Raw genomic sequence first — 288,358 nt, forward strand, 5'->3', positions numbered from 1 at the left:
TAACGTCATCCAATGAAAGTGCTTCAGTTGGGTGCTAATTTCATATGTCAAGGATCTTTAGTACAGTAAGGCTGTTACATACTATGTATGCTCTAAATTGTTCCACCTGATTTTGATGGTTCTGTTATAATATCCTTAAAATTTCGAGAACTTTGACTGGAGAGACTTTTTCGATTACGTTATCGACATTTTATCAACATGTCATTAACTTGGAACGTTCTCAATTTCAATTCTAAAAAGCCTAATAAAAGACGGATGGGTCGGACTTGTATACAGGCTAATTCACCCGCCCCTACTGATGTCATTTTACGCAACCTACAATGTTTACCAGGTCTTCAAAAATCATGTGCGAGATTTTCATTTCTCTAGCTCTTACGCGGCAACTATTTATCCTACAGAAAATGAATGGGACCATGCTGTAGGATATTTAATGTAGTTAAATTTTGTACTGGGATACGTTTTTACTCGAATCCGTAGGTTTCGAGTCATTCAAGAAAATATGCAACAGTGACCATCGAACGCACCCCCATTCCACCACTTAAACCCCCACCGGTATACATTTCTAGTATTGTTGTTCATGCCACTGCCTCCTACCACTGTACAAAAATGTTTTCCACATTCGACCTTTGTTGGTGTTCATAGACTGGCTTTTCACGCCAAGGGCTTAGACGAGGACTTAAAAATGGTAAAACTGACATTTGTGTAAATTTCATCAAAAAGTTTCGTGAATTTTAACAGGATTAAATAAAAAATTACTGCGTCGTATTTGTCAAACTTTGTGGCCATGAAATTACTGTACTGGTACGTTTAGATCGAATTGTCAACTTAATTACTTTTTATGTAACATTTACAAAAGTTGGTTTTCTTCCATTACTCTCACGGCCATGTTTTTGTTGTATCCTTCCTACTTGTCAAATATGGGGTTCATTGGAAACCTGCTTTTTCGGATCACTATACAACAATTCAAACAAATCGTATTAATGTATTTTATTACACGAAATAAATGACAATGCTTAACTTTGAGAAATATACACTCCTGGAAATTGAAATAAGAACACCGTGAATTCATTGTCCCAGGAAGGGGAAACTTTATTGACACATTCCTGGGGTCAGATACATCACATGATCACACTGACAGAACCACAGGCACATAGACACAGGCAACAGAGCATGCACAATGTCGGCACTAGTACAGTGTATATCCACCTTTCGCAGCAATGCAGGCTGCTATTCTCCCATGGAGACGATCGTAGAGATGCTGGATGTAGTCCTGTGGAACGGCTTGCCATGCCATTTCCACCTGGCGCCTCAGTTGGACCAGCGTTCGTGCTGGACGTGCAGACCGCGTGAGACGACGCTTCATCCAGTCCCAAACATGCTCAATGGGGGACAGATCCGGAGATCTTGCTGCCCAGGGTAGTTGACTTACACATTCTAGAGCACGTTGGGTGGCACGGGATACATGCGGACGTGCATTGTCCTGTTGGAACAGCAAGTTCCCTTGCCGGTCTAGGAATGGTACAACGATGGGTTCGATGACGGTTTGGATGTACCGTGCACTATTCAGTGTCCCCTCGACGATCACCAGTGGTGTACGGCCAGTGTAGGAGATCGCTCCCAACACCATGATGCCGGGTGTTGGCCCTGCGTTCCTCGGTCGTATGCAGTCCTGATTGTGGCGCTCACCTGCACGGCGCCAAACACGCATACGACCATCATTGGCACCAAGGCAGAAGCGACTCTCATCGCTGAAGACGACACGTCTCCATTCGTCCCTCCATTCACGCCTGTCGCGACACCACTGGAGGCGGGCTGCACGATGTTGGGGCGTGAGCGGAAGACGGCCTAACGGTGTGCGGGACCGTAGCCCAGCTTCATGGAGGCGGTTGCGAATGGTCCTCGCCGATACCCCAGGAGCAACAGTGTCCCTAATTTGCTGGGAAGTGGCGGTGCGGTCCCCTACGGCACTGCGTAGGATCCTACGGTCTTGGCGTGCATCCGTGCGTCGCTGCGGTCCGGTCCCAGGTCGACGGGCACGTGCACCTTCCGCTGACCACTGGCGACAACATCGATGTACTGTGGAGACCTCACGCCCCACGTGTTGAGCAATTCGGCGGTACGTCCACCCGGCCTCCCGCGTGCCCACTATACGCCCTCGCTCAAAGTCCGTCAACGGCACATACGGTTCACGTCCACGCTGTCGCGGCATGCTACCAGTGTTAAAGACTGCGATGGAGCTCCGTATGCCACGGCAAACTGGCTGACACTGACGGCGGCGGTGCACAAATGCTGCGCAGCTAGCGACATTCGACGGCCAACACCGCGGTTCCTGGTGTGTCCGCTGTGCCGTGCGTGTGATCATTGCTTGTACAGCCCTCTCGCAGTGTCCGGAGCAAGTATGGTGGGTCTGACACACCGGTGTCAATGTGTTCTTTTTTCCATTTCCAGGAGTGTAGATGTGTCGCAAGCAAAGGGCGACAGAGAAACAAGAAGTAGCCGACTATTCTGGTGGCGTAATAGACCTACCAATAAAGACCAAGGTAAGCTGAACACGGGAATACTTTGTGTAATCGGAAATGATTATAAAGCGGTAGGAGGGAGTGCCACGAACAAGACACTAGAAATCAAGACTTGTGAGTGATGAGTATGGGATGGAAGTGCGTTTGTAGGTCACTTTCGTACGTTTCTCTTGAATAAGTCGATAGCCGTGGCCTCCAGCGAAGACGTATCCTAGTACAGAATTTAACTACATTAAAGTCTTTCTGTAGGACTTATTGTTCGCGCTTAGCGAGCGAGAGAATATCTCGGGCATGGTTTTTGAAAGTCAGGTGTAACATTTTAGGCTGCATAAAACAATTCCGGTAGGGGCAGCTAAATCATCGCCTATATTTGGCCAGACACGACTGTAAAAAGCGGTACATGTCCAGCTGAAAACGGACACTTGCCAACCCTTGACGCACCAGCAGTCTCCCTCTTGACCATTGAAGGGAAGACAGCCACACTTTTCTTCTCCAAAGTGAAGCGAATATTCGTCTTTATTTAATTAAAAAGCTCGAAAATCTCTGCAATTTCACTGCCTTTGTGCCTTGTAAATGACGAGGTGTTTACATATAGAAATAATGACGGTTGTCATAGGCGTTACTCATCTTCACACCTTTAAGTGTTTGAAGACAACGCCGGCCGGAGTGGCCGTGCGGTTCTGGGCGCTACAGTCTGGAGCCGAGCGACCGCTACGGTCGCAGGTTCGAATCCTGCCTCGGGCATGGATGTGTGTGATGTCCTTAGGTTAGTTAGGTTTAATTAGTTCTAAGTTCTAGGCGACTGATGACCTCAGAAGTTAAGTCGCATAGTGCTCAGAGCCATTTGAACCATATTTTTGAAGACAACGTTTGACGAGATGACATGTATAGGTGAACACGTCCACAATTTAAAACAAAAGAGATATAAAATAAAACGGAACATACAGACTAAGGAACTTCGGAATACGTTAGGCAACGTACGCGAATTCAAACATGTCCGACGATATAAGCACGTGAAAATACAAGGTTCAGAGCAAACACGAGCCCGTAAATATATACTTTTTGTGCTAAGACGAAATAGTCCATGACGGCCAATATGAGGCGCTGATTATCGTCAAGTGATTTCCATTCCAATCACGGCCAGACGTTCACACGTAGAGCAGGTGTTAGCATCAGTTAGCGTTTCTGTGCTCCCTTATAATGATAATAATTTTGCGAAGGACTAAGTAAAAGTGACTTTTGTTTTGCATTTTTAAATCTGTTCATTCTAAAGATAGGAGTGTGGGAAAACTTTTCTGTGATGGGTGTGGAGCACAAAACAAGAAATATATTGTGCTTCATATCTTCATATATTTACTTTGTATCCTTGACTGTTGAGTTAAAGAAATCGATCTCACTTGTCCATTTCGAGGGCTCAATTACTTAGCTGCTAATAGCGTTTTCGGTAGAACAGAGAAACCCCTACGAAAAGACCAACGATTGTAACAAGTGAGCAATATAGTGAGATCTGTCAGTAGGTGAAATAAGAAACCTAGGTGAAGACTGAAAAGTGAGAGACGTGAAATGCCGACCCAATGCCCTACGAAATTTAGATGGCATAACTGAAAGGAAATGAATTTCATACAGAATTACGAGACTATGAGAAACACTCATACTGATGTGGAGGCAACTGCATTCTACAGGTACCCGCAAGATGTAGGGGCAGCGGAAGTCTCGTATGAAACGCGGATGTCCGTTACGAAGCTCTTTTCGCAATTACGAAATGAAGTACTTCTCAGCCAACCACTCTCAGACGACAAGAAGTCAATGGTTTACTGAAAACTACCTTAGGACAGGACCGGCGAAATCAAGAGCGCTTCGCCGGCCGCGGTGGCCGTGCGGTTCTGGCGCTGCAGTCCGGAACCGCGAGGCTGCTACGGTCGCAGGTTCGAATCCTGCCTCGGGCATGGGTGTGTGTGATGTCCTTAGGTTAGTTAGGTTGAAGTAGTTCTAAGTTCTAGGGGACTTATGACCTAAGATGTTGAGTCCCATAGTGCTCAGAGCCATTTGAACCATTTGAACCAAGAGCGCTTCAGTTAGTACACATCCATCATTGCCGACATATCCACGTTGTTCAGCACAGAGGTAAAGGAAATTGCCGGTGACGATTCAGAAGATGATTCTGGTTTCTATGTTTCAGTGTCACGCTTACCTTAAAGTACCTCTCTGATACCCAGTAATGCCACTGTACATTATTGTATTCTACCATGGCGATTTGAAATATTTTAAATAATTGTGAAACAATTATAAAATCAGAAGATTTGGTAAAATGCGAAAAAACAATATCAGTGTTACGGTTGTTCATGGTATCACATTCTAAACTGTTACAAACACGTAATGTGATATAGTACAGCAAACGTTACACAATAATATGTTAGTTATTTCAAGAAAACAAGATATTTCCTTTTGAAAAATCATTCAAATCCCGACATGTGTAAGGTGTCAGGCAAATCCAGCACCTTCCACGAAAACCCTGACATGATAAGCAAATCCAGTAGTATGTCACATAGCTCCGAATAAATCGTGACATTAAATTAACCAAAGTAATACGAGTAACGAGTGAGCAAATGGAATACCACAGACTAACACAAGAATGCCTAAATGCATGTCATACCTTCCCACCGTGAGACAGACGCAGTTCCGAGGGGAGAAACGAGAACAGAAGCCGAGAGCAGAACCGTGTTAAGCGAGAAGGCGCTACGATAAGGGACGGACACCCACGTCGCCAGCTAACCGCTACGACTACACCAGCCGCACGTTTTTAGCGTGGGACTTTTTCGCGTCTCTGTTACGTTAGGACCACCCCCCAGCCCATGTTAAAAGCTAGAGCCCTCCAGAAGAACTGTATAGATCTTACGATAACACAAAAAGGGCTACACCACCAGCAAGTTTTTAGCTTGAGACTTTTTCGCGTCTCTGTTACGTTAGGACCACCCCCCAGCCCATGTTAAAAGATAGAGCCCTCCAGAAGAACAGTATAGATCTTGCGATAACGCTAAAAGGACCACACCAGCTGCAAGTTTTAGCGTGAGACTTTTTCGCGTCTCTGTTACGTTGCAAACTTTAAAAACATTGCCCCACCACGAAAAGTATAATGTTTCTCATTGGATAGACAGAATTTTTGTAGGTGGAGCTTAAGGTTAACATTGAGACCCCGATTGGTCAGATGAAAACACAGCCAGATAGTTTTTTTTTTTTAAACCAACTTCGGTAAATTGTAGTATGGAGAAGTTAGAAGAGGAGTTGCTTCCGAGAGGGCGAGCTGGACGGAGCTGCGCCGGCCGCCGCCCCCTGACGAACTCCGACGAGGTAATGAACGCACGCGATGCCGCATTTTTGAGCGCATAAGGCTTCACTCAGAACTGCAGAAGTCTCATCTGTTACATCCCCTTTACGTAATACTATTGTCGATCGTCAATTAAAGCTCATGGTGTTCACATTTGCCACTTGAAGTAAAGATCTGAAACTCGATGATTTTTCTGTTATATAGTTATTGAGAAGCCACATCAGCCACTGTAATTTACAACAAGTTCGATGAGTAATTAAAGATAATTGAGGGTCACTGTAGACCATTTTAATAGTTTTCTCTCTTGTGAAACTTAATTTAAACCTAGATTATAAATGTGATATGGCATAGGTCATCCTTCGATCCATTGTAGAACTTGGAAACCCATTCAGGGAATATTCGTTCACATTTTTGTTGAACGCAGTTGGTTTTTACCATCCTGTATTAAAACATTTCCTTTTATCAATAGTGCAATTTATAAACAATGTTTTGTGAGTAGAATAAAATTTCCAGTGGTAAACTTAACTGCTTTTTCGACGTTATTTTACCAGATAACTAAAAATAGGAAAGCCATGAACCCCTTCCACTAAATTTAGTTAGTATTAAAGATTCTTTTACAGGGAGTGCAGTGGAGTTGACGCTGAAATCATTAAGTATTTGGTTATATCATCGCTAGTCTCACTCAACTCTTCTGAATTCTACATGTCATGTGTGGTCTGGCGTCTCCTTACCAGCAACAGGTCCCAGGTTCAAACTAGTCAATTCCCTAAAAAACACGCTCAGAGCGTCGTTGCGCGAAAGTGGTAGGGAGACACAATATAGAACAAACAGACACCACACAGAATGCTTAGACATATTCAAATGATTCATGCAAATGAGAACATGAACAGATTTAAATAAATATTTTAAGGAATATTTTGAATGTAGATTTAGTTTACAGATACCAACTGCCTTTTATGACGAAAGTAAAGATGTTCCATTGCAATATGACATATTTGTTCATGTATAGAATGTCCATAAATTATCTTTACAAATTAAGACTTTAATCTGGCAGACTACATTAGATATTAACAAATGGTTTTAAATATATGATAAGACAGAACATAAAGTTACTCTCTTATATACTTATTATGTACATCCTCTGATCACAGTATACATAATATCTAGTCGGAATTCCATTTCTCTCCAGGTGCGATAAGGGATCTACTTGATAACTTATTGAAATGCATTGCGAATGCGTACCTCCAAAGTTCTGTAGGTCTCTAACCTCGATTCGGTACATCAGATCCTTTACAAAACTCCACAGGAAGAAAACTGGTAGTGTCAGGTCAGGGAATCGTGGCGGCCATCGAACTGTCTGCGTAAATCTTGCCTAGCATATCCACTGCAATCTGTTAGCGGTGAGGTTTGTCCGTACACTTTAATGCTGCACCTTGTAGGGATACAGCCGTAGCCTCCTGTGGAAGACACTGTGCACTGTTGATCGTGTCATTTGCAACTCTCTGCCCCGGTTTTGTCGGCCTCCTTGCAAACGCCTGCCGTACCTTGACCACGTTGGTGTCCGAAGCGGATGGACTATCCGCCCCCTTCTTATGGAGAACTCTACATGTTTCCATAAATGACGTACATCAACTCTAAACAGTTGGTCGGAACGGTAGTCGCCTTCCGCACCTTGTTCGATAGTTTCCTTGTAGTTGGGTATCGGACGTCGTCTGTATGAACCAGTTCTTACACTGAGAATGGTTCAAATGGCTCTAAGCACTATGAGACCTAACATCTGAGGACATCAGTCCCCTAGAATTAGAACTACTTAAACCTAACTAACCTAAGAACATCACACACACTCATGCCCGAGGCAGGATTCGAACCTGCGACCGTAGCAGCAGCGCTGTTCCAGACTGAAGCGCCTTACGCTGAGCTTTCTCCTGTGATGTCCACATTTTGCAGGTTCTGAAGTTCGATTTTGCGACAGAATTGCATTTCCTGGAAGGTAAAAAGAAATTTATTATTTATCTATCACTTGTTGAACAGCATTTGTTCATATTCAGTATAGTTTGAAAGTTACTGATGTCTGAAGTTGTAAAAGTTATTTATGGACATCCCGTATATGCCAGAAATAAGTTTTATCTTGACTGCGAAAAACTTAATTTAGTGGACATGTTCGTCTTTGCTTGTCACTTCATATGACGAGCATCGTTTCAAATCGTATAACGTGCACTGATCACCAATTTCCAGGAAGCGAAAAATACGTTTAGTTTCTTAAGGGGGGGTTTACTATCTTTGGCCCGAAAAAGCACGTTTCTTAAGAATTTTTTTCTCGGGATATGTTATAGATATCAACGACAAACTTGGTCAAAATGTTTATTGATATTACCTCTACAAATTGTAATTTTTTCGACCGGAAATGTAGAAGAGCAAAGGCGGAAGTGCCGTCGGAACGAAACAAAATTTCGATGTAGATTTCCACGCGCAGTATGTCACAAGTCAGCAGGCTCGTCTGAAATCAAAATTGACGTTAGCGAAGTATATAAGATTCTTTAGGAGTTGTACTTCACTTAAATTATTTGGACTATTTGGACTATAGAAAAAAATGGCGGCCGTTTGAAACAATATAGGTTTTTTTCATCGATTTTTCGACTTCGTCGGCCAAGTAAAAATATTTTTAGTTGATGGATCGGAATAAATATGGTACAAATCCTAGAATATTTAATTTAGCTTTGTCTGAAACAAAGAATCATGGCAGTCGGTTCAATAGATTTGAAGTTACCACACCGCGCGATAAAAAATTAATTTCGAGAAAAACGAGTTTGAAGTTTTGACTACATATAAATGCAATATAAAGAAACTTACGTTCAATCTGCTATTCCGGGTCCATAAACTAGTCCTTCCTCTTCCTCGGCGTTCTGCTCGATCTGGGCCATCCTGCGCTGCTCCAGAGCCGCTCGTACTGCCGGTGACTAGCGGTTTTCGGCCGCTTGAATCCAGTGGTCGAATGCTTGACGAACTGCGTCGAATAGAGTCCCAGGGTGACGTCCATGGTCTTCAGAATTGCTGAATACCCTTCTTTGAAGCTGCTCACTGTCAGGAAATTCGCAATCAGCACAGTCTTCGCTCCAGAATGCAAATGCTTGGGGGCTAGCTTCCAAACACATGCGTTCAAATTTTCATTTGAATTTGGTGTGTTTCCTCCCAAACACTGGTACAATAACTCGTCCTCCGAAAGGGCCTCGTAGATCGGATGAATCACTTTTTGAACTTCTTTGGAGAGAAGCTGATCGTGTTGATATTAGTCCAGATGTTCGGTAGCCTCTGCAATGCGCCACTCGCCCCAACTAGTTTCCCCAGCCGGACCATTTTGGTGTTGTGGGTGGTCGAACATTTTTAGAAATACGTTGCCCAAATTGCCTTCTTCATCTGTTCCACTGAATTGGAATGCCGTCGGATCGCCAAGCCGTAGTACGTCGTAAGCTCCTTGATCACTTGATCCTTGGAAAAGCACATAGAGTAATTTTTCGAGGTTACAAAGTAGAAATTGCCGAAAAAACTGGTGCATTATTTTGTTTCAACCGCGAATAACAAATATTTCCGTTCCGTATTCGGTTAAACCGTTTCAGGGGTGGATTCTAAACACTTTTATGGATCCAAAAATGCAATTTTTTAAAAATCGATTATTGAACCAAAAGATAGTAAACCTCCCCTTAACGAAATGGAATATGTCAAAATTCTCGACGCCAAATCTTAGGTATTTAGACTATGTTCCACAATTACTCATGACTGAAATCATGTCCCAATGCATAAAGGCACCATTTTAATTTTTAAATTGTACTTAACAGGTTTTGAACCAAATCAGTGAACAAACGCATTTTGATCCAATCATATTTTCACATAAGAAGATTTGAAAATCTTAATTTCAATTATTTACATTTATTTTTATGTAATGGAATCAGTGATTGTTTCACTTTATTCGACGTGCTGCAAACTTTATTTTTTGCTTTCGCAAGGTAGAATACTGTGATGCTTCCACACTTCAATCTGTCTTCTTTGTGATTACATGGATGCCACGTGAAGTACCTAAAAAGAAATACGTTTCCTCACGCCATAAGTACAGAAAGTAAAGGTCAATCAAAGCATAAAAAATGCACTTGTGCAGTTTCTCCCACACCAGTAACATATCAATTCACCGACATGACAAATTTCATTGAAAATAATCATTCGTACATAACGTGTTACTATTTTCTGGCCGGTCGGAGTGGCCGAGCGGTTCTAGGCGCTACAGTCTGGAACCGTGAGATCGCTATGGTCGCAGGTTCGAATCCTGACTCGGGCATGGATGTGTGTGATGTCCTTAGGTTAGTTAGGTTTAAGTAGTTCTAAGTTCTAGGTGACTGATGACCTCAAAAGTTAAGTCCCATTGTGCTCAGAGCCATTTGAACAATTTGAACTACTTTCGGAGCTACCTTTTTAAGCCATCTTTAGTTTTACTAGCTCTAATTCTCGTTGTGGTTCCTCTAGACCGCTCTGCCACGGGTAAATAGACCTCCGTGGTGATCGAAAGCGCACCGTCATGCTATCAACACCACACGGTGGGCACAGCCAACAAAAGAGGAGGTAAAGAACACACGACAGGCTGGTAAACATGTCTTGAACGCTTTGAACCGTCGGCTGTGGTGTACATAACACGATTTGACACATGTTTTTTCAGCACTAAGTTACTGAGGGAAAAGAGAACGAAGTGACTGATCTGACTCAACAGCATTAAGAGCAAACCATAATTGGGATGGAAAAGCATCAAACTGGATTTTGACCTCGTCTGCATATAATACGTTTCGAAGCAATGATCCTCATATAATCCCTCCGTGTGGTGATGCACTGTGTACATTGTCGGCAGTTTGCCAGCTCGTGTTGAGACCCGTATTTGTGCTGGGCCCAATGCCCACAGTGTTGATTGCTGCCTGCAGTGCCCTACCCCCAGGTCACGCCACACAGTACAGTGCCAGCTCACCGCCCTCCTCCCCTGCTCGCGACCTCCCCCCCTTCCCCTAGCACCCTCTTGTAATTGTGCCTCGGCGTCTAATGGGGCCCGCCATAGTCAGCTGAGCTTTGTAGAGCGCCGGATGAGCGAGCTTCCCTCCCAGCCGTCTGGCGCGTCCCTTCCCTCTCCTGACGACTCGCAATTTAGGGCGTCGGCCCGCTGACGGCGACAGTTGAGGAGCGGGCAGTCCCTTCGTTATGCGGTGGCTGCAAGCCGAGGCACAAGAAACGCGCTCTGCGCGCACCCAGACCAACTTCTGTTTCTGCAACGGCCGCCCTTGTCACTCCTGGCCCTCGCCAAAGCCGATTTATTGTTCTATCCCATGCAGTTTCTCTCTAATTACTCGCACTGCGAAACAAGAAATCTCTTGCCTGTATTTCTCTTCACGGAAACAAAACCGGCATCAAGTTATCATGTCTGGAGCGACAGAATAGTTTCAAGTTCTCGTCAGCGCTCATCTGCGTGCCTCGCTCTTTTGTACTCCCCTGTAACAGTTTACAGGCAGGAATGTTTTCAATGTTTCGAAGAGTGCTCTAGTTTAACGCTTATGTGTCGAGTGATGAACCGAAGAACAACAAATATACGTTGTAACACTTTTCTGGTCATGACCAGCTTTTTTGCTGAAGCAGCAGTCACAAACGCTAATCAGCCGTAATATTATGACTGCAGCCAACTGCGAGCTTCAGTACTGCATAGCGGCGTTGTGGGTACATTACGTTGGTTGGCCGGCCGCGTTGGTCTAGCGGTTCTAGGCGCTCAGTCCGGAGCCGCGCGACTGCTACGGTCGCAGGTTCGAGTTCGAATCCTGCCCCGGCCATGGATGTGTGTGATGTCGTTAGGTTAGTTAGGTTTAAGTAGTTCTAGGTTCTACGGGACTGATGACCATAGATGTTACGTCCCATAGTGCTCAGAGCCATTTGAACCATTTTTTACGTTGGTTGGCTGATTTCAGTGAAGCAAGTTCATCAGTCCCATCGGATTAGAGAAGGATTGGGAAGGCAATCGGCCATGCACTTACAGAGGAACCACCCCGACATTTGCCTTATGCGATTTAGGGAAACCACGGAAAATCAAAAGCAGGATGGCCAGACGCCATTTGCCTTATGCGATTTAGGGAAACCACGGAAAATCAAAAGCAGGATGGCCAGACGCTGGTTTCGACCGCCGTCCTCTCGAATACGAGTCTAGTATGTTAATCACTGCGCCACCTCCCGCAGTAGTAAATTACGCGGATTGCTGCCTATAAGCTGAGCAGGGATGAACGATTGTAGAGAAAAAAATGGAGCCGCGCGGTATTAGCCGAGCGGTCTGAGGCACTGCAGTCATGGACTGTGCGGCTGGTCCCGACGGAGGTTCGAGTCCTCCCTCAGGCATGGGTGTGTGTGTTTGTCCTTAGGTTAAGTAGTGTGTAAGGTTATGGACTGATGACCTTAGCAGTTAAGTCTCATAAGATTTCACACACATTTGAACAATCTGAAGAAACGCATAGAAAATAGCGAAATGTACTCCTGGGAACAAACATCTCGTAATTCACTGATATATTGCTATCTAAAGCGGGCAGACGATCCGATTCGCCCGGGCGGATATGGCCAGGAAGTACGTAGCTGTGTCAGCTGTCAGTGCTCTTGTCGCTCCTTGTCAGGTGGCCACGCCGACACTTTATTGTACGAGGGTAATCCCAAAAGGAAGGTCTCTTATTTTTTTATAAGTACAGAACTCAGTTTGTGTGGCAGTTGGTCACACTGTCATGAAGAGTGCTTCACGCGCTGTGTGTAAACATGCGCACGCCGCGCTGAGGCGCTCAGTATTGGCTTGGCAGCCGTTAAGAGTGGATCTCCCGTTGGAAATTTGGTGTAACGCTCCGACAAATGTCTAAGTCGGAGCGGCGGCTATGTTGAGAAGCGTTTGGAAAGTTTAGCTAACTTTTGCAAATAAAATGTTTCTGATGTTTACTGTGGTTTCCATTTAGCGACCGATTGGAACTTAGTTTCTGGACAACACTCGTATGTCTTTTTACATCAACGGAAAACATTTAAATGTTATACATTTATTTTTATTTGGCAAGCAGTTACGACAACCATAAAGCAAACATGAATTTGCAATGCTGCCGCTATTTTTCCGGAAACTAGCAGTTTTACCACAGCAATTGAAGGCAGCCGGTGGACATTTGAGGTAAGACCGCACTGAGTCGAACTGCGCTGCTACAGAGCAGCGAGACACGAAGCGACCAAATACTGTACGTATGAAGTCGTATAGAACAGGACGCACTATGCGGCAGAAGAACTGCACAGTGCAGCAAGTTTATCAGCTGGCCAACTATGACGCGCCGTATGGCGTCGCTTAGTTCCGTTGTCGCTAGTGCCGTATAGCAAGTATCGCGACAGTGTCATCATGACTCTTTCTACGTGCGAAATGGAAGTTTATTTACCGAAATACCCTTAGACGAGTAAAAGTTAATTGTATGTATAAATGAATATCCAGAGTGACATAATCTTGAAATCGAGCATTATATGAATAGAAAAAGTAACTTTTGTAAAGAAATTTCCAAGGAAATGGGATTAGAAGTAACGCACGAATACCTACAAATTATATATATTTTTTAATTTTCTGAAACCGATGATTAGGTCTTTATTTCTTAAGGCTACATGCTCATTATTATATTTTTTAACTACTTACTTTCTCTTCGACGACATTACTCCTGTACCGTGTCGTTTTGCCGAACTAAACACCTCTGCGAGGAATTGAAATAATCTTTGAATCTGTCTGTATCTGTACAGCATTTGTTAAGAAATTGTCTCCTCTATGAGGAAGGTCTCGCAATTGTATCTATTCAGTCTCTTTATGCCAAACACTGTATCGTTCTGAGACAATGGTGCAAGGCACATGTGGCAAGAATCACGTTCTCTGTAATTTCCGGACTGAGACGCATCTTGCGATAAGTATTCCAAAGGCGTTTCCTAAAACTCTTCAGGCTGTGTTATGTCTGTAATCACACACTTTTTTCGATTAGTCCTCTAATCGTGTACCAGGATATGGTCACATCAAATAGGTTTTTAATGGAAAAGCTTCGTTTCCAACAATCACGTGATGCAGATCACCTCTTGTGGTTGGTAATTATTCTGGGCCTGCTATATGCAAGATAATTGTTTGATGTTTTGTTGCAAAATCTGAGCGTGAAAAGACACCCACATATCTACTTCTTTCCAAAGTCATCGACGTTTACATATGTGAATTTACAGTCTTCATCCTCATCTAACAAAGAAATTCTGGAAAGAAATTATTATCAGAGACATGTTACTCACGTCCAGAATCCTCGCATGTTGCCTAACGATGATACAAAATTTGTGTCGCGCCGTCGCAGTTCATATTACGGGCGTTGATAAAGTATCTATATCTCGATGTGACTGTACTTTTTCCAAAGGTAACAATCTAAATCGTCGATATTCTTTTCACTGATACATCGAATGCCAATATTTTATTTTATATTATATTTATTTCACAATTTTCGGTAAAAATTTGAAATTGTTCTTTTGAAATTGTAGTTGAACATAATTTTGCTTTCATCACGTCCAGTCCTTCTCTTTGCCTGTGTGAAGGAAGTACAGGTGGCACAAAGAAGTAATCCGATTGCACTGGGGACTGGCTGTGTGAGTGGAATAACAAGATTTCCGTTGTGAAGAAATAGCACACCATTTGCGTTAAAAACAGTTTTTATGTCAACTACTGCGCAATGTCTTCACATCGACCTTGTTTAAAAACAGTTGCTAAAACTGACAAACAAACGTCTAACTAACAAGATTGGCCTTTCCGGTAGACGGAGATTTGCGAGGAGAAATGCTGACGTAAGTGGCAGTTGACGCTACCAACAGAAACTGGAACGTTTAACTTCACCACTTAATTTTGACACTACAACTGTTAGTTCGCTGGCGCTTGCAGAAATGAAAAAACATGGAAGTCAACATGAAGTTTTCCTTACAAATCCGATATGTAACGAAAACGAACTACGGTCCTATGGGACACCTTTCATTGTGCCAGTTACAAGCAGTTACTATTGTTAGCAAAGTGGTTATCGCTAAGCTCGAATGTGCATCGCTTTCCTTTCAGTTCTTGTTGATGTACGGACTATCTAATAATAAATCAATAATTAAACATACAGCTCCGAAAATGACATTATATTTACCATGCGCAACCGATACTTATATAAGATTTTACGTGGGTATTTTATCCGCCGACATATCGAGACTTCGTTATATTTTTCAGTATATCGATGGCTTACAATGATACATGTTTAAATATCGATGTACTAGATTCCCGAGATTTATAAAAATTTCAACAGTGCTAGTTCGTATATATTTAATAGCGCCACGCCTTGGCACACCGTTCTGCTACAGTGCATTTGCGCCCAGTGCGGTCATATCTGTAAGGTGGTGGCATGTCGGTTGCAGCACCGGGACTTCTACACGGCATGAGGTATACAAGTCCAAGCACCACAATACTGCAATCACAGTGTTAAGAGAAAGCTGTTGCCGGACGAGGCAAACCGTATCCACACTCCCATGCCATAAATTTGTGGTGGCGAGCGCAGCTGGAAACAGCGCATTGGCACAGGTAGACCTTGAACGATGATAATAGTGTACATCGAAAACTAAAGTACTGGCTTTTAGTGGTAATCGTACAAGGAGGCCAATGAACATCGCATAAGTCTAAAGGTACTTTTCCATTGATGTGCACAAAAAATTAGGTGTGTACGCAGCCTTCAGAAGAGAATAAATGAACTAGACGTATAAACATAAAAAAGTTTTCCTCTGTCTCTCACACTGTTACCAAAGTCTACCAGCTGTAGCAACCAGGTGCTATGGTAGAAATTACAACGTGTCGTGAAATCGCATTCTCGAGAGGTTCATGTTTAAATGATGTATACTGTTCATTTGTAATAACACACGTATACCGAACAGCTACATTGCCACAACCGCTGGGTCGTTAATGTCGTTGGCTGTGGAAAACAAAACATCGTAGAAACGAAGCCTTCGGGGCCAACACACACTGTACACAAGGTTGTTTATTGTCGTCGTTTTTCCGCTAACTTTCTTGCAAGAGTAAACGGAACTAACACGATTTGCCGCCGTTACCACAATTTTTAATTTCTTCAGTTCGAATAGCTACGGTTTCCTTCCAGATATGAAAAGTATATTTCTTTTAGATTGTCCTCGAAGAAGAACAGTAACAGATCAAAGGTGAAAACCTAAACAGACACAGTATATGACGTAGACAACCAGTAGGATCAATGAGCACATTGACAGTAATAATGCCATTGTTGTTTTGAAATATGAAAAAAATGTGCAATGACCGTAATTAAAAATGTTTTCCAGGATTCTAATTGCGATTTGTAAATTTACAGGGCAGTCCTTGCAATAGAAACATTTCGCATCAGAGACTGTTTGACTTCATAAAACGGCATACATGCCGTGTTGTGCCGCAGGCTCTGTACGCGAGGGGCCATGTACTGCCGTCCAGATGGCAAGCTGCTATGTAATACTCCAGGGTCTGCGTGCCTGGATGCTGAGTTAACAGTGGGATAACTGTCAGCAAGGTGTCGCCACGCATTGTCCTCACCAAGAGGTGCGAGGAGGTATGGCCACCACCTCCACTGAGACCCTGTTAATGTAGTCGAATGAGTGCCATGTACTGTCGACCAGGTGGCAAGCTGCTGCGTAATCTTCCAGGGTCAGCATGCCTGGATGCCAATGTTAGAGCGTGGTAGCTGTGAGCAAGATGTCGTGATGCACTGTCCTCACCAAGTGGTGTGAGGAGCTGTGGCCACTACCTCCATTGAGACTCTGCCAATGTAGTCGAATGAGTGCCATGTACTGTCGACCAGGTGGCAAGCTGTTGTGTAATCTTCCAGGGTCAGCATGCCTGGAAGCCAATGTTAGAGAATGGTAGCTGTAAGCATGATGTCGTGATGCACTGTCCTCACCAAGTGGTGTGAGGAGGTGTGGCCACCACGTCCACTGAGTCCCTGCCAGTGTATTGCAATGAGTGCCATGTACTGTCGACCAGGTGGCAAGCTGCTGCGTAATCTTCCAGGGTCAGCATGCCTGGATGCCAATGTTAGAGCATGGTAGCTGTAAGAAAGATATCGTGATGCACTGTCCTCACCAAGTGGTGTGAGGAGGTGTAGCCACCACCTCCACTGAGACCCTGCCAATGTAGTCGAATTAGTGCTATGTACTGTCGACCAGGTGGCAAGCTGCTGCGTAATTTTCCAGGGTCAGCATGCCTAGATGCCACTGTTAGAGCATGGTAGCTGTAAGCGGGATGTCATGATGCACTGTCATCACCAAGTGGTGTGAGGAAGTGTGGCCAACAAGTCCACTGAGTCCCTCACAATGTATTTGAATGAGTGCCATGTACTGTCGACCAGGTGGCAAGCTGCTGCGTAATCTACCAGGGTCAGCGTGCCTGGATGCCAATGTTAGAGCGTGGTAGCTGTAAGCAAGATGTCGTGGTGCACTGTCCTCTCCAAGTGGTGTGAGGAGGTGTGGCCACCACCTCCACTGAGACCCTGCCAATGTAGTCGAATTAGTGCTATGTACTGTCGACCAGGTGGCAAGCTGATGCGTAATCTTCCAGGGAAAGCATGCCTGGATGCCAATATTGGAGCGTTGTAGCTCTAAGCGAGATGTCGTGATGCACTGTCCTCACCAAGTGGTGTGAGGAAGTGTAGCTACCACATCCACTCAGTCTCTGACAATGGATTTGAATGAGTGCCATGTACTGTCGACCAGGTGGCAAGCTGCTGCGTAATCTACCTGTGTCAGAATGCCAGGATGCCAATGCTAGAGCGTGGTAGTTGTAAGCAAGATGTCGTGATGCACTGTCCTCACCAAGTGGTGTGAGAAGGTGGGCCACCACGTCCATAGAGTCCCTGCCAATGTATTAGAATGAGTGCCATGTATTGTCAACCAGGTGGCAAGCTGCTGCCTACTCTACCAGTGTCAGCATGTCTGGATGCCAATGTTGGAGGGTGGTAGCTGTAAGCAAGATGACGTGATGCACTGTCCTCACCAAGTGGTGTGAGAAGGTGTGGAAACCACGTCCACCGAGTCCCTGCCAATGTATTTGAATGAGTGCCATGTACTGTCGAATAGGTGGCAAGCTGACGCGTAATCTTCCAGGTCAGCATGCCTCGATGCCAATGTTAGAGAGTGGTAGCTAGAAGGAAGACGTCGTGATGCACTGTACTCACCAAGTGGCGTGAGGAGGTGTATCCACCACGTCCACTGAGTCCCTGGCAATGTATTGCAATGAGTTCCATGTAGTGTCGACCAGGTGGCAAGCTGCGGCGTAATCTTCCAGGGTAAGTATGCCTGGACGCCAATGTTAGAGCGTGGTAACTGTAAGCAAGATGTCGTGATGCACTGTCTTCGCCAAGTGGTGTGAGGATGTGTGGCGACCACCTCCACTGAGACCCTGCCATTATAGTCGAATGAGTGTCATGTACTGTCGACCAGGTGGCAAGCTGCTGCGTAATCTTCCAGGGTCAGCATGCCTGGATGCCAATGTTAGAGCATGGTAGCTGTAAGCAAGATGTCGTCATGCACTGCTCTCACCAAGTGGTGTGAGGAGGTGTGGCCACCACCTCCACTGAGACCCTGCCAATGTAGTCGAATGAGTGCCATGTACTGTCGACCAGGTGGCAAACTGCTGTGTAATTTTGCAGGGTCAGTATGCCTGGATGCCAATGTTAGAGTGTAGTAGCTGTAAGCAAGATGTCGTGATGCACTGTCCTCACCAAGTAGTGTGACGAGGTGTGGCCACCACGTCCACTGAGTGTCTGCCAATGTATTTCAATGAGTGCCATGTACTGTCGACAAGGTGGCAATCTACTGCATAATCTACCAGGGTCAGCATGCCTGGTTGCCAATGTTAGAGCGTGGTAGCTGTAAGAAAGATGTCGTGATGCACTGTCCTCACCAAGTGGTGTGAGGAGGTGTGGCCACCACGTCCACTGAGTCCCTGCCAATGTATTGCAATGAGTGCCATGTACTGTCAACCAGGTGGCAAGCTGCTGCGTAATCTTCCAGGGTCAGCATGCCTGGATGCCACTCATAAAGCGTGGTAGCTCTAAGTGTTAGAGTGTGCACTGTCATCACCAAGTGGTATGAGGAAGTGTGGCCACCAAGTCCACTGAGTCCCTGACAATGTATTTGAATGAGCGCCAGGGTCAGCATGCCTGGATGCCAATGTTAGATCATGGTGGCTGTAAGAAAGATGTCGTGATGCACTGTCCTCACCAAGTGGTGTGAGGAGGTGTGGCCACCACGTCCACTGAGTCCCTGCCAATGTATTGCAATGAGTGCCATGTACTGTCGACCAGGTGGCAAGCTGCTGCGTAATCTTCCAGGGTCAGCATGCCTGGATGCCACTCTTAAAGTGTGGTAGCTCTAAGTGTTAGAGTGTGCACTGTCATCACCAAGTGGTATGAGGAAGTGTGGCCACCAAGTCCACTGAGTCCCTGACAATGTATTTGAATGAGCGCCATGTACTGTCGACCAGGTGGCAAGCTGCTGCGTAATCTACCAGGGCCAGCGTGCCTGGATGCCAATGTTAGAGCGTGGTAGCTGTAAGCAAGATGTCGTGATGCACTGTCCTCACCAAGTGGTGTGAGGAAGTGTGGCCACAAAGCCCACTGAGTCCCTGCCAATGTATTTCAATGACTGCCATGTACTGTCGACCAGTTGACACGCTGCTGCATAATCTTCCAGGGTCAGCATGCCTGGATGCCAATGTTAGAGCGTGGTAGCTGATAGCAAGATGTCGTGATGCACTGTCATCTCCAAGTGATGTGAGGAGGTGTGGCCACCACGTCCACTAAGTCCCTGCCAATGTATTTCAATGAGTGCCATGTACTGTCGGCCAGGTGGCAAGCTGCGGCCTAATCTTCCAGGGTAAGCATGCCTGGATGCCAATAATAGAGCATGGTAGCTGTAAGCAAGATATCGTGATGCACTGTCTTCGCCAAGTGGTGTGAGGATGTGTGGCGACCACCTCCACTGAGACCCTGCCAATGTAGTCGAATGAGTGCCATGTACTGTCGACCAGGTGGCAAGCTGCTGCATAATCTTCCAGGGTCAGCATGCCTGGATGCCAATGTTAGAGCGTGGTAGCTGTAAGCAAGATGTCGTGATGCACTGTCCTCACCAAGTGGTGTGAGAAGGTGTGGCCACCACGTCCAATGACTCCCTGCCAATGTATTTGAGTGAGTGCCATGTACTGTCGACCAGACGGCAAGCTGCTGCGTAAACTACCGGAGTCAGCATGCCTGGATGCCGATGTTAGAGCATGGTAGCTGTAAGCAAGATGTCGTGGTGCACTGTCCTCTCCAAATGGTGTGAGGAGGTGTGGCCACCACCTCCACTGAGACCCTGCCAATGTAGTCGAATTAGTGCTATGTACTGTCGACCAGGTGGCAAGCTGATGCGTAATCTTCCAGGGACAGCATGCCTGGATGCCAATATTGGAGCGTTGTAGCTCTAAGCGAGATGTCGTGATGCGCTGTCCTCACCAAGTGGTGTGAGGAAGTGTAGCTACCACATCCACTCAGTCTCTGACAATGGATTTGAGTGAGTGCCATGTACTGTCGACCAGGTGGCAAGCTGCTGCGTAATCTACCTGTGTCAGAATGCCAGGATGCCAATGCTAGAGCGTGGTAGTTGTAAGCAAGATGTCGTGATGCACTGTCCTCACCAAGTGGTGTGAGAAGGTGGGCCACCACGTCCATAGAGTCCCTGCCAATGTATTAGAATGAGTGCCATGTATTGTCAACCAGGTGGCAAGCTGCTGCCTACTCTACCAGTGTCAGCATGTCTGGATGCCAATGTTGGAGGGTGGTAGCTGTAAGCAAGATGACGTGATGCACTGTCCTCACCAAGTGATGTGAGAAGGTGTGGAAACCACGTCCACCGAGTCCCTGCCCATGTATTTGAATGAGTGCCATGTACTGTCGAATAGGTGGCAAGCTGACGCGTAATCTTCCAGGTCAGCATGCCTCGATGCCAATGTTAGAGAGTGGTAGCTAGAAGGAAGACGTCGTGATGCACTGTACTCACCAAGTGGCGTGAGGAGGTGTATCCATCACGTCCACTGAGTCCCTGGCAATGTATTGCAATGAGTTCCATGTAGTGTCGACCAGGTGGCAAGCTGCGGCGTAATCTTCCAGGGTAAGTATGCCTGGACGCCAATGTTAGAGCGTGGTAACTGTAAGCAAGATGTCGTGATGCACTGTCTTCGCCAAGTGGTGTGAGGATGTGTGGCGACCACCTCCACTGAGACCCTGCCAATGCATTTGAAAGAGTGCCATGCACTGTCGACCAGGTGACAAGCTGCTGTGTAGTCTTCCAGGGTCAGCATACCTGGATGCCAATGTTAGAGCATGGTAGCTGTAAGCAAGATGTCGTGATGCACTGTCCTCACCAAGTGGTGTGACGAGATGTGGCCACCATCTTCACTGAGACACTGGCAATGTAGTTGAATGAGTGCCATGTACTGTCGACCAGGTGGCATGCTGCTGTGTATTCTTCCAGAGTCAGTATGCCTGGATGCTAATGTTAGAGCGTGGCAGCCATCAGCACGATGTCGTCATGTACTTTCCGTAGCAAATGGTGTGAGGAGGTGTGGCAACCACCTCCACTGTGACCCTTCCAATGCAGTTAAATGAGTGCCATGTACTGCCGAGCAGGTGGCAAGCTGCTGCGTAATCTTCCTGGGTCAGTGTGCTTGGATGCCAATGTTAGAGCGTGGTAGCCGGCAGCATGATGTCGTCACGCACTGTCCTCACCAAGTGGTGCAAGGTGGTGTGGTCACCACCTCCACTGTGACCCTGTCAATGTATTTGAATGAGTGCCATGTACTGCCGACCATGTGGCAAGCTGCTGTGTAATGTTCCAGGGTCAGCGTGCCTGGATGGCAATGTTAGAGCGTGGTAGCCGTCAGCACGATGTCGTCACGCACTGTCCTCACCAACTGGTGCGAGGAGGTATGGCCACCACCTCCACAGAGACCCTGCCAAAGTTGTCGAATGAGTGGTAGTAAAATTTGAAACTTTTGATGCTCACTGTCTAAGCAGTGAAATGCCTGTTGTCACAGTCTCACCAGACCGCCTCGACCGAACGTCACACAGAAGCATGACAGCTAAACAGCAGGACCATGTAAACTGCACCCACCGCTGCACACTTGTCTTGAAACCAGAAGAACTCGGGTCCTCTTGAGACAGATCTCTTAATCATGAGGATTATTTCAATCTGCAGTTTTCAAAGTAAAAAACTGACTGCACGGTGTTCGCAATGTTTCGTAGCCAACCTAACTGTGGTCATTTGCACAGTTTTGGGCATACTGCTTAGTTTCGTCAGGGTGCCAGTCGCTGACTACTTCTAATGGCCAGAACCGGTTTCCTGGAGCCCCTCTGGTGTGTTCATGCGTGAAGGACCGTTAAAAAATTGTTCAAATATCCTTGAGCATTATGGGACTTAACATCGAGAACTACTTAAACGTAACTAACCTAAAGACATCACACACATCCATGCCCGAGGAGGACTCGAACCTGCCACCGTTGCAGCAGCGCGGTTCCGGACTGAAGCGCCTAGAACCGCTCGGCCACATGGGCCGGCTAAAGGACTGTTAAAACTTGCTACAAGCGATCCCTTGAAAAGGAAAACGTCTTCTTACCAGAAAATAGTAACTTTGGAACTAAGTGCAATTAGAACCACCAAAAGTATGGTCGATTCCGTGTCAATGTCACTGTCCCTTTGGTATGCATTGTCTGCCATCGTAACATACACATCCACGAATCAAATTCTAATCGAAACTAATTTCTATAAGGTACAGACAAATGAATATGAGACAGATAGAGTACAAGTAAGTCATCTGTCTATTAATTTGAAAGTAATGGCCATAACTATGAACATATTCATCCCACTGTGAGACAGGATAATCAGTGCCTTCACGGAAAAATGTTAACGGTTGCCTACAGAGCCATGATTCAACCCAGGTGTGCCCCATGTCGTCCAAAGCAAATCAACGGCCACGAAGGTCTTCAGGTTCCAAAAATATGGAAATCGCATGGAGAGAGTTCAGCACTGTACACAGGATGTTTAAGAGCGTTCCATCGAAACTTCTGGCATAGTTGCATGGTTAAGTTCGTTTCTCTTTCCAGTACGATTGTACAGTCATCCTAGGCTACGTTGTGCTATATTAATAATGTCAGAAGTTCATTACTTTCCTTGCTAGGTAGCTCTGCCAAGCTTATCGGTGTTTATTATAATTTATGTTCATGTTTCAGTTATATGTTCATCTCAGTTACATGCTGTGTCTTAATTAATGTGTCCACACCAAGTATTTTGTAGCAAAAACTGAGTTCACTTGGGCTAAGGTTTTCATTTCATAGTTAGTGAATTCCATTTTCACGCAATTTAATTGTACTGAATTATGGGAGTGTCAGTATCCAGGACTCAGTACTAGGGTTATCACTTTTTTAAATAGCGTTATTTGGAATCCGCTGCATAACATTTTATTGAGTAGCCTATCTTAGTACTTCAGGAAACCGTTATGATACCTTGCATGCGTCAACCTGCTTGGCAGTGCGTAAGGTCCTACTGATCTGTCGCCAGTAATTCCTCCCCAAAGTTTAACTGAAGATCGGAATTGATGCCTGGCTTCTTCAGCTACGTGTGGATTCGCATCAGACGACTCGTGTTGGTTACGAAAATTGAAAATCCCTTCTAACCCGCCCCCAACCTCGTTTGTGATGTTGAAATGTAGCTGTCTTATTTGCCATTACGATGGCAATTATACACAAGAAAGTTATTAATAAATGTTTTGTCTAGTTCTGAGAACTTTGTGAAACCGTGTATTATTGTGATGGCTTAATGAAGCATAGTTTCACTTGGAGTCTTTTTTCTTATTTATCACTCGTTAAGTTTAGCTCCTCAGTTTTTGTTCTTTATTTCTATGAATCTGTTTGCATACTCACATTGCACATCGCGAGAAGTGTGCTGCAAAAGCATTTTTATGAAATGGTATAAGGCACCGTCTTGCATTGCACATTGCAAAATAGTAAATGAAATTTGATATCTGGCAGTTTCATCGCTATCTTGATAATAACTGGTTGCAGAACAGGCGAGCGTTCCGTTCGCGCAATCAGGCCAAGAAATTTAATTACCATCAAATTTCATGTCCATTGTAAGGCACAGTGGTTGCCAGAGTGTTTTGTGAAAATAATACTAGTTGAAGATGACAGTAAAATCCTCTCTAGTGAGTTTTCGATCAGTTTTATCAGAAAGTCAGATGCGTTAAATTTAATGTTCATTTGCTGCGTAATTAGATTTTACTGTTATTGTTTGCAAGACTGATGATAAAGAGTACCAACATTCATGGTCAACAGAGTCTGTATCGTTTTGCAGTCAAATGGCATTCGAAATTTCATTGAAAACGGATTATTTTAAAGCAAGCGAATTATTTGATGTATTGGCTAGCCTGCATTTCACATGGTGTAGCCAGCACTTCACGTAATTCCGTTCGAAATTTAAACATAGGTCTGTTGCCCTGTATTGAGGTTTAGTATTTCGATATCGAAATAAGTTTTTTCCATTAGTCAGAGACCAAATTGACACAAACACTTGTTTAGAAGTTTTTACCAATGAACTTTCAATCTTTACTGTGAAAAGTGGATCTTCACCACATGTTCACAACAGCTGCTGGCAGAACAGCATTCCAGCTGGCTGATCTTGTGGCCGAAGGGCTTGGACGTGTTGTATATAGTATGAGTGTAGCTTAGGACCACCGAAACTAGATGATGACTAACCATGCTAAATGCTGAAATTCTACATACACCAGTTCCAAGACCTTCTTCCACTAGTTACAATAACCACTTCCCTCACAACAGGAGCGAATGGTGTGAGGTCTGACACGATCCGCCATTGTTGGTGCTACAGACTCCACTAGTCACTGGTCCGCAAGACAGGCCATTGTTGGAGCTGCAGTCTCCACTAGCGGGTGGTCTGTGACGATCGGACATTGTTGGAGCTACAGAGTCCACTAGTGGCTGGTCTGCGACGATCCGCCTATGTTGGAGCTACAGAGTCCACTAGTCACAGGTCTGCCACAATCCACTGTTGCTGGAGTTGAGTCCAGTAGATGCTGTTATGCTATGATCCGACATTGTTGGAGCTACAGAGTCCACTAGTCGCTGGTCTGCCACGATCCACTATTGTTGCAGCGTCGTTGGTCTGCTATGACCCTCCATTGTTGGAGCTGTAGAGCCCACTAATTGCTGGTCGGCCACGATCTGCTGTTGTTGCATCAACAGAGTCCACTAGCTGCTGGTCTTCCACGAGCCGCTATTGTCGCAGCTACAGGGTCCACAAGTGGCTGCCAGAGGTGGGTGACTAATCGTGTAGATGGTACTCTGCGCAGCAGGTGTTTTTCGGGGTGGAGCGCACAGGCTCGACGGTTGGTTCCATTTGCGAGGAAATGACTGAAGATCAAGTCTGCTGTTTTCCGAGTCGAGTAAAATACCGGCATTACGCTTGTAAGTGCAAAGATAAAACTATAACGTAAAATTATTTCACTTAATACAGTTTATAGTAACAACACTAACAGATCTTTACTCCATTCTGTATCCATGGCCAATAACAGAGCATTGTGTCCTCAGTTGCTTACACCGATCTCTAGGTCGTAACAGCAAAGAGCTTTCAGTGAACCTACCTTGAAAGCTTCATAATGAACTATTCATTTCAACAAAATGTCGCTAGCAAAAATCATTTATTTTATCTTTCCTGCCGCGGGTCGCACGGTTGGTATCTACATCTCATTTTCTTAGAAAGTCAGCATCATTTGACCTGTTTAAAGCGATAGGAAAGGGGAATAGTAAAACGTTATGAAGTTAAATTACAAAATCAAACCAACTTCTTCATGCAGCCATGCTTGAATACGTCACAGTATAACTCGTCAGAGAATGCGTACTGCACTTCTGTGAAAGGACAAGTGTAGAGGCCAGGAGATGCGGTCAAATCTTACACTTACCTGAGCTCTGATTTGTGAAACTGGAAGCTGCAGTTAACGGCATAACAGAAAAAGATTGTAACTCAGTGATCGCAAATGTAAGACAAAGAATACTCACAACATTGTCTTTCTTGTAAGATACAGTCAACACAAATTAGAAACAAGTTTAAATGGCGTAGCTACTGGTGTAATTTGCACAGGTAACCAATGAAACACATTCGTTAAAAATAGTTACTACTAAGCGAGTGAAAACCGGCAAGATGCAGGAAATCCAACGAGAGAGAAAAGAAGAGAGACCAAAGCTATCATAAGAGATAGCAGAATTCTTCGAAGAAGACTTTGCAAAGGAAATGATGTAGGTCCCATTTTTCTCAATCTGTAAATACTTCATCGCTATAAGTATGTCCGTATAGCATCCTCTAGTAACACGCCAGACAACATGAATGTGATCCGTCTGTCCTGCCTTAAGGATCCTTTTCTTTCAAACAAGAAATAACAGCTGGTTACCTAACAGACTTGAAATTTGTATTATTTTTATTCTTGGAAATCATACAGGGTTCCCCAGGAGGAATGTTCAATATTCAGGGATATTAAGGAACGATCATTCGAAGCAAAATAGTCTGGTCAGCATGGGCTCTATGATGCATACTTGAAGAGCTATGAGCATTCCTTCATAATCGATACTGTGAAGCAAATCTCTTTTATGGCAAGCCCTTTGCTCTGAGAGGGGGTATAATAGACCAATACACGAAAAAATTTCCGGTAAATATCGGCTCTAACGTGGATACTCTAAGAGCTATGAGCACTTTTTCATTTTCACTACTGTGAAACACTTCCTCAAATTTGAACACGTGCCCATTGTTCTTAACTGTGCATCTTAGAGCCTGTGTTCAATAGAGAATTTCTTCTTTTTCCGGTCCTTACTACCTCATCCCATAATAAGGAAAGCAAAGAGCTTGTAGTTAAAAAAATTTGCTTCACAGTATCGAAGATGAAGAAGTGTTCAGAGCTTTTATGGTATTCCCATGTTTACTAGAGTTTTGCGCTCCAAATGATCGTTCCTATCATATCCTTGCCTATTGACCTTTCGTCGTGGGTAAAACGTATTTTTTGTGACATCATGGACGATTGTTACTCTGCATTTATCTCCATCTGGCGGTAAAATTGTTACCAATAGTTCAGCTTCTCTCTGTGAGATGTTACTCAAGGTAACGCATCTCTTTCCGTAAAACGTAGTAACGTGAAAATGAAAGGAAAAGTGTATTATTACGGTCTTATAAACATAAATTCGTACGTACTATAAAAACTGATGGACGTATGTGTTTGTGTGTGTATGTTCCACATATCATCCTAAACCACTGAAGCAATTTCCGCCAAACTTGGTAAACATATCTTTCACTGTCACAACAATCGGTGTGGAGGTAACAACTTCCTACCTGACATGGTTCAAGAGATATTACGTCAAAACAATGTGGTGTATGAAAAACTAAATGTTTAAATGTAATACTTCTGTGCTACTAACTCTAATAGCAGTAAATTTTTCCGACAGTATCCATATATGCCGCTAAAGTCACATGCAAAGGTACATCATGGTACTACAAATAATTCTTGACTATGACATCAAAAACACTGAGAAGCATGAAAACCTGAAGCATTTGGCGTAACGTTTAAATTTATTACCTCTTTTGTACTAACTCTGTTGTCAACAAATTTTGCATACAGTATACATATATACCGCTGAATGTACATACAAAATTATATCATTGCATCACATATAGATCGGTAGGTATGACCTGGTGAACAGTGAGATACGTGAACAGTCACATCGTGATTAAATGTAAACTCCTTTCTACCAACTCCTTTCTACTATCTCTATTCGCAACATATTCCACAGACATTATCCACGCATGGCGCTGAATGTACCTACACAATTCTATCATTATATGACGCAGAGTTCAAGAGAGAACACGTTATGAACAATGAAATGCGTAAAATGTCTAGCATCACCCATGAAGTTTTAATACATTTAATAAACGAAAAGCACCAGTTTGCTTTTGTTCTACAATATTACTTTTATTGTGTTAACCGGTTTTCAGCTTACAAGGCAATTTTCAGACATTTACTGAGTGTTGTTACCAACGAAGTTACAATGTTTGCAAACGAAACTGGAAGAGAAGTAACACTTCTAGACTGAAGCAGAAACATAAAGTAAGTAACATATTTGATAGTGTGGTGGTAATGCAATGTACAAGTAAAAAATTGAAACAGTAAATAAATAAAAATGGAGTACACAGGGACAGCATGCTAACATAACAGTTTCTATTAATAAACAAAACTAATAAAATAAAATAAAATTAGTAGGTTGACAAGGCTACATCAGGAGGTATAAACATGGAGAATGAAACACAAACTAATTAAAAGAAGAAACAATTATCAAAGTACGTAAGGAACATAAGCGATATCAGTAAGATAAACAGAAATAAATAAATACAGAAAAATGGTGGCGTTTGAGGGAACATACAGTAAACGCAATCTTTGAAAGTGTGGTGGTACTGCATTTTAACTTGAACATTATATTCAAAACAGTGGCTATGTAACAGTTTGCATTAAGTAAATGAACAAAGTCTATATGGAATACATAGACAACTTCGATAAAACAAAAGAACTTAATGAATACAGTAAAATGGCAATACGTAGGAACAAACTGTGTGGGAAGTAATGAACAACAAACATCTCTTCCCACACTGTCCGTTCTATCTGTAAATCGTCTGAAGCTTGTTCAACAAAAATGGTTCAAATGGCTCTAAGCGCTATGGGACTTAACATCTGAGGTCATCAGTCCCCCTAGACTTAGAAATACTTAAACCTAACTACCCTAAGGACATCACACACATCCATGCCCGAGGCAGGATTCGAACCTGCGACCGCAGCAGCAGCACGATTCCGGACTGAAGCGCCTAGAACCGCTCGGCCACAGCGGCTGGCTGAAGCTAGTTCTGTGTGATATCGTATCTGTTTGTGTAGTGTAACCTCAGAGGCAGAATTTGACGACCAACCCAGCATTTGTCTAAAAGAGCGTGGGAAGCAGCCTAAACATTACACTCAAGACTGGCCAGCGTAGCAGCCCACGACCATCAATCCGCCGTTCGGATACGATCGTCTTCTTCTTCCCCTCCCAATCCCGAAAACTGTCCGCCCCCGATAGCTGAGTTGTGCGATACGCAACGCTCACGCTCCCTACGGACCAGGGGCGACTCGGACTTACGAATGTTCACTGCCGAGCGACGGCGCTCCTTCTAGCCACGATGTACAAGCAATGGAGCAGCGGGGGTGATTCCCTTACATCCCGCCTACCGGATCTCCTGGTGGCGGTGGGCAGCATTACGCCACGTTTATCGTGGAACTTAGCTATATTAGAGAAGAGTTTCCGCGCACGAGACCGCCATGCGCGAAGGATTTTTATGCTTGGCTGCTACGACGGATAAATCGTAATGTCATTGAACTGAAACACCCCAGGTTGCATTGGCCGAAGATTTGGAGACATGTGCACCAAGAATTACTTCCTACCTTCGTTCGGGCACTGTGGTTCTCTGTCGCCTGTGGCAAGTTCAACACCAACCAACAGCTCCATGCAATTGGACTAGTGGACACTCCACTACGCCCGAAATGTCGCCAAGTGGATGACGACCACCACCGCTTAACTTATATCGCGGTGGAGGACGTCTGGCTCCTAGTAAGACAGATGGTGTCTTGCTACCTCCGTGTGGCCCCGCAACGTATTACATCTGCTTACTTCTTACATCCGAGGAGTGACTACTTTCCGACGACTAAATCACAGTCGATCATCTGGGTCAAAGGTTGGACGATCGCGAACCTCTATGGGGATGCTGCCAAGTCACGACTGGACTTTTGGTATTTCTTGCAGCAAGCCCACAATGAGGTTCATAGATGGTCACACTGTCGGAAAACCTTTGCCAACTATCTTCAGGCAGTCTTCCTCGACCCCCCACGCAGTTGGGATGTGCCGGGTGCCGTCGGTGTGCACATTTGACAGCTGATAATGAACCTCACGCTTCTCTCACCACTCAATATGTTATGCACATTCTGTACCATGAAATGATCTACATGTTCCTTTTAACAGAGTGATCTTTATTGAAAATAAATAAATAAATAAATATAAAAAAACAACACCCCTGTTCCATTAAATTTGTTATTTGTTTAACACAGTTTTTTTTCAGAGGATACATTTCATTTAAAGTGCGCGTCATTTATGTTGGCGGCCGAGTTTAGGTTCGTTCTGCGCATCTGACATCACAAAACACAGTCAGCCAATGAACAGAGAACGACGTTGCCAGATCTCGACTGCAGTGCAGAGAATGGACGAGTGTCTTCAGTTTTAGAAACGTTCAGTCATAAATAAAGTAATAGAACAAAAGCAATGTCTTGATAGCAGACTTTCTTTTATACTGCTTTTTCGCAATAAAGAACAGCGGCAATTGTTTGTTTACTATTGTACTTCGACGAAGCGTGAGTAATTCATAGTTATACCAACAGTGTTTGTCAGTATTTTGCGTGATGTGTTATAGTCCTTATGGCATCCTCTTTGCAGAGGAGCCGCGATAGCGTAACGGTTAAGGTGTTTGGCTTCTATGTGAAAGGTTATGAGTTCAGACCTTGTGTGGTGCTTAATACTTTCATTATTTAAAAACAATATCGAAGTGCCTTACTTCACGAATTATATTCGTTTGAATGCAATTTTTTGAAATTTCTAGTGCTTTGTCTCTTCATTAACCCTTTCGCTGCTGCAGACACGTGCTCCCCGCATTCCGCGCTGTGGGCGATTTTGTCATCACTGCACTGCTCGCCTGTGCAGACACATGGTGTTCCCACTGCTTTGACACGCTTATCATTCGATTTCACAAAAACTATTTGGCCCAAAAATTTGATTTTTACACGTCTTCTTGACTGATACCTTCCCCCCATAAATGACATAATTTTGTTTCGATGTTCAACGCAGTTATTATGCAGCATTAAATGTAGTAAACCATTGCACGAAATTTTGAAGAGTTTGCAGATGTAGAAGTCCATAGCGTATACTTTCCGTACGGTCGATTTTAGTAGCCACAATGTTGAGAACGAAATGTTGACAAGATACCTAAATTTCATATAAAATTTACTGTATAACAATATCTCATTTAATTTAAGTACCACATAGGTGTCGTATGTAATATTGAGAAATATTCCGTATTTCGCGACTATAAGAAAAGTTTTATTTACACCGGACGCGTTTGGCTTTATTTTAAAGCACTTCAATCAATGAAAGGTATGGCACATACACAATGGTACTCATGTTTTCTTTCTTGTTTTTGCTCCACAGTCGCAGTTTTACCAATGGTACTGAAATATATTCCTCTTCTGCAACTGTAATAAGCGACTTATTTAGACCAGACGCGTTTTTCTCTTTTGAAGCACCTTCAGTGGACAGTATTTTGTCTCCTCCATTGCCAAATCACCTTTCGTAGTTTTGTGCTGCGGTAACACAATATTCAACGTTTGTGATGGCTGATCAGTGTTTTAGCAAATAAATGATGTTTGTGTGCGCCACACACAAAAATTATATTTGACATAGCTCAGAGCACTTGACTGATAGATGGTATATTCAAGTCCTAATGTTTTTGTAAGTCCACAGTTTTGTTTAATGTATTTTGTCTACTTCCTTTTGATTGATTGAAGTGCTTTAAAATAAAGCCAAACGTGCTCAGTGTAAATAAATCTTTTGTTACAGTCGCGAAAGATGGAATATTTCTCAGTATTATATACGACACCTACGTGGTACTTAAATGAGATATTGTTATACAGTAAATTTTATATGAAATTTAGGTATCTTGTCCACATTTCATTCTCAACATTGTGGCTACTAAAATCGACCATACGGAAAGTATACTCTATGGGCTTTTACCTCTGCAAACTCTTCAAAATTTCGTGCAATGGTTTACTATATTTAATGCTGCATAATAACTGCGTTGAACATCGAAACAAAATTAAGTCATTTAAAGGGGGGAAGGTATCAGTCAAGAAGATGTGTAAAAATCTAATTTTTGGGCCAAATAGTTTATGTGGAATCGAATGATAAGAGTGTCAAAGCAGTCGGAACACGATGTGTCTGCACAGGTGAGCAGTGCAGTGACAAAATCGCGCGCAGCGCGGAATGCAGGGAGCACGTCTTTGTAGCAGCGAAAGGGTTAATGCGGCCGTGGTAGCTTTACTTCATGAACTGCGCGCTCCCCCCTAAACGTAAGCTTGCGAACTATGCTATACTATGGCGCTGCTTCTATTGGCTCGTGCGTTGTGTGCAACTGGCAACGCAGCAATCTCCCGCGTCTGGGCGGGCATGCGCGAGCCGCCAAGATAAAAGAATTGAACTATAGTGTTTGTGAACTGCCTAATTTTGTATCCAAATAGAATACCAATAAATAAATGTTCAGAAAGAAACAAAAAAAGTGGTCAGTGCGACAAAACGTCAATCCTAAGGGCCCGGGTTCGATTCCCGGCCGGGTCGGAGATTTTCTCTACTCAAGGACTGGGTGGTGTGTTGTCCTGATCATCATCATTTCATCCCCATCGATACACAAGTCGCCGAAGTGACGTCAAATCGAAAGATTTGCACCAGGCGAACGGTCTACCCGACGGGAGGCCCTAGTCACACGAGATTTTTTTTTTTAATCTCGAAAACTAACGCACTACGAGCTGCTGACCTTAAATACATGCCATCGGTATTTATTTTACTGACAGCATCCTATGCAATGGTACCACCATTAGTCACATCGCCGTGTGTAAATAACAACCAAAATTCCTCCCTGCCGACATCTGGGGTGTACCGCAGAGGCGTCTACGGGAAACGCGCATCTGGCGAAGCTTCACCCTTCTTTCGGATTCCGCCACGGTTTCGCTCATTCGTTATGCACGCCCGGCGCTAGCGTGAGGGATGCAGGCAGTGTAAGTCGTGTCCTCGGCGCGAACGAGCCCGGTGGCCACGGCGGAACGAATATGCATGAGAGCCGGCGGCTGGTGGGCGCCCCGCGCCACGGGCCACTCATTATTCGACGGAAACCCCACGCAGAGGCTTAGCGCGTGACTCACCACGGGGCTGGGCCCATCGGATTGGTTCTCTGCTGTAAACACGGCGTCAGTGACGTCATGCTTACCTGCCGACTCAGCTCAGCCTGGGCGTGAGCGGGAGAGATATTGCTCTAATGTAATCCGTGGGAAATGAACACACCCTGTCTTGGGAGCTATTGATTTCTCATTCTCGCGAAGCACGCCGGGAGACCTTCATTTCAGATCTGTTTGCGTGCAATGGCTGTTACTTCGATACATACGCAGTGACGAACGGACTTATTGCAAAATGTGTTCAAAAAGGTAACTGACGCAAGCAGCTAGCGAAGCAGTATCGTACTCTAAGTCACACAGGAAACAGTTACCATTAATTCCTTAGTATATTCACAATATCGTCGTAACATTTTTCAAACCAATAGGTACATAGCCAATTCACTGTCATTAAACTTTGAAAAGACTCACTTCAGAATTTTCAGGAGATTTCGTTCTGGTGTGTGTATAAAATTTGATGATATGGAAATTGGAGAAGTTGAGAGTGTAAAATCCTTGGGATTACAACTTCATAATAAATTCAGTTGGGAGCAACATACTAACGAACTGCTAAAGCGCCTAAACAAGTCTGCATTTGCAATGCAAATCATGTCAGACATAGGAGATATAAATATAAAAATGTGGCATATTTTGCTTATTTTCACTCCGTTATGTCATATGGTATCATATTTTGGGGTAACTCTACAAACAGACAAAAAATTTTTAAGAGTACAGAAGCGTATAATAAGAGCAATGAGTAGTGTAAATCCAAGAACATCATGTCGAAACCTATTCAATGAATTGGGCATATTAACCACAGGTTCTCAGTATATTTATTCCTTAATGAAGTTTGTTGTAAATAATACATCTCTTTTTCCAACTAACTGCTTAGTACACAGTATCAATACTAGGAATAAGAACAATATACATAAAGATTTAAAATCACTTACTATTGCCCAGAAAGGAGTCCAGTATTCAACAACGCATATTTTCAATAAGTTACCAGCAACCATTAAGAGTTTAGTTTCAGACAAGGCACAATTTAAACACAATTTAAAAAAAAAATTTTGGTGGCCAACTCCTTCTATTCCATCCATGAGTTTCTCATCAAGTGCAGTAGACCATTTTAATGAAAATTAATTATACTTTATTTTTGACAATACTTGATTACAACAGCCAAGTAACTACCTACTGTGTGAATGATGGATGTATGGAAAGCAGATGTAAGTCTTACGTCTGTAAATATTGGAAGTTTAATTTTAAATTTTGTACATAATCTGACTGTTATTAACTGAGGATCACTGAAACGAAAAAATTACTTTAATTTTTGTCAATACTTGGTTGTGATAGCCAAGAAACTAGCAAATATCTGAATGATGGATCTAATGAAAGCAGATGTAACTATTAAACCTGTAACTATTGGAAGTTTAAATTTAATTCATGTACATAATGTTACTGTTTATTGACTGAGGATCATTATTATAATGAAAGTCAAGTTTTTCTAATTACATTTTTTATGTGTTTATCTGGCATTTTCCACACCCAGGAAGATCCCTTCTTTTATGGGTCTATGGAATGAAAAATTAATCTAATTTAATCTCATCATTTTTTCATTGGTTTCAGGACAATCACATTGCACCATGTATGCTTATGTTCTGTGATGATCTTTTTTAATAAAATGTAAAAGAATATATCACATAGTCAAACTATATGAACATAACTACTCTGTAAAGTACATTAATATGATTTCATGAAATTTTAATAAAAACCAGTTATAACTATATACAAAGGTATTCATAATGAACGACAGACAATTTGACAAGAAGAAATTCAAGCATTTGAAACTAGGGGTTACAGAAGTTTGCAGACCATTAGACGGGTACTGTAGATCAATACACTAATAAGTAGATTGCGAATCAAATTATGAAAAAATTTATGTATGGCTTCTTAACATATATATTCCTTTCCTCGCCGTTTCTGCGGAGAAAGTCCTCATCTCTCACCTTATCAGTCCATATTATTTCCAACACTCTTCAATAGGATCACACCTGAAATGTTTCGATTCTATTCTGATCACATAGTCCTTATTTCACTGCCATACAATGCAGCACTCCAAACGCACATTGTCAAAAATTTCTTCCTCAAATTAAGGCTTATGTTTTATGATACTACTAGACTTCTCTTGAGGAGGAATGCTCTTTTTGCAAGAGCTAGTCTGCTTTGTATGTCATCCTTGCTCCGAGCATCATGCTTTATTTTGCTGCCTAGGTAGCAGAAGTCTTTCACTTCATCTACTTCGTGATCAAGTCTGATGTTAAGTTTCTCGCTGTTCTCGTTTCAGCTACTTCTCAATACTTTCTCCGATTTACTCTCAGTCCATATTCTGTACTCATCAGACTGTTTATTCCATTCAACAGTCCCTGTAACTCTAATTCACTTCCACTGAGGTTAGCAATGCCATCAGTGAATCTTACAAGGGAACCTCCCCATCGCACCCCCCTCAGATTTAGTTATAAATTGACACAGTGGATAGGCCTTGTAAAACTGAACACAGATCAATCGAGAAAACAGGAAGAAGTTGTGTGCAACTATGAAAAAATAAGCAAAAATATACAAACTGAGTACTCCATGTGCATGATAGGAAACATCAAGGACAATATGAGGTTACGAGCGCCGTGGCCCCGTGGGTAGATTGAGCAGCTGCGGAACGAGAGGTCCTTGGTTCGAGTCTTCCCTCGAGTGAAAATTTTACTTTCTTTATTTTCCCAAAGTTACGATCTGTCCGTTCATTCATTGACGTCTCTGTTCACTGTAATAAGTTTGGTGTCTGTGTTTTGGGACCGCACCGCAAAACCGTGCGATTAGTAGACGAAAGGGCGTGCCTCTCCAATGGGAACCGAAAACATTTGATCGCAATGTCATAGCTCAACCGATTCCTCCACAGGAAAACACGTCTGATATATTCTGTACGACACTGGTGACGGCATGTGCGTCACATAACAGGAATATGTTGTTGACCCACCTAACTTGCACACTTGGCGAATGGGTAAAAAGATTCTTCTACCTTGACCGATTTAGCTTTTCTTGTGGATGTGATAATCACTCCCAAAAAAGTGATGAAAACATAACAGTTTGTCACATAAACTGCAACAAATGAATGCAACAGTTTCACAGCCGCACAGTTTTCCCTGTGCTCTGTCAAAACATATGATTTTTACGTTTTCAAATGTTTCCGTGTGTAGACCGTCAAATCCTGCATATGTCCAAGCAAAACTGAACATGTCCTGGAATTTTGGAGAGCGAAGTTGGTTATGTGTGAGTACCTGAACTTTGATAGTTGTCTGAAAATAAAAAATTAAACTTTTCACTCGAGAGAGGAACTCTCGTTCCACAGCTGCTCACGCTAACCACGGGACCACGGCGCTCGTAAGCTCACGCAGTCCTTGATGTTGCTTACCTTGCTCATGGACTACTCAGTTTGTATATTTTGCTTATATTTTTCATAGTTCCACACAACTTCTTCCTGTTTTCTCGATTGATCTGTGTTCAGTTCTTCAAGGCCTATCCCTGTGCCAACTTATAACTAAATCTGAGGGGGGTGCGATGGGGAGGTTCCCTTGTTAGTATTGATATTCTTTCACTTTGAATTTGAATCCCGCTCTTCAACCTTTCTTTTATTTCTGTCATTGCTTCTTCAGTGTATAGTGTATAGGGGCGAAATCCCTGTCTTGCACCCTTTTTTAATCCGAGCACTTCGTTCTTTGTGTCCAGTATTTTTGTTCAGTCTACATTATTGTACCCGTCTTTCCCTATAGCATACCTCTGTCTTCTCATAATTTCGAACATATTGCCCAATTTTAAATAGTCAAACGCTTTCTCCAGGTCGACAGATCTTATCCACGTGTCTTGATTATCCTTCAGTCTCGTTTCTATTATAAACAGCAACGTCAAAACTACCTCTCTGGTGCCTTTAACTTTCTTAAAGCCAAACTGATCGTCATCTGACACATCCTCGATTGCCTTTTCCGTTCTTCTGTATGCTTGGATGAATGAGCAGTTAAGCTGAGTGTGCGATAATTCTCTTGCAATGTTCAAAATTGCGTAGAGGACGGTTTTCCGAAAGTGTGATGCTATACCGCCGGACTCGTACATTCTACACACCAACGCGAATAGTTGTTTTCTTGCCACTTTCCCCAGTGACTTAGAAATTCCAATGGAATGTTATGTATCCTATGAGCCATATTTCATCTTAAGTTTCTAAAGCTCCTTTAAATTCAGATTCTAGCAGTGGATTCAGTGCCTCTTTCTTACTGACTCCTGTTGCTTCTTCTATCGCGTTATTAGAAAGACCTCCCCATCATAGGGGCCTTCAGTGTTCTCTTTCCACCTGCCCGCTCTCTCCCCTGTATTTAACACTAAAATTCTCATTACACGCTTGTTTTTATCACATTTGCTTTTAAATGCACCGAAGGTTATGTTGACATTTTTATATGCTGAGTCAGTCCTTATGACAGTCATTTCTTTTTCGACTTTTTCACAGTTTTCTTGCAGCCATTTCGCCTTATCTTTCCTGCACTTCCTATTTATCTTATTCCTAAGCAACGTGAATTTCTGTACTCCTGAATTACCTTGAAGCATTTTTGTATTTCCTTTCCTTCGTAGATCAGCTGGCGTATTTCTTCTGTTATTTATGATTTCCTCGTCGTTTTTCAACTTTTGTGACTGCTCCATTCGGAGATGTTCATCTTCTTCAACTGGTACAGCTTGACTAAAAGGAGGAGTGGTTTGATCGGATATATCTTGATGTATTAAGGAATAGTTACTGTGGTGGTGGAAGTTTGGGAAGTAAAAAATTCTAGATCAAGGCTTCAATTCAGTAAGCAAATGGATGCAGGTTGCCATATATATGCAGAGATGGAAGACATTTTCATATCGTATGTTAGCGTCAAAATTTGCGTCAAATCAGTCTTCAGAGAAGATCACAACAGCAGCAACATGATACTAGCAAATTGTCTGAGCATCAGTAAATGCACGTACCTATTCGTGCAAAAGTGCATTTCGGAATACCTTTCTCGCAATACAACAGAACGGGAGTGGAATACTAATTGGACACAAGATAAATGGCATTGATTCACCTACCGAGAAGTAGCAGTTGTTCTCGACCTTTAATGTTTCTTTATGCTGTTATATGTTCAGTCCACATCGACTGGCGTAGTGGCAGATGACGAGCAGGCAATGCAGACATATCTTGAACTCAATGGAAAAGTGAAAACTCTTATACACTCTAACGGAAATATCGTGCAGAAATTTTCGATTGCTGTTAGCAATTAACGCAGTCATATGCGGACTCCCATGTGGCCAGCTTTGAATACGACCAACACCACTTGTCATTTGTGGCGTCCGTATCATTCCTTTAATTTTCACAGCACAAGGATACATCTTAAGGTCTAAAAGTAGCCAGTCACTAACACGCAGAGACAGTTAACTTTTTGGGAGCCCAAAAGCCTGTTACAGACAATGTAAATACACTAATGGCCATTAAAATTGCCACACAAAGAAGAAATGGAGATGACAAATTGGTATTCATTGGAAAAATACATTTTCACTCAATTTGGGTGCATGGATCCTGAGAAATCAGTACCCAGAAACACCACCTCTGGCCATAATAACGGCCTTGATATGCCTGGGCATTAAGTCAAACAAAGCTTGGATAGTGTGTACAGGTACAGCTGCCTATGCAGCTTTAACACGATACCACGGTTGATCAAGAGTAGTGACTGGCGTATTGTGACGAGCCAGTTGCTAGGCCGCCATTGACCAGACGTTTTCAGTTGGTGAGAGATGTGGAGAATGAGCTGGCCAGGGGAGCAGTCGAACGTTTTCTGTATTCAGAAAGGCCCGTACAGGACCTGCAACATGCGGTCGTGCATTATTCTGCTAAAATGTAGGGTTTCGCAGGGATCCAATGAAGGGTAGAGCCACGGGTCGTAACACATCTGGAATGTAACGTCCACGGTTCAAAGTGTCGTCAATGTGAACAAGAGGTGACCGAGACGTGTAACCAATGGCACCCCATGCCATCACGCCGGGTGATAAGCCAGTATGGCGATGACGAATATACACTTCCGATGTGCGTTCACCGCGATGTCGCCAAAAACGAATGCGGTCATCATGATGCTGTAAACAAAACCTGGACTCATGTGAAAAAATTACGTTTTGCCATTCGTGCTGCCAGGTTCGTCGTTGAGTACACCATCGCAGCCGCTCCCGTCTGTGTTTTTGTTGACTCACGGATCGAGACGTGGCTGCACGCTCTGTTACAGCCATGCGGGTAAGTTGCGTGTCATCTCGACTGCTAGTGATACGAGGCCGTTGGGACCCAGCACGGCGTTCCGTATTACCCTCCTGAACCCACCGATTCCATATTCTGCTAACAGTCATTGGATCTCGACCAACGGGAACAGCAATGTCGAGATACCACAAACCGCAATCAAAATAGGCAACAATCCGACCTGTATCATAGTCGGAAACGTGATGGTACGCATTTCTCCTCCTTACACGAGGCATCACAACAACGTTTGACCAGGCAACGCCGGTCAGCTGCTGTTTATGTATGAGAAATCGGTTGGATACTTTCCTCATGTCAGCACGTTGTAGGTGTCGCCACCGGAGCCAACCTTATGTGAATGCTATGAAAAGCTAGGTATTAAAATCCATGGAGAAGAAATAAAAACTTTGAGGTTCGCCGATGACATTGTAATTCTGTCAGAGACAGTAAAGGACTTGGAAGAGCAGTTGAATGGAATGGACAGTGTCTTGAAAGGAGGATATAAGATGAACATCAACAACAGCAAAACGAGGATAATGGAATGTAGTCGAATTAAGTCGGGTGATGCTGAGGGAATTAGATTAGGAAATGAGACACTAAAAATAGTAAAGGAGTTTTGCTAGTTGGGGAGCAAAATACACTCCTGGAAATTGAAATAAGAACACCGTGAATTCATTGTCCCAGGAAGGGGAAACTTTATTGACACATTCCTGGGGTCAGATTCATCACATGATCACACTGACAGAACCACAGGCACATAGACACAGGCAACAGAGCATGCACAATGTCGGCACTAGTACAGTGTATATCCACCTTTCGCAGCAATGCAGGCTGCTATTCTCCCATGGAGACGATCGTAGAGATGCTGGATGTAGTATTGTGGAACGGCTTGCCATGCCATTTCCACCTGGCGCCTCAGTTGGACCAGCGTTCGTGCTGGACGTGCAGACCGCGTGAGACGACGCTTCATCCAGTCCCAAACATGCTCAGTGGGGGACAGATCCGGAGATCTTGCTGGCCAGGGTAGTTAACTTACACCTTCTAGAGCACGTTGGGTGGCACGGGATACATGCGGACGTGCATTGTCCTGTTGGAACAGCAAGTTCCCTTGCCGGTCTAGGAATGGTAGAACGATGGGTTCGATGACGGTTTGGATGTACCGTGCACTATTCAGTGTCCCCTCGACGATCACCAGTGGTGTACGTCCAGTGTAGGAGATCGCTCCCCACACCATGATGCCGGGTGTTGGCCCTGTGTGCCTCGGTCGTATGCAGTCCTGATTGTGGCGCTCACCTGCACGGCGCCAAACACGCATACGACCATCATTGGCACCAAGGCAGAAGCGACTCTCATCGCTGAAGACGACACGTCTCCATTGGTCCCTCCATTCACGCCTGTCGCGACACCACTGGAGGCGGGCTGCACGATGTTGGGGCGTGAGCGGAAGACGGCCTAACGGTGTGCGGGACCGTAGCCCAGCTTCATGGAGACGGTTGCGAATGGTCTTCGCCGATACCCCAGGAGCAACAGTGTCCCTAATTTGCTGGGAAGTGTCGGTGCGGTCCCCTTCGGCACTGCGTAGGATCCTACGGTCTTGGGGTGCACCCGTGCGTCGCTGCGGTCCGGTCCCAGGTCTACGGGCACGTGCACCTTCCGCCGACCACTGGCGACAACATCGATGTACTGTGGAGACCTCACGCCCCACGTGTTGAGCAATTCGGCGGTACGTCCACCCGGCCTCCCGCATGCCCACTATACGCCCTCGCTCAAAGTCCGTCAACTGCACATACGGTTCACGTCCACGCTGTCGCGGCATGATACCAGTGTTAAAGACTGCGATGGAGCTCCGTATGCCACGGCAAACTGGCTGACACTGACGGCGGCGGTGCACAAATGCTGCGCAGCTAGCGCCATTCGACGGCCAACACCGCGGTTCCTGGTGTGTCCGCTGTGCCGTGCGTGTGATCATTGCTTGTACAGCCCTCTCGCAGTGTCCGGAGCAAGTATGGTGGGTCTGACACACCGGTGTCAATGTGTTCTTTTTTCCATTTCCAGGAGTGTAACTGATGATGGTCGAAGTAGAGAGGATATAAAATGTAGACTGGCAATGGCAAGGAAAGCGTTTCTGAAGAAGAGAACTTTGTTAACATCGAGTATAGATTTAAGTGTCAGGAAGTCATTTCTGAAAGTATTTGTATGGAGTGTAGCCATGTATGGAAGTGAAACATGGACGATAAATAGTTTGGACAAGAAGAGAATAGAAGCTTTCGAAATGTGGTGCTACAGAAGAATGCTGAAGATTAGATGGGTAGATCATATAACTAATGAGGAAGTATTGAAAAGGATTGGGGAGAAGAGAAGTTTGTGGCACAACTTGACCAGAAGACGGGATCGGTTGGTAGGACGTGTTCTGAGGCATCAAGGGATCACCAGTTTAGTATTGGAGGGCAGCGTGGAGGGTAAAAATCGTAGAGGGAGACCAAGAGATGAATACACTAAGCAGATTCAGAGGGATGTAGGTTGCAGTAGGTACTGGGAGATGAAGAAGCTTGCACAGGATAGAATAGCATGGAGAGCTGCATCAAACCAGTCTCAGGACTGAAGACCACAACAACAACAACATGAAAAGCTAATCATTTGCATATCACAGCTTATTCTTCCTGTCAGTTAAATATCGCGTCTGTAGCACGTCATCTTCGTGGTGTAGCAATTTTAATGGCCAGTAGTGTATTTCTAAGGACGGATTAGATGAAACTTTTGAAGAATTAGTATTTCTTTTCCTGTTCTTTATACGCGCGCGCGCTTGTGTGTTTGTGTGTGTGTGTGTGTGTGTGTGTGTGTGTGTGTATGTGTGTGTGTGTGTGTGTGTATTGGGTAATATATGTAAATGATAAAATATATTTGAAAAATTCACGTGACGAGTTTCCCTGTCACTTGTTCCTTCTTTTGCCACTCCCAAAGATTTGTGTTAGTGAAAAATGTCAACATACATCGAAATTTGAGGGCCATTTCATAATGTCGCTCCCTGTGTAACTTGCTGGGTATGTTAGGTCAATAGTCGGAGGAAGGAAACGGCAATAGAAAAATAAGGTAAAGCCTGGTGAAGCGCTGATGTTCAAACCAACTGTCCTGTTGAGGATAGCTTTAATCAGTTGTAAATATAAGTAAGTGATCCACGATATGCAGTGCAATGAAACAGTTATTTACACAGAAATTGACGTTCTTGTGAACTTGATCCCTGCTGTAAGGAAATGTACACTAAGTAACACATAAACTTAGAGTATCTAAATCTGTGTATTAAAACACTCGTCTTTCTCTAAAAAACTGAATCAGGGAATGCAACAGTGAGTTTACCAGAGGGTACATAGGTTAACCTCCAGAAACTTAACTAACAGTGTCATTGCCGACAGAGAAATGCTATTCAGTTTTCTAAAGGGTACGTTTAAGCAGACAGCTGTCCTTCTTTCGCTTGGGAGTAATTAATGCGCGGATGCGGATGCAACTTCGCGTAACGTTTGAGGGGATGAATCTCATTAGCCCATTGCAGAGGTGGAGTGCCATAAGGATTGTGTAGCAGGAAACAGTGGACGATAGAAGGTCCTGGTTTCACACTGGCAAAAGCATCAACACTTCAGCGTATCCCTTGTATGGGAACGAAACGAAGCTAAATGGCAATTATTCTATTCTCAGAAGAGCAAAGCCAAGCAGCGGATGTTGCTAAATGTGATCTGTTCCAGAGGAACTAGTTTCGGACAGTCCATCTGTGATAATTCTGCTGAGCTTTACATACATGCCTGCTCCCTATTGGTCATCAATGCAATTCCAGAGTTACACTTTCGTTAACCAACACTGATTACTTCCTGCTCTTAAACTGGTCGGTGGTGGGAATGATAACTGGTTAAGCAAAGCGCAGAATTATTAGCTAACATTTACTAACGAAGCGTTATCAGTTTTTAGAATCAAAGTTAAATAACTCCATGCCACTATAAATAATTATTAAGAAAGTACGTATGCTGGCTTGACGGTTTACACTAACAAACAATCCCGTTGGAAGAACATCCGCAACTGAGCGTTTCAGGAGAGGTTGAAAATACCGCTTGAGTTGTAAATTACTTTATTTTCACACGACCGGTTTCGGACTGTTATAAGCCCATCTTCAGGTGTCGTAGCTGTGCTGTGGTCCCCGAGCGCCCAGTGTACCAGGCGCGGTGTGCTGCTTATGAGCGCAAAACTAAATATAATGCGTAGCTCCATTTACTCAATGTAAATGAACTTTGCTCCGTAGATTACAGACACTCACATATGATATTTGCTGACCACTCACTTGAATACCATATGTAGTGGACACTCTGCTCACCTGGAAAACAGATTACATAAATTCTTCCAAGGTATAAGCATTCATGATCTCAGGCATGAGGCAGTTAAATTCCTTTTCCATGCCAAAAATAGATACTGTTCTAATAACACACTTCCAATTCAGAGGTAAAACTACACAGCCTTGATGGCGAAAAAGCTTAAAACAACGTATCTTAAAGTTCCTAATATGTGCAGCATCACATGAACTTTAAAACGCTAACGATCAGAGATAACCAAGCAAAAGTCTTGCTTGAAGTAAATAATTATGAAAGTTATATTAACATTTACTACCCAACCCTGTGGCCAAAAATCTAAGTAATTTTAACACAGAAAGCATAGGGGTTCATTCTTGCCCAGTATATGACTAATTGTTAATGGGCAATATAACGTTCACACACGACACCCATAGTGACAACAAGATCCATCACACAGATGACCCCAACGCGCAGCTATTCTCGTTCGTGCTGGTTATAACCAATGTGGAGTAGATCTGCCAGCGAGCTCTGTTCTTTGCCACTTGTACAAGTAAAGATGATGTTCTTTTGGCCGAGGGCGCTAAACAGCAATGTCATCAGCGTTGTACAAGTAAACACCACGAGTGTGGAAACAGAACCTGGAGTCTGCCTCACAGAGCAAAGTCCTGGTGCTGTGAAGAAGGGACGCGCCAAAAGCATAGGTGGAAAACAGTCAGAACGTCTCACTTGCATTCCATATGTGGCTGATTGTAGTACTCCTACCCACAACATATTCCCTGCTTGAAATTCCAGTTTTCTCAAACTGATGCACCACGGTATTCGTTCAAAAACTTGATTTCGCACATCCACGGCACAGCGCGTCATGTCGAATTCCAAACCAGATGAACACAAGCGGCGTGCTGCAGGTATCATCGCAGTCAGAAATACGACTACGGCGTCCCTTCTTCTCGTACAGTACAACTGCGCTCTGGGCTTTCACTCATCAAACGCTTGCAGCAGTCCGTTTACTGTGACGACGAGCAAACTTCCCTTGCGGACATCCATACTAGACCCCCCCCCCCACCGCCAACGACCCCCCCCCTACCCAGTCACCATTACGTGCCGGCCTTCCTCATAGTCTTAGCCATACGGGAGAGCAACGCCTCGGAGGCAAAGATCGCAATCGGCTCGCGACAGCCAAAATGTGTCACGAAGCTGTAAGTTACTGACGGTAAATGTCTCTCTTAATCTTCTCCGTTACATTTTCTTGATGGGGTCAAGTTGAGTCCTTCCAATTTAAGAAACTAGTTTGCATTCCATTCACACAGTGAGGTGACAAAAGTCGAGAGACACCTCCTAATAATGTGTCAGACCTCCCTCAGTCCGGCGCAGTGCTACAACTCGACGTGGCATGGACTCGACAAGTCGTTGGAAGTCCCCTGTAGAAATACTGAGCCCCTGTAGCGTTCTATTACTGCGAAAGCGTTTTCGGTGCAGGATTTTATGCATATACTGACATTTCCATGCAGTCATACGATGATCTTACGATCATGCACTAGGTATAGAGTGACGGAAAAGTTAATGATACTTTTGAAAAAGTAGCACACTTTTTCTTTTTTTCTGGGTCATCTTCCATCTGACTGGTTTGTTGAGGCCTGCTACGAATTCCTCTTCTGTACCACCCTCTTTATCTCACAGTAGCAACTGCAACCTAAATCCTCAATTATTTGCTGGGTGCATTCCCTTCCCTGACTTGCACTACTGTTCTTACCGTCTACAGCTCCCTTTAGTACCATGGAACTTGTTCCCCTTTGCCTTAACTGATGTCCTATCATCCTGTTCCTTCTTCTTGTCAGTGTTTTCCATATATTCCTTTCCTCGCCTCTTCTGAGAAGTCCATTTAATTTTCATCTTTCATCTGTAGCACCACATCTCATGCTCTCCGATTTTCTTCCGTTCCGGTTTTCCAACAGTCAGTCTTTCGCTACAGTACAATACTGTGCTTCAAACCCATATTCTCAGAATTTAGTTACTCATAGTTCATGGCAAGTTGAAGCACAGTCTGTGGGATCAGTCGATAGAGCAAATCAAGACTATGAAAATATTTTATCAATGTGGACGGAAACGAACGAAACTTCAAAACTCTCTTAAGGATAATGGTTTGTGCAAGTAATGAAAAATATGGCTTATCATGAGGAGATCGCATGTTCACCATATATTTGGTGTTACAATGAAAATTGGCATTGCCAGATCAGTTTTTTCATGTCATTTAATAAATAGTGTAAACTCTACAACGACTGACTCACAAGAAAGGGAAAGTGACAGTCAAGGAATAGATTCCAGTGGATCAAATACTGGAACAGAAGGAACGCGGATAGAAACTGTGGTTGCAGCAGATTAAGACGCAGCTCAAGCGCTGAATATGACGACAGTTGACACCGAGACATCGGCACCAACTGGTGGTTACGATGAGACGCAGACTACTTCCAAAAGTGCTGAGAATGTGAAGCGGGTCCAAGAAGCTGCCAGAGGAGATATTCAGTTGCAAGCAAAGAAAATTAAGACACCCTCATGTAACGAATTTCCAAAACCTTCAGTTGAAGTGAGTGGCCGTCCGGTGTGGCCGTGCGGTTCTACGCGCTACAGACTGGAACCGGGCGACCGCTACGGTCGCAGGTTCGAATCCTGCCTCGGGCATGGATGTGTGTGATGTCCTTAGGTTACTTAGGTTTAATTAGTTCTAAGTTCTAGGCGACTGATGACCTCAGAAGTTAAGTCGCATAGTGCTCAGAGCCATTTTGAAGTGAGTGTGAGAATTAAAGTACCGAATGTAGACTGGTCAAAAATTAATGCAAAATCAATAATAGCAGTGTGCTAAATATTCAGGATGACGAATTTTACCAACCTGCTACCAGAGCTGCAAACTGAAGTCATTGTACACTAGGAACGAATTTTCATTGAGCAAGGAAAATTTTATCAGCGCCGAAGAAGTAGGAAGAGCAGAAATTAGTGTAAAGGAAGTGGTTGCTAAGCTATCGTTCGTTGGAGGACAAGGGTTCACAAAGTACCATTGTTTAAAAAGGGTTTAACTAAAGACTACTTGTGCAAATCGTCTTCTGTGTTATGTAATTCTAAATGCCACAACAGTCAACCATGTTAACAAAAATAGACACTTTTTTCATTTTTCTATAATATGTTTCACTAATTTTAACATTAAAATTTGTTTATTACAATCACAATGAAATGCAAGAATATCCAAATAAAGTAATTTTACAGTCAATACAAAACAATTTCAATAACTACCTGGTCGATTATTTAATGAATACTATGTTACCAATTTGCATGGTTAAGTCCTAAGTTTTACCAACGACTCTTGGTAAAAGTTCGAAATTATGCATATAATAAGAAATTTCGGACAAATACTTGACCACGATGGTAAATATTAGGTTTTACCGGCAACTTCTATGATTTACCTATACAGTAGTGATAAATGCGATAAGCAATAACATAGAGTTATTCTGTTTATATGTCAGCAGTGGTGGAAAAACGAAGTACTTTCATAGTTCTTTACAGTCTCGGGAACAGAAAGAAGTCTCAGGGGGCCATGTTCAGCGAATGTTGTGGCCAAAGTAACATAGCGGTTTTGTGATTTGCCAAAAAAATCAGCACTGAGGTGTGATGGGAGCTTTATAGTTATGCAGTTTCCGCGAGTTGTTTGGCGACAGTTCTGGTCGTTTTCTTCGGATCGCTTCACTCATACGGCACGTAACTTCCATGTAGTAATCTTTATTGACCGCACGAACTCTGATACACTCTCCCATTGTAGGTGAAGAAAACAGTGACATCGACCTTCACATGTGATCGTAAATGTCGAATTTTTTTCGGTCTTGGTTCATCAGGCCATTGGGTCTTGGTTTCTTCGTCACATCCGTATGCCGTCACCTGTTAAAACCTTCTTTAGAAGTTCTGAATCGTTGTGGATTTCTTGGTTTTTGGTCGAAATTCAACAATTTCAAAACAACTTTGCTGCTACACGTTACATTCCCAAAACATCCGAGATAACCGCTTGGCATGAGCCAAAGAATATGTCGACATCATCGGGATATGCCGATATCATCAGTAACCTCTCTGATAGTGATTCGGGGATATTGCAGAACCATTTTCTTTACTTCTTACACCCTGTCGTCAGTAATTGAAATACTAGGGCGTCCAGAGCGGACGTCGTCTTCAAGGACTTCTCAGCCCTCTTTGAAACCTTTATGCGACTGTTAAACTCTTGTCTTACTCATAGAAGACTCGCCAAAAGCCACAATGAACATTTAGAATGCGATGCTGCGCTTTATTCCAATGTTCAAGCAAAATTTATTCTTTGATCCATCATTTTCGGAACTAAAAATTCGCCAAGCACTCAATAATCGACTACACACATCAAAAAAAGTTTTTCATCACCCAGGTTCCCAGAACTCCCGGAGAGAGGCGTTGACTGTGGATATTGTATCACAGACACAATCCCTTTGACTGTTCAGAGATGCCACTAAACCCTCCCAAAGTTGTAAACAACCATGCATGAGCAGCGCCTGTAAGACGGAGGGGTCCAATAGTCCATCAGTTGTAGACATTCCACTGGGAGGGAGGTACACGGTTCTTGTTGCTTGTAGTTCAACCATACTCAGTCGGTCAGTATCGCGGTTCGATCGCTTCCGCATTTGTACTTTCTGACAGGAACGGCTCTCAACAAGGGAAGTGCCTAGGCGTCTCTGAGTGAAACAAAGCGATGTTGTTCTGACATGGAGGGGATACTGAGAGACAGGAACTGTCGATGACAAGCGTCGCTAAGGCCGTCCTACGCTGCTGCTCAGTAGATGACCGCTACCTACGGATTATGGCACGGAGGAACCCTGACAGCAACGTCACCGTGTTGAATAATGCTTTTCGTACAGTCACAGGATAGCGTGTTACGATTCAAACTGTGCGCAATAGGCTGCATGATGCGCAGCTTCACTCCAGATGTCAATGGCAAGGTCCATCTTTGCAACCACGACGCCATGCGGCGTGGTACAGATGGGCCCAACAACATACCAAATGGACCGCTCAGGATTGGCATCACGTTCTCTTCACCGATGACTGTAGCATATGCCTTCAACCAGAGAATCGTCGGAGACTGTTTGGACCAACCCGGTCAGGCTGAACGCCTAGAAACATAGTCCAGCGAATGCAGCAAGGTGCAGGTTCCCTGATGTTTCGGGGTGGCATTATGTGGGGCCGACGTACGCGGCTGGTGGTCATGGACGAAGCGGCGGCTGAGCGATACGTGAATCCCATCCTCCGACCGATAGCGCAACCATATCGGCAGCATATTGCGAGACATTCATCTTCATGGACGACAGTTCGCATCCTCTTTGTGCACATTTTGTGAATGACTTCCTTCAGGATAACGACATCGCTCGAATAGAGTGGTAAGCATGTTTTCTAGACATGAACCCTATTGAACATGCCTGGAATAGATTGAAAAGGGCTGTTTACGGACGAAGTGACCCACCAACCACTCTGAGAGATTTACGCCGAATGGCCATTGAGGAGTGGGACAATCTGGACCAACAGTGCCTTGATAAACTTGTGGATAGTATGACACGAAGATTACAGGTACGCATCAATGCAAGAGGAATTGTTACTAGGTATTAGAATTACCGATGTGTATAGCAATCTGGACCACCACGTCTGAAGGTCTCGCTGTACGGTGGTACAACATGCAATGCGCGTTTTTCATGATCAATAAAAAGGGCGGAAATGATTTTTATGTTGATCTCTATTCCCATTTTCTGTACGGGTTCCGGAATTCTCGGAACCGAGGTGAATCAAAAATTTTTGATTATAAATATTCAGAATTGCTGATAATGCAAACATACGTCAGGGACACATGGACCAACCAGATTTTAAGAAAAATTAAAAATCGGAGATATAAAGCCTGCGGATTTTAAAAATTTCCGATACTTCTTAATCACACCTCGAGAAACTTGAGATAACTTCAAGCGTTTCTCTTCATTTCTTAGTTTTCTGTATCTCATTGTGCACTGATTCTTCCTGACTACGCTCCTAAACTTGAGCCTACTCTCCATCATTACTAAATTATGATCGGAATTTATATCTGCTCCTGGGTATGTGTTACATTCCAATTTCAGAATTCGCAATCTCTGTCTGACCCTGATGTAATATAACTGGAATATTCCCGTATCACGCGGCCTTTTCCAAGTATTCCTCCTCCTCTTGTGATCATTGAACAGAGTATTTGCTATTAATATCTGAAATTTATCGCAGTACTCCGTTTGTCTTTCTCCCGTCTGATTCCTACTACCAAGACCATTTTCTCCCTAACACCCTCTTGTACTCCTTCTTGTAGAACCGCATTACAATCAACCAAGGGTATTATATTTTCAGTTTCCTTTACGTACTGAATCAAAAGTTCAAAATACTCCTAAACTTACGCTATCTCTTCAACGTCTGTTTGCGATGTTGGTGTGTATACCTGAACCATTTCTTAGGCGTTGGATTGTTGTCAATTCTGGAAAACCCTGTCACTGAACAGTTCACAGTAACTCACTCCCTGTCCTATCTTCCTATTCATAACGAAACCTGCTCACGTTATACCATTTCCTGCTGCCGTTAATATTACACTATACTCGCCTGACCAGAAATTCTTGTCTCATTTCCATTTCACTTCACTGACCCCCACCATATCTAGAGTGAGGCTTAGCATTTCCATTTTCAGATTTTCTAGCTTCGTTACTACATGAAAAACTTCTGACATTCCGCAACGCGGTTCATAGAGCATAGACCCTTAGGTGCTTATTCAGTCTTTTTGTCATGGTCACATCCGCCTTGGCAGCCCCGTCCCAAAGATACGAATGGGGGACTATTCCGGAACCTTTCTTCAGTTACAGGCCTCATATGCTGTGGATATACGTTATGTGTCTTAAATCCAGTTGTTTCCATGTCTTCTGTATCCTCAAGCCCTTCATCATTGGTGATTGTTCCACCATTTAGGGTAGTTTCCCACCCCAAATGCAAGACGGTACCCTGCTCACTTATGAAAAACCATTGACAAAACGAGAGTGACTTCTTACACCAAACTCTGGTCGGGATCTCACGAATGCTGGCCAAAAACAGGAATAAGCTTTAGATTTAAATGTATATAAGAATTTTAGAGCTCGCTCATTACAAATTTGATATAATTTCAAAATTCAAAATAGTAAATCCAATAAGGCCGACCACTTCGTTCAAAATTGCTTGGAATTTCATTTCAATCAGTATGATTACAAATTTCATATTATTATTACAAAATTAAAAATAGCAAATAATGATTACAAACGATTTGATTTTCTTTGATTATTGTTTTGGGAACTGGTTGAGGTAACGGCTATGGACCAGTTATGTTACAGTTTAAAAAAAATGTAAATAAGGAAATACTACAAAAATCAGTCCCTCTCATTGTTGGGATGGTTATCATGTTTGAAGTCGCGCTTATTAGAAATGTTAGAAAATTTTCAGACTCGTCATAATGAAAAAATTAAAACTCTAGGGCGTCCATTGACAAATTTTTACTTTTTCTCTGCTTCATTTTTCTGAGGCTAGAAATAAGTGGGTCTGAAGATATCAGGAGCCAATGAAATACGTTTTATATTGTATTTGATTCTGAACTTTTCCTGGACAACAATACCAGATATTTTTTGATATCTTTATTTCTGTCTTCCTGAGCATCTTCACATAATGGTCTTGTTGGTAATATCACTGATTCTAGTATCTGAGCACCGTGCATTAAGACTTTATGACTCTCTTTAGATATGTAAGACCGTGGAAAATCGTCGCCATTATCATAACAATACTTTCGAAATTTTTCTGTGTTCATGTTATAGCCACGTGTCGTTACTTGCAACATAACGTGAAATCGACGAATGGAATCTTCGTCCAGCCCTGGGATTTGAGCAGACACTGATGTGTTTCCATATGCAATTTTTGGACGATTAACAAGAAGTCCTAGCGTCGGTTGAAACTCCTTTTGAATTGTGTTTTCCCGAATCTCAAAACGCTTTTTGTCTCCAGTTTATTGCGACCACCGTTTTTTTATACTTTCAAATATGTCTCCAAGGTGAAGTAAATACTCAAAGCAGTGAATCCATGCGTTTAAGGTTGATAATCTGTAACTTCAATTATTTACTTACTTACTTACTCACTGGTCATACCGGACTCGAGAGTCCATTACCGCAGCAAAGTATTTTCGCCATCTGTCCCTGTCTTGGGCTATTTCCTTCGATTCACCTTCAATACCTAGGCTCCTCAAATCAGCCTTCACATTGTCCTCCCATCTACGCCTCGGTCTCCCCACAGGACGTTTTCCTTCTAGGCGCCCTACCAGTACTCTGCGCGCTGCCCTGCCTCATCCATTCGAGCTACGTGACCCGCCCATGGCAGCCTACGTGATTTAATAATACTGATTATGTCATGGCTTGAATAGAGTTCGTGAACCTCTTCGTTATGCAGTTTTCGCCACTGTCCGCTAATGTCATCCCTTTTTGCTCCGAAAATTTTCCTCAAAAATTTGTTTTGAAATACTCGAAGCGGCTTTTCATTTTGCACAGTGAGAGACCAAGTCTCACCCTCACACAACATAACTTGTAGAATAATAGTCCTGTATATTCTAATCTTTCAATTCCTAGACAGTATCCTAGATGAAAGTAATCTATTCAGTGAGAAGTAGCACGCATTTCCCGCCCGTAATCTCTTCTTCAGTTCGGATTCAATCTCATTTCGCGAAGTGATGTCCACGCCTAGACACTTAAATGTGTTCACTTTTTCAAACTGCATGTCTCCAACTCTTAACATTTGCTGATCTACTGCTGTTGGCATTCTAGTAGTAACAAGGTATTTAGTTTTGTCTTCACTTATCCTTAGACCTACATCTTCACTAGCCTTGATTAACGCACTCGTATTTGCTGTTACAGATTCTTTCCTATCGCTAATGATGTTTAGATCATCTGCATACCCTAATATCTTAATATTACCATTTAACTCCACACCCTCTGAATTATCTGCTGCCATTCGTACAATATATTCTAAGACTAAATTAAAAAGTAGCGGAGACAGGGCATCTCCGTGCTTAAGTCCGTTTTTTATTACAAGTCCTTCTGAATCCAATTCCCACACGCGTACTCTACCTTTTGTGTTTTTCAAACTCGCTTCTATAAGTCTAACATACTTCTTTTGTACTCCAAGTTCCAAAAGAATTCTGTACAATTTTGACTGCAATACTGAATCATATGCTTTTGTAAAATCTATGAAAAGATTATGAACTGGTTTATTGTATTCCCATTTCCTTTCCAAAATTAACGCAGGGTGAATATTTGGTCTATAGTTGATCTGTTCCTCCGAAAGCCGGCTTGGTAATCCCCCACAACTTCATCTGCATATGGTGTAAGCCTGCTTAGCAGAATATTCGAGAAAATTTTGGAACATACTGGTAATAGCGATATCCCCCTTAATTACTACAATCCATTTTGTCACCTTTCTTAAAAATTGGGATCAGAATCGACTCCTGCCACTCTTGAGGTATCATTTCTGAGTTCCATACTTTAGTTATCACTTTGTGAACTACTTCCACCAATTTCTGTCCCCATTTTTAATTAGTTCTGCAGTTATGCAATCTGATCCTGGTGCTTTATGGTTTTTCAATTTGTTGATTGCATCCCTTACTTCCTTCAACGTTGGCTCAGGTATCAGGGGTTCTGCTGTATGTATTTCGTACGCCTGCTTTTTTCTTGCTTCCTGGTGTACATTTAATAGATGCTCCATTTACTTAATATAGCACTGGGGTCTGTCAGTATTCCCCCAGCATCCCCTCGAAGTGCATTTGTCCTAGCCTTGAAGCCCTTCCTATACCCATTTATGTCTAGGTAAAGTTCCCTAATGTTTTTTGTTTTACTGTTTGTTTCCATTTTTGTAATTTGATCGTTCAAATAATCCCTCTTCTTTCCCCGTAGCCTACAACCAACTTCCCTTCTGAAGTTCAAGAACTCCTCTCTTTTTCTGTCTCCCATTCTATCCCAATCTAATCGCGCTTTTCTCCTTTCCTCTACCAATTTCTTGCATTCCTCATCAAACCACGGTTTCCTCCTGTTCTTCTTAATTGTACCTATTGTGACCTTCGCAGCCTCTTTGATATTATTCCTTACAGTGATCCATTGTTTATTTACATCCTCGTGTTGATCTTCGTGTGTCCTGAGAGCATCAAACCTATTTGGAATTTCTATCATGTACCTTCTTCTAAAGTTTTCATCATTTAGCTTGTCACTGTCGAGCCTAACAAGTTCTGCATTGTGACACCTTGATGTTGCTGTAGATAGCCGTTGGTGAACTTTGGCAACTACAAGAAAATGATCAGAACTGCAGTCTGCTCCCCTGAAAGTCCTAACATTTTCTATACTAGTGTGCCATCTCCGATCTACAAGAACATGATCAATTTGGTTTCGGGTGTGTCCATCCGGAGAGACCCAAGTTGCCTTATGAATGTCCTTCCTTTTGAAATATGTGTTCTCAACACTCATGTCTTTTGAAACAGCAAAATTAACCACCCTTGTGCCATTATCATTCGAAATGTTATGCAAACTTTCTTTCCCAGTTGTAGGCTGGAATGCTTCCTCCGTCCCTATCTTCGCATTAAAATCACCTATCATTAATTTTGTATCATACGAGGAGAACTCATCCCACAGTTGATCTAGTTCTTCATAAAAGCCGTCTTTAATAACCTCTTCGGTGTCCTCAGTTGGTGCGTGTACATTAATTACTACTAGTCTATTCCACCTGCCGGACAACACTATAACTGATAGTCGGTCGCTAATGAACCTTATATCTCTGACTGCGTGAAGCACTTTTCCCTGCACTGCGAAACCTGTTCCGAAACTGTGAGCTTTCGCACCTCCAGAGAAAAATGTATAGTTACCCCTCTTTACGCTACCATCCCCCTGCCACCAAGTTTCTTGAGTAGCTGTAATGTCTACATCGTATCTATCTAATTCGTCTAATAATGTCTGGAATGATCCTGGCCGTTTCAAACTTTAACGTTCCATGTTCCCAATCTGAAAGTTCCTTTCGGCCTGAATCTCTTCGAAGTAGGTTCCGCCCGGAGATCCAAATGGGAACCTAGTTTACCTCCGGAATATTTTACTTCAAAGGGACCCATGCCCATTAATGTTGCTGATTCTTGATGAATAGATTTGATAGTAAGAGAAGAAGAAACAGGGACGGTTCATCACGCCATCGCCTGCTCTCCACCGGCTGTCCGCAGCTGTATTCGCAGCTACCCTTCGTATCTGAAGGCCGTATCCCCTATCCGCAACCCGGGGACGCGCTGTGCCGTGGTGGTAGGGGCCCGCGAGACAGGTAACTTCTATTGTAAACATTAATATTTTTTTTCTTTTTTACGAAATCAAGATCATGAAACTGTTTTGACGTTGCTCCGCACAAATAGCAGTGCGAAGATGATGTCTTATATGTTATAGCTTTACAGAGCTTTCCATCACACATTGCAAAACCCATCTGAAAGAATCTTTTTATTTCTTTTTCTCCGAAACGGTTTAAAAAGGACTTAGTGCAACACTTTGGTCGTCAATATATTTCTTCCCGTTTAAAGTAGACTTTAGATTTTCATACAGAAATTGTAGCCTTATATGTCTACCAAAACGCGGTGTTCAAGGTGTTGGGTTTTTCCACACTATGGTGAGAGACGATAGTTGCAATGGAACAAAAAAAGCAATAAAAACATTAGCGTCTGCATCACTCCCACCCGAGAACTCGTGTTTGTGCTCACTGCGACCCGAAGAACTATCAGAAACCCATTCAATATCGAACTTGTATTTTTCGAAGTTCCAGCTGATAATGTTTTCATACTGTCGTTTTCAACATGTAAAATTCTTTATGACGTATAATTGAAGAATTCCTGTACACTGATGACAGCACGAGTCACAGTTATGTGAACCTCTTTCAGACACTGAGCGAGGCAGCGCAGTGGTTAGCAGCCTGGACTCGCATTCCTGAGGACGACGGTTCAAACCCACGTCCGACCATTCTGAATTACATTTTCCATGAGTTCCTTAAATCGCTTAAAGCAAATGCCGAGGGTTCCTCCAAAAGAGTTACGCCGCCTTTTTTCTTCAACCTTCCCCAATCCGAACTTGTGCTCCGACTTTAACGACCACACAGTTTTCGACGGACCTTAAACGCTAATCACATTGTCACTTGTTTCTATACAACTTACAACGCAACAGTGGACGTAGCGGTCGACCCTAGTCTATCAAAACAACTGCCCAGCGTGGTTAGGCGTCGTTAATTTCTAACCTTAAAAGTACAGGGGCAGAGATAGGCCGAATTTACTTTCACATCGTAATCTATATTCCCCACGTCGGAAAATCATGAATAACGCTGAATGCATAAAGTTTTTGCTAATATTCGCTAAAATTTTTACGAGGAAAACCATTATGTATACACAACTTTGACACTGGTTGGTACTCAGCGGTATAAATTAATGGAAACATTACATGCGCTAATATTCTTTATACCATCTTTGCTATCCTACATCAAACACTCCAGTGAAAAACTACACGCAGCCGCTAAACATCGTTAATGCTAAGCCAAAACAGCAATTATCAACCCACGTAGCGTCTCAGGTATCAAATATATTCCACTTTCGTAACATGTATCAAAGCCTCCTCTCCAGGATTATGTAGCAACCAGCTTATTCGACGATTATCACTTTTTCCATTTTTGGCCACCTTTTTTCAGATCCAGACCAGTGTGCGTCGGATGTTTTCGCCACTGCCTGTATATCATTTGTATTCCAAAGGATAAAAAGGGGTGATGAATGACACAGCAAAATAGTCGCTTCATTGTCGATTTCTACTTGTATGTTACAGATACGTCCTTGTAAAAAGATCTCCTTGTGAGTGCATGTTCGTGTTCCTACCACATTTTTGTTTAGTAGAATTATTTACAAAATCTCGGAGCACCTGAATTACTTTCCAAGTTAAAGCTCACTATTCTTTTACTTTTAAATGACTGTCCTTTCCGTTTCCAGAAATAAGTGAGTGTAGAGCGATGGATAACACATCTGTAAACAGAAAAATATTAATGCTAAATTTGCATACCTAGCTCTGTTACGATTTCCATAAATCATTATCAAGTGCTGAGAGAGGACATTGTGTTATTCTTGGTGCACGGAAAATACTTTAAGTAAGGATAGAAGACAACATTGAGGCTTGCATTTGCGGGTAACTAAGCGATATCCACACCACTGTCTGCCCTCGAGCAATTCACTATACTTTTGCGTATTTACGTTTCGCATCTGGAGACGGTTTGTAGCGATTCTTTCCACCACTTTCGTCATTAAATTCTGCTGAAAGAGAGTGGATCACTCTCGTATTTCGTTATGAGAATCTTTATAATGAGGTGTATTCATTCTTCACATTCTTCGTATCGATTTAATTCCGTTTTCTGGATGTATTCTGTAGCTTGTGAGGCTGTATGGGTTCTTCGAGATCATACGCAACTTAAGTCGCAGTCAATTCAGTCAAATACCAGACGAACTGGTATGAGGTAGTAAGACTTGCAGCAGGGGATATTTGGGAGGGCACTTCCACGCTCCGAATTTTTCTTACAATCAAGGGAAATCTCCGGGAAACCTCGGTGGATACCAGTTGATTCAAAGTATTATAGATTTATTTCTGAAATAAAATATCCTGAATATCTGTTTGTGTGTAAGCAGTGGCGGCTCGTAAGTATACGTTCTGAGTGTTCACAGATTTTTAGATTCAGATAAAAATGAGGGTGCGAAAATGTACAGAATCCCTAATTCATGTAGTAGTTAACGAATTAACTTCTGGGCTGAAAATCATCCATTCTTACGTTGCACCCACACAACAACTTACGCTTATTATACAGTTCTTTGTTAGATGTTCGCTTATATTAACTCTTATTTCATTTCTTCACTTTGTCAGTTAACACATGTGATCTGGGAAGCTCTAGTTCCTTTGCGGCTAACTTTTCCTGGTTATTTTCTTTTCCGTTAGCAGTTAAAAAAGATTCAACCGAGATCATATGGACATTGCACACAAAAACCGATTTCTGCACAGTACGCAAGCAACTCTAAATACGAGCTGCTTTTTGTGGAAATTACTAAATTGAAGTAGTACTTCCTACCAACAAAGTCATTAGACTACAATACAAATGGGGCACCGACAGCCATAAGGGCCAAAAGCACACCGTATTCGACCCCCCCCCCCCCCCCCATATTTAAGTGAATATTAGAGAAACCAGTGAGACAGGATTCCGCAAATGTTCAGATGTATGTATAGTGTGGCCCTACAGCACAGATAAACCTGATCGCTCGTAAGATCAACAGACGTCAGAATCACGAATAGATGATACAGTCTCAGAATCGACGATGATGGTTCTTGCCGCATCAAATGGATTACTCTATGATAACATGCTAAACTTAAAGTACTATATCTCATTCAGAATCCTACAAAACAGGTTTTTCTATCAGTATAACTATAAGATATACTGATGTGTGATCTAATTTTACTATATAGCGAGTGAATTCGCATATCTGTGGAGTGAGCTACCGTAGATAAACGTCTGCTGCAGTGTGCTATCACGTGGTGACATTGACATACACTTGTCGTTGAGTGGTAAGGTCTAGCAGTGCACGCCATGCACTGTTCATATTGTTCATCAAATCCGTACGTATTTTACCCATTAGGCAATTACGTCGCGCAAGTTGCGCATGCGCAGGAGCTCCTTGAAACGTGGATTAGTGAAACTGTGCTCGCGACCCTTATGCCAAATTTCACTGAGTCCAGAGGAGCAATATGTAGCACAGCGTGCTAGATTTAGTGCCATGTATTTCAGATTACCGCATGTACATAACCTTTAAGAGCACTCGAAGGAAAATTACCAATAAATCCGCAAGGTGTCAAAAGGAAGGGTGTTCAACTGGTCTTGTGCTCTTATATAACAGCCGCCACTGTCTAAGGGATCATAGTAGGTGACTTGCTACCGTTGCAGCTGCCGTTGAAAACGGCAGTTGAATACACCGCGACAGGTGGTGGTGTACCTGAGGGGATCAAGCCAGTAATATTGTGGAGGGAATCTTTGGAACTGGCATTTGTCTTACAGCCGAAGAAAACTTCCCAGACATCTTTGGCGGATGTGGAACTGTGAACTATTTTAAATTATTTCTGAGAGTTTGCAACCCAGACAAAGAAGGCTTAGTGAATTTCTAATTACTTATTTACTTTTACAAAAAAGTATGAATGATAACTTGCCTGCCACGTACAGTGAACCCACTCGCAAACTTAAGCCGACAGTTCTTTTTAAAATACTTTTAATTCACTATCTGGAAGACTAGAGAGCTGTTATAGACCAGACCTATTTTGCAGTGAGCTGCTTTTCAGCAAATTCCGGGTGAGCTTCATTAGGAATATTTTGGAAGGGTTTTGTAGTTCTGAAATATGTCTTAGAATTTGTGGAAACCTCCCGGAAAGATTATCAGGACCAGGCGTTCGTAACAATTATTGATTCCTTGACAATATCTTTCACACCAAAATTTAAAGCCTGGTGTATGTATATCTGTATACGAGTTAATAACTGGCTGATGTCGATTATTCACCAAAAATACGCAGCGTATCAACGCTGCTACAGTCTGGTAACTACAGTTTGATACCTTTCGTTATCTACTGTTGAAGGAAGAACTGGCTGTTTCGATTCTGGCCCTACGCGCACGCTGGATCTTTGTGGACAAATACAATCTCTGATCAAACGTCTGCGGACACTTATTACTCGACGTTAATATGCTGTGTGTCCAACGTCCGCCTTAATGACTACCTGAACTCTGGTACGAGTATTTTCAGTGAGTTATCTGACTGTCTCTGAAGAAACGACAACCAATTTTTCAGATACCCAGAAGGCTATGACAATGGCACTGCAGACAGTTTCAAAGGTTAAACACCAGAATTGTGTCGAATAACTTTTCGATCGCTTCCATTTGTTAATCCCTCGTACCGACAATGTGTAGTGGCTCACAAGAAACCTGTTCTGAATAGAAAGTCGTGTAAACCAAAAATAAGCATTTAATTTAATTTTATTTTATATGAATTACTTTTCCTTTGAAAGAAACTATTTATAATTTAATAATTTACCAACAGCCGTATGTATTATACAAATTTATTTTATTTTATGAACTTCTATGTGCTACAAGTTTCGGCATTACATTGATGCCATTTTCAGGCCACTGTACAATGAGTAGAAGAAATGTCTTATAGAACATACGTTAACAATTGAAAGGTATCATGTTAACTATGTAAGTGGCTCAAAGAGATATGTTGTATATAACGGACTTATACCCATTAGCTGAGTGTTAACTCATGGGATTGTCCCAACACATGGTATGGTATATTTAATCTTCGTTGATCCATTATGGATCGTGGGATGACGACTGGCATTAACTTCTTCATGCAATAATTTCTTCATGCAATAATATCTTCAGGGGCATGAAGATAGTACATTTCTTCTACTCAATGTACAGGTGCCTGAAGATGGCATCAATGTAGTGCCGAAACTGGTAGCACATAGAAGTTCATAAAATAAAATAAATTTCTACAATGCATATGGCTGTTAGTAAATTATTGCATCAAGAAATTCATGCCAGCCGTCATCTCACGATCCATAATGGATCAACGAAAGTTTAGAATTAAATTCAGGGACATCATACTAAAAGCTGAATGACTAGTGCCAGAAAGACTGTACGTAATTTGCTATGTATGAAGCCTCCTGTGCCGCGTTCATCTCCGAGCTGAGTAGGCAGGCTTCAGATCCCACTCAGAGCGTCGCCGAAACTCGTAAGTTCACCGGGGTTAATCTAATCGCAGGGCGGTGATTCACGGCTCGACACGTTCTCCAATGGTGGCGGCAACCCTGACTTCCGTGGAAGGGCGGGCCGCCAAGTCATGCGTCCCCAGGTAAGCCCCCAGCGCCAGCCCCAACCCCTGCTGACTCACGCGCGCACGCAGGTGCCGGTGACGGCAGCACGCGTCCACGCTCAGCTGAATCAGCGCCAGCGTACGTGCTCCCAGCTCACATCGCGCCTGAAGGGGCGGAGGGGCGGTCGCCCACCCCCGCCCCCGCCGCAGCCCTCTGGCCGCGTGGCGTCGCGTTGCGACCGCACTCAATCGCTGCCCGCTCCCACCCCACGCACAGTGGTTTGCTTCGCCCGTCAGCCTGTGGCAGCACACACCCGGTCGCGTGGTGCTCGCGTGCTCTTACAGCCAACTAAACTCCGAGCGTTCCGATGCGTAGCCCACCCAGCGGCACAGTGCTACTCAAACTCAAGTTGTATCCGGTACAGAACAGGCTTACTGTGAATCCTTCGAGCCGACAAATTGTTTACCGGTGACGCATTAACAGAATCACTGTACACACGAAAACATAAAATACGTTTCACCTGTTTATCGGTTAGGCAAGGAGATTTATCTGTCAAAAATGTCATTGTCTCATGTTTCAATTGCTTTATCGAAGTCATCATAGAGTGCTAATGTTATCTGTGATGTCGGCCGCGTGAATTATGCCGTAGGAGTAGGATGGCTTTATCGTCGGCAACGTGGAGTGCAATGCGCAGCAGCAAAATCATGATTGGAGCGGGTGTTCTGTTGGCAGCACTGGCGCTGAACCAGGCATCTGTTATAGCCCAAGGTATGCAACAAATTCCGTGTAAGTAAGTCCTTAAATATATAAGTAATGTAGACTTTTGTTGTACATGTGATCTTTGGGGTCTTGGGCGGAATTCAGAGACTATTTCTTCCATAATCTCTGTAGCTACAAGGTTATGTTGGTATGATGTATGAGAACTTGTGGCACGCTGCATCTTCAGCAAGTACGGTATGCTACTCTCCCATGGATTTTATCGGGTTCTTCTTATTGTATAACGCTGCAAACACGTTTGTTTACAGAATTGGGTGTAATCTTCTTCTCTTTAACTGAAAACATATTTTTTTAATGAACGAGTAAAGTTAATTGAGACTGTAATAACATCATTACGTATTACTGCTAACACCTACCCGCAGTATGTGCGTGAGCATAAACAGTCTGAAAAGCTTGCAAGGGTGTGGCGGGGTAGGTTGTGCTGAGATATAATTGTTAAGAAACAACTTCGATACGAAGTCTGGAAGGTAGGAGACAAAGATACTGGCAGAAGTAAAGCTGTGAAGAGCGGGCGTGAGTCGTGCTTGGGTAACTCAGATGGTACAGCACTTGCCTGCGGAAAGCAAAGGTCCCGAGTTCGAGTATCGGTCCGGCACACAGTTTTAATTTGTCAGGAAGTTTCAACTTCGATACGTTGTGCCATTTCCGAGTTAATTAGGATTGAAGTTAGACAATCATTCTGTTGTGTGCACAAATACAAGCTGCACGCTAGAGACGCTGTCGTCAAACATGTACTTCATTCCATTTCTTCGAACCGAACAAGTGAGTGAACAAAAATTCGGCATGGGACGGCAGTAAGGAACGAACCCGAGTGAAAGACTGAGCAGTCTCGTGGTCTGTTGTCTACGCTGTGAGAGCAACTGACACTAATTGTGTCTCGCGTACCGCTGGAATCTGCCTGATTGGCTAACTTCATGGTTAATTAACTCGGAAACGGCCCAACGTATTGAACACTTTTCTTAACAATTATTTCTCAGCACAACTTACCCTGCAACATACTTACAAGCTTTTAAGTCTATATTTGACCATTTTGAACACACCGGGTCTCTCTTCTAAGAGACGTCAGACGCGTTTTTTTGTGGTGTTTCGGCAGAAATTTGCTATTTCGTTTGTGCCTTGTGAACTTCAGTCAGCCCAAAGAACTACTGTTCGTCACTTGTTTCATGCGACTCCCAATGTCAACAGAATGCGTCGGTTTGTTCCTCGTTTCAAACAAAATTATTTTTAAGTCGCTGTTTTACGGGCCCATTCGACAGAGCGCCCGTAAATTATTCTAGTCCAGTACTCGTTTTCTCGATGTGTTACCAGGTGCAGTAAAACACGAAGAACGACCAGCACTCCAGCAACGAAACAGTAGCGCTGCATGCTTGGCGTTTTTAGTCTTCAAGGGTCATGGCAGTGATGTAGCTGTTAGAGTACTGGTTGTGTTCGAGTTTTACTGCCCCTGTCAATAGATATCGATCAAACAAATATCGCACTAGACTAATATGGGCATGTAAAATTCAACTTTAAAAATCATTTTCCTGTAGCGGGACACAAACTGACGCTTCACCGACACGGAGCGTCGTATTGGCAATATGGACTCCAGCTGCACAATGCAAAAACGAAATGGGAAACACTTGCATGTATATGTACTCTCCTGAGAGTCGTCAGACAGATTTTCTGTGGTATTGTGTGTGTGCGTGTGTTTGTTTGCTTTCGTCGATATGGTACAGTCAGGAGCAACGTTTTGCAAGACCTAATGCACATCTGTAAAGAAATAAGTAACTTGCCGCTAGGTTTTCATTGAGATACAATGATTTTCCTAATTTGTGGGATTACTCACTTACATAAACGGCGCAATTATTTGCACGGAGACTAAAGGTTTCCATAAAACTGTGTATTTAAATCGCTACTGACCAGTAGGAGAGCTTTCACTCTGCAGCGAAGTGTGCGCTTATATGAAACTTCCTGGGAGATTAAAACTGTGTGTCGGACCGAGACTCGAACTCGGGACCTTTGGCTTTCGCCGGCAAAGTTTCTGCCGACTGAGTTACCCAAGCACGTCTCAGTATCGGAGAAGAGCGGCTGTCAAGTTTGGAAGGTAGGAGGCGAGGTACTGGCAGAATTGAAGTGTGAGGAGAGGTCATGAAACATGTTTGGGGAGCTCAGTCGGTTGGATACTTCCATGCGAAAGGCAAAAGTCTCGAGTTCGCGTCTCGGTGCGGGACACACTTTTAATCTGCCAGGAAGTTTCACTACTGACCAATTTCTGCTATATAGCTATTTTCAAGTAGGTAAGTCCATGAATATACGTTATATGAAACTCAATCTAACCAAAATAGGCTGTTATGTGTGGTGTAGTTCAGAATTATGGCGAATGTCGTTTTCGCTTGATATAACGTAATGGAAACAGAGGACGCCAAATTTCAGACTTTAACTTTGTACACTGACTTTAATTAATAGTTGAGAGCAGCAGTTATCATAAAGTGGATTCCACCACCTCCTCAAACTTCATATGTTTGTGACTAGACAGACTTACTCAGAGAATAAGCCAACGACTGTTATTAAAAAGTAGCAACAAGTTTCATTCCTACTCAGGAATAGATTTCCTCTTTCCTGCGTTAGTCATACAGGACATGGGTCAGTTCCCATCCCTGTTGCAAACTGCTCGTAGTTCAGGATGTGTTTTAAACTTCGGGGACAGAAACTACGCTTAGACAAATATTTGTGCATAGTATCCTTAGCACTGCATTTGTTAATTCCAATTGCAGAAGTATATCAGAGACAGACCTTTTTCGGGCTATTGTCTATAATATTTGCGTACGGTCGCCACTAACTACGCACGTAACTACCAGCTTTCCTTCCATCCTGGAAGTTTTTATAACTGCTGCAAACGTTTTTGTACTTGCTACAGTATTTCACGGACCTCAGTCTCCATTTCTCGCAGTGTGTAACTAAAGCTTATATTTGGTAGTTGTTGCTTTGTATAACGGCACGAGCACACACGGTGCAACTGCTCGAAACCAACAGATCTGCTTCAGGGTGATTATAATTAAACTTTCACTAACTGGACGAGAGTAGACGGAAAACTATTTACCCCATGTGTAGTCAACTTTATGGGAATGGTGTTCAAACTGTGCGCTGTAGTATTTCTGTTACTAGTAGTGTTCGTGTAATGACTTGCGGTTAGGCGCCGATATTGTCACGACAACATAGGGTTGAAACACAAGCTTCAGTGCTCTGTACAGTTGCAGACGCTCAACCTGGGCCTGGACCAGGCTATCAGGGCTGTACTCAAAAAACTGCTTCATCAAAACAACATCAGTCATGCTGCTGCTTCTCTCGCGTAACGACGCATTACGGGAAGACGGAGAGGTCCTCATTCTGCACCGTGGTCGAAGAACATTATTCGGGAGTTCGAATTAACTGTCGATTTGAGGCTTGCTCCTGGGAGACGCCAACGACAAATTGCGCCACAAATTGTTCAGTCAGTTACTGTTTCTAAGAGAATGCTGGACGCAGTATGCAGTCTCCAAGCAGTGAACGACAGCTGAACATTCCATAGTCGACCGCTCGAAAAGTGCTGTGAACAGTTGTGAAATGGTATCTCTGTACCTGTTCCAGGCTGTCGTGGATGCAGATGGTGGTCACACTGGGCAACGTTGGTAAAGTGGAACGTTAACAGTGTACGCAACTGACAAATGTTACCCTCTCGTGAGAGAAATGAAATGAGTTTTTTTCAATGGTATATATTCGTTGTTTCCCTTCTGCATGTCCATATCAATGTTCCCACAAAGTTTCAGTGTCTTAACGATCGCTCATTTCTATTGGGACCTCCTCATGTAGCGAAAATTTAAATATAAACACGGCGTACATTTGTGCTCCACTAGGCGCTCTGAATCGCGTACATTTCGTTCGTGGATTCGTGCGATGTAAGAGAGAGGAAGTCAAGTGTTACTTCACTGTTATTTCTGTCGGCCGGGATGGCCGAGCGGTTCTAGGCGCTTCAGTCTGGAACCGCGCGACCGCTACGATCGCAGGTTCGATTCCTGCCTCGGGCATGGATGTGTGTGATGTCCTTAGATTAGTTAGGTTTAAGTATTTCTAACTTCTATGGGACTGATGACCTCAGATGTTAAGTCCCATAGTGCTCAGAGCTATTAGAACTGTTATTTCTAGAAAGCGTCCCATCGGAACACTAATTTCATTAACTCTCTCACGCTCAACAAAACTATGACATCCAAAAGCGCAACACTGATTTCTCTTTCTGTGTATCGTCTACCCTTTATACCTTATGAGGGTCCCAAACGAACGAGAAATATTCCTTCACGTAAGAAATATGTTTACTTAGCGTACTTGCAGTGAATCTATGAGTAACGTACACCTTACATACGATGATGTTTAAATTATTCATACAACGTAAATATATCCTGTAGGTGTCTCAGTACACACAACTGGTACCCTGCAGTTGTTCATGCATTTCATTACAGTTTTCTAGAAATCCATATACGCTATACAACACTGCATCCATGAACGTCCTCATCGTGTTGCTACCTAGAGGTTGCACCACATGGTATCTGTCAAAAAAATAAAAAATAAAAAGAGAAAGTACTCCCTTGGTCCGTCCATCATCCGACCACTACGTTACATGACCCACCTACCTTCTCTTCGTTCTCTTCATAGTCACAATTATGTCTTCCGATCCAGTCTATACCGGATTTTGTCTATCTGACAGTATCAGCGATCTTAAGTGTTTTCAAAAAAATATTTTAGTGATTTCATAGATTTTTTATTGTCTAGATCGTAAAGAGACAAGTTCAATAATCGATAGTTTTATTTGGGACTATACCACGATAAGCAGACGATGCGGTGTAGCACTACTGTATACTTTGGCACTCTAGTGTAGCTTTTTCGTGAGTGGTCTGAAGATGTTGCATGGGTTACCGAAACCAGATTTGAAATTTAATTTTGTATATTGTTTGCAATGCAAACAGTTAAAAGTTGTGTACAGTCCTTTAACTTTTTTTAAATCAAGAGTTAATCTTCCTTCATCTTGCGCCATTCACAGTGTGAGTGCTCGCTAGTATTTTCTATTGCACGAAAATATTTTCTGAAAATTGTTTCATGTCTTCTTTGAATGCATCCTGCCATCGCCTACTCCGGTACCGACATGCTTCGGCCACTAAGCAGAAACACTGCGTGATCGACATAGTTCCCGGAAGTTTCGGAAAAGTCTATCTCTTCTCTTTTCTCCGTTGTACGCCCCACACCAGTGAGCTCCAAAATTGTTTGTAATAAACTGACCTGGTAGAATGTAATTCAAAAATACAGCACAAAACTTTGGGTGTAGTGAGAGCACTACTCCATCGATTTGAAAACTTCCAATAGTTAGTACACAATTTTTATCAAATCGTGCCGTATACAAATTTTATCAATTCTTCCCTATGTGTTAATTAGTAACTTTTTATCGATCGAGGTACTGGAACTATTCTGGATTTTGGTCTCGTGAACTTACTGAAACAGCTTGGGAACTACGTTGTACTGAATCTCTTACTCATCGTATCTGTTTGTGAAATATCTCCCTTCAACTGTTAACTGATATAATGTAAATGTGATTCACTTTACGTGCATTCTTAAACTGTTTCCAATATACTTCAGCTTACGACATCCACAATTTTTCAACGTATTGATCAATAAATAATTTAGTGATATTATAATACAGCAACATACAGACTGCCTTTCGTACTATCATATGCAAAACATAATTTGGCGGTATTTACCTGACGGTACCATGCACTGAATTTGGAGAGCAAAACCTCTGATGTGGGCCTTACTATCGGGAGCAAACATGGAAATTTTCGATTTATTATTGCATTTATTTTTAGTGGATACTATACGACGGACGTTACAGTGATACAGAAGTCTACATAAGACTCTAAAAAGATTCTTGGTACTGAGTTCCGTACAAAAAAGTAACAGTAACAGTGCCAATGGAATCTCGTAGCTCTTCTGAACACTTCACGTAGTATCACTATGTTACATCTTCACAGAAAAATAATGGTTTACGACTTTAGTGCTTGGATAGCAGTATTCGTATTGGCCAATGACGCGCATACCTAGAGAGGAATTCCTGAGACAAAGATAACCATCTGACAGGTTTCTTCTTCCGTTAATTTGTATGCCGTATACATCTGAGCTATGAGAAATGCTCTGTACTCCGACGTCCTTCACCAATGAAACACTCATTGCCGGACGTACGAATACTGTTGGTTAATGAGCAAATAGATACGTTTCCTGAAACTGTCATGACAAAGGGAAGAACTCGAAAGTGCTTGTAACTTGGTAACATGTGGAAAATATGATAGGTACAACAACACCAGAGACTAAATACGTTGGTAAGTTGTCAATGACGTAAGCTAAGAAATCTCCGGATTGTTTCGAGTCAATTGACATAGTGGGATACCCTCGTATCTTCTTGACATTTTTGAGCAAATCTAATGACATATCGTTAATATGTAGTTTCCTGATCATTATGCAAATCAATTCTGCTCATGGTCCTCAAGCACAAATGTTTCACTATTTCTTTACACTATGCAGCAAATTGATATTCTATTTGTACACAGGGTGTCCCAAGAGGAATGATCAATATTTAGTGGTTTGATAGCAACGATCATTCGAAGCAATAGTCAAGTAAACATGGACTCTAGAATCTTAAGAGCAATGAGCATTTGTCCAGATTAGCTACAATGAAACACATCTCTTCCACTGAACAAGTGCTCACATAGGAGCAGCTCTTAAAGTACGCATTTTAGAGCCCATGTCTATTACAGTCTAGACAATTCTTTCTTGTTTTCCCCGTCTACCTCCTCCCAAAATATATAAAGAAAAGAACTTGGAGTAGAAAAGATTTGTTTCAGTGTATGGAAGATGAAGGAGTGGTCATAGTTCTTAAGATATTCATTTCAGAGCCCATGTTGACTAGGAGTTTTGGCTTCGAATGCCTCTCATGTCTCTGAATATGAACCATTCCTCCTGGCACACTATGTAGGAAAGATGTCGTTGCAGCGGGTTCATGTTCCGCTTTACCTGATCTTTGCGGGACGACTGTGCGATTGGTATCTTTTAACTGTCCAAGGTGATTGTCGTCATTTATATGCTGCTTTTTATAGAGGGGGCGATTTCATGGACGCTACCTTTCATGTAAAATGTTATTGCTTGATGATGTTACAAGGTTTCAGGGATGATGTAGAAGTGTAAACATACTAAGTCTGAGGTAAGGGTCCCTGGCCCGGAAACCACCGAGTCGAAAGCTTTAAGTGAAAATGGTTCAGATGCCTCTGACAGTAGATCTCTTGTACTTCAAGCATTTTTCTTTCAGTATTTTGGGTGCTGCTGATATCAACCAATATAAGAAGGAATTGTCTAGTAAACATGTATTCTAAAATGCATATAAGAGCTACGAGCACTTGTTAGGTAAAAGATATGTATTTCACAGCAGCAAAGATGAACAAGTGCTTATAGCCTTTAAGATAGGCAGTTTGGAGCCCATGTTTACTGGACATGACCATTCGTGCTACCCTTATTTGGATACCTTCAGTATCCGCTGCTAGTACTCTTGTATATACAACGCATCCCAAACTCATAAGCAGTATTCTGTGAGAGGTCTTACAAGTTATTTATAAGCCGATTTCCCTTCTTTCGTTTTGAAGGGTGCCCTGTACTTAATTTCTGTGCAGTTAAAGGATAATCTTCGCACCACTTTGAAATCTTATCGAAATATTAATATATGTGCATGTTTATTCAGAAAATACTTCATTATGAGTAAGTGTGTCAACTGCGAAAAGTTTGACTGTTTTGTTAAAATTGCCTGCTTGGTGCTAAATACAACATGAACAGCGAGTATTGAGAATTTTTCCGGGTTTTATGGACGTGGTCCAAGGAACTCTTCAATCCCTGTCGTTTCGTCCAAGGCTACGTTGGACATCTGCAGAGGTGCTCCTGGTTGTGCTGAGTCTTGCCGACTAACTGAGCCAGGGATTGAAGAATTCCATGGACCACGGCCATACAACCCGGAAAAATTCTCAGCAGCTGAAACATCCGGTCGTGAAAGCCTTCATTGTATGAACAGCAAGTGACCCAACACAGTTCCCCGAGGAACAACTGGATTTAATCCTTCGACGACACTCCAGTCAAGATCACGTGTTGCGCTCTCCCTACCAAGATCTCTTAAGTCACAAATTTCTCCTGATACGCCATACTATCGCACTTTCTAGAGACAGTGTAGGTGCACTACTGACTAAAATGGCAAAGGCCTTGCCTCGTCGAACCAGTTCCTGTGAGATCACAGAATTTAAGCAGCGTGGCGGGTACCTGGACATGGGACCCCATGTACACCACGTGCTGTTGGTTACTTTCCGTTTGGCTGTCCAACGGAGGAGAGGAAGGGTGGTGAATTCAGCCAAGGTGCTGAATTAAATTCCAAACCTCTCCGCAGTGTCTCATGAAGTGAAGGCATGTGACACTATTGCTGGCGATCCGTCCATCGAATGGAGACGTTTAGCTCGGCGGCCCCCATTTTCGGAATGGATGTTGGTTGTCATGGAGGAGGCCATTCAGTCATGTTTGTTCTCAGAATATGTTATCAAATTCTACAGTAAATGAATGTCAAGCATACTGGACGGTTGTTTTGTGAATCATATCTGCTACTCCTCTTCAAGACAAGGGTCAGTTGTGCTCTCTTCCAACTGCTGGCTAAGGGTTTTTACTCGAAGGATCCACTGCATATTATGACTATAAGAGTGGCTAACTTAATCGCATCATCCAACATAAACATGATACTACACAGCATACACCACCATTACAGTTACCTACACTAGCCAAAGACAAACACGCAACTCGCACACATCGCGAAAGGAACGAGCGACTGCGCAAGGAAAAAATCTTCTTGTTGCGGGCGTCCTGCAGCTGTCACCGCATATCCATAGCCAAAGGCTTCGATACCGCCTTCTTCCGTTTCCTCTTCTATTCCTGTTCTCTCCATCGCTTCTTGGATTCCACTTCACAACATTTTCTGTGCTCTCACTCTTGCCCTCCTTCCAGGAGATTACCACAAAAATGTCAAAAATACTGGACGATTGTTTTGTGTATCACATCTGCCACCCTTCTTGATCACAACTGCCACCCTTCTTGAGGACGAGGCTGACTTCCGCTTTCTTCCGGCTTCTGGTAAATGCTTTTTGTTCGGAGGATCCTCGGTATATTATACTGAAATAAGCAGATTACTCAGTCGCAAATTCGAAAAAGCTGAAATGATGTGATATAGTGACGAACTGAGCTGGTAAATAGACCCAGAGACCCGCTACATCCTCTTCCCCATTTCGAATGACGACAAGTAATTGGATTGGATTGTTTGGGGGAAGAGATTAGACAGTGAGGTCATCGGTCTCATCGGATTAGGAAAGGACGGGGAACGAAGTCGGCCATGCCCTATCAAAGGAACCATCCCGGAATTTGCCTGGAGTGATTTAGGGAGATCACGGAAAACCTAAATCAGGATGACTGGACGCGGGATTGAACCGTCGTCCTCCCGAATGCGAGCGCAATGTGCTAAGCACTGCGCCACCTCGCGCGGTACGACACGTGAAATCTGTGACTCGGTCCACGGTGAATTCATTTCTGCACTTTATGTAGATATGGATTCGAATAAGAACTGATTTCGTATTTACTTTGTATGTCTTTTTAACGGGAGGAGCAGTCCACATACGTTTGTAAAGTCATGTAGGCGGTTGCTTAGTATAGCTCAACCTGCTTCCGAGCAGTACCACAAATTACGTCATCCATTGAGCAAGTGGAATAACATCATAAATTACTAGCTGGAAAGAGGGAAGATTAATATTTAGCATCCGCCGAGATGAATTCAACACGAGATCATATTGCGGATTCTACCAGGAAATCGGAGTAACTCCTATCCGCAGGTAAGAAAGTCCGAGCACTCTACCGTTGAACTAAAGGACTACCGATGTAAACTTCTCGGGATATCAGCCGAGTAATAACTTCGTTTCCGAGTGACGTTTGTACAGAGATCTTAATCATCACCTTCTGGTGACATCGGCAGAAAATGGGAAGTAGGAAACCTGTCGAGACCTCGAGCCGAAAATAAAATATTACTCGCCTGATTTCCAGAAAGAATTCATGAATGCAGTTCTCCGAGAAAACCTAGGTTTCCATATAAAGACTTACTGCTTATTTTAAAAAGGAATATCTCTCATAGAAAAAATATATAATAATTTATACCGGATATGATCAAAGCTCATTCATTTCCCAGACACGGCCTTAGCAAATGTAACATGTCGCTAGCTTCTTTGAGCATTGTGGTAAATTATAGACATACCCCATTCGGTCGCGTATAAGGATGTAAACGGCACGATCGACATCACTTCACTACTTCGTAGTTGCTGAGCGCGAAGACGTCACATCTGTACTGAACAAAATCTGTCGAGATAACATAATAGACTCCCGCAATTTTCTAGTTCAAACAGTATTACTAGATCAGCAATCCAAATTAGAAATACTGTTTTCTCGTGTTCTAATTTCTATTCCATTGTGTAGATTGACTTTTCGATGTGTGCTGGTGTGTCACCTTCGGAAAGTGAGATACTTTTCAGATGAAAATTCCTCTTCCATTCTTTTCCTTTGACCACCAGTTTGGTCAGCGAACAACGTCAAATTAATCTGTTTATAGGAACGACCCTCAGAAAAAGCGGACAGCCCCTCGTAGATGTCGAGAGAGACACTCGCGATGCTAATGTCTAAGAGGAAGCACACTGCATTCACGTGTCGTCATTTGCCAAGTAGTGATGGTCATCAAAGCCAAGACCAGAGAAAGTACCCCTCATTCTTCTGGGTCACAACGAAACAGTTCGTACATTTTGGTACCAAAATGCCTCCTTTAGATAAAGCAGCGCCATTAAATCTTTATGATGTCATCAATTTACTTATGAATTGGGAAAGTCATATTTCCATCGCCTGCCTCCCTCCAACCTTCACCTCCCCTCCTCCCGACTCCATCCGAGTCTGCGAAGAATCGAACTTCCCCGCATTTCATACCAGAAAACTTGGTCCGTTGTAGGCTGTAATGTAAAAGTTTTTTGTTTAAATCGTGTGATTAGCTAACATTCTGCAGCACCTGAAGTAAACTAGTGTGATAGAACATCACACTGGCTACATATGTCGCTACATTAATCAGAGTACATGGTAAGACATTGCATTATTTGAAAAAAAGTCTACGGAACCAAGACAGGTTTTAGATTTGGACACATCTCAATGTTTATGACATCATACCTTGAAATATACGTCGTACAGTAATACAATTTAGCACATACATACAGTGGTCTACGTGGATACTGACTGCAAACTGTGTTACGTATGTAGTTTGTAGTGATGAAGTAATAAATTTAAGTGTCAAGTCAGATGGTGAAGTTTTACTCGATGAAGAGCGAAAATGTAGTAACAGATAAAGTTTTTCCCTTCGTTATTGCGTAAGAGGTGTCAGCGAAAAAATTTGGAAGTCGTTAACTGCTCCGATAATCAAAACCTGGGTCAATATAGGCTCAGTAATTTGTGCGCTATGAGTTACGTCACCTCAAAGCATATATAAAGTTCTAAAAATTAATACTTGAGTTAGTGTATTAAATAGTTCACGTAAGATCATACTTCTTAACGATTAGAGTATGTCGACATTTTATAATTTTCCATTTGGCCAATAATTACATGATATATCGAAAATAAAATATTTGTTGCTAGGAAATCGGCAACAGTGATGAGGTAACTGGATCACCTGGTAACCGATTCAGCCATTTTGACAGCAGATTCTGATTAGTCGTTTGTGAGTTACAGAAAAGCAGAGAAAGCTCCGTCAATCCATACATGTTATAAAAAAGGATGTACGTATGTATATATGTATGATCTACTTCTTCTCCTAAACCACTGAACTGATCGCAAGCAAACTCGGTGCACATATGAATTACTTTATCGAACGAACAGCTGTGGGAATAATAACCAATTACATGTAAATGGGGTCGGGACGAAAAAGCAGTGTAGCACATGAAACGCGAATACTCATGCTTTATTCGTTAAGTACACACATCAAAAAAAAGTTTTGCGTCACCCTGGTTCCCAGAGCTCCGGAAGATAGACGTTGACTGTGGATATTGTATCACAGACACAGAGATGTCACTAAACCCGCTCAAAGATGTAAGCAATCATGCATGAGCAGCGCCTATTAGACGGAGGGGTCCGACAGCTAATCAGTTCCAGTGATTCGACCAGGAAGGAGCTGCTCGGGTCGTATTGTCTGTAGTTCAGCCACGCCTAGAAGGTCAATACCGCGGTCCGACCGCGTCTGCATTGTTATTTTGTGCCATGAAGGGCTCTCAACAAGGGAAGTGTTCAGGCGTCTCGGAGTGAACCAAAGCGATGTTGTTCGGGCATGGAGGAGATACAGATAGACAGGAACTATCAATGACATGCCTCGCTCAGGCCGCCCAAGGGCTACTACTGCAGTGGATGACCGCTACCTACGGATTATGGCTCGGAGGAACCCTGACAGCAACGCCACAGTGATCAATAATGCTTTTCGTTCAGCCACAGGACGTCGCTTTACGACTCAAACTGTTCGCCATAGGCTGCTTGATGCGGTACTTCACTCCCGACATCCGTGGCGAGGTCCATGTTTCAATCACGAGACCATGCAGCGCGGTACAGATGCGCCCAACAACATGCCGAATTATCTGCTCAGGATTGGCATCACGTTCTCTTAACCGATGAGTGTAGCGTATGCATAAAACCATACAGTCGTTTGGAGATGTGTTCGGTGGCAACCCGGCCAGGCAGAACGCCTTGGACACATCGTCCAGCGAGAGCAGCAAGGTGCAGGTTCCCTGATGTTTTGGGGTGGCATTATGTGGGGCCTACGTACGCCGCTGGTGGTCATGGAAGGCGTGGTAACGGTTGTACGATACGTAAATGCCATCCTCCAAGCGATAGCGCAACCATATCGGCAGCATATTGGCGTCTCATTCCTATTTCATGGACATTAATTCGCAACCCCATTGTGCACATCTTGTGAATGACTTCCTTCAGGATAACGACATCGCTCGACTAGAGTGGTGAACATTTTCTCCAGAGACGGTCCCTATCGAACATGCCAGGGATAGATTGAAAAGGGCTGTTTAAGGACGACGTGACCCACCAACCACTCTGAGGTATCTACGCCGAATCGCCGTTGGGGAGTGGGACAATCTGGACCAACAGTGCCTTGATGAACTTGTGGATAGTATGCCAGGACGAATACTGGCATGCACCAATGCAAGAAGACGTGCTACTCAGAGGTACCGGTGTGTACAGCAGTCTGGACCACCACCTCTGAACGTCTCCCTCTATGGTGGTATAACATGCAATGTGTGGTTTTCATGAGCAATAAAAATGGTGGAAACGATGCTTTAGTTGATCTCTATTCCAATTTTCTGTACAGGTTCCGAAACTCTCGGAACCGAGGTTATGTAAAACTTTTTTTTGCGTGTGCATATAAGAATACTACCGCTTAGTGACTAGCAACAAACGTTTCCTCACTGACACCCTTCACAACATGAACAAAAGTTCATCGTTTACTACGTTTTCAGTGTTCATGTTGTAATATTGCACACATGAAGCATCACGCTTCAATTTACTATTTCTTTATTACAAATTGTATTTGCAACATTTTTACAGACAGTACTCACATATACCACTGAATATTGTAGTAAAATTATATCACTGTACGAAACGTAGTTCAAGAGATATGAGGTCATAAACATTGAGATGCTTAAAAAACTGTCTCATCAAGCATGAGGTTTCAATTTATTACTGCTTTGCTACTGACTCTATTCGCAACACATGTCGCAGGCAGTATCCTCATGTGCCTCTGAATGTACCCTCAAAATTCTACCATTGTACTACATACAGTTCAGGAGTTATGACGTGTAAACATTGAGTTGCGTGAAAATAGAACTGTAAAGCAAAATTCGCTTGGGATACAAGTGATATATGTGTACATATGTGTTAGATGTACCTGAAATACGTTCGATATGTGTGTATGTGGGCAAAGCCAAAGAAGTTCATCCTAAACCTCTGAAACGATTTCAGAAAAATTGTTACCCATATTAGTTACACTCTGGAAAGAAGTACTGTGGGTGTAAGAACCACCAGTCTCCTATTGAGGTGGAGATGGTAACGTGGAGGGGGAGGAGGAGATGGACAGAAAAAGGAAAGAGGAGGAGACTGACAGGGACTAGTAGGTGAGTAGACGAGCAGAGTATGGGGGATGTGAGGATGCACAAAGAGATGGAAAGGAGGAGACGGTCAGACAGAGGAAGGAGGAGGTGGAGATGAACAGCGAGATGGGAGATGGACAAAGAGGGGTGGGGGAAGAAGGAGATGGAGAAATGGGGAAAGAGCAGATCGATAGAGGAGAAGGAGTAAATGGATGGTGAGAGGGGGTGGGGGTGGAGCAGATGGACAGAGGGAGGGGCAGGAAGAGATGGACAGAGTGGGGGTGGAAGAGGTGATTAGAGAGACGGAGTGGAGGAGTTGAATGGGGAGGAGGAGGAGGTGGACAGAGAGTGGGGAGAGAAGAGATGGACTAATAGAAGACTGCAATAAACGCATACCCAGAGGGCACCGGGTACTCAGTTAGAGTTGATACATAAAAATAATCGCTCTGCACATCTGCTACCGTTTATGCCCATTGCTTCCCTTGATACTGTCAAATTATGATTCTCTGTGAGGTCTGACAAACAGAAGCAAAGCCTGGGATCGCATGACAAGAGGAGTAAAATGCGGTTATTTTGCGGTTTACGCGCATTCTAAATCAGCGCCGACGCAGCATACATTAACATACAGAATGGCTAAAAACAGAACAAACAGCGAACTCGTCCACTGGCACGTGTACTCGTGTGGGGGTCGAACATACACGGCGTTGCGTGTGACGTGTTTAATGGAGGGCCGGCGCTTGGGCTAATATGCGTTTGTATCGCCACTAGGACTCTCCGGCTTGGCAAGAGACATGGTTTACGACGGGCATGACGGCACACAGTAAATTAGCAGCGCCAGCTGCTTGTTATCCGCCCGGCGTGTAAGTGCTACTCAGGTTAATGTGGGTTTATCGGGCGTTGGTGAGTAACGCTCTGCGTCCTCGTGTTCTGCCTGTTTATTTCAAGTGTTCCTGGAAGGTCTGCTATCGACGATGTGACTTTCGCTGATTGTAGCAAAATGACTATGTGTAGACGAAGAAAGATACGAGTAGTTTCAGAATTTAAGAGCGGAATCTGGATAACGTTCAGAAAGATTACTTTCACTAATCAATCAAAACAATACGAAGACCTGTGTAGTAGCGTGTTGGCCCATCTTTGGAACGCTAGAGAACTGAGATAATGCGCCGTTTGGATTCCACAAGTCCTTGGTAGGTTTCCAGAGTTGTGTGTCGCTGAATATCTACATATAGATTACCCTGTGGTTTGTGATTGCCGAGCTGGGACCCTATTGCGTCACAGATATCTTCCGTGAGCTTTGTATCAACTTAATTTGTTGATCAAGGTATCAATTTAAGCTCAATATTATGCTTCTCAAACCTCTATAGCATGTTTCCGGCTTAATGGGACCGACAGTTATCCTGCTGGAAAAAAACTATCGCTATCGGGGAAGACGAGCATGGAAGAATGCAGGTGATCCACAAACTGTTTATGGTTCACAGCTGTCATCGTTTCGTCGGTTATCACAACGGATTTCCTGCATCGCATAACGCCCCCCACCGGTCTATCCGCATCGCGGTGCATGTTTCTAGCGGCTGCTCGCCTGTGAGACGCAAGTATCCGGAACGACGGTCGGGTTCAAATGGCTCCGAGCACTATGGGACGTAACATCTATGGTCATCAGTCCCCTAGAACTTAGAACTACTTAAACCTAACTAAGCTAAGGACAGCACACAACACCCAGCCATCACGAGGCAGAGAAAATCCCTGACCCCGCCGGGAATCGAACCCGGGAACCCGGGCGTGGGAAGCGAGGACGCTACCGCACGACCACGAGATGCGGGCAAACGACGACGGTCGGCTGGTGCAATAAGGAAATGTGACACAGCCAACTAGGCGACACGTTTGCACCGATACAAGGTCGAATCTCGGTGATGACGTAAGTACTATAATTATACTTTTACTGTGTCGCTGAAAACGTAGAGGCCATGTGGTGCTGAGCGCCATTTTGAGTAGTTCACGCTGAACGGTGTGTTCGAGACACATGTGCCTGCATCAGCATTGTATTCTCATGACACAGAAATATGTGTTCTAACAATCTGCCATAAATAACCGTTTTGTTGCTGTTTTTGATCTTATTTTCAATTCGCTAAACAACTGGCATGTGACATTTGTATGAACATCTCGAGTTTTTATACAGACTAGATTTCACTTGAATTTATTAATCAGATTCTCGTTTCGGTTCTTCGTTTTGCATTGGAATAATAAACTTTCATTAACGCTCACATAAATGAAACTGTGAATGTAATAGGGGTAAAATACATGGATAAATTTTTTGTTTACAACTTGTATAGAAAACGGACGGAAGTTATTAGAGGGGAAGGTCATGAAAGGAAATATTGACTGATGGGGGAGCAAGACAGCGCTGCAGCCTATCGCCGATGTTACTCAATCTGTACATCGAGCAAGCAGTAAAGCAAACCAGTCAAAAATGTGGAGAAATAATTAAAGTACAAGGAGAAGAAATAAGAGCTTTGATGTTTGCCGATGCCATGTTAATTGCATCAGAGACAGCAAAAGACTTGGAAGAGGAGTGAAGTGGAATGGACACTGTCTTGAAAGGTTCTGAGCACTATGGGACTTAACATCTGAAGTCATCAGTCCCCTAGAACTTAGAACGAGTTAAACCTAACTAACCAAAGGACATCACACACATTCATGCCCGAGGCAGGATTCGAACCTGCGACCGTACCAGTCGCGCGGTCCCGGACAGAAGCACCTACAACCGCTTGACCAGTGTCTTGAAAGGAGTACATAACATGAACATCAATAAAAACAGAACAAGCAAGGATAGTGGAATGTAGTCAAATTAAATCAGGTGATACTGAGTGAATTAGATTAGAAAAAAAAGACACTTATGGTCTTAAATGTGTTTTGTTATTTTTTCACCAAAACAACTGATTACGGCCGAAGTAGAAATTATATAAAATGTAGACCAGCAAGGGCAAGAAAAGCGATTCTGAAGAAAAACTGCGAACATCGAGTACAGATTTATGTGTTAGGAAGCTTTCTCTGAAAGCATTTGTATGGAGTGATAGGAAACATTCTGAGACGTCAAGGGATTACCAATTTATTATTGGAGGTATGTGTGGGGGATAAAAATTGTAGAGGGGGACCAAGAGATAGATACGGTTAGTGGATTCAGAAGGACATAGGTGGCAGTAGTTATCCGGAGATGAAGAGCCTTACACATGATAAGAGTAGCATGGAGAGTTGCATCAAAGCAGTCTTCGGACTAAAGATCACAACAACTACATATTTAGAGAATGTATGACCCATACCAACACGTAGCCTAACAGTCTCACTTTCCTGTGAAGTATTTTCAATTACCAGAAACTGATTAATTGAAGAGATAATTAGCACTCAAGTTCATAAGCAGCCCCATTTTCCATCGCAGATTTCGTCATAATCATTGTTAGTTTTGGAACTTTGACAGCCTACTTCCCGTACCTTCATTTTTCTGTACAGTACGATGTGTAGCACCAATTACTTAAGTCTCTAATCAATAGTTTAACGGAGCATGGATGTGTGTGATGTTCTTAGGTTAGTTAGGTTTAAGTAGCTCTAAGGCTAGGGGACTGATGACCTCAGATGTTAAGTCCCATAGTACTTAAAGCCATTTCAATAGTTTCACGGAATTTACCCCACTTTTCACTATGGTTCTCATACAAATAAACGAGGCGATCCACATGGCGTGAGTACAATAGTGTCCATGTATTGTTCTAAATTTCTAACCAGCAACATTTTCTAGAAGACGAAATCACATTAGTTATTGTAGTCCATCCAAAACAATAAAATCCGGCTAGCCTATTCTCAAAGCATAATGTAGTTTACGAAATAACAATTAATTCTGACGGCTGTCCTTAAGTAGTCGGACGTCACCCAACATAGTCAGTTCGTGTTTACAAAGCCCATGAGTAAGCCGGGTGCACTCTCAATGTTTGCTCACCCTGCAACCATGCACATTCTGTACATGAAATTACGCGCACCGACATACACAAAACTCAAGATCTTTAATGCTTAAACACTTTCGAGTGGCTTCAGTAACCTAAATTAATGAACGCTGTAGCCGAACTATGTTGTGATTAACAAGTGGCCTGGGAAGTCATTGTCATTCAAACGAGTGATCATTGGACACGGTATTGCTCATAAGGGACTGAGTTAATTGAATCGCAAAACTCTCGCCCAGCACAGTGTCAAGTGCTAGTGGAAAAAAAAACGCAAGTGACTTCTGTGTATAAGAAGGAAGAAACAATGGACCAATATCCTTAACATTGGTTTGTAACATATTTTCAGCTCGAATACAAAAAATTTCATTGAGACCTAGGAGAATATATCCACGAATTGGCACGGTTATAAAAAGCATGGCTCGAGCGAAACTCAGCTGGCCCCTTTCTCACATGATACCCTGCGAACCATAGACGAAGGACGACAGACTGATTCTATAGTCCTAGATTTCCAAAAATCATTTGACACGGAGCGCCATTGCAGGCTGACAATCAAGCTATGTGCATAAAGAAGAGGTTCTCAGATATGTGACTGATTCAAAGACTTCTTAACACGTTATCTTTGAATGTGAGTGTTTATCAGAGACAAGGGTATCGTCAGGAGTGCCTCAGGGAAGTGTGATATAGTAGCCCTTATTCTCTACGGGCGTAAGTGATCTGATGTTAGGGTGAGCAGCAATTCATGGCTGTTTGCTGATGATGCTGTGGTGTACGGGAAGGTGTCGTCGTTGAGTGACTATAGGAAGCTGTGGGATTACTTAGACAGAACTTCTACCCTAATCAGCCAGAAAATTATGACCATCGACCTACTATCGTTATAAACCCGTCCAGACGACAGCAGCGTTAGCTGGTGGTGAATAACTGCTAGTCAGACTCACCCACGGTGCATGTAGTATCAGTGAGTGTGCCGTCCTTGTGTAGAGTGGAGGAGGCTCGCTATCTATCTGAGCTTGAACGACGGCAGCTGTAATGGCCCGGAGGCTCGGCACGAGCATTTCGGAAACTGCGTGACTTGTCTTGTGTTTGAGGGGCGCTGTGGTGAGTGTCTTTAAAATGTAGGGAAACCAAGGTGAAACAAGGACCAGACGTCGTAGCTTTGGGCGGCCACCCCTCGGACCTCGTAAGCTGGGCAGACTGTTAAAATAGCACAGGCGGTGAACTGTAGCGGAACTAACATCAGACTTTAATTCTGGGCAAAATACAAGTGTGTCAGAACACGCAATTCACCGAACACTCCTAACGATGGGCCTTCGCAGCCGACGACCTATGCATGCGCCAAACTACGACATCTTCAACAGCGACTGACATGGGTACATGACCATCGGCACTAGACATTTGTGAAGTGGCGGAGCGTTGTATGGTGTGAGGAATTTTATTTAGATGATCAAATAAATCGTCCAAAGCCTTCCTACCATGGGACGAAACCACAAATGTGTCATCTACAAACCGGTACCAGCGAGAGGGTTTCTTATTTGCTGTGTCCAGAGCCGATTGTTCGAATTTCCCCATATAGAAATCAATGATCGCAGGACCAAATTATTTACCCATTGCTACACCATGAAGTTGCTCATTAAATTCATCGTCCCACTGAAACTGACTAGAAGTAAAGTCTAAAAAGAGCAGTCAAATCTCATGGAAAATTATGCCTTAAGAAAATCATAACATTGTTAACTCGAATCATAGTGAATAAGAACACTATGTCATTGTAAATGAGTTGCAAGATATCTTGCTATTTCACACGTGAGAGAATTGATGGCACTAACTATGGGTCTCAAAGGAAAATCTATTTTATGAATTTTGGGTACACCATACAATCTAGGACATAAAGCTTCACTCTCCATCAAAGCTCTTTTATCTTCTTTTTGAATAGAGATGGATGTCTTAATCGGATTGTTTGTTTTCCTCAGTGCGCTAGCTGTGGGGTCCTTCGTATGTTTTTTGTACTGTCCTGAATGTAAAAAGCTCAAAGTTTTGCTTCGATAATCCTCTGCATCCATCACAACAGAAGCATTCCCTTTATCAGCAGGAAGAACCACTATCTTTTCATCTGCATTTAAGTCTCTGAGAGCCCTCTTCTTGCCTTTTGTTGAGACCATGAATCCGACTATACCTATGAAAGCATTTTAAATTTTTAAATTAAAACGCGGAATGGTAGGTGGATCTACACGCATTGGATATTCCATTTTGCAAATAGTTAGAGAATTCAATGCTCCGACATCCACAGTGTCAATAATGTGCCGGGAATACCACGTTTCAGGCATCATCTCCCACCACGGATAACGCAATGGCCAACGAGAGTAGCAGAGTCTCTGTAGATTTGGCAGTGCTACCAGACAAGCAACACTGCGTGAAATAGTGTCAGAAATCAATGTGGAACATATGAAGAACGTACCGGTAGGACAGTGCGGCGAAGTTTGGCGTTAATGGGCTATGGTTGCACGTCTCCTGGGCTCATGGCCGTATTGGTTGGACTCTAGACGACTGGAAAACCGTGGCCTGGTCAGACGAGTAGCAATTTCAGTTGGTCCGAGATGATGGTAGGAGTCGAGTGTGGAAATGTTTATTTTCGTAAACCTGAAGACCATATCCAGCCATTTATGGACTTCATATTCCTAAACAACAATGGAATTTTAATGAATGACCATGCATCATATCATCCAGCCACAATTCTTCTGGACAATTGGAGCGAATGATTTGGCCACCAAGATGCCCCTACACGAATCCCATCGATCATTATTCGGACGAAATCTAGAGCACAGTTCGTGCACAAAATTCTGCACCGGGAACACTTTTGCAGTTGCGGTCGGCAGTGGAGGCAGTATGGTTCAATATTTCTGAAGGGGCTTCAAACGATTGTTGAGTCCATGCCTTGACGAGTTGTTGCACTTAGCCGGGCAAAAGGACATCTGACACGTTTTTCGAAGGCATCCCATGGTTTTGTCACCTCAGTGTAGATGGGTTTGGCCTCAGGATTTTGCATACATGACATCTTGAAGATATCCAACGAGCTTTGCTGGAACCCTACGTTTCAGTTTCGCAGTTCTTATAGGGCTTCTACATATACATCTACATGGATACTCTGCAACTCAAATTCAAGTACCTGGCAGAGGGTTCATCGAACCACCTTCACAATTCTCTATTATTCCAATCTCGTATGACGCACGGAAAGAATGAACACCTATATCTTTCTGTACTAGCTCTGATTACCCTTATTTTATCGTGGTGATCATTCCTCCCTACGTAGGTCGGCGTGAATAAAATATTTTCGCATTTGGAGGAGAAAATTGGTGATTGGAATTTCGTGAGAAGATTCCGTCGCAATGAAAAACGCCTTTCTTTTAATGATTTCCAGCCCAAATCCTGTATCATTTCTGTGACACCCTCTCCCATATTTCGCGATAATGCAAAACGTGCTGCCATTCTTTGAAATTTTTCGAGGTACTCCGTCAGTCCTATCTGGTAAGGATCCCACACCGCGCAGCAGTATTCTCAAAGAGGACGGACAAGCGTAGTGTAGGCAGTCTCCTTAGTAGGTCTGTAGCATTTTATAAGTGTCCTGCCAATGAAACGCAGTCTTTGGTTAGCCTTCCTTACAACATTTTCTGTGTGTTCCTTCCAATTTAAGTTGTTAGAAATGTAATACCTAGGCACTTATTTAAATTTACGGCTTTTAGATTAGACTGATTTATCGTGTAACCGAAGTTTAACGAGTTCCTTTTAGCACTCATGTAGACGACCTCACACTTTTCGTTATTTAGGTTCAATTGTCACTTTTCGCACCATTCCGGTATTTCTTCTAGGTCGTTTTTCAGTTTGTTTTGATCTTCTGATGACTTAATTAGTCGATAAACGACAGCGTCACCTGCAAACAACCGAAGACGGCTGCTCAGATTTTCACCCAAATCGTTTATATAGATAAGGAACAGCAAAGGGCCTATAACACTACGATGAGGAACGCCAGAAATCTTCTGTTTTACTCGATGACTTTTCTTCAATTAGTACGAACTGTGACCTCTCTGACAGGAATTTACAAATCCAGTCACATAACTGAGTCGATATTTCATAAGCACGCAATTTCACTACGAGCCGCTTGTGTGGTACAGCGCCAAAAGCCTTCCGGAAACCCAGAAATACGGAATCGTTCTAAAATCCCTTGTCAATAGCACTCAGCACTTCATGTGAATAAAGAGCTAGGTGTATTTCACAGGAACGATGTTGGCTGTGGGTCAATACCCCGCTTTCTTCGAGGTAATTCATAATGTTCGAACACAATATATGTTCTAAAATCCTGATGCAATCGACGTTAACGATACGGGCGTGCAATTTAGTGGATTACTCCTACTACCTTTCTTGATTATTGGTGTGACATATGCAACTTTCCAGTCTTTGGGTACCGATCTTTCGTCGAGCGAACGGTTGTATATGATTGTTAAGTATGGAGCTAATGCATCAACATACTCCGAAAGGAACCTAACTGGTATACAGTCTGGACCAGAAGACTTGCTTTTATTAAGTAATTTAAGTTGCTTCAGTACTCCGAGGATATTTACTTACTCATGGTGGCAGCTGTTCTCGATTCGAATTCTGGAATATTTACTACGTCTTCTTTTGTGAAGGCATTTCGGAAGGCTGTGTTTAGTAACTCTGCTTTGGGACCACTGTCTTCTATAGTATCTCCATTGCTATCGCGCAGAGAAGGCACTGATTGTTTCTTGCCGCTAACTTACTTCACATACGACCAAAATCTCTTTGGATTATCTGCCAGGTTTCGAGACAAAGTTTCGTTGAGGAAACTGTTATACGCATCTCGCATAGAAGTCCGAGCTAAATTTCGAGTTCCTGTAAAAGATCGCCAATCTTGGAGTTTTTGCGTCTGTTTAAATTTGGCTTATGTGGTATTAATTCCTCGAGACAGGATACACCGGGCATTAAGAGCTTGTGTAAATGATATCAGAACGTGCACACTAAAACAACATCGTTAGCAAGCCTGTAGCTTGGGAGGCAGTAACCATAATAAACAAATCATATGTAATGTCAGAGGTATTACCCTTCCCTGCCAAGCTGGCCTGTCAGCTGTGACATTTATCGAAGTTGATTTAGCAGCTGTGTGCCAATGACACAATAATCCTTGCATTAAAAACAGTGTGAGGAGTACACTTTATGACCATCTTCTCCAACTATTGTAATATAGTAATGTACTTCGTATTTTAAAATTTAGGAAACAATTATTTATTCTTTTCAATAATTTCTTACACCAGATTCTGTAAATGTTTCGAACTTTTCAGTAAAATCTAACTCAAAAACTTATGTCTTACTAGTGATGCAACATTTCGCACCAACTGTCATATTCACACTTTCAAGTTCATGATTCTTTTTGCACTCGCGTGCGAACAAGCACACACGCGCGCGCACAGACACACACACACACACACACACACACATCAACGATAGTTAACGAAATTTCAATTTTTTTTTTAATTTCGCGCAGTGATTGTAAAGTACACCTTCTCTCTGTGTACACATTACGGGTTTCTTGACCCTACACCAGTACCTATTGAAAAAGGTTGTAGTAAATAAAAGTTAACAACAATTAACGAAATTCTTTTCTTTTTAATTTTTTTCTTTTGTGATGGGCACAAAGTAGAGCTCCTTCTACCCCCTGCTCCTGGTAGTGCTCGTTATGGAAAATGTTTTGGTAATGCTAAGATTAAAAACGTATCGCTTTAGTCTGGAGACGAATTAGCCGAAATGAGTCACGAAAACAAAATGAGAGAGTGGAGAGACATTGCCGGAGCTCTGCGTAAGCTTCCTTGGAACCTCGGGGCCTGCAGGCATGTGTGTCGGTCCCTCTTTGCCTCGGCGCAAACTCGCTGGGAAGAGTCAAGGCAGCCTGAGGGAGGAGGGATGCGCCCGCCGCTAATAAAATTCGCCGCCGCCGTAAAAAGGGCCTCCAGATTGCCTTTTCGGGATTTAAGGCGCCCTCGGCTCCGGCCAGCAGACGGCAATAACATTTTCCCATTACGTTATTAAAAGCAAATAACATTTCCAAGGAAATGTGATATTGTTTCCCGCCGCCTTATTCTCGCTCGGCGCGAGCTGAGGTCAGTTAAGGGTAGAGCGTTCTGTAGTGTGCTGTGTCGCAATTTTTGGGACTTGATTTTGTAACGCTGGTGCTCAGAGGCTTTAATGTGTGGCGTGAGGTCCACTTTTCATATAACGTCGGCAGGAACCGCATAGTATGATTATTTATTTACAATCTTGCCATACTAGAGTCGGTCATCACGTCTCTCATTAGTGATAGTATTGGAAGCATTAAGACTGCATCAGATTAATTACAAATGAGAATTTAATCATATTTAATCAAAAATATATGGACCCATAATAAAGCTCTATTTGTGGAACACTCCCTTGTTTCCAGGTCTTTTCTTTCTTATTGCGATTCTTGGATGATGTGTTTGCTATTATTAAGGTGAAATTAGTTGCAGGACTCAAGCAGACTTTCCCCTCAGTTCTAATAACGAGGCTGTCTTCTCCTGTACCACTGTCTTCTGTTGTATTTCCCTTTACGTACTGAGTTACTGAATTGTTCACAGTAATCCCCTTTCTGTGCAATATTCCACGTCATAACAAATCCTACTGCTGTTGACGTTACTCAGAATTACATTAAATGTATTCGCAATTGCTAATATGGACAACCATCAGCTGTATAACGGAATGACGACAGTGAAAATTTGTGCCGACCGGAACTCGAACGCGGATTTCCCGTCTGTAGCGATCGACCGCATTACCATTTGGCTATCCGCCCACGACTCACGGCTTTAAATTTTCTCTGCTATATGGCACCATTGCCACGGAAGAATATCGTAAATCTAAAACATTAAAGCAGTTTTCGAACATAGTTGAAGCAGTTGGTAGACATTAGCAACAAGATACTACCCGTGAAAGGAATTTACAATGAAAATCTAAAATGATTCGAACCGATAACAGACAGACAAACAGCGAAGCCGTCACAGTCCACACGTAGCATAATAGAGAAGAAATACACTGTGCTGATTCCACATCTACGTCTACACAAATAATCCGTAAGCCACCTAAGGTATGTGGCGGAGAGTACCCTGTACCACTACAAGTCATCTTCTTTCCCTTTCCACTCGCAAATAGAGCGAGGGAAAAACGACAGTCCATATGCCTCCATATGAGCCTAATTTCTCGTACCCTATCTTCATTATCCTTACGCAAAACGTATGTTGGCATGGCAGTAGAATCGTTCTGAAGTAAGCTTCCCATTTGGGTTCCCGAAGTATCTCCGTAACATTTGCGTGTTGTTCGAACCTTCCGGTAACAAAACTAGTTGTCCGCGTCTTAATTGCTTCGACGTCTTCTTTCAGTCCGACGGGGGGCTGACCCCAAACATTGCATCACTATTCAAGAATGCGTCGATCTAATTTCGTACATCCAATCTCCTTTACAGACCAACCACACATTCCTAAGATTCTCCCAGTAATTCGAAGGCGACGATTCGCCTTCCCTCCTACAATCCATGCAAGCTCGTTCTATTTCTTATCGCTTAGGAACGCTACGCCTGGATGTTTAATCGGCCTGACTCTGTCAAGCAGCACTCTACTAATGCCGTGTTCTAACGTTATGAGTTTGTTTCTCCTACTCATCTGCATTAACTTAAATTATTCTATATTTACACCAACTATACCGATCTGACGAAACACTGTGACCACCTGTCTAATAGCCGGTATGTCCAACTTTGGCACGGAAGAAAGCGGCGACGCGTTGTGGCGTGGAAGCAATGAGGCCTTGGTAGGTCGCTGGAGGGAGTTGTCACCACATCCGCATAAACAAGTCTCCTAATCCTCGTAAATTCCGGGGAGGAGGCGATGACCTCTAGCGCCACGTTCAGTCACATCCCAGATGTGTTCGATCGGGTTCAGATCTGGTTGGGCGGCCCAGCACATCAATTGGAACTCACCATCGTGCTTCTCGACCCACTCCATCACGCTTCTGGTCTTATGACATGGCGCATTACCTTGCTGGAAAATACCACTGCCGTCGAGAAACATGATCTATGTGAAGGACTGTACGCAGTCTGCAACCATTGTAAGATACTCCTTGGTCGACAAGGTGTCTTGCACGAACTGGACTAGACCCGTGGGTGCCCACGTGAATGTTCCCCAGCTTGTCTTCTTCCCACACGGGAGGTGTCAAGGATCTGTTCACCTCGGAGGATTCTCGTGCTCCCATTGGCATTTTTTTCGGAAAGTAACACATATCAACATATATTTGCATAAAAACTCCAATCACGATCAACAACAAAAGAAAGGTGTCATTAAAAGTCATTAAAAGTCTTGTCAATAGAGCCGAACCGATATGCACTTCGGAACACCTGGATACTGAAATAAAACATCTGAAGCATGCCTTCGAGAAAAAGGGCTACCCAGGGAACGAGGTAAAGAGAATTTTGCGACCAAGGAACAGAAGACCGAAGAACAAGGATGAACCACAACGCCGGAAACGTACAGTTTCTCTCCCTTTTATTAAAAGCGAAACGGATCAGATCGCTAAATTTTACACAAACATGACATTAGACCTCTGTTTAGACCAACAAAGAAAATAAGTCAAGTACTCAGATCTGAAAAGGATAAACGCCCTCCTCTGTCGATACGTGGTGTATACAAAATTTCGTGTACGTGTGGTAAAGTTTATATTGGAACTACCAACGGGAGCGTCAATACACGGCTAAAAGAGCGCAAAAGTCTTGGCCGACTAGGAAAAATAGAGAAATCAGCAGTAGCAGAGCATGCTCTTCAGTCAGGAAACCACGCAGTCAAGTTTTCTGAAACAGAAATTTTATCTACAGTGTCAGCCATTGAAATTTATAAGCATCAGGATAGTTTTAATAGGAAAGAGGAGGCAATGAAACTTAGTGATACATGGACAGTAGTTCTGCAGAATCGCTGGACAATTTTGTCTTTGACAAGACGACAATCGATGCTCAAGTTTTATCTTTGACAAGGATTATCTCTGCTCATCACGTGTTATTTCGACCACGCCCCCTTTCCTACAGTATATATGTTGCACTCAGGCTTCCGCCCGCATCTCGTGGTCGTGCGGTAGCGTTCTCGCTTCCCACGTCCGGGTTCCCGGGTTCGATTCCCGGCGGGGTCTGGGATTTTCTCTGCCTCGTGATGGCTGGGTGTTGTGTGCTGTCCTTAGGTTAGTTAGGTTTAAGTAGTTCTAAGTTCTAGGGGACTGATGACCATAGATGTTAAGTCCCATAGTGCTCAGAGCCATTTGAACCATTTGAATCAGACTTCCGACCTATCAGTACTCAAGACTCATCAGTGGAGCGCCTGTGAGAATGTCCAGCGCAGTCCTGGAGGAAACGTCAGGAGCAAAAGAGTTTCTTGGACCACGACTTCACATCCAGAAAGGTTTACCAGCAGCTAAACCCCGTCCTTGACATTGTCACGACCTGTACGTAAGAGCATCAAGTCTGGGTTAGAGCTGGGCGCCTCTGATGAATTGAAAACTTATTATTTGCTTTGAAGATGGTTTAACCGAAACTAGAGATCGAAAATCTATATAAAAATATCTTGGACTGGTTCGATGATTGATCATTGTAATTTCATAGCTGATATATGCAATACGAACGTTTGTAAAATCACAGAATCCAGAATTAATGGGCTGGAAATGTGTAGAACACTGTGGTAACAAAAAATATTTAAGAATACAAAGAGTGCCATATGGCCAGATATTTCTGTACCCTCCCCAGCTCCTACAGATATAAGAGTGTTACAACAACATTAGTTTCTGAAGAGTCGACTTGCCTAAGGTCGCAATGAAATTCATTAGCGTATTGAACACGATGTAGAGAAACTATCGCAATGCAAGTGACAGGCACACTGTACACTTGACTTAAAAAGAAGAAAAAGACAGATTTCGTAAGCACAGACTGAAGCACACAAGTACTGTCTGTCGGAGCAGCTATGCAAGCGAGATGGCGAATTGTAGCAAGCAGGGATAGTACGAAGAGCCCAAACGTCGCCCAGGACACGTGGGCAGTGGTAGAATCTTCAACTGTGCCAGTGTTGTGATCGTCAATAGCCGAAAATGCGGGCATGTTTATAATACAGACAACACAGTATTTAATGGGACTAACAGGTCAATAAATACGGTTATTAATTATAAACTTCCATCAAAACAAAAAAGAGGAAAACGACCCACCAAGAAGAAATTATCGGAACCGGACGGTAATCAATAGATGTAATTGTACAGACAAACAGTTTTAGAAAAATTGCATAGTTTATTCAAGAGAAACAGCTTTACAAATTGAGCAAGCCAATATTGGATTGGCCGACCCATGGTCCTTAAGCAAGCAATTATTTTGCTTGGCACTGAGAAAGTTGTTGGATGCCCTCCTGGGGGTTATCGTGCCAAATTCTGTACAATTGACCGTTGTCTCGTCCAAATCCCGAGATGTCTGAGCACCTGTCCGTAATGCTCCAAACGTACTCAATTGGGAAGAGGTCCGGGGGCCTTGCTGGCTAAGGTATGGCTTGCAAGCATGAAAACAAGCCGTAGATAGGCACTTGGTGCAGGGAGTGGCAACTGACCCTTAACATAGACAAATGTAATGTATTGCGAATACATAGAAAGAAGGATCCTTTATTGTATGATTATATGATAGCGGAACAAACACTGGTAGCAGTTACTTCTGTAAAATATCTGGGAGTATGCGTGCGGAACGATTTGAAGTGGAATGATCATATAAAATTAATTGTTGGTAAGGCGGGTACCAGGTTGAGATTCATTGGAAGAGTGCTTAGAAAATGTAGTCCATCAACAAAGGAGGTGGCTTACAAAACACTCGTTCGACCTATACTTGAGTATTGCTCATCAGTGTGGGATCCGTACCAGATCGGTCTGACGGAGGAGATAGAGAAGATCCAAAGAAGAGCGGCGCGTTTCGTCACAGGGTTATTTGGTAACCGTGATAGCGTTACGGAGATGTTTAATAAACTCAAGTGGCAGACTCTGCAAGAGAGGCGCTCTGCATCGCGGTGTAGCTTGCTCGCCAGGTTTCGAGAGGGTGCGTTTCTGGATGAGGTATCGAATATATTGCTTCCCCCTATTTATACCTCCCGAGGAGATCACGAATGCAAAATTAGAGAGATTAGAGCGCGCACGGAGGCTTTCAGACAGTCGTTCTTCCCGCGAACCATACGCGACTGGAACAGGAAAGGGAGGTAATGACAGTGGCACGTAAAGTGCCCTCCGCCACACACCGTTGTGTGGCTTGCGGAGTATCAATGTAGATGTAGATGTAGATTTAGAAACTCTCGCTTTGTGCGGCGGCCATATCTCGCTGACATGCAGGCCTATAATGGCTTGCAATGAAAGGCAACAAAACGGAGCGTAGAATATCGTCGACGTACAACTGTGCTGTAGAGGTACCGCAGATGGCAACCAATAAGGTCCTGCTATGAAAAGAAATGGCACCCCACACCATCACTCCTGGTTGTCGGGTCATATGGCGGGCGACAGTCAGGCTGGAATCCCACTGCTGTCCGGGACGTCTCCAGAAACATCTTCATTGGTCATGGGGGTACAGTTCCAAGCAGGACTCATGTCTGACGACAACTGTGCTCCAGTCAATGATATTTCAGGCCGAAGACGTCTGGAAATGACTGCCTTGGGATACCAGCCTGATTGTCGTCGACCACACTGCTCGACAGCTCGGAATGATGTTCTGAGGTGCTATTTCTTTTCATAGCAAGAACCCTTTGGTTGTCCTTCGCGGCACCCTTACAGGACTGCAGTACGTTGACGATATTCTACGTCCAGGTTTGTTGCCTTCACAGCAAGCAAACGTGGGTTTACATCTTAGCAAGGTAATGCTGGCTCGCACACGGCGAGAGTTTTTGCTGCTTGTCTTTGTGCTTACCAAACGATACCTTGCCCAGCAGGGTGGGCGGATCCAAAGTCAGAACACCAGATCATTATGGGGTGGGTCTTCCAACCAGATCGGGATTTTGACAATCTAACGCTCCAATTTGGACAGAATTTGGTACGCCATCCGTCAGGAGTACATCCAACAGCTCTGTTAGTTAATACCAAGTCCAATAACGGCTTGCATAAGGACCAGAGATCTGTGAAGCTGTTTCTCTTGTACTCTTGAATAATTCATCCAATTCTCATCTCAAATTGTAATCTTTTATTTCTATGTGCATGTACATCGCATTTACCGATTTCTGTCCCATTCCGACAATTCCCTTGTGACGCGCCCTTTCTTGTTTTTTATAAATCTCGATTGAGTTATTCTAGTCAGTATCGTCGCCGATAATACTCCGATAGACGTAATTCTGGAAGGTGTCTGCTGAGTTAGCTCACTAAGCCGTCACCTCTCGCCAGGTTGATTGTAGTGAAAGACACCCTTTACACTTGAATTTTGCCTTACCCAGGTAGCATTTCCAGAAGAATTGGTCGTATTCTGCGAAAACGTGGTGTAAAGTGTGTTTTTCGAGCACCATCTAAGACGAAGGCCTTCTTAGGGACTTTATGTGTTGGCGGTTTACATATGACCGGTGGCCACGGCATCTCACGCAGTTGTAGTCGGTCGTACATTTGTCAGACCATCAGGATCCTGAAGAACCGTCACACACGCTTACAACAGCAGAGCAAATTTGGTGACGCAGAACACTGTGTTGGCCCCACTCATCCTACGGAGAGTAACACAGAGATACTGGCGTGCACTTGTGGCTACCGGGATAAAGCTGTTAAGGAAGCAGTTTCGGTTTAATTAGCAAGTGACCTTACACAGATGGACGTTTTTGCTTACATTCTGCTCACTCTCGTGTCAAAGAACTGAAGGGGCAGAGTTAATGGTGCCTGCTAACCAGTTTGATAATTAATATTCAATGTCTATAAGTCATTGCGTCGGTCACCTTTGGCTTTGTGGTGGCGCCTGTCGTTTACGATATGTGTGTTGTCTTCCTGCTTAAGTCAGACATACAGAGTTTTCAAATTTCCTCTCGATACATTTGTGCCTTGAAACTTGTCGAAATATCAAAAAAGAAGCTGTTGTTAACGACAGCCTGTGCATCCCCCATCAATTGTTTGAACATGCGAGTATGAAACGACAACGCTATGCGTAATCATTCTAACGAGGCCACCACTCTGTTTTCACACTTCTTTCCGTCTTATGTTAAAGTGACTGGAATCTGAGCGATTATAGTTTGGTCACTAGGTGTCTAACTTTGTCTGATCCAGTTCCTCTACTTTCCGTAACAAAGACATCTTGAAGCATCGTTCCCATCTCAGTGTTGCTCCATTATGACGCTGGATGAGGTTTCCGTACCCCCAGTTTCTTCCTCGAAGCATCTTAGGTAATATTTCGTCAATTTTTTGCAGTGATTTTACAACATCCTGCAAATTGTGTCTGTATTTTACAAACCATCTGAATTTCTGAAGTGTTCCAGAGTCTATACTGTATCCAGAGTTCGTCCCCATCAGACAACCACTTCTTGGACGCGAGAGCGAGCAGAAATTTCCATGTCAACGGTTAAAGTACACTGTGTGATCATAAGTATTCGGACATCCACAAAAACATATGTTTCTCATATTAGGTGCATTGTGCTGCCACCTAATGCCAGGTACTCCACATCAGCGACCTCATTAGTCTTTAGATATCGTGAGAGAGCAGAATGAGGCGCTCCGCGGAACTCACGGACTTCGAACGTGGTCAGCTGATTAGGTGTCACTTGTGTCACACGTCTGTACGCGAGATTTCCACACTCCTAAACTTCTCTAGGTCCACTGTTTCCGATGTGATAGTGAAGTGGAAACATGCAGGGACACGTACAGCACAAAAGCGTACAGGCCCACCTCGTCCGTTGATTGACAGAGACCGCCGACAGTTGAAAAGGGTCGTAATGTGTAATAGACAGACATCTATCTATACCATCGCACAGGAATTCCAAACTGCATCAGGATCCACAGCAAGTACTATGCCAGTTAGGTGGGAGGTGAGAAAACTTGGATTTCATAGTCGAGCGGCTGCCCATAAGCCACACAACACGCTGGTAAATGCCATACGACGCATCGTTTGGTGTAAGGAGCGTAAGCATTGGACTATTCAACAGTGGAAAAACTTGTGGAGTGACGAATCACGGTACAAAATGTGGCGATCAGATGGCACGGTGTGTGTATGGCGAATGTACGGTGAACGTCATCTGTCAGCGTGTATAGTGCCAACAGTAAAATTAGTAGGCGGTGGTGTTATGGTGTGGTCGTGATTTTCACGAGGGGGGCTTTCACCCCTTGTTGTTTTGCATGGCACTGTCACAGAAAAGGCCTACATTGATGTTTTAAGCACCTTCTTGCTTCCCATTGCTGAAGAGCAATTCTGAGACGGCGACTGCATCTTTCAACACGATCGAGCACCTGTTCGTAATGCACCGCCTGTGGCGGAGTGGTTACAGGACAATAACATCAAATGGTTCAAATGGCTCTGAGCACTATGGGACTCAACTGCTGAGGTCATTAGTCCCCTTTAACTTAGAACTAGTTAAACCTAACTAACCTAAGGACATCACAAACATCCATGCCCGAGGCAGGATTCGAACCGGCGACCGTAGCGGTCTTGCGGTTCCAGACTGCAGCGCCTTTAACCGCACGGCCACTTCGGCCGGCACAATAACATCCCTGTAATGGACTTGCCTAAACAGAGTCCTGAACTGAATCCTATGGAACACCTTTGGGATGTTTTGGAACGCCGATTACGTGCCAGACCTCACCGACCGACGAGGATGCCTCTCCTCAGTGCAGCACTCCGTAAAGAGTGGGTTGCCATTCCCCAAGAAACCTTCCAGTACCTGATTGAACGTATGCCAGCGACAGTGGAATCTGTCATCAAGGCTAAGGGTGGGCCAACACCGTATTGAATTCCAGCATTACCGAAGGGTGGCGCCACGAAATTGTACGTCATTTTCAACCAGGTGTCCGGATACTTTTGAACACATAGTGTATTCTTGAAGGCAATAAAGTTCATATCCTCTTAATGCCAAGTCCCAGCAATCGATAAGGAATTCTGTGTACGACCTACGTAATTTCAGATAATATCTATTAGATACCAGCTCCATTGTTCTATGATCGATTCGTTCGGTTTATCCTCAGTCAGTCTTTCGAGTCAATATTTGCGTAGAAGAGAAATTGAAGAATGATTCTCACAAGTATTTGAGTATGGGATTAAGAGAACGACAGCTTTCTCCTCATAATTCTATGTTAAATGATGCGAACTTCATACGTACGCATATTACCGTGTTTTCGGAAATGTGGTAAAGGAGGAGGAGGAGATTAGTGTTTAACGTCCCATCGACAACGAGGCCATTAGAGACGGAGCACAAGCTCGGGTTAGGGAAGGATGAGGAAGGAAATCGGCCGTGCCCTTTCAAAGGAACCATCCCGGCATTTCCCTGAAGTGATATAGGGAAATCACGGAAAACCTAAATCAGGATGGCCGGACGCGGGATTGAACCGTCGTCCTTCCGAATGTGAGTCCAGTGTGCTAACCACTGCGCCACCTCGCTCGGTAGTAAAGAAATAAACAGGTATAGATATCATTTTAACAAAATGAAGAAAATGTATCGACGAAGTTGAAGCAGCTTTCGTTGTTCTCGGCCATAGTCTCGTTAATGAGTATTCTCAAGATTAGGGGCAGCCACTGAAACGAAACCGTAATTAGAACTCCACGGACAGCGAAAGAATCTTATTGCCTTCGTGGTGCTTTACAACACGACGCGAGAAGCTTGACTGATTTGCATAGCAGTATACTGAGATTTCTGCACGATACCGAACCAAATCTGTACATTGCCCCAAATAAGCCGAGGCAGTCATCAGCACAAAGGCTTTCTTAGTACGGAGCTGTACTTTACCAGCAAAATTTTATTGGAGGCGGAAAGGCTTTGCTTATCACCAACAGGAACAGACGTACTTTTTAACTGTAGTCATATCGATGGATGTATTCCACATTCTTCATTATTTGTCAAGCATTCGTTTCACTGAGTAAGTCGTCGTTAGCGTGTGCTGAAATGAAATGCTCTAAGCCCAGAGACGTATGAGTAAAGAATGATGTAAACCAATTCGGAGCAATATAAGATCGAAAAATTAGTGACGATGTTAAGAACGGTGGGAATCAAGGTTATAACATACCACCAGCTTCGTTTAACTTATGTGCAGAAGAAGCAATACACAAAATGCAAAAATTGTGAGAACTGGAATAAAACCAGGAAAATGGCATCAATAATGAAGTTTAGCATAAGGTACATCTCTTCTGTTTGGAAAAGAAGAAATCTTTTTAAAGTTGTCTGAATGGAATGAACATACCTGGGTATGTGAGTTAAAGAAACATACCCGAACGAAGGCACGTAAGGATAGTGGAGTGGAAAGAGACTCCTCGTTTGGAACATCAGATTTAAGAATGTTGCTGTTGTAGAAAACCTGGTAGAAATTTTCTATTCAGGAACTAAAACTGCACAAACAGTGTGAAAGGTGTCAGAAGTAAACTGGCGACGGCAAAGAAATATTTCGAGAAAAGAGCTCTGCTTGTATTAAATAGATATGAACTTGAGGATGAACTTAATAAAACGGTAGGCCTATATAAGTAGCACAAAATTAAGTGGAAGTGAGACTGAACAACGAGAAAATCTGAAAGAAAATACGTTGCAAAAGTGCATTATTGCATGTAATTATACGAACAGGACATTGGTCTGATTTCATTACAAAATATAAAACATAATGAAACGAGATAAGGAGTCAACAAAGTGTATTAGTTAGGGCACTTCATAAATATACTCGAAAACCGAGGTTACAAGATTGAACATCAGTATAGATCAGTTGCGATAGAAAATCTGAAACCTATTAATATCTTGCATTAGTAATCGACGCGCATCTATAAGGATAGCGAGGGACACCCAAGGAGTGTCATTTCTGTGAAACTATATCTACGATACCCTGTCTGTATCTATGGTCATAGGTTTGTTGCACCAACTGAATAACTTCACTAAGATGCTGAAAAACTGCCCTGCGAAACACTTCATCTACATCTACATCTACATCTACATGATTACTCTGCAATTCAGATTTAAGTGCTTGGCAGAGCGTTCATCGAACCACAATCATACTATCTCTCTACCATTCCACTCCCGAACAGCGCGCGGGAAAAACGAACACCTAAACCTTTCTGTTCGAGCTCTGATTTCTCTTGTTGACGATCATTCCTGCCTATGTAGGTTGGGCTCAACAAAATATTTTCGCATTCGGAAGAGAAAATTGGTGATTGAAATTTTGTAAATAGATCTCGTCGCGACTAAAAACGTCTTTCCTTTAATGACTTCCATCCCAACTCGCGTATCATATCTGCCACACTCTCTCTCCTATTACGTGATAATAAAAAACGAGCTGCGCTTTTTTGCACCCTTTCGATGTCCTCCGTCAATCCCACCTAGTGAGGATCCCACACCGCGCAGCAATATTCTAACAGAGGACGAACGAGTGTAGTGTAAGCTGTCTCTTAAATGGACTTGTTGCATCTTCTAAGTGTCCTGCCAATGAAAAGCAACCTTTGGCTCGCCTTCCCCACAATATTATCTATGTGGTCTTTCCAACTGAAGTTGTTCGTAATTTTAACACCCAGGTACTTAGTTGAATTGACAGCCTTGAGAATTCTACTATTTATCGAGTAATCGAATTCCAACGGATTTCTTTTGGAACTCATGTGGATCACCTCACACTTTTCGTTATTTAGCGTCAACTGCCACCTGCCACACCATACGGCAATCTTTTCAAAATCGCTTTGCAAACTGATACTGGTCTTCGGATGACCTTACTAGACGGTAAATCACAGCATCATCTGCGAACAACCTAAGAGAACTGCTCAGATTGTCACCCAGATCATTTATGTAGATCAGGAACAGAAGAGGTCCCAGGACGCTTCCCTGTGGAACACCTGATATCACTTCAGTTTTACTCGATGATTTGCCGTCTATTACTACGAACTGCGACCTTCCTGACAGGAAATCACGAATCCAGTCGCACAACTGAGACGATACGCCATAGGACTGCAGCTTGATTAGAAGTCGCTTGTGAGGAACGGTGTCAAAAGCTTTCCGGAAATCTAGAAATACGGAATCAACTTGAGATCCCCTGTCGATAGCGGTAGATGCAAGTTATTTAGTGAAAGCCTTCTTACAAAATTTCAAGAACTAACTTTAACTGATGAACTAAGAAATACACTAGAGCTCCCAAAGTATCGTTGCCGTAGTGATTGCACATCTGAGATTCATTAGCTTAATAAATTACCGCACGTGGTGGCGTATAAACATACCGTGCTCCATACGTGAATGGAACGGAAAGCAGCCCTAATGTCAAAACAGAATAGAATGCACTTCACAGCGGTTTTCAGAGTATGGATGTAGACGTAGAGCATGAACATGCTTACGGATTAAAAAAGAACATAAAGAATACCTACTTGCATAATAGGCGAACCTGATTTTCCAAAACACTTGTAAATAATTTACATCACCCCTTTCTATTGCCTGTGACACAATGCACAATTAAAAAAATGTTCAAATGTGTGTGAAATCTTATGGGGCTTAACTGCTAAGGTCATTAGTCCCTAATCTTACACACTACTTTACCTAAATTATCCTAAGGACAAACACACACACCCATGCCCGAGGGAGGTGTCGAACCTCCGCCAGGACCAGCCTCACAGTCCATGACTGCAGCGCCCCTGACCGCTCGGCTAATCCCGCGCGGCCAATGCATAATAATTGTGGAAAATGTGAACGAATGAAATTTGAAATTGCGGGTGGAAAAATGATGCAAAGTTTGAGCGATGATTTTATGAGACTGATTTCTTTTTTACAAACGTCTGCTTTGAGATTCGATTGCGTGCCGATAAGTAAAAAGGAAATAATAACTGGCTGAGAAAAGAGTAAGAACGAAGTTACAACACACGACCTCTATTGGCGAGGAACTTGACACGGCCTGCGCTGGCGCACGTGTTCCAGGTCCTGTAGTTCCTCTGACGGCCGTCGAGGGTCGCGAAGCGCTGCTGCCTTGCAACGTGACGCCATCCATCGCCGGCGACGACGTATTCCTCGTCCTCTGGTCCAAAGACGCCGACCACATTTACAGGTGAGCTGACGATAGATAGTAAGCGCATAAACAAACACCAAAACGGTTCTGATGCTGCTTGAAAACTTTCTCGTTTGGATATTTAGACAAATAGCTACTCGTTTGTCTTATTATGTGATTTGAACAGTTTTGTGGCAGTTTTCTATTTTTTTCCCTTAGCGCTGTAGTTACCACAAGAAAAGTTATGGCGATATTTTTGCTCACATCTTGCAACTTCCTTGAGAAGCCGCGTTTTTAACAGTTACAGTATGAAATACAGTATTGTCTTTCCACAATGGGTTTTGAAGGCCAACTAATTTTTTTAAATATCCTTTACGAAGTACGCCAAACATACGCTGTAGATAAACATGCTACAAGTCATTTTTACGGTTCTAGGCGGTTCAGTCCGGAACCATGCTGCTGCTTCGGTCGCAGTTTCGACTCCTGCCTCGGGAATGGATGTTTGTGATGTCCTTAGGTTAGTTAGGTTTAAGTAGTTCTAAGTCTAGGGGACTAATGACCTCAGACGTTAAGCCCCATAGCGTTTAGAGCCATTTGAACCATTTGAACAAGTCATTTCTGTTAACTTGTGAGATTCCGAAGAAATTTCTTTCATAACGGTACATATGTTTCTGTATTCGAAAAGCCAACTCTTAACTTGTAGCGAAGATCACTTTCGCTACAGCTCTTAAGAACCATATTCCCTGATTCACTCGAATAAAGTGTGTGGGTCACTCACGATGGCTACTGCTAGGTACTTCAAGCATTTTACCCTTTCTAGTGATTCATTACCAATAACCTAATTGAACCTTTTTGAATCTCTTCGCGCATTTATACTCAGTACGTCACATTTATTGACGTTGAGTGTCAACCACCAGTACCAGCACAAATCGTGATCTTTTTGTGAGTTTTCCTTTATAAAAAATGGAAGAGACAGTAGCAGCTCATCATAAATAGCCAATTTCTCGATGTTTTGACTAAATCATCCGATTTAATAACTACAGTCATATGTTAAGTAGCAGAAACAGACATACAAGACTCCACGTTTTGAAAATAAATAAATAATTGATAGTCTGTCGCCCCTACGCAGAATGAACATGCCTGTGTTGCGGAAGATTCGTTTGTCTTCATAGATACGCCATTAACGCAAAGAAGTTGTAGCTAATACAACACTGTTCGTTGTGCTCAACGGCAGAAATAAGCACAAGTAAAAGTCAATTCTGGTGCCCTCCAGAGAAGTGTAAATATGACGGCTAGTATTCTCAATATAGATGCGCCAATATTATGCATCATTGTCAGCAGTCTGAGTAAGTATTCTCGTTGAGTCATGGAAGTGTAGAATTGCACATATTTCCACCACGCACACTGAAAAACACGTGAAACTAACGACTAGATGCATCTGAGATGTGTTACAAGCGGACGCTGAAAATAACGAGAACTACTAAAAGTTAAAGAATGAGGTGATTCTCCGCAGAATAGGTGTAGAAACGAACATATGGAAAAGATTGACAAGAAGAGGGGACAGGATGACAAGACATGTGTTACGATATCACGGAACAACAACTTCCGTGGTACTAGAGGAAGCTGTGGAGGATAAGAACTGTAGGGGAAGTAAGATGTCGTCATACGTCTAGCAAATAATTCACGGCACTTGGGTTAAGTGCTAAACAGCAGAAATAGAGGATTACCGGGTCAATCAAGTCAGAGCGCTATTTACCCAAAAAAAAAAAAAAAACAAACAAAAAAACGCTGTATCTCGTAATCTGCTCTCAGGAGTTAAGCGAAGTGCAGAACGTCTTCTGCAATTACGAGCAACTTGAATTGGAAAGACCACATAGATAATATTGTGGGGAAGGCGAAACAAAGACTGCGCTTTGTTGGCAGAACACTTAGAAGATGCAACAAAACCACTAAAGAGACAGCCTACATTACACTCGTCCGTCCTCTGCTGGAACATTGCTGCCCGGTGTGGGATCCTTACCAGGTAGATCTGACGGAGGACATCGAAAAAGTGCAATGAAGGGCAGCTCGTTTCGTGTTATCACGCAATAGGGGTGAGTTTGTCGCTGAGATCATACGCGAGTTAGGGCGGCAGTCACTGAATCAAAGGTGGTTTTCTTTGTGGCGAGATCTATTTACGAAATTTCAATCACCAACATTCTCTCCCGAATGCGAAAATATTTTCTTGACACCCACCTACGTAGGGAGAAATGACCATCATAGTAAAATAAGAGAAATCAGAGCTCGAACGGAAAGATTTAGGTGTCCCTTTTTCCCAAGCGCCATTCGAGAGTGGAATGGTAGAGAAGTAGTATGAAAATGGTTCCATGAACACTCTGCCAGGCACTTAAGTGTGAATTGCAGAGTAACCATCTAGATGTAGATGTAGATCCGCGATGGCACATGTCCAGTACTTCCACCGTGCAGTTCACATGGGATGATGAAAAAAATAAAGGCATGTAGGGCCATATTTGAAGGCACAAGAAAAATTTTCCCTCACAGTTGTATGTGTGAGGGATAGTTATAATTAAACCTTTGCTACTTGAGCGGGCCCCCATGACAAACAAGTGAGCGTAGGACATTGGAACTTCGTTGAAACATTTGTACGGACATGCGGAAGAGGAATTACGACACATCATATAAAAGAACCGCACTTTAATTTCCACGTGAGAGGGTAGTGCTTGATATTCGCGTACAGTGTTTATGTTCCAAGTTACAAGTTTTGCTCAACGTGGCGACCATCTGACGACAGCCGGAAACCACGCCAGAGGTTTCTCTACTGCTGCCCGAAAGCACGGTGGATCATGAAACGTTCAGCTGTCGTGACACAACTCGTGATCCGCTTAATAATTGCACATTGCGTCCAGCGTTCTCAGTCGTGGCAACGGTAACTTTTGCAACAAATGGCAGTCGGTCTCTCCAAGAAGCAGTTATCAAATCGCTGGTTATTTCGAACTTCCGAATACTGTTCCTCCACCCCGGTGTGGAAAGAGGACCTCTCTGTATTCCTTTAATGCATCGATACTCACGAAGAGCAGCAGTACTGTTGGTGTTGTTTTGATGAAACAGCTTTACGTGTGAAGCCCGGGTCTCCTTGTCCAGGTCATGTTGACTTTCTGCAGATGTAATGAGTTTTAATTTTTTTTTTAACGCTATCGACGTGCCAATACTGGAGCCTAACGGCTCTTACAGCTACTTACAGCGCAAATCCTGCAGCGCACAGTCTGAATATCATTCCTATAAAGTCGGGTATCGACACGGTAAATAGTTCTACGTATATACTGTGCAAAGTTTAACTGTAACTACTCTATACAATGCATGTAGCTATTGAAGTCTGGTAATTGCCGTCGTACGGCCATAATCACCTCGGATACTTTTACACATGACTCACCTTAGAACAAATGACAGCTCCGCCAGTGTACAGTTTTTTATACCTTCCTTACGCAATACTACCGCCATCTGCATATGTGAAAATCACTGTCCCATGATTTTTGTGACCTCAGAGTACATTCCCTATTGGTTAAAGCTCTTGATCTGTGACCATAGCCATATTTTCACCACGAACACACTTCCAATGCTTACCGATAGCTATAGAGTCAATTTTCGAGGTGTGATGCGACTGTATGCGTGAGTAACAAAGTCGGCTCCATTCATCATATCGGGAACCCAGGATGTGACAAGACGTCCCGAACATGGTCAAATGTGGAGCTCAGTTTCTGCATTTCCTAACGCTGTGAGTCCCTTTAGCTACCGCTTGACATTACTCCTATTAACAGCATCTTTCCCAAATTGTACACAGACGTTTACATTCACCACGGTTTATTGTTCCGCAAACCAAGAATTTGGTTGCAATATATTATTTGTAACGAATATTTTTATACGAGTAGATCCCATTTTTTGGGTTAACTACGGCTATACCATCTAACCGAATCTTTGAAATTTTGCACGCGTTCAGAGGAAACATCAAATTTAAAGCATATTTTCCAAGTGCAAAGAACACTGCTAACGCCTCCAATTCATAAGTGGACTATTTCTTTAGTCTGTACCGCCATTAGACTGTTGTTTACTTGCAGTGTTACATTTACACTTACACGATCATGATTTCGGCTTCAAAGTGCCATTATCAAGTATTTTAAGTGTTATACAGTGCCTAAGATGACATACTGTCGTATTTAAAATACACTATTAGACATATTGTCTAACAGAGTATTTTAAATGCGAGCGTATGTCATCTTAGGCTCTGTATAACACTTAAAACACTTGATAATGGCACTTTGAAGCCGAAAGCATGATCGTATAAGTGTAAATGCAAAACCTGCAAATAAATAACTGTCTAATGGCGGTACTGACTTTTAAGAAATATATTATGTGGCTCCGCATTATGAAAAAATTATTATAAGTGGACTACCTTTCTTCCATGCTATTTAAAGACAAAGAAGCAACAGAAACCAGCCGACGTCTAAGCACTTGTGATCGGAACTTCCTTCAACTATTGTAATAATTCCAGCTCTTCGTCTATGCGGTTACTATTATAGCCGCCTTCGGCACACAGTTCACTGAGCAGCTCATCTCTCTTCCACAACTGGGGGTCGGGTACAGGTCAAGCACTGACGTTGAAACACGGAGACCAACTTCCGAACGAGTCCCTAAACAATCCCTGCACAAACCACACCAGTCTCTCTGTACCACCAACCACGATTGTACGACAGTCGTCGTCGGTGTCGGGGCAGGAGAATAGCGAAGTAATATCGAACTTCTGAACACACATGCCCTTATTTTGCCGTGCGAGCCCACTTAAGACTCTTGAGTCCAGTGGCTATAGCCAGATAACGCTACGTCGAGCCATGTGATACGTCCACTGCCTGAAACACCGCTCTCAGTGTAGGTAATGGCAGTGGCGCAAGTAGTGCCATCTGAAAAACCTTGTCTGCGTCGCACTCGCTGTCATTGGCGGATATAGCACCTGCAGTTTCGGAAGTTTGCTTGCTGGTGCCATCTGACGTACGCTGAACACTCTGCCCGCAGCTACGACGCCCGCGACCGGCCCATGCAGGCGGGCGCCCACTGGCGGGACATGGCGCTGGTGGGGGACCGCGTCTTCTTCCGCACGGCGACGTCGCCACCCGAGTTGGCCATCGGCGAAGTGCGTGAGAGCGACAAAGGGCTCTACCGCTGCAGGGTCGACTTTCGGGAGTCGCCCTCCAGGACCACCCGCATCCGGCTCGACGTCGTTGGTGAGTGTCGCGCAACCATCTCGTGCTCTTCAGAAGTAGCTCAATGCACTCTATAATGCACTCTGCGTTGCTGATGTCTCTTACTGTATAAAATGTCAACGAAGGTCCATGCAGTGCCCCAATATCTATCAAAATCATTTCCATGAACTTTTTAGTATAGTCCGTGTGTATACGCACATGTCGATTTTCACCACTCTGCAGAAGCGCTATCTTTGGATGGTACACCCTATTAATCGGCTTGTCCAGATACTTATTTTTTCCAAACTAAAAATTTTTATATTTCAACGTTGAAAGAGATAATTAACCATAGTGTTTATCCAGATAGTAACTGACTCGTGCAGTACATATGTTAGAAATTACTTCACCAGTTGTATAGTTACCCTTACTATGTCATAGAGAAGGGAAAGTGCGCGATGTATCTGAGTTTATACGTAAACTGAAGTTCGAGAGGGAGGGGGCGAGGGAGAAGGGAAAGTGAAGGATTACCGATGTGAGTTGCATCAGGACATTACGCGGTATCGGCGGCAACGCGCAAATATGTGTACCAAACCTGGATTCGAACCTGGTATCTCCTGCTTACTAGGCGGGTCCGTGAACCAAAGCGCCATCTGGGACATAGTGCTACCGCAACTTCGCAGACTATCTCGGCACGCCTCACGGCCGACACACAGAGCGCCACCTACCCTCAGTCCCTGTCAATTTCCTCCACGCTCGAAAAAATGGCTCTAAGCACTATTTGACTTAACATCTGGGGGCATCAGTCCCCTAGACTTAAAACTACTTAAAACTAACTAACCTAAGCAAATCACACACATCCATGCCTGAGGCAGGAATCGAACCTGCGACCGTAGCAGTCGCGCGGTTTCGGACTGAAGGCGCCTAGAACCGCTCGGCCACCGCGGCCGGCCTCCTCCATGCTCGCTACTATGACGTTACCGCAGGAGCTCGGATGTACTTGGGCATCCGCACTGAACAAGATGGATCCATTGCCCATCTAGGTGAATCAATTATACGAATGCATGGTGTCTGTCTTTCGGACTTGTGTCTTTATATTTTAGCATGTACGAAAGAACAAACACCACGAATTCATATAACTGTCTGAGAGGAACTGAGGGCAGTTTGTGATGGCCCAGAGGCTCGGCACGAGCATTTCGGAAACTAGACGACTTGTCAGTATTCGAGGAATGCTATGGTGAGTGTCTTCAACACGTGGCGAAATCAAAATGAAACCGCGTACAGACCTTGTGCGGTTGGGCGGCCACCCCTCATCACATATGTCGGACGTCGTAGGCTGGGCGGACTGGTAAAACAGAACAGGCCGCGAATTGTGGAGAAACTGACATCAGACTTTAGTGCTGGGCAGAGCACAAGTGTGTCTCAACACACAGTGCACCAAACGTTACTAACGATGGACCTCCGCAGCGGACGATTCATGCATGTGCCAATGTGAACTCCACGAAATCGGCAACTGTGACTGAAATGGTTACTTTACCATCGGCACTGAACGTTGGCACGGTGGCAGAACGTTGCGTGGTCTGATGAACCCCGATCCCTTCTTCATTATGCTGGTGGGAGGGTGTGAATCCATCTTCCAGGGGGAGTAGCTCGTTGACACTGTACTGTGGAACAGAGACAAGCTGGCGCCGGATCCAGTATGCACTGGCGAACAGCCACGTGGCATACGTGGGTACAGAGGAGCTCGTGCAAGACAGCATGACGGCCAAGGAGTATCGTATACCGGCTGCATACCACGTACACCCCTTCATGTTACCAGACTGCAGTGACACTTTTCAAAAAGATAATGCGTCATATCACAAGACAAGGAGTAGGATCGAGTCTTTCGGGGAAAAGAGTGTCGAGTTCCAATTGACGTGCTGGCCTCGCATCTCGCCAGATCTGTATCCCATCCAACACAACTGGGATGTGATTGAAAGTGGCGTCACAGCCTTTCGCTCCCCTGCCCGGAGTTTACGCGAATTAGGTGACTTCAGAGTGCGGATGTGATTCCAGTCCGTGCACCGACCTATCAAGGCCTCATTGCTCCCATGCCACGGAGCTTTCAAAAAACGAGGTAGAATGGTTTTCTTTTCTTGTGCATAGTCAGATTTTCAGAGGTTACATTCTGCTTCACAGTTTCAGCTCCAGATTACCGTCTGTCATGCACTCGTTGATGAAATCCTTTTCATATAGAATCTGGGCTACTGAAACTAGGCTCACTTCGATTAATTGTTGCTTTCGGTAGAAAAAAAAAAATCTTGCTTTTCCGTTCGAAGTGATTTTGAGATACTTTCCCACTTGTTATTTTGTTTTATTTTATTTTATGTTATTTTATTTTATTTATTTATTTACTTTTTGACGGAAGATGATGCAAACCCTTTTTCTGAAAACATAGCTCTCCTTATTTTTCCACAGCTGCAACCTGCTGCTCAAATTTTCCAACTCATTATTTCATGTTTCTTGGTCCTGATGCCCAGTCAATGGACCGTAGTGGTATGGTCTTCCTCTGTTAGCAATGATACAAGAAAAACTATGAGCATGACAAAAAATAGATAAATGAACAAGACGCTTGTCTTCAACTAAGCATGAAGCGTTGATTCATATGGAAGCAACCCTGCTAACAGTGGCGAAGCAAACTTGATTTTCAGCATTCTATTATTTGGAGACCTATTTAGAAACTTCCTCTCTGATAACGCAGAACTGACGAACTGAAGTGCTTAAATTAATCATTATCTATGATGTTTCGGAGTTATGGAACGACGAAAACTGGTTACTTACGGAACTAAAGCGAAATAGCGTCATTGCTAGGCCAAGTGAGAACCATATTAGTGTCTGACCGCCTTAGACGTCTTGGCTGACATGATGTCTCCGGCTGATAACGAATTTCGCGTTATACACATGCGTTCTGAACAAAAGAAAAGCAGAAGAGGAAGAACACACGGAATGGCTGAAAATGATAACGAGAATACGGGTAGCGAAATGAGAATGTCAGAGTGTGATCAAGCGTGATCTTCCTTCTCGAGACGGCATACGAATGAAGTATTAGGGGAAAGAGAATGATATTTTGAAACGTACGAGACATGAAATCAAGTAATGCAAAGGAAGCTAATGTGAAGGTGACAACCGAGAGTCGGATAGGAATGGTGACAGATTCTGGACACACAGGAATACGATGGCGCTAAAAGTAGTTGATAATAGAAATTCCTATAAGGTCATCCTGAAAAGGACATATGCAGCACATATGTGACACATTCATTTAATTTTTTTGTTATTTTTATATGACAGGAAAGCAGAAAATAACCAGTTATTCTCTCGGTTAGTTGCCGGGGATTTATCGAGAATTTGTGTCAGACATGAAATAATGTTCGCAGATAACGACTCACCAGTTGTTCTAGTGTTTTCATATTTTTGACTATGCCTAATGTCACATCACTTTAAAGAAAATTATGATGGGATCATTTCTTCCCGAAACATGTGTTTCTAAATTAAATAAATTACACATTTCTAAATTGAATAAATGATGCATTTGATTAACTAGTGCTTCATAAGCTCCGTTTTGATATCTTTATAGGGTTGCGTTATGGATTAAAGACAGAAAATCTTCATATGAATATGACTGCGATCCATAAACCACATTAAAGTTATTCTTTCTTAAATACATAATTTGTACGACTACTCTCACAGCTGTCAAGAGTTTTAAATTGCCGGAAAATTTCATCATATGCCTGACGAAGAATATGCTGTAATAGAAACAGTTTTCGGACACAGATTTAACATTTATCATGCATGACTAACTGCGACATGAAAGTAGCGTAGGCAACATGCCAACACAATGGGAAGAAAAAGATCGAGGGGTCTCAGAGAAGACGAATATAAAATACTATAAAAACAATATGAACCTATCTATCTTGTACCTTTTCCGTCAAGTGGAGGAAAACGTAGAGTATATGCTACATATATTCCTAGATGGTAGAAAAGCATCAAATAACTAGTTATTCTATCACTAAGTTGTGGCGGAATTTATTATGATTTTGTGCCGCACAGTACAAATACATTTATCACTTGTGTGAGAAGCAATTACGATATCTTTCATGAAACTTCCTATACTTGGCTGCACTGCCACAATTGATTCATTCACTACCTCTTTTGGTCATAGACCATTATCTACTACATGAATCAACGTTAAAAAGATACAAATGACAATTGAACATCAATGTACAAAACTTCGTAAGGACACGAAGATACAGAAACCTTCCTTACGAAAAATTGGCCAATGCAAGTCACATGTCAATCATGTTGAACCATGAAATCGCATTAGCCGCCAAGCTCATGAATGATAACAGTAATTTCCCCACATCAGCACCCTGCACCATGAAAACATACGAATCTGGTCGTATGCAAGCTGGACACAATATGACTAGACGTAGTACCCGTAACCTCAAAGATAATACTACCAAGATGTCTAGTCAATTTGAAGCATGACATAAGAAATTAATTTTAATATAGAATAACAATGACAACAACGATTATAGTAAAGCCTTAAGTAATATTTGCAGAAAAGAGGATAACAGGGTGGGTACTTAATCACAGTTGTAAAATAGTTCATTTTTCTTTTTTTTAGTACAATTAACACTAGATACAAATCACAATGTGTTATCTAAAAATCGCTATTAAATGACAATAATGTCAACAATGTAACTTGTGACAAAACCACTGAAGTATACTTAACGCAAATGTGTCTGTAGCATATACTGTATATAATTTCTGAGTACGATACACAGTTCAGTGTTATCACATATGCCAACAGGCCGGGACTCAGGAACAAATGATATCTCAGTAAATGATGGAACCTGAGGTTCCCAGTACGTTACTGAAAAGTTATATGATCACAAATATAAGAGAAAATGAAACAGGGCTAGCAACACAAAGTACATAGTGTTAAATTTCAATGTCGTAATGAAGAGTACCTTAGTGGTAGCATTGCAGAAAAATTGTCAATAAAAGCATTATTTCATGTCCATATGTGAAGGTAAAGTAATTTAGCACACGGTATAAGATACAGCCAAGCAAGAATTATACGAACTGCATTTCCCAAGACAAATCAGTACGCAATTTCAGAATGTGTCAAATCAATATGGTATATCAGAGAAATAGTAAATGAGCTTATAATAGTTGTTCAAAAAGAAGGGAGAATCGGCGTGGTCTTCTTTAGGCAAGTGAACATTGTACAGAATGGGGAGAAGCGTTTGGCCAACAAATGATTGTCTAAAGTTGTATATTTTGGGAAGTGACTATAAATTAAAATAACTAAACCAACTCACGAGTTCGTACGTGTTTTGAACGAATTTCGTGGCATTTTTTAGATGCTATTCATGCATGAATAACGGAAGTTCCAGTAATAGCTACTTATTGCATGTCGAATACAATCACGCGCTCGAAGTGCGGACCGATCCCCGTACTGGTGTACGTCAGATTCACAGACTCATACTCCGTGGCGAATCTTGATAAGCTTGAACGTTACATTTAGCTTATCAAAATACTCAGATACCTTCAAGTGAACAAACAATCAGAAATCAGTTGAATTTGAGTTGGCCAGCCTACACCAAAACACAGAAACCACTTATTAATAAGGAGCTATGAGTGCAACTGAGTTTGTCTGTACACTACTGTGCACATGCTGAGGTAATACTTCTGTAAAAAAGCCGCAACTTTATCACAAATGGTGCGGATGTTGCATCCGTCGGTAATATATTTATTAAGGAATATTAAGGTTTAAGCCCTCTCGCAACACATGCTTCGATTCGGGAATTATGGAGAACCAATTTGAACGTGTTCGTTTCAAATTAAACATACCCATATTTTCCCTAAGCGATTTAGGGAATCCGCGAAAAACTTAAATACGGATGGACAGGCGGTGATTAGACGAACCACCATTCTCGCGAAAGGGAACATACCGTTTTACCAGTGCGCCACTTCATCCAGTTAGGATGTGAGGCCTATAACAATTTTTCTTTCTCGATGGGGTAATTTATTTCGTTTCCATTCTTCATTCCACAACGTAAATATACCTTCAGGACTGTAATACCGCTGGTGCATGTGTTCGCAGTTCCTCCGCAGGCGATGAGGATAATCGACACACACGGCAACGAGCTGCAGCGCCTGACGATGCCGTACGTGGAAGGCGACACCATGAGGCTGACGTGTATGGTGTCCGGAGGTATGTACTGCTGAACTAACATGCATACATGCCAGCAGCAGCGAAAGATTACAAATATAGGGCGATTTATACAAAGGAGTACGAGCTGCAGGAAACAGATGAGGAGCAAAAGAGGTGAAATGGACATATGGCCAGAACTGCGTTCCAAGGGTGGTCAGTGCACTTTAAGGTGTAAATAATAGACCTCTGACAGTCCATACGACCATTGTGTAAATAATAGACCTCTGACAGTCCATACGACCATTTTGCTTCTTATATTCTCAAGGATGGTTTCCTGTAGTTTGTCCCAATTTAACAAAATGACACTTTGTAATGCTGTAGTGATAACCAACAGACTTTACTTGAGTCGGACCTCAATTTGTAACTACCTATTATAGGAAATAATCTGTATGAAGTCCACCTAAATCTGTATATAGTTTTCTACATTTTCAAAAGTATATTATGATTACCATATATTTTTCTGCTTTTACTATATTTCATAAATTTTGCACTATGGCTGCAGTCTAATGTTTTCTATCCATCTTGGACTCCCCACCCATCCCACACCCCTACCACCTCCCAAACCCTTCCTCCCCGTGTCTTCTAGTCTCTCTCCCATTATCTCATCCCATGCTCTCACCCTGCCAGCATTCTATACCAACCTAATCTAATGGATCACTCTCGTTCCCCACCGAGCCCTCTCCCCCATTCCTCGACGCTTTGTTTGGCATTATATATCAGAGTGTCTTCTAACCACATCACCTTACTTTGAGCCTTCAACCACTCGCTTATGGGTAGGTCCGTTGAAGTTTCGTGCCCCTCCCCATCCAATACCCCATCTTTCTCCCACCTCTTCACTCTCATTTTGATTTTTCCTGCTTTAACACTTAATCAAATATGCTCTCATATCCCTACTGCTCTCATATCCCCACTATCATTTTATTCAGCCCCACCTAACCAACTCCTACACATTCTTTTTTCCCACATTTCCATTTCGCCATTATCCTTTGACATTGCCGCCTGCCCCCCCCCCCCCCCACCCCCCCCGCCCCCCTGCATTTGATTCCAAAACCATCTTTCTTTCTTAATTACACTGTTAACCATCTTAATTTTGTTAATTTTATAAGTCTTGGCACAACAGTGTATATTCCTATCTCTCTCCCATCCCTCTTCAGCAAGCATACATTTACCGCCCCCGCGTTTTTAACTCCTATTGTTAACTATCTTTTTTGTATTATCAATGGCACTTACTACCTTTGAGTTTTATTTCGTTTTGTTCCTTCTAGACTTAAGTTCCTTACCCAACTTAATGTAGGCTGAAGTATACAAGTTTATCAAAGATGATGTCGCCCAGTGCCACCCAAAAGATAATTATATATAGCTTGAAGATATTTAACATTAACAATCATATATCTATGACACTTCGTCATTTTAGTATTCTGTTGCTCTATTACTGACACTCTGTGATTTCACTGTCATTACGTTTTAAGAAAATGTGCTCATCTTTTATTTACCAGCGTAAGCCTGTTTTTTACTAAGTGTGACGTGTTCCCGCGATTATTTACTGATTTGTTAGAAGATGGTGATTTTTCTTCTGGCATTTCATGGGGAGCCAATATTTTTTTTAATTTATGGCCAACTTTGACCTTAAGTGTCCTGCAATATACGTTAAAGATATAACATGTGAGCTCATATTTCGCAATTATACGCCAATTTACATTCATTGCTTAAAACATTGTACATCTTTCGAAATTTTACGTGAGCTTACTGAGTGCAGATTTTGCTTTTAGCAAATACTTGAAAATGGCATAAAAGGCTGGAACCTGGTTTGTATTTAAATAAATAATGAAACAGTCAAACGGCCGCGTGTTCCTTTCAAAAATCAATCTGTATAGTTCGTGATGTTCGGAATCTCTCTTGTAAACTGGTCTGCATTCTGCCATCACTCTATATTTATGGATGACAATGCGCGACCGCATCGAACTGCGCAGATGGGGGAATTCTTAGGACGAGAGGATGTTCAGTGAATGGACTGGCCAGCCTATTCCCAATCCCCACCCCCCACCCCAACTTAAAACCAGTTGTACGCTGTTGGGGTGTCCTGTAGCACGTCCACATGGATCAACGACCATTTAAGGAATGTCTACCGCGCTGGTGGAGGAATGGAATGCGCTGTCCCGAAAACTCCTTACCAACTTTGTGGCCAACATGGGAGCATCTGAATCACAATTTTCATAATTTCACTGAAATGAAGGGACTGAAATGAATGGCCACAGTGAAGACAACATGCATAAAACAAAATGGTGTCCTTGAAATGCGTTCGAAAATTTTATGCTTGTTATGTAATGTATACATGTCTTGATCAATGAAAATTTTTCTCACATTTGCAATAGAACTATCATCATCAGCTATATCAAGAGGAGCCCCGATGATCGAATTAAACTGCGTTCCTTTTTATTTGTCTTACGTGAGCTCATCTTCCTTTTGATTACTTTGGTATGACCTACTGTGATTTCTCTCCTGTGCCAGCCTCTTCACCTCAAGGGCCTTAATTAATTAAAATATATGTCTTACCTCATAATTTTTACCTTCTGCGGCTACCCCGAGTATCATAGAATTTATTTCATGATGTCTTAACATGTGTCCCATCATCCCGTACGTATTCTACGCAGCATTTTCACGTATTCGTTTCCTAATAGATACTGCAGAGAATTTTATTATTTTATCAATTCATTTAATTATCAGTATTCTTCCGTAACATTACATTTCATGCAGTACCGGAATATAGCCTCAGAAATTTTTTTCTCAAGTTTAGGCTCTTGACTGACACGAATTTTTAATTTTTATTTTATTTTCCACCTGTGCCTATTTTTAGTCCTTCAATCTCGAGCTAACGTAGTAAATAAATGAAAGACATAAATAATAAACATATTTGGAGACTGGTTTCGTTGTCTTACCAAATAACAAAAAATATTGCTAGAAGTTCCGTTAAAGCCCACACGCATGGAAGTCCAAACGCAGGCCTAGTAGCCATTAGACATCGCCCCAGTTACATATAGCTCTGTCGTCACGTATATCTGCAATAGATCGAAATTACTAATTCTTCGATTCATTAGAAGTATTACTATGACGGCCTGACACATAGTAAAATATTCTTATTTTCGTATTTTCATCAATTTCACCTGGTCAGGTATGGGCCTTGCACAGTGAGTTATGACGTCCAGTTTTTCACAAATGGAACCAAAGCGACACACACACACACAGATATTCTGTACGGTTTGCTGCAGGTTAGTTATCCGTAAGCAACACCGTGATCTTTCAAATTCGACGTCCCAGAGTTTTGTAAATACAGTAAACAGCTGTTGTATTATCGATTACTGGTGTGTTTCGGTTATCCGTGCAGCGCATTACCTCAGATTATCAGGAGCACCCTATATGTAATTATTTACCTAAGAGAAATCACCAAACAGCCGTATATTTTCAGAAGTTGTTATTTTGTTCACATGACCAATTTCACCCTCTCATTAATGCCATCTTCAGGCCCCCTATGCACTCCACATATACAGAATGAGATATATCGAGGAAAGCATAACCGGAGCCATCACTGCCTAATTTCCGAGAATTTTTCATTTGTGTACTTCGAAGACTGGACAATATCAAAGGCATTCATCGATGTATCTGATTCTCCATACATCGAGTGCATAAGGGCCAGAAGATGACTTTAATGAGATGCCGAAACTGCTCGTGTAAATAAAACAACAACTTCTGAAAACATAGTGTTATTTGGTGATTTATCTTTGGTAAATATCCAACCGGCCGCCGTCCCACAACCATGATGAATCAACAGAGAACTCAATCTAATTGTATTCAACCAGCGAGAGTTGGCCTGTGCCTGAAACAATTCTTGGTACAGATATAGGTGGAAAGGGTGGATGGCTCCAGTACTTGTGCAAGTAACGCCCACAACTCGTGCGTGATCACAGGGAGGCCGCCGCCCACGCTGCGCTGGTGGCGAGAGGACAGCGTGCTGGAGTCCAGGGCGCTGGAGACGGCGTTCCCCAGCGTGCGCGAGCAGATGCTCATCCTGCCGCGGCTGTCGCGCGCAGACCTGCACGCCTCCTTCACGTGCCAGGCCGTCAACAGCGACCTCATCCCGCCCATGACGGCCACCGTGCGTCTCGAGATGAACCGTGAGTACCGGCTGCCCAGACCGTATCACTATTTATTTATTTTATTTATTTACATGTCAAGTTCCGTAAGACCAAGACTGAGGAGCAAATCTCCAAGGTCACGGAACGTGTCAGTACATGAAATTACAACATAGAAGTAATAACACATAAAAATAAATTTTCATGAACCTGAAAAACGTCAGTCCATAAGTTTAAGTAAACTCTATCAGCAATACAATAAGAATAAGCTAAATTTATCAAGGAACTCATCGCTAGAATAGAAGGAGTCACTCATGAGGAAACTCTTCAGTTTCGATTTGAAAGCGTGTGGATTACTGCTAAGATTTTTGAATTCGAGTGGCAGATTATTGAAAATCAATGCAGCAGTATACTGCACACCTTTTTGCACAAGAGTTGAGGAAGTCCGATCCAAATGCACGTTTGATTTCTGCCGAGTATTAACCTAATGAAAGCTGCTTATTCTTGGGAATAAACTAATATTGGTAACAAGAAACGACAATAAGGAATATACATATTGAGAGGCCTATGTCAGAATACCCAGACTAGTGAACAGAGGTCGACAATATGTTCTTGAACTTACTGTATCTTCTTTGACCTTTGCTCCCCATGGATTAGGCTATAACCTGTCCTGGCTTCACGTGTGACCATCGTGTCTTTGGACTTCCTTGATATCTTCTTCTCTCCGGCCTGTACGGGAGGTGGACAAATTTATGGAAACACCAATAACACATCGCATTACCATCCCTAATATCGTACAGGAAAACCGTTGCTATTCAAAGCAGCACCCAGACGTCTCAGAATGGATAAATGCAGCGACTGTATGGCATCCACGGGAATCGTATACTGTTCTTCCAGCAATAAAGTGGCAAATTCAGTTACCGATGATGGAACTGGATAGTAACCACACAACCTTCTCTCCAGAGAAGACCACAAAGTCACGATAATATTGAGATCTGGTAACGGTGGTGGCCAGGGGAGTTGCGACCATTCATCGTCGTGCCCACAAAACCAGACTTGAACTACGCGAGCTGTGAGAACGTAGGGTTACCACTGCGAAACAAACATTCTACGTTGGATGTACCAGGTCATCCAAAAGGTCACATGATCCTTGGACGTAATGTGACCTTGCACAGTAACCATGTGTCCCTTGAAATATCACAATATAGCTTCCCATCACCAAACCCTCGCTTTATTGCACTGGTGGGACGTACATTTGGTCAGAAATTGGAAACAGTGTGCAACGAGACTCGTATGACCAAATGATTTTCTTCCCAAACTCCGTAGTGCAGCTTGTGTGGTTTCGGCGCTATGTTTTCCCATTACGGGCATTTGCATTACAGACTCAGAGTACAGACTCATAGAGAAAATCAGCCATGTCCATTATTTTATAGAACGCTACTAGTTTTTCTTTTCCAGTTTTGGTTTTTAGGCGTTTATTTATTGAACTTAATGTTTCCTGGAACGTGGGTAATTTTTTTAAAAAATCCTTTTGATACCAATAACTGACTTACGTTCCTAAGTAATTAAAACCCATGACTTCTTACAATAAAGTATTACTGATTAAAATTTCGGTTCCAACAGTATAATTATGTTTGAAGCCAGAGTCTCTGTTTTAATAATAGTACTGTTAAAATTATAATCCCCATGTAACTTCCTTCTGTTGTAACCTCGACGGTGGTTACGTTATACAATAGCGCTAAATTCCTTTTTGTCCATTGCACCTCGTCTTTAGTTTTATTTGTAATAGTCTCATCATCAGCAAACAGCATCGTGTTAAGCGTAAACTTTGGTGCAATGCAAGTAACTCCCTTAATTCTAAACATCCACTCTCTAATCAGACCATGTATATAAATTGTAAACAACATACAAGATAAGCTACAACCCTACCTTTCACGTTGGTTTGTGTGTATTTTTTTACTACACCTTCCACTTCCGGGCACAATTCCACATAATTTTTCCCCGCTTATTCTGTCGAATGCCGGCCGAAGTGGCCGTGCGGTTAAAGGCGCTGCAGTCTGGAACCGCAAGACCGCTACGGTCGCAGGTTCGAATCCTGCCTCGGGCATGGATGTTTGTGATGTCCTTAGGTTAGTTAGGTTTAACTCGTTCTAAGTTCTAGGGGACTAATGACCTCAGCAGTTGAGTCCCATAGTGCTCAGAGCCATTTGAACCATTCTGTCGAATGCTTCTTCATAAACAAAAACAGCTATATGAATTTCAAAGTTTTATTCCTTTTACTTTCCTGTTTTCTGCTTAACTGTAAATGTGGCAACTGTACAGAATCGTCCCTTTCTAAAGCTATTTTGTTCTTCTAATGATAAAATGTCTGTGATGGCTCGCGCTTTTTTACTTAATGTTCTTACATATGCTTCATATCCTCTATTCGAAACACTTATTCCACTGAAAATTTCACACCTGTTTCTAGAACATTTTTTAAATGTAGGCATAATTTGACTGCGAACAGGATCTTGAAATCTTACATCTCTTAATTAAATTCAGGATTCTCTGATTTAATATTGGGCCCTCATATGTCCATAATTCTGCATTTAGTCCTTCTCCTGTAACCTTCTTAATCTTCATTTGATCCAATTTTTAATCCCTTGAACGTAAAGTGGTCTATATTTACAAAAGTAGGCTCATTGGTTTCGTCTTTCTTTTGTGGGGCTTAGTAACTCACAAATTTCTAAAATTTTATAGCCATTTTTACGCCATCATTTGTCTTTTGAGTTTTGTTCTTGTGGGGATCCACAGCCTCAATATATCATAAGAATGAGACCATACGACGGTTAGAACTTAAATAGTGGCAAATATTTATTCACAACCGATACAAAAGAGTTACATGTTTGCACCATTTACTGTTCTTCAAAGTAGTCACCAGCGTTGCGTAGAACTCGTTGCCAGAGATGTGGAAGGCGTAGTATACCGTTGTACCGTTGTATCGGTTATGAATAAATAGTTGCCTAAGTTCCGACCCTCGTAGTGTACACAGACTATGACCTACTTATTGTCTGTGGTATTAGCTGATTTAGATCGTCTGTCATTCTCAAGCAGTAATCGCGAACCTCAAACATCAGTCTCGAGCAGAAAAATGGGGAATTAGAACATCTCAGTAGCTAGGCAGAAGCTCTCCAGGACGACAAGGAGCAGGTAATGGGTCAATTTCACTAAGTTAAAATTAATCAGAGAGTACCCTCTTCTTCTGTAAATCCTGCAATAGCAAATTTAAAAACACCTTTTTCTGGCTAAAAATGCTAAACGTAAATGTATTTGTCAGTGACGTCTTAGCTTCGGCCAATCTCGGTGGTTGGCCTGACGAAACATGCCTTCATATATACAATTTGTAACTGATTTGGGTAGCTGAAGCGTATGTCACGTGCCATGAACCGTTACGTGATGCACAGTCGACTGAATAGTTAGCTGAGGTGTTGCTGAAGTGATATCGAAATCAGAACAGGATTCCTGTTAGAATATTCTTGAGTTTTAATCCTCGGAAAGTGATTAACTCCCCCCGAGCTTTCGTCAGAGATCTCCTCTGCCGTTGTCAACTACTTGACAATGTCAGAGGAGATCACTGCCGAAAGCTCGTGCGCATTTAACCACTTGACTCCGCTTGAAACCCGAGAGTATTTCATTAATGCATATCGATGCTCCTGGCAACGATGAGTCTTGCCGACTGGCGAGTCGGACGTCGGAGAGCGCCATAAATACTGTGTAAAGTGGGTTTGGCCGAGTTTACATGTGGTCAGCCGAGATAATTTTTGTCAGAGATAAAACTTAACCATCGATTGTCATCCGCCAAGGATAAAATAACTATTGATTATCATCTGTCAAGGACAAAAACTTATTTAAAGATTCTGCAAAGCCACTGTCCTTAGATCTCAGAACTTCATGGTTTCTTCCTTTCTGTTCAAATTACCACTGCCCTTAAATATTTTGTTAGATCGTTCATATAGTCATACCGAGCGAGGTAGCGCAATGGTTAGCACACTGGACTTGCATTCGGGAGGCCATCCTGATTTAAGTTTCTCGTGATTTCTCTAAATCACTTCAGGCAAATGTCGGGAGGATTCTTTTGAAACGGCACCGCCGATTTCCTTCCTTTTCTTTGTATGTCCATCCTTTTTACTGGAGTTCATGGGGACCACGGCCGTTCACAATTGTAAGAAAATGAAACATCTACAATCTGATTGTGCAGCTACTAGTTTCGGCGCTTCAGTGCGCCATATTCAGTCCTTAGTTGATGCTGAAGGTTCAGTCACGATCCATATATACTCTGCATCAGTAGCCAGCATAACTGTCTTATGCACACTCTCTGTAACTGTGATGTCAGCACTCAAAACATCAACTGTCAAGTCGGCAGTTGATGGTTGCAGTGGTGACATCTTAGTTACAGATAGTCTGCGTGAACCAATTATGTTGGTCGCTGATGCATTGTATATACGGACGAATCTAGCTTCACTCAACCTCCACAACATCCATTACTGATCAGAACAAAACTCGCATGTCATCCGTCAATATGGTTTTCGGGAACACTTTGGAATAAATCTGTGGGCTGGAATCGTGGGAAGAGTGCTTTTGGTGCCATACTTATTCCCAGACAATCTGAATGCGCCCATTTATCGTATACGTTGCCAGGCGAACCAGAAAACATTTCACTTGGTGTTCGGCGACAGCTAAGGCTGATCATTATGGTGCACCATTACACACTGGAATGAATGTGCATAACTTTTAAACAATGCGTTTCCATAGAAACAGATTGATCGAGGAGGGTCCCATGTTTTGGCCTCCACGTTCCACGGACCTTAATCAAAGAGGTTTTATCTGTGGGGACACGTAAAGAAAAAAAATTGTTGTATTCCACCAATGGATGTACACGACTTTATAGCTCATGTGCATGCCGCTTCAGCAATACTGGATGCCGCTGCGTTGCGTAGGGTCCAGCAAAGTACGATCGAACGAGTGACGAAGTGAAACTTCCTGGCAGATTAAAACTGTGTGCCAAGAAGTTTCATTTCAGCGCACACTCCGCTGCAGAGTGAAAATTTCACTCTCGAGTGACGAAGTGTTTGCAAATGCAAGGTGGTCGCTTTCAAAATCTTCTATAAAGTGAACATTGCTGGTACATGTACATACCGGCTCTGTGAAGACTAGCCTGGACGTCAAAATACAGAATGGAATTATTGTGCGTAGCATAATGTCAGTCTAGTGTAGCCTACTTGTTGTGTGTGTGTGTTTTATTGTATCTCGTCGGATACAGAAGAGGTTACTGTATTCACTGTTATTTTATGTTAGCTTCATCTGTGTCATGGACGAAACATAGTGACCGTTTACGTCTGTAAGAATTTCATGGTATGTCTTAATATTAAAATAAATGTAACAGTGACAGGGAGAAACACGCAAGATATAGCATTGTGAATGTGCGTATTCGATACAGTATAATGCTTTACCCACAAAAAGAATAGTGCAAAAGCGATTCGTACATGTCATTGACTCGTCTCACTGAGCGAAAGGAACAGTTAGTTTAGAGTTCATATTACCTGTTTTTTGGCCATGTGGCGTGCAGTTACAGCGTTGCCAGAACCTCGTTTTTTAAATCGAATTTCTATTAAACCTATTGGTGGGACTAGGTTTTGCTAGATACACTTTTGTCTTAAATTGGGATGAAGTATCGCATGCCAACCGCCAAGTACGACATTTTTTTTCTTCACGTCGTTCTTTGCTTTGCCGCAGACTTGGGGTGAAATGGGAGCTGGAAGGAGACGACATTTCAAAATAAAGTGGGTGATTTTGGCTACAAGAACGTCAGAATGGAAATGCAAAAAGATTCACAAAGTAATAACTGGGGCCGGCCGGTGTGGCCAAGCGGTTAAAGGCGCTACAGTCTGGAACCGCGTGACCGCTACGGTCGCAGGTTCGAATCCTGCCTCGGGCATGGATGTGTGTGATGTCCTTAGGTTAGTTAGGTTTAAGTAGTTCTAAGTTCTAGGGGACTGATGACCTTAGAAGTTAAGTCCCATAGTGCTCAGAGCCATTTGAACCATTTTTAATAACTGGGAACGATCCTTAGCTTAATTAAATGTAACATGCTGCACATAAGTAGAGGGAAATATCCATTAGTTTTAGATTACGTGGTTGGCGATACCTTTTTGTAAACAGTAACAATCGTAGTTTCTTATAGCAATAGGCCACAGCAACCTAAAATGAAATATCCCTTGAACTCAGCTTTGCGTTCATCTTATGCGAACGAGTTATACACATGATGGTTGCTACGCGTGACCCTAGAAAGGAGGTGGATGTGATTCTGATGACGATTGCTTACCAGATGAAGCGGGTAAACTATTATCTATGCTACAGAGCCGGCCGGAGTGGCCGTGCGGTTCTAGGCGCTACAGTCTGGAACCGAGCGACCGCTGCGGTCGCAGGTTCGAATTCTGCCTCGGGCATGGGTGTGTGTGATGTCCTTAGGTTAGTTAAGTTTAATTAGTTCTAAGTTCTAGGCGACTGATGACCTCAGAAGTTAAGTCGCATAGTGCTCAGAGCCATTTTTATGCTACAGAGTCAGCACTACTGACGACTTTAAAAGTACACTCTGTAGTTCACCCTTATCAGATCCGTTCACATGGAAAATAAAATCCCCTACTTACTAATAATAAGTCTGTAAATACAGAAAAGGAAGCATCGTTTCTGTGCACTACCTACTTAGGGCGTGGTAATAACTTTTTCAGATTTTTGCCATCTCTAGAATTACGGACATGCAGAGCTGAAAACTACCCGCTGTTGAGGGCGGATATGTCTAAATGGTCACCAAACTGGTTATAAACTGATACAGCACAGCTTACAAGTGGTACAAAGTTATATCAACAAACCAGTTTAATTCGCCCACTGTTAGTGATGTAAAACAAATAAACTCTATGGCCAATATTGTAGCACACGTACCTTGTACACAGATTAAAGTGCAACAGGATTATGTCAGCAAAACCCTCGTGTCAATTTGTACTACGTAAATAAACAGAATAGCTACGAATGTATTCCTCCAGTCTTCGAAATACAATTTTATGGCAGTAGGCCTAATGTCCTCATCTTATTTATAGTGTTATTTTGATACTGCACTAACACATGAACATGGTTGTTAAGTATTATTTTCTGATACGACAACATTTCCGCTATCTATTGTAATCGAAGAGTGAAAATGTCAAACGTCCCAACGTCTCAACGTCACAAACCCTTTACAGTGCTGTTGGGTTTCCTGTACCCTGCTGCATGTCCCAAGAGTTGTTCCAGTTGCCACATCATGGAGGAAATCGTGCAAACATTCATTACTGGTCTGTGCGTCAAGCAGTCCTTTCGTATGCAGTTCTAAGTGCCACGCGTCAATTTCTTTTATTCGCAAGATTTACGTAAGATTGTTTAGTCAGTAAAGCTATGAACACATTCCATGTAATTCTAAGGCATACAGTTGATTTTCAAAATGCTGGTGGAACAGTGTTCTCAACGCAGGTGTATAATATCTCCAAATTTAGTAAGATCAAAGTGTCTCACACTACTGCGTTTCTAATAGCTATTAAGAAATTCTCGCTCTGAAAGAGAAGAACAGATAAATGTGTCCGAAAGACCATTGCTGATCTATGTCTTGCCATACTTCATCCGAAGACGGAGCCATTTTTTCAGTTGCAGAACAGAAAGGCCAGTTGAAGATGCTGAAATTCCATTTACAATAGCACAGTGAGTTCTAGAGTAAACTTCGTAGTATCTGGTCACAAGAATCTCGTTGTGTAAGAAACAAAATACAGTGAGAGTTTTATTCACTTAAATTTTGTAATTCCCTTCTAAAAAATTTTGGTTATGACTAGTTCTTGTTGTCTACAGTTTTATTGCTTAAAATATTTCCGCAGTGTTTCTGTGATTGTAGTATCACAAGCAAAACTTATTGTCTCAGACTTAATGGCATTTTGAAACACAAATTTTAGAATGTTCGTAGTAAATCATTCCTTTGCAGATTTGTCGCATTACTTTATTGCCGTGATGAGGTGGGCAGCATAATTATGAGGTATCAGAATACCTTCTCATTTTTCTGGGTACAAATAAGTTATCGGTATTTACAAAATGAGATACATTGTTTTAAGATTCTTCTGACAAATGTGAGATTTGGAACTTACAATTGGCATCTCCATTAATCAGTTTTTCTTGCTTCCACCACTATTGGACTATTTCGTCTATGATGCCACTATAATCACATAATAGCTAAAATTTGCACAACGAGTGTAATAAAAATAATTACAGACGATAATTTGAAGTAAGGTCTTATGGAACCAAACTGCTGAGGTCATTTGTCCTTAAGCCTACACACTGCTTAATCTAACTTAAACTAATGTAGGCTATGGACAACAAACACACCCATGCCCGAAGGAGGATTCGAACCTCCGACTGGGGAAGCCCCACCGACCGTGCCAGGCGCCCTAGACCGTGCGGCTACCCCGCGCGGCAGTTACAGACGAGGATGGAAACGTTGTCATGTTAGAAATTCTGATGAACTGCTGTAACTGCGTGAAGGAAATTAAGTTCCATCTTGATGTCAGAACTGGTAACGGTTAATTTTCTCCAGTAATACAGGACTTTGCAGGGCAGTTGATAGCGGGGGAGCCCCGGGCATGTGCAACATATACTGTATACGAAACGCATTCAATAAATAATCCAATGTAATTTTTCTCCGCCAATTTCGATTGAAAAACTGAAGACTTTGTTGTGGGACATTGTGGAAATTTTCTGTTTCAGCCCCTACAGTTCCACAAGGTTCCGATACGTGGATTCGTTGTACATAGCCGCCAAAAATATCTTCCGCAACGGAGGTGTATTCCAAAGAGAGAGCTTTATTTAGACAAAACCGGAGCATTGCAGATATTCATAGCACAGAATGTGTACGAAGACTTAGCAGTGAACAAAAGCACGTTGAGCGGTAGGAAGAGCCGTCCCTCATCATCGCAACAAGGTCGCGCAAACTTGTTCCACTTCGCGCCTGCCGGCTGGCCGCGCACAGCTGTGACAGCTGCAGTGCTGGAACGTGTGGACACTCTCATTCGAGGTGATGGACGCATCACAATTAAACCTAAGGATTCACGCAAGTCCGCATACGAGACCGGAGATCACAAAACTTCATTGGACTGTTCTTCCTAGTTCATCCAACAGCACGTATCTCGCACCTCCCGGCTTCCATCTATTTGGCCCAATGAATGATGCATTCCACGGGAAGCAGTACGCGAATGATGAGAAGGTTGCTGATGTCGCAAGACGTTGGCTCTGACGTTGACCAGTAGTGGAATTCCGAATAAAACTAGCTGTTTTCATAAAAAAGTGTGCTGCATTACGTATTGAACGCCTCTCTTAGTTAAATCGTTGGGCTTTTCTCCTCAAACACCTTTTGTGAGTAGCAATGGAAATGGTGTACATGATAGAGCTGCGAGAAGCACCCTTCCCCACTAACCACAACCTGCCTTGCTGAGTGTAGCTGCGTGCTGGAGTAGTGTTCTAGTTTACCGTGACTGTTCGACGAGAGTCTGCATCGTAGTGTGTGTTTGTTTTGTTCCGACAGTGCGGGTGACCAACGTCCACCTTGAGCCACCAGAGGAGCCGCTGTCGGCCGGTCGCGTGCACAGCATAGAGTGCCGAGCCGAGGGGTCCAGGCCGTCTGCTCTTATCACCTGGTGGCTGGGGGATCGACCCTTGCCCGACACTCTCTCCTTCCAGCAGGTACGGGCCACATTCCAGCGTGTCAGTGTAGATAGTCTGACTATAATTATTTATTACCTACAATTTGATATCTCCAGTGAAAGCCCTCAACGGCCCTCAGCAGTGCCGTTGCTAGTGCGCCAAAAGGAAGCGTCAGTTCACTAGCAGTTTTTCTATACTCTGTCTACAGTAAGTTCAATCGTAAAGTAAATCAACACCCAGCAAACTCAGGGAACGGTCGTCGTGGGCAGTGAACAAACGCCTACGCCTGTTGGAAATCGGCTTCTTATTCTAGTGTGAATGACACAATAAGGAACAACAAGACACGCTGTTTTTGCCTCTCCAATTTTACCATAACTAGTTTTCTTCTGGCAAATAACAAAGCTCATCTATCACTTTCAGTGCCAAATCAAATAGCTCGAAGCACTGTGGGAATTAACATCTGAGGTCATCAGTCCCCTAGAACTTAGAACTACTTAAACCTAACTATTCTAAGGACACCATACCCGGCCATTCCTGAGGCAGGATTCGAACCTGCGACCGTAGCGGTCGCGCGATTCCAGACTGAAGCGCCTAGAACCACTCGGACACTGCAGCCGGCCTTTCAGTGCCATTTTCTAATCTAATCCCATCAGCATTGCCTGTTTTAATTCGACTTCATTCCATTATCCTTGGTTTACTTTGTTGATGCTGGTTTTATAATCTCAAGGCTGGCGATTCTATCTAACTACCCTTCCAAGTATCGGTAGAATATCACTGGCACACCTTAAACGTTTTAATTCTTCTCCCCGAACATTCATTTCCATTTCAAATTGCTCCATGGTTTCCTTTACAGCCTGTTGAATGTACAGATTGAACAGTGGATGAGCTGCACCGTTGGCACATTCTCTTCTCATTCTCAACTACCGCTTCCCGTTCACTGATAACTGCAGTCTTATTCCTCTTTTTTTTGTTTTGAGTCGTAAGTCTTCTGACTGGTTTTATGCGGCTTGCCACGAATTTCTCTCTTGTGTTAATCTTTTAACCTCGGAGTAGCACTTGCAATCTTCGTACTAAATTATCTGCTTGATTTATTCCAAACTCTGTCTTCCTCTACAGTTTTTACCCTTTACAGCTCCCTCTAGTACTATGGAAGTCAGTCACTCGCTGATGTCTTAACAGATGGCCGATCATCCTGTCACTTTTCCTTGTTAGTGTTTTCCACATATTCCTTTCCTCTCCGGTTCTGCGTGGCACCTCCTCGTTACTTACCTTACCAGTCCATCTAATTTTCAACCTTTGTCTGTTGCACCACATATCATTCGATTCTCTTCTGTTCCGGCCATCCCACAGTCCATTTTTCACTACCATGCAATGCTGCACTCGTAACGCATATCAAATTAATTCTTGTGTTTGATACCAGTAGACTTCTCTTGACCAGGGATGCCCTTTTTGCCCTTGCTAGTATGCTTTTGATGTCCTCCTTGTTCCGTCCGTCATTGGTTACTAAGCTGTCTGTTGTTGTTGTTGTTGTTGTTGTTGTGGTCTTCAGTCCTGAGACTGGTTTGATGCAGCTCTCCATGCTACTCTATCCTGTGCAAGCTTCTTCATCTCCCAGTACCTACTGCAACCTACATACTTCTGAATCTGCTTAGTGTATTCATCTCTTGGTCTCCCTCTACGATTTTTACCCTCCACGATGCCTCAAAACATGTCCTAGCAACCGATCAAACTTCTCTTCTCCCCAATCCTATTCAATACCTCCTCATTAGTTAAGTGATCTACCCACCTTATCTTCGGCATTCTTCTGTAGCACCACATTTCGAAAGCTTCTATTCTCTTCTTGTCCAAACTGGTTATCGTCCATGTTTCACTTCCATACATGGCTACACTCCATACAAATACTTTCAGAAACGACTTCCTGACACTTAAATCTATACTCGATGTTAACAAATTTCTCTTCTTCAGAAACGATTTCCTTGCCATTGCCAGTCTACATTTTATATCCTCTCTACTTCGACCATCATCAGTTATTTTACTCCCTAAATAGCAAAACTCCTTTACTACTTTAAGTGTCTCATTTCCTAATCTAATCCCCTCAGCATCACCCGATTTAATTTTACTGCATTCCATTATCCTCGTTTTGCTTTTGTTGATGTTCATCTTATATCCTCCTTTCAAGACACTGTCCATTCCGTTCAACTGCTCTTCCAAGTCCTTTGCTGTGTCTGACAGAATTACAATGTCATCGGCGAACCTCAAAGTTTTTACTTCTTCTCCATGAATTTTAATACCTACTCCAAATTTTTCTTTTGTTTCCTTTACCGCTTGCTCAATATGCAGATTGAATAACATCGGGGAGAGGCTACAACCCTGTCTCACTCCCTTCCCAACCACTGCTTCCCTTTCATGCCCCTCGACTCTTATAACTGCCATCTGGTTTCTGTACAAATTGTAAATAGCCCTTCGCTCCCTGTATTTTACCCCTGCCACCTTCAGAATTTGAAAGAGAGTATTCCAGTTAACGTTGTCAAAACCTTTCTCTAAGTGTACAAATGCTAGAAACGTAGGTTTGCCTTTTCTTAATCTTTCTTCTAAGATAAGTCTAGGTAGAAGAATTCCTTAACTCCATCTACTTCGTGACCATCAGTCCTGACGTTAAGTTACTCGTTGTTCTCATTTCTGCTACTTGTCATTACTTTTTCTTTCTTCGATTTACTGTCAATCGATATTCTGTACTCATTAGACTATCCATGTCATTCAGCAGATCATGTAATTCTTCTTCACATTCACACGGGATAGCAGTGTCATCAGTGAATCGCATCAGTGATGTCCCTTCTCCTTGAATTTTATTTCCATCAATGCTTCTTTGATGTATAGATTGAACAGTAGGCATGAAAGACTACATCCCTGTCTTACACCGTTTTCCATGCAAGCGGTTCGTTCTTGGTGGTCCGCTCTTACTATTCCCTCTAGGTTTTTGTACATTTTGTATATTACCCGTCTCTTCCTATAGCTGAAGCCTATTTCTCACAGAATTTCGAACATCTTGCACCATTTTACATTGTCGAACGCATTTTCTAGGTCGAGAAATCTTATAAACCTGTCTTTACATTTTGTTATCCTTGCTTCCATTACCAACCCCAACGTTAGAATTGTCTCTCTGGTGCCTTTACCTTTCCTAAAGCCAAACTGATCGTCATCTAACATCCTCAATTTTCTTTTCATTTCTTGTGTGTATTATTCTTGCCGGTAGCTTGGATGCATGATCTGTTAAGCTGATTGTGCGTTAATTCTCGCACTTGTCAGCTCATGCGTTCTTCGGAATTGTGTGGATGATATTTTTCCGAAAGTCAGACGGTATACTGCCAGACTCATACATTCTACCCACCAACGTGAATAGGCTATTTGTTGCCACTTTCCCTAACGATTTTATAAATTCTAATGGAATGTTATCGATCCCTTCTCCGTTATTTGATCTTAAGTCCACCAAAGCTCTCTTAAATTCTGATTCTAATACTGGATCCCCTATCTCTTCTAAATCGACTCCTTTTCCTTCTTCTATCACATCAGACAAATCTTCACCCTCATAGAGGCCTTGAATGAACTATTTCCACCTATCCGCCCTCTCCACTGCATTTAGCAATGGAATTCCGGTTGCACTCTTAATGTTACCACCCTTTCTTTACTGAACGTTGTTTTGACTTTCCTATACGCTGACTCAGACCTTCTGACTGTTGTAACCCTTCAGGCTTTCCCGGCGATCTAATGACATCTTGGGTTGTCGGGTGTTCTGCCGGATATCAGCGTCGTACTTGCACGATATTTCGGTCACGTAGCTCGTGACCTTCATCAGGTGCAACCTGAGAATGGTCGCACCTGATGAAGGTCACGAGCTGCGTGACCGAAATATCGTGCAAGTACGACGCTGATATCCGGCAGAACACCCGACAACCCAAGATGTCTTCTGACTGTTATTTCTTTTTCGATTTCTTCATTTTTCATACAGCCTTTTTTCTTACCTTCCCTGCACTTCATATTTATTTCATTCCTCAACGACTTCTCTCTGTATTCCTGAATTTGCCTGAACATGTTAGTACTTTCGTCTTTCATCGATCAGCTGAAATATATCTTCTATTACCCGTGGTTCTTCGCATTTACCTTATTTGTACCAATGTTTTCCCTTCCAGCTTCTGTGATTTCCCTTTTTAGAGACGTCCATTCCTCTTTAACTGTTCTGCCTAGTGGACTATTCTTTATTGCTGTGTCTATAGCCTTAGAGAATTTCAAGCGTATCTGGTCTTTCATTAGTACTTCCGTATCTCACTTCTCTGGACATCGATTCTGCCTGACTCATCTCTTAAGTTTCAGCCTACTCTTCACACTACTACATTGTGATCTGAATCTATATCTGCTCCTAGGTACACGTTACATTCGAATATCTGAATTCGGAATCTCTGTCTGACCATGATATAATCTAATTGAAATCTTTCTATCTCACCCGGCCTTTTCCAAGTATACCTCCTCCTCCGGTGATTCTTGAATAGAGTATTCGCTATTACTAGCTGAAATTTATTACAGCAGTCAATTAGCCTTTGTCTTCTCCTATTCTTTGTCCCAAGCCCATGTTCTTCTGTATCCTTTTCTTCTACCCCTTCCCCTACAACTGTTTTCCAGTCCCCCATGACTATTTTCAACTCCTTTCGTGTATTGTATTGCCCTTTCAATATCGTCATATACTTTCTCTATCTCTTCGTCTTCAGCTTGCGACGTCGGCATGTATATCCGAACTATTGTTGTCGCTGTTGGTTTACTTTATATTCTGATAAGAATAAACCACCACAGAACTGTTGACAGTAACACACTCTCTGACCTATCATCCTATTCATAATTAATCCTTCTCCCATTATACCATTTTCTGCTGCTGTTGATATTACCCTATACTCATCTGCAAGGAATCCTTGTTTTCTTTCAGTTTCACTATCTGACCTCTACTGCATCAAGATTGATCCTTTGCAGTTCCCTTTTCAGATTTCTAGCTACCCCATCACTTTGAAACTTCTGAGATACGCCGACTATTAGAACGTCATCCTTTCGTTGGTTATTCAATCTTTTTCTCGTGGTAACCCCCTCCTTGACAATACCCTCCCGGAGATCCGAATGGGGGACTAATCCGGAATCTTTTGCCAATGGAGACATCATCATGACACTATTTTCAATTACAGACCACATGTCCTGTGGATTCACGTTATATATCATTAATGCCGTGGTTTCCATTGCCTTCTGCATCCTCATGCCGTTGATCACTGCTGAGTCTTCTGCCGTTAGGGGAAGTTTCCCACCCCAAGGGCAAGACAGTGCCCCATACCTGACAAGACCGTTGGCAGAATGAGTGTGACTTCTTAATGTCCGATGTCTTCGGCCGCCAGTGCTGAATACTAATCAAAATTTAAGCGGTGGTGGGTATCGAACGCGGGACCGACGATGTTTTTATTATGAATCAAAGATGCTACCTCTACACCAATGCTCACAGCTTATCTCCTTTATTAATTGTGAATAACCTTTGGCTTCCTGTATTTTATCCTTACTACCATAAAAATTTCAGACAATCCAATAAATATTGTAAAACGTTTTCTCTAAATCTCCAACGGCTACAAACGTAAATTTGCCTGTCGCCAACCTATCTTCTATGATAAGTAGCATGGTCATTATTGCCTCATGTGTTCCCATATCTCTCCGGGACCGAAAGTGATGTTCCTTGAGGTCGGCTTCAAGCAGTTATTCCGCGGTCCTTTAGTAAGACATCTAACCATCCGTGATCATGTTCTACGTGCCGGAAACTCGCCATACACAGCCAATGCTCTTACCTATAGAAGAATGCCGGCACGTCTCCTGAGCCGCCAGAACAGGTTCAATTTTGCCAACCTCCTTCTCTTACTTTCAAAACTGCAAGGAAGCTCTCCTGTAAATCTTTCTGGACTTGCGCTCCTAGAAGGAATTATATTGCCGAGAAATGGGTTAAGATCGCTACAGATCCTACAATTTGTCAGAAACGTGTAAAGGACGCGACATGAGGGCCATTGTGACACGCATCAGATAAATATCTTTTTTATAAAAGATTATCCATCTTATAAATTTTGGTAATAGCTGTTAACAAATATCTCTTTCCTACAAACACATTTCTTGCTACTGACGGTCTGAATTTTATACACACTCTACTCGGCCGTCGTCATTATGTTGCTGCCCAACTCATATACTGCTTTTAATTTATCTTTTCCTAATCTTATTCCGTCATCATCACCTTATTTAATTCGACTACATTTCGTTACACTTGTTTCAGCTTTGTTAATATTCAGTTTAGAATCTCTTCTCATGACACTCTCATTTCCCAGATATTCTGCCGACTCTGACATAATTTCCGTGCCCACGGCGAACATCCAAGTTCTTATTTCTTCACCCTGAACCATAATTTGTTCTCCAAAATAAACACGGGAATGGGCTACAAGGTTGCCTCACTTCCTACTTGACTACCACTTACCTTTCGTGCCTTTCGGCTTTTAAAACTGCGGTATGCTTTACGGAAGAGCTATAGACCCATTCGCTCCATTTATTTTATCCCGGATACCTTCCGAATTCCGAATACGATTTTTTAGTCAACACTGTTACAAGCTTCTGCTGGTTTCCTCCACGTGTACAAACTTCTTTCATAATTCGTATGTGAGATGTTTGTAAGGATTACATTGGGATATGTGTAAGACACTACCAGGCTTTTTCTCCATTGATTTCCTTCGCCGAGACGATTTCTCCTACTGTTTCCTCTTCTCTTGCTTGTCCTAATATTAAATGTCGTTCCTCCATTACAATTAAATTTGCGTCTATCTTAACGATCTGAATATAATGACTTCATTTCGTCTTACATAATTTGAGACTTCTCATACCTGCGAAGCTAGTAGGAATACAAAAGTGTTATACTATGGTGGATGTCTACCGTCGCTGTGGTATTGAGTTCGTTACGCTATCCATAGTACCCTTATGGCACTGAAAACTTAGAGGAGCCGTTTGTTAGCAGTGATTGTTATTTATTGGAAGATTTTGATGATAATGATGATGATAAAGGTAATGATGGTGGCGAGAAACAAACATTTTCTGCGATAATAATAACAAGAAAGATGTTCGAATCAAAACTAAAGGAGACCTTTGAATAACAACATTTAACATGTGGCACAACATATAAATAGTTGAATCAATGGAATTCAGGTGCACATCATCCGATGTAACTTCTGAAGAGAGAACATTTGACCAAATCCTGTCGCTACGGTACTCTAAATTCATACATACCTTTAGTTATCCGTACAATAGGTGCCAGCCTAACCTCTACAAAGTGTGCTGTCCGAATGCAGCAACTATAAATTTTTCAACTGGAGACGCACGGTAATCGATTGTCTTCAAAATAATTATGTATCCGGCACAGTCACATTGATTTCAATACAATTACCGAAAACTGCAACCACGCACGTTTTAAAAATTAGTTTATTCCATTAACTTGTTTTCCAAACTTTCCAGGGTCATCTTCAGACGGACCGGATTTCCATCTGTGATTTCCATATCGTGACGGGTACTGCCTTGCGACAGCATTGGTGCCTTTGTAATTGATATCCACGTGGCAGTTTCCATTGTGATTGACAACTAGCCACAGGTCACTCACTTTTCATGGGAAGACAAATACACACCCACTGCCGAGATAGATTTACAGTTTCAAAGGAAATGGTGGGTTTCGGCGGCATTGGCAATCCTCACCACTGTCGGTGTGTTTTCCGCAGAGATGAGACTAAACCAGGACATGTGTTTTAAGGTTTGAGGACAGCTGATGGCGGTCGAACCTGAGTGTTTCAAGTTATTACGATTGTATCGAACAATAGATTACATTTGTAAGTTTGCAGGGTGAAAATTATTTGTTCACAGGACTGTTATTGTCAGCAGTGTCAGCTGACTTTGATAGAAACCGCTAGAATTTAGAAGAAACGTCTGATTGTAAAAGGACTCTGTGAAAGTACTCCCTGGCAGTACTGCTTTCGACGGTTCTATAGGCAGTGGGACGCTTTCCTCAGCAGACGCGCACTTCAGCTATCTGCAGGTTGCCCGCTCGCTGTCTTCCCTCCCTTTATCCCTTAGCGCAGACACACGAACAAAGCCCGTATTTCGACAGAAAAGCACGCGGCCCACTTCTCAACTAAAAGCTTCCTTTTGAGGCAGAGCCAGAAGAGGCGCACAGAAGGCGATCAGACAGTGCCGTAGCAGCTGCACACGGAGTGACCGTGTCCCTTCCTCACTTTGCGTTTTCAACTTCTCTTGCCGATGCTACAAAAGTTTCAATTCTACGTCCCTTATTAAAAAGTGTATTACTGCAAACGGATTCATAAAATAATAACAAGGATCTTCAAGACGCAATACTAAACGAGTTCTTTCACCGTAATAGCTCGTCCTTCAGTCTCTCCGGACACTGGTTGCTACTAAGTCACTTGATAAAGTTTTCCGCCGCTGGGTTACACTGTATTAGAATTAATATTCCAATTACAAGGTATTCCACGAATACACTATTACGTAACTCGACGTAAATTTGCAAATACTATGTGATTAACTCTTGTAAAAACTGCAAAAAGTTTATAGGCAGCGGTAACAGAGGTTGCAAACACTTGTTACATGTTATTTCTAATGGACAGTGCAATGTGAGTCAATACAGATCATTGAGACTATTTCTGAGTCCTGGAACTTTCTCTGGTCGTTACAAGGACTATCTGTGAAAATTACGTGCTGTCTTCTTTGATTTATCTTAGCTGCGCAAACAAAAAAAATGTGATTTACATGTAACTGATTACAGCCATTTTCCCAGCAAGCTCTAATGAAAAGACTTCTGACTAAATTTATGAGGCGAAAAGTTACCATTTGCAAGTGCGAAAATTAAGGGGCTACAAAGATATAAATCTTAGAGTAAGTGGTCGTCGTCAAGACTCAACCGTTGAATACACGTTTTTGTATTTTCTGAAACGGTCCTGAACTTTACCTAAGCGCAAAACCATTAATTTCTTAGCAACAAAACTAGATTTTGTCTGAAAATTAGGAGCGTGTGCTGGCTGCACTGCTACGTTTACACTGTCCAGGCACGTTAATGTCACCACCTGTTGAGGCTTGCATAGTCATCGGAACGTTGCGAGATGTGGTCGAAGAGAGTCAGTGAGGCACTGGAAGGTATTGAACGGGGTGATGAGCCAGTGCCGTGGACTGCAGACTTCGGTTCCTAGGTTGAGGATCCACGGTGCGTACAGCCCGATCGACCTGGTCCCAGAGATAGATTGTCGATTGGGTTCAAATGCGGAATGTTTGGTGGCCAGAGGAGTACGGTAAACCTACCCTTCACAAAGTGAAGAGACTGCCCAGAAATACAATCTAAAAAAATAAAAAAGGCTCCACGATGCAGTTATGCTAATGGAACAGTAATCGATAGTGTGATGCACATATCCAGATAAAAAAATTGATTACAATTTCAGGAAAGTTGGGTGATTTACTCAGGAGACCGAGCGTTACAAACAAACTAAGTCAATAACGTGTCGGTTCACATCTAGATCCTGTGCAGCAGGTTTTCTGCTTGCCATTGATTGACAGGTTGCGGGATGTTCTCCTGAGGAATGTGGTGCCAAATTCTGTCCAACTGGTGCATTAAATCGTCAAAAATCCGGAGTTGGTTGGAGGGACCTGCCAATGATATTCAAAACGTTCTTATTTGGAGAGAGATCTGGCGACCTTGCTGGCTAAGAGAGGGTTCGGAAAGAGTCTCATTGCGTTCTGGTGGACATTATCTTGCTGAAATATAATCCCAGGATGACTTGCCATGAAGAGCAATAAAACGGGAAATAGAATGTAGTCGAAGTACCGCTGTTTATTAATGGTGCGGCATATGACAACCAAAGTGGTCCTGCTGTCAAATGAAATGGCACCCAGACCACCATTCCTGGATGTCGGGCTGTATGAGGGGGAACAGTCGCGTTGGAATCACACCGATGTCTGGGGCATCCCCAATCACGTATTTGGCCTGGAATGCAGTTGACTGGAGCAGAATTGTCTTCAGTGATAAGTCCTGCTACGAACTGAGCCCCGATGACCAGTGAAGACGTTTCTGGAGACTCCCGGATGATGGTGGTTGGTTGGGTTGTTGTGGGTGAGGAGACCAGACAGCGAGGTCATCGGTCTCATCGGTTTAGGGAAGGACGGGGAAGGAAGTCAGCTGTGCCCTTTCAAAGAAACCTTCCCGGCATTTGCCTTGAGTGATTTAGGGAAATCACGGATGATGGTGGGACACTAGACTGTCTCTCACCATATGGCCAGACAACGAGAAGTAGCGGTCTGAGATGCCATTTCTTTTCATAGCGGCACGACTGTGGTTGTCATCCTCGGCACCCTTACAGCACACCTATTCGTCGGCGATATTCTACGCTCTGTTTTGTCGCCTTCATGGCTAGCCGTCCTGGGATTAGATTTCAGCAAAATAATATCCGCTTGCACACAGCGACAGTTTCTGGTACTTGTCTTCCTTCTTTCCAAACCCTACCTTGACCAGCCATGTCACCGGATCTCTCCCCAACTGAGAATGTCTGGAACATCACGCTCAGGCCACTCCAATCGGTCCGGGAGTTTTACGATCCAATGTGCCAATTGGACGGAATTCGGCACGACGTCCCTGAGGAGGACATTCCACAACTCTGTCAACTCAATCAGTTGATTGTTTGAATAAGGGTCAAAGGTATCCAAAGCGTTACTGACTTGCTTAGTTGATAAAGCTCCGTCTCTTGAGCAAATCCTACAATTTTTCTGAAGTTGTACTCACTTGTTTCTCTGGGCGTGCACATCATATCTACCGATTTCCGTCCCATTTGCATAATTCCTTCTTGTTTTTTCTTTATTTTTGTCTTCGAATGTATTCTTGTGCAGTCTCTTCTCCTAACGGTTTCTCAAAGATTCTGTGCTGCCGCTGTGTGAACCATTCGTTACTATTCAGAAAATTAAGGAGAATAAAGCCCGTTCCGTCCCATAGATCAGTCATCACTGGAAGATACCAACTGGTTATTCGTTACTTGTAACCATTATGAAGCTCACGTGTAAAACTGAAATGAATTTAAAGTTACAATTTTCTCAAAATGAGTGTTCCGGAAACGGAATATATGAAATATGACTGTTGTGGTGTAATTCTTCATAAGGCTATTTAACATCTAATCCAAAACCGTAAAATTGTTAATGCCAAAAGAAACCAAAGTTACTGCTATGTGACAAATTCAAACGATTACAGAAGCACAACTCTGACAATATGTATTTCTATAAATATGAGAGAATTCATCTACATACTATCATGAACAAGTTATTGAGCGCCGCAAAAGTGAATGCATCTTCACGAACGTGGCGCTTTACGGGAACGAAACCTGGTTGCTCAACCACCTTTCCGTTCCCATTTGAATCTGTTCTCACTACTCGACTCACCTGCAAAAACGGTTTTATTAGTACCATCGACTCCCAGTTGAAATAAAGAGTAGTGCCATGCATGCCTTTTGAACTGGGATGTGTAATGAAGACTTCAGTTCTGTCACGCAGTAAGACGCATTATAATGCCCTATAGTCAATTTCAGATCTTATAATTAAATGGAAACCCAAAGCATACAGCCATTTAAAATGCTTGAACAGGGATAAGCTTCGCGAATGAATGACCAACAGGGTTGTTAAGAAGTGATTTAGCTGATATCGACAGATTTTACGCAATTCAATACATTCAGTAGTTCCTCTAGGGCTCGTAGACAGTGTAATTTTGGAAAACAAATTTTGACTCATTGAGAACAATAACGAACAGTAAAGACAAACGTTGACAACAAAATCTTAACACCACCAGGACTCGTGGATTTGAATGAGCTCGCAGTCACCCAAACACTGGTAAAACCATAATGAGACTTTCACTCTGCAGTGGAGTGTGCGCTGATATGAAACTTCCTGGCAGATTAAAACTGTGTGCCCGACCGAGCCTCGAACTCGGGACCTTTGCCTTTCGCGGGCAAGTGCTCTACCAACTGAGCTACCGAAGCACGACTCACGCCCGGTTTTAATCTGCCAGGAAGTTTCATATCAGCGCACACTCCGCTGCAGAGTGAAAGTCTCATTCTGGAAACATCCCCCAGGCTGTGGCTAAGCCATGTCTCCGCAATATCCTTTCTTTCAGGAGTGCTAGTTCTGCAAGGTTCGCAGGAGAGCTTCTGTAAAGTTTGGAAGGTAGGAGACGAGGTACTGGCAGAAGTAAAGCTGTGAGTACCTGGCGTGAGTCGTGCTTCGGTAGCTCAGTTGGTAGAGCACTTGCCCGCGAAAGGCAAAGGTCCCGAGTTCGAGTCTCGGTCGGGCACACAGTTTTAATCTGCCAGGAAGTTTCACTGGTAAAACCACCGAAATTCTCAACGATTGATTTGTTATTCTGAGACAAACCTACGCTTGGTTAGGAAAAGTATACATTCTACATAACAAATCATTTCACACAAGTTACAAGCACGCTTTCGGACTCTACATACAAACGTGACCCGAAAGGCCGTGCGTTGGTAGTGTCTCAGTGGCTGGAAGTCAGGAGCAAAAAGCTGTGGTCAATGAAACCCCTAGTGCAGTGGTCGTCAAATTGCGGCTCAAGGGATGTATGTAAGTCGAATCAAGTGTTGGCCGCATTTCTCAGCCGTATTTTATAATAATGTGTTTCTAGCAACTAACAGTGGGATCCCAGAACCTCAAGTGATGTTAGGAGCTTCTTAAAGGAATATTTTTGTTGCTTAGTAACATGCAAAGATACTTAGAGACACAGAAATATTATAAGATGTGCTTAATTTAATTTGACTTTGGGGAATTCGGTCGTCAGCTAGGTAAAGGTTTCCACTTACGGCAGGGGCAGAGTCGTGTGTAGCGCGACCACTGCGGTGTTAACAGTAGCGAGAGGGGTAATATTTTACTGTTTTCCTTCCAGTGCTGCCAGTTACTCAGCGTGGGCAACTGGCATCGATCATCTACTATTGTATAAATGCTTAAACGGAAGTAACATGTATTCGCGTCTGTGCAGTATAAAGAAGGCCATCTTCAAATGTGGTACATGTATGGCGCAAGTAATATGACATTAAGTGAAGGCTGTTGTTATAAAGTGCAACGAGTAAAAGTAGAATATCAAAAATATTTTGTAAATATTTGTGGTCGTGTCTCATATTGGAATTACTGTTATTAATTAAAACAACGCTCTAATATATGTACTGTAACTTATCACTGAATAGTAAGATCGGTCTGGGAAGGTGAGGTAACGTGCCAAGAACAGGTAAAGTGGCCGTTGCACTTTTTTTTCTTTTTTTTTCCCCTGAACAGTGTTGCTGCCTGCCGAGAACTGGTTACACTAGTTCTGATATACACTGCCAGCGTTGTCAGTGAGAGTGATAGAGGAGGTTTCTTCAGTTATTTCTTAGAAAAAAAACGTTTTTGTTAGCACACTCGACTCGCATTCGGGAGGATGACGGTTCAATCTCACGTCCGGTCATCCAGATTTAGGTTTTCCGTGATTTCCCTAAATCGCTCCAGGCAAATGCTGGGATGATTCCTTTGAAAGGGCACGGCCGACTTCCTTCCCAGTCCTTCCCTAATTTGATGAGACTGATGACATCGCTGTTTGGTCTCTTCTTCCAAACAATCCAATCCAATCCAAACGTTTTTGTTTATCGGCCGCTTGATATAAATCATTGATATTATTCTCTTTAAGTCACTTGTATAAGGAGTAGTAAGTTTACGATATCTGTGTCTAAACAGTGGCTTTTCGTGGCTTTTGGTCTACAAATGTAGGTCCTTGTCCTTTATTTCAGTCTTATTGTTTCTTCTGCGCGTCACTGTTGCCAATATGGTGTGCGTTCGGAAAAGTGGCCACACTGCTCGTCAGGAAAGTAAATATTTTAATGCGATCAAGACTGTTTTAAATCCATTTAGAAAGTAACTCCAATAAGAGTAAGTTACTTCCAAAAAACACGCATAACACAACATATAAAACTGACTTTCAAACCCTCTTACTTACAAAACTATCTTCTATCCCTTTGTGACAAATTCAAATTTGAATTAATTATATTATTTAAAATCATCTCTGTTCTTCCTTATTTGGCCTAATGTAGAAGTCCGATTGAAATCGGTTTGCTGGAGCCACCTAGTATTGTCTCAGATACTAGGAACAAGCGATGTGAGGCAGTGGTTACCACAATGGACTCCTATTCTAGAGGACGACGGTTCAAACCTGCTTCCGGCCATCCAGGTTTAGGTTTTCCGTCATTTCCCCAGATGGCTCCAGGCAAATTCCGGGATGGTTGCTTTGGAAGCGCCGATTTCCGTCCCCATCTTTGACAAAATTCGAGCTTGCGCTCCATCTCTAATGACCTCGATGTGGACAGGATGTTAAACCCAATCTTTCTTCCTTTCTTCAGACACTATGGTGCGAAGATGCTTAGAAAACGAGCTCGGAAATCAGAAACACAAATATGAGACCTGTTGCGATGGCATGGGACCAAAGAACCCGCTTAGGTACGAAAAATTGATCCATCGGTAAGCCTTCAGAAAAATGCCCTTAGTTTCTATATATGATTTTGCTTTTTGACTTCAAAATAACTGGTGTGATACTTTATAACACAAAGATTCAAAATGTTTAAGTGGTAAGCCTCTATCAACAACAATGATTCAGTGAAAATTGAATTTCTTTTCGAGTGGCCACTGTTCTCCCCAACCCCCTCCCCACGCTTGAGTGCGTCCCGAGATGTCGCACTACAGCGCCAGTATTGGCTCTTAAGCTAAGAAATTTTGACAAACACTACTTTATTGCGACTGTGGCTTACCTCCTCCTGACCACGGCGAGCCGAGGATGTAACATTTACAAGACTAAGAGTGGTACATTTGCACATGACTATCTCTTACCGCGGGAGGACTTACCAGTGTGTCAAAGATGTGGAACACGGATGTCGACACAAATTTTAACTGTTTTCTATGACGACCTGAGAGTAGACCTAGGTTTATAATGGATCTGCTCGCTATTTCAAACGACGAAACGAGTGTGGCAAATATTTTAAGGTTTAGTGTTGCCAGAGTTCCTTCTCAAAGTAATATGTTGGAGAGTGGCTGGGTCACACATCGTTTCTAAGTTGTCGAGCAGCCACAGTAATATGGCACCCTATGAATATCTCTACTCGTATTTTATAAATGTCATAAACTGCAGTTATTCTGCTTAGTTTTATCTGTATTTTATGGATTGCCTTTTATGATTTTCACTATACCAGTGTGGTAGTTCAGAATTCATAACTGTTGACACAGCTCGATGTTTGAATATATTATTGTTTTAATAGATTTCAACCACCATCATCTACATTTATTTCATGCAAGAGGGCTGGTGACCTCGCCATATAGACCCAACGAACCGACCAAGCGGACTCTGAGTGGAAAGTTGCCTAAAAGCCACAGAACGCAAAAAATCCGCTCCTCTCCAAGATGGTTTAGAGAAGTTCCTAGAAACAATGTGAATACACCACTAGTACATATATGCAATGCAGTATCCACAGGTACGGAGAAAAAGACCACATGAATGCTCGCTAAGCAACTCGCTTAGGACTCCTACGTTAAGCAAGTGACGCAACTATAGAAGGTAAGAAATAACGTAAGATTAAATAGGCCATCGTTTCACAATGCGTACTTTAGGCAACAGCTGAAATAATTCATTTGGCTAAAAGCAGTCTGTTTTTTAGAAAGAAAACAGGGTTTAGAATTTGCACACTAAATACGTAATTTCTATTGGCGGTATAAGTGTGCCTTTACATTTCTTATGGCTTGGAGTTGAAACGATAGTTAACTTCTTGATTGCAAAGATACCACCTCAAGTCATACTCTATCATCGAATTGGAAAGAAAAGTGTTTTATGAGATTAAGATTGTGAGGATGACAGTTCCTTATGTCGCGCGGGGTAGCCGACCGGTCAGGGGCGCCTTGTCACGGTCCGTGCGGTTTCCCGCCGTCGGAGGTTCGAGTCCTTCCTCGGGCACGGGTATGTGTTGTCCTTAGCGTAAGTTAGTTTAAGTTTGATTAAGTAAGCTTAGGGACCGATGACCTCAGCGGTTTGGTCCCATAAGTCCTTACAACAATTTTCCAAACACCTCCTTATCTTTGATTTTTATCATTACGAAACAATACTCATTGTCATACAAAGCAGAATTTAACTGTTCTCAGTTCTAGTAATTTATATTCAGCTTTATTTGTTGCTCTTAACCAATACAAGACATAGTAGTTATAAAAAAAGTTTTATCGCAGTAATTTCAAATTAATTTTTACATGTTCCTTTTTAGACCTGAACCGTTGCATGTATCTCGTCGTTTCTGAAAACTCTTTGATACTAGAAACATATGCAACAGTATTACTTGGAAAGCACCTTGGTCTCTCAAATGAAGTGTAAATGTGCCTCTTTGTAGATCGACCCTTTGCTGCATATGATTGGTTTTCTTCACTTTTTGTTACCTGGGCGTGTTTTGTTAATCTACACTCCATATATTGCTTATATCAACTTATTTTGGCAAACGTATAGCAGACTCATAAATGTTTTCGTTATTGCGTAAAATATTACCTCAATCTTTATTTGTGCTCTCCATTTTTAGCTTAATTTCCTCAAAACTAATTGTTCCTCGAGCAAGAAAACGATGGTTTCCTAGTTACTCTACTGGAACATGTTATCAGTGTACCAAACAGATCCATCTCGTGAAAGTAAAGTATTACACTGCACATACTACGAAGAGCTACGACAACAGACAAGAAGTTTTTCTATTAGCTTAGACCTGAAACAGTAATGTCCGGACATTATCGATATCTGTAGTTTTACAGAAATAAAATGACACTTGCATGAGAGAACAGAAAAGCGTTGGTGATTTCTGGGAAACAGAGCCATAAGGAAATATTACGCAAATATTACACAATGAAACATCAACTTGAACATCCAACAAGTTTCTACTTTCCTGTTCCTATAGCAATTTTAATGTTTCATAATTTGACTAAGTTGACGTTAACCGTTAATGGATTTTGAAACTGCATCGTTTGCAGAAGGGTTACCGTCAGGTCAACTACAAGATTCTACGTATTTTATTTTATTTTATTTTTTGTTTTGTCTAGAGAGAATCCGTGTTCCCTCGCAGCAAGTGTAATAATGCAGCCTGTCTCTTAAACGACCCTTTTAAAGCAAAACGAAGTAGAACGTAATGAAAGCACCGCCGTTTACGATAGTTAAGACTGAAGTGGAAATCCCTTAAATTCTTTCGACCTACCAGTTAACTGCTCGTACAAGATAGTACAGTGGTAAAACGTAAATGATTTTTGTATGAAACACAGACGCCTTACTCTGTTATCTAATACAGTCACTTAAAAATCGTTTCCTATAGTAAGGCTATTTCCCCAACTCTACCTTTGCTTAACAACGCGAATTCGTTTGCAACGTGCGTTGGTCAGGGAATGAATCAGCTATTTTGGATACGGAAACCAGAGTTACTTTCAGGCTTAAGCAGCAAGAAATTTCATTTCGGTAACTACTAGTTAATTACCACTCCCAAAGCGCCTGACTGTATATTAAATACATTCAGTTTTACTATAAACAAGTTGCCAAGCAGTTTTAAAATCGAGGCTTGTCGAAGATTATTGGCTTTCTAGTTTCTGACCATTATGTGATACGCTTTTGATCACTGTACTGTTATGTGAGAAATTCTGTGTGAATAAGCATCCCGCTACTTAATCATGTGAACTGAACAGAATGAAGCTAGTTCCAGTAACGTAAAAACGTTGTAGTACCGACGCACAACATTTACTTACTTTCCCTGCAAATTAAATCTGTAAATAGTAAACTAAGCACCCGATGTACATTATTTATACTGCCCCTACCTTCACTATCGCATTTTTCCACTGTATAGGAAATAAAGTAAGTCACATGCGTGGTGTTCTACACAGTAGTTAATGTACATAAAACGGCAATAAGACATTAAATAAATAACGGCACCGATATTCGATAAAACTTAGATTCGACGCTGGAATATTACATTCAAGTTACATTCATCTACATGAGAACAATCACAGTATTTCTTAATATTTATATCGTGCGTGTATACATCAGTCTTCAAAAACATTCTGTGATTTGAGTCCGCTTACTTTTGATTTAGCAGTATGTGGTTATTATTTTGTGACTTTTACCTCATTTAGTCATTTGTAATCGCTAAGTAACAAACTAGTGCAGTAAAAACGATTTCAGCTATTAAATTTCAGTGACTGTTAAGTGATGAGCGGAAACAAAATATGCATAAATTTTAACCTACGTTTTCTCTTCTTTTCTATCTCGAAGATACACATACTTATTTCACTGCTATATTAAGAGTATAAAATATTTCGTTATGAAGAAAAATAGATGCTAAACTGGAATCACGTATGTTGCTCGAAAAATTCTCCTGAAAATCTGCAGAAACTTAAACAAGAGGTAAGTTTTAAACAATCGAGTAGCAGAGGAAAGTGAATGTAATTTCAGTCCAGGTTTGTCAATGAATTGAACAGTTTTTTAGTTAATCGAACACACCACGTCGTTAACGGAAAGTGTTCATCAGATGGAGTATCTTCGGGCATATTCCAAGGGAGTGATAAGAATTGTTACTGTTCATAATACAGATACAGCGTCTAATCCATAACGCCAGAAGCCACATGAGACTGATGCTGCTATTGTATACATACTATCCTCATCGCTATAAAACTGGAGCAAACTGCAGGGAGATCAGGAGAGGATCAACGTATGTTGCATGGATTCATAGTTAACCCTCATTATAACCCAGTGAAGCGTATTAAGCATAAATAGGTGGTTTACTCGTTATTATTATGACACACTTTACTGGTCTCATATATATATATATATATATATATATATATATATATATATATATATATATATATATATATATATATATATATCGAAACCTGGTCACTTTCTTGTAAGGCAGATGCTTTAGCCACAAAGCCACTGTGACACAGGTGTTCACACCATAGCACGGATTACCATGGCATGCCTTCCTCGTCGATTCAGGTCTTCATGCCACCCTAGTGTACTTTAAATTCCCCCTTACACTCGAACAGAACTGCGGAGGCTCTCCATGTTCTGTAATAGCACCTCAGCATTGAACGCAGTCTGAAACCCAGGAGGGCGTCTCATACAAGTATGATTTCATTTGCAGAGGTATCTACACCTGCGTTTCAGGCTAAATAAATGTAAAAGCCGTGTGACGAGGGCCTCGCGTCGGGTAGACCGTTCGCTGGGTGCAGATCTTTCGATGTGACGCCACCTCGGCGACTTGCGCGTCGATGTCGATGGAATGATGATGATTAGGACTACACAACACCCAGTCCCTGAGCGCAGAAAATCTCTGACCCAGCCGGGAATCGAACCCGGGCCCTTAGGATTGACATTCTGTCGCGCTGACCACTCAGGTACCGGGGACGGACGGTTTCAGCCTGGATCCCTCCTTTATGTTCAATGCTGAGGTGCAATTGCAGAACATGGGGGGCCTCGGCAATCCTACTCGTGTGTAAGGAGGAATTTAGAGTAGACTGGGACGGCAGTGAGAATTTGGATCTAGTAGGGAGGTGTCACACGTTAATCTGTGCAGTTGTGTGAACCGCTGTGCCATGGTGCCTTAGTGGCTAACGCACTTGCCTAGTAACCAGGAGACCAAGGTTCGGTTACAAGCTTTGTTACAAATTTTCACTCGCCGCTTCAGTCTATATATATAAAATCATTACTCTTTATTGTCGGATTATACGCTTGCCGGACAAATACTGCATACAGTCACATCTATAAATTACATGGTAGTATACATACGAAGCAATTTAAATTAGAACCAACATATGACACTGTTTGCAGGAAAGGTAGATGCCAGACTGATGTTCATCAGAAGGACCCTCAGGATGTTTAATCCACTCACTGAGGAGAAGATTACAAAAATCGCGTTCGCTCTATTCTCGAGTACAACTCCCCTGTGTAAGCTGGTCAGATTCATAGAGGAAACTGAAAAGATCCAAACAATAACCGCATGAAACTTCCTGGCAGATTGAAACTGTGTGCCGGACCGAGACTCAAACTCAGGACCATTGCCTTTCGCAGGCAAGTGCTCTACCACTGAGCTACCCAAGCACGACTCACGCCCCGTCCTCACAGCTTTACTTCTGCCAGTACCTCCTCTACTACCTTCCAAACTTAACAGAAGCTCTCCTGCGAACCTCGGTCCGGCACACAGTTTTAATCTGCCAGGAAGTTTCATATCAGCGCACACTCCGCTGCAGAGTGAAAATCTCATTCTGGAATAACAGCGTGTTTCGTCACGGCTACATTTAGTAATTTCGAAGACTTCACAGAAATACTCATCCAATCCAGCAGCAGATGCTACAAGGAAGGCGATGTTCATCACTGCGTGGGCTACTGTTAAAATTCCAAGAGAACATTTAACAAACATATTGCTTCCTCCTGCGTAATATATTTCACGACAATATTATGAAGGTAAAATTGGAGATATCGTGCTTACCCAAACGATTACCAAAAGTCGATATTCCCGACTAGAAGAAGAAATAAGGTGGTGGCTGAATGTAGGTGCAAATGAAGATAAAACATGCCTATGAGCTCACGATGAGCTTCAGCAGTGAAAACGCTAGTCTCGGCTAGTGTCATAGCAGCTATAGTATTCAATAGTGAAAGAAGGGACTCTGGATGTGGTGCAATAGTAGCAGTGTGGCTTGATATTTAATCGTAGAAGTATTTCTGAGGAAGGTAAGTTGAATTTTAAGTCAGGTGTAACAGTACATGTAATGTCCAATAGATATGAAAAAAAAATTGCTGGCCTAAGTGGCCGAGCGGTTCTAGGCGCTATAGTCTGGAACTGCGCGACTGCTACGGTCGCAGGTTCGAAATCCTGCCTCGGGCATGGATGTGTGTGATGTCCTTAGGTTAGTTAGGTTTAAGTAGTTCTAAGTTCTAGGGGACTGATGACCTCAGAAGTTAAGTCCCACAGTGCTCAGAGCCATTTGAACCATATTTTTGATAAAAAAGATTTAACTTCTGTTAGTAGTAATATTACTAAAAGTGAACGTAACCTATATTGAAATTTTAGATGGCAGTCTACAACATAGTAATAAATAAATATATAAATATGATAATTGTTAACAGTTGTCGTTACGGTTTATGATAAACAGTCACATTTAAAGTTGCAATTGTAGAATGTTATAATGTTACTAGGCTTCATGACTGCTTCTTGTACAGATGTTCTACATTTAAAATAAGGTCGGACGACATAACATAAACTGACCTGAGTGATCACCGCCCCTGAAAATTTCTTGAAATGTTCGAAGCAGGAGCCAATACGTCTTAGACTTCGACGATAACAATAGCAAGAATATAGTGCAACGCTAATACAGCGGACAAAAATAGCCTTGTGACGTGATTTTCTTACCTCCTTATTGAGGTATAATAAAATAATAATAATAGTAATAATAATAATAATAATAATAATACATTTCAGAAATAAATATGCTTTTTGCCGACGAACGTATAATCACCCACGCCACTGAAGATAAGCTAGGAATTGCGGTACATGGATTAAACAACATAAGCTTCAATTGTTATCTAAAAATGTCAAGAACAAAACAAAATGCTCTTTCCAGGAAAATATCTGATGAGGACCAAGATAATGAGCAACAGTATGGTAATATAAATAGTATCCCATTTCCAGTATCTAGGATGTGATATAACATTTGAAGAAGAAGAGAAAGATATAAACAAGAAGATTAACACCTATCAACATATTATATGTGGCATAATAAAAAGAACATTGAAGAGTAAAATTAGAAGAGAAACCCAAACTAAATTTTGTAAAGTCGTGGCACTACCCACATTTCTGTATGGAGCAGGAAGTTTGACATTAAGATGAAAACACCTAAGACGAATTGAAACATCAGAAGTGGAGTACCTTATATCAGTGAAAGGTTGCACAAGAGAAGGGAGAATAAGAATTTGAGAAATAAGGAAAGAACTAGGGGAGGCAGCCAGAGAATCCCTTGACAAGCAATGGAGTACAATCCTATTGGAAGAATGGGTGCGGGAAGACGGAGGAAGACGTGATGTGGCCGGGACAGGCGACGAGGAAAACCCTGGTTTGGCAGAAGAAGAAAAAGAAGAATACATATATTTCTTATAAATATTATTTCATGCTTTACTGTAGGTGCGCCAGCTAACAATTAGTGAATATGACAAACTTCGTTTGTCCCAACTGAGTTATTTCTTTAAGGAATCAATTTAGTTTGTTCATGTATTCTGAAACATTTCATCCCAGTTACTGCATATGCCTAATAGGGTTGTGAAATTACATATCTGACATACACGATGACTTTCATGACACGCTTGGAAATTGATTAGCAGCCCTAAAAAAATGGCTCTGAGCACTATGGGACTTAACATCTAAGGTTATCAGTCCCCCAGAACTTAGAACTACTTAAACCTAACTAACCTAAGGACATCACACACATCCATGCCCGAAGCAGGATTCGAACCTGCGACCGTAGCGGTCGCGCGGTTCCAGAATGAAGTGACTAGAACCGCTCGGCCACCAACGGCCGCAGCCCTAAAACAAATGTGAAAATAAACAGACCGTACACAATCTAAGAATTAATTCAAAAACTAAATTCATGTTCTACATTACTTAACCCTTGCAAAAGTTTAACTGGTGTTAACCTTTGCGCTTGGTAGCTACCGTCGTAGGGCATCAAGGATCACCAACACAAGTAAGGACTAGTTTCAGACAGTGAGACATGTAATGTGGCTTGCGGAACTTCCCAGGATGCGGATGGGAGCAACGGCTCTCCTTTGCTGCTCTAATAGTGGGAGTTTGCCGGGATATTTTAAGAACCGTACCACAGAAAATGAATGTGTGGAGGACACTTCTGAACCTATTGTGGGGTACTTAATTGTTCTACAGACGAGTTTACTGTTTTAGCAAAATATCAGGAGATGAAGCCCATTGTTTGACAAAGCCGGGAGAAAGAATAAATCCGACTTTAACAGAGAATAGATACAAAATAATGAGTGCCAGATCAGCATTTGAGCAGTTAATTCCTTATCTTTAGTTTCATTCACTGATAGACCATAAGTCTAAACTCTGTTTTGTAGCCTCCACACGATATGTAAGGTAATTAATATGAACAAATATTTCAGCTCCCTGAAGGGAGGCCTACACTGGAATAAGCTGCAAATAGCACTAATTCTTAATGTGTTGTAAGTGGACTGTAAGACGATGAATATCTTGTTTTTTTTTTTTTTGAATAGCATTCGAGTTCACATTATTACGACACGGTTACATCATTGTTGTTGTCATTTGTTCTGTTGTCTGAAGCCTCGCCCTTTCTGTGGTCGAACCATTTGTGGCCCTGAGCGACCCTGATTTTCATAGGTGTCACTGGATGGCAGCGAGACTACATCGACGCTGACGTGGACGCCGGCGCAGGCGGATCACGACCAGCTATTGCGCTGTCTGGCGTCGAACCCGCGCCTCAACGTGCCAGCCATGGAGGACACCCTGGTGCTGAACGTGCACTGTGAGTACCACACTATTTAGCTGATGCCTAAGGCGCAACTCTTACGCTTTTTTTATGGAAAAAAAGAATACGTTCCACGGTTTCGTTATTTGCTTTCTGAAATCGTTTTTAAGTTCAAAGCTATATCTGTTGCTCTTTTACAAGTGTACACGTCGGTTTTAATAGGTAGAGGACTGTGCTTCTCCAACGGATGTGTTGTGACGTGACACTCAAGTTGACAGTAAAAGGTCACCAGGACTTTGCAGTCTACGAGGGTGGTTTGAAAAGTTCTCGGAACGGAATAGGAAAAAAGTACTTACATCACTGAAACTTTTTTATGTTTGAATGTAGTCCCCTTTTAGAATAATTCACTTGGTCCAACGATGTTCCAGTACCTTGATGCTATCTCGAAAATGAGTTTCCTCAAGGTCTGCAAAATACTTGTCAATTCCGGCTATGAATTCTTCGTTTGAAGTGAATCTTCGTCCACCAAGAAAAATTTTCAGTTTTGGGAAGAGATGGAAGTCTGACGGAGCCATATCAGATGAATAAGGTGGGTGTCGCAGCAATTCATACCTTAGTTCGTGTAATTTTGCCATGGCGATGGCACATAGGTGTGGGTGTGAATTGTCTTGATGGAAGATGACATTCTTCGTTGCTAAACCTGCTCTTTTTTCGCATAATCTTCTGTTGCAATTTGTCCAGGAGGTTAGCGAAGTATTCTCCACTAACTGTTTGCCCAGTGGGGAGATAATATACAAACAGAATCCCCTTTGCATCCAGAACACTGATGCCACGACCTTTTCCGTCGAAGGAATTGTCTTCGCTTTCTTTGGTGACGGAGAATCGGCATGTTACCACTGCTTTGACTATTGTTTTATCTCTGGGTATAGTAGTGCACCCAAGTTTCATCTGTGGTTTTCTAGTCAGACGAGTATCGGGTAATATCTAGAGCAGCATAAAATATTGTAACGGGAGTAGGATTCGTTATGAATAAGAAGGTACGACAGAGAGTGTGTTACTGTGAACAGTTCAATAACACGTTTGTTCTCATCAGAATCGAGGGAGGGCCAACAGCGACAACGATAGTTCAAGGATACATGCCGACGTCGCAAGCTGAAGATCAAGAGATAGAGAAAGTATGTGAGACCCTCAGTACGTGAAGAGAGATAAAATAATAGTGTTGGGGGATTGGGCTGCAGCTGTAGAGGAAGGAGCAGAAGAAAAGGCTATGGGAGAATATGGACTTAGTATTAGTAATGAGAGAAAACAGAGGCTAATTGATTTCTGCAATAAATTTCAACTAGTAGAAGCGAATACTCGGTTTCAGTTAGATTACTTCATGGTCAAGCAGAGATTCAGAAATCAGATATTGGATTGCATGGCCTACCCAGAAGCAGATATAGTCTTAGATCACAATTTAGTAGTGACGAAGAATTGGCTGAAGTTTAGGAGACTAGTCAGGAAGAAAAGAAGCTCAAAGAAGTGGGATACTGATGTACTAACGAATGATGAGATACGCTTGAAATTTTCTAAGGCTGTAAGTACAGCAATATGGAATAGATATGCTTGGAGTTATCTGAGGGTATAGATATTCCTGTAATAAATGGTACAGTAGGCGGTTCAGTCGAAGAGGACAAGAAATGTATAAACGGGGCAGGCACAGAAGCGGGAAAGAGAAACTCAAGTACAAGGAAGGTAACTCGGATTACAATTACAAATAACCTGAATTGAAATGATCATATATATTATGTTGTGGGTAGAGCAAATCGAAGACTGCGACTCATAGGCAGAACGCTTAGAAGGTGCAACAGATCTGCTGAAGAGACTACTTACACGACGCTTGTCCGCCCTATTATGGAGTATTGCTGTGCTGTGTGGTATCCGCATCAGGTGAGACTGACAGGTGACATCGAAAAAGTTCAAAGAAGAGCAGCCCGTTTTGTATTATCGCGAAATAGGCGATATAGTGTCACAAACATGATACGTGAACTGGAGTGGAAATCATTAAAACAAAGGCGTTTTTCGTTGCGACGGGATCTTCTCGTAAAATTTCAATCACCAGATTTCTTCTCCCATTGCGAAAATATTATGTTGGCACCCACCTACAAAGGGGGAAATGATTATCACGATAAAATAAGAGAAATCAGGGCCATTCGAGAGTGGAACGGTAGAGAAACAGCTTGAAGGTGGTTCATTGAACCCTCTGCCAGGCACTTTATTGTGAATAGCAGCGTAATCACGTAGATGTAGATGTAGAACCATGGGCAGGAGAAAATACTTTAACTGATCGACGAAAGAAGGATGTACAAAAATGCTTAGGCAAATTCAGCAGTACGGAAACACAAGTCATTCGGGAAGGAAATAAATAGTAAATTCCCGAAAGTTAAAGCGAAATGGTTACATGAAAAATTTGAAGCAATCGAAAACGAAATAGTTGTCGAAAGGACTGACTTATCATATAGAAAAATCGTAGCTACCTTCGAAGAAATTAAAAGCAAATGGGGCAACATTAAAAGTGCAATGGGAATTTCACTGTTAAATACAGAGGAGAGAGCAGGTAGGTGGAAAGAGTACACTGAAGGTCTCTATGAGGGTGAGCGACATGTCTGATGACGTGACAGAAGAGGAAACGGGAGTCGACAGGTCAGAGATAGGGGATTAAGTATGAGAATCAGATCTTAAAGAGCTTTGTAAGACATAAGACCAAGTAAGCCAGAAGGGTTAAATAACATTCCATTGGATTTTCTAAAATCATTGGGGGATGTGACACAAAGTGACTATTCACGTCAGTCTGTAGAATGTACGCGGTGGCTGTATACATACCATCAAACTTTCGGGAAAACGTCATCCACACAATTCTGAAGATTGCAAGAGCCGAAAAGTGAGAGAATTATTGCAAAATGAAAGGCACCAGAGAGGAAACTCTGACGTTGCGGTTGGTAATGAAACTAAGACTAAAGAAAAATCAAGAGACGTTGGCAAGATCTGTACAACTGGAAAAGACGTTTGAAAATGTCAAGTGATGCAAGATGTTCGAAATTATGAGAAAACCAGGGATAAACTAGAGTTAAGATGGGTAATATACAACATGTAGAAGAACCAAGGAACAATAGGAGTGGAAGATAAAGATCGAATTGCTCGGATAAAGCAGGGCGTAGGACTTTCAACCCTACTGTTCAATCTGTACATCGAAGAAGCAATGACGAAAATAAAAGAAAGCTTCAGGAGTGGAATTAAAATTCAGTGTGAAAGGATATCAATGAAGGGTTCGCTGACAACATTGCCATCCTGGGTGGAAGTGAAGAAGAATTACAGGATGTGGGTATTCTAAGCACTAGAGAATATGGACTGATAGCAAATCGAAGAAAGACGCAAGTAATGAGAAGCAGCAGAAATAATATTAGCGATAAACTTAGCATCAAAATTGGTGACCACTTTATGAACAAAGCTAAGGAAGTCTGTTACCTGCGAAGCAGAAGAAAGCATGACGAAGAAAATGAGAAGTAGACTAGTACTGACCAAGAAGGCAGTCCTGGCCAAAAGGATCGTACTAATGTCAAGCCTCTGCCTTCACGAAAAAATTTCGGAGTGTGAAAGTTTAGAGTACAGCACTGTATGGTAGTGAAACACGAACTGTGAGGAAACCGGTTAGGAAGAGAAGTATGCATTTGAGATGTGTTGCTACGCGGAGTCGTCGAAGAATGGAACATACGATACTTGTTTTGCCAGTTACGAAGAGAAGTAAATGGCAATCGACTTCACATCTAATTCATGAAAGGATTGTTTTATTCATTTTACTGATTGACTTACTCACATTTCTTAGAGAAGATGGCAATAATGCAAATTAATATTCATATAGGACACTAACCTTTGTTTCTAGGAAAGTCGTTCTGCAGACGGACACGTCGAGAGTGTGACAGCTTTCTGTGTAACGGAAAATCCACCAGTAATTCAGCAGATTAAACTAAGCTATTTTTCAGGTGTTATTCTGCTGTATGTAGCAAAATATACAACTATTTTCCATAATCAGCTGTCTACGGCCTACATGGATATTTTATCGTCTTTACTTCAAGATGGATATCCAGGCTGTTTCTGTTAGGTATACACTGACGAAATAAAATCGCAACACCTGAAAGCAGTTGATGTAAAGTGATGGAATTTCGCGAATACATTTGTCTAGGTAACATAAATTATTTAAATGACTAGTATTGCAAGATCACAGTTTAATGTAAGCGCGAGATAAGCCATCGAAAATGCGAAATGCTGTTACATAACCAGTGTAACCGCCAGTCTGTTTAATGCAAGCATGCGTTGTGTTGTCAGACAGCGGTAGTAAGCTTGTGGGACGGAGTTCCAATTCTAGGCGCTCAGTCCTGAACCGCGCGACTGCTACGGTCGCAGGTTCGAATCCTGCCTCGGGCATGGATGTGTGTGATGTCCTTAGGTTAGTTAGGTTTAAGTAGTTCTAAGTTCTATGGGACTGATGACCACAGATGTTAAGTCCCATAGTGCTCAGAGCCATTTGAACGGAGTTCCAAGCCTGTTGCCCCTGGTCGGTCGATACAGAGACGGTTAATGCTGTTTGTAGATGACGCTGGAGTTACCGTCCGATGACGTCACACATTTTCTCGAATAGGGACAGATCTGTTGATCGAACAGGCCAAGGCAACATGTCGACACTCTGTAGACAATGATGGACTACATCAGCGCTACGTGGACGAACGTTGTCCTGGTTCAAAACGCCCCCTGGAATGCTGTTCATGAACGTCAGGAAAATAGGTCGCGTCACCAGACTGACGTACAAATTTGCCGTCAGCGTGCGTGGGATAACTACGAGAGTGCGAGAGTACGAAATCGCACCCCAGGTCCAGTGTGTCTGGCACGCAGACAGGTTGGCTGCAAGCCCTCAACTGTCATCCTCCTAACCAACATACGGCCATCACTGGCACCGAGGCGGAACCACTTTTCATCAGAACACACAACAGTCTTCCACCCTGCCATTCAATGAGTTCTCGGTTGTCATCACTGACGTCGCAAATGGTCGTAGTTAGGGGTCAATTGGATGTACGCTACAGGGCGTCTGGCTCCGAGCTGTACTTGAAGTAAGCGATTTGTAACAGTTCGCTGCAGATGCAGTGCGATGAACCACAGCCATACGCCGTACACGATGTTCTTCCCTCTTGGAAGAGCCGCGTGGCCCTCCGGACCGCGGTCTTCTTGCGATCGTACATTCTCGTGACCACCCCTGGCATCAGTCATGTACAATGAGCTACATACGCGCCAAGTCTTTCTGCAGTATCGCAGAAGGAACATCCAGCTTCTCGTAGCGATTCGGAAATCTGCAATAGGCAGTTTAAGCAGTTTCTGTCGGCTGTTAGTAAATATTCCTCGAAACCGCGAGTTTCCTCACGAAGAGGTCGGTGTATAAAGAAACAATGACTTTACTCGCTTATTTAGTTCAGGCTGTGAGCGCCGGTTCCAAATAATTACTAAAGACTAAATGAACATTTGTTAGAAGCTGTAACCTTATTAGATGACCTGCACCACAGCGCTGACTGTTGTTTGATTGGCCATGGTCTTATCATTAACGAAAGATAGGAGGAAGATTTAACGACACGAAACGACGAACACCTCAGCTAGTCGGAAACTTCTCGTTTAGGGCGAGAAAGGAAACTTCCTATAAAATTTTCAGGGGACCGATTCGGCATTTACCTTAATGGACAGAAAGACTAAAATCGGATAAGGGGAAGGGACTTTTCAGTTTCATTTAGCCGCCAGTCGCTCCCAGTTTCAGCATTACCAAAGGACCTCTGCACCGATGATATGCCCAAACTCTTGGTTTTGCGGAGTCTTTGCTAACAGCCAACAGCAACTGCTTAAACTGCCTATTGGAGATATCCGAACAACCACTAGAAGTAGGCACACCCATTGAATGTCTAAGTAAGGACGATTTAAAGTGGAACAACCACATGAAAACAATCGTAGAAAAGGATAAACTCCCAAAAGATGCGACTTGCAGGTGATTTTTTTCTTTCGTACTCTGTTCATGGTGACTCATGTGCGTTGAAAACATCATAATACCACACCGTCAGCTTTTCTTCGATAGCTAAACGTCTATCAGTGTCGATTTATTCATCAACTTCTTCTGCTGAAAACGAAGTTCATTACTGGTTCCTGAATTTGTCACTGGAACAAGTTCACGGCGATCAGTTGACAACTCATTAACATTTACATCGCTTTCCATCTCGACTTCTTCGCCCAGTGAAGCAGACAGGTGTTGTTATACCGACGAGGCACCTCGCCGAACACTTCCGATGTTTCTCGAAGGCGAACGACTATTTCCTGGCCGAGCTAACAACGCGGAAAAATTTCTGATGTGTGCCGGACTATCCGGTCTACCGGACTATCGACTGCCGGATTATCACGGTCTCCCTTCAGTTTACAAAATCCTCGTTTGACCTTTATTTGAGTGAGGCACCGTTTTCAGACGAGACAGGGAGGAGGAGACAGGGAAGAGCCAAGCACCCCGTTTCGTCATAGGATCGTTTATTGAGAGCAAAAGCGGCACGGAAGCGACCCTAAGCTCCAGTGGTACACAATAAAAGACTAGCTTATTTTGTAGCGTTGTGCAGTCTGTCAAATTAGATGGATTCTATTTCACAAGGGTGCTAAAATAACTGGTAGTGAAAACGTAATATTTGATTTACTTTAGATAATTCTGGCAATTTGTTATGTGGCTAACGACATTTAGTTCATTAGCCCAATAATCTTCTCTAGTCTAACTCACTGAAGATCATTAAAGGCTGACTAAAATTATTAAACTGCAATTCAGTAGAGACTGTTGTAGAGATCTGTTCAAGTTCCTACAGTGAACTGAGAAAGAGAATTAAAGAAACAGATCTTGTTTGATAGCAATTTCTCTTTGTTGGGCACGCGGTTTGGTGGCTCGCAGGGCTCAACATATTACCAAGACGGCTGTCGTAGAAATCTGCATGCTTCAAGGCGCTGCAGCTGCTGTTTCTTGTAATGCTGCAATTTCAAAAAGGATTCAGCGGAGCATTTCAGGCAGATTGGAAACTACCATGAATGTAGCGCCGTACATGGAGTAGTGATCACTGGTGCGCATAAGACGAAAATTTATACGACGGTTGCCCAGAAAGTAACGCACCGCATTTTTTTTTCTCAGCCGATAACAATGCTACGAATGCGAAACGTTACGTAAGTATTATTTGAAGACTCCTGAGTAGAGTTGGGCAACACGATTCTTTTCCCGATTCGATTCCTACGATTCAATCTCACATTTCGAATCGATTCCTACGATTCGTACACGATTCTTTCACGATTCATTCTAGTTTGCGATGGCACGATTCTTATGGAATGCAAAAAGTTCTACATCTTACTCACAGATGGCAGGACATGTCTGAAATTGTCAATGGGGCTAGAATCGAACTGTGTCATGATAAGATATGATGGAAATGGTTTTACGAGATGGCGTTATAAAAACATGTGAAATAGCGTTTTTATAATATAAAAATGCGTTTTTACGAATGGAACTATGGAGGATATAATCTAGTAAAATTGACTTTTTACGAAAGAATGGAACTATGTAGGTGATCTCAAAAAGCAAAAACCAGTGTAAATACAAAATTTCATCCAAATCGTTGGGGACGTTTTCGAGATACGCTAAACATACATAATTCAAGTGCTATTGCTCGTGTGTAAAGAAGGTGTGTGTGTTTTGCATTGCATCTGCAGCAAATAAGAGGTACGTATTTATTCATAATACTTGGATTTCTTGATTTTAATCGTGTGTATTGGGAGCTGTGTACTCGCTGTATATCGTTTGTGTCATCACTAGTTCGTGCATTACTCGCGCGAACTAAGCTGACGTCGGCGCGGTGGCTGATGGTAGCGATAGTAAATGGGAAATGCCTTTACGCTCGTTCCCGTCAGCTACCGCAAAGTGCAGCTTGGTTTTCACGAGTAATATTACGGCCCACGAACTTCGTTTGTTCGTTCCGAGCTTCCTTTGTTCACATGCATCCTCCACTTCACTGCCATCTGGCCGTCGTAATCATTCGGCACGACTCGGCATGATTCGGAAGTTGCCTTTGAAGCGTAGCGTACAAAGAATCGATGAATCGTTGGAACTTGGAATCGTCACGACACGGAAACACGCAATCGTTCTTACGAATCTTTTGAACGACGATTCGTACGTATCACGATTCGATTCTTACGGTTCTTTATTTAGAGTCGTTCAAATGAACGACTCATTCACGAATCGCCACAACTCTACTCCTGAGTGAGCGCGCCAAGTTTCCGTCACTTCCGACAGCTAGCGTAGCTACAGGACAGTTCCAAAATGGCGTCTGTAGGTGATGTACGTTACAAGCAACGTGTCGTAATTGAATTTCTAAATGCAGGGAAAGAAACTTTAGGAAATATTCACAAACGCTTGTTCCAAGCCTATGGAGCATCTGCTGTCGACAGACAAAATAGTCGCTGGGCACGGAGGGTGAGATCATCAGAAGGCGGTGGCGGAGATGCACGATTTGCAACGGTGGGGGAGACCATCCGCAGCTGTCATAGCTGACATGTTGCAGCGAGCTGATGCTGTCATTCGCGAGAAGAAACGCATTACGACTCGGCAGTTGGCGCTGCATCTATCAATCAGCAAACGAAGTGTGGTTGCAACTATCCGCGCTCTTGGATGTTCAAAAATATGTGCAGGATGGGTCCCTTGGTGTCTAACCGTGGATCACAAACCGCAAGGAAAAAACATTTGTCTTAATTTGTTGCAACGTTTTGAAGCTGAGGGGGAGGCCTTCCTGTACCGAATTGTGACAGGTGATGACACCTGCGTACACCATTTTGAGCCCAACACAGTCGATGGAATGGCCCCATTCCCACTCTCCACAGAAGAAAAAATTCAAAGCAACTGCTTCCGCCAGTGAGGTCATGATCGTTCATTTACAATTGTTGCGCGAAAGATGCCGCAAATAAGAGTTAATTAAATTGTCTCTCAGGTCTGCTACCTGTATTAACACTATTTTATGTCATTACGTTTTAAATAATGACTAATTAATACACGCGAGTCGCATCAATATATTTGAACTACTGTAATGTAGTGGTGGATTGTGAAATATAAACGTATGAGCGCCTACATTGACTGGCGATCTCAGATACGTCTGCTTGACTGCCGACACTTTTTACGCTTAAAGATATGTACATTCCAATGGCAAATTTTGGATCTCTCCTTACTGTGAGAGGCTTACAAGTGTCTGCCGGATGAGATCACCCAGCTTGTGTTAGGCTCTGATACGCACATGTGATTCAATTAAGTTGACTGCTGAAAATGCATTTTTGTCCGAAACACGTTTAGTGTCAGAAATAAAAGCTTACAGCAAATCAGCAAGTGTCTGGAGGTGGTGTTATTTGAAGAGTGTGAAGTGTACAAGGAAGAGAAAGGAGAAAGTAGTATTTTTTTCTGTTTTTTTAACTTCTGAATTTTGCCAGCAATGGACCGCAAAGGACTTAGGACTTCCTTGCTTTTCTTTTCTTCTCCCTGAACCTCTCCATTCTTTCACTTTTTTTTCTTTCCTCCTCGGACATGGTCCATTTGGGCTTTCTGTTTGATCGTTTCCCTTGCAATGATATTGCACTCTTAACTCTGCTTCTGAACTCTCCTCTATTGTGGACCATCTGTGGCGTAATTTCAACTTCCGTTGCAACCCTCTTCACCTCATCTACACATTCTGACGTGGTCTTTAACCCCACGTTGTACTTGAAGATCCTTTTGGTCAGTCTGCTTTCATCTAGCCTTAGTATGTGTCCGTTTGGAGCACAGCACTCTATGGTAGTGAAACATGGACGGTCTGGAAACCTGAACTGAAGAGAATCGAAGCATTTGAGATGTGGTGCTACTGGCGTATGTTGAAAAATATATGGACTGATGAGGTACGGAATGAGGAAGTTCTGCGCAGAATCGGAGAGGAAAGGAATATTTGGAAAACACTGACAAGAAAAGAGGCGGGGTGAAAGGACATCTGTTAAGACATCGGGGAATGACTTCCATGGTTCTAGAGGGAGCTGTAGAGGGCAAAATCTGTAGAGGAAGACAGAAATTGTGTGATGATGATGTTTAGCTTGTGAGGCTTTCAACTGCGCGGTCATCAGTGTCCGTACGAAGTACAATTTGTACACAGTCCAAGTTTTTTTCACAGTCCAATCTAGTCACCGTCACGAATGGTGATGATGATGATGAAATGATGAGGGCACACAAACATCCAGTCCCCAGGAAGGGAAAGTTTCCAAACATGCCGGGAACCTAACCCAGGACATTGTGATTCAGAAGCAGCAACGCTAGTAACTAGACCACGAGCTGCGGACAAGACTGAGATTGGAATACATCCACCAAATAATAGCGTTCTTCGTTTTTCTCTTCTTCCAAATTCCATCAGTAGTCTTCTGCGGTCCGAGTATTTCTTTATTTTTGAGATCTTGTAGCTGCCGCTTTCCATATAAGATAAGACACTCTGTAGCGTACAATCCTTCAGATTGAACTTCCGAGTTAGAGTGTCTGATTTTGACCTTGCAGGCTAACGCCCGTTTGTTTTGTTTGTTATGTTTAGCTTGTAGGCCAAGCCTAGTGATAATAGAGGAAATAACTTCCTGAGATGTGTCTACGATCGTAATTGCTATAAGAGAAAATCCACCTAGTTCTCTTCTGGATTTTTTACTACTGATGTCCACGTTTGATATTTCAGTTGTTGCTAGCATCTTTGGATACTATAATTAATAATGGCACTTAAGAAATAAGAATTGCTCTTAATTACGTCTTACGATGTTGGCAAAGGGCCGTACATTGTACATGTGAGTGGAAAAATATAGTCAAAGTCTTAAAGCATTCTAGAAGGATCTTCCACGACGAGTAAGAGCCGGCTTAGAGATATGAGCGGATGAGTGCTCTAATAAAATACTTCAAGAAATACTGCATTTTCTCGGTCAGTTTCAAGTGGTTTGAAAGGTCTAAACGGTTTGTTCTGTGTAATAAGTTCTTGACGTACTCTCTGGTTTGAAAAATAGTTCTCTAGCTCTGCTCAAACTAAGTTCAGAACCACTGGTGTTTCCGAAAGCTACTTAGGAACCAGAGGGAAATCGTCGTATTGACTGCACATAAAAAGTAACTGAACATCAGTCTTCGAACATCACAGTATGTCCTATTTTACGATGTGTATATCATCGACTAAGGGGTATAAATGATGGCAAAAATGTTTATACAAAACATTACTAGCGAGAGCACTAAAACAATTGAAAGAACTGACGAGTCTTACATATAAATCATTTGAATGCAGAAAGTGCACCTTACGCTTCGAATTGAAGCGAAATGCATTCTTATTTGTAAATTGTTTTGATTAATACCCTGTTACTTTTGTTTACTTTTTCATGATTATCTCGAAACGACGCCGTTTCGTAATCAAAGAATGTAAAATAATTTTCATACAGCGTTCGATATTCTGTAAAGGATATCTTCCATCGAATCTGTATTATACGGTACATGTTTTCACAGTGTCTATCCTTGTAGAGAAATGAAGACTCTGCTTGTATGTTTGCATATTGCACATAAATCGCGAATTGTGACTACTGCAACATTCCTTTCTATACAGAAATCCTTGGAGAAGAATCTGGAAGAAAGGTAAATAACACGAAGTATTGTAGCTTGAACATTTAAGAATCGTAATAGAGGAAACCGTTTTGTAGAAATAATGAAAAAAATTCGGTGCTCAGAATTCATGTGTAATGGTGCATATTTCAGAAAAATAATACTTTCAACGTATTGTCATACTCTTTATCGGTTTATCCGCGATTTGACAATGAGGAACCGCTATTTAGGCAAGATTGCCTGGAACCGAAGTCTTGTTTCGTGGCGAGTTAGTTAGAAGAAGAGCCGCAGGATGGCGTAGCAAGCGCAACGCGTGCCAGCAGCTACCGCCTACTGCGGCCAAATGCTGAACTAACACCGCTAACCAGCAGCACGGGTCTATTGAAATCAGGTGCGTCCGCACGATTCCTTATTTCTGATCAAAAAAGGTTCAAATGGCTTTGAGCACTATGGGACTTAACATCTGTGGTCATCAGTCCTCTAGAACTTAAAACTACTTAAACCTAACTAACCTAAGGACATCACACACATCCATGCCTGAGGCAGGATTCGAATCTGCGACCATAGCAGACGCGCGGTTCCGGACTGAGGGCCTAGAACCGCTAGACCACAGCGGCCGGCTATTTCTGTTCAAGTTTGCGTATGTGTATAAATTTCCAACGGCGCATCTGTGTATGTAATTTCTCGAAAATGGAAGCCGAGCGTTAAGATCAGTGCTTCCCGCCTTTGGTGGAATCTTTGCGCTTTTCAGCAGCCGACCGGCATCTAGAGCCTATGTGTGATTCATTATGTACTGTATTGAGTTATGCTATGAAGCGATTTATGTGCAGTAATGTCTGTTGACTCCAAACGAAGCACACTTAAATTTACAGATGATTACAAAGAAAAGTCATATGAAATTCCGTTTCTAAAGATTATTTGAATAAAAATTTGAGATGTGAAGTCCTAGCGTGAAGTATTAGATAAAATGTTTCGTATCATATTACTGTATAAGATACTGTAAGTTTCAAAGTAGGAAAACACAGAAGGGTAAGCAAAATAATTGATGGGGTATTTGTAGCTGGTCAACAATCTTCTAGAAATAGAAGTGATGGGCACAGATAATGCAAAAAATACAATATTTTTAAAAGGCAACGACCGTTCTAGTGGGCAACTATGAAATCCACAAATTTGTCGAGTGCTTGAATATTAATCCACAAATCTTTCAGGTGTGTAAACTACTTTTTTATTTAAAAGAAAATAAAAATGACGCATTGAAAGTTAATTAACCTTCACATGACGACTGAGAACCTTCCCTAAGTATTTCTCAGTTTCAGAAATAGTCACTGAAATGCTCTGTTCTGAAATGCGGAAAAGTTGTTAAAACTGGTATACAAGTCGCCGGTTACTAGCTGACGGAATGTTATTGCCAGTCTCATCGCTGCAGTATCCCAAGCAGAAAATCTAAAATCTCACTGAGACCTCCTTCCGAAATTTGCAAACAAAACGTTGTTCTCACTTTGTATTTTTCGTATCTCTATTATTTAGATACTTCATCACCTACAGTCGCTTTTGCGTTTTCTTTTTCTATCTTCTTTTTATCACAGTAAACGCAGTAATCGCAACATGCAAAGAAGGGGGGATCCACAGTAGGGTGATTGCGTAAAGAGGCATCGTGTGGACAAAAGAAGCACCATGCGTGTACGCTTTCTCTCCACAAATCTTTGTGCTTGCCCTTCTATTCCCATGCGTCGGCGACAGCGCAAGAGGAAAGAGGCATTATGTAGGCATACCTTATACACCTTAAAGGTGTGTCCAGATGATACCTCTCTCCTCTTACTCTAGCGAAGCTCCGTTGGAACAAAGCGCATGTGAAAAAAAAAAAAAAAAAAAAAAAACGAGAGGGAAGGTTCCGAATGCATGCATGCTCTCTTCCACCCTTTGCCCATTTTCAAGCATTCTGCTGCCCATCCACTTCTTTCTTCGTCAATATGTGCTCCATCTAATGAGTAGCATTTCGTTAATCGGCAACCAGTGACCCACACCAATTTTAATTATTTATTTCACATATCAAAATAAAACATTTCAGCAATTATTCCTGAATCTGAGAACTACATAAGAGTGTTTACTATTCTTATGTTAAGGTTAGTAGACTTCCCGTACGTCATTTGGATTTTAATTAATTTTAAAAAAATTTAGAAGTTTTCCTCAAAAAAGATTATAGGTTAACATACTCGATCTCGACGTTTCTGGAATGTTTTAGAGCCCAGAATCCAGTGGAACCGAGCACAAGTTCTTTTTTAATTTGTTGTTTTTTGCAGAGTTCATCATTCGTTTCAGTTACTAGTAGTCTGAGAGCTCCATCGGTCCCATCTTTTTCATTTATTCAGATGTCAGTCTCCTCAAATGTTGTAATATAAAGCCACATAACATACATATTCGTCCACAGTTTTCAAACTGACTTTTCGTAAATGTGTAGTGTGCTTTTTCTCTCTTTTTCCTAGCTGGAGACCTATTCACTACAGTAATATTATCAGAGTCTTTCTATCTTTCTTTTAGTTTTCGCTAAGTCACGTTAATATGTGGCGCTCAGGGAAACACAATTGAAATTTTTATTCAAATAATCATTATTAGCGTCGTCCTCTATGACTTCTCCTTTTATAAGTTGCACATGTCGCTGGGAGCTATCTGATAATTGGTAAATAAGAATATTTGGCAACCAAGACAGAGTTTGTAATAGTATTATTTTGGTTTTGTTTCTCCAATGGCCGTTTTCAACAGAGTCTGGCTGTCATCTTCGGATCTTCTGGAAATAAGATTACTGTGCATGAACAGCACGAACATAACGAGAGCACACTCCTATATAAAACAGAAGCTCCACATTGGCTTGTCAAATACGTAAAATAGAGAAAAAAAAGGTCTATAGCACCAAACAGTCTGCTCAGAAGTGGAAGCGAGTTCGTCAGTGGAAGCATTGTAGCTACTGCACATTAGGAAAGACTTCCAGCACGTATAAATCATCAAATGTTAAATAACTAAATTGCCTAATTTTACATCCTAAAATGCTCGCAATTGTCTCTTCTTTTCATGCCTTTTACGAAAATATTAATAAAGACAATATACTGAGCATTAATCGGTTTATTTGCAGAGGAATCAATGTAAAAATTTTAAATAAAACAGTGTAAAAGCTTCAGCATAGAGACTCGACCCTACGACTCTCGGACTGCCGTTTTTTTCTTGTGACAGCGCCAACCGCAGTCAGGAAACCACACTTCGATGAACGGCTCAGGCTTCGCCCGACTCGCACCAAAAAACTGCAAATTTTTTTAAATGCTCGGCCATCTGGCGCTTCCACTTCCGTCACTTCAATTTCTGTCCAAGCCCTGCATATACCATAGATCTGTACGAAAACGGTGATGACTATTAAGTGCGGTTCCCTTCTCCCGTTCTACATATGACCTTATGTTCTTCCAGTCTTTTATTCACCGCTATTTTTGTAGTACCTATATGCATACATCACCACGACTACGCCGTATTCAGTAAAATCCTGCTTTCTCCAGCGATTTGTGAGAATCTATGGCCGGTTGAAGGTGGTGGTGTATGTTTCGTCCGCGTTTGTAGACGATGTGCTGTGTTTCGAGATCTTCAATACGCGGCCACTAACGTCCGTAATCGGCGGAATGAGAGCTTTGGATTTCGGAGAGGGGAGTAAATCACTGTGAACATTACGTGACGGTGTTAACACCATATTCATTTCAGCGGGCGGATACCAATTATTCAGTTACTCATTGGTGATACACAGGATGTAACAAAAATGTATGGCAGAAATTGGAAAACATGTTCCTCACACGTAGTCACAGAACTTACGTTATATGAATATGGGCCTCAAAACGCTTTGCTTACATGTTACAACTCTTTTTCTCCAACTCATTACTAATTATAAACACACAAGAACAGAAAGCACAAGCATATCACATGCAACCCTTTCTCACAGGAGAGGTTCAATATGTTCTCCGTGGGCATTGACACAACCGAAAATGTCGCAGTTAATAAAATGTTCCAGGCTGTTATGCCGTGGCCGAAAGGATTTCACCTTAAAACGCGGCGTTTTGTTCTCATCTACGGATATCTTTTTCCGGGGGCAGATCGTTACTATGTTGAATGTCCGATTCACACCCTTGCTCGATACTAATTATAGAGGGGGAGGAAACTTCGGGTTTTAAGGTGAAATTCATTCGACTACGGCATAACAGCCCGGAACATTTTATTAATTGATACAACTATTAACCCGCCATTGTTGTGAATCTCGGATGCGCTGTTATATCCCTTGGAGTACTGCGCATGACTTCGCTGCTGTCCACAACACGGGGACGTAGACACTGAATATCTTCTAGTGAGGATTTCGTACACAAGAGCTTTCAAATGGCTCCACAAATAAAAGTCCAGTAGGTATAGATCCGGAGAGCGTGGATGTCAGACAATTGGCCCATCTCTGACTATCCATCAGTCACCGAATCTTTTATTTAGGTACCTTAGGACATGATGTACTTGTTTTGTCGCACAGCTAAGGGCACATCTGCCGGCCACAGTGGCCAAGCGGCTCTAGGCGCTACAGTCTGGAACCGCGCGACCGCTACGGTCGCAGGTTCGAATCCTGCCTCGGGCATGGTTGTGTGTGATGTCCTTAGGTTAGTTTGGTTTAAGTAGTTCTAAGTTCTAGGGGACTGATGACCTCAGAAATTAAGTCCCATAGTGCTCAGAGCCATTTGAACCATTTTTTAAGGTCACATCTACTTACAGATCCGTTTGAACATTCTCCACAAAATTATGATAACCTCGCCTTTTGGAAGAAAACGAGGCCCTACCAAACAGTCATCAACAGTGCTGACACAAACAGTGACAGAAAATCGTTTCTTAATGACTCGCTTCAACAGTTGCGTGAGGATCGCCGTGTGCCGATACATGCCAATTGTGAAAATTTACAACCTGACCTCTTTGAATTGACGCCTCATCTGTGAGCAGCGATATTGCACGAAAATTAGGGGTTGGCACCTTGTTAACTAAAACATTGACAGACGACCGTGCAGGTAAATTATCTACTGATAGTGCCTACACGCTGTAAAATGTATGGCTAAGGCTGCTCCTCGTTTACCACTCGTCAGACAATCATGTCGTTAGCATTCATTGTTGCAGCTACATGTTTTGTACTGACACGAGGATAGTCGTCAACTCCACGAAGAATTGCTGCTCTCTCGTTGCGGTGTCTCGTCCTTGTAGTACTCTCCCAGTCGCGAATATCAGGCTTAAATGCCCCCTGTTCCCTAAGTCGACGATAAATGACTTCATACGTTTTCCTGTCGGGGAACCCTCATCGTGGAAATCTCTCCCAACGCAGAAGCTGAGCGCGAGCGCCAGTGACGTCAGCTAATCCATTCTTCAGATGGGCATCTGCAATCTCTGCATTTGTGTACATTGCCATTGCACAAACCAGGTCTGTGATTAACTCTGCGTAGTGCTTGCAACGGTCGTACTAATTTCTGGAACAGCTGATGTTACCTGTAAACAAGAAATGACGTACGTCGCATGGCAATAGGGACACGTGAAACGAAACACTGGCGGTGAACAATGTAACCAGACGGCACCATGACTACAGTCTTCTGTTCTTATGTGTTTCCCATAATTAATGAGTTTGAGAAAATGAGTTGTAACACGGAAACAAAGCGTTTCCGATCAGTGTTCATATAAAATAATTTCTTCGTCTAAGTGTGAGGAATGTGTCCAGCTATTTGTGCCGTACATTTTTGTTACACCCTGTATTTCAACTCCCCGTCCAGCAACACCGAAGGCTAGCATTTAGACGAAATACAACCTGCCATCTATCTTCTCGGCCTTGGGAAACTGAATCTTTGGATGTCGCGCGAGGTGTGGCTATTAAATATTGGGATTACTGCTGGAAACGTTTCCTTTCGAAAACATACATATTTAGTTATTCTCACCTTTAGTATACTCCCCTCCTCTATCCGTACTAATTTCCATGCGAATTCCGTACAACGTTCCATGAAAATTTTCCGTTCATGGAAACAGTGCTGGAAGACTTCCTCTGTGAACTCCAAGATGACGTGTGCCGCTTTTACTTTCACTGTTTCAGTTGAATAAAATCGCGTTTTTTTTAATTAAGATTTCACGTTGGGGTATAGATAAAAGTTACCTGGTGCTAGGTCAGGGAAATAAGGCCGGTTATCTAACAATGAGATACTGTGTTTCGTTAGTAACCTCTTAACAGACAATGCAGTATGAGCCCGTGTGCTGTCTTGATGCAGAACCCATGAATTGTACTTCTACAATTCAGATCGTTATTTTTCTTATTTTCTCACGGAGAATGTTGATTAACATTTGACACTCAGGAACCGAGTGAAGATAACCAATTCCATTGATATCGAGGAAAAAGTAATCAACGTCGTTTGGAACCAGAATTTTCCCATTCGAGCTTTCTCCGCTCTCCGTGAAGGTTGGGCACTTAAAGTGCATCGGTGCTTAGTATCTGGATCATAAGTGGAAAGAAAACAAGATTTGTCACATGTACTCACTAATTCCAAGAAATTAGGATAATTTCAATGGTATTCACAATGTCAGAACAATTTTTTTACGCGCTTTTTTTGTTCGACTGCGAGAACTTCCGGCACCAGTTTCGCACACGTTTTCTCATGTTAAATTAAAAATGTAAAAGGTGCCTTACAAATTCTTTGCCCGTTCCCACAGTTTCAGCAATCGTTCGAATACTCAACCGACGCTGAGCACTATGCGACATAACGTCTGAGGTCATCAGTCGCCTAGAACTTAGAACTAATTAAGCCTAACTAACCTAAGGACATCACACACATCCATGCCCGAGTCAGGATTCGAACCTGCGACCGTAGCGGTCGCTCGGCTCCAGACTGTAGCGCCTAGAACCACACGGCCACTCCGGCCAGCAGCGGTAGATTATTCCCTATTAGGTTGTGCATTGAATAATTTTATTTCTGCGTGAATTCGGCATAATGGTTGGGGCCTCGTGTTTTTGCAGACGCTCCAGTGACGCGGGTACACGTGGATTCTGAGGTGGTGCACGAGGGAGCAGATATTCTGCTGCAGTGCGAAGTCACAGCCAACCCAGCGGCATACAAGATCACTTGGAGGAAAGACGTAAGTTTACTGCACTTTCTCATCCTCTTACAAAGTACCCGACTTTCTCGATTAATGAACTAAAAATTTAACATACCCGCATTGTATGGAACTTGCTGAGTACAGCGACTGTATTATAAATTAATGAAGTTATTTTTACTGTTGTTGTAGTTGTTGTGGTCTTCAGTCCTGAGACTGGTTTGATGCAGCGCTCCATGCTACTCTATCCTGTGCAAGCTTTTTCATCTCCCAGTACCTACTGCAACCTACATCCTTCTGAATCTGCTTAGTGTATTCATCTCTTGGTCTCACCCTACGATTTTTACCCTCCACGCTGCCCTCCAATACTAAATTGGTGATCTCTTGATGCCTCAGAACATGTCCTACCAACCGATCCCTTCTTCTGGTCAAGTTGTGCCACAAACTTCTCTTCTCCCCAATCCTATTCAATACTTCCTCATTAGTTATGTGATCTACCCATCTAATCTTCAGCATTCTTCTGTAGCACCACATTTCGAAAGCTTCTATTCTCCTCTTGTCCAAACTATTTATCGTCCATGTTTCACTTCCATACATTGCTACACTCCATACGAATACTTTCAGAAATGACTTCCTGACACTTAAATCAATGCTGGATGTTAACAAATTTCTCTTCTTCAGAAACGCTTTCCTTGCCATTGCCAGCCTACATTTTATATCCTCTCTACTTCGACCATCATCATTTATTTTGCTCCCCAAATAGCAAAACTCCTTTACTCCTTTACTACTTTAAGTGCCTCATTTCCTAATCTAATTCCCTCAGCATCACCCGACTTAATTAGACTACATTCCATTATCATTATTTTGCTTTTGTTGATGTTCATCTTATATCCTCCTATCAAGACACTGTTCATTCCATTCAACTGCTCTTCCAAGTCCTTTGCTGTCTCTGACAGAATTACAATGTCATCGGCGAACCTCAAAGTTTTTATTTCTTCTCCATGAATTTTAATACCTACTCCGAATTTTTCTTTTGTTTCCTTTACTGCTTGCTCAATATACAGATTGAACAACAACGAGGATAGGCTACAACCCTGTCTTACTCCCTTCCCAACCACTGCTTCCCTTTCACGTCCCTCGACTCTTATAACTGCCATCTGGTTTCTGTACAAACTGTAAATAGCCTTTCGCTCCCTGTATTTTACCCCTGCCACCTTTAGAATTTGAAAGAGGGTATTCCAGTCAACATTGCCAAAATCTTTCTCTAAGTCTACAAATGCTAGAAACATAGGTTTGCCTTTCCTTAATCTTTCTTCTAAGATAAGTCGTAAGGTCAGTATTGCCTCACGTGTTCCAGTGTTTCTACGGAATCCAAACTGATCTTCCCCGAGGTTGGCTTCTACTAGTTTTTCCATTCGTCTGTAAAGAATTCGTGTTAGTGTTTTGCAGCTGTGACTTATTAAACTGATAGTTCGGTAATTTTCACATCTGTCAACACCTGCTTTCTTTGGGATTGGAATTATTATATTCTTCTTGAAGTCTGAGGGTATTTCGCCTGTTTCATACATCTTGCTCACCTGATGGTAGAGTTTTTTCAGGACTGGCTCTCCCAAGGCCGTCAGTAGTTCCAATGGAATGTTGTCTACTCCGGGGGCCTTGTTTCGACTCAGGTCTTTCAGTGCTCTGTCAAACTCTTCTCGCAGTATCATATCTGCCATTTCATCTTCATCTACATCCTCTTCCATTTCCATAATATTGTCCTCAAGTACATCGCCCTTGTATAGACCCTCTATATACTCCTTCCACCTTTCTGCTTTCCCTTCTTTGCTTAGAACTGGGTTTCCATCTGAGCTCTTGATATTCATACAAGTCGTTCTCTTATCTCCAAAGGTCTCTTTAATTTACCTGTAGGCAGTATCTATATTATCCCTAGTGAGATAGGCCTCTACATTCTTACATTTGTCCTCTAGCCATCCCTGCTTAGCCATTTTGCAGTTCCTGTCGATCTCATTTTTGAGACGTTTGTATTCCTTTTTGCCTGCTTCATTTACTGCATTTTTATATTTTCTCCTTTCATTAATTAAATTCTATATTTCTTCTGTTACCCAAGGATTTCTACTAGCCCTCGTCTTTTTACCTACTTGATCCTCTGCTGCCTTCGCTACTTCATCCCTCAAAGCTAACCATTCTTCTTCTACTGTATTTCTTTCCCCCATTCCTGCCAATTGTTCCCCTATGCTCTCCCTGAAACTCTGTACAACCTCTGGTTCTTTCAGTTTACTCAGGTCCCATCTCCTTAAATTCCCACCTTTTTGCAGTTTCTTCAGTTTTAATCTACAGGTCATAACCAATAGATTGTGGTCAGAGTCCACATCTGCCCCTGGAAATGTCTTACAATTTAAAATCTGGTTCCTAAATCTCTGTCTTACCATTATATAATCTATCTGATGCCTTTTAGTATCTCCGGGGTTCTTCCATGTATACAACCTTCTTTCATGATTCTTAAACCAAGTGTTAGTTATGATTATGTTGTGCTCTGTACAAAATTCTACCAGGCGGCTTCCTCTTTCATTTCTTAGCCCCATTCCATATTCACCTACTATGTTTCCTTTTCTCCCTTTTCCTACACTCGAATTGCAGTCACCCACGACTATTAAATTTTCGTCTCCCTTCACAATCTGAATAATTTCTTTTATTTAATCATACATTTCTTCAATTTCTTCGTCATCTGCAGAGCTAGTTGGCATATAAACTTGTACTACTGTAGTAGGTGTGGGCTTCGTATCTATCTTGGCCACAATAATGCGTTCACTATGCTGTTTGTAGTAGCTTACCCGCATTCCTCTTTTCCTATTCATTATTAAACCTACTCCTGCATTACCCCTATTTGATTTTGTGTCTATAACCCTGTAGTCACCTGACCAGAAGTCTTGTTCCTCCTGCCACCGAACTTCACTAATTCCCACTATATCTAACTTCAACCTATCCATTTCTCTTTTTAAATTTTCTAACCTACCTGCCCGATTAAGGGATCTGACATTTCACGCTCCGATCCGTAGAAAGCCAGTTTTCTTTCTCCTGATAACGACATCCTCTTGAGTAGTCCCCGCCCGGAGATCCTAATGGGGGACTATTTTACCTCTGTAATATTTTACCCAAGAGGACGCCATCATCATTTAATCATACAGTAAAGCTGCATGCCCTCGGGAAAAATTACGGCTGTAGTTTCCCCTTGCTTTCAGCCGTTCGCAGTACTAGCACAGCAAGGCCGTTTTGGTTTTTACTGTATCGGTAACTTTTTAGTAATATTTATTAGTGAGACTCATTTTGGCGGCGTGCTGCCATTATCAGGTGCATTACAGTCACGCTTACATTACTTTAAAGTGTGATGACGTTTATTAGCTACGTGTGCCAGTGACGTTAGTACGCGTTTAAATATCGTACTACAAAATACTCTGGTGCGCACAACTTAGACGAAAGTGCCTTCCGCTTAATGTGTCACTGCTAAGCAACATAGCCCGAGGAAACTTGAACCGTACTTAGAATTAATTGCTACAGTGTAGTACAGAAGGTAAATGGATGAAATACGCAATGAGACTAACAGAAATGACACTTTCATTGAAAGACGATAATTACAATTAATTCAGCGCGATTTATGATGGTTTCCTGGACTTTACAAAAAGCAGGACAGGGGTCTTGCCCAGGGGCGTTTGAGCAAAGGCTTGCAGCCATTCCCGCCACAAACATTTGAGTTAGTTGGATAGCAGCCATTTCTATAACTCATGAATGCAGATACGCACTTCAAGAAATTCTTGGCGCGCTTCACAGAAAATCCGGAATGCAATCCACTAGGAAAGAAGCAGGAAACACTTGATGTTTTATAAAGCGGAGGTAGCGTGAAAACGATACGGGATTTCCCATGCCAGTCGCCATCTGGTACCCATGGACTTCGTGACTCTCAGTGTTGGAAATTTTGTTACCCTGCTCGAAGATTGCAGCTGTGAGATTGCACAATAAGGCCATGAACGACGAACCAATGTAGGACAAATCGAGAGAAAATGAACAAAATTGTTGAGCAGCTGGCAGCCAAGAGAGTGGACAGACCATGAGTGAGAGTGATCAGTGAGGATGCAGAGCAGTGAGTGGGGTGAGAAGAGGATGATTCAGGGGGACGATCGCTGAGTGCGGAATGAGAAATTAGTGAAAGCAATCTGTGATGACTAATGAAGTCTGAGTGATCTTTCCTATCTGCTGGATCAATCGATACATCGAAGAAGCAATCACGAAAATAAAAGAAAGATTCAAGAGTAGGATTAAAATTTAGGGTGAAGGGATATCAAAGATAAAGCTAGCTGATGACATTGCTATCGTCAATGAAAGTGAAGAAGAATTACGAGATATGTTGAATAACAGTCTAATGAGTACAGATTATGGTTTTGAGAGTAAATCGAAGAGAGGAAAGTAAAGTGAAGCTGCAGAAATGAGAATAGGGAGAAAACATGAAGTTGGGTGATCACGAAGGAGACGAATCTAAAGATTTGTGTTACTTAGGCACCAAAATAATCCATGATGACGGAGAACGGAGGTCATAAAAAGTAGATGATCACTGGCGAAAAGGCCATTCCTGGCCAAGAGAAGTATACTAATATAAAACATAAGCCTTAATTTGTGGAAGAAATTTCAGAGAAAGTACGTTTGGAGCACAGCAGTCGACGGTAGTGGAACATACCCGGAGCTGATGAGAATCGAAGCACTTGAGATGTAGTGCTACAGCAGAATATTTAGCTGTACTGATAAATTAGGGAATGAGGAGGTTCTTTGCAGAATCGACGAAGAGAGAAAGATGTGGAAAGCACTGTCAAGAGAAGGGGCAGGATGATACGAGATGTATTAAGTGTTAACCTCCATGGTACTAGAGGGAACTGTTGTAGGTAGAAACTGTAGGGCAAGGCAGATACTGGAATACATCCAGCACATAACTGAGGATGTAGGGTACAAGTGCTAGTCTGAGATGACGAGGTTGGCAGAGGAGAGGAATTAGTGGCAGACCGCATAATACCACTCAGATGTCTGAAAGAAAAGGAAAACAGATGAAAACTGTGTGCCAGACCAGGAGTTGATAGGGAAAGGTCACATGTTCGAGTCATGGTCCGGTAAATTCCAGGTAGATCGAAATCAGCGCACACTCCCCTGTAGACCGAAAATTCAGTCTGGAAACGCCTTCCCGGTGTGTCTGTGCCTTGTCTCCGCAACAACTTCCGTCTTTGAGTGCTAGTCTTGCAAGGTTGCAGAGAACATCCGTGAAGTCTGGAAGACAGGTGATGAGGTCCTGACGGAAGTAAAGCTGTGAGGGTGGAGGGTGGTAGGTGCTTGGCTAGATAAAGGTCACAGATTCGAGGGCCAAGTCTGCGACACAGTTACAATTTGTCACGAAATTTCGGATCATTGAGGCATCATTCTGAGTGATTTGCTTGCTGTTTCTTCGGAATTTGCCTTCCGCAGGCCCTTCATTCTAGTGTCGATCAACATTTCAGACTGCGAGTCGGATGCGCCCTTCTTGCAATCTGATGCTTGAAACTGTTAACATCCGACTACGTTTTCCTTGACTGACCTTCGGTTCCAGGTATTACGTTGAAGCCACCTCCACGACCTAATCACTGCAGACAATAGATGCCTTTCGTGTAGACAATGATACTGCGCCAGCTGCCGGGCAGTTCTCTACTTGGCCCGTTACCAACCAGCGGAAGAAAGAAGGAGTCTAATAGGCCACAGTACGTCCTGAGTGCTTTGGGACACGGAAGATGGAAAGACTGCCAGCGGTCACCTTGAGCCACACAAAACTAGAAGAGATCGATACACCGTGCCAACATCACATCAGGCGCTCATGCCTTTAATTCACGCCGGCTCCATCAAGTGCTGGTGGTTAATCCCTTCCTTTCTACTTGCCCAATTACTGAGTTGTGCCTACGTCAGGTGACCTCGGCCTTGAAGTTATATCCGTAATGTCGCTCTGTGAAGATGACAAATAATAATAATAATAATAATAATAATAATAATAATAATAATAATAATCCATACATATTATAAAAACGGAAGTATGTGTGTGTGTGTGTGTGTGTGTGTGTGTATTTGTATTCAGTACAACTAATAGATTCGAGTCATTATGAGGAAATCGCTAACATCTGGCAGCGCTTTTGACAGCTTTGGACTGGGAACCGCTAACGATTGTGCGCGAAAACAGTAACCGTCTATTTTGAGAGGTATGGAGAGGCGTTTCCATAGAGACGTTTAGAACATCGTATGGTAGACAAGCAAAGCAGCTGCACCCAGAGTACAGAAACCGCCTGGAACCGTATTTCTTAATTTCGGTACTGTACTTACACATTCATACACATTTCTTTGCACGACTGTTTCACAACTTCGAAGGTGTTTTCACGAAGACATGGCAATGGCATTTGTTTCGATAGCTCACGAGAAACACAGCTCACTTTTGTTTCCATTTCTAATAGAAAACCGACGAAATGAATACTCGGCAATGCCGGGTTTATCAGCTTGTAATAACATAAATGTTTATTTCATGACTTTTAATTGATTTATTTCATTTCGTCTCTACGCGTGGGGCCATTTGCCTTCCAGTCTCTCAATTTATTTTTGGTTTCACTACATTTTGGCTTCTAGCGTGGCGGGACCTTATTATAGATTATGTTTTTGGTTTAATTTAGTAGAAGGGTTACATATAGACCTGGCACATAACTTTCGGTGTCGCCGTACTCCGGCATTCCGTTATTACAGTCCACAGTGATTACGTTATCCAGATATTTACCGCCAGGTGTTCCATTCCGGAAACTCCTCATTGCACCTTGGCCGTGTTAGTCACCGGCTTGAAGTGGGTACCAATGGTAAATCACTCGGGGGGCAGCAACGCTGAAGAATTTATAAAGGAATGTCGACCCAGATCCGTACTAGGTCTGTCGAGCTTAGGTCTCTCCCGATTCTGAGATGATTCCTGCAGTAAGCGTCCTCCTGTTACGCAAATGCATGGTTTTGAGTAGCGCAGTGTGACGTGTTGAAATAAACTTCATATTGTTTGACACAAAATGCTTTTAAGGATTGTATCTACGGTTCGTTTCCACTGCTGGGGTTAAACACATTACGCTCATATACGTGATTACGTAGTCGGCAGGAAACAATACGGGGTTAACAACAGCATTTCACCCAGAGATGGCACCAAAGGGACCCACCACTTGCAAACGCTGAACACCTCAATCGTCCGACCCACAGTTGACCTATACCCTATTTCTAAGAGTTTGACGCTTGTGCGTTATACCCGTGGTATTCTTAACATGCGGACTCTCCAAGTGTTCTAGCAAAGGATTTCATTGTGGTCTCAAATGGAATTATGATACTAATGACTCACACAGCCTGTAGACTAACATCGCAGACCCCTTTCCCAGCCTGCACATGTAACTGAACAGTTAGTTGAAGGAGAAGTAACGTTGTCATCAATGGCTGGAAGGGCTGTGTGAACACCAAATCCTCCACCATCACCACCGTCCGGCGCCGCTTTGTTAGGGAAGACGAAGGAATAGCAGTCGCTTCGTATAGTAGGGAATTATTTAGTTTCGTTTATATAGTATAGACACCTGTTAGGCTGACAGTTTTAGTTCAGAGGTCTGGCCTGTATGCGGTGTGTCACAGGTTTGTTGCAGCTCTGTCCCTTTTCTCTGGCTGCAGTGTTAAAAACTTCCATACTTTTTATCACACTAAAACTGCGCAGCCAGTTGGAGAGAATCGTAAATGGAGAGACAGACTATACCAAGGATTCGTACAATTGTAATGCCACTTCCTCGGACGAAAAATTAAAAAAGAAAAAATAGCAACCAATACCCCAAAAATTTCCCCAGAACAAGTTCCAAATTCCATGAAAAGCGAACAAGTAACCAAAGTTCCATTTAACAGTATTATTTGGAAAATAACTAACAATTGAAACAAGAACCTTATACTTAGTAATTTATCAACTTACAAAAGAAAGATAGAATCTCTGTAAACTCAAACTCAAAATCATAGTAAATCGCAAAATCATTATAATTAAAATTAGCAAATTAGAACCAACGATCTCAAAGAATACTTCGCGTGAGTACTCTTTGAGAATCGTGAGTAACGGCTAAGGAAAATTTGATCCATAGTCACTACGCTACGAGAGTTAGACGAAGCTGGTCAGACTTGTTACAATATTTGTATATGAAGGCGCGATTAGATTGTTTTTCGAGGACTGATACTTGTGATCTACTATGACGCAGTGAAACGAAGCATTGACTTCAACTATAACATTGTTTAGAATTCATACAGAGGACTACCTTATATTAGATTGAAGTGATCTTTTTAATTAGATAACTCGAAATGACCTCTTGTTAGGCATTGAACATTCGTAATTGCAAATGTACTCTCGAACATGACAATAGTAAAGCAGATAATTTATAAATACCGCCCGCCCCCCCCCCCCCCCCCCCCACCACCACCACCAACTGGGAAAGCTTCTTCCTGACGGCCTTGTTAAGAAGTGATTGTTATTGTGAAATAAACCACCCTTTCGTGCCATTTTACGCATTTGTGATTCCAAATTACAAAATTGTTTAGAGACATAACTGTGATCTTTGGCGTGCTGCGATAATATTTGACTGAAGCGTCCGGCGCATGTATAGAAACTCTTTGAAGTTAGGAAGCAATCGCAATGTTACGACTTATTAGAGATTTGAAATTACAACCAAACTATGGGGAAGTTGGTGTCGGTGCAACTGATTTGAATTTATCATTAATATTTTAATAGCAACTGTTAAACCATCGAATATAAACGAGTTAATTACGACGAGTAGCGTAATATTGGTCACAATTGGTGAATTAAATATCACGCATACGTCGAGAGTTCAGTTCAGCACTGTTTTTTGTAACGTCGTCTTTACCTATAGTATCATCGCTCTACCGACTATTGCCGAGTTTTAGCAATGGCCTATCAATACTAATCTATCAACTACCAACTAGAAAAACCGGGACTAGTGCAGCAGGGGATACAACCCGTCGGCTTTGGACATTGACGTCACAAGTCGCCAATCGAGAAGCGATTCTTCTTAGTGTTGTAGCTCCCTTCAGTGGCTGATAAGTGTTTTTTGGCTTTTTTTAAAAAAAATCTCACGAGATAGAATAAACAGATCCACTTTATTAAGCAATCAGTAAAAAAAACGAAACTGAAACATAACAGCAAAAGCGAAAATGGTAAACTGCTATCTGGCGACTTGTGACGTCATTGTCCAAAGCCGACGGGTTGTATCCCCTGCTGCACTAGACCCGAAAAACCGGTGACGTTACACAATATTGGCTGAAACGTCACTTTTGATGGTTGGATACATGTCTGATGGAAGCTCACCGCGGTGTGCGCAGGACCTGGAGCTGGAAGACAGCGAAGACGTGACTGTGATGGGGGAAGCCCTGGCGCTGCGCTCGGTTACCAGGGCGGCGGCTGGCGGCTACTCGTGCGTCGCCTCCAACGTCGAGGGCGACGGCCAGAGTCTGGAGGTCGACCTGCGAGTCATGTGTAAGTAGTACTGCCACGCCATAACGCTGCGTGCTTCTGATGCCTCCTGCACCCATGTTCGGTGAGATGGAGATGACTGCAACACACATACTTGGGGGTAACTACGTATGGAAAGAGTTCATTTAACAACAGTAATGACACTACTTTCTTTTTTCTCTGTAACTGATATAGATAGGGGAGTGAGAGAGTGAGGGAGTGTGTGGGAGAGAAAGAGAGAGAGAATTTTTGTGTTTGTGTGTGTGTGCGTGTGTTTGTGTTTGTGTCTGTGGGAGGTGGATGAGTGGGTGCGTGTTTATGTTGAGATGGGGATGTAGGGAGGGACAGAGAGTGAGAGGGAACTTAGGAGCGAGATTAAGGGAGAGGAAGGGAAAAATGGAAGTAGAGAAACAAATTGAGAGTAAAACGGGAGGATGAATAGAGGGCAGTGAAGGACTGCGCTGGGAAACGCTTTAGTGTGAGGGGAAAGGTAGGGAAGCAGGAAGAGGCTGTTGGGAAAGGAGATGGTAGGTGCGAGGGACGTAGTGCGAGAAGTAGTAGAATCACATCGAACATTTATGGGACATAATCGAGTGGTCAGTTCGAGTGAAAAATCCGGCACCGGCAACACTTCCTCAATTATGGGCGGCAGCATTGCTCAGTATTTCTGCAAGGCGCTTCCGACATCTTGTTAAGTCCATGTCATGTCGAGTTTCTGCACTACGTAGGACAAAAGGAGGTCCAACACTACGTTGGTGGGTACCCCATGACTTCTGTCACATTAGCGTTGAGCTGACAACGGCTGCTGGAGAGCGCTGAGGGCGTGCACGTCAACGTTAAGTGCGATGTCTCGTGTGTCAACAGTTTAGCATTTCTGAACTAAGCGAGTAAAAGAAACGTTAGAAACATATACAATAATTGAGTAAGAAACTGTAAAGTGTAATTGTGTAGTGCTGTGTTAGTCTTTAGAGACGGTGTAGCAGGTAATACACGGCCAGAGCTTGTTGGCTGCCGCAGTCGCGCCCGTGTGCCGGCCCGGCCAGCGCAGCCTGTACGCCGTGGCGCGCCACGAGGAGGCGCGCGTGCTGTGCGAAGTGGACGCCTTCCCGCCGCCGGCGCCGGACGGCTTCCGCTGGGCATTCAACGGCAGCGCCGAGACCGTCGACGTCCCGGCCACCAGGTTCACCTCCTCGGGCCGCTCCTCGCAGCTCACCTACGCCCCCGTCACCGAGACTGACTACGGCTCAGCCTTCTGCTGGGCCACCAACGCCGCCGGCCGCCAGAAGCAGCCCTGCGTCTTCCACATCGTCCCAGCAGGTACTCGCACTGGCAGCCCATACTAGTGTTACCAGACCTAATGTGTGGATAATCCGGACTTAGAGGCTAGTCGTTAAGAAAAAAAAAATCGGTGGGACTTTCACCTGTAACTCGCGACCAAATAAAACGTAAATCTTCAATCATTAGATTAGACTGAGATAGCCGTTGGATAGTAGTAGTATCGTACACTAGGTCTGGGCAATACATTAGCGCAGCTGTCATTTGCACTCAAGGAGATCGATGTGAAAAGACTTCCGACGTAATTGTGGCCACACTACAGGATTTAATGGACTTAGAACCCCGGGAGCCGCGCGGGATTGGCCGAGCGGTCTGGGGCGCTGCGGCCATGTACTGTGCGGCTGGTCCCGGCGGAGGTTCGAGTCCTCCCTCGGGCATGGGTGTGTGCATCTTTCCTTAGGATACTTTGGGTTAAGTAGTGTGTAAGCGTAGGGATGATGACCTTAGCAGTTAAGTCCCATAAGATTTTACACACGTTTGAACATTTTGAAGAACGCGGGATGGTAGTTGTTGCTAGATCTGGGGGACATTCCATCTAGGTAATCGTTAGGGAATTCAGTATTCCGAGAATCAACAGTGTACCGAGAATATCAAACTTCACGGGTTACCTCTCACCACGGACGGCGGAGTGGCCGACGGCCTTCATTTAACGACTACGAGCAGCGGCGTTTGCGTACACTTGTCAGTGCTAACAGACAAGCAATGGCGCGTGAAATGCCTGCAGAGATCAGTGTGGGACGTAGGACGAACATATCCGTTAAGACACTGCGGCAAAATTTGGCAATAGTGGGCTACGGCAGCAGACGACCGACGTGAGTGCCTTTACTAACAGCACGGCGTCACCCGCAGGGCATCTCTTGGGATTGTAACCACATCGGTTAGACCCTAGACGACTGTAAAACTGTGGCCTGGTCGGATCCGCCCCGATTTCAGTTGGTAAGAGCTGGTCGTAGGGTTCGAGTGTGGCCTACACCCCACTGATTCGCCCTCCTAATCCCGCAGGACAGGACAGATAGTATAAATTGTATAAAGGGGCGAAAATAAGGGGCTGCAAGTTACGTTCGAACATACAACTTTATTATTTGATCAAACATTACAAGATCGCAAGATAAATTTAAACACCCAACTTTAATCTTTGGGACTTAATTACCAGCTGAAAGCCACTATAATTTAAAAACGGCTGAAGGCCAATAACTTAAAACGCAAACATAATCAGAAATTTAAAAGGCAAGACAGTTCTATAGTTGGGTTAAATTCAAATCGGGTGAAGGCATAACACTTTAAACTCCATAACATTGATTTTTTTTAATACCCAAGGCCGTATGTGAAACCGTTGTTTAATTTACGCTGAAGGCCTTAGAGCAAACAACTCAAACTCAAAATCGGCTGAAGGTCCAAGACTTAAACAATTCAACAACATTAAAATTTTTAAAATGCTAAAGGGTTTACGTGAAACAGTACTTTAAACCAGACTCTTAGCAAAACGACTCTAATTTAAAAAAAAAATCGTCCAGAAGCCATAAACGTACAAGCAACAAGAACAAATTTAAAAAATTAGGCAGTACACCTAATGGCCCCCAGATGTTCGAGGGTCGGCCTGTAATTGAAACACTAACGCTCGCTTAGATGAGACAGGCAGTCGGGCCAACTATTGACGATCCGACTAGAACCCAACGGACAGACAGTCAACGGACCAAGCGATAGGATAACTTACCTTTCGTATCCGGTATCGGTGAGCCACGGACCTCGTAGCAATGGAAACAGCCCCTCACACTCCGACCGCGCGTGGACGCCGCCAGGTCCCGGCCAGTCACGCGCCACGGAAACTTCCTCGCTGCACCACGCCAACCGACCAACTGCCCAGACCCGGAAACGATGAAAGGAGCAAATATACATCGGACGATGAGACGACCAACAGAACGACCAACCAACGGTCGTCCCGCTCTAACCTCCCTCCGTCGGACAGTTCATGTATGTTGCCAGCGCTCGGCGTGCACTGGGCTGTCGGCGCCTCACCGGCGCTCCGTCCCCCGACTTCACTGCTGCTGCGTCCCGACTGCACTGTTGGTCCGTCTCCAACTGACTGCCAGACATATGACGAACCAGAAATAGTATTGGTCGCTCCATAGATGGCACGACAGTGCACTTATCGATACGCGATGCTGCTGGTGCTCACGGGCAAGTAAGGCAGGGAGTTAGTAACGCCAGTAAATGGAATAAGAAACGAGGTGGCAGTACCGTAATAGAAGATGACAAACAATACATGGGATAGGTGCGAGCCGTGCACGGCTCACCCACGATGCCATGGAACTAGGTTTTCAACAAGGCACTGTGCAATCTGGTGGTGGCTCTATAATGGTGCGGGCTGGGTCCTTTGGTCTAACTGAACCGATCATGTACTGGAAAGTGCAATGTTCGGCTACTTGGAGACCATCTGCAACCATTCATGGACTTCATGTTCCCAAACAACGATAGAATTTTTATGGATGACAATGAATCATGTCACCAGGCCACAGTAGCTAGCGATTTGTTTGATAAACATTCTGGACAATTCGTGCGAGTGATGTGGCCACCCGATGAACGTGAATCCCATCGACTTTTATGGCTTGTAATTGAAAGATCAATTCGTGTAAAAAACTCTGCACCAGCAACACTTCCGCAATTATGGACGTCTATAGAGGCAGCATGGCTCAATATTTCTGCAGGAGACTTCCAACGAATTGTTGAATCCATGCCGCATCTAGTTGCTGCTCTATGCCAGGTAAAAGAGGTCAGGCACCGTATTAGGAGGTATCCCATGACTTTTGTCACCTTGGTGTATATTGCTGTAATGCACTAGCGAACTCGGTTACTGTTTGGAATTATTAAGTAAGTGTGGGAATAGGATAAGAGTCCTGATGTGGGCTATTCATAGGAACCGCCCGCATCTCGTGGTCGTGCGGTAGCGTTCTCGCTTCCCACGCCCGGGTTCCCGGGTTCGATTCCCGGCGGGGTCAGGGATTTTCTCTGCCTCGTGATGGCTGGGTGTTGTGTGCTGTCCTTAGGTTAGTTAGGTTTAATTAGTTCTAAGTTCTAGGGGACAGATGACCATAGATGTTAAGTCCCATAGTGCTCAGAGCCATTTGAACCATTTGAACCATAGGAACTGTGCAAGGTGCGGCTCCACCTTGCGCATTAGTCCACTTTGAAGGTATGGAACTCGAAAGTATAGTAAATCATATAAAATACACAGATCTAAAAATGTTTTGCATCTCCTCAGGTCCCAGAAATCCTGAAGACAGACGTTGACTGTGGATATTGTATCATAGACACAATCCCTTTGACTGTTCAGAGATGTTTCTAAACCCGCCCAAACATGTAAACAACCATGCATGAGCAGCGCCTATTAGACGGAGGGGGTCCGACAGCCGATCAGTTCCAGTCATTCCACCAGCGAGAAGGTACGCAGCTCGTGTTGTCTGTAGTTTAATCATGCCTAGACAGTCAATACCGCGGGTCGATCGCGTCCCCGTTGTTACTCTGTGCCCCTAGGAACCCTGACAGCAACGTCACCATGTTGAATAATGGTTTTCGTGCAACCACAGGACGTTGTGTTACTACTTAAACTGTGCGCAGTAGGCTGTATGATGTGCAACTTCACTCCCGACGTCCATGGCGAGGTCTATCTTTACAACCACGACAGCATGTAGCGCGGTACCGATGGGCCTAATAACATGCTGAATGGACCGCTGAGAACTGGCATCAACTTCTCTTCACCAACGAGTGTCGCATGTGCCTTCAACCAAACAATCGTCTGAGACGTATTTGGAGGCTACCCAATCAGGCTGAACGCCTTAGACACACTGTCCAGCGAGTGCAGCAAGGTGGAGGTTCCCTGATGATTTGGTGTGGCATTATGTGGGGCCGACGTACGCCGTTGGTGGTCATGGAAGGCGCCGTAACGGCTGTACGATAGGTGAATGCCATCCTACGACTGATAGTGCAACTATATCGGCATGATATTGGCGAGGCATTCGTCTTCATGGACGACAATTAGCGTCCCCATCGTGAACATCTTGTGAATGGCTTCCCTCAGGATAACGATATTGCTCGACTAGAGTGGCCAGCATGTTCTCCAGACATGAATCCTCTCGAACATGCATGGCATAGATCGAAAAGGGCTGTTTATGGACGATTTGGCCCACCAACCATTCTGAGGATCTACGCCGAGTCGCCGTTGAGGAATGGAACAGTCTGGACCAACAGTGCCTTGATGAACTTGTGGGTACTATGCCACGACAAACACAGACATGCATCAATGCAAGAGGACGTGCTACTAGGCATTAGATGTACCAGTGTATACAGCTATCTTGACCACCTTTTCTGAAGGTCTCGCTGTATGTTACTACAACATGCAATGTGTGGTTTTCATGAGGAATAAAAAGGGCAGAAATGATGTTTATGTTGATTTCTATTCCAATTTTCTGTACTTGTTCCGGAACTCTCGGAACCGAGGTGATGCAAACTTTTTTTGATGTGTGTATAAATTGAAAACACTCCTTAGTATTTTTCTTTGGTTCTTAAGAGTCCTAAAAAGAACGTACACAGTCAAATTATAGACGACGGTACGAGTGTGAACTGGTTTTTAAAATTAACAGTGAAAGGCCACGTATAACTGACTATGGTAAAACCACTCTGATCGTAAATCAGTTCCAACGTATTTGAATGTCCGATACTGAGCCTTCATCGTTGTTACTGCAGACGAAGTCTCGAATCGGTTAAACTGAATGAGTGCAATCGTTGGAATAATTGGTATATGACAGGAGTAATCAAGCGTTTCCATTTGCCGCCAATTTTTGTATCTGTGGTAGCAGTAAAATTTCCTGACCGCCCACGAGTTCCACAGTACAGCTGATTTATAACTTCCTGAAGCAACTTTACGTTATCATATTTGTCAATCAGATTTACAGAAAATTATAAGATATAATATTACTTACCAAATACCTTAGGTCAAAATTTTAAAACCCAGTGAAAATTTGTTTAGCACCCAACCACATACCGCCTACCATGGAAGCTGAAACTCCCGCTATAGGGCGGTAGGGACTGTTTCATTACCACTAATAAACGATGTGGCGACAGACCTTTTCAGCTGCTACCGAGCGTGGTAGAGCAGGGATCAGCACACTGGCCTCACCGTTAGGACGACGACAGCTCAAACCCGCGTCCGGCCATCTTCGCTTAAGGCAAATGCCGGAATGGTTCCCTCGAAAGGGCACGACCCCTTTCTATCTCCATCCTTCCCTAATCCGAGCTTGCGCTCCGTTTCTAATGACCTCGTTGTCGAAGGGACGTTAAACACTAATCTCCTTCTCCTCCTCCTCCTCCTCCTTCTTCTTCAACTGCCAGGTCTGTGAAGATAGTATCTTCAATGACATTATTTTGCATAGTTTTCTTCTGCGCGCAGCTATTAATACAAAGTGGACCATTCAGCTTGCGCAGTGCTGTTCTAATAATTTTTAAGACAATTTTTGTTTAGACTTTTCTTTCTCCATTCCTCGCATGTAGTGGGATTTTCGAAGTTCGGCGGTTGGGGAGTTGCGATTCTATTCAACCAAATATCTGGGAGGCTGATGGTCGGGCAGATGAAGATCCCAACTGGGAAGAAATGTGATGGGATAATCAGTTACGGCATGTGCTTACAACCAAGAGAATCCTTCCGAAAACAGTGGTCGGAACCGGGTGACTGGAACCATTTTAATTTATTTCTTGTACGACGTCCTTCGACAAGAACTTTGTCCTAGCCCAAATTGAAACTACCGTGTATCTCTGCTGAGTGGATATATTTTGTAATTTTTTTTTTCACCTCTGAATTGGAGGATGGGCTGTAGGAGAGCATAGCCCTCTGCAGCCCGTAGTTGTACTTTGATCTGTTGTGACACCATTTATTTAGGTAATTGGGAGCTTATGTAATTAATTTAATAGGATTTATAATTGCTTGCAAATGGATAGGTGAGCGGAAAATCTTGTTTAAGTTTTCCTCATTTCAAATCCCGGCATTCGCCTTAAGGATGAGGGAAAAGCCTCTCGGTCAAAAAAACTACAGATGGGATTTGTTGACGGATGTTGTGGCTGATATATCTTCATATTATCTTAGAGGTCCTGAAAATGTGATATTGGAATTTTGTTCATGTTGAGAAATTTTTAATAATTTTGTAGAAGATGAGAAAACGTCTTGGTTTTCGTGAAGGGAATTAGTTGGAAAGTCATAGCTGAGATCTCCAGCTGCTCGAAAAATCCTTCGGTCAGCAGTAAGTTTTTTTCTTGTGGTTAGATGACATAATCCATACTTGAGATCCATATTCGAGAATGGGTCGGCCAAAAATTTTGTACGTTAGAAGGACAATTGGTTTTCATACTCCACGATTTCGGAGTTCCTTGAGACGTACTAGGTTAAGTCGACTTTCAGCTTGTTTAATCTTTTCAGACGTGCTTTTCTGCCGGTTTAAGAGTTCATCCAGATTGATTCCGAGATATTTGCCTTTTGGCTGTGCGCTAGTTTCTTGTTCCCAAAGTCGAATGTTGTGGCTGCGCGGGTCTTGTTGGCGATTTGTAAGATTTTTACGCCTCAATCTGAATAGAGTAGGTTAACTTTTCGTTGGGTTCGCCTGGATTCTCCATTTACTGAGGCACGCTTCAAGCTTGCTGGAGTAGTTGTTAACATGTTTACTGATTGCATCGCAGCTGGATTCATGACACCAATAAGTGATGTCATCAGGGTACAGAACTACGTCTTCCACCCCTTAAGTCATCAGTGTATATCGTAGGAGAGATGATGGCACCCTGAGGAACTCTCACTTGGGTGTGAAGTAAGATGATTTTTGATCATCAACTCGTACTTGCATTTTCCTATTTCCAATGAAATTAGGTATTAATTCTACTATTTCAGGTGTGAAGAAGTCCCGCATCCCAACCCTCATTAACGGCGCGTTCTACGTCCAAAGGGAGGACGGCAGTCGCATCTGTTAAGTTGCAGTCTTTTGCTACTCTGCTAATGGATAGATGGTGAAATCATCTCGCTCATGTAAGATAACGTTATTGTCTTCGGTTAATTGTTGTCGCTTATTGGAAGTATAGCTACAGATCTCCGATCGATATGCAGGTTGCTCATGTAGGACAATGTTAGTGTTTTCGGTACACTATTATCACTTATTGGTCGTTGTTAGTGTTTTCGGTACACTATTATCACTTATTGGACGCATAGTTACAGAATATATAATACGGAACAGAATGAACCTAAAATACAGGGTCTTTGGTAAAAGACTGTGCGAGACAGGGAACATCTGGTTACTATTTCACAACACAGGGAAGTATTTTCTTTCTCGCAGTGGATTTTAACTGATAACCACAATATTATCAAAGTTGAATTCATTATAAGGTGTTAATGAGTAAGTATAATTTATGGTAGAGCTTGTTGTCTGCTATTACGTTTAGTTGTGCTGAATGTTAGACATTTGAACAGCCTTGACACACGTGTATGCAGTGGCAAGGCATCTCAACAGCTATGGCAGATGTGAGGTATCTGGGTACCAGTGGTGGTTCCAACATTCGTCTGTGGTCACAGGGTTAAACAAAATGTTTCGAACGATAGGAATATTTTTTCATTTACCTAAGGCGTTTGACTGTGTTGATCACAAAATATTGCTCCAGAAGTGGGACCTTTACGGAATATGGGGACAACTCACAACTAGTTCACCTCTTACTTCAGCAGCAGACAGCAAATTGTCACCATCGACAATGTTGAGAATGCCTGTGATGTGGGATTTAAGTGGGGTATGGTCAAGTGGGGGGGGGGGGGGGAGGGGTGTCCCATGGATCAGTGTTGGGGACACTTACGTTCCTTATCTACATAAATGATATGCCCCCTAGTTTTATGGGCAACTCTAAAATATTTCTGTTTGGTGATGACACTAGTTTGGTAGTAAAGGATGTTGTGTGCAACGTTGGCTCGGTTTCAAATAGTGCAGTTCATTACATAAGTTCACGGCTTGTAAAAAATAAACTAACGCTAAATCACAATAAGACTCAGTTGTTTACAGTTTCTAACACACAACTCAGCGAAACCTGACGTTTAATTTGGCAGAGTGGACATAAGTGAAACTGAACAGTTCAAATTTCTAGGTGTTCAGATAGATCGTAAACTGTCATGGAAAGCCAACTTTCAGGACCTTGTTCAAAGACTTAATGCTGCCATTTTTACTAATCGAACGGTATCAGAAGTGGGTGATACTTCGTCACGAAAATTAGTCTACTTTGCTTATTTTAATTCGCTTATGTCATATGGTGTTATATTTTGGGGTACCTCTTCCCTTTCTAGAAGTATATTTTTGGCTCAGAAACGGCCAGTTCGGGCAATAAGTGGTGTAAGTTCACGAACCACTTGTCGACTCCACGAGTCTGGGTATTTTGACACTGGCCTCTCAATATATATATATATATATATATATATATATATATATATATATATATATATATATATATTCCTTACTGTCGCTTCTAGTTAACAATATTAGCTTATTCCCAAGAATGAGCAGCTTTCACTCAGTTAATACTCGGCAGAAATCAAACCTGCATTTGGATCGGACTTCCTTAAATCTTGTGCAGAAAGGTGTGCAGTATACTGCTGCATTCATTTTCAGTAAGCTACCACCCGAATTCGAAAATTATCCACGCACTTTCAAATCGAAACTGAAGAGTTTCCTCATGTGTCACTCCTTCTCTTCTGTCGAGGAGTTCCTTGAAAAACTAAGCTGATTCTCGTTGTATAGTTGATTGCGTATACTTAAACTTATGGACTGACTTTTTTCTAGCCCATAAACATTTTATTTTTATCCGTTATTACTTTCATGTTGTAATATCATGTACTGACTCGTTCCATGACCTTGGAGATTTGTTCCTCAGTTTGGTCCTACGGAAATTAACGTGTAAATAAATATATCACTCAGTCCATGGTGTTTGAGCAGGAGGTAGCCACTTCGAATCGTGGAGGCGGAAGAAATTTTCATCATCAGTATTTGTTGGTAAAAAGACATTGCATCAAATCTTGCATTAAATTGTTCTCCGCTCTTTACTGTTGACTTAGGCCAGAACATTAAAACTTTGCGTCCTGTCCCATAGAAGCGACCGAACAGTGGGGGAATCGCTGTGGTTCCATAACAATAATAGTTTGCCTTATTTGCTTTCTGAATAGAGGAACAATATGTGCGCTGCTAGAGGTGACTAGCGAGCCATGAAGTAATTGATAGTAGGGAAGCATGGTAGATGGACGTCAACACGTACTATATGACATGACAATTCATTGTTATTCAGTACCAGTCAGTTGTAGTGTTAGTTTTGTTGAATGCACATCGTTTTTAACTGTTGGTTGTCTTCTGCCATTTGTGCTGATGGTCAGCGGGCAAAATTTTTTTAAATTGAAGTGCAAAGCGGAATACTTCAGTTGTGTCATGCAATTCAATGACCTGAATAGACGAAAGTATAGGAAGTATGACAAAGGTTATCTGAATTCATGTTTTACATGTACGATTGTTGTAAATGAAGAACATCCACAGTGTATCGCTTGTTTCAAAGTTCTAGCTGCTGATAGCTTACTTTCTAACCAAATGAAATCACTAGCATACCTTTCCTACAAGACAAAAGAAATGGCAGAACAAAAAAATACTCTCACAAACAATCTAAGATTCCTACGAAGGCTATTCTTTCGTCTTAGAAAGCTGCCTAGCTTGTACTAAAGAGGAAAGGACCTCAAAGCAAAACGGAAGGTCTTATTTTACCAGTTGCTCTGAGCACAGTATCTATCACCAAAGGTGATCCAGTTGACAAGCCACTGGCAAGGGCGCCTTTGCACAAGAAACACGAGCGCTGTCCTTCATGAGGTTCTTCAATCAGTGGTCGAAGTGGTAAATTTCATTAAAAGTCGGCCACTTAATTCGAAATGTTTTCAAAAAATGTGCTTTTATATGGGGGCTGAGCATTTATCCGCAGTATGTTATAACAACTCTTGCTGGCTCTCAAGCGGGAATGCCACGAATGAACTCAGGAATGAACATTTCTCTTACCTTGTTCAAGAGAAACATTAGAGCTCCGAGAAGTTCATACAGGATAACTTTGCATTAAAATTTGCGTACCTTTGTGACATCTTTGAGAAACTGAGTTCAGTGGATGTGTCACTTTCACGTAATGGGACCAAAATTCTGCATCTGTCAGAAGAAATATCAGCCTTGGGAAGAAAAGGTCGGATGACAAAAATACAGATTATATTTCCTCTGCTCTTCACACCGTTTTGGAAGACAAGATCGTTTAACTGAACTCAGTGATTGCGTTCTGAAGTACGAGATCGCTATATTGGATTTATGCATAAGTTCATAGCGTCTTTTCATCAGTTTAATAAGTATAACAGATAAATATAACAGAGACATTAGTCATGAATAAACTACTGTTTCACTACTTGCAACAGTCCGACAATGCTAGGGCAACTTCTCGTTTTCCGCGACAGTAGAATCCACGTGTTTTTGAGGCGATGAACTCGTCGAGCATGTTAGGACCGCATCTTCATCCGGAAAGGATTTTCCTTGAAAGTTGTTCGATAGAGAGCGGAAAAAATGAAAATCTGAGGGCGCAACGTCGGATGAATACTGTAGTTGCGGAATGACTTTCCAACCCAACTGCTGTACAGCCTTTTTTGTCAGCCTGGTAGAATGCGGGCGGGTGTTATCGTGAAGGAGAATCACTTCACAGTCTTCTTTGACGTTGTTCTTGTGGTGTCACCGCCAGAAAACCACACTTGCTAGGCGGTAGCTTAAATCGGCCGCGGTCCATTTAGTACATGTCGGACCCGCGTGTCGCCACTGTGTGATCGCAGACCGAGCGCCACCACAAGGCAGGTCTCGAGATACGAAATAGCACTCGCCCCAGTTGTACGACGACTTTACTAGCGACGACACTGACGAAGCCTTTCTCTCATTTGCCGAGAGACAGTTAGAATAGCCTTCAGCTAAGTCCATGGCTACGACCTAGCAAGGCGCCATTAGCCTTACATAGTTTGATAGTTATCGTATGAAATGTCTCAACAAGAAGAACGATGTATACAACAAGAAATAAAAGATAAGTATTCGAGGAGCTGCATACTTTTCTTATGAGAATTCACTACTTATCCTGTTCCAGAATTCACGCCCGTCTGCCTTAGATAGCGTGCATTTAGGCCGCCTCTATCTACAAGGTGTTGGCACATTTACCAACACATCAGTTCTTGTATTGCGTCTGCAAGACATCTCAGCTATTGACGATGTACGGCTTATGGCAGCAGTGATGGTTACGCCTGGGGGAAGCAATTAGTAGTACACCACACAATCGCAGTTCTACCAGATACATGAAATTACGTTTTGTGAATGCACGAACGTCTTCGTACGGGGAGATACTACTTTTTTTGGGCTCTCGTATCCTTTCCTTTTCTTATGTTAGCATAAAGACACAATTTTTCGTCACCAACAGCAGTGCAGGATACGTATGGTCGGTGTGGCTTACGATTCCATACATCCGACTTTTTGAGCCTTCCCCATTACACACAAATGTCGCACGATGGTGGAAATATCACAGTCCCACATTTTCCAGTTACCGAGTACACTGAAGTGGATTATTGTGGATTAATGCGTTTACATGATCTTCGTCAATCGCAAAAGGTCTTCCTGAACGTCGAGAGTCGCTAACGTCACAACGATCCTCGTTAAAACGAGAAAATAATTTTCTTTCCATGATGTGTCCTGTGGCATTATCCCCGTGCACGGCGCAGATGTGTCTGGATGCCTCCGCTGCAGTCATCCCTGTACTGGTCTCAAACAAAAGAATATGTCGCAAGTCTTCCGATTTCTTCACTTGGCACTCAACTTTCTAGTGTCCACAATTCCACTTACTATCTCCAAATGACAAGAAAACCGCATGTAAACTCATGTCGCGGCAGTGAACTACAAATGGAAAATGACAATCGACAAATAAACCAATAGCAACCAGAATATCAACATGCATAACAAAAACGCGACGAACTTATGCACCAACCTAATAATTAAACTTTTGCTGCATGAGAGGGCCCACACGAAAAACGAGTGATCGTAGAGCAATGGAAATTTGTGCAAATAATAGTAAGGACTTTGTGGAACATAAATTATGAATAATCTATTGAAAGAAACAAATTGCAGTTCGCACGTGAGAGGGTAACACTCTGTGTGGCCACCATCTGCATCCACAATAGCCTGAAAGTTTGCACGGATCCCATTCCTCAACTGTTCTTAGAATTTTTCGAGCGATGAACCATGGAATGTTCTGTAGTCGTGACACACCTCATGCACTGGTTGAAGATCACACATTTTGTCCAGATTTCTCAGCCATGGCAACAGTAACTTCTTCGAGAACTTGTGGAGCAATTGGCCTTCGGCGTCTTCCAGGAGCAATACCCCAATCAGCAGTTAATCCGAACATCGTATCATTTTCTTCAACCCCGGTGCGTATAGAGGACCTTCCCGTAATCCTTTAATGCGTCGATACTGCCGAAGAGCAGCAGCACTACTGCTGTCGTTTCGATATAACAGCTTGACAAGTACCTGGTCCAGACCCATGTTGACTATCTGCAACTCTAATGCCCATTGATGTCTATGTTTCAACTCTACGTCGTCGTATCAGTGCCGGCGCTTAATGGCAAATCATTACATGGACACAACTAACAACGAAACTCCTACAGCGAACAGTCTGAACATCATTTCTATAAAGTCGGGTGCCCGTGAGGTAAGTAGCTTTCCTTCCACACAAGCTCAAGGAGAGAAAGTTCAATTATAACTACCCTATACATTCCAGAACAAGTTCATCAACGCAACTAATTCAAGGATCCTTTTAGAGCGGAAATTCCGCCAACCTTTACCTCCGTAAAACAATATCAATTTATTGATATTTTTCAGATTGCATTTTGAAATCGATGTTTCCTCCTCATTGTTTAACCTTGGTTAAGCATGAGGGTCCGTAGCTGGGTAGCTGGACACACGATTTTGGATACGTTTTGTAATATCTTACATACTAAGGTAGGTTTTTCAGCGTTGGTAGTTGCTAACACGGAATACAGATGGCGAATACGTCTGAGTAAGGGATGTCAGTCTCAGTTTCCTATCTTCTGCTGATATTTGAGGAAGTGACGATGAAGAAGCGAGATCATCGTTCAGCAGTTAATTAAAAAACAAAATTGTGTGATTCACATTTTTCGAAACTTGACTTTATTTACCCCACACTTCGAGACAGATGCCAAGTGTGAAAGGAGCCGTGGGCGTGTCTTCGTTGATGGTGGACCGTCCATTAGATGAGCGCTTTGAAACTTGTGGTCTCGATAGCACTGTTCGAGATGGATTATGTATCAGCATCGGCTGTCATCCTTTCTCTATTGTTTCTGTGGTCTGGAATCGGAAGATGGTTTTGATCTAGGCCTCTACACTTTTCCATCCCCTTCGTCTCCGGGTGACGTTTGCAACTTTCATCCATTTGACACTGTCTGCTGTATTCAGCTCTTAACCTCTTTCTGCTACGTTCATCCACCCCCCCCCCCCCCCCCACACGCACCCACACCAAACTGCCGATTTATTCATCTGTTGGCGTCATTCTAGTACCTTTATCCGCCCCCTTCCTCCTTGCCGGTTTTTCTTAGATCAGTATGGTTTACCTCTTACGTGGATAACACCCAGAAACTGGGATCCCGTAATTGTACATCTGCATTGTGAAAACATAACCATTATATAAAATCTGTGCAAAAATCAGTCTTGATCGCGATGGTTATTTTATTAAAATGATCGGTTTCGGCATAGGCATAGGCCGTCTCCAAACAGCAGCATCAGCTGAAGTTGAGGATGAGTAGAACCCTCAGTTTACCTCAGTCGCTGAAACTGCGTTGACTGAGGTCAACTGAGTGCTCCACACATCGTCAGCTTCAGCTGATGCTGCTGTCTGAAGACGGCCTAAGCCTAGCCCGGAACCAGCCATTTTAATAAAATAACCATCGGATCAAGAGCGTTTTTACAGCGATTTTATATGTATTACAATATCACTGTTTTCCCAAAAATGTTATAACAAATTTTTAAAGCATTATAAATATGAAGATGGGTCTATACTGACGTGAACCCGGTAGTTGCGCATAAAGCACTTTCATATAGACATGCGCTTTTTGGAAACACGTTATCGTTCTTTAATTTGTAATTGTTATAATTTTTATGATAATTCCAATGATTATTGGACTTTGAGTGGTTTTTATTATTATTCGATTTATTGGCTCGCCATTAGCTATTCGATCTACAGGCGAGATTTCCAGTTCTCTTCTGTAGCAACACATTAGAGAAGCCCGTACTCCCTTGGTGATTGAGGTTCTTATGGCCTATGTTTCACCTCTGTACCAGCCTACACGCTAAGGACCTTCACATAAGACTTCTTAAAACCAGTTTATACTTGATCTACGTTTATTTACTTTAGTAGGAGCGACCAAATAAGAAAGATAAACAGCATTTCTTTTTCTGCTAAGAACATGCAATATTTATAAACTTGATGTTCGTAAACCATTTGCAGAACGCTGAACCATCCTTAGCTTTTCAAAAGTATCTGTATAATTCGATAATGAGTGAGGTATGATGACGATGCACACACACTTTTGATGTTTCCTGTTTGCATAATTTTTCGAGTTCCTGTGGTATCGCGAAACTCAGTAAATTACGTAATACACTCTGACAAATCGAAATTGAAATGTAAAACAAGCTTCACTTCGAAAACGATAGGTGTAATCACCTTTCAAAGCGGCAAAATGTCATTAAAAAGTAATGTTGATAGCAGGTATTGAAATGGAACCGAAACAGATTTTTACCGCTTCTGTCCCTTTGATATTCGACGTAATAGTCCTGGCTCTATTGACTTGTATAACACGGGAATGAATGCTGTTCAAATTGCATGAGTGACATGGATGTACGGGAAACCGTTGAAATGAGATACTTTTCTTCAAACAGCAAGCATAACAAAATTAAAAACGTTTATACAAGCTATTATAGGTGTGACCTTTGTTTATGAATTTTAATCTAGTGCAATAAGTATGTGTTTACGACCACGCAGTAATGGGGCTACCGCGGGCTGGTGAATGTATAGTTAAAATTACGAGTACGTTTAATATGACTTCTTTCGTAAAAAATGAGACAATTGTAATAAATAAATTTGGGAAGTGTTAGTCTGGCAAGTTCTTGTGTAATCAGCGAACACAGGGAATGAGCTGAAGAATGAAGGCAGGACAAACGTGCAATAAACGTGATTGTATGAGACTAGAGTAGCCTTTAATGTCCCGGCGACGACGGCATCAAAACAGAAGGAGCTCCTACGGGGCTGGGAACGGAGGGTAATAAAATCGACCGTGTCCTTTTAAAAGCATTTTCCTCGAGCGATTCAGGTAAATCACTGAGAAACGAAGTCTGCATGGCAGAACGGGAAATTTACCGCTATACTTAAAAAGTGCTACAACTGTGAAAGAGAACTCATACATATCATAAAAATGGCTGTATTTATGTGTGTATGTACGTTCCAAGTCTCCCCCTAAGCCAGTGGATTTAAACTAAACATGGTACACATATCCTTTACTGTCACTCAACAGTCGCTGTGCAGTACGAACCACCTACCTGTCATATTTCAGGTGATATGACGTCATTAACAATGAAGGGCGTGGAAAAATGACGCATCACGCATGACGTTTGAATTTATTACTTCTGTTCCATTAATTATATTAGTAATAAATTTTGCACGCAGTATCCAGATATGCTGCAGATTGTACCCAGAAAATTATATCATTGTGTAACACATAGATCACGAGATATGACCTCATAAACACTGAGATGGAAGAAAAAAATGATGATTTAATACGTTTATTCTTTACGAGGTGCATTCAAGTGCTAAGGCCTCCGATTTTTTTTCTCCTGACTGGAAAGAGATAGAAACATGCGCATTGTTTTAAAATGAGGCCGCGTTCATTGTCAATACGTCCCAGAGATGGCAGCACCGTACGGCAGATGGAATTTTACCGCCAGCGGCGAGAATGACAACTGTTTTAAATACTTAAAATGGCGACGTTTTCCTTACTTGAACAGCGTGCAATCATTCGTTTTCTGAATTTGCGTGGTGTGAAACCAATTGAAATTCATCGACAGTTGAAGGAGGCATGTGGTGACGGAGTTATGGATGTGTCGAAAGTGCGTTCGTGGGTGCGACAGTTTAATGAAGGCAGAACATCGTGTGACAACAAACCGAAACAACCTCGGGCTCGCACAAGCCAGTCTGACGACATGACCGAGAAAGTGGAGAGAATTGTTTTGGGGGATCGCCGAATGACTGTTGAACAGATCGCCTCCAGAGTTGGCATTTCTGTGGGTTCTGTGCACACAATCCTGCATGACGACCTGAAAATGCGAAAAGTGTCATCCAGGTGGGTGCCACGAATGCTGACGGACTACCACATGGTTGCCCGTGTGGCATGCTGCCAAGCAATGTTGACGCGCAACGACAGCATGAATGGGACTTTCTTTTCGTCGGTTGTGACAGTGGATGAGACGTGGATAGCATTTTTCAATCCAGAAACAAAGCGCCAGTCAGCTCAATGGAAGCACACAGATTCACCGCCACCAAAAAAATTTCGGGTAACCGCCAGTGCTGAAAAATGATGGTGTCTATGTTCTGGGAGAGCGAGGGCGTAATCCTTACCTATTGCGTTCCAAAGGGCACTACGGTAACAGGTGCATGCTACGAAAATGTTTTGAAGAACAAATTCCTTCCTGCACTGCAAGAAAATCGTCCAGGAAGGGCTGCGCGTGTGCTGTTTCACCAAGACAACGCATCCGCACATCGAGCTAACGTTATGCAACAGTTTCTGCATGATAACAAGTTTGAAGTGATTCCTCATGCTCCCTACTCACCTGACTGGCTCCTAGTGACTTTTGGCTTTTTCCAACAATGAAAGACACTCTCCGTGGCCGCACATTCACCAGCCGTGCTACTATTGCCTCAGCGATTTTCCAGTGGTCAAAACAGACTCCTAAAGAAGCCTTCGCCGCTGCCATGGAATCATGGCGTCAGCGTTGTGAAAAATGTGTACGTCTGCAGGGCGATTACGTCGAGAAGTAACGCCAGTTTCATCGATCTCGGGTGAGTAGTTAATTAGAAAAAAAATCGGAGGCCTTAGAACTTGAATGCAACTCGTACTACTAAGATACTCCTACAGTCAAGGCAACTAAAGGAAATGCATGACATACGACATCGCTTTTGACAGCTTTCAACTGTGAAGCGCAAAAGGTTGTAGGCGGAAACGACAGCTGTCTATAGAGCTGTTTCGGTACAGACGTTTATCGAAATCGCGTTCTAAACGCACGAAGCAGCTGCGATCAGCGCACAGAAGTAAACCTTACAGAGAATTTGTATCCTGTATGTTATATTTCTTTATTTGGATAGCTACTTGGACAGTGACGGGCTCTTTAGCTAGTAATTTAATAAATCAGACACAGAAAGTTATTTGATGTCTCATTGTGTAACTATCAGACTACAGATACGAAGGTTCTTCATTTACTGGTCAGATGGTCCTCTCATTTCTTTTGACACTCATCAGCCTTGTTGCCAGTGGCAGTGACTTGTAAATGTGAACGATGCTAAGTAGCACTATGGTTTCTGGGTCACATTAGAATGGAGGTCTCTTTACAACTAGCTGCAAAGTCGGTCCAGAGGTTTCGGATGCAAGTAAGGCTACACCACCTCAGCAAAATTATGGCTGATAAAGCCATATGCAACTTCAGTGGTGTCAAACGAGAGCTCATCGAAGGACAGGGTGGAGGTCTGTTGGTGTTTTTCTGAAGAAAGTTGGTTCAGCCTCGGTGCAAGTGATAGGCATGTGTTGGTTAGAAGGAGCTAGCTGAGGGCCTGCTACCATCTTGCCTGTATGCTAGACACACTGGACTTATACCTGGAGTTATAATCTGGGATGCGGTTTCGGATGACAGCACGAGAACTCTCGTTGCTATCCCACGCCCCCTGACTGCAAATGTATACGTAAGTCGATTCGACCTGTTGAGCTGCCATGCATAAACAGCATCCCAGTGAGTGTTTTCCCACAGGATAATGCTCATCCACATACCACTGTTGCATCCCAACATGCTTCCGAGAGAGTGTTGACGCATTGCCTTGGCCTGCTGGATCACCATATGTCTCCAAGCGAGCACAAGTGGGATATCATCGGACAACTCCAGCGTTATCCACATACAGCACTAAATGTCCCTGTATTAACCGACCAAATGCAACACTCATGGAACTCCTTCCCACAAACTGACATCCGGCATCTGTACAACACAATGCATACACGTTTGGATGCTTGATTCCATATTTTGGCAGTTACACCAGTTCTTAATGCGCCAGCATTTCACATTTGCAATGACTTATCTTGTCCTTACATCCTTACATTAATATGTGTTCCTGCAATGTTATTCACTTAATTATGTTACGTAGACAGATGCATACCTGAAATTTAATTACTCGACATTAATTATTTTATGATGTTGCGATTTTTGCGCCAGTGCATAAAGGGGTGCATAACCTGCGTAACATTTTTGTTATACGTAGTTATCTACCTGATTATTACTTAAAAACAAACAATATATGCAGCAAAACTGAAATTGCCTGTGTTTAATTCCGGGATTTATTGGAAAATTGTTGATTTCTTACGTAAAATAGAGGACGTTACAGTAGAAATAAAAAATGCAGATATATCGTATGACGCTAAAAAACACAATTTACGAAGAAAAGGCATAATTAAGAAAAACGCCCCAAAACTAAAACATATTATATAATAATTACAGTTGTCGAGAATATACAACACATGTTTCTGTTATTTGCAAACAAATTTCACGATTGTCAATAACAACAGAAAACTCTAGCCTTTGATCATGATGAAAAACATTCTATTGATAACGAAATAGCAACAATGACTCTACTCATTTATTATGTTTGTGCATGTAAACAGTACTTGGTTCAAAAGGCAATGCTTTGCTTACTTAAAAGCGCAGAAGTTACGCGATCAGCTAACTTTTACTATCTATTAAATGCAATTTATGTTTTGTAAAGAGATAAAATACACAGTGGACTAACACAGAATGATGTGCGGTTCTAAGTTTGAGCAAAAAATAAAAAAACAACAAACAAAACGCAGAGGTTGTTGGCTTGACGACAGTTATGTAAGTTCCAAAAACACAGAACCGTAGTTAGAGTAGAGCTCAAGTGTAGATGTTACTGTACGGAACAGGTAACTTTTTTATACACTTCGACACAGCTGCGCTCTAGTACATCTGTGCTACGGCACATGTTACGAATCGAAACTTGAAATGATGCTCTGTCCACTGATTTGTGTAATTTTTCTGTGTGTGGTGTAGTTATTGCACAATATTCTGAAATACTGGAGGTACTGGTGATTGGTGAGGAACCCTCCATTTTGTCTATCAGCCAGAGATACATTTACGCCCTGTCTCCAGCAAGAGGGAAGAATTTACGCTGTCAGTGTGTAAGGAGATTCACCGTACGGAGCACGCGCTACAGGTACACTTGCTTTCTCACAAAGGCCAGGTACAGTACCTCCATCTGCAATGAGGTGACAAAAGTCATGGGATAGCAATATGCACATTTATAGATGGCGTTAGTACAGCATACAGAAGGTGTAAAAATGCAGTGCATTGGGGGGGAGTTGTCATTTGTATTCAGGTGATTAACGTGAAAAGATTTCTGACATGATTATGGCCGTACAACGGCAATTAAAAGACTTTGAACGCGGAATAGTAGGTGGAGCTAGGCGCATGGGACATTCCATTTAGGAAAGTGTTAGGGAGTTCAGTATTCCGAGATCCACAATGTCTAGAGGATGCCGAGTATACCGAATTTCAGTCATTACCACTGATGACAGACAATGCTGTGGCAGACGGCGTTCACTTAACGACAGAGAGCAACAGCGGTACCGCAGTGTTGTCAGTGCTAACAGACAGCAACAATGCGTGAAAAAAACTGCTTAGATAAATGTGGGACGTACGTTAGAACAGTGAAGCAAAGTTTGGCATTAGTGGTCTATGGCAGCAGATGAACGGCCTGTGTGCCTTTACTAACAGCACTACATCGCCTGCAGTGCCTCTCCTGGCCTTGTAACCTTACAGTTTGGACTCTGGACGGCTGGAAAACCTTAGCCTGGTCAGATGAGCCCAGATTCCAGTTGGGAAGAGCTGGAAGCTGCTGGTGCTTGCATGATCGTATGGGCTGTGTTTAAGTGGAATGGACAGGGTCCTCTGGTCGAACTGAACCGATCATTGATTGGAGATGGTTATGCTCGACTACTTGGAGATCATTTTCAGCCCTTCACGGACTTCAAGTTACCAAACATCGATGGAATTTCTATGGATGACAATGCGCCATGTCACAGGACCACAGTTGTTTGCGAATGATTTGAAGAACATCGTGGACAATTCGAGCGAATGATTTGGCCTCCCAGATCGCCCGACATGATTCCTGTCGGACATTTATAGGGCGAAATCGAGAGGTCAGTTCGTGCACAAACTCCTGCACCGGCAACACAACCTAAATTATCCTAAGGACAAACACACACACCCATGCCCGAGGGAGGACTCGAACCTCCGCCGGGGCCAGCTGCACAGTCAATGACTACAGCACCTTAGACCGCTCGGCTAATCCCACGCGGCGGCAACACTTTCGAGAGTATGGATGGCTGTAGATGTAGCATGGTTCAATATTCCAGCAGGGCATCTCCAGCGACTTGTTGAATCCATACTGCTTCGAGCCGCTGCAGTACACCGCGCAAAATGAAGTCCGACACGATATTACGAGGTATCGAATGACGTTTGTCCCCTCAGTGGTAGTCGTCAGCCACAAGACGAGTCCACTGGACACAATTTGTGTGTGTAAGTGGAGTATTTTCTCTTCGACAGCAGGTTGAGCCTGTAAGGAGTGGGTGGTGTGGTAGTTAATGGTGGCGCGTGGTGTGACGGCAGGCGCCCCCGACCCGCCGGCCAACTGCTCGGTGCTGAACCAGACGTCGCACTCGGTGGACGTGCGCTGCACGGAGGGCTTCGACGGCGGCCGGCCGCAGGTGTTCCTGCTGGAGGCTGCCGAGGCGGCGTCGCGCCTGCCGCTGCTCAACGTGACGTCACGCGCGCCATCCTTCCACGTGGGCGGCCTGCAGCCCGGCGTGCAGCTGGTGCTGCGCGTGTCCGCGTCCAGCGCCAAGGGCCGCAGCCGAGCCGTCTCCCTGCGCGCCGCCACGCTGGACGGGCCCGAGAGGATCGCCGGTACGTCTCTGAACTCTCTGCCTGGGGTATCTCACACTACGCATTCTGCTGTTATTGGTAGTCTGGCTACGGAACATGGCAACGAGAACTAGTATTAAAAACGTAGCACTGGCCTTGGTAATATTTAAAGGAAGACCCTGATAGCACCGTCAGTGACTGTTTCCTCTTACAGCCCTTAGCGGCATACAGTGTGCTACACTTTGCAGCTATAATTTTACTGACAGTTGTCAAGTTTATGTCACTTATAATGTCTGTAATTGTATATGGTTATAATATTGATTTCTTATGAAGAATTTTGTATTACGACAGCATTTTTCTCTAAAATCTATTCATCTCTTATTAAATGGAATTGTTTGGATCTATTGGCGCAGAAACCTATTGTATTCTACATCTACATTTACATCCATACTCCGCAAGCCACCTGAAGGTGTGGGGCGGAGGGTACTTTGAGTACCTCTATCGGCTCTCCCTTCTATTCCAGTCAAGTATTGTTCGTGGAAAGAAAGATTGTCGGTATGCCTCTGTGTGGGCTCTGATCTCTCTCGTTTCATCCTCATGGTCTCTTCGCGAGATATACTTAAGAGGGAGCAATATACTGCTTGACTCCTTGGTGAAGGTATGTTCTCGAAACTTCAACAGAAGTCCGTACCGAGATACTGAGCGTCTCTCTTGCAGAGTGTTCCACTGGAGTTTATCTATCATCTCCGTAACGCTTTCGCGATTACTAAATGATCCTGTAACTAAGCGCGCTGCACTCCGTTGGACCTTCTCTATCTCTTCTATTAACCCTATCTCGTACAGATCCCACAACGGTGAGCAGTATTCAAGCAGCGGGTGAACAAGTGTACTCTAACCTACTTCCTTTGTTTTCGGATTGCATTTCCTTAGGATTCTTCCAAGCAATCTCAGTCTAACACCTGCTTAAACGACGAATAATTTTATATGGTCATTCCATCCTAAATCACTCCAAATGCCTACTGCCAGATGATGTATGGAATTAACTGATTCCAGTTGCTGACCTTCTATATTGTAGCTAAATGATAAACGATCTTTCTATATATGTATTCGCAGCACATTACACTTGTCTACATTGAGATTCAGTTGCCATTCCCTGCACCATGCGTCAATTCGTTGCACATCCTCCTGCATTTCAGTTCAATTTTCCATTGTTACAACCTCTCATTATACTACAGGATCATCCGCAAAAAGCCTCAGTGAAATTCCGATGTTATCCACAAGGTCGTTTATACATATTGTGAATAGCAACGGTCCTACGACACTCCCCTGCGGCACACCTGAAATCACTCTTACTTCGGAAGACTTCTCTCGTTGAGAATGACATGCTGCGTTCTTTTATCTAGGAACTCTTCAATCCAATCACACAATTGGTCTGATACTCCATATGCTCTTACTTTGTTCACTAAACGGCTGTGGGGAACTGTATCAAACGCCTTGCGGAAGTCAAGAAACACGGAATCTACTTGGGAAACTGTGTTTATGGCCCTCTGAGACTCGTGGAAGAATAGCGCGAGCTGGGTTTCACACGATCGTCTTTTTCGAAACCCATGCTGATTCCTACAGAGTAGATTTCTAGTCGCCAGAAAAGTCATTATACTCGAACATAATATGTGTTCCAAAATTCTACAACTGATCGACGTTGGAGATATAGGTCTATAGCTCAGCACATCTTTTTGAAAACGTGAATGACCTGTGCCCTTTTCCAATCTTTTGGAACACTAGGCTCTTCTAGAGACCTACGGTACACCGCTGCAAGAAGGGGGGCAAGTTCCTTCGCGTACTCTGTGTAAAATCGAACTGATATCCCATCAGGTCCAGCGGCCTTTCCTCTTATGAGCGATTTTAATTGTTTTTCTATCCCTCTGTTATCTATTTCGACATCTACCATTTTGTCATCTGTGCGACAATCCAGAGAAGGAACTACAGTGCAGTCTTCCTCCGTGAAACAGCTTTGGAAAAAGACATTTAGTATTTCGGCCTTTAGTCTGTCATCCTCTGTTTGAGTACCATTTTGGTCACAGAGTGTCTGGACATTGTGTGGTATTGTATTGTATGTTAACCGGGGGCTGAGAAACGTTGGAGAGGCTCCGTCCCCGCTGCAGACGCAGTGGTCCACAACCCCACGACGGCTACCGCAGTCCACTTCACCCCTCCTCCGCCCCACACCCAACCTGTCGTTCTGGGTTATTATGCAGTTCGGCCCAAGGTAGACACCCCTCACCCTTTCCTCTCCCCCCCCCCCCCCCGCGCTCCCCTATGTTTGTGTGGTCGAGTAATGGTGGCGTACGGGTACGTGGAGAACTTGTTTGCGCAGCAATCGCCGACACAGTGTAACTGAGGCGGAATAAGGGGAACCAGCCCGCAATCGCCGAAGCAGATCCCTGTGCGTCATATCCACCTGTAATTCTGTCTAGATCACCGTATTTCAAAAAAATGGTTCAAATGACTATGAGCACTATGGAACTTAACATCGAAGGTCATCAGTCCCCTAGAACTTAGAACTACTTAAACCTAACTAACCTAAGGACATCACACACATCGATGCCCGAGGTAGGGTTCGAACCTGCGGCTGTAGCAGTCACGCGGTTCCAGACTGAAGCGCCTAGAACCGCTCGGCCACAACGGCCGGCTTGCACGTAAGACAATCGTTTAATATTTCTCTGCGTTCAATCAAATATGTAAGCGATCAGGAAGGACGGAACGCTAAATTGATCTACAGACTGAGATCACTACGAATTAAATTCAAGTACTCACTGTAGTCTAATCAATACAATGGCTCCGTTGACAGAACTCATTGAAAACCCTGATCATGGACAGTAGTTGAAAATTTTAAAGCTCTTCAACAGCATGTCTGTGTCATTTGTATAGTTCTAGAGATTTCGTGAATAGCAAAAACTTTTGTACTACAAGAAAATTCTGTATTTTTTTTTTTTTTTTACCGTGTTATTATTAAGATGGAAAGGTGAACTTAGTTGACGATGATGATCTGTTGACATTCTCCACGTGTTGCGTACGGCAGACAGCGCACCGTTAATTCAGTACAAAACCTGACAAGCAGGGCGGCGCGGCGGTTGGCAGTGACGCGCCAGTGTGCTGAGCGACTGCTGACGTGTTGGAACTCGGGGCACAGTGACGGCTGGGCAGCAGCTCCCAGTGACAGCCGTTCTGATACGCAGTCACAAATTGCGCGCCCTGCCACTCGCCAGCGGCGATGGCTGCACGAGATTGTGTCCGTGGATCGCGTTCCTGTGTTCTGTGTTGGCCGAACCGGTGACACGTTTTCGAAGTGATCTCGGTAAGCGTGATGTGGGGAGAGGGGGAGGGGGGGGGGCGGAAGGGGAAAATAGGTCACTGCGGGTTGCTCCATTTCGCTTCGGATAACAGGAAATCGCGCATATTTTGTAGGGGTTCATTTTTCTGTCCGTTAAAGTATTCGTTCAGTCATCCTCAAGCTCGCAGCTGTGATAAACAAGTACTTTCTGTCTTTTTAGGGTTCGCAGTTACCGTGATTTAATGAAATCACGCGATTGCGAGACTCGTAGCTCAAAAACTATTCAAAGTAAAATTCTCGAATAAAATGAGTGTAATATTGTATAGTTCGTATGGTCATGCAATATTTTTACAACTTTAATTCAATATTAACTTTCATCATTTTTCTAATTAATTTCTGAAAAACACCATATAAAATGGAATGAAAAGTTTGCCATATTCTTCAGCATTTGATTTAAAAACAATGTTAGGAAGCTTCTATAATATGTTGAGTAGAGAGCTGCTTAAAAAGAAGCAAATAGAAACAGAGGTAACCCCAATGACTCATAACAACGTCGTTCTCGATCGCCTGCTGTTTATGTTTCAATGCAGCCCATCTCAACCAAAGTGCAGCGCGGGCTCAAATAATTGTTATTTAATTATTTTTTCCACTTTTCAGTCAAGTGGTTCTATAAAACCTAAAACTCATCTCAACGTGTAATAAAAATTGGTTCAAGCATATGTAAGTTTAATTTTTATGAAAATTCTGTTTATGCTTAATTCATGAACCAAAGGTTTTTAAAATTGTTGTAAATTATTGTTATCTTATTTTTGTATATCTTCATCAAAAACAGACGTTCAGCTTGTAAATGAATCGCAATGCCTTGAAATCCGATGTGAGGTTCTTGAGTGAAACGGTAGACAAATTATCGCGTTAGGAAAATAAGAGAAACTTTATCCAATCTTAATCCGTAAATATTTAAGAGATAAGTTGACGAAGTTGTTTTCATTTACAGTAATTGACACATGTAAAAATTATTAATGATGTTAAAAGTGAGTTGTCAGCTTTCTCATTTTTCTTCCGGTCTGAAATGAAATAGCCAAACAAGCAGGGGTAGCAAGTAACTTAAAATGGCATTGAACGTGGCACTGCATCACTTAATATTCGATAGTCTGGCAAAAGGAGGAAACACAGTGGTTTTCCATTGAAATCAAGACGTTTTAAATTTTAACATGGTTTCCGCACGTAGAAGAAAATTGGAGAATGTGTGAGACCACTGATAATATGGCTCTGAGCACTATGCGACTTATCTTCTGAGGTCATCAGTCGCCTAGAACTTAGAACTAATTAAACCTAACTAACCTAAGGACATCACACACATCCATGCCCGAGGCAGGATTCGAACCTGCGACCGTAGCGGTGACGCGGTTCCAGACTGAAGCGCCTTTAACCGCACGGCCACACCGGCCGGCCCACTGATAATAATAAAAGTGATTCACTAGTGACGAATACAAGGGATTATCATGAAGCTTTGCACTGAGGTGGCTAAGGTTAGGGGCAGCGATATCCACATATACAGAGAGCGGTAGTATCACGTACCAAATTGTTCAAATGGCTCTAAGCACTATGGCAGTTAACATCTGAAGTCATCAGTCCCCTAGAACTTAGGACTACTTAAACCTAACTAACCTAAGGACATCCCACACATCCATGCCCGAGGCAGGATTCGAACCTGTGGCCGTAGCAGCAGCGCGGTTACGGATTGAAGCGTCTACAACCGCTCGGCCACAGCGACCTGCTGTCACGTACTCAGGGTACAAAATGTCAGTGCACCGGTGGAGATGTCATTAGTATTAAGGTGATTCATGTGAAAACATTTTCGACTATAATGTGGCGGAACGACGAGGACTAACAGGCTCTGAGCGCGGGAAGGTAGTTGAAGCTAGACGCTTGAGACTTTCCGTATTGTAAATCGTTAGGGCATTCAATGTTCAGAGGTAAACAATGTCAAGAGTATCCCGGTCATATCAAATATAAGGCATAACCTCTCACGATGCACAACGCAGTGGCCGACGGCCTTCACTTAACGACCGAGAGCAGCGGCGTTTACGTAGCGTTATCAGTGACAACAGAAAAGCGACACTCTGTGAAATAACGGCAGAATTCGGTGCAGGACGTACGACGAACGTATCCATTAGGACGGTGCGGTGAAATTTGGCGTTAATGGGCTATGGCAGTAGACGATTAACGCGAGTTCATTTGCTAACAGCATGACGTCTCCTGTGCTCTTGACGATATCGTTTGGAGCCTAGACGACTGGAAAACGTGAACTGGTCAGATGAGTCCTGATTTCAGGTGGTAATAGCTAATGATAGAGTTCAAGAGTGGTGCCACTGTGCCATGGACCAAAGAATAAGGCGCTGTGCAAGCTAGTCGTGGCTTCATAATGATTTGGGCTCTACTTACAACGAACGTACCGGGTCACCTGGTGAAACTCAACCGATCACGGACTGGAAGTGGTGATTTTCGGCTACTTGGAGACCATTTTCAGCCATTCATGGACTTCATGTTCCCAAACAACGATGCTCCATGTCAGTGGGCCACGGCTGTTCGCCGTTGGTTTGAAGAACATTTTGGACAATTTGAGCGAATGATTTGGCCACCCAAATCGACCGACATGATCCTATCGAACATTTATGGAACATAATCGAGAAGTCTATTAGTGCACAAAATGCTGCTCTTGCAACTCTTTCGCAGTCATGGACGTACATAGAGGCAGCATGGCTCTACATTTTTGCAGAAGATTTAAAAGGAAGTGCGACACGATACTAGGAAGTATGCCATGAATTTTATCACCTCCGTGTAATTAATTCCTACGAATTAAATAGAGTTATGTAATTAACATTTTGTTTGCTTGTCGGTATATGTGTGTAATCTTGTAGCAAGTCTCGCGCCGTAGAAACACAGCACGGGGTTATAGGAGCCAAAACGGCGCAGCCTCTTTGTATAATGGAATGTCAGCCGGTAATTTCTTTCTAACTATGGCTGTGTCGTACCATTTCATACGACTTATACAGTCACCCCTGTGGATGCGACACAGCTGCTACATTTCTGCACTATTTTCCGCTTTATCGGTTGGCCGCGCCATTTTGTTTTGGCTCGTGTAGCTGTGGTACTGTGGAGCAGAGATATCATCGTGTACCAGGCATGTTCACATGTAGAAAAAAAATGTATTCGCAATTGTGATTACGATTGTACTTCAGCTGCACAATTTATTGGTGAATTGAAAATTGGTTCCGTAGTGGGATTCGAATCCGGATATCCCCGTTAACGCAAGCTATCGGCTTAACCACTTGGCTGTAAGGGCACGCCTCCCTGACCGACCAAACCCTGGTATGTCACTGTGAGTCCACGACGGGTAATCGCAAAGGTGCTGCGGTTTCCGCACAGGGAGACATTTATTTGTTATTGCCGATGGCTGTCGAGGCATGTCATGCTGATCAGCCGTGTCTGCGGTTTATGGTGTATTATGCAGTGTTCTTCAAACATGCATGCATTTCTGAAGGCACTGCATAGTATACCGTAAAACACAGACACTATAAAATAGTATTACATGCTGCGGTGAGCGCCACTGGCGTCGTAGCCGGATATGAGAAGCAAGACAATGCGAGCAGCGGCAACACCGTGCGTGCTACGGCTACCTCGGAAGATATGCCAAAGAGATTATTAACAACACATGCAAAGCATGCCGGGAAGACTCGCTGGCTGGCCAGACAGACCAAATTCGATACGTCCGACAGAGGGCGAACCATCGTGTATTAGAATCGAGTCTCTCCTTGGGCCAACATCGCGCTTGCGCAGGCTCAAACACTACGCACCATCCTATTTAAACGAGCAAGCAGCCTCTTTCAGCCAGTTCATCTCATTTAGCTGTACGTCACCGTTACCTACGCCAACCATCGTGAATTACGAACACGCTCCGAACTCTGTTCTGGCATTGTGGTATATTCCGCCATTCATGGCCAACGTTTGGATGGACTGACGGGCTACTGTTTATTGGAACGGAATTTCGCTTGTCAACTGGGCTTGAATTTTCGTGGTGTGTGTAAAGAAAACATGCGTCGGTGAGTGATTTAATGTTCTCTCAGTCATAATACACGCCGTGTCAGGTCGCGACAGTAATAAATAAGTTCCTCCTCGTGTGGTAATCACAGCAAGTGTTCGAGTGCAGAACGTGGACACACGGTGACGAGTGGGGGTTTTGGTCGGTCTGGGAGCCGTCGGATAGCGAAATCTGTTGAGGCGATCGCTCGTGTAAAGCGGGAAACCCGGTTTGCAATCCCAGTCCGGCACAAGTTTTCATATGCCAGTAATAAAACAAACGAAAATTTGATTATGTAACTTTATTTTCTTGGAGATAGTGCTTAAAGCCGTATGGCTACAAATGAGAAGTTTTCAGAAGCTGCAGTGTATGGTGTAAACAAATTTCACTTTGAGAATGACTTCGTGTCCGCAGCTCATGGTCTCCCGGCGGAGTCAGGGATTGTCACCTGCCTCGTGATGACTGGGTGTTGTTGTTGTGTCGTCATCATCATCATCATCATCATCATCATCATTCATCCCCATTACGGTCGGAGGAAGGTAATGGCAAACCACCTCCACTAGGACCTTGTCTCATTCGGCGGCTTCTGATTCGTTCTCCTTCGCTCTGTAAAGTAGTATGGGACTTCATCATCACCATCAATGACTTCGTATGTTTTTCCAAATATCAACCTCCACTCCGTTACCGCAGATTATTTGTCGGCTTTCCCATTTGCACTGATAAAGGAATACAAGGAGGTGCCATGTTGCTCGAGTGAAATGCAGTGGATTTCTGATACAGTTCACCAACCTACCGTCCTCTACGTATGTCCAGTGCGCAGAAGACATCAAAACGGGTGAAATGGCCCTACGCACTATGGGACTTAACATCTCAGGTCATCAATCCCATAGGCTTAGAACTATTTAAACCCAGCTAACCTAAGGGCAGCACACACAGCCATACCCGACGCAGGATTAGAACCTGAAACGCTAGAGCCACTCGGCCACAACAGCCAGCGCAAAAATACAAGTTGGTCTTACATCTGGTGAATTGAGGCTTTATGAACTGTTACCGAGGTACTAATAGTACTTAAATGATTGGATCTTTCATTTTTTTTTTTTTTTTGGGATTCCGCTTGTGTTTATTCTAGAGGAGCAAGAACTGAGAGTTACGATCTCTAACCACGGACTATTTAACAATTTGCACGTCAATAATAATTTCACAAGTTCGCTGTCGAATCACCAGTAACTGATTACACATTTACTTATTATTTTGATTGTCCGCGAGTGAACATTTCTTTATAGAACTGAAATACAACCGATCGCACCAGACAGTGCGTCTGTGCCTCATGACGGTTCGTTCCGGAGTGATTAGGCAGCGCCACACATATCACTTGGACTCGCAGTTCAGGTGGGATCCGAAGATACCAGAAGTACTTCGTCTGTCTTTTCATTTAAGTTTTGCTTATTATTATGACTTCAAAAGAAGTGGGCGATGGCCTGCTATTTAGAGATGCCTACATTTAATGTCGAGAGAATTTAATGCATAGTTTTTTCAATATTTATGATATAAAACATAGCATTTTGGCGCACTACTTCCGAACACAGCAGCCAGTCACAGTGATGGACTGCAATTCGGGGAATCTCTTACACGAAAGGGTTACCAGTCACACTACCTGCTACCTGCACCACACACTACTTATTACGTCATCTGCTTAACGCTTCAATCTCAGCTGCTCTGAGTGGAGTGGAGAGAATCTTGGAGCAAGCTGTGATGGCTGCTGAAGTCAGAAACATTACAAGTCCTGGAAGGCACCGTATGTACCCGAAATGCGATTATTGGAAAGCAGTAAGAAACAGAAATCTACATAGGGAAACAAATCTCTGATACACCTAATCGAGGACACCGTTTTTAGGATGCCATATAGTCTAAATCAGTCAAACTGCTAGTCCGTTCACGACAGTAGAGATTTTTGGAATTTATGCTTTTGACACTAGAGGATCGCATCTGGAAACAGAACTCTGAAAACTGCACATACTTTTTTATCCCGGAAGTTGTTGTGTGCGACCAAATGGACGATATCGCAGTAGCATCATTAGAGACCGAGCCTCGTAAGTTTAAAAATAACTTAAACTGACAAGAAATGTTAGACAGGAAAATGAAGAATGGACGATAAGGTCGTTACATACAAAGTTTAAGCTCGGACTGCGGAAGAATAGGGAAGGAAATCAGCTGTGTGGTTTGAAATGAACTATCCACACAAGCTGTCTTTTTGATTCAGTGCCGTCTTACCACTGTGCACTTGTCCCGGCTTTTCTTTACTCTGACACCAAGAGCTAATTTGGAATAAGATAAAAGATATAGCTGTCCTCGATCCACAGTGCTGTGTGGGAGAGAGGGGAAGGGAGATAATGGTGTTCGGCGAGCTTTGCCCGTTCTGTCCGAGCATTGAATTTCCTTATACAGCATGTTGGAAAGGATTTAAAATTAAGGTCGGGCTCGAAGCCTTGTTACAACCTGGAATTTTATACACTTAGAAGTCATTCGGTACGCAGTTCAAAAATTTGAGGTTTATTGAACACAAAATGTTTCGGAACTACCAGGTGGTTATAATTAAACTGCAGATATTCACAGAGCTCCACGGGCCTTAACGCTCATATTGCAACGAAAGTGGGTAGATATTCTGATGCGTTAATTCGGGACAGGTTTATGTTGGAAAAAAGTTAGTTCCGGTTTTGGCCATTAGGTGTAAATCTGGCGCCGTGAATGCATGAAAGATATTTCGAAGTGTTTCAATATGTAATGGAACAGGAACGGGACGTGGTCAGGAAGGACCAAACAAGTGAGAAAGGTGTAATGTTGATTTCATTATTAACCCAAGTTTACAAAGTTTTTTCACTGTGAGCACCGGTGAGATGCTGCATTCATAAAACGGCCTCATCAATAGCTGATCACAGCAGTTCTGGTGGACTCTGAGCAACTTGTTCCTGTCTACTGGCCTTCAGATCAGGTAGAGACCTAACCTGTCCCTGGCAAACGCTTTATTTTAGATATCCCCAGGACGAAAAGTCACCTGGATTCAAATCAGGTGATTTGCATGCCATGCTTCTGGAAAACCTCTGGAGATAAACGTTCGTGCAAGGTAACATAAGCAGATCTTTCACTGGGGGAAAAGGAGGAATCACAAGCTGTACAAGGAGGTATCGATATTGTATCTGGGAACCTATGCCATATGCTTGTACATCGTTAACAGTCCGCAGTGGAGCACCGTCTCAAACGCTTTTCGGAAATGTAGGAATATGGAATCTGCCTGTTGCCCTTCATCCATAGCTCGCAGCATATCATGTGAGAAAAGGGCAAGCTGAGTTTCGCACGAACCATCCTTTCTGAAAAGCTGCTTATTCGTGGACCAAGCTTGTCGGTCACAAGGGAATTTGTTACATTCGAACTCAGAATATGTTGAGGAACTCTGCAGTAAACCGATGTTAATGATATGGGTCTGTAATTTTGCGAATCCTGTCTTTTACATTTATTATATAGAGCTTTCTTCCTGTCGCTTGGGACTTTGCGCTGGGCGAGAGATTCGCAAAAAATGCAAGCTATATGCGTCCAATAGTACGTCAGGAAGCAGCAGGGCCAAACATACACAGCTTGTGTTAAACAATGTTTGCACAATTTAAACATAATGAAACATAAAGTTCACAACCTCACAGGATCTCAATAAAAATTTTTTTTAAACCCCTATTAAAATGTGCATAACAAATGCACAAAACATTAAGAAAATATCTGTTGGTGTAAATACTTCATACAATCAAAACTTGCCAAACTCGGAACCCGCAAGACTATCTTGTACAATGACTTGTCTTTTGTAATATAAATTTATACCAAGGTACAACATTAAGGCGTATATAAGCCACACCAATAACAATCACGCAACTTCCAGATGTTCAACGCTCCGTTATAAAGACGCCGGGCACACGAACTTCTGACTAAGGAATAATCCAACCGATGCCAGTACAATTAGGCGCTAATTACATAACAAACAATTAAAAGAAAACAGCGCCTCAGAATCTCAACATTCCCTGAGGACACACGCACCCGAGACCCTTCTTTATAAAAATTAAACTTCACCATTAGCATTGAAAGTACAAATTTGATTCAAAACGCTGATAAGGAAAAACAGAATTAGAAAGACGGAGCCTCCGGCAGTCTGATCAGGCACTAATTACTGAGTGAAACCCAGTTTTACAGGTTTAAATTTATATATCGAGCGAAAGGTGAACCCGCTAAGTCGGCGGAGGAACCACCTACAAAGCTTAACGACCTAACAGAGCCAGGAACAAAGGGAACACCAATACTCAACTTAGGAACGAGATCGAGACAGAAGGCCAGGGACCTGGAGCCCTGTCTAATGAAACACAGTTCCACTGGCAACGGCCAAGCCGTTAAGCCCCGGTACCACGTTCCACCTTACCGGAAGAAATACATTGCCCTCCGCAGAATTGAAACATAAATCAACTACAACGGCAGAGAATGAGATTTTCACTCTGCAGCGGTGTGTGCGCCGTTATGAAACATCCTAGCGGATTAAAACTGTGTGCCAGATCGAGACTCGAACTCGGGACCTTTGCATTTCGCGGGCAGGTGCTGTACCAACTGAGCTACCCAAGCACGACTCACGACCTGTCCTCACAGCTTCAATTCTGCCAGTACCTCGTCTCTTACCTTCCAAGCTTCACAGAAGCTCTTTTGCGAACCTTGCTGAACTAGCACTCGTGGAAGAAAGGCTATTGTGAAGACATGGCTTAGCTATAACCTGGGGAATGTTTCCAGAATGAGATTTTCACTCTGCAGCGGAGCATGCGCCGTTATGAAACGCCCTGGCAGATTGAAACAGCACTCTTGCAATTGCACATTCACATTGCACAGAAGAATAAAAAATATCAAAACAGGAAGGCCCGCCCAGAAATAATATTTTTTAAACTCAACACTTATGAATTCTTTTAGACACTAAAACACATGCATAAGTAAGATTGTTCCTTGAAGGGTAATGACAGCAGTTGAGTATTACTTTAAATGGGCAGGAACCCACCCGAACTACACTTTCACAGAACCTGATGTAGTTTTACGAGACAACATCGTCCTTCGTTAAGGTGCAAATTTTGGTACTTAATGACAAAGATTACAATAATTTTAGATACACCATTAGTCAATAATAAGGAGCTCACCGCGTTTCGTTACATATAGCTGCAGGTCCTTCCTCAAGTGGTGAAACTAAGATGGACACCCCAAGCCCCATTATCATGGCATGTGAACATAACCTCGCCATATCAGACTTGTCACTGAAGACAACATAAGTTAACCATTAATAAATATACACTGCTGGCCACCGTAAATGCAACACCAAGAAAGACAAGAGGTAGCACAACAAGATTTATTTTATAGATAACATGTTGACCAAGTATCAAATGATTGCGTTTACAGACGTCTGTGACATGTGGTTCCTGCCAGAATCAGTAGCCAGAGTAGCCGCCATTGTTGGAGATCATCGCTGCCACACGTCTCGGCATTGAGTCAAAGAGACGTTGGATGTGTTCCTGGGGTACAGCAGCCCAAGCAGCTTCCACACGTTGCCAAAGATCATCTGGTGTGGCAGCTGGGGATGTAATCTGGGTCACTCGTTGAGCAACCATGGACCACATGTTTTCTATCGGCGAAAGATCCGGAGAGCGAGCCGGCCAGGGAAGCAATTCAATCTGTTTTGACGAAGAACCTTTGGACAATGCGTGCCACGTGTGGTCGCGCATTATCCTGTTGAAATATGGCTGTGGTCGAGTCCTGAAGGTAAGGAAGGACAACTGGCTCCAGCACCTCGGATATGTAGCGCCGGCTACTTAAAGTACCGGCAATACGTACTAGAGGCGTGCGAGAGTAATATCCAATACCGCCCCATACCATAATACCCGGTGCAAGACCAGTGTGGCGGTGCATAATGCAGCTGTCCAGCATCCTCTCTCCACGGTGTCTCCACACTCGAATCCGACCATCGTGGTGCTGCAGACAGAAGCGTGCCTCGTCAGTAAAGACAACGTCATTCCATTCTGCCGTCCACATCCGTCTGTCATCACACCATTGGCGACGGAGACGTCTGTGGTTCTGCGTCAATGGTAGACGAAGCAATGGACGTCTTGCGGACAGACCACTCTGCTGTAAACGGCGTCGAATGGTACGCGCAGACACTGGATGATGCGTTACAGACGCAATGTGCTGTGCTATGGTTCGGGACGTCACTGAGCGATCCGTCACTGCCATGCGCACAATTTGCCTATCAGCACGTGCAGTGGTGCACCAAGGTGAATGCGATCGACCACGTCGGTCCGTCGTACCCTCCTGCATCCAATGGTCACATATCCGCATTACAGTTGTTTGGTTTCGTCCAACACGACTAGCGATTTCTCTGTATGATAATCCACAATCTCGGTAAGCCACAATCCTTCCTCTGTCGGACTCGGATACTTGATCAAAAGATGTTCGCTGTTGTCTACGAGGCATAACTGATCGTCTTGTGAAACAACCACAAGGTAAACACACGTGCCGAACGGACACTCGTCGAAATCGCCAAGCCTTAAATGGCGCTATGAGGTGGCGCCACAGGCGCGCGTGATGTGCGTCTGCGCTGAAATTCTAATCAGTTGCATATCTCATCGCTGCAAACCCATGGTGTAAAATTCACTTGAATCGGATGCTTCCTTCAGGGTGTTGCATTTACGGTGGCCAGCAGTGTATATAAGCACACAACTGCACCCATTTACATTGAACACACCATATGCCAAGGCGAACGGTTAATGTCAAGCGACGCTCCGGAAAGTTTTTCTTCTCAAAATGCGCTGCGTGGTGCGGAATTCAAATATCACGCCTCGTGCCGGAACCCGAAACCTCTCCGCCGTCTCCAGCCGCAGCACTCCAGTAATACCACGAGCAATGAGCCAACCTCCCGACCGTGCAGTAAACCACAACCGACAGCCCGCGCTGTGAGAGCTGCTACCTCGAACCGCAGACTCAAATAGCCGAAACCGCGATGAAGAACTGACTCGCAGCCGGCCAAACCGAAATAGATGCAAAGATGACAGCACTACAAGAAAGGGTTACTGGCGCCAGCCGCGCGGCGTATCGGTAAGTAAGGGTCTTGAGTTTGGTTGTGACCTCCATTGAGGGAAGTATTGGCGTAAGACCTCTAGATCAGAAGCTAGGGTGACTTCGTTTGTTTCAGGGTTTTGAGTTGAGTAGCTACTGCTCAGTCGTTCGTATAGCCAAACCTTCTCCGACTGTGATGGGGAACAAGAGAGGAGCAAGTAGTGCAATGCTACGAAGGAAGAAGCGAGCTTGAGTTGGACAATGCCATTGAGTGGTCAGGCATCACAGTCGTATATCTCCCACAACTCTCACATCAATTTAATGCGCTCACACACTCTCTGAAGTTACGTTTGGTGCTTTCCTATAATATAGCACGGTGTGCGGGGGTCATGTAGTGAAGTGCTGGTGGTTTCCGCCGTTGACAGGGGAGCTGCGCCAGTTGGAGCTGTGGCAGCTGGTGACCGTGTTGGCGGCGGCAGTGGCGCTCCTGGTGGGCACGGCCGCAACCATCGTGGTGCGCCGGCACCGCAGGCACCAGCAGAGCCAGCGCCGAGACAACGCCAGCCACAAGCCGGCCTCCGTCTTTGTGCGCGACCCCGAGGACCCCGACGTGGTTCCCCAGAGGACGCCGGCCACTTCCAAGGGCTCACCCACCGTGCCCACCTGTGAGTACCTTCCATTTTGGATGACGGTGATTCAAGCTCTTGCCGTGCCATCCAGACTTTGTTTTCTATTGTTTGCCTCCTTCTACTAGACACTTTTTTAGGGTTCTATAACTGTCTGTGAAACGAAACTCTTTTAGGATGAGTATGTTATCGGTTTTTCAGTTTGTTAAGGCCCACTGATGATGACGAAGATAATGATGTTTGGTTTGTGGGGCGCTCAACTGTGCAGTCATCAGAGCCTGTACAAAGTACCAGGTTATACTCAGCCCAATTTTTTGTAGCAAGCCCAATATACCACTACCACGAATGAAAATGATATGATGAGGACAACACAATCAACCAGTCCCCAAGAAGAGAAAATCCCCAGCCTGGCCAGGAATCGAACCCAGGACCCTATGATTCAGAGGCAGCAACGCTATCCACTAGACCACGAGCTGCGGACATTAAGACTCCTTTTTCTCAGGAATAGGTAGAAGTACCAAGTTAAAATTAAGATCACATGCAAAGGACTACGTTCCTTGGCGGCCTGAATAAGCTAAGCATCTAATTCAACGCAATCAAATGATTTTCCCATTTAAGTTACATATTTAGACACTTGCAACCCGCTCATCAGACCTTATATGATAGTTCCCATTCACCTACAGTCTTGAAATTTGACAAGAAGCATGGTGCCACAGTATATGTAAAGGAAAAAAAATCCCAAAATTGTTAATTTTTAATTATTTCACATAAAAATAATCTCTTTTGCTATAGAATTTTATTCTGTCTGCCTGTCCACCTTATTCAGGGATGAGTACAGGTATCAAGTTGATATCTATATCAGGTACTAAGGTCTACGACCACTTGATAGCGTAAAATATTTAAACTTTTAACTCAGTGCAATCGAAAGACACGGACATTTATGTCATATTTTGATACTCCCAAACTAACTGCTCAAACCGCGTTAGGTGCTTCCTCTTGACCTAGAATGTGAAATTGGACAAGAAGAGATGTTTTATAGTACAACTAACGGAAAAAATCCAAAAATTGTTCTAATTTTATCACTTTTTTCCGTCATTCCTTTTGGTCATCAATATAGGTTTGGAAAGCTGGCTAAAACTGGAAATAAGTTGAGCTAAATTTTTTACAAAGGACCTAACTTTGATCAGAAAGTATTGATTAAATACTTTTTTTGGAGGAGTGTTTATTGCTATCAGAAGTAGTTTACCATGTAGTGAAATTGAAGTAGATATTTTCTGTGAATTTGTAAAGGTTGAGTTTGTACTTAACAACTGTAATAACTTAATAATTGGATCTTTTTCCGACCCCTCGACTCGGATGTTACAGTTGCTCAAGGGAAACTTCAGTCTCATTTCTAATAGCCCCCCCCCCCCCCCCTCCATGAACCATGGACCTTGCCGTTGGTGAGGAGGCTTGTGTGCCTCAGCGATACAGATAGCCGTACCGTAGGTACAAGCACAACGGAAGGGTATCTGTTGAGTCGCCAGACAAACGTATGGTTCCTGAAGAGGGGCAGCAGCCTTTACAGTAGTTGCAAGGGCAACAGTCTGGAAGATTGACTGATCTAGCCTTGTAACAATAACCAAAACGGCCATGCTGTGCTGGTACTGCGAACGGCTGAAAGCAAGGGGAAACTACGACCGTAATTTTTCCCGAGGGCATGCAGCTTTACTGTATGATTAAATGATGATGGCGTCCTGTTGGGTAAAATATTCCGGAGGTAAAATAGTCCCCCATTCGGATCTCCGGGCGGGGACTACTCAAGAGGATGTCGTTATCAGGAGAAAGAAAACTGGCGTGCTACGGATCGGAGCGTGGAATGTCAGATCCCTTAATCAGGCAGGTAGGTTAGAAAATTTAAAAAGGGAAATGGATAGGTTAAAGTTAGATATAGTAGGAACAAGACTTCTGGTCAGGTGACTACAGGGTTATAAACACAAAATCAAGTAGGGGTAATGCAGGAGTAGGTTTAATAATGAATAGGAAAATAGGAATGCGGGTAAGCTACTACAAACAGCATAGTGAACGCATTATTGTGGCCAAGATAGATATGAAGCCCACACCTACTACAGTAGTACAAGTTTATATGCCAACTAGCTCTGCAGATGACGAAGAAATTGAAGAAATGTATGATGAAATAAAATAAATTATTCAGATAGTGAAGGGAGATGAAAATTTAATAGGCATGGGTGACTGGAATTCGAGTGTAAAAAAAGGGAGAGAAGGAAACGTAGTAGGTGGATATGGATTAGGGCTAAGAAATGAAAGAGGAAGCCGCCTGGTAGAATTTTGCTCAGAGCACAACTTAATCATAGCTAACACTTGGTTTAAGAATCATGAAAGAAGGTTGTATACATGGAAGAATCCTGGAGATACTAAAAGGTATCAGATAGATTATATAATGGTAAGACTGAGATTAAGGAACCAGGTTTTAAATTGTAAGACATTTCCAGGGGCAGATGTGGACTCTGACCACAATCTATTGGTTATGACCCGTAGATTAAAACTGAAGAAACTGCAAAAAGGTGGTAATTTAAGGAGATGGGATCTGGATAAACTGACTAAACCACAGATTGTACAGAGTTTCAGGTAGAGCGTAAGGGAACAAATGGCAGGAATGGGGGAAAGAAATACAGTAGAAGAAGAATGGGTAGCTCTGAGGGATGTAGTAGTGAAGGCAGCAGTAGGTAAAAAGACGAGGGCTAGTAGAAATCCTTGGGTAACACAAGAAATATTGAATTTAATTGATGAAAGGAGAAAATATAAAAATGCAAAAATGAAGCAGGCAAAAAGGAATACAAACGTCTTCAGTCTGGAACCACGCGAACGTTACCGTCGCAGGTTCCAATCCTGCCTCGGGGACGGATGTGTGTGATGTCCTTAGGTTAGTTAGGTTTGAGTAGTTCTAAGTTCTAGGCGACTGATGACCTCAGAAGTTAAGTCGCATAGTGCTCAGAGCCATTTGAACCATTTTTGAACCATTAAACCATTTGAATCAGGTCCACCAAAAATAAAAGCGAAATACATATATAAAAATTCACTTGACGCATTTCGTAAGAGACAGTCTCCACTACTTCCAATCTGGCTATGTAATTGCAGGCCAGATGCGGCTTAAATTCTAGAAATTGTGTAGATGGAAATTGAGAGATTTGTACCATATAAATTAATGAAAGATGGTACTGATCCCCTTGGTACACAAAACAGATGAGAATACTGTTGCAGAATCGACGAAAGAAAGCATACATAAGTTGAGAGATTCTTTGCCACAAGACTGCGAAACTTTTACAGAAACTCGAAATTTAGCGCGAACTTCAATGCGAGATGTTTTTACTAGTTTCTACAACAAAACTATGTCTCGAAATCTGGAACAAAACCCAAAGAGTTGCTGGTTATAGGTAAATCACACCAGCGGCAGGGCGCAATCAGTACCTTCACTGTGCGATAACAATGGCGACGTTACTGGTGACAGTGTCACTGAAGCAGAGTTATTAAACAGGTTTTCCGAAATTTCGTAGCCGAAGGAGATGAAGTAAATACCCTAGAATTCGAATCAAGAACAACTGAAATCTTAACAACTGAGAACCAGATATCCCTGGTGTACCGAAGCAGCTTAAATCACTGAACAAAGGCAAGCCCTGCGGTGCACACTGTAGATCAGTTAGGCTCCTGATACAATATTTCGAAATTTAGCAATCGTATACAACCAATCGCTCGTCGAAAGATCCGTACCTAAAGAATGGAAAGTTACACAAGTCACACCATTACCCAAGAAAGTAAACTGGAGCAGTCCGCTGAATTACAGACCAATATCTTTAACTTCGACTTGCAGTAGAATTTTGAAGCATATACCGTGTTAGAACATTTTGTATTATCGCCAAGAAAACGATTTAACGACAAACAGCCAACACGGATTCAGAAAACGTTTTTGTAAAGCACAACTAGCTCTTTATTCTCACGAAGTAATGAATGCTATAGACAGGGGATGTCTAACTGATTGTATACTTTTAGATTTCCAAAAGGCTTTTCATATCGTTTCTCACAAGCGACTTCAAATCATATTGCTCGCATTTGGATTACTGTCTCACTTGGGCGACTTGATTCGTGATTTTCTCTCAAAAAGGTCACTATTCGACGGAAAGTCATAGAGTAAAATATAAGCGCCATCCGGCGTTCCCCAAGGAAGTGTCGTACGCCATCTGCTTTTCTGCTCTACATAAACAATGTACGCGAAAAATCTGAGCAGCCGTCTTAGATTGTTAGCAGATGACGCTGTCATTTACCGTCTTGTAAAGACATCAGATGGTAAAAACCAATCGCAAAACGATTTAGATAAGATATCTCTATGGCGCGAAAAGTGGCAGCAGACTCTAAATAATAAAAAGTATGAAGTCATCCAAACGAACAATAAAACGAATTCGCTAATTTTCGCTTAATCGATAAATCCTATAAATCTAACATCTGCAAATTGAGAGAAATAGGAATTACAATTACGAATAATTTAACCTAAAAGAATCTCATAGACAGCGTTATGAGGAAAAAAAACCAAACGCTGTGGAGCACTTAGTTAATGCAACAGATCTAAGTTAATGCAACAGGTCTACCAAAGATAGCTACTACGCTTTTCCGCCCTGTTCTAGAGTGTCGCTGTGCGGTATGGGATCCACATCAGATAAAACTGACGGAGGATATCGGAAAAGTTGAAATAAGGGCAGTTAATTTTGTATGATCTGGAAATAGGTGAGAGAATGCCACGCGGATTGGGGTTTCAGCCATTTAAAACAAAGGCGCATTCCGTTGCGGCAAGATCTTCTCCTGAAACTCTTAATCATCAACTTTCTCCTTAGTGTGTGAGAACATTTTGTTGGGACTCACGTAGAAAAGGAGGAATGATCATCATATTAAAGTAAGAGCAATCAGAGCTCACACGGAAAGATTTAAGCATTCGTTTACCTGTGCGTTTTCCGACAGTAGAATGGTAGAGAAACAGCTTGAAGGTGGTTCGATGAACCCTCTGCCAGGCCCTTTACTGTGCACTGCAGAGTAATCACTTAGACGTAGGCGTAGATGGTGATCACTGAACATCTGACGTTGCTCACCTTACACTGTGTGCTTTACAAAACCTGGTGACAACATTAAAATCTAACACTAGTACACTCTAGAATGAGATTTTCACTCTGCAGCGGAGTGTGCGCTGATATGAAACTTCCTGGCAGATTAAAACTGTGTGCCCGACCGAGACTCGAACTCGGGACCTTTGCCTTTCGCGGGCAAGTGCTCTACCAACTGAGCTACCGAAGCACGACTCACGACCGCTACTCACAGCTTTACTTCTGCCAGTACCTCGTCTCCTACCTTCCAAACTTTACAGAAACTCTCCTGCGAAACTTGCAGAACTAGCACTCCTGAAAGAAAGGATATTGCGGAGACATGGCTTAGCCACAGCCTGGGGGATGTTTCCAGAATGAGATTTTCACTCTGCAGCGGAGTGTGCGCTGATATGAAACTTCCTGGCAGAATAAAACTGTGTGCCCGACCGAGACTCGAACTCGGGACCTTTGCCTTTCGCGGGCAAGTGCTCTACCAACTGAGCTACCGAAGCACGACTCACGACCGGTACTCACAGCTTTACTTCTGCCAGTACCTCGTCTCCTACCTTCCAAACTTTACAGGAGAGCTTCCGTAAAGTTTGGAAGGTAGGAGACGAGGTACTGGCAGAAGTAAAGCTGTGAGTACCGGTTGTGAGTCGCGCTTCGGTAGCTCAGTTGGTAGAGCACTTGCCCGCGAAAGGCAAAGGTCCCGAGTTCGAGTCTCGGTCGGGCACACAGTTTTAATCTGCCAGGAAGTTTCACTAGTACACTCTGATGGTCGTTCTACCCGTCACAGTGAGCGACAACTCTTAATTATTTATCGTACACGCTGATGGTATGTACGCGTTTGATACTACACTTACGTCCGACCGTGTTCTCCGAGTGATTTACTGTTGTATCAGCCAGTGTACAGGGATATGTTTTATGAACAACAGTTAAATAAAGAAAGCCACCTATATTACAATGCCATTGCTGCTGAAGTAAACACCACAAAAAATGGTGCGAGTCCTCGTGCCAATATTAGCTCCTCCTGTCAATACCATTCGCGAAATGGACGATGCAAAAGAGCCTGTCCGTATGCCTCCGCATACTCTTTCTCATAATTGTTATGTGAAATATACGATGACGGAGGAAGAATTTCCTTCACTTACCTGTTTTCTGAACCTAGCCAACGGAGTATCCAAAACGAATACATTGCCCTTCTTGCACTGGTTATACCACCATAAGGGCTACACCTTCATGTTAAGATCTGAGCAGCACTTCTAAGAAACTGTCCGATATGTGTTACCAGACCTACTAGATAGCAACTCCAGAATGCTGGAACAGTATAACTGGTACCAGTAATAATAGTGTCTTGCAAGCAATCTCCTTTACAGACGCGCTGCCCTTTCTCAGAACAAATCGAACAAGTTTAAGTGTTCTACATTGCTTCGCTAATGCTGACTTTACGTAATTGTCCTATGTTACATCGATTCCATATATTACCAAAAAATCTAAATAATGTGTCATGATTTAGATTTTCATCATTAATTCTACACGCATCAGAAAAGTTTTGCATCACTCTAGTTCCCAGAACTCCTGAAGATACACGTTGACTTTGGATGTTGTATCATAGAAAAAATGGTTCAACTGGCTCTGATCACTATGGGACTTAACTTCTGAGGTCATCAGTCCCCTAGAACTTAGAACTACTTAAAACTAACTAACCTAAGGACATCACACACATCGATGCCCGAGGCAGGATTCGAACCTGCGACCGTAGGGGTCGTGCAGTTCCAGGCTGAAGCGCCTAGAACAGCTCGGCCACTTCGGCCGGCTGTATCATAGACACAGTCCCTTTGACTGTTCAGAGATGTTACTGAACCCGCCCAGAGATGTAAACAACCATGCATGAGCAGCGCCTATTAGACGGAGGGGGTCCAACAACCGATCAGCTGCAGTCATTCCACCAGGAAGGACGTACACGGCTTGTGTTGTCTGTAGCTCAACCGTGCCTAGACGTTCAATCCAGCGGTTCGATTGCGTCCGCAGTTACTTTGTGCCAGGAAGGTCTCTCAACTAGGGAAGTGTCCAGGCTCTCGGAGTGAAACAAAGCAATGTTGTTCGGTCACGGAGGAGATACAGAGACACAGGAACTGTCGACGACATGCCTCGCGCAGGCCACCCAAGGGCTACTACTGCAGTGGATGACCGCTACCTGTGGGTTATGGCTCGGAGTGACCCTGAAAGCAACGCCACAATTTTGAATAAAGCTTTTCGTGCAGCCACAGGACGTCGTGTTACGACCCAAACTGTGCACAATAGGCTGCATGATGTGCAGTTTCACTCCCGACGATGGCGACGTCCTTCTTAGCCAACCACGACACCATGCAGCGTGGTGCAGATGGGCCCAGCAACGTACCGAATGGACTGCTCAGGATCGGCATCACGTTCTCATCACCGATGAGTCTCGCATATGCCTTCAACCAGACAATGATCGTAGACGTGTTTTGAAGCAACCCGGTCAGGCTGAACGCCTTAGACACACTGTTCAGCGAGTTCCTCATGTTTTCGGGTGGCATTATGTGGGGCCGACGTACACTGCTGGTGGCCATGGAAGGCGCTTTAACGGCTGTACGATACGTGAATGCCCTCCTGCGACCGATAGTGCAATCATATCGGCAGCATATTGGTGAGGTAATCGTCTTCGTGGACGACAGTTCGCGTCCCCATCGTGCACATCCTGTGAATGACTTCCTTCAGGATAGCAACACTGCTCGACTAGAGTGGCCAGCCTGTTCTTCAGACATGAACCGTACCGAACATGCCTGGGATGAATTGAAAAGGGCTGTTTATGGACGACGTGACCCACCAATCACTCAGAGGGAGTGGAACAATATGGACCAACAGTGCCTTGATGAACCTGTGGGTAGTATGCCACGACAAATACAGGCATGCATGATTGCAAGATGATGTGCTACTGGGTATTAGAGGTACCGGAGTGTACAGCAATCCAGACAACCATCTCTGAAGGTCTCGCTGTATGGTAGTACAACATCCAATGTGTGGTTTTCATGAGCAATAAAAAGGGAGAATATGATGTTTATGTTGATCTCTGTTCCAATTTTCGGTACAGGTTCCGGAGCTCTCGCAACCGAGGTGATGCAAAACATTTTTGATATGTGTATAATCGAATACTATCGTTATTATTTCTTTGTTAAGGCATTACTTCGCATTTGTTGGTTTCGAAAATACACCTGTAGAATGGGAAAATTCATCAGCCCTAAGTAAATAACTCGAAGTTTCCTAACAATAGATTATTGGCACCGTAGGTTTTTACTTTGTAACAATCACTAATGTACATTTTTAAAATTTTCGACCCTTGTGCTGAAACAGTGAGGCCGAGGAATGGAGGAATGGAACAGCGGCACCCTCAGGTCTCCTGCAACGCCCTGCCATCTAGCGGCTGCCTCTCGAACCTGTTGCGCTCCGTTTCTTGTCTCGTGAATCTGAGATGAGTTTCACTCGTAAGATGCAACCAATACGAGTAACCATTATTGATTCCTAAAATTTAGATGTTGTTGTAGAGCAATATAGCATGTGTCAGATGACTTTTACGTGATGTATGAGAGAGTAACGAAGATAATGAGAGCTGGCAAGCTTACCATCTGACAAAAAGAAGCTACGCACAGAAGAAGGTGCAGTTTTTCCTCTTGAAGACGAGAGATGAAACGACAAGAAACAGCACTGTATCCATATAGCTTTGCGTATTTGAAAACAGCATTCAATTCGGGCCATTTCCAGAGATTTTACCGCTCCGCGCGGAATTTTCAAGCCTCCCCCTCATCCTCTCCCCCCCCCCCCCCCCCCCACCATTACCCCACCCCAGTTGCATTTTCAGACGTAGTTATTCTTTTTCACAATGTCATTCATCCATGACGTCTTATTTTCGCGTATCACACTTACTGGTACGTGTTTTTGACGTGAATACTGCTGTAGGTATTAAAACAGAAGTGCAACTTTTCGTTTTGGGTTATAGCTCCAAAACTAATTATGCAACCAAAATTAACTTATGACACACACAGAGTACATACAGAGTACATAATTAATTTCTGTCCATTTTTTTCTCGTTCCCTGAACAAAGGGGAGCGTCCGATGTGAGTCCTGTAGCAACCAGCGCAGCTGAATACTACGTTGTCGACGGCATCGGCGTCACTTCTGCGTACAAACTGGAAGGTCATAGGACAGCGACTCCCTTACATGCAAATGCCTTATTTATTGAAAGTGAGTGTATAAATCGCCAGTGCCTATTTCGTGCGTCTGTAGTACACAAAAAAAACAGACATGGTCGAATATCGAGAAGGTCTGCTACCCGACGTGCTATTACCATGATTTATAGCTAAAACAAGCGATCTCGAAAGCATCTATTGCGAAAAGTAACGTTTTATGCTAAATTAAGTTTTTGGAACGCACACTATGTTAAATCCGACAAAACTGGATAAACAGTTCGTGAAATGCATTTTAGTTGTTTCAGTTACAAAATGCGGTTGTTGCAGAGGTATTTTGGAAATTCTAGAATTATCAGCCGTCATTTCTCTACGGCTTGGCGCTGAAGATCAGCTGATCTTAATCCACATGGCTTCTGGCTGCTTCTTTGAAATATGTTGTGTCGAATGCTACAATTACGAACGTAGATGAGCTGAAGGCATGCATTGCGCAACAACTTCTGAGCGTGTCTATGCGGTTTTTCGGCCCCAGGCCTGTTTCCCATGCGATATGGTTTGACTTTGTCGTGGTGTAATTCATGCACTGATCTTGTCATATCAGTTAACTTTTCATGTATTTCCGAAAACGAAAATCCTGTGTTAGGGGAGAGAGAGAGAGAGAAAGAGAAGAGAGAGAGAGAGAGAGAAAATCTTCGTCCGCTTCCACTTCTTTCATAAATAATCGTCGGCCTGTTTGCACAATTATTTTTGAAGTTCAGAACCATTTCATACGCCAACGGTCTTCTTCCATCTTAACTTGAAATGAGATGATGTTGCCCTCGCCGTTTCTGTTTTTCACATAGCTTACGTGGTTTTACCGAGTACCCACATCACAGCATTTTTTTATCGTCTGTGGGTAGATCCCCGAGTCAGACCAGAGGAGAACGTCAGTGTTGTAACTAGTTACCGAGCTCCTTGTACACTCGGCTACGGAGGCAGAAATATACACATGTCTCAATGGAAAATAATGAAGGGAGCGTCAGTTTCCTACACCTTCATCTGTATACGTACATACTCCTCACGCCATCGTACGGTACATATCTGAGGGTACGACGTACCACTACTTGTCATCTCCTTTCCTGTTCCACTCGCAGGTAGCGTTCCTGCTTCCCACGCCCGGGTTCCCGGTTTCGATTCCCGGCGGGGTCAGGGATTTTCTCTGCCTCGTGATGACTGGGTGTTGCGTGATGTCCTTAGGTTAGTTAGGTTTAATAGTTCTAAGTTCTAGGGGACTGATGACCATAGATGTTAAGTCCCATAGTGCTCAGAGCCATTTGAACCATTTGTTCCACTCGCAAATGGAGCGAGCCAAAAACGGCTATCTAAACCCCACCGTATGAGCCCTAATTTCTCATATCTTATCTTAATGGTTATTACTCGAAATGTACACTGGGAGCAGTAGAATAGTTTGGCAGTCGGCCTCAAATGCCGGTTCTCTAAATCTGCGCAACAATACCTTGAGGAAAGAGCATCGTCTTCCTTCGAGGGATTCCAATTTGAGCTGACAAAGCACCTCCGTAATACTCGAGTGCTGATCGAAGAGACCAGGAACAAACATAGCAGCCATTCTCTCAATTGCTTCCATGTCTTTCCTTAATCCGACCTGTTGGGGATCCACAACACTCTAACGGTATTCAAGGATAGGTAGCACCAGCGTTCGGTAAGCCGACTCATTCATGGACGAGGGTAACTTTCCCAAAATTCTTTCAATAAACGAAGTCGAGCATTGCCTTCTCTAATACCACACTGATGTCATTCTATTTCATATCGCTTTGCATCGTTAGACCTACATGCACTACTGACCATTAAAATTGCTGCACCACGAAGATGACGTACTACAGACGCGAAATTTAACCGACAGGAAGAAGATGCTGTGATATACAAGTGATTAGCTTTTCGGAGCATTCACACAAGGTTGGCGCCGGTGGCGACACCTACAACGTGCTGACATGAGGAAAGTTTCCAACCGATTTCTCATATACAAACAGCAGTTGACAGGCGTTGCCTGGTGCAACGTCGTCGTGATGCCTCAAGTAAGGAGGAGAAATGCGTACCATCACGTTTCCGACTTTGATAAAGGTCGGATTGTACCCCATCGCGATTGCGGTTTATCGTATCCCGACATTGCTGCTCGCGCTGGTCGAGATCCAATGACTGCTAGCAGAATATGGAATCGGTGGGTTCAGGATGGTAATACGAAACGCCGTGCTGGATACCAGCGGCCTCGTATCACTAGCTGTCGAGATGACAGGCAACTAATCCTCATGGCTGTAACAGATCGTGCAGCCACGTCTCGATCCCTGAGTCAACAGATGGGGACGTTTGCAAGACAACAACCATCTCCACGAACAGTTCGACTACGTTTGCAGCAGCATGGACTCTCAGCTCGAAGCCGGCCGCGGTGGCCGTGCGGTTCTGGCTCTGCAGTCTGGAACCGCGGGACTGCTACGGTCGCAGGTTCGAATCCTGCCTCGGGCATGGATGTGTGTGATGTCCTTAGGTTAGTTAGGTTTAAGTAGTTCTAAGTTCCAGGGGACTGATGACCTAAGATGTTAAGTCCCACAGTGCTCAGAGCCATTTTCTCAGCTCGGAGGCCATGGCTGCGGTTACCCTTGACGCTGCATCACAGACAGGAACGCCTGCGATGGTGTGCTGAACAACGAACCTTAGTACACGAATGGCAAAACGACATTTTTTCGGATGAATCCAGGTTCTGTTTACAGCATCGTGATGGTCGCATCCGTGTTTGGCGACATCGCCGTGAGCGTACATTGGAAGCGTGTATTCGTCATCAGCATAGTGGCGTATCACCCGGCGTGATGGTATAGGGTGCCATTGGTTACACGTCTCGGTCACCTCGTGTTCGCTTTGACGGCATTTTGAAGAGTGGACGTTACATTTCAAATGTGTTACGACCCGTGGCTCTACCCTTCATTCGATCTCACGCAACCCTAAATTTCAGCAGGATAATGCACGATCGCATGTTGCAGGTCCTGTACGGGCCTTTCTGGATACAGAAAATGTTCGACTGCTGCCCTGGCCAGCACATTCTCCAGATCACTCACCAATTGAAAACGTCTGGTCAATGGTGGCCGAGCAACTGGCTCGTCACAATACGCCATTCACTACTCTTGATGAACTGTGGTATCGAGTTGAAGCTGCATGGGCAGCTGTACCTGTACACGTCATCCAAGCTCTGTTTGACTCAATGCCCAGGCGTATTAAGGCCCTTATTACGGCCAGAGGTGGTTGTTCTGGGTACTGATTTCTCAGGATCTATGCACCCAAATTGCTTGAAGATGTAATCACATGTCAGTTCTAGTATAATATACTTGTCCAATGAATACCCGTTTATCATCTGCATTTCTTCTTGGTGTAGCAATTTTAATGGCCAGTAGTGTATTTAATCATTGTGTGAAGCTGCACCCGACTAATGCTGTATTCGGACGCCATAGGACTGTTTATCCTACTCATTTTTCTTCATTTATAGCAAGCTGTCATTCATCACACCAAACACAAAGTTTATCTAAGTCATCTTGTATATTCCGAAAGTCGCTCATCGGCGACACCTTCTCGTACGCCACAGCTCCATTAGCAAACAGCCGTAAACTGCTGCTCACTCCGTCCGTCAAGTCATTTACGTGTACAGAGAGTAACTAGCCGTAAACACTGTAATCTGAGCACCACCCAACCACAATATTATTACACGTTGCATGCCGCGGTCGTTATCAGAAAGACGCGGTGACTTTGTAGTAAACAAAAACCATATCAAGTTCTTAGATTGTCCTGTGCACTGTGGAACACCGAATAGCTACAAGAACTAGTCTGGTCATTAGAACACTGTGATGGGCTTCAAGTGTCAAATACCGAAGCACCCTCAATCCCAGGTGCAATAATATTGTGGTCAACTGACAGGCGCCACATGGAGTACAGATGTGAGACTGTGTTGTGTTGACAGGGTCGGACTGCCAGTCGAGCCAGGAAGACGGCCTGAGCGAGCAGGAGGCGGAGGGTGCGCTGTGCTGCGACAAGCTCATGCAGACCATCGACGAGTGCGCGCTGCCCGAGCCGCGCTTCCCGCCGCACAGATGGGTAGGTAAATGGACTTTCACGTAACACTCACTTCTCACGCTGATGGAGTTACTCTCCGAAATTCTGAGGAAGCACGGATATGGTACAGTGAGTGAAAGGTTACCTATGAGTGCCGTTTAACAAGTGATACAACACTTTTTTTTCATGAAAGCAGATCGGTTTTACTCAGCATTCCAATGTACCATATTATGCTCCATTCATTTGGCACCATCTCTGTTCCCTGTGGTTCCTTTACGCCATCTTTCTGTGTGGGGGGGGGGGGGGGGGGGAGAGGCTCTGTGCCCACAACGTAGCACCCTATTGATCGACATCGGAACCAACGTGTTGCTGCATTAGTAACATCCCCATCATCCACGCACTGCTTGCTGCAGAGTGCATCTTTCTTTGCTTCAAACAAAGTCGGAAGGTTCGAAGTCGGAGCTGTAGGACGGATGAGAAAGAACAGTCCAGTGAAGTTTTTTCAGCTCCACTCACGTGTCCACATCTGTGTGAGGTGTTGCGTTGTAATGGCGATAGAGATGTTGGTTTACATCTCTTTGGCGACGAACACGCTGAGGTCGATTCTTCAGTTTCCTGATGATAGTACAAGACACTTCATTGCACCACGAGGGATGGCATCAAACAGAATAACCCCTTCAGAATCCCAAAAGGCTGTCGCCAGGATTTTATTGGTTACCTGTGCGGCTTCAAACTTCTTCTTCGGAGGAGAGGTGTCACATCACTCCATGGATTGCCGTTTTATTTCCGGTTGGAATTGATGAAACCATGTTTCGTGGGATGTGACGATATTCGACAAAAATTGTCGCGATCCGCCATCAGCCTCGTAACGCGGCAGCAATTTCGCGCAGATGGTTGTTTGGCACTCTTTTGCGAGCGGTCTGCTTAACCATTACGCTATCCGTGCACGGCACCAGCACCGACCCAAACTTCCATATGTCGTACTGTTTATATGCCAGTACCATAGCCCCTTACGTTCATTGGTGGTGGTAAGTTCCTATGGGACCAAACTGCTGAGGTCATCGGTCCTAGGCTTAAACGATGCTTAATCTAACTTACGCTAAGGACAATACACACACCCATGTCCGAGGGAGGACTCGAATCTCTGACGGGGCGAGCCTCGCGAACCTTTGCAAGCCTCCGTACACATCGCATCTACTCCGCGCGGCCCCTACATTCATTACTAAATGTCCGCCCTATGCCGGCCGAAGTGGCCGTGCGGTTAAAGGCGCTGCAGTCTGGAACCGCAAGACCGCTACGGTCGCAGGTTCGAATCCTGCCTCGGGCATGGATGTTTGTGATGTCCTTAGGTTAGTTAGGTTTAACTAGTTCTAAGTTCTAGGGGACTAATGACCTCAGCAGTTGAGTCCCATAGTGCTCAGAGCCATTTGAACCATTTTTTTGTCCGACCTATACGGGCAACGGCCTTGCCGCAGTGGATACACCGGTTCCCGTGAGATCACCGAAGTTAAGCGCGGTGGGGCGTGGTCGGCACTTGGACGGGTGACCATCCAGGCCGCCGTGCGCTGTTGCCATTTTTCTGGGTGCACTCAACCTCGTGATGCCAGTTGAGGAGCTACTCGACCGAATAGTAGCGGTTTCGGTCAAGAATACCGTCTTAACGACCGGGAGAGCGGCGTGCTGCCCCCACGCCCCTCCTGTCTGCATCCTCCGTGAGGATGACACGGCGGTCGGATGGTCCCGGTTGGCAACTCATGGCCTGAAGACGGAGTGCCGATGCGACACTCTGTATTCCCACATCAGTATTGGGATATAGACGTTGTGTCATACGGAAGCTTGGGTCAATGCCTGAGGTGTGCACGGGTAGCCTATTGATTTAGCAACTCCTCGCGATAAGTGGGAAACCCGGATCCGTGTCCTGGCCTGTGAAAAATTTTAGAATGTCACCAGCGGTAGCACATAGTTCATTTAAGCAGTACTTTTTTCCAGAATGCTTCGTTTTTATTAAATCTGCATACAAAAATTATGAAATTTGCACATTGTGAGTAGAAATAATTTCAGAAAGGTGGTTTTGGAAGGTAGGTTGGGGGTTAATGGTGGGCAGCTTTGGCAGTTGGTCCACGGTCTCAGAATCACGTTGTTAGGAAGTCAGGCGGCTGTCACGTAGGCTGGGTATGTCCACAGGTGCCGCGGGAGACGGTGACGTACGCGCAGCTGCAGCTGACGCCGACGCCGACGGTGCGCAGGCTGCACACCATTCCGGAAGTGGTGCAGTACGCGCACATACAGAGACGCAGCGGCGCGGAGCCGGCCGCCGCCACAGCCGCCAGTGCTGCCAACACCGCAGAGTGCGCGGTGTGATGGGGCCGGCCGCAACAGCCGGAGGCTGCGTGCGCAGTGGGCAGCTGCACTGCGACACCGACAAGTGCCGCGTTCTCCACCTCAGTCTGTCGTTTGTTGTAACATTTGTAATACTGCTTGTGATTGGACAAATTTCGCAGTTCACTGACGACATTTTAATACACAATCCACGCGAATGGAGTTTGCCTTAAATTACTACCGTGTAAGCAGACAAGTTAATTTCTAAATGCATCGTAACCCATCTATTAGTCAATTCATGCACCCAGCGCCTGCCAATCTCGTAAGTCTAACTATACTCTGCCAAGCCAGACTAAGAACTTTTTTTTTAATTGGTTAGAAAATATGTGTAATCTGTGGCCTTACTAGCAGTGTCCTATCAATAGAGCCCTCGTGTCGAAGAAATGTGAAAATTTAAGAACGTGGGCTTTCTCGGTGAAAATACGTTTCAACGCGCTTCGGGCGAACTGTGTTGTACAGTTTCTGGACGCAAATGCGCATACAAAATGCCTATTGATGTGACTACGAAGTAACTGTATATTTATTCTATAGCATCAAAATACATAATATTAACGCCAAAGTAAAGGTTTCTAATTGTGGGTCTTCCACACTTATTTTCGAATATATATTTCCATAACCTCTATCTGTATATGTACTTCATGTGAAATACTACTGCAGCGTTTTGTGTTTATATTTTAAAAATGTTATTTTATGTAGCGAGTGTTGTACTGACGTTGTATCATGTGGTGAATGAAGTGAAACTGTTCTTTTTCACGCGATTTGAGTGAAACAAATAGTGTGTGTTTCTATCGCTGTTTTTTGTAATATACGCTTAATGTGTATGTGATTGCCTTGTTATGTGTGTGTAACATATTGTTCGATAGTGATTGTTTAACGTAATTCAACAACAAAAACGGAAAAGCTGTAAGTGCTTTCTCATTATGGAACTTTAAATTATCGTGAAAAAGTATTACATATTCGTTACAGATACAAAAAAGTTCAGGCAAAAAAGGATTTTTTGTGGACTGGCAAGACAGCCAATCCACAAGGACGGGAGGCCGAAAGGCACGCGTTAAACTCACGCAGGCTGGCGTGAGGTCTGGAACAGGTCAAGGTCTTGTAGTAGCAAAAATAGTACGTAGCTTCTGGAATACTTAACTTTAATCCATAATTGGTGAACATCGGTCTGACGGTACATGCATCACAAGATAAATAGCAATTGATAATGGTGCCTTGCTAGGTCGTAGCAAATGACGTAGCTGAAAGCTATGCTAACCATAGTCTCGGCAAATGAAAGCGTATTTTGTCAGTGAACCATCGCTAGCAAAGTCGGATGTACAACTGGGGCGAGTGCTAGTACGTCTCTCTAGACCTGCCGTGTGGCGGCGCTCGGTCTGCAATCACTGATAGTGGCGACACGCGGGTCCGACGTATACTACCGGACCGCGGCCGATTTAAAGGCTACCACCTAGCAAGTGTGGTGTCTGGCGGTGACACCACAGGATTCCATACGTGTACTGGAATGTGAAGCTAGATGGCGGTTCTCTAAAATCATGGGGTTAACAGCAAAGCTTTTCGTCTATCTTAGCCGAGACAGCTGTGAATGTCTGGTAATATATGTTAAATGTGATTATGTGCAGTCGTCTGCACCGTTACGGGAGAATGAATAACCAGGAGTTCTCCCTTCACAAATGTGACATGTGATGGATTCCCATAGTCTATCAGGCTTCCGTTATGTGTTACTTTTTGAGACACCAAAGAAATGCTCTATATTACTGGAAGCAATATAGGTGTGTGTGTTTTCTGTACATTATAACTATTAAATACATATTTTTCCCAAGTAGACAGATCTGAAGTTGGGATACCAATGAATATTTGGAACTACTTAAACGTTTTTATAGCGCATCTGTATTTGTTATAAACCAGTAACTTGTATGTCAAAATTTGCTATAGTCTTTTGGCTGGTGAATTCTTCTCGGGAAATGAGACGAAGAATATGACCGTTTCGCATAAAAGAAAGATTTTCAATCGTTCATTTTTCCTCATCCTGTCTCTCGAATCTCTAAATGCCTGGAGATCCGGAGCATTAAACAATTGCTTTCGAAAGTGGTTTCTGCACTAATGATCACTTCATTATCTAACAATGGGATTCGTATCGATAGTTCACGACATGCTGGTTCCTCAAGCCAACTGTTTTCCATATAAAGCTAAGTTCTTTCATTTAAGTATCGTTTAACGCAGTACACAACTTATTTTGCCTAAACGGAAGTAAGTACAACTCTATATTGCAATATACAGTTCTTAACCTATAATAAATCTGTTCATCACTGACTTCACAAAATAAAACCTAAATTCCATTATTCGCTCCCAAAGTATTCTGCCTGTCTTATCACAGCACTCAGATCATAAGGAGTGAATCAATTCTAAAGGTCAGTCTCTGAAGCAACGGGCCGATGCGATGGCCAGCATTTGAAAGATCCAATGTTCGGTTACAGGCTAGTATCCTGAACACTCTCAGTTTCAAAGCTCGCCACACGATGTAACTGTTTCTGTCTATAGCAATGGATTATGCTGTGTCGTTCTCTGTGTAGTAACCTTTCGCCTATACACGACGCTTGGTCACCCTTAACCAATTGTGACATGTGGACTATGTTGCATACTGTAGCCAATTGTTAGAAGCTCTAAGCTAATAACTCGTCCACGTTTCGGTACCATAGAATTTCTTAAAGTTATAATACACAATTACACAGTAATCTTTTTTAGAAATTTTTTTCTTGGTATTTGCAGTCTGCATCTTAGATATTCCCTTTTTTGCTCATCACTAGTTATCTGGCTGCCTAAATAGCAAAACTCATCTACCATTTTCGGTGTCTCATTTCGTATCTAATTTCCTCAGCCTCGACAGGTATATCCAATTATCCTTGTTTCACTTACATTGATTTTCATCTTATGTTCAGTTTTCAATACACTATCCATTCCATTCAACTGATCTTTTAAATCCTTAGCTGTCTCTGACAGAATTATAACGTTATAGGCAAACTGCAATGTTTTTATTTCTTCTCCCTGGACTTGATTTCCCTTTCGAAATTTCTCCTTTATTTCCTTTAGTACTTTGCTGATGGATTAACATTGGGAATAGGCTATAACACTCTCACTCCCTTCTCGATAACACCTTCCCTTTTAGGTTCTTTGATAAGGTTTCTGTACAAGTTGTGAAAAAGCTTTCGGACCACGTATTTTATCCCTAATACTTATAAAATTTTAAAATGTGTAATCCAGTCCAGTCAAAATGTGTGCCAAATGTTTTATCTAAATCTCTTTCTCTAAACGCATATTGGTGTTTCGTCACCCTATCTGCTAAGATGTAGGTCAGAAAGTACTGCCTCTTGCGTTCATACACCTTTCCAGAACCCAATGTAGTCTTCCACAAGGTCGGCCTCTATCTATTCTTCCATTTTTCTTCCACGTTTTCTCTTAATTATCATACAGGCGGCGTTTGCCTTTCCCTAGTTATGCATGTGCCCAGAACCTGTCAATCTCATTTTAGGCGCCTATACTCCATTTCTCTGTTTCATTTGGAAAATTTTAATTTTTTTTTCCTTTCGTCAGTTAAACTGAATATCTCTGGAGATATGGGGTGATTTCTACTAGGCCTCGCTCTTCTACCCCTATGATCGTCTTTTGGCTTCCTTATGTCATCTCTCAAAGCGACTCATTCGTCACCTATTACATTTCTTTCTGCTGTTTCAGCCCAAAGTTTCCGAACAATACCTCTGAAGTTCTCAACAAATTATGATGCTTTCAATTTATCCAGGTCCCATCTCCTTTTGTCTACATTTCTGCAATTTCTTCAGTTTTAGTCTGCATCTCTCAACTAATAAATTACGATCAGAGTCCACAGCTGCACCTGGAAATGTATAAGATCTTGCCACGAAATCTGTCTCTTACTATTATGTAATCAATCTGAAACCATCCAGAGTCCAACGGTCTGTTCCACAGACACAACTTCCTTCGCGATTCCTAAAGCAAGTGTTAGTAGTGATTAAATTATGCTATGTCAAAATTCTACCAGGAGCCTACCTCTTTCACTTCTTTCACTAATATACCTGGTTAGTTTGATATGGTGGGACTGGTTCGAATCACGGATGTAGATATGTGGACCGGCCGCAGTGGCCGAGCGGTTCTAGGCACTACAGTCTGGAACCACACGACCGCTACGACCGCAGGTTCGAATCCTGCCTTGGGCATGGGTGTGTGTGTGATGTCCTTATGTTAGTTCGGTTTAAGTAGTCTTACGTTCTAGGGGACTGATGGCCTCAGAAGTTAAGTCCCATAATGCTCAGAGCCATTTGAGTCATTTGTAGATGTGTGGTTATTGGCCCAGATAAAGCATCCAGAACCACCTCTGAAAATCGTCTTCGTAGCGTCTCGTGGAGTGTAGGAATGGGACACATCAGTGATTATAAACATCTCAAACTGCCCTTCTCCCCTACCATTATGGTTCTTTTCAAATGGAGTATATTATTTGATCTATGCGAACAAAGACAGAACCACATCGTGTGGCTTACGGTCATCCCTACCACGCTGTCGAGAATATAGGGAAGAGATCACGGTTTTCCCCGAAAATACGGGCACTGCGGACTAGGAAAACTGAAAAATAAAAGGAATGACTCACTTCTCAACTTGGTGAGCGTAGAGTGTTTTGCAGTTAAGGATGTTACACTTTCTAGCGGACTACCGACTGGTGGCTAATGGTGTCCTAGATGTAGATGAGAGGGCGTACCGATACAGCACCACCGACAAGAGAGCATGCGGCTTCCGCTGAAGCTCTAGCACACAACCGTACCTCCCGTAGCGAGACTGCTTTAGACACCAGCTGGGCGAAACACCAACCCAGGTGGGATACGCAGTGCAGCGAAGCGAAATGCGTTAATAGGGGTCGAGTTGCTCTCGCTAGCTGGATACCACAGCAGCAATTCCAGGTGTAACTCTGCCGTCCCCTCCCACACCGCAGTGCAACACAGAGGTGCGAGGGAGCACGGCCCTGGACGCGCACACCTCGACATGCACACACATATGTTTCAGTCTGCGGAAGCGGCAAGGGCAGTGAAGTTAGCTCCGTTACCAGCGCTAGCGTAGGAAGCCGTGCCTAAAATTTCTCGCCCAGAGCCTTTCATAAAGACGTCACGTACGTACACTCAAAATCTGAACATCCCACAGCGCCTCTCTCCAGGATACCGAATGAGACCATATTATTTGGCAATAGACCCTCATGTTTTTATACTTGCCATTGTTGTTTTCGAAAGTACATACAGAACTATAAAAACATTATTTCCACATTAACATTTCGCAATCTCATGGCGTAAATGTTTTTGTACTGTGTTTCTTAAAAGTTCTTTGTCATTTCATGTCTGAATTGTATTAAATAGGCAATAATGGGTTCAAAAATGGTTCAAATGGCTCTGAGCACTATGGGACTTAACAGCTGTAGTCATCAGTCCCCTAGAACTTAGAACTACTTAAACCTAACTAACCTAAGGACATCACACACATCCATGCCCGAGGCAGGATTCGAACCTGCGGCCGTAGCAGTCGCGCGGTTCCGGACTGCGCGCCTAGAACCGCGAGACCACCGCGGCCGGCGGCAGTAATGGGTTACGAAGTTATAGTAGAATGTAAATACTTTAGGATTAAAGGAGATCAGTCACCGAAAAGCAGAGGCGTTGAGACGTGGATAGCCACACACAAAAGAAGAAAAAATTGCTGACTTCCGGACTTCAACGAGCTAGAGAACACATTCTCTCTCTCTCTCTGTCTCTCACTCTCTCTCTCTCTCTCTCTCTCTCTCTCTCTCTCTCTCTCTCTCTCTCTCACACACACACACACACACACACACACACACACGGACGCATACAAGCGCCTGTGCCCCGACAATGGGGCCGGCTAGACTGACAGCGCCAATGTTATTGGGGTTGGGGTTGTTCGAGGGAAAGAGCCCAAACAGTGAGGTCATCGGTCTCATCGAATTAAGTAAGGACGGGGAAGGAAGTCGGCTGTGACCTTTCAAATGAACCATCCCAGCATTTGCCTGGAGCGATTTAGGGAAATCACAGGAAACCTAGATCAGGATGGTCGGACGCGGGATTGAACCGTCGTCCTCCCGAATGCGAGTCCAGTGTGCTACCACTGCGCCACCTCGCTCGGTGTCAATGTTATTAAAGGCGCGTGTATGCGTCCGTGTGTCCCGTGTGTGTGTGTGTGTGAGTGTGTGTGTGTGTGTGTGTGTGTGTGTGTGTGTACTCTAGCTCGTCAGAGGATAAGTCCAAAAACTAGCAGGTTTTCCTTTTTTGTGTGTGTCTGTCAACGACACAACTCTCCTATTTTCGGTGAGTGATCTCCTTTGATCATACAATAGACATTCTTTATTAGCAGCTTTCATACATCCATAATTCATACACAGTAATAATGTCTGTTTCACTCAGCCGTACCTGATTATGTTAAACGTATTTGGATGTAATATAAATTTCAAAGATTAACGGTTTATTGAGGTAACATCATATAATGCAACATAAATTAGAACAGGTCTTCAAACTTTCTTGATTGCATATTCTGAGTCAGTCTATAAGCCTCAGTTTCTATGTCAATAACGCAACAAAAATATAAAACTGAAGTATCATTACTATCATTCATATACAATCACAATTTATTCAAAAGTCATTATCACGTTCTACAAACTACTGGTTAGCTTACTATATCGTTGTATTCGCCAATATGCTGTCTCCATGTGTACTTGAAAGTGGATTAAATTGTAAACAAGGAAGAACAGCGTTTGACATTCCGTGGGCAGCACTATTAGAGACGGAACACACGCTCGGATTAGGGAAGGATGAGGAAGGAGAGCAACCGTGCCCTTCTCCATGGAAATAATCGAATTAGAGAAATCTTTAAATTTGGATAGTCGGACGTGATTTGAACCATCGTCGTCCCGAATGTGAGTCCAGTGTGCAAACCATTGTTCTGTCTCTATTTACCGTTTATATAATTTTCCAGCAACCTCATCAGTGCGTTACCTTGCGTGACATATTACAATTCACGTCACGCCACTTCCGTGTCGTGCTGTCCAGACAGGCCCTGTGGTTGTTGGTGCTACGCTCCCATCCGTTTGACGTGGCCGTAACCCCACTTCGCCCCTTCTATGTTTGACTGAGCCAGCCGCCGCAATTTAGCCACTTATAAATATTTGGTGGCATCTGAAGATGAATGTTTCGAAAACGGAGGTGGAATAATTTAAGAAATTACTACCGACTGAAGCTGGTTTTTGTTCTATAAATATGTTCCTCAGTCGCGGATGTTCACTTCGTCGAATACTTTGTACAGCTGATAAAACTGAATAAATTCTGTACTTTCTACCCGACCAGTACTCGAACCAGAATGACTGGCTGGCAAGATTCATCCTTACGAGCCCGACATACCGTCTGAAGACCTCTGCTAGTGAGCAGAAAGTGTCTTGGTTCGTATCGAGGACCAACATACATTTTTAACTCCTTACAAATAAATAAAGTTTTAGGTTCGTTCACTCTGTGGTAAATATGCTGTAATTTTGGATTCGTGGATGACACGATCCTAACATAACACATTGGGACGTACACTTATTCAATGCCTGAATAGTTGACGTACACCTCATTGTCCACACAGGAAATGGTAAACCACTTATGTTTCCCTGCTCCCTATGCTGTAGATGCGTACGTGGACTCGTGTGAGTACTGCGATGATTAGGTTGGACTGTGAATTGCGTGCTTACCAGGCAGCCATGATTTGCAGCAGTTAAAGATGACTGTCACGCACATAATTAGGTAACCGACCAACAGAAACGCACTGAATCGCTCCCAGACACTGTACCCCGTGGTGGGTCATCTGAGGAGTGTAACGAGACATAAAGCCGAAATATCGCATCATCTAACCACTCGACTCCGCTAAATAGCCGATAGTAGTTCGAGATGATCATTCGCCCGGAGAATCTGAGGTCAAAATGAACATGAAAATGGATGGAAGTTGCCGGTTGCATGTCGTTCAGCAATCCTAGTCCAACGAGTCCTGTGTGACTCACCAGACAACAGGTCAACAAGGCGCATACGTTATTCAACAGAAAAGAAAACGCCTGCCCGATAGCGATACCTTTCTACACGTAAATGCGACCCCCGCATTTTTTACTGTCTGTCTTTGGCCGCGAAAGTGTATCCATTTGATTCATAGTTTTCTCACAAATCGATAGAGAGACTTTAGCTATACACAATTTCCAGCTGCCTGATTTAATACAATTTTGGAAGATCCTCAGTGAATTGATATACTCTATCGCTGAAGAGAAGCTTATTTCTGTGAGCTTCATTCCGTCCATAACTATGTCACCACGATATAAGAAGAGGAATGTAGTTTTTAAAGTTTAGTAGCTCAGTGAGACTGATATAAGAGACATGCCTAACATTTTTAGCTAAAAAGGTATGGGAAACAATCACAAAAGCACACTCAGGTCTGCTTGTACTCTAAAGGAAACACCTGCCAGTCCTTGTGCAAAATGAGTTAATATTCGGTTAATACTACGTACTGAACTGTAAGAGCAAGTCACTATTTGCATCAGAATATCTCGGATCATTTCACTGAATAGTTTCACAAAATCTCGACAAAACTCACGTAAATACAACTCAAGCTATCGTCACAGTAAAAATTAATCTCACAAAACTTTGTCAAAGTAAAATTGTGAGAAACTATCGTAGGTTGAACTGCTGTGTGAAGAAAGCAATGGTTCAGATAATTTAACTGCCCAACAGTGTGCGATAAACTGTCTGAAATGTTTTACGAGCCAAACGTGGAGTTCTTTCAGTTGTCGCTTTAAATAAATTTTATAATTGGAAAAAATGTTAATTACACTGATTTCTCACTGAAAAATTGTGTAATACTCAATGTCTTGTTGTCAGAATTATTTTGTTAAATGTTTATTTATGTAGTATTTCAATACTATTTCTATGTGTCATGTCATTTTGTGATAACTTTTGTATAATGTTCAATAAATTTTGAATGAAAATCCTGTTTCTTCTCTATAATTATCAAGTTTGTAATTCTGATTTTACTAAAATTAAAAAAATCACTACACTGATATTTATACAGACACAACTGGAGACCAAATGTAAGTCAAAACACGCGAAAAAACGCTACGAAAATCAGGAAGTTCATCTTTTCCAAAATTACCCCAACCACAAATACCTTACGGTATTTCATATCGGATCCACATCAACAATACATTATCTGATCAAGGCAACAGCTTCGGTCGTGCTGGACCCTCCAAATGCGACTGATAACCTCAGAAGTTAAGTCGCATAGTGCTCAGAGCCATTTGAACTATTTGAACCAACCGCACACCGCGACCCGCTCGCCAGCCGGACAATACCCAGGTCCTCCCTAGCCAAGTCCGCGGGAAGGGGTGGGGGGGGTGGGGGGGCACCACTAGTATAAAATTTACGGCATCCTCCGTATCTCGACACTTCAGCTGAAACTGATGATTATGGCACTCTTCGAAACGTTGCTGTACGTTAATAATGCCACCTGGCTGGAAACATGGGCGGCGAGAGGTGTGAAGCTGCTGTGATGGGGATCACGGGTGCGCATTCGCATCTCTGTGTATTCCCGCGAAGAATCCTTGAAATACAGATTCCCCAGAATCTGGTGAACAGTATACGTCGGAAAAGTCTGCATTGAAACACAAATTTTCCTTGCAATATAAAATGAAAATATTTACGTTGCACTTATTTGAAGCACCGTATAATTATTTACTTGAAACACAGATTCACCGCGCGGGATTAGCCGAGCGGTCTTGGGGCGCTGCGGTCATGGACAGTGCGGCTGGTCCCGGCGGAGGATCGAGTCCTCCCTCGGACATGGGTGCGTGTGTTTGTCCTTATGATAATTTATGTTAAGTAATGTGTAAGCTTACGAACTAATGACCTTAGCAGTTAAGTCCCGTAAGATATCACACAGATTCACCATAATCTGGTCAACAATATACGCCGGGAGAGTCTACATTTACACATACATTTTGCTGGTAATATCAAATGAAAATATTTACGTAGCACTCATTTGAAACATTGTTTACTTATTTACAGCGATGTATCATAAGCAGGTAAAGGAAGTATTGCTGTATAATGAGCACTAACGTTGTGAGAACAATATTCAAGATCCTTTTATATCTTTCCCGGTAACTCTCTTCCACAGTTACCCTATAAAAGCCAGAGTGATCGTTAAACAACACATAAAATGAAAATATTAGCTTTTGTCTAAAATATGGAACAAAAAAGAGATAACGTACAATGAACAACAGATCACATGTTTTATTACAGAGGACAAGAATTGTGAGGTAATATACAAGTAACTTTTATTCTGCACAAAAAATTGGTGACAGTATGACAGATGTTGAAGGAATATGATACAGAAGATCTTTACTAAAAGTAAACGAAAAATGCTATGTTCAAATATTTCATATTTATGTGCCAATATACTCACTTTCTCATGGAAGGGTAGACTTCTGGAAAGAATGTAGCTGATTCCGCAGCGTTGTCAGTGTAACCACAACAAGAATTCATTCATTTCTTTCACACGAATTCGAATAAACAACCTAGCGTGACAAAATTTCGAATTTAGGCTGTAATCAAAGTATTGTTTTTGAGGATACTCAATCTACAACATACACGTCAAAGCCACTTGTGCTGTAGTGGTCCAACGTTCATCGAAGTTCCATTCTACGTTCGACAGTACATTTGAAGTAGTAATTAATTACACCATATCTACTCACAGCTCTTCTAAACAAGAATTCTGTAAATTATAGTTGATTGAAACCCTCAGCTGCCGACAGGTATTGTTGATATACCTCGATGGGGACAGCTTAAAATATGTGCCCCGACCGGTACTCGAACCCAGCATCTCCTGCTTACATGGTAGGTGGTCTATCCATCTGAGCCACCGAGGACACAGACAAAGAGCGCGATTACAGTGACTTATCCCTTGCACGTTTCCTGCGAGACCCACATTTCCAACCGTCCGCAATCACATACGTGACGTTCCTAATAGGTTTTCATCTGTCCCAATCCATATCAATAACACCCGTCGGCAGCTGAGGGTTTCAATCAATTGTCATTTATTCTGGAGAAGCTGCACGGTCATCAATGGTATGTGTTTTTCGAGAACAGTTTTATCTTCATAATTCTGTAAATCATAGTGATTTACCCAGAAGACGTTCCAGTTAGTCAGGTACCGTCAATATGGCAACCTGGATATTGCGAAATTTATAAACTTCACGGTACAGTCACTTCTTTTGAAATATGGTTACAGTGTACTATATAATCCTACGAAATCACTGAATCATTGGGAAATTATGGGCAAGTACCGAGACAACGTACAGGTGTGTTAACAGAGAACAACCCAGTAACACTGTATGTTGTTACTTTGTTGCTTTAGTATATGCTGTAACGTTTCCTCAGTCGGTCTGGTTGTATTCAAACGTATTACCAGAGTAACAGTAAAACCATGTAACTGAAAGCCTTCACAAAGTAATGAAGGTTGCTGTATCATCGTGGCGTTACGTCAGATGGTGTCACTAAAAGTCTGCTGATGCTGTTGGCTGCCTTTGGAGGATGCGCTCTATAATATTCATCAACTTGACGCAATTTACATACACCTGCAGCTACATATAATGTACAGGGCCTCATGCTTGTGTCAGTGACGCATTGTGCAAGAAATAAATTTCGATTCCACTGCTCCGAACAATGTTTTGTGGCGCTTTTAAGCCAAGTACCGAATTGGCAATCACCTCCTGAATATTTCAAATTTTGAAGCCCCTCTTACCAACTACCAGCTCATCTGTAGTTCGACCGAAAACAATCGAGTTCTGTAATGGACCAGGAAATACAAATTGATTGCAAATACTCCAACTTCTGGACTTCATCTTCAGGCGATGATGTCAACTCCACGTGCAAGACCACTGAAGTGAGACTGTTGTGGTAAAGCACGAGTGCGAGTGTGTGTGTGAGAGACTTTATGAGATTCGATTAGAGTGTAGAAAATCCTAGAATGCTTAAATTCCCTCGCATTTAGAAAACAGGTGCAACAAAGTTAGGGCTCCTGGCTCCTGGAAAGTGATTTATTGCCGAGCAAAGCTCGCGGGATTAACTACCCAAAGCTTCGCCATGGTCTCCGTTCTCTGAGACTACATTATCAGAGATAATTTAATTCACAGTAACACAGGATAGACGATGTGGACCGTGCTAATATCAGAAAGACCAACAAAACGACGCAGCAGTGAGTGGATTAAGATGTCACTAGCTCCAGCAGTGCACCTAACGACCGTGTTGACCATACTTTTACAGAGCAGGCTCTTACCAGAAAACTGCGCTTTTGGTAGCTGTTTGGTGGATGCGACCGTTAACCTTCAAGTGGTTCCATAATTGTGTAACATATCTACGATCACGGCGTTTCTCAGTGTCCCTAAACATACTAGTTTATAAGCATTGTTTTCTAAAAAGCTTTTTCTGCAGTTTATTGGGTCTTGCTAGCTGATACATACGTTTTCAGGATTACCGAAAAAGTTTCAAAAAAAGAATATGGTACGAAAAATATTGAAAGTTAAGTTTCATACGTAGTGAGCTTTCAGATTTTCCGAAGAGTGTAGGATTTAAACGTTTAGTTATTATTTCAGAACTATGGTAACCTTTAAGGAACAGCCTAAATTCAGAAAAAACTACGCAAATATAGGAAATCGTAAAAGAAAAACTCCCCATTTAAAAACTAAAATCTTGCATTAAGAACGTGGTAAAATGCATTTAGGATCGGTTAACATAATGTAAAACGCCTCATGTTGTTTTCTGAGCTGAAGAAGGAGTGAAATGAACGTCGTACTACATGAAACGTATATCACTAAAGATTAATTTTTTCCATTGTCAAAGCAAATTTCCTGTAATCTTAAAAATTATTGAAGTACTACAATTTTTTGATGAAATAGGCGATGTAAATAACAGAGTTACAATAATACATTACTTTGGGAATGTAGTGCAGTTTGTTCGTTTTTGAAAGTATGCTGCTACTAAAACTTTTTTAAACGCAAGAAACCGAGAGTTAGTTTTTTTATTATTTGTTACGTCAGAGCGTAAACTGTGGATTTGTTCCCTCTCCTCTGCTACGTAATTATAAAAATGTTGCCTATCTTTTATGTCACGATAATGATGGTAGTACCTTGCTTGATGAGAGGTTTTCTTCAATCATTAGGTACTTCTGACGATCAGATTGAAATGCAAGTACTAATTATAAATATATTCACAAGTCTGGAGAGGTGTCTGATATATAGGATCTATAGGCCTGTAGAAACTGCAGATTGTATTGGCGTGAGTTCGATGCAGTTAACATAATTTTTAATAGATTGTTGACAATGGAAAAACGTGTTGAGATATCTCAGATCCGCACTGTATCATATTGGAGACAATAACTATTTTCATTAAATAGAAGATCATAGCATTTTTTGATGCCACGTAAGTGGAGTGAGCGAAGTAATAACGAAGGGAAAAGATGTCAAATGTGTCTCGTGAAAGAGGTGGCAGAAATGTGAAATTCCATTACTTAAGTACGAAGGTTGGATGCTTAGTGGGTGCATGGACAATATTTGAACAAAGAAATTAAAATGGGTTAAAACGAATAAAATGACCTGCTGAAGATGAAGGAGAAAATACATATGGCACACAGTCATGCAACGAGGATTGGAAATGTTTGACTCATGAAAAATGTAACTTGCATCTCATGTTTCACTAGATGTGGATTTTTTGTTTTATAGAGGACTCACTGTTGGCTGATTCATGTAGCCTCAAATGAACGGAATGACACGAATGTGCGGACTAAGGCTGCAGTCGGGGAGAACAGAATTGTTAAGTCTGTTTCGTCACTGGCTATCCAAAAGATCCAATATCGACGAAATAACGTCAGCATCGGCTTTCCCGTAATCCATTGTCGCCTGCATTTCATCTGAATTTCGCAACTCCAAACTAGTCCATTTAGCTGAAAGCACAGGAAGTAAGGTAAAATGATGAGGCAACAACAAAATTTGACACTTGACATTATGTCCTACGTAAGTGCCTCTGATCCTTATCAGGTATAGGACATCAAGTTTCGACGATTATTATTACCATACAAGTGCTCTTCTCAGCGTAACATGTTTATGCACGTCTGTGCAGTAGTCAGTGTTTCCAGTGCTTGTTCAGAATACATGAAACATCAACCACTTGAGTCTGTAGTAAGACATATATATTCCAAGTTGGAATACAATTTTTATTGACTAACTATATATATAGTTTGATATATACTATTATGATTTTTCTTGAAACAAAAACATATAACTTCATAACATGGTAATTTAAATTTTTTTACATATTACATAATAAAGGTAAACAATGATGTGAACATTAACAGTCATAAAATGTATCTCAAATGCATTGTTCGAGGTACCAGTGAGAGAATAATAAGCTGTTCAGTTAAAAGAATTACGTCGATTGTGTTGTTCTATATCAATCTACTTATTGCATTTTCAATTGTTGGGAACAAGTGTCCTATTCACTACATAAATATGCCAAACAACACCACATATACGGCTCAACTCAAGGGGAAAAGGAATAAAGATCACCATGGTCTTGATATGTACTTGATGTGTGCATCATAGTACGTCTATTACAAGTACTTCTCATCTTTGAAAAGAAGGGTCATAGTCAAGACTCAGTCATTAGGTCCTTACATCCTAGTGTAATAAAAGCTTAGTGCTTACTTGAAACGTAATCTCATTCTAGAGAAACTACTTAGACAATATATACCTTTCAGAAAGGATCAGTGATGTACATTGTGTGACAGAAGGGTTCCTGAGGTCAGTTTAACTAGGCAAATTAATGATGGAGCTGAAGACTGTACACGAAATTTTTGAATCTGTGAAAGGTTAATATTATATACTGACTAGAAGGACAAAAAAATCAACATTTTCACATTTACGTAGCTTGACAGTTTCCGTATACAGGTGTTTACGAATATCCAACCTTGCCTCTTTGCTATGTGCTCTGTCTATGGTTCTCTAGCAATACAAAAAAGGGTATAGGTATTTGAAAAACTTCAAAGAAAGAAAATCTCTCATCAAAGAAAAATCTCATTCATGTACCTGTTTATCACAATAGGCTGTGTCATATGTAACAGAATTGGTATCCTAATCTTCTCTCTGGCCACGTTATATCTGTTACGAATGTCATACATCAAATTGTCATTTATGATACCGACAGTGGTTCCTCAACTATCTATGGACAACACTTCCATCTGAGCTTCATTAATTGTTAGCCGCATCTCCCCATTTCTACCAGTAACCTTACACATGCAATAATAACAATTATATAAGGCCTTCTAAGTCATCAACGTATACTTTCACCTCTCTTCTTACGAAACTTGCAGAAATAGTTGATAAAAACCTTAAATATCTTTACATCTCTGCTCAGAAACTCCTGTCATCCTTTGATATCACAACTAGCATGCAACAGTATTTATCTCACATTAAATTCTTGTACTTCCTTGAAAATTCTCCACAGTTCTTTGCATAGTCTTTTCCTTTACATATCTTACATAAAACACTAGCAACGTACCATCAAAATATCGTGTTTCTCAACACTATATAAAATTGTACAGAATTCACTGTGCACATCACTGTAGACAAATAAGACTCAAAAAAATACCAAAGGAAGGAACCTTCGGTAATCTTTGCGATGATCAGTGAAACAGGTGTTAAAACAAAAGAAATAACAGCAGGTAAATTCAGAAATTTGCCTTACCTTATCGTAAGGTCTTAAATTCCTGGTGTTTTACTTACTCTATGACTATAAACATGAAGATAATTTCAAATGATTACTCTGAGATGTATGTTATGTAATTAGCTACCCATCCTGAAACAGACCCATTCAGAAACAGTACATTATAACAAAGAATGTAGCAAGTAAGGAGATTGCTGTAGGAATACGCTATGGTAAGACAATGAAAAAGAAGATAATCAACAGTTAGAATACTCACCCCTATAGCACTTGTCTGTTCTAAGTATTGCATACTATAGAAGCTGACATTGTTAGCTGTCAAAGCTGAGTTTACGTAGATGCTCCTAGACACTATAACCTCCTCTAAGAGGACGCTTATGACCTACGGCTAATCTAAGCTTTTCTGCCTCTCGTGGAAGTTCTTTTGAGCATAACTACTCTATGTTATCGAAAGTATTCGGACACCCCCAAAAACATTCGTTATTCATATTAGGGGCATTGTTATTCCACCTACTGCCAGGTATTCCATATCAGCGACCTCACTGAGAGAGCAGAATGGGACGCTCTGCGGAATTCACGGGCTTCGAACGTGGTCAAGTGATTGGGTGTCACTTGCGTCATACGTCTATACGCGACATTTCCTCACTCCTAAACATCCCTAGGTCTACTGTTTCCGATGTGATAGCGAAGCTGAAACGTGAAGGGACACTTAGATTACAAAAGCCTACAGACGGACCTCGTCTGTTGACTGACAGAGACCGCTGACTGTTGGAGAGGGTCGTAATGTGTAATAGGCAGACAACTATCTAGACTACCACACACGAATTCCAAACTTCATCAGCATGCACTGCAAGTACTATGACAGTTAGGCGGGAGGTGAGAAAACTTGGGTTTCATTGTCGAACAGCTGCTCATAAGCCACATATCTCGCCAGTAAATGCAAAGGACGCCTCGCTTTGTGTAAAGAGCGTAAATATGTAAATAGGCTATTTAGGTTTTCTTATTGGTAACGTCACGTAGCGCTCTGTATGAAAATCACTGGCTGTGCTGTGTGCAGTCTGTGGCTAGTTTGCATTGTTGTCTGCCATTGTAGTGTTGGGCAGATGGATGTTAACAGCGCGTAGCGTTGTGCAGTTGGAGGCAAGCCGCCAGCAGTGGTGGATGTGGGGAAGTGAGATGGCGGATTTTTGAGAATGGATAATCTGGAGGTGTGTCCATCAGAAACAGTACATTTGTAAGAATGGATGTCATGTACTGATATATATATATATATATATATATATATATATATATATATATATATATATAAGACTATTAAGGTGAAAACATTGTTTGTTCTGTATTAAAATCTTTCATTTGCTAACTATGCCTATCAGTAGTTAGTGCCTTCCGTAGTTGAATCTTTTATTTAGCTGGCAGTAGTGGCGCTCGCTGTATTGCAGTAGTTCGAGTATCGAAGATTTTTGTGAGGTAAGTGATTTGTGAAACGTGTAGGTTAATTTAGTCAGGGCCATTCTCTTGTAGGGATTACTGAAAGTCAGATTGCGTTGCGCTAAAAAAATATTGTGTGTCAGTTTATGCACAGTCATGTATAATTTTTCTAAGGGGACATTTCATATGGCGTCCCTGCCAGGATACCTCACTGGAATCTTCTGAATTTTGCTTGTAGTTTGTGTAATTAGTGTAACTATTGTTTATTGCTAGCACATAATTATAGAGAGAATTTCCTTTGTAGTTGTAGTTTTTCATTGTTGTACAGTAAAACACTTGAGGCATGCATGTAGATTTGCACCAAGTATTTAGCAGCTGCGCTTGCAATTAACTAGATATTATTTTCAGTGCTATGTTAATGTGTTTTCTTATTTTGCTCTTCACGTTGTGCTTTTCTGTGTTGTGTGAAATATTGTGACAATAATGGCGTGTGAAAAACGTAACACTAGGCTCCAAAGTAAACTGAGAAATGACAGTGAAGACGAAAGCAGTGTGTTAGCGCCACTGTGTAATGAATTAACTAATGTTCAAACTAGTAATTTGGTAACTGTGCATAGCGAAATGGAGCGGGCGGCAAATAATGGTGTAGACAGTGGAACAAGTAGTGAACAGGGAAGCATTATCGATCGATCGGTCGGCAACAGCTCGCCTCAGAAATCCGAAATGACAGAACACAATATTGCAAATCCTGTAGACTCAGGTTTTGGGTCCTCATCGTTTTCTCAAATAAGTCAAGACAAATTTTCTGCTCGTAAAAATGTGAATGTTGCCGGTGCAAATGCACTGCCGAAAAGCATAGAGGAACAGATTCCAGACACTAATACATTATTATTGCAATTAATGCAGCAAATGAAACAAAATCAGAGACAAACACAGCAACAGTTAGACACAATGGAAAAAAAATCTTCAAAAGTTAGACACAATGGAACACAATCAGAGACAAACACAGCAAAAGCTTCAAAAGTTAGACACAATGGAACAAAATCAGAGACAAACACAGCAAAAGCTTCAAAAGTTAGACACAATGGAATAAAATCTTATGAAGTTAGACACCACGCTTGAACAAACACGTGAAGATTTAACTACTGAGTTACATAAAATCGAAGCGAAATGTCAAAAAGTCTGTAATGACGTAAAAACACAAATTTGTGAGCATTTCCAACCTATTTTTTCGCATCATGAAAATGCATTACAGAATCACGGAGCAGCCATAAAGGAACTGCAAACTATTGTTCATGAAAATCACGACACCTTGCAAGCTAAAATTGACTCAGTTGCATCTACCGATTTGGTTACGCAACTTGCAAAAACTCAGGAAAACTTAAAGGACACAGTAGATACACTGAAAATTGGTTCAGAAAGACACATGGAGGAAATTAGTTCATTATCAGAGAAAGTAGTTGAACTTTCGGATCAGCTAAATAATGTATCTACGAAGGTAGATGATAATCTGAATGACACAAAACCGGTAGTCTTTAATGACACAGAAGAGTGCGAACAAATTAGGGAGTTCAAACAAAATCAGAATCAAATTAATACGCAACACCAAAGGGATTACTTAAAGTCAGAAGAAATTGTGTTTCAGTTTAAGCACAGTCATGTATAATTTTTCTAAGGGGACGATTCAAATATTGGACAATTGAACAGTATAAAAACGTTATGTGGAGTAGGGAACCACAGTACACAATGTGACGTTTCGGTGGCAGGGTGTGCGTATGGCGAATGCCCGGTGAACGTCATCAGCCAGCGTGTGTAGTGCCAACAGTAAAATTCGGAGGCGGTCGTGTCATGGTGTGGCCGTGTTTTTCATGGAGGGGACTTCCCATCCTTGTTGTTTTGCGTGGCCCTATCACAGCACTGGCGTACATCGATGTTCTAAGCACCTTCTTGCTTCCCACTGTCGAAGAGCAATTCGGAGACGGCGAAAATTCGGAGACGGCGACTGCATCTTTCAACACGATCGAGCACCTGTTCATAATGCACGACCTGTGGCGGAGTGGTTATACGACAGTGACATCCCTAAAGTGCACTGGCCTGAAGCCTACACAGCACCTTTGAGGTGGTTTGGAACGCTGATTTCGTGCCAGGCCTCACCCACCGACATCGATACCTCTCCTCTGTGCAGCACTCCGTGAAGAATGGCCTGCCATTCCCCAAGAAATCTTCCAGTTCCTTATTGACGTATGCCTGTGAGTGGGAGCTGTCATCAAGGCTAATGGTGTAATCGAGCGTTACCGATGGAGGGCGCCAGGAACCTGTAAATCATTTTCAGCCAGGTGTCCGGATACGTTTGATCACATAGTGTATCTCGTCCTACCTGACATACTGGTGAAGTCCACATGCGTTATGTGTGCTTAATGTTCCACTTAAACAACATTTAAATGTGTAATCCATCAGCTGCAGAACAGTCCACTGTACACTAAGAAAAATTTAAGGTTGTACGATCTTCTTTTATTTGATAGACAGTGATATCTGACCAATATTTTCTGTCCCACACATAATTACTTTACCTTCTCTTGAGACTGTTGCAGTCGTTTACATTTCTAAGCAGCGTTTTCCATATTGGATACGTAACAAATCAAGCACCTCATGATGACACAGCTATCACTGTATCGACAAGGGTACTAATTTTCTTACACAGTCTGGTGGCTGCTTGTTTTTCAGCACCAGAAGTAGAAATAATGATGTGTAATCATTAGATAGTTTATAGAGAACATAATTCGGATATTTATCGCAAGTTATATGGTGGTGAGAACAATGTACCTACAAAGTTTTCTAGTTTCTTCACTATACGTACTGATGAATTTGAGGTTGGATGCTGACGGAAATAGAGATTAATTTAATCTTCCTGCTTCAGAGAGTGCTAAACCAATGGCGTGAAACAACAAGATGCCTACTGCATGAAAATACCTTTTCTACGTGGCCATCTTCCTCTAAGCAATTCTTGAGAAAAATGTCGAAGACACCACTTCGCAGTTGCTGTATCCAGTGAAGTAAATGAGACAGAGTCACAAGCGAGTTCAACTGCCACAAAAAAAAGAAAAAAAAGACATGATTTGTTTCAGGAGTTGGGTCAAAAAGTTCAACAGCTGCTCTTTTAATTTCGTTGTAATGATAAAAATTAGTGTAGTAATGTGTGAAATGATAGGGCATTTTGTCTTCGTACAATGTTTGCAGTTTCCGAGAACATGAGAAATTCTCTTCTCCATTTTATGAGCTAATACGTACCATAAAATTTATTGAAACTGTTTCTAGGACCAAAATTGTTATAAGTAAGTTATACTTACCAAATGAGTTTGTTGGCCAGCTTATCAGGAATACACAAAACCCAAAGAGAACTATCAAGATTTCGATGTCTATATAGAAACTTGTTTCGTACCAAGTAATATTGTTTCACTGCACTTCTTTTGTCACGTCACTTCTCCTTTAACAATTTTCAGCTCATTTGTTTACCCTGATCCTTGGCAATGTCATTAAGAGATGAAGAGATATAATTATCAAATGATAGTTTTTAGATTTACGATGGACTAAAATAGTGTTCCCCCCCCCCCCCCCCCCATGAAGCATGGACCTTGCCGTTGGTGGGGAGGCTTGCGTGCCTCAATGATACAGATAGCCGTACCGTAGGTGCAACCACAATGGAGGGGTATCTGTTGAGAGGCCAGACAAACGAATGGTTCCTAAAGAGGGGCAGCAGCTTTTTCAGTAGTTGCTGGGGCAACAGTCTGGATGATTGACTAATCTGGCCTCGTAACACTAACCAAAACGGCCTTGCTGTTATGGTACTGCGAACGGCTGAAAGCAAGGGGAAACTACAGCCGTAATTTTTCCTGAGGGCATGCAGCTTTACTTTATGATTAAATGATGATGGCATCCTCTTGGGTAAAATATTCCGGAGGTAAAATAGCCCCCATTCGGATCTCCGGGCGGGGACTACTCAATAGGACGTCGTTATCAGGAGAAAGAAAACTGGTGTTCAACGGATCGGAGCGTGGAATGTCAGATCCCTTAATCGGGCAGGTAGGTTAGAATATTTAAAAAGGGAAATGGATAGGTTAAAGTTAGATATAGTGGGAATTAGTGAAGTTCAATGGCAGGAGGAACAAGAATTTTGGTTGGGTGAATACAGGGTTATAAATACAAAATCAAATAGGGGTAGTGCAGGAGTAGGTTTAATAATCAATAAAAAGTGGGAGTGCGGGTAAGCTACTACAAACAGCATAGTGAACGCATTATTGTGGCCAAGATAGACTCGAAACCCACACCTTCTACAGTAGTACAAGTTTATATGCCAACTAGCTATGCAGATGATGAAGAAATTGATGAAATGTATTATGAGGTAAATGAAATTATTCAGTTAGTGAAGGGAGACGAAAATTTAATAGTCATGGGTGACTGGAATTCAACAGTATCAGAAGCAAGAGAAGGAAACGTAGTAGGTGAATATCGATTGGGGCTAAGAAATGAAAGAGGAAGCCGCCTGGTAGAATTTTGCGCAGAGCATAACTTAACCATAGCTAATACTTGGTTCAAGAATCATGAAAAACGGTTGTATACATGGAAGAACCTTGGAGATACTAGAAGGTTTCAGATAGATTATATAATGGTAAGACAGAGATTTAGGAACCAGGTTTTAAATTGTAAGACATTTCCAGGGGCAGGTGTGATCTCTGACCACAATTTATTGCTTATGAACTGTAGATTAAAACTGAAGAAACTGCAAAAGGGTGGTAATTTAAGGAGATGGGACATGGATAAACTGACAGAACCAGAGGTTGTACAGAGTTTCAGGGAGAGCATAAGGGAACAATTGACAGGAATGTGGGAAGGAAATACAGTAGAAGAAGAATGGGTAGCTTTGAGAGGTGAAGTAGTGAAGGCAGCAGAGGATCTAGCAGGTAAGAAGACGAGGGCTAGTAGAAATCGCTGGGTAACAGAAGAGATACTGAATTTAATTGACGAAGGGAGAAAATACAAAACTGCAGAAAATGAAGCAGGTGAAAAGGAATACAAACGCCTCAAAAATGAGATCGACAGGAAGTGCAAAATGGCTAAGGAGGGATGGCTAGAGGACAAATGTAAGGATATAGAGGCTTATCTCACGAGAGGTTCAAATGGTTCAAATGGCTCTGAGCACTATGGGACTTAACATCTGTGGTCATCACTCCCCTAGAACTTAGATCAACTTAAACCAAACTAACCTATGGACATCACACACATCTGTGCCCAAGGTAGGATTCGAACCTGCGACTGTAGCGGTCACGCGGTTCCAGACTGAAGCGCCTAGAACCGAACGGCCACACCAGTTGGCTGACGAGATGTAAGATAGATACTGCCTACACGAAAATTAAAGAGACCTTTGGAGAAAAGAGAAACACTTGCATCAATATCAAGAGCTCAGATGGAAACCCAGTTCTAAGCAAAGAAGGGAAAGCAGAAACGTGGAAGGAGTATACAGAGTGTCTATACAGGGGCGATGTTCTTGAGGACAATATTATGGAAATGAAAGAGGATGTAGAAGAAGATGAAATGGGAGATATGATACTACGTGAAGAGTTTCACAGAGCACTGGAAGACCTAAGCCGAAACAAGGCCCCAGGAGTATAGAACATTCCATTAGAACTACTGACGGCCTTGGGAGAGCCAATCCTGACAAAACTCTACCATCTGGTGAGCGAGATGTATGAGACGGGCGAAATTCCCTCAGACTTCAAGAAGAATATAATAATTCCAATCCCAAAGAAAGCAGGTGTTGACAGATGTGAAAATTACCCAACTACCAGTTTAATAAGTCACAGCTGCAAAATACTAACGCGAATTCTATTCAGACAAATGGAAAAACTGGTAGAAGCCGACCTCGGGGAAGATCAGTTGGAATTCCGAAGAAATGTTGGAACACGTGAGGCAATACTAATCCTACGACTTATCTTAGAAGAACGATTAAGGAAAGGCAAACCTACGTTTCTAGCATTTGTAGATTTAGAGAAAGCTTTTGACAATGTTGACTAGAATACTCTCTTTCAAATTCTGAAGGTGGCAGGGGCAAAATACAGGGAGCCAAAGGCTATTTGCAACTTGTACAGAAAGTAGATGGCAGTTATAAGAGTCGAGGGACATGAAAGCGAAGCAGTAGTTAGGAAGGGAGTGAGACGGGGTTGCACCCTCTTCCCAATGCTATTCAATCTGTATATTGAGCAAGCAGTAAAGGAATCAAAAGAAAAGTTCGGAGTGGGCATTAAAATCCATGGAGAAGAAATAAAAACTTTGAGGTTCACCGATGACATTCTAATTCTGTCAGAGACAGCAAAGAACTTGGAAGAGCAGTTGAACGGAATGGACAGTGTCTTGACAGGAGGGTATAAGATGAACATAAACAAAAGCAAAACGAGGATAATGGAATGTTGTCGAATTAAGTTGGGTGATGCTGAGAGAATTGCATTAGGAAATGAGACACTTAAATTAGTAAAGGAGGTTTGCTACTTGGGGAGCAAATTAACTGTTGATGGTCGAAGTAGAGAGGATATGAAATGTAGACTTGCAATGGAAAGGAAAGCTTTTCTGAAGAAGAGAAATTTGCTAACATCGAGTATTGATTTAAGTGTCAGGAAATCGTTTCTGAAAGTATTTGTATGCAGTGTAGCCATGTATGGAAGTGAAACATGAACGATAAATAGTTGAGACAGGAACAGAATAGAAGCTTTCGAAATGTGGTGCTACAGAAGAGTGCTGAAGATTAGATGGGTAGATCACTTAACTAATGAGGAGGTATTGAATAGCATTGGGGAGAAGAGGTGTTTGTACCACAAGTGGTCTAAAAGAAGGGATCGGTTGGTAGGACATGTTCTGAGGCATCAAGGGATCTCCAATTTAGTACTGAAGGCAGCGTGGAGGGTAAAAATCGTAGAAGGAGACCAAGAGATGAATACACTAACCAGATTCAGAAAGATGTAGGCTGCAGTAGGTACTGGGAGATGAAGAAGCTTGCACAGGATAGTGTGGCATGGAGAGCTGCATCAAACCAGCCTAGGACTGAAAACCACAACAACAAGAAAATAGTTTTCATGGCACTACTCCCCACTTTCCCTGATTAGCTCTGTTGGTGAACATGACAAGTGTCAGCAACCATGATATTGAAAATTGAAGTGCCCAGTGATCTATATATGCTTTGTTGTTTTTGCCATACAAAATGAAACGGAATTTCGTGAAAGCCGAAGCTATTTATGTTAATGAAAAATGTCGCTCCCATTTAGAAAAGACATGACTGGAAAATGCTTCATTTCTTTGACATCTTGAAATGGAAGTACCCAACATTCAACTGTGAACTGCCCTAAGAAGATGCAGGAAAGATGTAACAAATCAGTGTCACATAATACATAAGCAGAAAAGAGAACATGTTTCAAACTTTGGAATCCAGCCTCAGCCACGTCATCCCAGTGCCACACAGCAGTTTCCCCTATGAGATAACATAATCTCGGCATGGAGTTGATCTTGAGATTTATTAAAGACGATAAAAATTCATCAGTCCTAATCAAGCTCTAATTTGGCGCTTATATGTTGAAACAGGCATTTCCTCAATTGTTTTAATTTTATAGGCTCAGGCGAATGCCTGTTGTCGAAATGATATGACTAAATATTTAATTTAGGATTTGTTAAATTCTGATTTTTTAAACTTATTTTAATGCTACAATGTGAAGAAGCCCATAATAGTGAACTGAGGATGTGACTGTGTTCAAACTGTGATTCTTTCACAATCATTATGTCATGAACACAGGATGTAATCCTTCTCTTCAAACTGTCAGGGAGAATTGTATTTAATACATGGCTGAAAGCAGCAGATGTAATATTATGACAAAGTGCTACTTTACAGAATTGATAATGTGTCCAATCACAAAGGAAGTCTTGTATTATCTACCAGTTTAACATAGTTCAATTTGCCAAAAGCAGGTTGTAGGTCAACAGAAGACAATATTTTCACTCCATTGAATTTTTGTAATAATTGATTTGATGTTACCAACCGATCTGTTTCTGGTAAAATAATAGTACTGATTTGTCTGTAATCAATACTCAATCTTATGGATTCATCTTTCTTTGTTACAATATGGAGGTGATTATTGTATGAAAGTACAGCTGGTTCGATAATGCTTTGAGTCAACATCGACTGAATTTCTTGATTTATTTTCTTCCTACACAGAAGGGGAATAACAGTTTTGAGTGTTTTTTTTACTTTGAATTCATATAGACAATTTGTTATAATTCCTGGACCATTAGTCTTTTGTTCAAATTGATGATTCGATGCCATCATATCATACAGGTCTCTATAAAAGACTCCAGCGAAGTTTGCAATTTAATTGTAGATAAACTGTAATCTTTGATTTACTGAGTGGGGATGTATTGCACCAAGGCCATTTATTTCCTTAATTATTATTCGATTCTCTGAAGAAACGTTTAAGAAATTTGTGTAGTTGTGATTTAAGATGTTATTCATACACAAATGAGCAAATTAATATTTAAATGTATATGCATTGAAAAAAATACCACTAGACCAATTTGTTCTCACTTAGTGTTTGCTGTAGTTAATTTTTATTTTATGTTTTATACTTTTGGAAAAGCTTATCGCTTAAAAGTAAACATTACATTCTGTTGGCAGTTGACACACTAACAGATACAGACATTTACATAGAAAAAATGGCTTCCTCTGAAAAAAGTATGAAAGCAATAGAAAAATTTTTACAAAAGGCACAAGAAGCAAATTATTTCGAGTGATGCCGATACTTTTTGTGGTGATCATAATGATAATGATAATAATGTGTAGAGTGAACATTCCGACAGAGAAGAAGGGAATGAAGTATCCGAAAATAAAGTCGGTTCTGACATAACAATGATGAAAATGATGAACATGCAGAATTTGGTGACGAAAAAAAAGGAGATAATTACACATGAAGAAATTGTAAATTATGGAAAAAGTTAGTTCCACTTCAGATTTGTCACAGACAGCTTCATATTGTTACAAGTAAACCTGTTGACAGCTTGCAGTGAAAACATTTCAAAATCAAATGACTCAACGACTTTATTTACTGATGAGATACTGAATGAAATTTGACTGCACACTAACTCTGCGGGCATTTCCAATATTCCAAATTCATGGAACAATATTCCTGCAGAAGAATTACTAGCGTTTATTGGATTGTGTACGTTTGTGGGTTTTCTGAGGCTGAAGAGAATCAATCGTCAATTTACTGTCCAAAAACCATGTATTTTCAAGGAAATATTTACAGCAACAAGAGAAGGAGACAGATTTGTTCAAATTTTACATGCCGTGCGTTTTGACAATAAAACGACAAGACATGAACGTTTGATGTCAACCTAATTAGCTGCAACTACAAAAATTTTTGACAATGTATTCATCAGATTTAAAATGGGATATGAATGAAATCATTATGTTACAGCAGACAAAATGCCTTTTTTTCGTTTATGGGAAGACATGCATTTCTTGTGTTCATGAAAATAAAACCAGGAGAATATTAACTGAACGTTGGGGTTTCGGCAGTCGCTCAAACTTTCTATGCAGATAGTGTGAAAATAAATACAGAATAATTGAGAAGAAGCAGAATCTTTGAGGGATCAAAGATCTGGCCGATGATTTGTGTGGGAAAGGTAAGGGAATCACTACTGACAACTTTGTACTTAGCTATGAGCTAGCAGAGTTCCTTCTAACAAAGAATATAGCATTGGTAGGCACAATGGCATATAAAAATCAGAGATTCCAGGATTATTTTTTGAAAAATTAAAAAAATCGCGATACAAACTTCCATATGCGGTTTTACCAGTGAACTGACACTAGAGTCTAACGTTACAGCAAAGAATAGGGCGGTAATGCTACTCTCACCTGAACAGCATGATGATTGACGTAGTAACGAACCAAGTGACTTCAGGTCAGATATCATTACGCATTACAAAGCAGCCAATACTGGTATTGATGTGCTGGACAAGTTAGAGAAGGATAATAGATGCAGTCTGTGATGTTGCCTGTCTGAATGCTTTAGTTCTCTGGATAAGGAAACATCCAACCTGGCAGAAAAAAATAAATGTTCCTACGTGCTTCGGAAGAAGAAATGGTCACATTGAACAAAGATAAAAAAGTGGAAACAACTTGAGCAAACGTGTCCTCAATGTGACTAATTTGATGGGTGTATCTAAGAAAAGTATACATTACAAAAGTCTCAAAGAAAGATGCTTCGTATATGGATCAAGAAGAGACAGGAAGACGGACTGGAAGCGTGAAGAATGTATGGATGGATTTGGACGAATCACTCGGATAAGGAAATGCAATTAAATTGCAGAAATTGTTCCAGCTGATATTGTTTTTAATTGAATATTCTCTTTGGAATCAAAAGAAACAGTGTAACATCAGTAATTTGACATATAAATCAAATTTTGATTTTTGTACTTGGAATGAATATGAATAGAAGTGTAACTTAATGTAACTTTAAGTACTATACTCCATAACTAACGTCCAAAACTATGACAGAATGTATCTTGTAATAATAATAGAGTTTAGATAATAATTAACGATATGGAATACTGTTCAAACTTAAAGAAAGAAACATTGTGGGTACAAAATGTAACCACTCAGTAAAATTTGAAAGTATTTTACCTCGGTTGGTCAGTGGTTAAATAGTTCACTTCAGCGTCTTCCTTCGAAATCCAGTCTTGAAATCTAATATACTAACATACCGCAGACTTAAAATTTCGCCTCTACACCACTGCCGTGTAAGACAGCTTTATGCTGACGCAAGAAGTCTACACCCAAAATTCCTTCTATCGTAAGGGAACAGTAAGATGTTTGCGAAAAGCTCAAGAACTTGACATACAAAATCAACACGATATTGATGCCATACTCATTACTGAACTCGCTTCTTTTACCTTCTTCACTGTAGTTGTACAGTTCGACAGACTATCACTTCTCACACTCACCAAACGCCGTATGACCAATGACAAAAATAGGACAAGCAGCATCTAAAAAAGCAGTCAGCAAAATCTTTGCAAGACAGATAGTGACAGTAGGATGAATTACTTCTATCGTTCTCCTGTAATAGGGCAGCCCTTGTGTCTTCTAGCTGTACTACATTTATCCTGTTGGTAGAAGAGCTCACTGTATCGATAAAAATGTATCTTTTGCTGTCTGTGCCACGTCTTGTAATGTGCCGCCCCGTCTCTGACAATTACGTGGATCTGGTGGCCGAATTTCAGCTAGTTCAGCTCTCTGCTAGCGGCTATACGTCCCTGTCTCTGGCCACTTACGGCGAATCTTTCCCTGTGGCTATTATGGTTAAGTGGTTTTCATTCCCGTAATTTCGGTTCCATGCACCCCATTCGCTAATCCTCTCTCAGAAACGACAACGCTCACGCAGTTATTCTCTCGAATGCCAGCTATTTGCTTAATATGATTGATGTCTAACGACATATCTACACTCCTGGAAATGGAAAAAAGAACACATTGACACCGGTGTGTCAGACCCACCATACTTGCTCCGGACACTGCGAGAGGGCTGTACAAGCAATGATCACACGCACGGCACAGCGGACACACCAGGAACCGCGGTGTTGGCCGTCGAATGGCGCTAGCTGCGCAGCATTTGTGCACCGCCGCCGTCAGTGTCAGCCAGTTTGCCGTGGCATACGGAGCTCCATCGCAGTCTTTAACACTGGTAGCATGCCGCGACAGCGTGGACGTGAACCGTATGTGCAGTTGACGGACTTTGAGCGAGGGCGTATAGTGGGCATGCGGGAGGCCGGGTGGACGTACCGCCGAATTGCTCAACACGTGGGGCGTGAGGTCTCCACAGTACATCGATGTTGTCGCCAGTGGTCGGCGGAAGGTGCACGTGCCCGTCGACCTGGGACCGGACCGCAGCGACGCACGGATGCACGCCAAGACCGTTGGATCCTACGCAGTGCCGTAGGGGACCGCACCGCCACTTCCCAGCAAATTAGGGACACTGTTGCTCCTGGGGTATCGGCGAGGACCATTCGCAACCGTCTCCATGAAGCTGGGCTACGGTCCCGCACGCCGTTAGGCCGTCTTCCGCTCACGCCCCAACATCGTGCAGCCCGCCTCCAGTGGTGTCGCGACAGGCGTGAATGGAGGGACGAATGGAGACGTGTCGTCTTCAGCGATGAGAGTCGCTTCTGCCTTGGTGCCAATGATGGTCGTATGCGTGTTTGGCGCCGTGCAGGTGAGCGCCACAATCAGGACTGCATACGACCGAGGCACACAGGGCCAACACCCGGCATCATGGTGTGGGGAGCGATCTCCTACACTGGCCGTACACCACTGGTGATCGTCGAGGGGACACTGAATAGTGCACGGTACATCCAGACCGTCATCGAACCCATCGTTCTACCATTCCTAGACCGGCAAGGGAACTTGCTGTTCCAACAGGACAATGCACGTCCGCATGTATCCCGTGCCACCCAACGTGCTCTAGAAGGTGTAAGTCAACTACCCTGGCCAGCAAGATCTCCGGATCTGTCCCCCATTGAGCATGTTTGGGACTGGATGAAGCGTCGTCTCACGCGGTCTGCACGTCCAGCACGAACGCTGGTCCAACTGAGGCGCCAGGTGGAAATGGCATGGCAAGCCGTTCCACAGGACTACATCCAGCATCTCTACGATCGTCTCCATGGGAGAATAGCAGCCTGCATTGCTGCGAAAGGTGGATTTACACTGTACTAGTGCCGACATTGTGCATGCTCTGTTGCCTGTGTCTATGTGCCTGTGGTTCTGTCAGTGTGATCATGTGATGCATCTGACCCCAGGAATGTGTCAATAAAGTTTCCCCTTCCTGGGACAATGAATTCACGGTGTTCTTATTTCAATTTCCAGGAGTGTATTATCTTCCCAATTATTAACCTGTCCTCTTGAATTCCAGTAGTGCGGGAGGTACTCTTGGCTGTGACTGTCGTTCTTAGTAAGTCTCGGAGGGCAATCATCATTGAGACTTTCAACTTCCTGTAACAGACCTTGAAATGCTTCTATTTCTGTACACAAACCTGCCAAGACAGTATGTCTTAAGCAAACTCGTATTCTGCTCAGACAAGTTCGTATAAGTTTTGCAGGACTGCACGTATTTGCAAAAACTGATTCTTAGCCACAATGTGTTCGAAATAGTGTGCTCTTCGGCATAATAATACCGTGTTTGACGTGATATAGTGTCATATCTGACAAATAAGCTGACAAGAGTGAGTGATAGAAACCATCATAAGTCAGACATTTTCGAACCAAGAACGTATTGTAGCAACTCGAGATAACTGCACATGAATTTCAGTTTATGACCAACTGGCCGTGCAGCTGGGAGAGAAAAATCAAATTGTTGAAGCCACACCTTCAGACGTACTTCGTTTCTAGCATTTCGATATACTTCAACTTTCCTGGGAGTAAGAAAATATTTCTAATCAAACCCATCAATCTTTTGTATACATGAATTCTCTCTGCCACCACAACGTTCATCCCACGTGTCTTGTCTTCAGAATCGTTATGTTCGTGCATAAGCTCTCCCACATGCCATGAATTTGCTTGTTCCCCGGGATTGCAAGTATAAGAACTGTTAAGCCCACTATCATCTCATCCTTGATCAATATTCATTTCAGTGCGAGAAAGCTAACTTGTATTTTATTAACTTCTCGTGCTTATTGTGGATTACCCTTACCCTTCATTAAAACGTTGCAGCAATTGGGATTCTTTAGAATTGGTGAAAGGGACTATTTTCATGGAAATTTTTAACAGAATCAGTCGACAATTGTGCCACACTTGTGTTAAGTTCCTATTCCTTCTTTGTAACTAATTTTTTTAGTTTTAATTGAATGCCTGATTGTAATCTGAACGTTGACGCTGTAATTTTTGTGGCTTCGAATTGCTCTGAATCTCCTGTTCTGTGAGCTGCAGAATGTCAACAGTTTCTATATGGGTGTTTCCAGATGTCCCGTGCTTCCCGGGACGTTCCGCATTTCCAGAATAATTTTAAATGTCCCGTTGGGAAAGACTCTGTCCCATATTTCATCCTCGTTCGATTATTATTGCGAAATACTTCGCTCTACAGCTGGCAAGTATCTGTTATCTTCACACGTGCCACGTAAAGGTACGGGTAGCTCAGCTATTAGTCTATGACAGTGCCGGGCGGGGCCGATGTTAACCGATTCCCAACCTTTCTCGCGGCACGTCGATTCTCTGTTTGCCTCTGACTGTTTGTTTTAAATTCTTCTGTTTGTTTATTATCCACCTCACTTCCTTTCAACAGTTTTGTGTTTAACATTTCCGTTTGTTTGCTAACTCTTTGAAACGCTATCTCAACGCATGTTAACAACACTGGAAGGAGTTTTTAAGTCCCCTCTTGTCATTCAAGTTTAAAACTTCGTTCATTGTTTTGCGAGAACTGATGAGGGTAGAAGGTGTTACCCTTGTAAATTATTGATAACACCGCACACAAGATGAGTGATTTAAGCTATAGTGAGACAGATAATTCGCCTTGAAGTGGTGAAATACTTTCTACGAAAGCCAAAAGGCTTACTAAGTATAATCCGAATTAGAAAAATAGCTTTTCCTGGTTAGGACATTAAAAGAAAACTCGTACAAGACGTACTGTTGCCTGTGAAATAATGATTTCTCGTGAGCTCGTTGATCGTTGCTGATGTAAAAGAACGTGCATCTAAGAAATCTCACATGATTATTGTTAGCAATACAGCGTCAACTATTTCATCGAAATATTTCTCGAAACCTGAACCATCTGCCTCGGAGACGGACAAGACTACTGCTGGAGAACTCGCATGTGTCTGTCACTTGGTAAAGCATTCTCTTAGTTAGAAATTATTCTCGCAAATTATTACGATATACTTGCAGTGATTCAAAAATCGCTCAAAGTTTTAGCTGCTAAAGAACGAAAGTAGAAGCAATTGTATACGAAGTATTGGCCAAAGAATGTGTTAAAATATTTTAAAGACCATCCAACAAAAAATATATATTTTTATATTGCGACAGATGCAAGTAGTAACAAAACTGAAAAATATTTCCAATTTGCTTACGATTCTTAGACTATAATACTGGAGTTGTATACCGTCTACTGGAATTTGTATAATGTAAAGATGAATGTGCGTATCAAGTTTAGAAGTTATTAATAGACACACTGGAGAGGAATGGATTGCCTTTGAAAAAATTTTCTGAATACGCCGCTGACAACACTAATGTAAACTTCGGCAGAAACCATTCCGTTTATAGATTTCTTCTAGATGAAAATGATAATATTGTGAAAGTTGGTTGCCTCGTCCATATTCTCCACAACGCTGCAAAATACAGTGCTGATAAACTTGAAGAGGATGTAGAAAGTTTGACACTGAAAATATGCAATCACCCCAGTAGACCTGCGAAACGAAGAGCGGACTTGCAAATCCAATTTGAAGCGAGTGAGATGCAATGGGAAGAAAGAACAAAACATGTTGCTACGAGATTTTTGTGTCTTGGTCCTGCACTAAAATCTCATTTTCTGGACATCTGCAATGAATGTCTTTGTCTACTATAAAAATTAGGAAAAAAACTTCGATTATTTGTCGTTTCCGCATAACGTTACGATTTAGTTAGAAATAACAACTAAAAAGATTGAATTAGATTCTCTTTTAGTTGTTGAGATGCATGTTGAAATGCAAAGGATTCGCGAAAAGACGGAGAACAGAAACAAAGACAAGGAAAGAATCTATTTTCAACAGCTCTACACCAATTTTATAGGATATTTATTACAAAGACATGATTTCTAAGAAAATAATATCCTTTCCAAGATGCTGTTTTTAAACTTAAAATCACCAATAAATTACAACAATTTTCAAAAAGCTGCAGAACTTTTAAGGATCGATCAGCTGAACATGGATTTCTTATACGAAAAATTTAAAATAATTGAAAGAAGCTAGGACATGACACAGTCCTTTGGAAGGGTTTTCCAAAAATGAAATCGCTAACAGTTTTCACGTTTTAGCGTTCATCTTTAGTATCCCCAGTTGCAACTGATTTGTAGAGAGGTTTTTTTTTTCACGGATGGCATTAAAATGAACTGATGTACGAAATAAATGTACCCCAAATTTGATAAAAAGTGAATTAATGAGCATTGTCACCTATGACTACAACTGCAACTGTGTTTTTAATGTGCAAAATCAAACAAAAGCATGTTAAATCTTACATATTCTTCATTAAAATGTAGTAAAGACCAATAAAACACAAAAAATTATTTTGATTCTCCTTTGTGCCTTGAAAGAAATGAAATTCCATTTTTTGGTCCAGTAGAACATTTGTCCCTTACAGAGTAGAAAAATCTGGCAACATTATTCTGTATGTTGAAGTCTAGTCAGTTTTTTATTTTTCTCTGTCTTGACCTCCTCACGCACGTCTCGCCTAATCTCATTGAACTTAAGCGAAAGTTCATGCTCTACACTTCTTATTACCTTCCTTAATCTCTTACCCAAGCTTTTTAGTGTGGTCATTCTGCCTTTCAGCATTACCCTTTTTTATCCTCGTAACACTACCCTCTTTCTGTTTTCTAAAATTCTCTTCCTGTCTTTTACTATTTTTGTTAATCTATCCCCTAAGCCCATTAACAAAGTTCTCTTCCTACGTTTTAAAATTCGCATTCTGTCTTTTCTTCTTTAATTAATAACAACATTCACCCCAATTTCAGGTGTAATACCTCAAGATGAAGAGGATGGATTAGCTTGCATGGATGTCATATGCCAGATCAGAAACTACAGTCACTAAAATGAATAGTTGTGATAAATGACATCCTACAGAAATTTATTCAAATATTGGATATCCTGACATGTTGTCTTGTTATCTCTAACTGTCAGAATGTAAAGATACTGGTCATGTCTGTCTATCATTATAATGCCTACCGCACTCTAATCACCAATTGGAGAAGGTCTTTCATCACTCATCTTCTCTGCAGTTAATCAGTCAGTTGAATGACTTCCCTGTTTTACAAAGTGTTGAATGCGCCGTAGAGTGGCACGTCTGTGGTGGCAAATGTCTTTGAGGCTAGGCGCTGGTGCCAAACTGGGCCGTAAACTGGAGCTGGAGGTGCAGAGTGGCAGTGTGAGAGGGCACGAGAAAATGGCTGGCTTCTCCTCGGCGCGCTCAGTACACACTGTGTGCGAATTTGTGTGGCAAAACGCGCTCAGTGGACCTTGGAAGAGAGCAGTTTTAATCTGGATTTCATGGCAGGATGTGGATATCGAAATGTTGAACAACTGTGGCCCGATACCGGAATTTTTGGGTTTTGTGTGACAATAGTGCGTACAGCAAAGGATTAATCGTGTGTTCTACGCCTATATTTCGAGTTACAGAGCCTACTGTGGATACTACTGTTGACAAATCAGTTTTCTGTTAAAATTTTTCTGCCAACGTTTGTGATTACATCAAACATCACACAGTTTACACTCTTAGGAACAGTTGTAATTTCTATAGTATATCGAGCCTTTTCTGACTTCACCATAAGCTTTCACATTATATGTATGCCATTCGCCATGCCTCCTCAGGCAGATGTGGAGTGAAGTATTTCTGTGTGATATAAGCAGAGTGATTTGAAAGCACACATTACAGTCACAAACATTCAAATATAGTTGAATGTAGAAACTGGTATTTAACGATGGTAAAGGGGGATCTTTCTATTAAAAAAGGGTAAGCGTATTGATTGTTTCAGTCATGCTGTTAGGACACAATATTTAAATTAATTTTGTGTCCAGGGGTATCTGAGACATGTGTACAGTTCTAGTACTATGTGACTGACTAAATTATAGCATGTGATCATTGTATTACTGTTGAAAGTTATCACAGTACTGATGTTGTACTATTCTCACAACTTGTCAAAATCTTGTGGGTATTTGCCCTTCGTGGCCGTTGCTTCCAGGGACTAATTATGGTTGTTTTCAGATTACATGATGAAATGTTTGAAGTAATGCAACATACGTGAATCCCCATCGAATATTGTCAGTAGTACTAGTCAGGAGCCATTTACCGCTGTATGATGCGTGGTGGCTGTCTACATAGTGGGTCTGAAACTACGGGGGTGCCTAGGTTGTCAAACAAGCTGCGGTCAAATGAAAATTACTAATCATTGTCAAGTGTTGGTAATTTAGTGTAACCTTAAGGGTTGTTAATGAAACTTCATTGCAACAGTACGTGCATTAATAGTATGTGAGTTACTTTCATTGCCTAGTGTGCAAGCCATGGACATGAATTGTAAAAAAATATATCTTAATTCCTATGTAACAGTTAGTAGAAAATTGCGCCTCTTGTATCAGTTGTGTAAACAATTATTAGGGTTCAAAGGTTTTCTGATCAAGCAGTTTCAAGTAAATTTTAATTGTGTAAATGATCATTAGGTTTTACATATTTTTGTTTCAGTAATTTCAAGTAACTTTAAATTTTGAAAGGAAGTAGCTCTATTTGGTTGCGAGTTTCTGTGAGTTATTTAACAGAAAGTTATTTTCTAAATATCCTTTACAGATGGCACATCGAAAACCAAGATTGACATTAACGATTTAATATTTTTGTAATAATCTGGAATCACTGCTGAATGTTTACTTTTAATAAAAAAATTTAAAGTGTCTGTCCTTATTTCTAAGGCCATATGTTTGCACCATATTACCTTCTGGCACACCTCCAGTTCTAGTTTTAGACTGAGAATTCAAATTTAGAGAACAACGATTGAGAATCACAGATTTCCTAACAGAATTTTGGAATAATTATTAAACATAACTAATTATGAGAACCACAAAACAGCTCCATAACAAATCTGAAAATCAAAAAGAGCTCAGAAAATTACTAACCACAACTGTACGTCACAACTTGTTTAAAAATTTCAAATAAAGTGCAGAAATATTCTGTTATATGTGTACAGAAGAATAGGAATACACGCATTCCATTAACACAATAATGAATATTCATTATAAACATGCACCTTAAATCAGTATTAGCAATACCACAAACTAAAAATACCCCTGAGTGGAAACAAAAGCTATGCCAGAAAGAAGGTGGCAACCGAAAGGAAAGAATATAAACTATTAAAAATAGTCAATTACTCTAAATAAGCTCATGATAAAAATGTAAATTTACAATGTTAAACATGTTTGTTGGACAACATAACTAACTTGTGCTCAGTTAGACAGTCCATAATCTTTATCACCTCTAAAACTCCAGCATTATCACCATATAACATACATCATATCTCAACAGTGTTTTTTTTGTCAGTACACCCTATCTCCTGTAGTACTTAATAAAAATTAATGACTGCTATGGAATTTTAAAGATATCGTTTACCATTAATGATGAAAAACACAAATACTTTCATTGAATAACTTTATTCTGAAAACATTTTATGAGAACAATGTACATGTTGCCATCTACTGCCAATATGTTTAACTAAAATCCACGACAGCTGTATCAGTTCTGCAGATTCTTTACGCAAGTTTAGTCTATCACACGATATCGTTCATACTCGTCGGTATAATGAATTGAGAGGGTTGCCATATATTGAGGATATAATTTTGCTATTATGCATGAGGGCAGTTGGAGTTGCTTGCTTTCTTTAAGCAAGTGTTGTGTACTTTTCACATAAGCTGAACTACATCAGTTTTTATCATTACAGGTAAGTAGTGTTTGCTTTATAACTTACTTCATTTAACTTTTAATTCGTTATTTCTTTACAGCGTTTGCGACGTTATGTTACACTTCTCCTAAACTAAACACCATTTATCTGCATCAACGGCAGAGGTGAAACAAACATTTACTGGCGGGAATACTAATGTCACATAAATTATTCTTAACAAATGAATAACTGCAAAAAAGCAAAAACAGTCGATTGTCTGACAACTCTTTTCCTCTGCTTTTCGGTTCCCCACGATGTCACGGGCACAATATGCAGACCGAGCAGGAGACCACCACACCACTAGAACGCGTCACAAACCACAGAAGAACAAGTGGATGATAGGTTTACGAACAATCTCAACTTCGGCTTCAGAAAGATAGAGAAGCTCAGTGCAATCGCTGACAAAGCCGATGAGCTCCTCACTGCTCAACGCCAACAGTTAATGCAAGATGATGAATTTGTGTCACCAACTTAACAGCTTTACATTCATCAAACTATCGTTCCAAGAAAACAGCTGCATGAACTTCCAAAAACATATTGTTCTGCCTGTCCTCTTCCTATACACAGTGAAGTGCAGACACGCAGCACTGGTAATATGGAACTAATGTCCGTACATTACGCTGGAAAGTTTTTTTGCAGAGAGTTTTGCGACAGTTCCGCTATCATGTCATTAGTTTTTATTAAATAATGTGAAACACATGGTGTACACACAAAAAATAACGTTGAGAAATAATATACAATATGTGAAATCTTAACGCTAACCAAGAAATAACTAATGGTGTAAGGAAGTGGCAATTCAATTAGGCGAGTACATCATCACTGCTAAATTCAATCACTCCGATGAAACAGTGCTCATACCCGACATTAATCTCACACCTTCTGACCCAACTACGCGTTTCCAAACGACAAGAAAACAGTTCCCAATAAAAGTAACCGTTGCTATGATTATTAATAAATCACGCCATCAGACGCTTCAAATGGCAGGATTGTGTTGACCAGAACCTATATTTTTGCATGAACAGTTATACTTCGATTTTTCACAACTAGGCAAATTAATGACATTTACATTTCGCTAAGGACATACACAGCCAAAATGTAAACAAAGATCACACTGCAACTACTAACATTGTTTTCATATCAGTTTTGTGAAATAAAGAATTATTAGAAAATAAAATTAATCTGACAAAGAATATCCGCTTTTTATGTGTTATGCAGTTAGCTGTATTGTATATAATGATTTATTTACATTTTTAGAGTGACACTAACATTCGTTACTAATATTCAAAACATAATACCTTTTATTAATGAATAATTGCATTTATTTGTTTCTCCTTTACTACATTACCAGTTGGTGACTGATCAGGAGGGAGTGCAAATTATTTGTGCCGTTCAACTGGAGACCTTTAGTATAGTAGTATTGTATAGTTTGTTTAATGGGTATAGTGTTGTCCATTGTGTAAAGCGTGATTTCAAAATTTAAAAGACAAATTGGGTGCACAACATTAAGTGCAAGTGAATTGTAAATTTGTTCATAAAATTTGATTATCTGAGAAAAATATTCCTTGCGGATGAGAATCAGTTGTTTCCTGGAGATGGCCCAATAAGCCGAAAACTAGTCAGGAAGGAAAAAATGCGGGAGAACAAAACAGTTTACTTGTTATTCAGTCTTAAATAACTGTACTCTGGTTTCCGTGCAGGTTGTAGACAACCTCTGGCATGCTGTGTTTCATCCATATTGTTGTGTACCACTTGGTACACAGCTGTAAGGAGAGGTGGGCTACAAAGTGGTGCAGCAGCTTTCGTTGTAGGTTGGAAGGACAGGAGCAGAAATGATTAGCAACCATGCAAATACACTAAACAGAAGTTTTACTTCACTTTTAGTACTGTCCAAGCATTGTAAAAAAACTTAAGAAACGAACAAATAGCAATGAAGTCCATCTATCACAAGAAGCAAAATAACGTGCTGTGTGAGGCCCCCGCCAATAATTCATGAGGTCAAAGGCTGACTTAGAGTGAAGACTGTCGAAGACTGCGACTGACAATGAAACTATTTCGCAGCCGCATAAGGCGACCGTAGTCGGAGCCGCCGAAGACGTGGCTCAGCTGGCGCTCGTCATTGGAGCCTCTGGGTCCCAGCGTGACCGTTATCGGCGTCTGTCAGAAACGTTGTCAACTCTGAGACACCGATTCGGGTGGCATTGATGATGCCACAGCTACTAATTTCAAATTTTCAGGGCGTAAAATCGACTCAATAGTGTCAAAGCTTTCTCTAAATCTACAAATGCTATATACTCAAGGTTTCCATGTCTTCAACGTACCTTCTAACAAGGGAAACTCCCACAGATTTAGTTGTAAGATGGCCAGTGGATGTACCATCAAAAACTGAACACAGATAATGCATGAAAACAGGAAGAAGCTGCACTGAGCTGTGAAAAAGAGCACAGTAGAAACAATGGTTGTGTGGTCACAGTATTGGCCTTTGAAGTGGGAGATCCGTGTTCAAATCTCCATAGTGCTGCATCTATTTTCTTTTTTTTTTTCAAAAAATTATGAACAGTAATATCACAAGTTGAGTCCACGTTGATGCAAAACACCGTGTTATTTGTTTATTTCTTTATTATCCTAAACTAGTTTCGGCGACAAATATCACCATCATCAGTGGGTTTTTTTAAATCTAAAACACGCAGAAAATGGTATGGTTGTACAAACACAGTAAAACATTATTACATTTTTACAAATCGTCTTTTGAAATACAGTTTTATATTGATACTTTTATACTACCTTATTTATTGTATGCTACAACATGTTTTAAGCTATTATTGGCGCTGTTTGTGATATATTTTCTGTGCTCTTTTTTCTGTTGCCGTCTTTTTACTTAGCGAACATGATGTCATCTGCAAACACGTGGGCGGCTGTTAGTAAACAAATACTCAAAGGTGAAATTATGAACGTCTGGTCACTGACGTGTCTGTTCACTGCATCCCAGTAATGTCCTTGTCGTGCTGTAACGTTCGTTTGCAACACCGACCCTTAATGGAACAGGGACATGTAATTAAAGTCGATTCCGGCAAACTACTCTATTAGCAGCAGAAACAAAGTGGCTCTGGAATGGGAACCGCAGACGTTTGGTGAAAGACCGACAAGTCAACCGAATCCTCCAACGGAAAATACGTCTGGTGTGTCATAGATGGGAACAGCGACAGTATGTGTCTAATATGATAGGAATCCCTTATCGACGCATCTAACTTGTACACTTGGTGAGTGAGTGAGATGTGCGTCCTATACAGATGTAGGTGTTCCTATGAATGTGGTCACCCCCAAAGAAATGATGAAAATATAAGAGTTTGTCACATAAGCTGCAACGAATGAACGCAACAGTTTCAGAGTCACACCGTTTTCCTCGTGCACTATAAAAAAAAAGTTCAAATGGCTCTGAGCACTATGGGACTTAACTTCTAAGGTTTGCCGTCCCCTAGAAAGTTACAACTAATTAAACCTAACTAACCTAAGGACATCACACACATCCATGCCCGAGGCAGGATTCGAACCTGCGACCGTAGCAGTCGCAGGGTTCCAGACTGTAGCGCTTAGAACCGCTCGGCCACCCCGGCCGGCCCACTATCAAAACATATGCTTTTAACGTTTTCGAAGTTCTGGCTCTTTAATTCTTTGTTGTAACATAATTCACGCCGATTTATTTGTTGTTTTCATTTCTGTGAGAGGTCTATACGCCTTCTCGCTTGGTCTCACTGTACATCACAATTATATGAGGCGGTAATATTTTCTTACCACATGATTCATGACGACCAGTATGCAGTATGACAATTTCCAAGACTGCAGAAAAAGAACGGAAACGTCAATGACCGGAGGGACAGTTTATAATTTTGTGACAAAAAGGAGCATGAAGGAGATTCGAACACAGATGACCTGCTTTGGAGTCCAACACCGTGATCACATAACCAGGTCACTCGATGCTGCCCATCCAGAGCTTGGACGTTCACTGTTTCTATTTTGCTTCTTCTTTAACAGTTCAGTATATCTTCTTCCTGTTTTCGGCCTGACCTGTGTTCATTTATTGACTGGCTGTCCACTGGACCATGTTAGGGCTACATCTGAGGGGTGCGATGGGGAGTTTCACTTGAAAGCAGTCGTATGATCAGTATTTCCTCGCCTCTTGCTCACGGACGCAAGCTACCAGTTAACGCCCTGCTGTGGTACTTCACTGACGTTCGACATCAACGTCTGAAGTTGACGAGCAGGTGCTCCACCGAAACGTGCAGACCTCCAACAACTCTATTCGACACCAGGCCAAGAGCCTCGGCAGCGGCAGTGAGGCAGCTGTTGTTGACAAGGCGTGGCATCGGCAGCGCTCCGAGCGGCGATAAAGAGTTGTTGGCGGAGCGGCGACTGCCGTGCAGGGCCACGTGGTGCCGGAGCACCAGAGTAAACAGCCGCCCCGCCGCCTGCCAGCGCCGGGGCAATAAACGTGCCGGAGCGCTGACGCGCCGCGTCGTCAGGCGGGCGAACTTCAGTAGCGCCGCCCCCACGTGGGCCGCCCTCACAAGGGCCCGCTGCGCCAAAACAAACTGATGAGCCGGCTCCGGGACGCGACAGAAACTGCCGGCGCGCCGGAAAGTGCCGCTGCTCTTCGCTTTGGCTATCGCTTTCACAAATAACCAGGATCTGCTTCTGCTGCCTGCGCTACACGAGAGAATGTCGATACAAATGCTATCTTATGTTCACAAGGGTGCTCATCTCTCTACTGGATCTTAGCCCCAAAAGTTGCTGAGCTGTGAAAGTCATATTTATTTATTTACTGTGGCACGTACAACAAATGACAGTAAATAAATAAATATGACATTCACAACTCATCAACTTTGGGACTAAAATCCAGCCATCCAGCGTCAACATAACGTACATAGTACGTCTTGTACAATAACATATTTATTTAATTAGATACAGAGTACTTCAAAGCTGAATGTCAATAATTTCTATTACTAAACGGCTAAACCCAATCGGTTCTATCACGGCTAGCAGCTTCTAGGGCAACAAAAATTTAATTTTCAATATTTTATATAATTATTAAGGAAATTTGAAAATTTAAAATACTATGATAATCTGTTCATTAAGAGGTAAAAGCCTACGCCAACAGTGTAACACAATAAATTTTACAGTTGGAACCTGTTTTTATATCTTGAGGCAGTTTAACTTATGTAGGCATATCCCCCAGCCAATGTTCGTCCAGTATCTAAGACGTTCTCCATAAAATAATGAAAGGAAAAAAAAAAACCTTTATCGCTTTCTATACTTACGCTGTTCGCGCAGTAAATCTTTAGCAACAAACAAGACGTTTTAGTTTATTGCTTCTGTAGTACAACATCAATTCGCACTGAAATTTGCAGACAGTATGCACATATACCACTGAAAGTACCTGCAAAATTATATCATCGTACGTCGCCTAGTTCGGGAAATAAAAAATGGTTCAAATGGCTCCGAGCACTATGGGACTTAACTTCGGGACATAAGACGGGAAAAACTAGTTTTTCCTAAGACTGAGCGCAAAGTACGCAGATTATACTCATCCAGTGTTTGATAACAAAAAAAACCAAACTCCGTGCGAATAGGCTTTGGAAGGTCCAGATGTACCGACCAACCGCTGTGTCATCCTCAGCCATTGGGCGTCACTGGATGCCGATATGGAGGGGAACGTGGTCACCTCGCCGCTCTCGCGATCGCTGTCAGCTTTCACGGCCGGAGCCGCTACTTTCCAGTCAGGTAGCTCATCAATTGACCTCACAAGGGCTGAGTGCACCACGCTTGCCAACAGCGATCGGCAGACTCAGATGGCCACCCATCCAATTGTTAGCCAAGCCCAACAGGCTCAACATCCGTGATCTGAGGGGAACCGGTGTTACTACGGTGTTAAGGCCATTGGCCTCTTTAATAATACGAGTTGTTTAATATATAGGAGATCAAGTGATTAAGGAATGAGAAATGAGGGTTACGGCATCAACATATTACGCTATAAGGCAGTAAATATGATCCACGTGATTACTGATGGCATCAAGGTAAAAGGCATTACGTTTATAATGTCGGCTACATCGTTTTCTTGCTAGCCTCCTATTTTCCTAGCCGAATCTGTACTGTAAAAAAATACTTGCCTTAGTCCAAAGTCGCATTTTTATTTTGTGAGGTAAGTATCGAGTACTGGCCAATATACCGTAATCACGTCCTACACCTGGAGCGATGTCAAGTTAGTTTACCCAAGTATGTGTATCATGTACTTTACGGTGTTTCGTATAGGTACAGCCCATACATGTGAGAGCGAAATAGTGGGGCTACTCTTGGATGCCGTAGTTACGGTGAACAGTATCTCCGGAGCATGGTCTTTCTGATGGCACATTGCCTCACTGACAGAATAAGTAGCAAGGAACCAACGCAGCCAACTTATCGAACCCTCACAGTGAGAAAATATGAATCTGTCTTGTTCAGAATTAGTCATATTTAAGCATAAGCTTCTATCCAGTGACTGGTGGCTATTAGCAATTTCCTTACAATCTGCCACGTTCCTTCATACAATAAATAGGATTTCAAATGTTTTCCGGTAATATTTTCCCAGAAAAAAATTAAAAATATTTCAAATCCACCACTTCTGCTAATGTTTAGATGGAAATTTGAATGACGTAGAGGCAAAATGTGGAAATGGTTGTCCTCTACCAAGTATGCTTAATAGGAAATCACTTCCTAGTGTTGTTGAAGCGTGACTCACAGCAATCGAGTTTTACTGTCATATCTCATAGAGCCTCTCTGACTTTGCGCTCAAACTTCTAAAGTGTGTTGGAGTGGTATTTCAGTGTAATCAACTGGATATATGAAGCCTTAACTAAGACAAAGATTAACTCGTACATCGATATGACAAAACTGGTGAACGACAGATGTGTGAGTTTTATTTTCTGTTGTGAGTAAAGTAGTGATACTTATTAGAATTTGGTGTTTCATTTGCTTCGTTTCCTAAACGCAGAGAATTCCTGGTCTTCATATACTCACATGAAGAAAATATGAGTTTTAAATCATCTGATATTGAGTAGCACGGTTGTTATGGTAGTCTCTGAAGCTGTGCTATGAAAGTGACTAGAGAGGCTTCAAATGGTTCAAATGGCTCTGAGCACTATGGGACTTAACATCTGAGGTCATTAGTCCCCTAGAACTTAGAACTACTTAAACCTAACTAACCTAAGAACATCACACACATCCATGCCCGAGGCAGGATTCGAACCTGCGACCGTAGCAGTCGCGCGGTTCCGGACTGCGCGCCTAGAACCGCTAGACCACCGCGGCCGGCGGAGAGGCTTCCATAAAGTAAGCGTGGTCTTGTAGAGAACGTTATCTGCACCGCATAATTTCAATCGATATGGTGATTATGGTGATTTAGGAGTTACATAGTCATACCCATTTCACAAACCCACGTATAAGATGAATTACGTCACATCATTACCTTAGAGATATCGAGTAATTACTATTATTCCGAAACGAAATGTGGATCGGATTCCACATTAAATCGTAGCTTCCCTTTGCCCGTTTGGATAAAGGGTTATGGATGTGCAAATCGCCTAAATGACATACAACTGACTGCAATTGTTTCAGAAGAACTGTATAGCGAAAAGACATGAGACTGCAAAACCTACGTTTTTAAATTTTTTGGGCATAGAGTAAAACGCTGCATGGGATGCAGCTTTACTTTGTTTATATAAAGGAAGTTTTAACTTACATGTTTCTAGGTTGCTTTACTCAAACATAGAAGTGAACACGACTGTCTGCGTCGTCGGGCGGCAGATATTATTTGTTTGGATACATTCAAATTATGCTGTTGCCTGGTAATCGAATCTCCTCTGGAGAAAAAGAGATTTTAGAGTTTTGAAGATCATAAATAGATGGGCACGATCTTCTGGAATGGGAATGAGAAATTTCTTGTGGATGAGGACACAAGAGTTGGAAATACTTCTATAGATGGTCGAAGGACGCACTCGAAATGTAACTACAGTTTCGGACTGCCATTTACTGCTACTCTGAGATCAGAAATCGCAGTTAGCACTTTTAATTCACCGCATATTCTTCCAACAAAGGACAGTGAGTTACTCAAATTTGAAGCACCGAAATCTGTACTATGAATAACGAAAAAATACCTATCTCTTCATCAGGCTGTAATGTGAGACAATTTGAAATAATGAAATATATTTTAACCAACAGTTTCTCCAAACCAAGTGGTGTTTTATTTTTATGCTACAAGTAAAACGTTTTTCGAAGAACTACTTCAGAAACTTTGCCTTGTTTACACGCGGTAGGTTCTTTCATCAGCTCAGCAGCTGACTCAGCATTCAGATTTCTGCCTCCCATGAACCAAACCTAGATATGGACACAATTCATTGCGTGGCACGACGAAGAAGCCTGCCATAATGAATCCAAGGCAAAGAATTGCGACAGTGAATCTCATCAATGCTTCGCAGTGGGTCTTAAGCTTCAAAACTGTTCTGTAACACGAGATAAACATGGACCTCAAATTTTTTTTCATAGTTTTCCTTTTATTTGTTCCACCAGAGCCGGCCTCGAAAACACACTGTATCAGTTACACAAACCCATGATTCGCATACAATATTTACATTGCCTGTAAACATTACTTCACTATGTGCTCCCATCATTGCCGTGTCATGTCACTCCAAACGCCGATTCAATTTGGACACGTAATATTCCTGCCTACATTCCTGGCGTGCGCTGTCTACGTTGCTTAGGTTATATGAAAGTCATGATACTAACGTAACGTAGTTCCCTGAATTTTATTCGTTGCCACTCAAACAAAGTGTGCTACGCCAGTCAAGTCATCTAGTCATAGATACTTAATGCATCCCTTGTGAAGCCAGGCTGGTCGCTTGTACACACTTCTCGATTTTGTTTCTAGAAGGAGATGGTCTATGTTCGAGAATTTTTTGTTCTGGGGCGCACTATATGCATGATGTGATGAGCATGTATGCATTTATTTCAATGTAAATAGAGTTCAAATTGGTTGTGTGCGAATAATGCAATCTATTTATTCGTGTGTCTTATCTGTGTTGAAGACTTCTTTTGCACTTGTTGATCACATGCCGCCTACGTCCACAGGTACGACGCTTTTTTACTGAAATTTCCCATCTATCTGAAGATTACATTATTATTAAGACCAGATAATTAGTACGAGAACACTTACATTAAGAGATACAATGTTAAGAAACCGCGAGAACAGGACCAAGCTAGTCCACTGCACGATCACTTGATTCAAGTATCGCTTATCATTCAGCTTTGTGTTTCAATGTGAGGCAGGTAGGTGCCAATCTTCCTCTAACTCTACATAGCTGGTAGATTGATTCCGGTGTGGCTAGATACACAGCAATGAAACAGATGCAGTACTTGTCTTTATGCACCCAGAAACGTTATCCGGTGTGCGCTACTGGTTAAATAATTTTGTTGCATTTGGTTATTCGATATTAGCCATATGCAAGATACATTATTAATGAAATGGGATTGCATAATTCATTATCAATTCGTTGCACTTTTGTAGCCAGTATTAGTCAGCATTGGTGTTATGAGCAAGAATAATCAGAAGTACTGGTATATTACGCAAGTCAGAAAGATACACAGTTTAAAAAAAGGAAGCACACACCATCAGTCTATTATTCTTTCATTGTTGTCAAAATTTTAAAAGGGATCTTTGGTATTTGATTCACGACTTCATCATGCGTTAAAAAAACCAAACTACAGTCATCACAAAGTCTTATTCTCTCATCGACAGGCTATCTGCCAATCCACATGCAAAAATAATCAACACATATAATTAATATACATTTAATACAGCAAAGGACAGTAAGTAAAGCTCTCCTGATGTGTAACTGATTAACATGGTTGACAGGTTTGTGGCGTGCAATACATCTTTACTAGCTGCCAGTAAGTCTTGAACTCCAACCATCTAGCAAACCAATGTATAATTTCATTAGTTGTTGCGAGGTCTGTTAGAAATCTAGTCACAGCCTGAGATGATCACTCCCGTTGGGCACCATTAGTAGCAGGTCGGCAACGCTGGAAGTGATTTAGGCTTCTTTTGTCAGAGTGTTTTTATTAGCGCTTCCTAATACACTCCTGGAAATGGAAAAAAGAACACATTGACACCGGTGTGTCAGACCCACTATACTTGCTCCGGACACTGCGAGAGGGCTGTACAAGCAATGATCACACGCACGGCACAGTGGACACACCAGGAACCGCGGTGTTGGCCGTCGAATGGCGCTAGCTGCGCAGCATTTGTGCACCGCCGCCGTCAGTGTCAGCCAGTTTGCCGTGGCATACGGAGCTCCATCACAGTCTTTAACACTGGTAGCATGCCGCGACAGCGTGGACGTGAACCGTATGTGCAGTTGATGGACTTTGAACGAGGGCGTATAGTGGGCATGCGGGAGGCCGGGTGTACGTACCGCCGAATTGCTCAACACGTGGGGCGTGAGGTCTCCACAGTACATCGATGTTGCCGCCAGTGGTCGGCGGAAGGTGCACGTGCCCGTCGACCTGGGACCGGACCGCAGCGACGCACGGATGCACGCCAAGACCGTAGGATCCTACACAGTGCCGTAGGGGACCGCACCGCCACTTCCCAGCAAATTAGGGACACTGTTGCTCCTGGGGTATCGGCGAGGACCATTCGCAACAGTCTCCATGAAGCTGGGCTACGGTCCCGCACACCGTTAGGCCGTCTTCCGCTCACGCCCCAACATCGTGCAGCCCGCCTCCAGTGGTGTCGCGACAGGCGTGAATGGAGGGACGAATGGAGACGTGTCGTCTTCAGCGATGAGAGTCGCTTCTGCCTTGGTGCCAATGATGGTCGTATGCGTGTTTGGCGCCGTGCAGGTGAGCGCCACAATCAGGACTGCATACGACCGAGGCACACAGGGCCAACACCCGGCATCATGGTGTGGGGAGCGATCTCCTACACTGGCCGTACACCACTGGTGATCGTCGAGGGGACACTGAATAGTGCACGGTACATCCAGACCGTCATCGAACCCATCGTTCTACCATTCCTAGACCGGCAAGGGAACTTGCTGTTCCAACAGGACAATGCACGTCCGCATGTATCCCGTGCCACCCAACGTGCTCTAGAAGGTGTAAGTCAACTACCCTGGCCAGCAAGATCTCCGGATCTGTCCCACATTGAGCATGTTTGGGACTGGATGAAGCGTCGTCTCATGCGGTCTGCACGTCCAGCACGAACGCTGGTCCAACTGAGGCGCCAGGTGGAAATGGCATGGCAAGCCGTTCCACAGGACTACATCCAGCATCTCTACGATCGTCTCCATGGGAGAATAGCAGCCTGCATTGCTGCGAAAGGTGGATATACACTGTACTAGTGCCGACGTTGTGCATGCTCTGTTGCCTGTGTCTATGTGCCTGTGGTTCTGTCAGTGTGATCATGTGATGTATCTGACCCCAGGAATGTGTCAATAAAGTTTCCCCTTCCTGGGACAATGAATTCACGGTGTTCTTATTTCAATTTCCAGGAGTGTAGTTACAGGGGAAAACGCTGTAACAAATATGTTTCGAGAGGCCCGTGCGCAATATCGCCGCTTGTGGGAATCTTGGTGCTCGGTTCCTGTTTGATCTAGGAAAATGGGGTACAAAGTTTTGGCTTTCATCCGGACCAGCGGCCATTTAGGAACATCTGTCTTACTGTAGCTGTCTTACAGTACATGGATTAAGGATTGAATGACGAACCGGAGTTGGCGCCCAGGTATATTGTGTTAATCAACTAATCTCTATTGCAAAAGATATTAACTGGGCTGAAATTAATACCCACCTAATGGCACCATTTGTATGTGAACCATTCGGATTTTATTTGTAAAAAACACGTTTTCCTGGGAGGTTTTTGAAGAGCACCACTTCTATACATTAAACTTGTATCAATCGTTTCAAACTTTGCACTAAGGTATTTATGTATGTATTAAGCCGGGGATCTAGAAACGGTGGAGAGGCTTGGTCCCGCCGTAGCCCTCAGTCTTTCACTAACCTACAACAGGCCACGACAGTTCACCCTTCCCACCGCCGCCCCACACAGAACGCGCGGTTCGGGGCCCAACAGTGGACACACTCTTCCCCTTCTCCCCCACCCCCCCCCCCCACCCCCCCACCCCAGAAACGTGAACGTCTCATACCAGACCAGTGTAAACCCAAATGTTTGGGCAGCAATCGCCGACACAGTGTAGGTGACGCCGAGGTGGATGGAAAACCGACTAAAAACCATTCACAGGCTGGCCGGCACATCGGACCTCGACACTAATCCGCCGGGAGTTTTCGGGCCAGGGACCGGCAAGCCTTCACTCTCGGGAAGCAGCTCGTTGGGCCGCGCGGCTACCCGGGCGAGCTGCACTAAGGTAGATAAATGGATGAAGTCAAAACAATCCACGATCCAATAGTCTTCATTCGTTGTCCACATATTGTGGTTTAAAGTCGAGGTAAATGTAACACGTAAAAATATAACTTACGTAAACTGGATGTGTGGAAACAGTGATCAAAATAAATAAGAAATGCGTTCTTGCCATAAAATTGAAAACCTGATTTCAAAACTCTAGTTCATTTGGACTTAAAGTGCAAATAAGTTTTTTTTTTAACTACTCCACTTCTGTGTTTCAATCTTGCACGAATCGATTCAAATTTTTTAGGAAGGTAGACAAATACGTGAAATTAGTGGTCGTCCTGTTTTTTTTTTTTTGTGAAAGCTTTATCCATTGCCACACGAAAAGTAGTCTACTTCGCATATTTTCATACGCTTATGTCGTATGGTATTATTTTTTGGGGTAATTCTTCTGATTCAGAAAGGGTATTTTTGGCTAAAAAACGGGATGTTCGAGCTATATGTGGTGTAAGTTCGAGAACCTCTTGTCGACCGCTATTCAGTAGTCCAGGAATTCTGACATTGCTCTCACAGTATATATTATCTTTATTGTCGTTTGTTGTTAACAATATTAGCTTATTCCCAGCAGCTTTCACCCAGTTAATAATATGTAGAAATCAAATCTGCACTTCCTTGACTCTTGTGCAGAAAGGAGTGCAGTATTCTGCTGCATCCATTTTCAATAAGCTACCACAAGAACTCAAAAATCTTAGCAGCAGCCCAAACACTTTTAAGTCTAAACTGAAGAGTTTCCTCATGGCTCACTCCTTCTATTCTGTCGAGGAGCTCCAGGAAGAGCTGAAAAATTAAGCAAATTCCAGTGTTACATTGTGTATTTTCTTTATTTTAACTTACGATTTGTCGCCTGAATATGTTTCTGATATTTCATTTTATTTCTTTCTACTATCGTGTTATAATTTCATGTATTGACACGTTCCATGACCATGGAGACTTCTCCTTAATTTGATCCCACGGAACAATAAATAAATAAATAAATATGAGCTACATGGTTCGAAAGACAGTAAAAAATCCACACTGGATCTGTCACCGTCGGATTGAGCCAAAATCTACAATGTTGCAAGCAATGGCAGTCTAATTTCAAAACTATGGTAGAGTATAACTTGCGCACCAGAATGAAAAATAATCCGTCATTGTACCTAAAAAGTGAATATTTACTGGGCAGGGAACTTGCTTCTCGACTTATCTGGCAGCTTAAAAGACATTTAAATCAAAACAGCTTGATATATTCACAGTTTTTTACGAGTTAACCCAAGTTCCCTAGCACAGTGACCTCTCTTAACTGCAAGGTGTTGGTACGCAATTGATAGGCTAAAGTTCCTGATTCTACAGTCAAAATCCAGATGAATAGCCAGACATAGTAAACAATATATAAAATCATATAACTGAAGAGCATATGTATTTGTAAACGGCTAAAAATGTTTTTCTGGGGAGACAATATTTCTGGAGTACTACAAGTAAAATGGCACAAACGGCTATGATCCCATTAACTTGCTTAGCTTATCTTTTACTTTAAGGTGTATGATGCACATTAGTTTTTGATGTCAAGATGTTTTGACTGAAATATCTTTGGGGTTCTCAGTTAAGCCGAAAAGCTCTTCCCTTCTTTTTCATCCCTAACTTTGCCCAGGACGTATTCGCCTGTTTTATGTGCTATGATAGAAGCGTTTTTCATTCTGATGACTACACTGTTGAGCGACTACACTTATCTGTATAACTAAGCGATTATTCCAGAGCACGGAAACTAGATCAGTGCAAGTTGCCTGACATCTCTCAGGAGAACAGAAATTTGATTTTCAGTACTATGTATTATATTGACCGAACTTAAATACTAAAAACGCCGACATACGCCGCTCATCGTAGTGGTATAATCTTATGTGAAAGGCTCAACACAGTAAGACAAGTCTTGCAGTTTTAGACTGTTTGTATACAGGGCAAGGAAAAAATGCCGTACTTGGTGGTCGGTATGCATTTCCTCATACCAGTTCAAGACAAAAGTGTATCTAGTAAAACATAGTCCCGCCAGTACGTTTAATAGAAATACGGTTTAAGAATCGAGACATCGACAACGCTATAATTGCGTGCAGTGTGGCCAAGAACAGGTAGGATATTCTCTGCTCCTCGCCCGAGTTGTCCCATTGCCTTAGGCAGAAGAAGCAATGCTTTGGGGAACGATGCGCATACTCGCCGATGTTCGACTCGCGTTCGCTCCAAATGTTTTTTCAGTTAAAGAATAAAACTGTATCCACTTTATACCTCCACAATACGGAACTTTCTGTATTTCTTTCTGTTACTCTTACCTTTATTTAATCATTAAAACATATAATTATCTTTTTACAGACGTCAACGACCACTTTGTTTGGTACATGACACAAAATGCTACACACAATAGATCCAGTCTGTTTGTTTGATGCCAGGGCTTACCTTTACAAGGTCGCTATGTACAGGTATGGTCAATGTCTATTTAGAGATGTTCAAAGCGACCACACAGCATTTAAAAACACTTCGCCACCCTCTTGATCATACTTTGCTGGTCTCTGCGCAACACACCTACTTCCACCACCGCCAAAGCGGCAAGCGAACGAGCTACTATGTCGTGAACAGCCGTGGATGGAGTACTGTGAATTTACTCCTTTAACCGATCCCACAGATAAAAACCTCGTGTATTAATATACGGGGAAGGTGGAGACCAGAATATTGGACCTCCACGATCAATCTAGTTTCCTGGCAGCGCCTCATTTGAATAGTTAAGCACATTCCTTCCGCATTGTGGCGGTGCACTATCATGCTGAAAACGTAGCTGTCGTCGAACACCAAGTGGAACGTTTTCTAATGAGTCAGATTCAACTTGCCTGGTAACAAGCAAGGGCCCAAAGGTAGTCCACCCACCATTCCAGGCCCCAAGCTCAAGCCAAAGCGCGCATGAAAGCCAAGCTCTCGGGTGACATGTGGGCTGTGTTCCAGTCGATAATGGTTATTGTGGAGGCTGAAAACCCCTTCAAGAATAAATCTAGATTCGTCAGTCCTAATCAGGCTGTTTGCAAAATGTTCAGAGTCTTCTGCTTGATTCAAAAGCCATTCACAAAATTTTATTCGTCGAATGTGTTCTTCTGGCCACAGGTATTGAATTAACGTGTAATCGTATGGATGCAGTTTTCCCCAGTGCAAAACTTTAACAGCTACTGCTGAGATATTTGGAACTGCCTTGAAACTTCATGGGCACTTTGTTGAGATGATTGATGAGCAGTTTCAAAAATCGCCTTCTCTGTTTGTGGAGTACTTCTAGTCCTTGAACGACCTCTGAACATTACTTGTGGGCGAAGTTAATCGGTCTCCTGAAGGCGTTGCTCCGGGCGACAAAAAGTATTCTTATTGAGAAGGCACCTTTTAGGGTACAGCAGAGCATACGCACGATCTTGGTTATCAGATGCACCCAGCACCAAGAACATATCGATGTATACATTGTTTGTGTACTCCATCGGAAGGCCACCCTACATGAACGTGACACGTGATCAGTTATGGTTGTTCACATTTTGGTTAGTAGAATAATGTATACAGTTTAACGGATCCCATTGTCATGTGACAGGCTATTATCATGTGGCAAAATAATCTCCTGCTTATAAAGGACGAGAAGGAGGGAACGGACATCTAAAAAATAAAAAATAAGCCGGACCATATTTCCATGGTGGATGGGGGTTTGATGCCCCAGCTGTCTACTAACTGATGTATGGCGGTTAGTACGGATGTGTGATGTGGTACATATTTCTGTGTACATTCCGCTGTGCTACACGAAGTCCTAGTGTTACTAGCTCCTCGTTTTCTTCGTAACTTGCAACAAATGTTACACGTAATTTCAAACCATTGCACTAATTAATGTATTACCTCTTTACTACGAACTGTAGTCGCAACACATTTTGCAGACAAATTACCGATGTAACTCCGAATCTACACGCAAAATTATATCATTGTACGAAATACCTTTTTCTTAAAAAGGGGCACAAAATTTCCAGAATGTCTTCACCCAGAGTTTGGTAATGAGAGCACTTTGTGACTGCCAACAGAGTTAAAGATAATTTCAGACTTTATCTAAATCTTTTTACGTTGACATGATAAACATCAAATATTTATCAAACTCTCTCATGTCTTAAGTAATCATAAGTTTGAAGCTGGTTTGTACATAGACGCGATTCTCTAAAAAATCGGGAGTTTATTGGTACAAATTCCTATATGATGTCTTATGTAACACATAATGAGTAACGATACATGTTGGTTCACATGCTGTACAAGAGTAGCTAATCAGAGCTTGTGATGACTCCGCCGGTGTCACATCAGCTAAATAAAACATACCACTGAACTACGGTGCCGTGTGGAAAACGACACGGTAAGCGTTCACACCGATCAATACTTTACATTGACGTCGCCGTCCGCAGTAGTACGTGGGATGGTTGTTAGAGTGACAATAAATTAACCACATTTGCAGGAGACAGAAATGTAACAAAGCTTTGCCCTCTGCGGCTGCTGACGTAAACGATAGCTGTCAATGGCCAGTGCAGATAATTTAGTCTTCGTATTCTCCATTGTATTACTTCCTATACTGGCTGCACAATACACTGTGCGACTGACTCTGTAGTAAACCCTATAAATTCGGAGGACGTAGGCACCTAGAAACTTCCTACTAGAATAAAACGGTGTGCCAGACCGGGACTCGAAACTAAAACTCTATCTTATGCTGATAAGTGCTCTATCGACATTTTAGCTACTTTTTTATAACAAGACATTATAAATTCGACACTTTACCTGCTTCACTACAAGTTTCATTTCTGGCATTACTGAAATAAATGGGGAAATTTACAACAGTTACATGTACATAATCTATACACTCTTTCGCTTTCAGAAAAGAGTCTTTGCAAAAGAATTAACAAAAATAAATGCTTCTGCCGGCCTGTAAGATATGTGTTTTCCTTGCGAAACACATTTCAGAACGTGAACACAGAGAAGGTATTGAGACTTCCTGACTGTCCGGACCCGCGGCCGTCTTGTCTATGCTTATTTATTACTGATGAATTCGGGTAGCTTATATATATATATATATATATACAGGGTGAGGAAAAATAGGTCGTGGATCACATGTTGCTATGCGTAACACATGACGCACCTTTGTATTTTCGTTCTCTTTCGGGTACTGTGTACGTAAAACAAAAACACCTGTTAAACATTGAACGAGATACTGACGAGCCTCACAATCACGACATGTCATTCACCCATAGATACAACACATGACGCACCAATGGGCCGATGTGTATCTGCCAGCGTTTGAAAGATACGGGAAAGAACAAATCCCATCGTAATTTATGTTAATCACACGTTGCCGGCGGTAACGGAGTGTACAGTCCCATGTTAGGGAATGTGGGTCCTGTAAGCGGAAAGAGTGGCGAACGATGGAAGTAAAACCGTGGCATGCATGACGTGTTCACAACACCTCTGCCCGATACTCGCGGTGTCGACAGCTGCTAACGGCCGCGTCGCAGTGTTACTACAGTACCATGGCAAGTTTCACAAACGAGGAATATGCCGATATCCACCTCACCTACTGCCCTGCTGATGGAAGAGCTGACGTTGCAAGGCAACTGTACCACGAGAGGTTTCCTAGCCGGCGCCTTCCATCCGCAAAAACGTTTTACTCTGTGGACAGGCGCTTGAGGAAGTATGGTGCATGCGTAGCACTTCCAGGATTTAGTATTCGTGGCCGACCGTAGACATACAGTGCGGATGACGAAGGAAAAGTGTTACAAACAGTTGAACAATAGCACCAGGTCTCTCGCCAATGCGGACGGAATGCCACAATCTACTGCTATGCGAGTACTCCATAGAAACCATTACCATCCCTTTCGCATGCAGAAGGTACAGGCATTATTGCCGGAAGACCACCAGAGGAGCCTGGACTTCTGCAACTCTATCCTACGGCGTTTGACCTACGACCAGCATTTTTTCACGAACAATACTGTTCACCGACGAAGCCTACTTCACGAAGGAGGATATAGTGAATTCGCGTAATTGGCACGAGTGTGCGGAAGAAGACCCCTACAGCACAGTGATACGAGGGTATTAACAACGATGCGGTGTCAGTATCTGGTGTGGTACTATTGATCACCTTCTCATAGGGCTACATGTGTTACCACAATGGCTTACATTAGAGGGGTATCTGCGTTTCCTGGATGCTATATTACCGGAATTTTTGGAAGACGTTAGTTTGGCCTCTCATATGAACCTGTGGTACATGCATGACGGTGGTCCCGCTCACTTCAGCGGAAAAGTGCGACGCCACCAGGACAAATCCTTCCCTTCGAAATGGATCGGTCGTGGTGGTCCTGTAGAATGGCTAGCAAGATTGCCACTGGATTTATTTTTGTGGGGCCATCTGAAATCTGTGATTTACGAAGGAGAGGTTGTTGATGACAACACCCTTCAACGCAGAATACAACATGCCTGTGAAAAGTTCAACTTTGCCACACACCTCGTGGCTGTCATTTCAAACAGTACTTATAAACCGCCACTGCAGCTTCTGCTCATGTGTTTCTATGTTACTTTCGATTTGTACAGCTGTACTGTAGTCGTTTGTATTAACTGCCGCTTACCTGTGCAGTTGCATTTGTATTCCGCATCTATGTATTCGTTTCTTAAAACTAAGTTTGCGACACAAAAATCAAATTATTAAACAGGCATGTACAGTAGTGCAGCCCCTCCTCACGTTCCTTTCCCTGTGCCAGCTAGGCACGATACATAATACCGGCCGGCGTAACCGGTACGAGATAGATGTGGGCGCTCTCATTATTCGCAGTGTCACGCTGACAGTCGCTTGACGCCGGATGCCTCGCCTTCTCGAGAGCGACCAGACTACATACAACACTTGCGTGTTGTGCCCGTTGCCTATCCGTCCCCTTGCCCAATGTCCGTGCGCGGTAACACCCAAAAGTCTATTTCATATTTCCGGATTTTTACCATTGAATTGCATTGTCATTTATTGACATACGAACATACGGAAAACGAATTTATGTTTGTAGCTCATTATGTGACAATTTGCGTGATATATTTTTCCTCACTTATGAATCACCCTGTATATATAAACTGCACAAGCTCGTCGTCAACGGACCACCAGAATGTCTTCAAACATCTTCAATAAAAAATATGCGTAATTTTTGTGGTAGATTGGAGGTCGCATCAAAATCGAATGTTTGTTCTCCAGGACTGTTACGTTATCACCAACGACATTTGCCGCGATGCTCAGTACTCCTTTCAGCCAGTGTACTGCATTTCTCTTCATTCTCGGGAATGAGATGTCGTCAACGTGAAGTTACGATGTCACAGAAATTGTATGCGGCACGGTGCTTGAATGAAGACCAATAGGTGGCAGAGCAGTTGGCATACTTCCTTTGTCACCCAGCAAAGCAGTCGGTGGATGTTTGTGTCATGCATGAGGTAGGTCTGGGGCAACGACGTTGCCGCGAGATGGATATTGTGCAGTCGTCACTGCGTCTGGTGAAATGGAATGGGCCGGGGGACCGAATCTGGGGAAGTTCGGCCGCCGAGTGCAAGTCTAATTTCAGTCGACACTACACTGGGTGACCTGCGTGCTGGTTGCGTCGGGTATTTACCATTCGGCTCTGAGCACTAAGGGACTTAAAATCTATGGTCACCAGTCCCCTAGAACTTAGACCTAACTAACCTAAGAACATCACACAACACCCAGTCATCACGAGGCAGAGAAAATCCCTGACCCCGCCGGGAATCGAACCCGGGAACCCGCGCGCGGGATGCGAGAACGCTACCGCACGACCACGAGCTACGGACTATTTACCATTCGCATAACAGTATCATGTAGGCCGCGCCGCTATCGGTAAGTTGGGGGGTGTATATTACAACAGAATGCATTCCTGTCAACGGTAGGATGTTTGTTTTGACCACGTTCTGTTGCTGTCGCAACACGAGGGTGCGTACACCCTGCGGACTGCGGGCAGATAGTCAATACGCATCCTCCTCCTCTGGTAACTGTAATCTAGCAGAAAACTACGACAGTGGGACAACGAATAAAGAGGAACGACATCAGACAGTTGTTGTCGTATTTATATTGCCAAAACGTCAGTCCCACGAATAACGCCAAGCCCTGACGCCAAGCCCTGACCTACACATTTGTTAATCCTTTGCCGTCACTCATCACCGGAAGAGAAAGATTTGTGTAACTTACTTTGAAAAGATGCCCTTGTTTCACGTAATGTCCGAAGGCAGTTTGGAGTCGGTCCGTTGTCAATCGCGGCATAGGAAGGATTCTTGCCAAATATTTAATCTTCGACACGAAATAGGAGTTAATTAATTCGATCTTTTGCAGTGCATCTAGGAATCGTAAGGCGTGCTGGCGGGTACAGATGCGGATGTTGTTCAAGATGCGTTTCATTTGAGAGCGGTCGTGCAGCTTCCTGCCTTAATATATACCATACCGAAACATTACATTTCAGTAACCACACTAATGCGTCCTGCCGGTAGTGCAAGCAACCCGCTACCGATGTTAGTGATTCCCGATTTTTGTCTGTTCATTTGTGCACCAATCGATTTCCCGTATTTCTCATTCAGGGTTAATGCCATGGCAATGTCTTCTTAAATGGCCACATCACCCGCGTACGCTCTGTAAATAAATTTATTTCCTCGCACATTGATGCCCTGTAGCATTTTGTGGAGTTGCACCAACAGCGGCGCAGTTGCGAGTTCTAACAGGCTGCTGGAGAGGGGACGCCCTAGTCTGACAGAGCAGTGTTCAAAT

At 42.6% G+C, this 288,358-nt stretch overlaps 1 protein-coding gene across 1 annotated transcript; it reads left to right on the plus strand.

Moving 5' to 3' along the window:
• The first annotated feature begins 21,875 nt into the window (after positions 1 to 21,875).
• LOC126482162 (nephrin-like) lies at positions 21,876 to 202,453 on the plus strand. Its single transcript, XM_050106139.1, has 13 exons — positions 21,876 to 21,914; positions 60,691 to 61,033; positions 98,936 to 99,062; positions 104,067 to 104,275; positions 110,379 to 110,489; positions 114,452 to 114,658; positions 124,245 to 124,402; positions 147,931 to 148,075; positions 166,762 to 166,880; positions 176,274 to 176,427; positions 177,421 to 177,720; positions 198,849 to 199,145; positions 202,203 to 202,453. The coding sequence occupies exons 1-13, from the start codon at positions 21,876 to 21,878 to the stop codon at positions 202,451 to 202,453; spliced, it is 2,460 nt and encodes an 819-aa protein (XP_049962096.1).
• The last annotated feature ends 85,905 nt before the right edge of the window (positions 202,454 to 288,358 follow it).

The sequence above is a fragment of the Schistocerca serialis genome, chromosome 5 (genome assembly GCF_023864345.2).
Source record: "Schistocerca serialis cubense isolate TAMUIC-IGC-003099 chromosome 5, iqSchSeri2.2, whole genome shotgun sequence".
Lineage (NCBI taxonomy): Eukaryota > Metazoa > Arthropoda > Insecta > Orthoptera > Acrididae > Schistocerca > Schistocerca serialis.

Excerpts from the sequence above, each read along its gene's own strand:
- LOC126482162 (XM_050106139.1), top strand. The coding sequence starts at position 21,876 with ATGTCGTCACGCACTGTCCTCACCAACTGGTGCGAGGAG. Across the intron at positions 21,915-60,690 it reads TCACCAACTGGTGCGAGGAG|GGCGGTGATTCACGGCTCGA; the intron begins GTATGGCCACCA and ends ATCTAATCGCAG. Across the intron at positions 148,076-166,761 it reads CCTGGTGCTGAACGTGCACT|ACGCTCCAGTGACGCGGGTA; the intron begins GTGAGTACCACA and ends GTGTTTTTGCAG.